The sequence below is a fragment of the Urtica dioica genome, chromosome 8 (assembly GCF_054948205.1).
Source record: "Urtica dioica subsp. dioica isolate 48M chromosome 8, U.dioica_male_clone48M_v1_H2, whole genome shotgun sequence".
NCBI lineage: Eukaryota > Viridiplantae > Streptophyta > Magnoliopsida > Rosales > Urticaceae > Urtica > Urtica dioica.
This window is the reverse complement of record NC_142763.1, coordinates 2199482-2465556: the sequence shown is the minus strand read 5'-3', so window position 1 is coordinate 2465556 and position 266075 is coordinate 2199482. Positions and strand designations below refer to the sequence as shown.

The following is a 266075-nucleotide window of genomic DNA, read 5'->3' as shown; positions in this document are numbered from 1 at the left end:
GGGGTATTATTGAAAAAAAACTTACAAATTTGGGTAAAAAACATAATTATTAGTAAAATTTAGGAGTAAAATTATAAAAAAATATAAAATTTGAGGTTAAAAAAATAATTTTCAAAAATTGAGGGGGGTCATTGGCCCACCCTGGCCTCCACCTAGATCCGTCACTGAGTGTGTCTGTCTGTAGTGTTTTTTTTTTTTTTTTTTTTTTTTTTTTTTTTTTTTTTTTTTTTCACAGCATTGTCTGTGTAGTTGATAAAACTTATCCACAGTATAGTAGACTAAGTATTTAAATAACTGCATATATTGTTCTAAAGAAAATTCAGAAAATGACAGTTCTCCTTGCACTAGTAGCGCCACAGCTGAACACTTTAATTATGTATCACGAGTATATTCCAATAACACATAATTTTCAACAATAAAACCCAATCACTTTTAGCCTTTAGTGGAATGTGATTTTTTAGTTGGATACAACTTCACAATAGTGGAAAAAAAAAGTAATATTTGTTGTATATTTGTTTAGGGATAATAGAACTTCTTTTATATTTGCTTAGCAAAATAACTTCTTTTAGTAAAAAGGAAGAACGGAAGTTTAGGGATCTAAATGAAAGAATTCTAAAATAAAGGTTCGATACTTTTGGGAGAAACTTGCCTTTTGCTTCTATTATACTTCTTAAATAAGCAATTGAAACGAGTCATCAATGTGCACCAACAAACTACTTTTCAATTCCCTTCAACACCATTTATCAATGGCATTCAAAAACCAGCAAGTTCTACGAACCTTATAATTGTTTCACCCATCTAGTTTGACATTCTCTCCTTGGCCATGAAACATAGACAAGCTTTTCCAAAGCTCATCATTTCATTGCACTTTCAAGTTCAACATTGATTGCTTTGCCATTGCAAATCAAAACCAGGACTTGAAATTGACCCACTCAAATTGTAAAATTGGATATTTCGAACGAGCTAATTCAGGAGCTCTTGTGGTTTTCCTCAAGCAGCTTGTTGAGCGTTGATATAAATCTCATTTTTACCCCCTGGACTCGTACCTCGGTTACATTTCGCCCCCTGAACTCGAAAATGTTGCATTGAGAATCTCTTAACTAATGGCGTTATTACACGTTGCCACTTCTGTCTAATTTTGGACGTAAGATTTAAAATATGTGCAATTATCAATATACCCTCGTTTTATTATTTTATAATAATAATTTAAAAAAAAAACTCTTCTTTCTCTTCTCTTCTTCTCTTTCTCCTTCTCCGAGGCATGTCCCCTCCATTTCTTCTCCTTTTTCTTCTCTCCTGAACCAACCCTCCCACCGAAGCATTGATGGCCTTATTGCTCGTCTCTCTAGAGCTTCCCATCTGAAAACACAAAGAAAGGCCCAAATCACAACACCAATAGCAATCCCAGCTATGCTCTTATTGAACTTTGATGAACAATCAAGAAGAATGGATTGTTGAACTTCAAACTGGTTTTTTTGGGTTTCGATGAATAAGAGCAGAGCTCGGATTGCTATTGATATTGCGATTTAAAATAAAACACACCAGCTCAAGAAAGAGAAAAGACACAGACAAAAAAAAAAGAAAGAAGAAAGAAAGAAAGGAAAGAAAGGACGAGCGAATGAGAAGAAGGAAAAAAGAGGAAGGAAATGAGAGAGCCGAGAGAGAGAGAGATTGAGCGTGAGAAAGAGTGAGCGATTGAGAAGGAGAGCGAGAGAGTCTCGGTGAAATTGAGGAAGAAGAGCTCAGAAGCGATCCAAGATGACCCAATCGCCGACCCCTCGTCCACGTGACCCAGCCAACCCTCGAACCCCTATTCTTCAGCGCGAAACTTGTACGAGCCGACCCTGCTCGTCCCTCACCCGGACCACCTCCTCACTCGCGAACGCGACCCAGCCAACCACTGAGACTTACCACTGGACGCGCGCTCCGACCGAGACGAACAGCCACCATCCGAGCCACCGAGACGTTGGACCAGAAATGAACACCGGAAAGAAAGCGCAAAAACAACCAAGGTAGCCCACTGATCCCCTTCTTCTATTCCCGAAATTTAAGAATCAAAATCTAGGAATTTTGGATTCTAGGGTTGAATTTGTGGTTTTTCATGGATTGAAGTTTTAATTCCGAATTGATGAGTGGGTTTTGCTCGCTGAGTGTTTTGATGATGGGTTTCGATGATGATTTTGAATTGTTTGGTTGATTGAGTTGGTTTGTTGATTTTGTCTCTCGTCTCCTCTGTGTGGACCGATTTTGTGACTTGTGTTGAGCTTGTTTGGCCGAAAATTGGTTATGGTATATGTTGTTATGAATGCTTGGACTTACCAAGTTGTTTGGGTGATGATTCACGTTGGCCATTTCGTGTTCTTAGAGAGAGAGAGAGAGAGAGAGGATAACAATATTTAAATCTTAAAAATATTTAGAATAATAAAAAAAATACTATTATACTCTTTTAAATCTTGTCACGTCATCAAAACGTGAAACTTAACATCTAAATACTGACGGAAGTGGTGCTTTGTAACACGTTTTGAGTTGTGAGTTGAGTTTTGCAACATTTTCAAGTTCATGGGCGAAATGTAAGCGAGGTACGAGTCAGGGGTAATTGGAACGAGTCATCAATCAGATGACGGACGCAAAAATCTAGTGTGCTGTGTAAGTGATGGAAAAGAGTGCTATAGGGTATATAGATTAGAATGTAGGAAGACCATTTCACTATATTAAACTAAAAAAGAAAATATTTTTAAAAACCAAGCATATCCTTCAATTGCACTGTTCAATTAATGTATGGTTGAAATCGGTACAAACCCAATCATTTACATTTATAATGGGAAATAATTCCCTATTGAAATTGTATTGTAATTTGTAACTAGGGAAATACGATTTGAAAACCAAATAAAATCACACCGTTAACTCTAAAATATATATATATATATATATATATATATATATATATATATATATATATATTGATTGCTCGACTAAATAGAGAGGACCTCGATCATAAAAACGAACAAAACCATTATACCTATATTATTTACTATGTTTAATGGTGTTTCTTCAGATGAGATCCTATCGAGCGATGCAAACAATATTCTTCTCCACATACACCAAATATTTTTCAGCTTTAGCTAGAGTTGCAATTTAGCATTTCTGACAAATTTCATCAACTCACTAAGCTGAATGATTAATAAAAAAAAGTCTACAAATTCAAAGGCACCAAACAAACAAACTACCATGTGTATTCAACATATAAAACTAAAGAGTCAAAATCTTCAGAGCAACAAGAGATAAATTTTTCAAAAAATTAAAATTCCCGAAAATAAACACGAATACAGTTTACTCCGATATGAAATACACCGCTAGACGAGATTGAATCTAAAAAATCTTCACAGGTCCTGGACACTCAGACCTACACAACCGATAATATCAAAAAAGAAAAAAAATAATTATCAAATTCAATATTAAATTTTCAAACACTGAAATGATGTATAAGATGAACTTTTTATGAGCCAACACATACCCGGGGGAAGGGATTGCTTCAACTTGTCGGCTTTCTCGGTATCAAAGACGCAGAGGGTGTAAAGGTACTTTGAGCACCGAACCTTGAACTTGACCACATCTTTGCTTCTCTTGATCTTCACCGAACGAGCATCCTTTCTTCTCGCCGTGAGAAGGAAATCCTTGATCTCGTGAATTTGCTTCGGCTACACAACCACAAACACATAAATTACTCTCTAATTCCACTGCAATTATTTGACTTCAAACCCAAATCACAGTACTAAGTAGCACAAAAATCATGAAACCCATCATCAATCACTCATGAGATGGATATGAGAATAAAATAACCGTACATTACATTTCCACAAAGAACACTTGGCAAAAGAACCACTTCGTAAAGATATGAGCCTAGAGAGACTTTTCCAGGGAATTATAAGCCTAACTAACCACAATAATCTATAGACATCAAATAGAATATTTGTTCAAGTAAATAGCACTACTAAACCATAATGTGCATAGCAAACTCTTATCAGGAAAATTACATCATAATTAATCAGAGGCTCAAGTCGATTGACACATTAAACTAATGGGAAACTTAAGAGGTTCATAATAAGGGCATAAACCAACTAACAATACACTCTAATCGACATTATAATAAGTTAATAACATACTTCGATTCAATGTTATCCTAAAATTCAAGGTCGAAGACGCCATCAATTCAAAGCCGAAACTGATACGGATCCGTAAACCCGTCAAATAAAAAAAAGATCGAACATTTTAAGCACAATATAAGCAAAATAAAAAATAAAAAAAAATTTGACCGGGAATAACCTAGATAGCATTCGAGTCTCGAGCAAAACAAATTACGATGACACACAGAAATTATAAAAAATAAAAAAGAGAGGAGAATTTTCTATTACCATTTTCGCGGAAGTGATGAAAGAAATATCAGAAAGAACGAGATGATGAGCGATTGAGGGATGTATAGAATATAATCTAGGGTTTTGCAGGTTCTCATGCTCTTAACGCAAAACGACGATTTTATCCTTTTGATAAGTTGGGCCGGATTACTGGGCTCAACTTTTTTATTGGGCTACTATACTTTTTATTGGGCCTGTTTTGTCTAGAGTGCGATCTTACGAAAATAATATGGTGGGTTTCTCAATTTATTACAGTTGTTTTGGAAATTATGCGGCTTTACCGGTTTTTCAAGACTATCGACTTACAGAACTTTAGAATATATTGGTTTATTTAATTGAAAATTGAACACACTTTTTTTTTTTTTCTAAATGAAATTGTAATCGCTAAAAAAAAAATAAATGAAAAAAGTGTACAAAAAGTAAAATAAAATAAAAGAAAAACATTAAGAACATAATTATCTGTGTGAGAGAAAACTATAGGCAATTGGTATTTTATCGGAAAAAGTTATATTTGTTACTTACGGAATACGTTTTGATATTTGTTATTTCAGGTAATTTTTTTTCTTACTTCACTGACTTATATTCATATTTCATAGTACATATAGGAATGAATGTACAATGCATCTGAGCAGGAACATATTATGAGTTCGAGTCACAATTAAGAGCATCAAAATAATAGATACAGAGTTTACCTTGAAATAATTAATTATGTGTAATATGAATTACAGATTAACAGAACACAATCACCTCTCTCTAGACTGAATTCAAAAAGGTTACAGCATAAAACAACATCCAATTATCCGTTCTTTATTCATAAAAAAAGAAGGTATTTGTATACGGACTATCTCACTGTAGTAATACAAGATAAGAGGTACAAAGTGTTCACATGAATATTACTTGTGGTGTTCTTCCATATATATTCACACACATTTATGTATATATATTATCGTTGGAAATTAGACGGGCTAAAATTATATATGGCATCTGTTATATATGACATCGAATTTATTATATTCACACTGCCGTCCGCATAGTACATAGATTTTAATTTAAATATATTTTTAATCCTAACCAGCGAAATACTCTCAACCTGAAAATTATAGTTTGCGATGAAAAAGTATATCTTTAAATTTTATGGACACTGTTCAGAGTTCAAATTTTTCATCACAACCACCTCGAGCCCGTCTCTGTTGTGCGAACTACTCGGTCGACTCGACCTAATTGTATTTTTTATTCTATTTTTTATTTTAAATTTTCTTTTAAATTTTTTAGCTTTTTATTTATATATTTGATCGAGAGCCTCTTATTGAAATGAAATAAATTATTCTTAAATATATCTTTTCTTATTAAAAAACAAGTTGTCTTTAAATATAATTTCTTCCACTATGGTTTAAAAAAATCTCTCCCAATGTCCCACCTTTAGGATTCAAATTTATTCACAAGAAAACTCAACAAATACTCGCACAAGAAAAAAAAAAAAAAAAACACTCGCACGAAAGAAAAACCAATACTCGCACAAAAAAAAAACCTACATTTCTCATTTCTATCGCCAATATATAAACAGACATATTCACATTCATACTTATACACAATGGATTAAATTTGGGGTAAGCATGATTAAATTTGTTGACATCTTATTCTTCTTTATTTTCTTCTTCTGATTTATCGCACAATGGATTAATTTTTTGAAAGTAGGATTAAATTTTTTGACATCTTCTTCTTCATTTTCTATTTTTGTTTTATCGAAGAGGGGATTATATTTATGGAAAACAAGATTAAATTTTTTGAAAATAATTAAAAGTATATTAGTACTTTTACATTATAAATGACTATTTTGCATCAACTTGTGAAACCTTGAGTATTTTGTCAAACACTAAGTTTGAAATTGTTATTTCATACAAAAAATCCTTAGCTAATTAGCGCTACATAACTACAAAAAATATACTAAAAAAAAAAAAAACGCCCACAAAAAAGGAAAAAAGAAAAAAGAAAAAAAAAAACCCTACCCTACATTCATCATTTCTATGGCCTATATATAAAGTTATAAACACACGTATTCACGTTCATACTTATACACCCGCTGACTCCATAGTAGCACACTCAGTCAAACTCAATCTCTCCAACCCAAAAAACAAAAACAAAAAACCCAAAGAAAGAAAGAAAAAGAAAAAATGAGCACTCTAGAGATGCAAAACCAGTACCCAAAACCCGACCCGGAATTCACCCGAACCGGGTCGGCCATGGACGACGAAGATGACGTGTCTCCGGTGGAGGAGGTCCGGTTGACGGTGACCAACACCGACGATCCTTCTCTGCCGGTTTGGACCTTTCGGATGTGGTTCTTGGGCCTCTTGTCATGTGCGCTTCTCTCTTTCCTAAACCAGTTCTTCGCTTACCGTACCGAGCCTTTGATCATCACCCAAATCTCGGTCCAGGTCGCTACTCTCCCCGTGGGTCACTTCCTGGCCCGGGTTCTTCCGCGAACCCGGTTCGGGATTCCCGGATTTGGGCCGAGGCGGTTCTCGCTCAACCCAGGCCCGTTTAACATCAAAGAGCACGTGCTGATTTCCATTTTCGCCAATGCTGGGAGTGCCTTCGGCTCTGGCTCCGCCTATGCGGTTGGGATCGTTACGATTATTAAAGCCTTTTATCGCCGGAAGATCTCGTTTTTGGCCGGCTGGCTTTTGATTATCACCACTCAGGTACGTTTTTATTCATTTATATTCATAACGGAAAAAAGACAATTAATAACAAAAAACTCGTTTTTTTCTTATCTGTCCCTCTTTTTTTTTTAGAAAAAAGAAAAAATAAATATGTTTTTCGTATAGATACAAGTTGGTTGGAAATATAGACCAAGCCAAAGTCATGAACACGATTTCTATTTAATTTTTATTCATTTTTTTTTTAATGGAAAATAGTTTGGCTTTACTCACCCGGGGTAAGTCACCCTCGATGAAAGAAGAAGACGAAAACAAATGAGAGTTTTTTTTTTTTTTTTTTTTTTAAATAATAATAATAATTGTTTTAGCAAGCTGTTTGTATGGTTGTCACTTATCATCAACGGTTAGAACTTAGAAGATTCCTCCACCATATCATTTACTGTTTTTTTGTTTTTTGAACGATCCTTCATTTATCAGGAGAAATTATGATAATTAATGAATTTAAGATTGTAGTTATGTATAGATATCAAACGAAACATCATATACTGAATGAATATAAATGAGGGAAAAATAGTAAAAATGATATCATTATCTTTCTAATAAAAACAAAAGCTTTCGGATAGAGTTTGGTTACACGGTTTAGGAAATTCTACAGCAAAGCCAAACCCTGTTGCAATATAAATAAGTTTATAAGAAGAAAAAAATAAAATAAGTAATAACTACAATAATTTGTTTTTGTTTTTTAGATGATCATTCATTTTTTAGGAGAATTAATGATTATGATATTCCTAAAAAAAAATATTGTACAGGCAATAGATTAGATATCCAATTTAAACATTAAATACTAAATGAATATGGATGATGGAGAAAGAATACTAGTGATATTTTTAATCACTATCAATTTCGCTGTTAATGGAGATTGAATCTACAACCTACATTTTGAAAAATGTGTAAAATTACAACTTACTACCAAATCTTTATATTTTTAGTAAAACAAGAGCTTTCTTATAGAGTTTGATTACATGGAAAATAAAAACTCTGTAGTAAGGGATTATATATAATATAAATAAGTAATAAATATTTGAAATAGAAAAATAATCACGCTCGATTAATATTATCACTAAATTATTAATATATTAAAGATTTAGCCAGGTTCATGTTTACCTCCCTCTTATTTTCTCAATTAATATATAAATAATGTAAAAAAATTTAATTGTTTAACTCTCCCTATTAATAAACTGCAATAAGTTTTCATATTTGCTTCTATCTATTTAGATTCGGTCACACCGAATATTTATGTCTTTGTTTTTGGTTTTTTAAGATAAGTATGTCTAGTTAAAACTTCTTAATGATCGGTCACATCCGTTTAGGTGCTAAATTAACATGTAATAGTCTATACTCTATTCCCACTTGGAATTCTATAAAAAAAAATAAATGTAGGTTTTGGGATATGGCTGGGCGGGACTTCTAAGAAAATACGTGGTTGAACCGGCTCATATGTGGTGGCCCAGCACTCTCGTTCAAGTTTCACTTTTCCGGTCAGTCCAACTTTCAATTTTTACTATGGTATACACTTGTATAGTATATACAGCTACTACTTTTAATAATAATAATAATAAAAAGTAATGATAAAAACAGTCTCTTTTTTATGTTTCGAGTCTTGTTAAAGATTTATACCGCTATGCCTATATATAGCTGTTTTTCCATATCATACTAGGACTTTTGAAATAAGTTTCTTTTCATGGATATAGATATGTACCTCGCGTCCATAACGCAATAATATTATAATTATTCAGTATATATGTAATAAATACATATATCTATAATCTATATGCTTACTTTGGAGTAAAAGAGTCGCCGCCCATAAAGACTTTGTTTTATAGTATTTTCAAACCAGAAGCTTTTCACAAAAGTAGAATAATCCAGGGAAAATTAATGAAAGATTTGAGAAGGTCACATGCATGTTAGTGAGAAAGCGGTATGAGAATGAGATTATTAAAATAATAGAATAAAGCCAATATGTATTTTTCAGTGATATTTCTTCTACTTGCAGTTACACTGCCCACTCTTTTTTAATATATTTTTTTAAGCTTGTAACATATTTGACCTTATTCGTATCATTGTAGCCGAATAGGACCGCAGTTTTATGCGAATTGCTATTCAATACAATCTTCTTCTTTTTTTTTATTATTTTTTTTTTTATAATTTTGAGGTGTATATGAATTATGAAGTAAGTAATAGTGCGTTGACTATATTAAACTGGTGAGGTGGATTCATATATTATATCTTCCACTTTCTTCATTTTAAAATGAACTTGTAATTCTTACGATATGATTGACAACATTTTTTTGTACTCCGTATACGTAGAATAATAGAACGATATAATATGGTTACCTCATCTTATTTTTTGTATTTTTCTTCATCTTTCAAATAACAAGAAACTAATATTTAACAATAATAATTATCTTATCTATGATCAGAAAAACAAATAGTAAATTCAACATTTTTTAAACTCTTTAATTTTACTAAATTAAAAAAACATACCCTACTTATTTCAATTATAAATTCAAATATTTAGCAACATCACCCACAAAAACATAATCATTTGCATTTTAACGTTTTGTAATTTTTTGTAAATAGCCATAAATAGTAAATAGCCATAAATATTTCGTAAAAAGCCAAAAATATGACATAACCAATGTTATTTACACATATTTACTAGAAATTTATTTTGCATAAATAGATTTACGTGATTATTTACTAGAAATTAACGAAACATTGGCTATTTAGAAATTTCTAACGTTTCATATGACTAGATAGTCACTGTACCCTTATAAATTTGTCTATCATATCTATCCCCTATGATTTTTTTTCTTGGGGGCATATTAGCTCTCCTTAAGTTACAATTCTGGCTCCGTCCACGTCCGTCGGCATTTTGAACAGATGACAGTCTCGATATTTTCACATAATAAATAATTTCGGTAACCAATGCTGAAAACAGAGCTCTGCACGAGAAAGAAGAGCACCGAATGTCTCGGGCCAAGTTCTTCGTGATCGCGCTGGTGTGCAGCTTCGCGTGGTACGCGGTCCCGGGCTACCTCTTCTCGACCCTCACGAGCATCTCGTGGCTCTGCTGGGCCTTCCCGAGGTCGGTGACGGCCCAGCAGATCGGGTCGGGAATGGAGGGCCTCGGCCTTGGTGCCTTCACGCTCGACTGGACCGCCGTGGCCTCTTTCCTCTTCAGCCCGCTCATATGCCCTTTCTTCGCCATCGCCAACGTCTTCGCGGGTTACGCTCTCATCGTCTACCTCGTGACCCCCGTCTCCTATTGGGGCCTCGACCTCTACAACGCCACTCGGTTCCCGATATTCTCTTCGCAATTGTTCACGGATCGAGGCCAGGAGTACAACATCACGGCCATCGTGAACAACAACTTCGAGCTGGACATACCGAGGTACGAGGAGCAAGGGAGGATTCACTTGAGCACGTTCTTCGCGCTCACTTACGGTTTCGGCTTCGCCACCATTGCCGCGACCTTGACGCACGTCGCCTTGTTCTACGGAAGGTAAATCCGATTTCTCCTTTCAATCATTGATAGGTTTCTAGTAATCTAGACATTTTGCTAAACATTGATGGGTTTACTTACCATTGGTAAAATCTTTGCACAACACGGGGCTTTTTTTTTTCTTCTGTATTTCTCAATAAAATAAAACAGCTAAATAGAGTTTAAGATAGAAGTGTTTTAGTATAGAATCCAAATATTGTTTTGGTTTTACTTAAAGACTCGAATGGACAAACAGGGAGATCTATCAGCGGTTTAGCGCGTCGTTCAAGGAAAAAGAGGACATACATACAAGGTTAATGCGGAGATACAAAGACATACCTTCGTGGTGGTTTTACTTGTTGCTCGCTGCGACGCTCCTTGTCTCGCTCGCTCTGTGTCACTTTATGAAAGATGAGGTTCAGATGCCATGGTGGGGACTCATATTTGCCGCCGCAATGGCCTTCATTTTCACGCTCCCCATCAGCATCATCACTGCCACCACAAACCAGGTTAGTCTCACCAAAAAAAAAAAAAAAAAATCTTCATCAGGCCAATATCCCAACATTTTGACGACTCCTTGTACAGACCCCGGGGCTGAATATTATAACGGAGTACGTTATGGGTGTCATATTACCTGGGAAACCCATAGCAAATGTATGCTTCAAAACCTACGGATACATGAGCATGGCTCAGGCAGTTTCGTTTCTCAATGATTTCAAGCTAGGGCATTACATGAAAATCCCTCCGAGATCAATGTTCCTCGTTCAGGTACGGTAACAAACAACAAAGATCTTACCTTTTTCTTTATTGAGTTAGTTGATGGACGACCCTTTAGTGATTTCTCTCTCTCTCTCTCTCTCTCTCTCTCTCTCTCTCTCTCTCTCTTGTACGCGCTGCTAGTTTATAGGAACTATTCTCGCCGGAACCATCAATCTCACGGTGGCGTGGTGGTTGTTGACCAGCGTGGAGAATATCTGCCAGTTCGATGTCCTCCCGTCGGACAGCCCTTGGACTTGTCCTGGTGACAGAGTTGTCTTCGATGCGTCGGTGATATGGGGTCTGGTGGGACCCATGCGGATATTCGGGCCCCGTGGAAACTACTCGTCCATGAACTGGTTCTTCTTCGGAGGAGCCATCGGACCCCTCATCGTTTGGCTTCTGCACAGGGCTTTCCCTAAGCAGACATGGATTCCACTCATCAACCTTCCGGTCCTCCTCGGTGCGACCGCGATGATGCCTCCGGCGACGTCTGTGAACTACAATTCGTGGGTCTTGGTCGGGACGATCTTCAACTTCTTCGTGTTCCGGTACCGGAAACAATGGTGGCAGAGGTACAACTACGTTCTCTCAGCGGCACTGGATGCCGGGGTGGCTTTCATGGCGGTTCTGCTGTACTTCTCGGTGCAGCTCGAGGGTAAACGCTTGACGTGGTGGGGTACGGGTGGGGAACACTGCGACCTCGCAAAATGTCCGACCGCGAAAGGAATCATCGTCGATGGTTGTCCGGTGCATTGACTAAACACCCTCGTTGCGCGCCCGTTTATTTAACTGTGAAATTTCACATTATCGAGAAACTACGCACAAGTGTAGGTGATAATTGTCCCCAATAACTCTAGTTTTTGTTAAGGTTTCATTGTGGCCACAGATATGTTATCTATAGTATGCTATTTCAAATGTGCGCATAAGAAATTTACATCTTGTACTGATAACAGCTATCCGTTGCGCAAATGGTATCGACCTTATAAGCTTTGTATTTATTTAATCTTAAATTGATGAAGAATGGAAAAAAAAGATCAGCTACAAATATACCAGACATACCTCCATCACATAATGTATAGATTCAAAGAATCAACATATAGCTATTGACCAATCAGTATCACAGAGCACACAAATTGAATCTGAGGTCAATGGTAGCTGTAAGGATTTTGGCAACACATTATGTAAAGTGCCTCACAAAAATGAGAACAGTAAATGGGTGAACTATTAATAAAGAAATTTCTATTAATAAAAGCCAAGTGACGAAATTAAGGTGAACTATGCAACTAAACAAAGATGGGTTCTAACCCCTTTCACACGCCTTTACAGCGCCACTGGTTATATTGTTCTCTCCTTAAGACAAAGGCGCTCGAGCTTGGACATCCTCCTCCGCCATATGCCTTCAAGTTCAAAAATGCATGTTAGAGTATTGTTTATGATATCCTTAGTAATGTCTAAAAGACTCCAAAGTATTTCAGTGCATACTTTCGCAACTTCAGACGTATCAGTGAGGCTGTCAGTACTTCTCAAGCACATCTTGAGATTCCTGCGTTTCACGTATATGACAGCTCCGATTGGCCTGACACAATTAGTGACCACAACTTTTTAGAGTTACTCAACATAATTTAACTGAAACTTTCGGGGTGGTAAGGTAACAAAAAGCTTTTTTTCTAGGAAAATAAAACAGATAGCGGTTTAAAAGAATGAACATTGTTCGAAAAGCTGTTATTGTAATTGCCGGGCATAATCACCAATTACCTGAGTCCGGCAGCTGCGCTTCTTAAACTAAGTTTCTTGCCAATTTCGTCGGTTAAATCCGGATTCTCATCTGCTCTAACTGCCTATCCACGAAACAACAGATTAAGACACTGTATGTATGAGGACTTAATTACAAGTTTTGAACAGTAGAGACTGATACATACTAGTGGCAATATTTAGTGAATAAGCAATCAAATTAGATTACACAAGAAGATCTTTTATTCCCCACCTCACGCTCAACCTATGAACTCTCAAAATGCCACATCAGAAAAAAAGACTTACAAACCAAATAAGGCAAAGCCACCGCTTATACACCAGCCCTATTAACCTTATGTCTAGAATAAGTGAAACGAATGGGAGTCCTAACAGAAAACAGCGGAGCATGCTACACGAAGAAGGTTAGCCTTCATGAGTCAAAGGCATATTGTTATTCATTGCCAAAAGAGGAGCATAGACTAAATAATGGCTTAAGTTATACACGAAAAAAAAAAAAAAATGCAAGAAGATGATATTGCTTTATCAGGAATCGACATCCAATACCAGACACTCCCCGTAGAATCCATCTCCCAGCCGAACTTTGAAACAATTATCCAAAAACTTCTCTGCAGCTTTTTCACGAGCAGAGATATAAGAGTTTCCCTCGGAAATCAGGTCAACAGCACTTATCTCCAGTAACTGCAGAACATTATTCATAGCTCAAAATAATAGAAATGAAGTGTTGTATATTGTTAATGTGTTTGGTATGAAAAGATAGTCTGCTCACGGTAGCTACATATGAACTACTGAAAAAAAAAATTGTTACTTTTAAGGAATGGGTTCATATTTCACTTATTTTTACAAAAGATTTTATATTATGGTACTAGGTCAACAATGCTAACTAGATAAGTGGGTTCTCTTAGAAAAATAATAATGCAGTGAACTGTGTTGTACCAAAAAAAAAAATCTACATATGATGATCTCAAATGCTTTACCAAAGTGAAATAGAAAATTTTGTAATGCGACTAATGTCAAACCTGCTCGTACATATATGGATTTGTCAAGCAATTGAGCTTCGATCGCCATTTTTCAAGTGCAATATGAAATGCTTTAGTGTCAGGTAAGATTTGGCGGCATAAATCAGCATCTTCAATGTACTTGAGAACCATTTCCACACAATCTCGGTCCTTTAGCTCTAATAAACTTGCCTATATATGAAGGATGAAAAGAAAAAAAAAATATAAACTCGTTTTCACGTATTAGCTAATCCAATAAGATAACAACATAAAAGCAAAGCACAGCTTTCACTCACTTACATCAGAGTGCGCAATTTCAGCAAGCTTTGCAGAGAAGTATTCATACACAGCAACAGAGCTACTATTCTCAACATTCATATGAACTTTAAGTTTCTCAGGACGAACTTCCTCTGAAGGCCAATTGTCAAGTGCCGATTTTCGATGATCAAATGCTATCACTCTAATTCAACAACAGTCACATCAATTGGAGTTAAATAAAAACCAAATTCAAGACCACCACGCTAGCAATTTTTTTCTTTCTTTTCTGAACTGAAAATATAAGCTTACTCGCACGAAGATCGCCGCGAAATCCCCTCCGCGAATCCTCTCGGTCCGACGAAGTCGAGGAGATAAAGTCTTTCGAGGCTCCGGGCGAAGAAATCCTCAACCCTAACGGCCAAACATAGAACAATAACAAAAATCACGAGACGAATCTCGGGCATGTTTCAACGACGATGGTCAAAACGAAAGAAGAGAGAACCTGAGAGGGACGAAGGAAGAGAAAGGAAGAACGAGGCAGGGAATTCCGACACGCTCGTGAAAAAGGCGAGTGAAGAGAGCCGAGAAAGCTCCGGAGAATGACGGGTAGTTGTAGAGGGCGATAGCGGGGACTCCGTCTAGCGTAGCTCCGGCTATCGCTTCCAGTGCCGCGTCGGAGCGGAAGTTTCGGGTCCGGAAATGTGGCGAGAGGAGAGAGGTCCGCCATTTTTGGAGAGTTGAGAGCTTCTTCATTGTCCGTCTGTCTGAGAATCCCCGCGCTCGCTACCTGTTTGCTTAAATGAAAAATACGACATCACATTAAGAAAAAATTGCATAGTATAGTGTGTTTTTTAAATGAAATTTATACCAAGCATAACGTGTTTAAAATTTTTTATTAAGAAAAAATTACATGGTATAGTGTGTTTTTGAAATGAAATTTATACTAAGCATAACGTGTTTTAAAAAAAAATTATTAAGAAAAAATTACATGGTATAGTGTATTTTTTAAATGAAATTTCTACCAAACATAACATGTTTAAAAGTTTTTATCAGCATTTTTAAAGTTGTAAACTATTTTTTTTTATGTTTATAAATTTTATTATTATTATTTTAGACTCTTTTTTAATTATTTTTATTATTTACAATTTTATTTCTAAGAAAAATCTTTCAAAAATAACTATTTAGAGTTTGAAAAAACACTATTTTAAAATATTTAACACAAACTAGTGTTTGAAAATATTATTCTTGTAATTTTTCATTTTGGTGTGAAAATTGCATGGAAATTGCACATGAAAGATAGTGGATTTTGAAATTTATAGTAAAAATAGTGTCTTAAGCTCCACTCATTAAGAGAAGATTTTACAATAAAACATGGGTTTGAATGCTAAAATCGCGTTCTATGACTTTTAATGTTTGGGAAAGTAATTAATTATTTATTTCAAAATGAAATAGCCTTTAAATATCAAATTTGGGTATCCGTTTGGCAAGACATTAAAAATGAGCTTCAAAGTAGTCTATTACTACATATAAATAGTACAATTCTTCCCATTTCCAATGTTTAAGGATATTCAACTGCAAATGGAATATAATAGAACTGATCGCGTAGAACTACTGGCGCCAATTCAAAGTTTCCATAAAGTTAAAAGCCTTCTTCTTCTTCTTCTTCTTCTTCTTTTTCTTCTTCCTCTCTCTCTCTCTCTCTCTCTCTCTCTCTCTCATTATTCTTAATACTCATCGTTTTTTTTTTTATCGAATTTCACTTTATTAGTTCCGCCCATATCAGTGCGCTCATTCTACCTAATTCCACGATGATCGATTCATCCTAGATTCAGCCCTTGTAGCAGCGATATCAGTGAGTTTTTTTTTTCCTTCTTCTTCTGAAATGATTAACGACTGTAGTATTTTTGTTTCCATGTTCGTTTTTTTATTTCTCTTCGTTCGATATCCATAGGGGGTTATCTCTTGTGCCGTATGCGTTTGTGTGACTGGATTGCATTATTTATTTATTATTTTACTTAATTTCATATATGTCCTAATTCAATTCATATATTTCATATAGCGTAGCCCTAGAACTAATGTCCATGATATATATATATATAATATATACATATTTTAAACAATGTACATGATATTTTGAAGCTTCAGGAGTAGTATTTTGTACGGCCTAATTAAATAGGGAAAATAACACATTTATACCCTGTGTTTTAGTGAAATGTCGAGTTTAACCCTCAGTTTTCAAAAATGTCGAGTTCATACCATCTGTTTAACTAAAATGACGAAATTATACCCTGAAATGAATAACAGCGTCACAAATCTCCCTTTCATTGATATTAACTCTTATATAAGAAAAACCGAATCAAATCTAAATCAGTACCCTAATTTCCAAATTCTCAATTTTGAAATAAAAATAGCCTTAAATTGAAATTAAATAATAAAACTCAAACCGCCTAAGAAATGACTTCATTCCGTGTTCGAATTGTAACTCTAAATCTTGGATTCTCTGTTCGAATATGCGATTTTGATGACCATCAACTATCGATGTTTACCCCTTTGCTTCTTTCTGTGTTCTTCACGATTAAGAGACTGTTGTTTATTTTTTAGTTTTTAAATAAATTACATATATGGCGCGAATGAATAAAGATAATTGGTGTTTATATTATAAATATTATAGTCAACGTCAATGAAACGTCAATAAAAAAAATATTTGTGACACTGTTGTCTATTTCAGGGTATAATTTCGTCATTTTAGTTAAACAGAGGGTATGAACTCGACATTTTTGAAAACCGATGGTTAAACTCGACATTCCACTAAAACACATGGTATAAATGTGTTATTTTCCCAATTAAATATGATATTTCTCTGCCAGTCTTTTAATCTATGCCAGTCTTGAGTACTCTTGAGATGAAATATATATATATATATATATATATATATATATATATATATATATATTATATGTGTGTACGTATATATAAATGGTGATACTTCATTCACTTATTATACAAAAATACACACATACAATGGATATCCGGAGTTGCCGTGCCATGTGAACAAGAACCAGAAAATATATACTTGTTTTTTCTGGCAAAAAAAAAAAAGTACTTGTTTAGTGAGTATTATAATACTAAACCTCTACGTTTACTTAATTGTTAATTACTACCCCTTGCATGCTTAAAGTTAAGCTTTGAAGAACTAAACCTATCTGATATTATAGTCCGCCTTTAGACAAATAGTCTTGATAAATGGAATTATTTTTTAAAAATGGAGGGGATGTGCGTATTAATTAATCTATTTATACAAAATTAGTACGGACATCAGCATGCCACCTTTGAGATTTATAGGGGGCCAATTGAAATAATTTTTTTGGGACGCGTTATCCGCTATAATTACATGATTAAAAATCTACTCAAATTCCAATTAAACAAACTATGTTCTTATAAAAATAGGGCTTAAAATAAGCGTGCGCCTTGCTCTTGGGTAGGTCCTTCGTTACCCCATAAGCCATTTTTTATTTATTTATTTATTTTTTTTTGTGGAAATTGTATGTAGTATAATTTTTTTTGAAACTAATTGCAATGCATAAGCTTTTTATTGAATAAATAAAATTTTCAAGATTACACAATCATTTTTTTTTCTGTAGAATCTTTTTTAAAAAAATTATTGTTTACGGTTTTTTTAGCTTTATTTAACTTTGTTTGGAAGATTTAATAATATTATTATTTTGGAAATGTCGCACTATTCATAATTTTCCTTTTTTTTCAGGTATTTTTTATAAATTTATAATCACCATTCCCTTCCATGGTTTATTTTAAACATCAAATGCTACTTTTGATTATTGGTGTTCTAAGATTATCCAAGTATCCTTCAACATTTGTAAAGGTTTTTCCATCTGTGCTACTTTATTTTAATGATATTTGAGAGCCCTTAAATTACCGTACGGATTATGTAGTTTTTGTGACACGTAGTCGGAATCAAACTTTTTCCTATTTTCCATCGACGAATTTGTTTTAAATGTCAATTACGTATTGCCTCTTATGGTCAAGTGTGAAATTTTCTCATGAACGCAGTGTTGGAAGGAAGTTTGGGTAGGAGGAGGAAGTGTTTAAATACTTTGGGTGTTTAGGAAAATTGTTTGGAAATTTTGGAGGCTTTGTTATAAAGTAGAGATGTAGAGTATAACTTTGTAGAAAGAAGAACTTTTTATTTTTGCTTGATTGAAACTCAAGTACATCATCCCTATTTATACTAGTGACATTCCTAAATCAATGGATAGAATTTTGCCACCACAAACTTAATCTAATGGTTAGAAATAATTCTCTAGAGTTTTCTCCACGTTTCCTATCTTATATTTATTTTCTAGAGTAGTCTATGGATTTATCTAGAATAGGCTTCTAGAATATGGACCTACTACAACACATATTTGGGCTTAAAACTCATAAGGCCCAAAACTAATAAACTCAAAATCAATTTATTATTTCAACACCCAGTCTTATCGTTTTCATATAAAAATGTACGAAACTTTTATCATTGACAACAAACGGCAAATACATTCCTTGTTGATATATAAACTTGATTTGAGTGATTGTATTTGGACATATTTTTTCTAATTTATAGTTTGGCTTTTAATTTGGCCTCATTATTTTGTCTAGATTTTTTTGATCTGTGTAGAGTCTTTAGATTTTAAGAGGTAAAAAAATTCTAGAATAGTCTTATATTTCTTAGAGTGTCATTAATTATGAAAATTTTCTAAAATATGTATCTAGAGATTTCTACAGAATAGTATAACTATAAATACAATCTTATATTTTGTCAAAATAAAAAATTTTGCATTCTACAAAGTATTCTCATGCTTCTCTAGTTTATATCAAAGCCTCCAACTTTCTGAAGACCTTCCATAAACACCAAAATTATTTTCCAACATTCCTTTAGTTTATTACATCACATACTAACCTTATGGTAAAGGTAAAAGACTTCATAAACTTCAAGGGTACTTAAACTAGGATGTAAAAAAAGAAGGAAATTGGTGATAATTACTCACAACAAAAAAGCTCAGAAATTTGGTATATTTCAATCAACATTTAGAGAGTGAGCAACGAAAAAACTTAGTGACAACAATGATTATTCTTACATAAAGAAATGAATATATGCACAAGAAGCTCAGATTTTTTCAGTAATTTAAATCGGCCAAGATGGAGAGGGATTAAATTATCATCTAATGCACAAAGAAATCACCATCATATCATATGTAACCCGAGAGTTCCTCATATTGTTGCAGCTGAAGTACAAGATCTTGCAGGAAGTTCAAATTTTCTCAGGATGATAATCTCTCTGCCCTAGTGAAGCTGTAATCTGTGGTAAATTGACAAGATATTTATAAGCAGCAGCATTAAACATCCAAGTAAAATCCTCGCATCATCATAAATTACTTACTTAGCAATCCTTATATCACTAACCACCCATCTTATTGTAATTGACTTTAAGGTTGATCTAGTTGACCTCATAGATGATATTGGAGCGTAAACGATATATGTCAAACAATAATCCAGTTTAAAAATTAGAATCTGATTCTGACCCAAAATGAAGAAGCTTCGGAAATACTTCGTCAGAGATGTTATAAGATCATGTTTTTGTGCTCTTTGTTTGTTTTTAACAGAATGAGACAGTTACTAATTATATTACAAGTACTCACCCCTAAGATTATTATAATATATCTTAGGATCTTAGATATAAGATAAATATATCACTAAATAGATTTTTTTATATATATTTAATTCCTTAAATTATGTAGCATAAACGCACAATCAAATTTATTGGACACTAAAACACAAATTACGAATAGAACTTTTAAAATTCACTATAAATTAAGAAGAATTTTATATTTGTGGTATTTGAAGCCACACCCTCAAATACATAATTAACGCCAACCAAAGCATTAGGGGACAAAAATAAATCAAAGCGGATCTTATTTAGACTTCCAAAGAATACCCGCTCATGTTGTAATCCCAAAGGTAATCAAATGCTCTTATTATTTTGAGAGCAAGCCCAAAAAAAAAAAAAAAAAAAAGAAAAGTTAATTAGGATTTATAAGATCATAAGGGTTGCTCATCTTAACCTCACATGTTATTAAGGGTTGCTCATCTTAACCTCACATGTTATTAAGGGTTCAATTTATATACGTACCCGAGTGTCACCTTATTTCCCGGTGCTCTTATACTCAGAGGCCGAGGCTGTTGCTCTGGCTGGGGTTGAGGAGGGCTTAGCTGGAAATCTATTGATTCATCGGCCGCCACGTGGCCGTTGGTGGTTGCGTACGATAATGCGAGGTCGGATCTCGCGTTCTCTTGATTCCCGTTGCTCGATCCGTAAGCCTGATCCAACGATCACGATCAACCCATAAACCGGGGCAATCAAGAGAAGATCGGGCGGGGCTTGCAAAATTTACCTTTTTATGCAGCTCGGCATTTTCTCTGCGGATGACATCGACTTTCTTATACAAATCTATATTCTCCTGATGGATGAGATTTCCCTGGAATACAATTTAATATGGCCGTTTGAGTCAACGAGTTTACAAATGGAAATCGGTCAACAATGCCCTTTCTATCTACCTTCTGATTCAGCTCCTTTATTTCATCGGTTAATATTTGGTCCTGCAGGTAAAAGAAGTGTGTAAGGTCAACAATGCTTGGGAATGATTTCAAGGATAATTTTTTAAATTAGTAAAAAAAAAAAAAAATCATACTAGCTGGTTTTACAAACCTTCTTTGTACGAACAGTTTTCAAGCTCATTTCCAGTTGGCTTTCCAGGCCATGTAGATCTTCGACGCTCAAGCCGAAGAGTTCTTGCCCCATCAACTGTCTGCAAAGAGCAGATAATTAAGCCAACCAATTTTTTAATGGAAAAATTGTACAAAATAGTCATTTGAAAATTATTGATTAACAAAATAGTCAAAGTTTCAAATTTTCAGCAAAATAGTCAAATTTACGTTTTCAAAATTTTTTTGATAGCTAAGATTAAATTTTTTGACGATTATTATAAATAATATATCACTTTCAAAAAAATTAATCTTGGATTAAAATTTTTTTTGAAACCAGATTACTGCACATTTTGACTATTTCACTAAATTATGACTAATGTTGACTATTTTGGAAATTCATAATTTTAAATTGGTTATTTAGCCGCGTCACCATTTTTTAATAAGAAGACTTTGATGGAAGTAAAAAAAAGAACTGGATTCCGATTATAGTCATATAACCATATGGTGATGTGTATGTTACGAATTTCGGAAAATCGTTATCCAAAAAAATTTGGACTTCTATGTCTCTTAAGCTCCGTGATTAAGTTATTTTGATCTATATGTACTATTAAGTAGATTAGTGAGTTTAGACAAAATAGAAGAGTCACACTAAAAAATGAACATTTTGGAGACATTGTACTATTAGTGTATATATATATTGATGGGGACATTGTACTATTAGTATATATTCCTTATGCAATAAATTGATGGGGAAAAAATTGGCTTTAAGAAGGATTAAGATGTGGTGATATAGTTAACATATATACCTATGGTATTCTTGCAGCTGTTGTAGTTGTTGCCTCAGTGTTTCTGTTTCCCGTTGCCAAAACTAGAAAGCCAAGAACATTGTAAATCACACTTGTGTTATTACCATTTACCTGCCACATTCTTCTTTGCTGTTTAGGAACATAATACATTATCTTACTGAATATTTAATAAGATCAGGGAAGCAAAAATGACGAAAAAAAAGAGAAAAAAAATAGGAAAGAGGATATGGATTCCTATGCTACCCTACCCTGATCAATGCCACTTTACTTAGACATCGATCCTAATTTATAAAAGAATGCGTACTTTGTCTTTGGTTAGAAAAAAAAAAGAAGAAAAACAACATGAGAGTTCTATCATAAACTGATTGACAATTAAAAGAGATGATCTTATATATATCTAGTTAGTTCTCATTCGCTTTTCAGTTGTGAGATTACTAACACGTACGTTTCCTCGAGATGATAGTTCTTTAATAAGGACTAATAATGTGTTATCTAGGATAGCCTAGTGGTAATTCCATACAACCTCCTGTGTGGAGATCGTGGGTTCAATCCCCACTGCAACAAAGTTGCCTTAAAAAAAAAAATAAGGACTAATAATCTTCGGTCGAATCCCAAATAATTGGAGGAGATGCTTGTTTAGACTTAGTTGGGCTCTGATGATGTGACAATGTCTCATCTTATCTTAAAACTAATTGATAATAATAGGAGTGATTCTGCCATAAAAAATACTCAGTTCCAATCTAACATCTGTCATGAAAATTTGGCAACCATGCCCATTTGCTCTGACTGCCATTAATTTTTTGAACATCATCTCAAGTGCAAGATCTTTGTGACATTATTTTAGTGTAATATGGTCAATTCATGTTTTCAAATCCGTTCTTTTTTCCAATATCAGAGTTCATTGATCTCCGTATTATGTTACCTATCAATTAAAATCCACATAGGGTCTGAGAAAATCAAAAATCTTTTTGATATTTAAAAGGGATAAAACTTAAGTTAATCTACTATTTTTCTCAATATTCCAACAAGCTTAGAAAAACACAACGGATTCTTATTTTTTTCCTCTTATTTTTGGGTTCTAAACCCTTACAAAGTCACAGTTATCATTTCACCCTAAAAAATAAGGTCACCTTAAGTCACAGTACTAAAGACTCCATCCAAATATAACACAATGATAAAAGAGACTCCATCCAAAAAATTGATTAAAAAAGAAAAGAAAATTATACGAACTAAATCACTTCAAACGTTGATATTGCGAAATAACCAACGTTTTAAGATTTTAAATAAAATAGTCAATTTTGATGATGTATTGACAAATAATTCAAATTTTGGATTCCTATTTTGTCCTTTTATAATTTCAATCGGTTTTTAGTTTTAGTTTTGTTTTAGTCGATTAAATATTTGGTGTTATTAATTGTTGATTCTATTTTTTTACTTAAGAGGTTTATTAATTATCATAATTACTTTTGTTGCTTTTTATATATAGTAATTATACATTTAAAAAGAGAGACAAATAAAGTAAAATAAGATATACATTAGTTACTTTTATATATAGCGGTTGCATATAAATATATATATATATAAAGAGAGACATAGAAGCTAAATTAAGATCTATATACATATATATAATATATTATATTGAATAGTCAAAGATCAAGCATGAGAAAGTGAAAACCATGTATATCAATTTCACTAAAGACACTAGGACAAATTGAGCCATCGGCGTCGGACGACTTTTGTATGCGATTAGTCGCATCTAAACAATCATTGGATGCGAATTGTCGCATCCTAAAAAGTCACCGAACTTCACAATAAAATGATTTTTTCAAATTTATTTTTTAATTTTTGAATGCGACTTTTAGACTTTTGGATGCGACAAAAGTCGCATCCAAAGCCCGTATTTGTCCTAGTAAAATGAGCGCAACCATATCATGAATACCATATCAAATTGAGACCTTTTATTCTCTCTCTCTCTCATATGCAAATCTAGTGCATATCGAGGTCCTTGATACATATCTGATCGCAAATGACGCCGTTCTTCCATTCTCCGACGTAATCATTCTGTTTTTTAAACGTATAGCTTCTGGCCGTGTTTCCGGTAGCTTCACGAGCTGCGATAAGTGTAGCCGCTGGTCACTCCGCTCGACCAGGAAAATCTTCTCTTGCCGGAGGCTTTTCTCCGGCGTCACTCTCCCTTGTAATATCAACCGTCGGTCTATAGGTACTATCCTGATCCTTATATTTGTGTTTATGCAATCGGATCGATATATTTTTGTTTATTTCGTTATCCTCTTCTATGAAAATTATTATTTTTGTGTTTATTTGCATTAATTTCGATAAATTCCTGTTAATTTCGGTGTATTTATTGTTTGTTTGTGTGAATGTCTGTATACTTGTGTTTATGCAATCAGATCAATATATTTGTATTTATTTCGCTATCCTCTTCTATGAAAACTATTATTTTTGTGTTTATTTGCGTTAATTTTGGTATATGTTGTGAATTTCTGTTAATTTCGGTATTTTTTTTATTTGTGTTAGTGTCCATAAATTTGTTACAAAAACGCAGCCTGAATAAATTTAGGAGTCTATGACGAGCGTTCGAGGGCGACGTGAAGAGAAAAGATCGGAGCAGAGAGACAAAATCATAGTTAATGAAGAGAGAGAGAGAGAGAGAGAGAGAGAGAGTTAAGGAATAAATGAGCATTAAACGTGACCATGGTCAACTCATTTAATGACTCGTTTTTTTATTTTTAATGCTGAAATATTTAATGAAGGGTATTTTATAGATTTGAACCTTGTTAATTTTTTTTACGGTTATTTTGCAAAATTAACAAAATCTTGATTATTTAGTAAAAATTATGTATGTTATTTGCTAGTTAGCTATACTACAATCATATGCCGCAAATGCAAACAAGGCTCAATCAACAAACATAATTTCACTTAGGGTCAAGCGGCTATATAGTCAAATAGAACTTAAACTTTTGCAAAATAGTCATAGTTTGTCAACTATAAGTAAACTAGCCAAAGTAAGATTAATCTAGGCTGGATTAAATTTAATCACAACGAACTATAAAGACAGAATGTAAGTTTTATGAAGACTGGATTAAAATTAATCGAGGCAGGATTAAAAGTCGTAGTACTCTTAATTGACTATTTTGCTATACCTAATGAAACTATGGCTATTTTGCAAAAGTCATAGTTTGAATTGGCTATTTCATACCATTTTTCCTTTCACTTATAGTTTGATGCTGGAAATTAAATGCAAGAACATATAAACCAGTTGGCATCACATATGTACCACTTTTCATCAGAATGCTCAAAAAATAAAGCAAGTGAGCGTCATGTGCTTATTTATTTATCTATTTGAATCTGTAAAGATTCAACAATTTTCATATATTATATGCTTGTGAGTAGTTACATTTTTCAGAGTCCTGATTTGAAGTTCTCTAATACCGGAGATAATTAATCAGCTTATTATTCCATAAACTAATGCAGTTTGAAAGTGTACCTTCACTTCAGAAGCTGGATTAAACAATTGATTTCGATCGTCTTTTGCTTTGTTGTAGCGCTCAATCACAGACTTCATGCTGACAAGGAAAGAAACTATTCCATTAACAAAAGATGACGTGGAGTGGATAGCCATGAAGTTTTATACTATTTTATATAAATAAACCAGTCAGTGACTAATTTTTTTTCGACAGGTAAAGGACATGCTCATAAGTACAAAAGTGTTTCTTCTTTAAGAAACGAGGCTTCGCTGTCTTGATCAATTTATGTTCAATAATTATTTTGTACTTCTGGCGCTCAAAAGATCAAATCTCAGTCTAAATGTGACTATTATTTCAATACTGAATATTATTAATAGAATTTTTTTGTGTGATCTCTTTTTAGGATTCTAGGCAAGGCACTCTTGAGACTCTGCAACGTACATTCTCAATAATGTTAGATAGACAAGATTATATTGCAATTTCATCATTGACAAAGTGCACTTTCCTGATCTGGAAGGTGGTTTTACATGTGCAATGTCTATTGGCTGCAACCAAATAAACTAGTGATAAATTTTGAGTAAATCAAGTGCCTTACAGGGTATTAATAATATGCTAAATCTTTCAATTATGTTACTTAATATTCTAAAATAAATTATATATAAATTGAAAACAAAATCAAGCTAAAAGCATTCTTGGTTACATATATTTATCTCAAGATCGATCTAATGAGTGTGTGTGTGTGTGTGTGTATTCTGTCCTATATAAACATCAAGAGCCAACTATACTTATATGATATGACGAATAATCAGCATAGAAGTGTTATTTTTCAAAAATAATTTATTCTTGAATATCGTTTTAAAATATCCCTCATATATCTTGCAGAAAGATTTTCAAAAAGACTATAGGCCACATTATAATATGTTACCAAAGCAAATGAAAAAGGGGAAAGGAGACAACTACTGGCCATTAATTTTCTCAATGAAAAATACATTTAGTTTTCTACTTTTATATTTTTTACTGCACCACCCAAATAATTTATCTTGAATTATGAAGGAAAATAATGAAAAATATATCCAAATACGAGTTCTAATAATTTTTGGTCACCGAAGGCTTGAATTGCTAGAAGAGGAATCATGAACAGTCACATGCACATATATGAACGTTCTATTATGTGCATGCAAGATATTGAGTATTTATATTTATATGTAGTCATCGATGACTGGATGTATAGCAGAAAACACGAAATTATGAACCTACACGGAGATTATACGAAAAAAGAGATGGCATCTGTACATAATAGACAAGAGGTACCACTAATTAGTACTCATTACCATAACCAAATTCATTTTATATTTGATTAAATTTTAATAGTAAATTTCATTTTATTGTAAAAACATATTAATTTCCTTTTTCTGATTTTAGACCTCCTCACTTTTGCAAAATTCATTGACTCACTCACAGGGTAAAAAATTATTTAAAATTATCTTAATACAACATTATACAGAAATAAGTACATATATAATCACATGTTACAATATTCAACTCGAATTTCCTATTTTTTTTGGCTTATTATTTGGAGGAAAAAAATTATACACATTTGTATGGATTGTAATATGACTAAATTGAGCATATAAGATGAATCAAACACAGAATTTCTCATATATCACTATGAAAGTTATTGCATCAATCAAATAATATAGAAGGTCCAATATCAGTCCATAACATGTGCACCCAAAAAGAAGGTAAATCAGGGAAAGAGATAGAGCAAATATTCTAATAAATATATCCTAAAAACTCTGACACAAAGATCACATATCAAATCATCATCAACAAAAAAAAAGGCAATAACATATATTATAGGAGAGGAATAGTAATCTTACTTGGTGCTTGAATAATCATAGAGCTTTCCGGTACTTGAGAAGATTATCAAACCAACCTCAGCATCACAAAGGATAGAGAGCTCTTTGGCCTTCTTGAGCAACCCGTTTCTCCGCTTCGAAAACGTCACTTGTCTGCTCGTCGAGTTGTCGATCCTTCGAATCACAATCTTCCCTCTTCCCATAGTGCTAAATGATCTTATTCCGTCGAAACCCTAGTTTTTTCTCCGCTGGATCGAGCGAAAAAAATAGAAGAAGTCACTCATCACATAAGATCCACAAAGGGAAACTTCAACAAGCAAGCATACAAATAAGGTCAAAATAATTTATAAGAGCTTACCTTTTTTTTGGCTGCATATACAGATATAGATCAACTTGAAGACATGAGAACAAAAACTTAAGCTCTGATGTTTAATTTTCTTCTCTTTCCTTTCGCTGTTTTTAAGGACCCATGACAGGTATAATTTTAATTAAAACAATAATTAAAACAATAAATATTATGCTTTATATGGAAAGCTTAAGTAAGTCTTGTATGACAAATCAGAATACCTCTTATTTGGGAAAAACATGGAGCGATCTATTTGGACGCCTAAAACCGCTTGGTGGTTTTGGGAGTTGAGATCCCACGCGCGCGAGTGTGATAAATCCGGTACCACTCGCCCTAACTAGGCTACACTTGTCAGTGTAAATCAATCCGAGACCTGTTGACCAGCAAAGGAGAATCAAACGAGATTGTCAAAATCTGCTGTTTGGTACACGTGTCGTTCTTGTAGACGATGGTGGTTTTGGGTGGAATTGGGAGAAAGAGTGGGGACCGGAAAAATAAAATATTATCCTAGGATTATCAGAGCGCGTGGAAATCGTCGAAATGATTGGAGGTAGTGACGTATAGATCACTGACACCTGGATAAGTTGATACATCGAGGGCCATATTATATTATTATTTTTTGTCCCTGTTCTTGGGAGTGTGAAAGGAAATTGGGTGGGTTTTTTTTTTATATTTTATTTTATTATGATAAAGAAATTGAGGTTTCTCAAGTCTCAACTGATCAATTTATTTATCTCTCTTGAGTTGGAGAGTCATGGAGATAGACTTAGAAAGAATCGCCTATTGGGTTGGCCTTTCCATTCTTGATCAATACCTTTCTTAAAGCATAAATTATAATAATTACTGTTGCTGTGTTTGACATATTTTTTTTGTTTCCCTCTTATTATTGGACAAAGAAAAATATAATATATTTTTGAGATCGGACCAATTAGCTTGGGATATTAATATATAATTATTCGTGTAGATCCAAAACTTTCGATTACTCTCAGTTTAGTTTAAATATAAAAAGACGAATTAGATGAGATGGTATGAGAAATATGAAGACGAACATAATAGGAGCGTTTTTATTTAAATTTTTTATGTGGAAATTAATATATAGCACTCCGAGGTGTGTTTTGATTTTTGAGAAGCAATACAGAACAGATTCATAGTTAAAGATTCAATAATTAAATGCACTTTTTTTTAAAGGAGTAGATGATGTTATTATTTCTGTAGTTTTTTTATTTTATGATTTTTTCTATTGATTTAAATTACAAAAATTTAGGTAACTAGCCAATTAAAATTTACGAAACTTTGGTTATATAATAATGTGGAACTGTATATATATATATATATATATATTTAATGGGCTCTTTAAATTATAAATTATGATTGATTAAAGGGTTGCTTTGACGAGTAATAAATATATTATATATAGTAATATACGTGGGGGAGCTAAAAAAAACATTATCACAAGTGAAAACTATTAATTATTATTTGTTGACCTTATCGCTTAGTTGACCCTTGTGCCTATTTCTATAGACGAACTTCGCATGTTACAAACTTATTTTTGTAATTTTCTCTTTTGGAAAGTGATACTTTTTTTCAAACAAAGAATCAGAGCCAGGCCAATAAATGACAAAAATGAGCATGTCACTCATTTAATCTCACATCAGTAAGAAAGATTAGAAGCCACTCTCTATGATACAGTTGTTCGTTATGGAATTGATATTGATTTTTCTTGTTCCAGCCGATATTCTATAATTTAACTAATTACGTATCCTTCAATCATTCCAAGAGGCAGTAATAAAATCTCCGCACTCTAGTCTAATAACATGAAATATTATCATAATTTTGTAGTTTCTGACAATGAAGAGTCTATAAATATACTACAAGACAAGGGTTGGCAAACTCGAGCTCTAATTGATGCAGCGACAACAACAAGTGGAAGATGTTATGTAAAGCAAATAACGTAAAATCGCGAGTCATAATGTGCCGATCCCAACTGGTGGGACTATGTGCATGTAATTTTGAGCCCTTGTTTCATGCGCCGAGTTAATCGCGATTTTTATCAGGTGGAGATCAAACGATGAGTCACAGAAGATGTTGGAATTGTTGGAAATTATGTAAATAAATAGTATTTATTTACATGTGTATGACTGATTTGTGGCAACAATTTGAGTGGGGTACACTCATTGGATTTGAATAATTTCAAGTGATACGGATTCCTCGTAATAAGAGGTATAAAATTGAATATTTGTTTGCCAAAATCGGACATAAGATGAATGAGAAATTGATGCTCAAAATAGACTAAAGAAACACATTTTGTTGTGTTGTGGAAGTGGAATACCAAGAGTCTCAGTCTCACATTGGTTGAGGATGTGTGTTGTGGTAGTGTTTAAATAATATCCTCTTTAATTAGTGGATATCCAAGTGCAAGAGATGAGAGTGTGTGTAGGTTAACCCTTAACCCCTCACGCGCGCGCGCGCGCACACACACACTCAGAGTTTCGGGTTTCGGGAATTGTCTCGGGCTTTCTTTTTATTGCAAATTTCACTTCCAAAAATGTTTTAATTCCATAAATAACTCTTTTGTTACGTAACCTTTAGTCGTGAAAAGTTAATGTGCCACCTTTACGCGGTGGGGTTAATGCCATAAAGGCAGAAAACGTTGCACGGTTTTGAAAAGAAAAACAGTGCGTTAAATGGCCGGTTGTAATAGCCTCATTAGGAGCGTTAAATGCCTTTAAGGTTGGGCATTTTTTTGGATTTTAAAACCGTAGCCTTGGCCTATATAAAGAGGCTTCAGTTCTCATTCAGAGGACACACAAGGAATCCATCTCTCCTACTGTTCTGAACTCTCTTCTCTCCAGAAAAATTTTCTTCTCTTTTGTCGTGGTGATAGATTCGCACATGTCCTAGTTCACCGAGAGTCAAGCCTATTGGTGCTAAGCTTGCCTCTGTAGTCGTTGTAAGGTTCTAAGGTTTAGCCGGTTTTTATTTCCATCTTCTCCGATTTGTTTTTCCGGTTCTAAGGTTTAGCCGGTTTTTATTTGTAATTTGTTATTTTCGTTTAATTTCCTTCCATGCAAATGGTCTTGTTTTTCCGTCAATATTAATATAATATTACTAACAGGAATAAACGTGTGTTTATTGATATTACAGAGAATTTAATGTTAATTTATTGACTGATTTGTGACAAATATTTGAATGAGGTCTACTCATTGAAACTGAAAAGTTTGGCCAGATTCATATTCCTCGTTGAGAGATGTATAAGATCCATTATTTATTTGTCAAAATTGAAGTTATGATGAATGACAAATTGATGCTAAAAAATTGTGAGCGCATATCGAAACTGAAGGAAATTGTGTGTGTTGTGGTTGATTTACAAGAATCCCACATGGAATGCGAATGATCAAATGTATGAGCTTATATAGCTAATTTGTTCAAACTAGTTTGGGTTCCCAAGGGTGACCTAGTTTTTAGCTCTACGGGCAAGGGTTTAAGAAAGCCCAAGTCCACCACGCGCGCGTCATTGTCCAGTTGTGTCGTCCATCTGCTGGAATTCCCTAATTTTTTTTTTGGACTTTTTTTTAATTTGTCCACCCATTTATTATGTGCACTGATGGCTATTATGACCGTGTAGTAATGAGTTGAGGGTTATAAGGATAGCTTTATGACTGAGCTGAACGTTTTATAACGCTTCTGTGCTCATGGTTGTAACTTAAGACTTCAATACAATTATGGTGGTCGAGCATTGATGTTGGACGTTTGTAAACGTTCATGGTTGAGCCTATATAAGGCTCCAGTACTTTGTACTCATTCAAAAGCAGAAAAAAAAAGAGCCAAGCAATTGCTGAAAGGCAGAAGCTAAACACACCAAAATTCTTTCCTTCTTTCCATTCAATTCTATTTCTTTCGGTGTTGGTGGTAGTTTTCTGGCATACGTTCAAGTTCGCCGGAGTTGAGCACGGTGATGCTTTGTTCAACTCGTACGTCGTTGAATCATGGGAAGCGGTTGCTCATGGAAATTATCAAACAAGTCTCGACGTGCTCTCCATTTTCCCTACCATTTTCTTGGTGATATCCGGTTTAGTTGTTTTAGTTTATTTATTTTATTGTATTTCATGTCTACATGCTTATTATATTAGTTTCGTTTTTATATTTAATAATTTTATGCAATTTATCTTATTATGTTCCCACCTATTATTAGCAATATGACTAACAACAAACATATACTGAATTTTGAGTAGGAAAGTTTGCGAGGTTATGAAGGTATTCTTTGATGTCACAATCCCGACAAGTTGTACATGATGGGCCTCAATATTGGATATACTACATCGACTTACTATTACAACCTGTACAATAAGTCACATTTTTTTAGACACGACTTTCAGATGCGATTCATGTCGCCTTTGAGCTTAGATGTGACTATTGTCGCGTCTAGAGCCTTTTTGTCATAGTGACTATGAACTTCTCGCACACACCATAATTTCTATGAAGGAAGTATGATAACAGTCTTTCTTGTATATGCATGTGTTATATGGATGCACTTTTAATTTTACTCTCGTTTGTGTGTATTATTGATTTAACAAACAAAATTGTATAGTTTTCATTGCTCAAATCTCATTTTCTTGTTTCTTTAATAAAAGAAATCTCATTTTCTTGTTACATATTCTAATGTGGGAAATCTAACTACTCGAATGGTGAAACTTTCTTAGTATACATATGATTCTCATAAGTTTATACAGGGGAAGTTTCTTAATAGGAAAATGATATTAAAATATTTTTTTTATTATTTGAAGTTATAATATTTTTAGATATTTTGTAACTGATGTCTAGATTAATATAACAATTAGTAATAATGTTGAAATTTATGTAAGAAATTATATAATTTTGGGCTAAAAAAAAAAAACTAAAATTTTAATTTTTAAAAGTTCTAGGAGCATATGTCCCCTAGCCCTTAGCTAGTTCTGCACTTTGAGAGGAACCAAAATCATGAGCCATAATGCGACTATTTTATGTAAAGCCGTCTCTATTGAAGGTGTACAGTGTAAAGTTCTCTTTTTGTTCGTTGTGTCGGATGCAGGAAAATAGCTCTATTTCCAGTATATATGCACGATCTTCTGGTTTGATTCCGGTGGTATAGGTAACAGTTTGATAGAACGTTCTAACCAAGAAAAAATAAACGTAATCGAAAGTTGCAACTTTTTGTTAGCTGTATCAACTTTCCTGATCGAGTAAAATTTGTAGGAAAATATTATAAAAGAAAAAGGAATATTAACCGGATTAGACGTATTTGCTATTCCTAGTTTTCTAATGTTCCTTTAGAATAAACTAATTGCCTATTAAGTCACCTACTTTCCTTTTTTTTTTAAGGCCTACTTTCATATTCCTTTTTCTGTTTTTTTTTTTCATGAAAAAATACTATAACTTAAATCTAAATTAGAAACTTTATTGGTGAGGTATCATTAATTGAAATCTAAACCTAAGAACATGTTCCCCATTAATTGGTGAGATATCATTAATTAATTGTATAATAGAATATTTTAATAAAGTGTGATGTAACTAAATAGCCAATTTAAAATTATGAATTTGCAAAATAATCAAAGTTTGTCTTAATTTAGTGAAATAGCCAAATGTACAGTAATTTGGTTTCAAAACTTTTTTTTTACTCAAAGATTAATTTTTTTGAAAATGATCAATTGTTTATAGTAATCGTCAAAAATTTTAATCTTGACTGTCAAAAAAATTTTGAAAACGTAAATTTGACTACTTTGCTGAAAAGTTGAAACTTTGGTTATTTTGTTAATCAATAGGTTTCAAATTGCTAATTTGTACAATTTTTCCTTAAATCAAACTGTTTTTTTTTCTCAAGTGAAGAATTATAGATGTAGATCGTATTTATTACCAATCTTCCATTTAAATTAAAATGATAATTTCATCTTTTGTAGTGAACAAGTTATAAGTTGTCATAGCATCTTTTGGATATCTTAATCATTTGGGATTTATCGAAAGAGAGTGAAATAAATGTTCAAAATTTAATGTGCTCTATATTTTTCTCTTTTAAAAGGTGAGCGAATGAATATCTATATATACTTAATATTAGATTCATTTTAATCTCGGTTCGTGTTGTGTCTAGGATGTTATTAATTTGTATCAATAAAAAAAAAAGTATTTTACCCGTGTTCTAATGGAGAGTCTCATGCAATTTTTTTTTTTTTTTAACAATAGTGATATATAATTATATATAATATATTTATATATATATATATATATATATATATATATATATATATCCGTCAAAATTAATACTTTGGGTGTTTTTTTAGTGCGTTTTTAAAAGAAAAAAAAAGGGTATTGTAAGAATCGATTCCAATGATTAAAGACACCTCTTAATAATCAGTTACGTTTGCTGGGCCTCGTTAGGTAAGTGATAAACAATGAAAATAAAATAAGGATTCTAGGGTCGATTAAAATTAAAGCTGAATTGTGTAGCTAGCTGATTTACGTATATATTGTGTTACATGTAATATATTTATAGATATTCCATATGAAGATTTAAAGGTACAAAAGCAATCAGATAGTCGCATGTACAGTATGTATAGTATAATATTGTATGTTAATAATATCTCATTCTCAAGAATAAAGCGAATGTGACAGTGGTCTTAAACCTCCAGTTAAAATATAAGGCCAGAAATTATGGTTTAATGGTTACAGAATAATTTTAAGATCCAATTTTTTTTTTTTTTTTTGTAAGAGATAATCCTAACTTAGGATATTCAAATTAATGCTGCTTATATTATATAAAAAAAAAACTATCTATAACTATACATGATTTATACTAGCTTTTATAGTGCAAAACTAATTTTAATTTTAATTGATATCAGAGTTTGCTAGAAGTTGCATAGCTTATTATTGAAAAATGAACTCTAATAATATAAACTACTCGGCTACACAGTTATATCTATAAAAAAAGTTTTTTTTTTTTAATTCAAAATCAAAATCATAAAATCGGTTATGCGACTCGCCAAGTGCATAACTTATGACAAAACAGTACACCGAATTCATTTTTAAAAATTAAAATTAAGATTCAATTAATAATTTTGAGTTTCAAAATGCTAATTTGAGAAAAGTTACAAGTCCCTACGAGTAAACCTAGTTATTTTGTTTTTGTGACGTAGTTTGTAGTCAATATATAGAGTTAATTACATGCAAATTGCTATTTTTTTTTTTTTTTTTTTTTTTCCATTAAAGGCTCCTCAATAGGAATACGCTGATAAAAGTGGAAAAAACTTAAATTACAACTCAAAGAAATATTCAAAACTTTTGAAGATGAAAAGTGAATCGCACGAACACAATTATAACAAATCATGGGTTACATTCTCGGAGGTCTTCATTCTCGGGGCTTTTCCAACTAAGATTCCCGCCCATATAAAAGAAATCAGTACTCAAATCTAGATAATGCATATAAAATCATACAAAGCAAAGATCTGGTACACAAATCATGTCCAATTAATAATAATAAAAAAATCCATGATATTGAAGAGATCCAACACAAAGACTTGTAGAAGAACAAATCTCTATTGAACCTCCCCATATCGAAGAGCACCGTTGGCCGACTCTGACGAAACAAAAATCCTAGAAGGAAAGAGCAATATTTTTTCTTCTTGTTCAATTTTGAAAATGATATGTCATAAAATTTTAAAATTGGCATTTTCAATGCGGAAAAATTATGTGATTTTCAACAGATTTGTTCATAAATTTTCCGCTTACAGGCAAATGTTTATAGCACACTTACAAGTGCATCAGCCCAAAATTTAATGATCGATCTGATTGAAATTTCAAATCCTAACTATATTAATGTTTGGAGTCATATTTTATTGTTTCATTTGCTTTGTGTTTTTGGAAATGTAGCTATTTTTCAGTTTACCTTCTTAGGTTTTTATGTTAGATTTTAGTTTATGTAGTAGCTAACTTATATATTTCAAGTCATTTTGTCTTAGGTTGATCGGGTGTATACTATGACGTGTTCAAGTTTAGTGTGCATGTCTATGATGCGTTCAGAGTAATGTCGATTTGGATATTCTTAATTTAGATTCATGGTATGAATGAACTCATCTTGCATTTTCAACGAGTGTGATTTCACTAGATCATTTGTATAAACGCCTACTGTTAATGGTCTACGCGATCAATATATAACAATCGGTATATTTACCATTTTTTTTTTAATGAAATAGACATTTCATGTATGAAAAATTACGCTCATACAAATGACTTCTATTTATTTTAATGTAGGACATATAAATCAAAAAAGACAAAAAAGAAAACTTAACAAAATTTATAAAATCACGAGTTACTCTTTTAATTAACGATGGATTTTGATATTGAAGGACATGATCCTTTTATGGTATCACGTGTCCAAAAAAATCTAATGAACACCATTTTGAAAATAATGAGATTTAATCTAAGATAAGTTAATGCAAAAAATTACTATCTTGGAGAGCATGTTAACATTAAATTTATTTATTTATTTATTTGTTCCCATGATTTTCGTAAAGTTTATAAGAGTATGAGCCCCTCATCTCAAGTATGAAAACCTAATACTTAACAACAAGCAAATTACCTCGTATATATACAGCTTGTAACTTAAAAGGAAATACAGCTGTAGTTTCAAACCAATGTTCATACATATAAAATAAAGAAAAATTAGTCGATCTAAGTCACATCAAACGTTGCAATTGTAATCTATCCAACGTTTCGTTTAATTTTCGAATCTAGCCAAATTTGATGACGTGTCATATTTATGTAAGATGGTATTTACTATATTAGCCTTGGTTTGGTTTCAAAAATACTAGCCCACGTTTTGAAACTTGGTTTTGTAGCCGAATTTGTTATATTCGGTTTAAATTTCGAATTTTAAAAAAAAATTTATACTTGGCAAAGTTGGTTATTGAGCGTTTTTTTCTTTAATGTACATTATAGCCGTGTAAGCAAATACAGTTTAAATGTTCGTAAATTTTTGTTAATCTCCGTTGCTTTGTTAATTTCTGTTAATTATGGTAAATTTACATATGTGCAGATAGAACCGATTTCTTTCATTTCCTTTAATACGCATTTAATACGGTATTTTTGTTTTCCAAATTTATTTTCTAATTTTGAACGGGATTTTATCATAATTACGTGTATTCATTATCTTGTTTGACTTATTCAATCAAATAAATATTTTATTTCCCTTTTAATTACATCACCGAATCTCATATTATGAATTCAAAAGGCTGAAATTAAATTGCTGAAATTATAGCCGTGTAAGTAAATACAGTGTAAATGTTTGTAAATTTTTGTTAATCTCCACTGATTTGTTAATTTCTGTTAATTATGGTAAATTTTTTGTGCATTTATTGCATTAAATTTTCTCTTTTAATTACATCACCGAATCTCCTATTAAATTAGCTAAATATCCAATTAAATTACGAAAAAATCTGAAATTAATTGGATGTATACAATTCAAACCGGTCAAACGTGGGCTAGTGTTTTGATCAAGCAAGTATATGAAAAAGGGTAAATTAGGTATTTTATATCCATAAATTTCAGTAAATGGCTAGATTGCAAAATTTACCAAACGTTGGCTAGATTCCAAAAACCATGTTTCAAAATGGCTACTTTGCTAGTTTACCCTAAAATAAAAAATAAAATATCATTGCTATACTTTTTATTTTTATTTTATGTAAAGTAGAGGACATTTTATCCTAATACTTTTTCTATTCCCGTCCCGCCTAATGAATGGAAAGGATATGTTCCGCTTGAAATGGGAGGAAATAGGAGCGGATTAGTCGCTCATCCCACTCTCCTGATGGTAGTATAAGCATGCTTACTTTCTCGTTTTTGTCGAGCTTGGGGGGGGGGGGGGGGGGGGGGGGAAGGGGGGAGATTGTATTTGGCATCCAAAAGGCGAGAGTATCCACCTAGTATACCTGTATACTCGAATCTTCTCACTATAGCCAACACGCCATCTCTAGCCACGGTCGAGCAGATTACGACCCCACATCAAGTTCCTCCACACGTAAGAACAATTGGATGGATCGGTGCCCGTAAAAGAGGTTCCATTGGGGAAATATTTCTCGTCCATGAACCTCGCCGCGAGGGATTTCGGGGCTCGAACGAGACACCAAACCTGCTTCGCCAAGAGGGCCTGGTTAAAATCAACGAGGCTTTGGAACCCAAGACCCTCGAACTTTGCCAATGAAACCGCTTCCTACCATTCTATGTACCCCACCATAAATCACCACAAGCCTTCTCTATTTTGTTGCTCGGGACTCGAAAGATGCTCATTGTGTATGTTGGGATCGATAAAATTATCGACTTTATGAGTATTTCTCTACCTCCCATAGAAAACATATTCTTTCTTTATCCTCTTATCCGCTTCAGTGCTCTGGTACGAAGATATTAAAATTGAATATTCTTCGATCAGATTAAGAATGTAGGTAACCCCAAGTAGATTTCAATGCCCGTCGTACGTTGAACACCTAGCAGCTACTCTATCTCGTCTATATGGCGCTGGTATGTGTTTGGCGAGAAAGAGATCGCAAATTTCTCAAAGTTCACAATCTGCCCCGACACCTTGGAGTAGGCTGTTATGCAGTTGAGGATAGCTCGGCATGCCGGCGCTTTAGCTTTATTTGAAGAACACAAGACTGTCATCGGTGAAAAATGTGCGATATCAGAGGGCTTTTCTTTGCAATTCTGATTCCTTGAATCGATCTTTGTTGCACCTGGGAATGTAGCAGCGAAGAGAAACCTTGAGCGCACAAAAGAAATAAATATGAGGATAAGGGGTCAACTTGACGGAGACCTTGTGACGCAAAAAATGCTTTGAAGTCAGGCCGTTAGCGATGATCGAGAAACGGGTCATCAAGACACGATCCATTAGACGTGACACGCATTTGGGGCCAAATCGCATAGTCTCCATGATACGCCGAAGAAAAGCCCATTTGATTCTATCGTATGCTTTACTCATGTCGAGTTTAAGCGCTTCGAAGCCTTCCTTTCCCCGGGAACGATTCCAAAGCAAAAAAAATTACATTCGAACCCCACTATGATATTGTTTACGATTTGCCGCCCAACAATAAAAGCGCTCTTATTTTCATCAATGACGAGACCAATGGCTGGTTTGATACGGCTTGCCAGCGCCTTGATCATCATTAATATAGTTGCGTACAAGTCTTAAATGACTAAAAGAGACACATATTTACACTCAACTCTTCGAACATTTATTTTTATTAGCTAGTAAAATTGGTTGGTCCGCAATTCTAGGCAGAAAGTAAATTATCAATACCTGACAATAAAGAAGAAAACAATGAATGACTAGTTTTTTTCCCTTCATTCCATCTTCTTTTATTTTTTTATTATTTTTTTTATAAAAAGCTATTCAAAAGAATTTATTGATAAAAGTTAAAGGCTCATATTACAAGAATAGCGCAAAAAAAATTAAAAAACTTCTATAAGAACAAGATGAAAAATGGACCATAAACAATGATAAATACAACAATATAACCGTTGTGTGTTAACCGTTTATGCATATAACATGTCAATATGAGATTACTACACGAATCACGAGCGAAAACGTCTGTCTTCGCCGGTTTCATATTGCAATTTTAGTGGTCTTACTCTTGTCTGACTGAGATCTACGCCCAAAGAAAATCATATCTTAAATCCGAGATTCTGATCTAAAGAAATATATTCAAAACCACCCGATTAAAGATCGTGCGGTACAAAAGTTAGATCTAGTAAGTCTGGATTATTGTAATACAATTAAAAGAAAAGAAAAAGACGAAAAAGAAAATAAAGATAAATTATACTTTTCTATAAGTCGAGAGTCTCTATTGGTCGGGACCACCTGAGTTTTCGTATTCTAGGAAAAGGCGATGACACCGAAAATTGAAAATTCAAGTCTTGATTTTTTTTTTGGAGAGATCGCGCGACAGTTAGGGTTGTAAATAACACTTTTTAAATCTGTATAAAATGATCTTTTTGGTAATTATAACACGTGGACCGCATATACGAAAATAAAACCTTATTGCATGTACGAAATCCGTTGCGCTCATGACTTTATGGGAACAGTACTCGTAAACAACCACTCAGTGGTTCCCCTAATATTAAAATTAGAGCACTAATGTTTATTACATAATCTATTCTTCTAATTTTATCAAATGAGTAGCTAGGGACGAGAAAACCATTCTAATCCTAATAAAAAGAAATACCACCATAACCATAGAGGCCATCATTTATAAATATATGGCTTAGCTATATTAAAGTAATATCTCATTATGCGGAACAGTTTTGACTTAGAATCGTTTTTTTTTAATAGATGGATATTCTCATTATTCGTTCCGGGAGAGATATTAAAATCGACTTTTAACTTGCCAAAAAAAAAAAACAATTAAGATGAATATATGTGATACACATAATCTAATACATGAAATATTTAATTGATTCAAATAAGATAAATATTTACAAGGAACTCCTTATTGATATGGCCTGAAATTACTTTAGTGAGTTTAATGCTTTATCCCCTACGTATATATATATATAAAAGGAAGTAACTTATATATTGTTGGTGACCTGACCAACCTTTTGTACGTCTCATTAGACCTTTTTCTTTAACATAACACTTTTGTTGAATAATCTTATTTTTTTTAATTAGTTGGTATTAGAAGTTAGAGCCCATGTTCTAATGATTCCCGCAACATCCGATACGAGGTTTCCTTAACCCTACAATAAATCACTAATTAATGCGATATGGTCTATCTATAGACTACAATATCCTGAAGAGGCATCTCCAAACACGATGTATTTTTTTTTTTTTTTTGGGCCAGTTTTAACCATTTTTTTTTCTTTTGACAAACTCGCCAGTTTTAACCTTAATAGATTGTTAATTCATCTAGGACTATAGTATAATTTTTAACATATTATAGTTATATACCCTTTTTTGAAATGTTGAAATTGTATTTTAGTTCACATTTGATTAGTAATTGAAAATCAGTCACTTCTATTAATAATCAAATTATCACGTCATCAAATTAACTAATTTCACTTACTTCGTGATTAAAATGCCTAATTTCTAATTATAGATCAGATATAATTAGTTAGAATGTAATTGACAAATTTTACATGGCTTAGTTAGTTATAACTTGTAATTTCTAAGCTAAAAGGAATAAACTTAATATATTCTTCATACAAATGTTGTTTGATAATGTATTATGAAAAACCTCTATTTTATTTATTGACAGATTGTCCATATTCATTTTTCCTTCACGTTCACCTAATGTGTAAATGAAAAAAACTAATGTAAATAATTCCATATCCGGCAAAATAAAAAACATCACAAAATGGTCAACGTACAAATAAGTATAATACAATATGCATTTTTGCATCATACTTGGATGGTCTAATCAAGGGACTATCAACAATACTTGAGATGGTACAGTTAAATAGTCAATTTGAATAGATTTACAAAATTGTAAAATGATTTCTAAAAAGTAAAATATCAACATTATCCCTTCAATTTAATCGCAATGCGCAATTTATACTTCAGTTTTAAAAAAATATCATATATATTCTTTCAGTTTAATATAAATAATATATATCTCTCCTGAAAATATGATATATTGAAATAGCACTCTTTTCGTTTATTTTTTATAAAAAAATATTTGAGCACCTCAAAATACCCTTAATGAAATAACTTTTTATTTTCTATTATACTAAATTAAAAAATCAATTTATAAAAAGTTAAGATTTATTTTATAAAGAGAATTTTTTATTTTTCTTTAATAAAACAGTAAATAAATATTTATTTTATTAATGGTACTTTGGGGAATTCAAATTATTTTATTGTAAAATATAAACGAAAATGGTGTTCTTTGTAATATAACATATTTTTATGGGAGATATATATTATTTATGTTAATTGAAAGAATATGTCTGATATTTTTGAAAACTGAAAGTAAAAATCGCGCATTTCGATTAATCTGAGGAGATACCGTTGATATTTTCTCTTTCTAAATTCGTAGAAAAAGCTAAAACATGCAATTATAAATTAATAACTTGTTTGCCTTTGTGATTAATTTTTTTTCGTAACTTCTAATATTACAAAGTCAATTTCCTTTTTTTTTTTATTACTATTTTGTTGAAAACTTATACTAATTAGTTTTAAATAGCTATTTTGTATGATTGCTTCTAATATTCAATAGCATACTACGTGTAATGTAGAGTAGTTATTTTAGCTATCTAACCGAAGAATTTAAGCCAGTTTAGTAAATATTATTTTTCTTTATTTTTTTTGGGGTGAATCTGCTTATTGTAGTTTTGTATACATTATAAAACCAGGAAAGAAAACAAATAACACATAACAAACCATGCCATTGTTTCAAACCTGAAACCATTATAAAAATATGAAGATTTGATTAAAAAAAAAAAAGTTAATTAGAGTTTTGCACATGGACAAAAATAAAAAATAGCCAAACAGTTTTCAAATAAAGCCATGTATATATATGGGTCCCTGTATATATACCTGACAACGATTCGAACCTCCGGTCCCGAAGGATGACTTGTATAAAGCCAAGCCTTTATTTGCTCAAGAAGGCCAAGTCTTTAGAGTTGGGCAGATATGGGCTTTTTCTAAATGGAAATTACCTGACCATCTTTTTAAAAATGATTTTCAAGAATAGCTCATCTATTATTCCGATTGTCTCATTTTATTCTAAAAATTCTTTAATATTGTAATTTTTTTGTTTGTAGTTTACAATTTATTAGAATTTTTTTTTTACTGTTTCAAGTTTCATTTAACTTGTTATTAGTTGTTTACAGTTTCATAAAAAAAATACTGTCATCTGAAAAAAAAAATGAGATGTATGAAATGTTTAAAGACGGAGGTATACATGGAGTTACTATCTTCAACGAAGATATTTGTGAAATATCTCCTTTTTCTAATAGCCGGGTTATCAGTTAATTTAGTATGGCCTTTCTAACCCGCAGTGAACTTTTCCAATTTTATTCCCAAATAATCACCAAAATTACTTAATCTCATATAAAGTACTGATTGTCTAGCAATTATTTTTCTCAATATTTATATTTTTTTATTATCATTTATTTTTCTTAATTTTCTTTAATTTTTAACCATCGACTTGTTTCATTTAGAATAATGATTGCTTAGAATTTTAATACTAAAAACCAGTATTCTTTGAAGTTATAAGAATTTGATATTTTTAGTCGGAGCGTAAGAATTTAGCATCTGTAAAATGTCCCCTATTAAAAAGGAAAATGATATTGCTTACTTTTCAACTTTAATTTCAAAAGTTCTTTTATAATGACTTTAAATTTAAAATTAAATTTTTTGTTTTGTAATTTACTCATTTGCTTGCTTGTCTTGTGAGTTATATATTTCATCATATTAAATCTAAAATTTATCGTTTTTCCTCCACTTTCTTCTATCACCGTTTTTTTTTTTTTAATTTTATTTTATGCTTTTCCTGCTTTTTTGTTGACGTAGAGATAGCACATGCTTGAAAGTCGAAAGTAGTAAAAGTAGAAGGTCGCTAGGCGTTCATTTATTTAAATTTCATTTATATATAAAGGTTTTGTTGTGAACTCCACTTGACCTTCTACTTAATTCACAACAAAGCCGCCTTTATGAAACTTAGACTTTTCTTACTTGACTTCCTACATAGACTTCAGACTTTTCTCGAACGTCAATTTTACGACGAAATTTCCTTGGCTCTCCACACACCACATATATATATCTACGTAATTAATATGATCGCTGTTTCACGTCAGCTTCACGATCACTCGAATCATATCACGCTGAATCTCGAACTACCAGACATTTCAAACACCTTAAAAAAATTTATAACGATGGTAGTCACAATACCCATTTTCTTGTTCCTGATCGTGACGACAATTCCAAGCTCAACTCCTATGGAATTTAACTACCGGGATGTAAAGCCTCAACACACAAAGCTCAGACTCTTCGGAAATGCCACTCGGTTGGACTCGGGGATTGAACTCACCGCCATAAACAAGACAAACCAGATCGGCCACGTCAGACACAAAGATCTCATGCAGCTCTGGCTCAGCGGCCCAGGCGGCGGTGTTGACGTGGCCGATTTCACCGTCGAGTTTTCCTTCACAATAGCCGCGGAGAAATTTCCCGCGGGAGACGGGATCGCCTTTTTCATGGCCGATCCTTCTTACAAGATGCCGAACAAGACGGATGGGAAAATGATCGGATTGGTGAGTCACGACGAGCTCAAGGCCTCGCGGGTCGGTTTTGTCGCGGTGGAGTTCGACACTTGTTACAACCGGGAGATCGACCCTCCTGAGATCGCCGGAAAGCATGTCGGCATTAACGTGAAGTCGATGGTGTCTAGGGTTTCGGCACCGTGGTCATGCAACATCACGTCGAACAAGGAAGGTCGGGTTTATGACGCTGCGATAAGCTACAATTCTAGGTCAAAGAATCTAAGCATCGAGTTCTCTGGCTGCGGTGAGGAGAGGAATCTCATTCTCTGGCAGAATATTTTTGATCGGATCTCTTTGGATGATTATTTGCCGAGAGAGGTGGTCGTAGGGTTTTCAGCCTCAAACACGTTGTGCACTTCAAGCCACGTCCTTCGATCTTGGTCTTTCAGTTCGACGCTACAATCAAACACGACGGCGGAGATGAAGACACCAAGAGAGAGCTCAAGATTCAATACTACAAAAAAGGGTTTGATCGCGGGAATGTCCGTCGGGGTTTCCCTTCTTCTTCTTACCGGTCTAGGGTTTATCATTGCTGCATTTTTTAAAAGGTACAATAAACATAAAGCCGAAACCGAATCGATTTTGGAGGATTCCATGGACGAGGGCTTCGAGCAGGGCATCGGGGCAAAGAGGTTCTCATACGAAGAACTCTCCGCGGCAACAAACAACTTTTCTGACGAGGAAAAGCTAGGGCAAGGAGGGTTCGGCGGCGTGTACAAAGGAGTCTTGAGAGGCTCCGGAACGAGAGTCGCGATAAAGAAAGTGTCGAGTGTTTCCCGTCAAGGAGTGAGAGAGTACGCGGCGGAGGTCACGATCATCAGCCAACTGAGGCACAGGAATTTGGTGCAACTCGTCGGTTGGTGCCACCGGAGGAAAGACCTACTTCTCGTCTACGAGCTCATGCCCAACGGAAGCCTAGACTCCCACCTCTTCAAGCAAGGGACAACGGTATGCGTTGATGATTCACCTATATTTATGTCAATTTATTTTAGTAGTTCTTAGTTTTTATATTTTATTTATACAATAATTTAGAAAAAAAAAATACAGTTCTCATAAACTTCTCATCGGCAACAAATAATACTAATTTTTTCTACATATTTATTTTAAACTTCTCTTGTCCAAGTTTAAAATGTTGGTTTGCCGATAAGAAATCAATAATTCCATTTTTGAAAATGTAGGCGTTTGAACTTTATAAGCTTGATATGTAGATTAATCTCTTCTGCGAGTAATTTATGAACTTTGAATATTTGGCACTTTGGGCGTTCTTGAGTGAGTTTCGTCAATGGTAAGATGAAGAATCATTCGTTATTTTTTTAAAAAACTATGACTTATTCGTGACACTATTTTGTAGGGTCAAATGGTGAGTTCATTGTTCAAATCCAGCATTTTCTAATATTTATATATGCATAGAACACTTCAGCCTAAAAATTAAAGTCATTTACAACGCTTAATATAAAGTCATTCAAATCGTAGGATCTACTAGTAAAAAAGGGAAAAGGAAGTTAAAGGATAAGACTAAAATGAAATTAAAAATAGACCTATCACAATATTCTAGACTTCAAGTTTCATTAATTTGACACTAATGACATTGTTTTTTGGCTCTGTCATGCAAAACAGTTTGAAAATAAGGGCTTGCCGTGGCCGGTCCGGTACAACATAGCAAGAGGGCTCGGCTCTGTATTAGGAACTACTAGTAAAAAAAAGAAGGAAAAGGATATCAATTTTTCAAATTTTAGGAACTACTAGTAAAAAAAAAGGAAAAGGAAGTAAATATACTACAACCCTTATAATTCAGAGATAAGCCTAAAATGAAATTATGAATTGGCCTCTCACAAAGTATATTCAACTTCCTTCAAGTACTTTAAGTTTCATTAATTTGGCACTACTAACATGGATTTTTGGCTCTGTTATGTAAAACAGTCTGAAAATAAGGGCTTGTTGCCGTGGCCGGTCCGGTACAACATAGCCAAAGGGCTTGCCTCGGCTCTATTGTACCTTCATGAAGAGTGGCAACAATGCGTGTTGCACCGCGATGTGAAAGCCAGTAACGTCATGTTGGACTCGACCTTCAATGCAAAGCTCGGAGATTTCGGTCTCGCCCGATTGGTGGACCATGAAAAGGGCTCACAGACCACCGTCCTCGCCGGAACGTTGGGGTACATGGCGCCGGAGAGTGTCACCACCGGCCGATACAGCCGGGAATGTGATGTATATAGCTTCGGTGTTGTCTCTCTAGAGATTGCTTGTGGACGAAAAGCCATCAACCTCCGAGCTGCCAAAGAAAAAGAGATCGGGATCGTTGATTGGGTTTGGAGTCTTTATGGAGACAGAAAAATTATGTCTGCCGTGGACCCGAGGCTACTCTCTTTTTCCTCTTCTTCTTCTGCGGTGGATGGTTTTGATGAGGATCAAATTTTGAGGCTGATGATCGTAGGGTTGTGGTGCGTCCACCCGGATCCCGATTCGAGGCCTTCGATGAGGCAGGTGATTCGCATCCTCGATTTTGAAGCAAATATTCCTGATCATCTCCCTCCGGAAAGACCGGTACCGACTTTCTTGCCACGTTCCAATATGAGAATTATATCTTCGAAGAGTAGTACTGTGAGTGATTTATCTTTGAACGAGGTTTTAACTTTTCCACGGTAACTTGTCGGTAAACTGTTAATCTCTGATCACTGGAAAACGGTAATCATACACCTTACGCTTCTAATTTATCGACGCTACCTGATAGTATGTGGTATATTCGTTGTTTATATTAAGTATTACCAACTACAAAATAAACAACTCCATATATGATTCCTAATATTCGTATCATTGTTTCACTGGAACATTATCTATTATGTTTTAATTTCTATAACTAGCTAGTCACATATATATTTAAACTTTTTTCACTTTGAATTTATATTTATTTTTTAATACTCGCTGATCTATCCGTGGATATTCAGTTACTCATCGATTAACAATTCACCCGTCGATCGGTTGTATTTATTAGTCTTTTTCCTATTCACTTGTCATTATGTACACGTCCGGGTAAGTGTAAGGCTGACATAATTTTAAGGGAAGTTAAGTCATTACTTTAGGCTTGCACACGATAAAGTACAAATATGAAGAGCAAGATTCCAAAATAAATTTAATTTAGGCTCAAATATTCTAAAGTGGGAGACTCGGTGGCCGGTCGTGATTTAACACGATTTCCGATCCGTACTACTGCCATTAGGAGGGACATTTCCGGCCTCGTCCTCGACGCTTTAACCAGCACCGACCGCTATGGCGACGAGGCTTCACGGAACAGCTAGAACAACAACAACAAAGAGCTCAAGAGAAGACATCTAGGGACTAGTAATTTAAATCCTTCTTCTTCAAGTTCTTTCTTTCATAGTCCTTTATTGTTTATTATTTTATTCTTGGGTTGCCTCGATGATCCACTGCAACTCTGTATGATAATTGTACGGGGGTTTCGACGGATAGAAGAATTTTATTCCCGAATCCATTATCTAACTTCAAATTTTTTTTCTTCTATGAAATCAAATGCAATATAATTGAACCAAACGAAATGTTACGCACTACTACAAATTTGGTTTTATGATGCGCATGACTATCAGATGCGACTAGTCGCACCAGACTGTCAACCAGAAGTCCAAAAAATTTCGCTTAAATTATTTTTTTCTTTTGAGTATCAGGTGCGACTTTTCGCACCAGATAGTTTAAAAAACTTTTAGGTGCGACAAAGTCGCACCTGATTGTTTAAAATTTTTTCTATTCATTTCCTTCTTTCTTTCTTTCTTTATCTTCCTCGTTTTTCTTCTATTCTTCCTCTTCATTTCGCTCAGTCACCTGCAGAGAACAAGAAAAAAAAAATTCCAGCAAACGAGAACCATCCCTCATCACCATCCCGACCACCATCATCCTTTCCTCACCTTCTTCTTCTTCCTATTCGCTCAGCCCTCGCGTGCCATCACAGCTCCACCGCGCGCGCGTCCCAGCCGAGCAGAGCGCCACCGCCGCGAGCTCGTCGTGGCCGCCGCCCGAGAAAGAGACGCCGGGAAAGAGAGAGACCACACCGGGGAGGCCGAATCCCTTGAAATAGGTGAGAAATTCTGTCATCCGAAATGGATTTTTTGGATCTAGGGTTTGAAATTCATTTTGGGGGTTTTTAATTTCAATGAGAAATCTCGAAGAATTGATTGAGTTTTGATGTTTAATTAGGCTTGGTGGTGATGTTTTATTGCTTGAAATTGTGAAATTGAGATCAATTTGTTGGAATTTCCATTGAATTTTGGACGGGAATTAGGTATTTAGGGTTTTGAATTTGAATAATTAGGGGTTTTGATTCTCTGGATGTGATTTGTTGTTATTGTACTCGAAAATATGATTTGAGATTGAGTAATCAAGGTTGTTCTTGATATTTGGACGATTGGGTGACCTTGGATTGTTTTGGCCGTGTGTGGATTCCTTTAGCCGTGTGGAATTTTAGTCTTGGCCGTGTGAAATTTGACTTGGCCGTGGGGGTTGTTTTTGGCCGTGTGGGTATATGAGTGTGGGGGTTGTTTTTGGCCGTGTGGGTATATGGCCGTGGGGGTTGTTTTTTGCCGTAATAATGAGTTGTTATTGATATGGTTGTTTCGAAAGAAAATTTGATAGCTCGGGACTTTGATGGTGATTTGAATTGTTGATGAGTTTGTGTTGTTTGAGTTTGATTATCGATGGTCTAGACTCGATTAGGGCGGGCTACGCAGAGCCCACGGTGATGGTTCGAGACGACGAGACGCGGCCCGAGACGTGACGGAGCTATCGCGCGAGCGGCGAGACCGAATTCACGGACATTTTGGTAAGAAAATCAAACCTGAATGGATTTGTGAGAACTAGTTTAGGTTAAAATTAAGTTTAGGTTATAATAATGTGATTAGTTTAGGTTAAAATTAAGTTTAGGTTATAATAATGTGATTAGTTTAGGTTAAAATTAAGTTTAGGTTAAAATTAGTTTAGGTTAAAATTAAGTTTAGGTTAAAATTAGTTTAGGTTAAAATTAAGTTTAGGTTAAGATTAGTTTAGGTTAAAATTAAGTTTAGGTTATAATAATGTGATTAGTTTAGGTTAAAATTAAGTTTAGGTTAAAATTAATATATAATCAGCATATTAATTTTTTTTAAAGATAAAGAGCAGGTGCGACTCAAGACTTTCAGGTGCGACTTTTCGCACCTGATAATCAAGAGGATTATCAGGTGCGACTTCCGGGTGCGACTTTCAGGTGCGAAAAAAGTCGTACCTGATGCTATATTTTGTACTAGTGACGGGCTTTGGTTTTTTTCATTAAGTTACAAATCATTCTCGGAACTAAAAACAATGGAGACCAAAAACATGAGAAATTGGGGAATTTCGTGATTGATCGATCACAAAGTTAGAGAATTTTGAAGTTTTGTAGAGAAAAAAACAAAAATTGAGATAGGGGAGAGAAGCAAAAAAAAAAAAAAAGAGAAAAAGGCATGAGAGAGAAAGAGTCATTAAATTCCATTTGGCTATTTGTTTTATATAATTTACAAATTTTAGTTGTAATGAAAATATAAAGTTAACGTAGCTTAATTAGTTACAAATTTCATATTTTTTCCGTATATATTTCATGTATATCATTTATTATCTAATCAAATTAGTACTTCTTTATTTACTCATGTAATGCTACATGAATTTAAAAATATATCAAACTCAATATTGGAATTTTTTAAATTTAACTACTAAATTCAAGAGAGAATTTTTTTCTCAGCAGTGTTTAACATCAGACTTAGAACATAATAAGAAAATATAATAAATAAGTTAAGTACATTAACTAATTAATCAACGAAATTCAAATTTAAGTGTAGACTTAATACATTTTAAAAAGTTTTCCGTAACTTTAGAGAATTATTAAAATTTGTTATTCTTTATATTTTAGTGAAAAAGTGAAGGTTAAATACGGTCACTGCACGTTAACTTCTTCTTGGGACAAAAGGAAACACATCAGATAGAAATTATATTTGAAAGAAATTCCACGAAATACCTGTATGAAACTTGGACTTTTCTTAGTTATTGACTTCCTTGGCTGCCATTTTTCAGGACATTTAAATTCTTATTGACGTAATTCCACGAACGTCAATGCGTTGGCTCTCCCTACACCATATATATATATATAACATTAAATTCTTTTTCAGGACATTTAATATGGACGCTGTGCCACGTCACATACACATTCTTTCCAGTTTCGAAGAAGCTTCACGATCACTCAAATCATATCCCCGCTATTATTGAAACTCGATGTCCCAGAAATCTCAAACACCTAAGAATTACGATGATCACAATCACGACTGCCATTTTCTTGTTCCGCGTCGTGACGGTAATTCCAAGCTCAGCTCCTATGGAATTTAACTACCGGGAGATAAAGCCTGAACACACGGAGCTCAGACTATTCGGGAACGCGACTCGGTTGGACTCGGGGATCGAACTCACCGCCATCAACAGGACGGACCAGATCGGCCACGTCAGGCACAAAGATCTTATGCAACTCTGGATCAACGGTCCAAGCTTCCTTGACGTGGCCGATTTCACCGTCAAGTTTTCCTACACCATCGTCGCGGAGAAATTTCCCGGGGGAGACGGTATCGCCTTCTTCATGGCCGAGCCTTCGTACGCGATCCCAAACAAGACGGACGGGAAAGCGATCGGATTGGTGAGCCACGACGAGCTCGAAGTCTCGCGGGTTGGTTTCTTCGCGGTGGAGTTCGACACGTTATACAACCCGGAGATCGATCCTCAAGAGATCGCCGGAAAGCACGTGGGTGTGAACGTGAAGTCGATGGTGTCTAGGGATTCTGCGCCGTGGTCATGCAGCATCGCGGTGAACAAGGACGAGCGGGTTCAGGTTCACGATGCTGCGATAAGCTACGATTCTAGGTCAAAGAATCTAAGCATCGAGTTCTCGGGCTACAACAAGGAGAAGAATCTCGTTCTCCGGAAGAATCTTTACTACCGGATCTCTTTGGATGATTATTTGCCGAAAGAGGTGGTTGTAGGGTTTTCGGCCGCAAACGGGATGTTCACTTCGAGCCACGTCCTTCGCTCTTGGTTTTTCAATTCGACGCTACAATCAAACACGTCGACGGCGATGAAGAATACTCCAAGAGAGATCTCAAGATCCAATGCGGCAAAGAAGGGTTTGATTGCTGGAACATCCATAGGGGTTTCCGTTCTTGTTCTTTCAGCGCTAGGGTTTATCGTCATGGTGTTACACAGAAGGCGTGATAAAAAAGAAGACGACGATAGCGATTCAAGTTTCGAGGATTCTATGGACGACGACTTTGAGAAGGGCATCGGGGCGAAGAGGTTCTCGTACGAAGAACTCTCTGCAGCCACGAACGGCTTTTCTGACGAGGAAAAGCTAGGGCAAGGAGGGTTCGGCGGCGTGTACAAAGGAGTCTTGAGAGGCTCGGGAACGAGAGTCGCGATAAAGAAAGTGTCGAGTGTTTCCCGTCAAGGAGTGAGAGAGTACGAGGCGGAGGTCAAGATCATCAGCCAGCTGAGGCACAGAAACTTGGTGCAACTCGTCGGTTGGTGCCACCGGAGGAAAGACCTACTTCTCGTCTACGAGCTCATGCCCAACGGAAGTCTAGATTCCCATCTTTTCAAGCAAGGGACAAAGGTACGTAATTTTAATGATCGCCTCATAAATTAATTTTCATAACTCTTAATTGTTTTTTACATAGTTAGGACAGACGGATCTGTACATGCGAGTGACTCTCGTCTTGAACGTTATAAGGTTGATAGATTAATCTCTTCTTTTTTACGCCAGTAATTCACGAACTTTGAAAATTTGGCATCTCTGGCCTTTTTGAGTGACTTTGTCAATGTTTAGATGACGACTCTCTCGTGACACTATTTTTTAGGGTCATCAATTCATGTTATTTTTATACAAGTTCAAATCCAGCTTTTTAATTTCTACTATGTATACAGAGTTAACCAATATACTCATGTACACTAGTGGGGACTATAGCCCCCTAATTTTCTTTGCACAGTTTGCTATTTTTTTTTATTCTATAAATTTACAAATCAGCCGACCTTGAATTTTTTATTTATTTATTTTTTATCTATTTATTATTATTTTTGTGTTTTTTTTGCATATTAACCCCTAATATGGATTCCTAGCTTTCGTCCTTATTATATGAATTATTCTACTCGTATCAATTGGAGTCTACATAAACGCTATATGAATAGACCATTTCAGCCTACATAATAAAGTCGCACGCTTAAAATTTCATCCAAAAAGTTAGGAAAGGATATCAAGTTTTCAAATTTTAGGAACTACTAGTAAAAAAAGAAAATGAAGTAAATATACTACAACCCTTAAAATTCCGAGATAAGCCTAAAATGAAATTATAAATTGGCCTCTATTCAATTTCCTTCAAGGACTTTAAGTTTCATTAATTTGGCACTACTAACATGAATTTTTGGCTCTGTTACGCAAAACAGTCTGAAAATAAGGGTTTGTTGCCGTGGCCGGTCCGGTACAACATAGCCAAAGGGCTCGCCTCGGCTCTGTTGTACCTTCATGAAGAGTGGCAACAATGCGTGTTGCACCGCGACGTGAAAGCCAGTAACGTCATGTTGGACTCGACCTTCAATGCAAAGCTCGGAGATTTTGGTCTCGCCCGATTGGTGGACCATGAAAAGGGCTCACAGACCACCGCCCTCGCCGGAACGTTGGGCTACATGGCGCCGGAGAGTGTCACCACCGGCCGATACAGCCGGGAATGCGACGTGTATAGTTTCGGCGTCGTCTCTTTGGAGATTGCTTGTGGACGAAAAGCCATCAATCTCCGAGCTGCTGAAGAAAAAGAGATCGGGATCGTTGATTGGGTTTGGGGTCTTTATGGAGACGGAAAAATTCTAGCTGCCGTGGACCCGAGGCTGCTCTCTTTTTCCTCTTCTTCTTCTGCGGTGGATGGTTTTGATGAGGATCAAATTTTGAGGCTGATGATCGTAGGGTTGTGGTGCGTCCACCCGGACCCCGATTCGAGGCCTTCGATGAGGCAGGTGATTCGCATCCTCGATTTTGAAGCAAATATTCCTGATCATCTCCCTCGGGAAAGACCGGTACCGACTTTCTTGCCACGTTCCGATATGAGAGTTACATCCTCAGAGAGTAGTACTGTTAGTGATTTATCTCTGAAGGAAGTTTTAACTTTCCCAATGTAACTTGTCAGTAAATTTACCGTCGGTGTGTGGTATATTCGTCAGCATACAACATACTCATCACATATATGTTTTCTTATGCAATTAACCATTTTGTTTGTTTATATACAATATATTGAACAATTTCATCTACAAATTCAAATATTTATATCAGTGCTTTACTTGAAATTATTAATTACAAGTTTTTATTTTTATACTAAGCAGACATATATAATATTTATACTTTTTTTTCTTCGTATTCGTGAATACTCTCTTATTTATCTGTAGTTCGATAACCGTTTACCCAGCCCTAGCCTGTATTAGTCTTTTTCCTACTTACTTGTCGGTAAGCACGTGCACAATTTTATAGTAAGAAGTTTGTGTTTTTTATTAAGCAGTTTATATTAATTTTTTTTTTTTTTTTTGGAAGTTATTGGATTTCTCGGTTTAGACTTAAGATCAAAGAAATCGAATTTGGGGAACGAACTCTGTTCTTGAATGAATCAGAGTAATCTGTACATAATATTAGCTTATTTATAACTAAGTCGTTTGATATACAAAGAGGAAAAACTACACACTAACAAATGACATATTGCAGACTAGAGCTAATAAACGTCACACCTAGAAAAGACTGAAAAAAAGAGCTGAATATGTTGAACGAGACTCTGTTCAACGACACAAAAAGGCAAAGCTAAACGACTAAGTCAACACTGATTATGCTGCAGATAATACACTATGCTGTAGATGAGAAAAGCCTGCGTCTATGCTCCAATAGAAGTGAGTTTGGTTTTAACTTTACTTAGATAAATGAAACAATAATCACAATGAATCTTTCCAATTTTTTCCTTCTGTAATTACAAACGTTTATTTTTTTTAAAAATTAAACACAAATAAAAACATATATATATACTATTTTATACGATGAATTTTATTGTATCACATTCATAACCAAATTGTATAAAAATTGTATAAAAACATATAAATAATTTATCCAAGTATAATTTATCAATTATGTATTAGTACCCCACAACAACGCGTTCATCTTGTAATGGTATAAAATTGATGCATAAAAAAACTTAATAGCATAGAATGTATTAAAAATTTAAATTTTCTATAGATTTCAATGCATATAATTAATTTCCAACGAAACTTCCCACGGGACACATCTAGAACACTAGGGACCTTTCTTACTTGATATTTATTATAGTGTTTAACAAATATAGTTTTGCTTTTGCCCATAGATTTCTACAAATACATTGAATATTCCATCCAGACTGTGCAAAAACAACCTCTATGTGACATGTCAAACCATGGATCTCTCTTACTTGAATTCATAGACTAATATCAACGCTGATTTTACGCGAAATAGCTAGGCACCCACATATGAGCCCTCACGTTCACGTACCATATATAATATTCAGAAAATGACTAATCGATAATTTCTATATTGATTGTTTTCTTATGTCCTTATTGCATTTTTTTCTTATTAATGTTTACACATTGACACAAAATTTAGTAATATTTTAATAATAATTTGTTTTTCTTCAAAGTTATTTAAATCAATTCAAACTGATATATAAAAGCCCGCCGCTTAAATAAATGGACTAAACTAAACATGTTTAAAATATTAATATATTATATACATTCGATGAGAAATGAAGAAATTCTTTAATATAGGGTTAATGTCTTTTGTTAATTTTATAATTTAATTATTTATATATTAATAATATAATCTAATTGATGTACTTTCTTATAATATGTAGTCAAGATAGTTTATATTATATTATTCGTCGTTAGATAACTATTTAATAATTTTAAAATATGAAGTCTAAATGAATTATATGTCTTGCTTTCGCATAAATAAATGGGACAAATCTCTCCAGAACAAATAAATTAAAGAGCTAACTTAAATTTAATAATATTAAACAAAACAAGGGACTGGATACAAAATAATAAATAAAATAAAAAAGAAGTTTTGTCCCTCTGCGGACCCACCTCATTCACCCGTTATTATATATGATTAGATTCTCTTTGAAACTCACCAACTTTATCTTTCGCGTCAGCTTCGAGGTAATATGTATAATAAGTTTAATAACCAACTTGGGCGGCGTTACAGATACAAGTTGTGTTGGGTATCGTACAACTTGACTATAATACTAACAAAAATAATAAACTTTTAGTGCCGAGAGAAAGGTGTAGCGAAATTGATTGATTTCAACACAAAAATAATAAACTTTTAGTACTCTCTCTTTCCCAGAAGTTTCAGCCCAAACGCACATTGATAACTAGTCTCTCTACTCTCCAGTACTCACCAATGCTATGCAAGTTTCGAATCAACATACAAAAATGACAAACGTTCTCTTCAACCTCAATATCTTAGCCACAATATTAACCCTCGCGACGACGTATTTCCATCCATCAAGCGCTCGTTCGTTCAACTTCTCCGATTTCTCCTCCGATCACATCTCCGACAACATCACGTTCGAGCGATCCTCCGTGCGAGACGGGTCGATCGTTCTCCTCGAGGCCGACTTCGCCGCGGCTCGGGCTATGTACGCCCGGCCCGTCAGGGTCTGGGACAACGAAACGGGCCGGGTCACGGACTTCGTGACCCGCTTCGCCTTCACCATCGACTCCGACGGAAGAACCAACTACGGCGACGGAATGACTTTCTTTCTCGCGCCGCGAGGGATTCTCCGAGACATCGACGACACTCGGGGAAGGTCGTTGGGCCTCGTCAATGCCAACGGGACGGTCAGAGCCTCGGACGCCAAGTCCTTTGTGGCCGTGGAGTTCGACATCTACAGCAACTGGTTCGACCCGGCCGGAGAACACGTGGGGATCGACGTGGGCTCTTTTGTGTCCGTGGCTAATATGACGTGGCTGTGTAATATCAAAGAAGGGAGGAGGAACGAGGGTTTGGTGGTTTATGACTCTACAAAGCAAGAGCTTAGCATCAATGTGACTGGATTTGATGGCGGCGATGTCACCGTGTGGCAGTTTCTCAGGCACAAGGTTGATCTCAAGAGCGTCTTGCCGGAGGAGGTCAACGTAGGGTTCTCGGCCGCCACTGGATCTTCCATGGCGAGGTTTTTGGTTCACTCGTGGGAGTTCAAATCGACGTTACCGGATCGACCCGGTTTAGTCGCCGTCCAGCCGGTAAAGGGTAAGCGCAATTTAGGGTTAGCTTTGGGGTTGGGTGTTGGAGGGTTTTTGTTGGTTTTAGGGGTTTGTTTGGTTTTGTACTGTTTCTTGAAGAGGAAGAAAAGTAAAAACGGGCGGGGTAGAATAGACGAGACGGATAGGTACTGGGACGACGAGTTTCAGAAGGGGACGGGGCCGAGGAAGTACACGTTAGGCGAGCTGGAAATCGCGACGGGTGGTTTTAAGGAGGAATCGAAGCTTGGGCAAGGGGGTTTTGGCGGGGTCTACAAAGGGTTTCTGAAGGACCTCGACGCCTACGTGGCGGTCAAAAAGGTGTCAAAAGGGTCGAGCCAGGGTATGAAAGAGTACGCGACGGAGGTGAAGATCATCGGGAAAATGAGGCACAGGAATTTGGTGCAACTCGTCGGGTGGTGCCACGAGAAAGGCGATCTCTTGCTCGTCTACGACTACATGCCCAACGGGAGCCTCGACTACCATCTATTCGACGCGAATTCGCCGACCGTGAATTGGGAGAATCGCCACAAGATCGCCCGTGGATTGGCCTCGGCGTTGCTCTACTTGCACGAAGAGTGTGACCAATGTGTCATCCACCGCGACATAAAATCGAGCAACGTCATGTTGGATTCGAGCTTCGAAGCCAAGCTCGGGGATTTTGGCCTGGCCAAGCTCGTTGACCACTCGAGGGGGTCTGGGACCGTCACCAACGTGGCAGGCACGCGGGGCTACATGGCTCCCGAGTTCTTCACAACTTTCACAGCGAGCAAAGAGACCGATATCTATAGCTTTGGGGTCGTATGTTTGGAGTTGGCTTGTGGAAGAAAGCCCATCAACCTAAATGCCCTCGATGATCAAGTCGAAATGGTTAAGTGGGTTTGGAATCTCTATGGGGCCGGAAGAGCCAACGAGGCCGTGGATCCGAGGCTCCGGGATATGGATTTCGACGACGAAGCCCAGAGAGTTATCGAGTGCTTGATGGTCGTTGGGCTTTGGTGTGCTAATCCGGATCACACTTTGAGGCCTTCGATGAGTGCGGTGATTCAAGTTCTTGGTTCCAAGAATGAACTGCCTTCACTCCCACTAAAAATGCCTGTGCCCAATTACGCTGTTCCTTCTTTCAATTGTTCGACATCATCGCTTTCTTGCAGCACAAGTAGCTTCTCGACGGGACGATAAAGCCAAATTTCAAGTTGTGTATTGCTCTGTTTAGTTTTGAATGACTATTCCAGAACGTGATCTTTTTTTTTTCCTTGTTGTTTTAAGTCTTGCTTAGTCCACAAGTAAAGGATCAGCAAGTGTTTTGAGTCTTTGTGTAGCTTTTATCCGTTTGATGTATTTTACCTTTTTTTCCCCTGTTTTAATTGTTTTAGTGAGAGCTTTTCTGTACTTTTTTCCACCTATTCTGAGTAGATACAGGTAAATACGTAGTTTGTGTCATTTTTTAATTAATGAAAACATTTCTTTTGATTTCTTTATTCTCTCAAATTCTTTCATCTCTCTCGCTCTGCTCTTCGCCGGAGCTTGATCGTAAAATCCTTGTCTAATTTTCAAATCCACTTAGTCATATTGTTAAATTGAACGTCTAATTCAAATGTTCATTTTAAATGAAGACTCTTTTAGTTTCCTATAAAAACATATAAAATTAAGTGAAATTTGTTGTAACTAGCCAAGTTTGTCATTTTTATTGGGGGAATAGCCCAAGTTTCATTTTATTAAGCAAATAGCCCATATTTTCGGCTCAGACCATAACGCCCTTGATAAATTCGCGAATACGTTAATTTAATTAACCTACTGGAGTAAGTTAGGTTAATTAATTAACTTATTAGTTGAATATTAGTTTACGTTCTGATTTTTTTGTGAGTAAAGTTAATTTACTAAATGATTGAATTCGGAATTAGGTTAATTAATTGAATGCTTTGAATATCAATTGACTTAAGTTATGATTTTTGTAAATTTTTTGTGAATTTCAAATCTTTCACGAATCAATTAATTAATTAACCTAACTCACTCAAGTAAGTTAATTCAATTAACTTACCGCGAATTTTGGGGTTCTAGGGTTCGTTCCTGGAAATTTCAACGCAGACCAAGTCAACCATGGCCAGAAAATCCCTAACGACGACGCTACCGTCCCGGAGGAGATCCAGGCAGCAACCGACGACCACCGAGACCTCCGGCGAACTCAGCGGATTTCTGTGCCGGGACACGAGCATTTGGCGGAGCCTCTCGATGCCGGCCATCCGCTCCTTCGCGTCCCTCACACGCGCGAGCTCCACCGCCACCTCCTCCATCGCCGATCCGGCGGAGATTTGCAGATCCGGCGGCGGAATCAAGAGCCGGACTCGATGCGGTCGAGGCCTCTCGGGATTTCTCCAGATAGCTCGTTGTCAGACAAGTCCAGCTGGCCGAGAACTGGCATCTCCGCGAGGCTCTCGGGGATTTCTCCGGTGAATCTGTTGTGGCTGAGGTCGAGACCCACGAGCCTCTCGCATGCGGACACTTTGTCGGGATTCGGCCGGAGAGTTCGTTGCGGCTAGAGAGATCCCGAGCGTGTCTGTGTGTACAGCTAGAGAGAGAGAGAGAGAGAGAGAGAGAGAGAGAGAGAGAGAGAGAGAGTTGTGTGAAAGGGTAATTTAGGTAGTTTAGATTAGTTGAGCTATTCCCTTAATTAAATGAAACTTTGGTTATTCTCTTAATATTAATAGGTTGATTTGGCTAGTTAGCAAAATAGCCCAAAAATTAAATCTTTATATTTCTCATCTTTATTAAATTAGTTACTTCTTTTACAAGATAAATAAATAAATAAAAACTTAAAATTGAAAAATTATTTAATAAAATCATGTGAAGACTCAAATCAAGGTGCATGCAAATGTTCGAAATTGTATTTTTTTTGGGTGGTTATTGGTCTTCGAAAATTAATATCGTCGTTTGAAAAGAAGGTATGCGAATTGCGAAGTACTTTCTTCAATTAAAAGAGTGGGAAAAAAAATTAGAATAGAACTACACTACGCCCAAAGCACAGAACAGTTATACATCAATGAAATAAATACATACGTCCTACTTATTACTTAACTTATTGACATAATTATATAAAAAAAAATACATGTTCTATTATACATTTTTTTCCATTGGTATTTCCGTCGCAAAAAGGATATTTCTCTTCGAAATAGGTTTCTACGTTTTTCAAATTTTTCTTGCCCATCTTTCTATTTTCTATCGATTTTTTTTTTTCATTTTTCTAGACTATCCAAAAATATCATTTTAATCCCCGCTCAATATGTTTGTGGATGTCATATACGGCCGTAGCGCATATATTAAACTTTTTTATGAAGAAAAAATCAAATAGAAAATTCTTTTTGAAATTGTTGCTGGAAAACTATCCACAAAACACCTTTTTGAAACTACGACAATTCTTACTTGTTCTAGACTGATCTATCTCGTCTCAACAGCGAAGATACGACGAAATAGCCCAAGAAAAGACTCACCAACCAACCACATTCATAATTGTATATAAATTCTCATTGAAAAGTCAAGATATATGGTCAATGTACCACGTCACACACGCTTTTTTCATGGACGTAGCTTCACGATCACTCAAATATTATCAACGTTATTTTGAAACTCACAGTCCCAGAAATTCCAAGCCCAAAAATTATGACAACGATTGTAGCCACAATACCCATTTTCTTGTTCCTTGTCGTGATGATAATTCCTAGCTCAATTTCTATGGAATTCAACTACCCGGAGATAAAGCCTGAACACACAGAGCTCAGACTCTTCGGAAACGCGACTCGGCTGAACTCGGGGATCGAACTCACTGCCATGGGCAGAACAGACCAGATCGGCCACGTCAGACACAAAGATCTCATGCAGCTCTGGGTCAACGGCCCCGGCGGTATTGACGTGGCCGATTTCACCGTCGAGTTTTCCTTCACCATCGTCGCAGAGAGATTTCCCGGGGGAGACGGGATCGCCTTTTTCATGGCCGAGCCTTCGTACGCGATCCCAAGCGTGACCGACGGGAAAGCGATCGGATTGGTGAGCCACGAAGAACTCGAAGGCTCGCAGAAAGGTTTCGTCGCTGTGGAGTTCGACACTCTTTACAACCAGGAGATCGATCCTCAGGACATCGCAGGAAAACACGTCGGCATTAACGTGAAGTCGATGGTTTCGAGGAATTCCACGGCTTGGCCATGTAATTTTACGTCGTCGAGTAAGGACGGTCAGGTTTACAACGCTGCGATAAGCTACGATTCTAGGTCAAAGAATCTTCACGTCGGGTTCTCGGGCTGCAAAGATGAGACGAGTGATCTCCTTATTCGGGAGAATCTTTCGTTCCGGATCTCTTTGGATGATAATTTGCCCGGAGAGGTTGTTGTAGGGATTTCAGCAGCAAACGGGCTGTTCACTTCGAGCCACGTCCTCCGATCGTGGTCTTTCAATTCGACGCTGCAACTAAACAGCACTACAATGACTCCGACGGAGGGTTCGGGACCCACTTCAAACACGGGTTTGATCGTGGGAATATCCGTCGGGGTTTCCGTTCTTGTTCTTTCAGCGCTAGGGTTTATCGTCGCGGTGTTGCTCAAAAGGCGTGATAAGAAAGAAGACGACGATAGCGATTCGAGTTTCGAGGATTCCATGGACGAGGACTTCGAGCAGGGCATCGGGGCGAAGAGGTTCTCGTACGAAGAACTCTCTGCAGCCACGAACGGCTTTTCTGACGAGGAAAAGCTAGGGCAAGGAGGGTTCGGCGGCGTGTACAAAGGAGTCTTGAGAGGCTCGGGAACGAGAGTCGCGATAAAGAAAGTGTCGAGTGTTTCTCGTCAGGGAGTGAGAGAGTACGAGGCGGAGGTCAAGATCATCAGCCAACTGAGGCACAGGAATTTGGTGCAACTCGTCGGTTGGTGCCACCGGAGGAAAGACCTACTTCTCGTCTACGAGCTCATGCCCAACGGAAGCCTAGATTCCCATCTCTTCAAGAAAGGGATAAAGGTACTAATTTTTTTTTATTCACCTATCATATTTATGTCAATTTATTAGAAATTAAAGTCTGATAAAGTTTTCTATATAATTACAAATCGTATTAAACTTCTTTGTACAAATTTATTCTAAACTCCTCTTGTCCAAGTTTAAAATGTTGGTTGGCTGATGAGAGATCAATCATGGCCATTTATGAAAATGAAGGCGTTTGGTAAGATTGCTGACTTGAATTTTAAATAGGAATGTGAAAAGTTATGCAGGATTTTTTTTTTTCATTATTTATGTAACTAAAATTTAGATTTTTTATAACATTTTTGTAAAAATAAAAATTTCGGCAAAAAATCACTTTCCTATTTCATTTTGCTCTAATCAACTTTATTTTCTTGGTACATGGCTTCACTAAATTTAATATCTGGCTCGGTCTTTGTATTTATTTAGGAAAATAAGAGCTTGTTGCCGTGGCCGGTCCGGTATAACATAGCCCGAGGGCTCGCCTCAGCTCTGCTGTACCTCCACGAGGAATGGGAACACTGTGTACTCCACCGCGACGTGAAAGCCAGCAACGTCATGTTGGACTCGGCGTTCAACGCCAAGCTCGGCGATTTCGGCCTCGCTCGGCTCGTGGACCACGAAAAGGGCTCACAGACCACGGCCCTCGCCGGAACGCTCGGCTACATGGCTCCGGAGAGCCTCACCACCGGGCGGTCCAGCCGCGAGTCCGACGTGTACAGCTTCGGCGTGGTCGCGCTCGAGATCTCGTGCGGACGAAAAGCCGTCGATCTCCGAGCCGCCGAGGAAGACCAGATCACGCTCGTCGAGTGGGTCTGGTGTCTGTACGGACAGGGAAAGATTCTAGCGGCCGCGGACCCGAGGCTTTTTTCTTCTTCGCCGGAGGAGAAGGGTTTCGACGAGGATCGGATGACGAGGCTGATGATGGTGGGGCTTTGGTGCGCTCACCCGGACCCCGGCTCGAGGCCTTCGATGAGGCAGGCGATTCACGTTCTCGATTTCGAAGCTTCAGTTCCTGGTCATCTTCCCCGGGAAATGCCGGTGCCGACTTTCTTGCCGCGTTCGGAGCTGAGATCGATGGGATCGTCGGAGAGCAGTGGTGTCACTGATCGGTCTTCTTCGCAGTTCACGGGTTCTTCGGTCGAGACTTCTTCGCCTTCCTCGGCACTGTTGTCCACGCATAGCTGTCAGAATTCAAAACAAAGTATGGCCTTTAGATCGGTCTAGTAGTAGTATGTGTAAGATAGTTTTTAGTTTTGGCTTCCGTTTTCTTGACTAGTTTTTTTTTTTTTTTTTTTTCTATATTACTATTATTTCATTCATGGTTTGGATTATGATACCAAAACCTAGTCCCCTTGTACTCAAATCCCTCCTCTCTATTTCTGCAATCTTAATAACATGTACTTACGTAAATTAACATAATACGCTCGTCACTGTTTACAATTAGATCGATGTTCATTAATTTTATTCTATCGTTTGGCTAGGTTTTCCCAGACAGTCAGACACTAATAATTGAGCTTGTTGAAAAATAATTAGAGCGGAGGTTTTTAATCTTTTCTTACAAAACGACAAAATATTATTATACCAACTGTATTATATCTACTCCAATACATATATATTAGCAAAATAATATATACTCATATCTCGCTAGAATTAGGTGATGGTAACAGGGTAATTATACATTCCCGGCGCTTTCATCAGTGTATATATTATATATTTTTTCGTTGATATATCAAATTCACTTCAATGAGGACCAAGGAAAAAAGTGCGTAATGTGGAAGAGATATATGAGGAAATCTAAAGAATTGAATTTTGAAACCAGGACGTAGTTGGTTAAAACATTAATCGTAATATATAAAAATCCACATCTATATACATATACATGAATTCCAAATGTGCTTTGAATGAGGAGCGTTTAATTTTCTTCACCCTCTGGAGGACTGATTGATTTCTGATTATTTGTTTGTCTATCTTTTTTATTTTTCAATTTTTCCGTCAAATGCTGCGCCAACTATGAACGATACAGGTACTCGCTTAAAAAGTTGGAAAACTTCAATATATATATATATATATATATATATATATATATATATATATATATATATATATATATATTCAATTGTTGACGTTTAGTGGTTGACCTGAATGGCTTTCACCAAAGACTCGAGCCTTACGTACACTGTAGTCGAAAAATAGGTCAACAAAAGAACACACAAGAAATATTTAATTTAATGTACTGTTTCTATTTTCTACAAAGCTAAAGAAACAAACATATATATATATATATATATATATATATATATATATATATTTCATCCATAGGGGAATCTAAATCTAGACCGTTTCGGGTTTTTCTGATAATAAGACTCTTTCAATTCAATTACAAAAAGTTGACTTAGTCTAAAGCCATCTGAAATAACATACCCAAAAAGTACAAATAAAACCTATATATCACCAGAATTCTTAGTATTCCAACCAGAAGCTTTAATTAAATCACACTATACACCAATGAAGTCTCATCACCATTTGCTTTCACCTTCATTTCTCCTCGTTATCTTTTCATTCTTCTTTTTTTGCTTCTCCTTATCTGCCTCATCCACAAACTTCTCTTTCCTCTCTTTCTCTCCCAACGACGGCAATATAACCGTTCTTGGCTCGGCCGGAAAGGAAGCGATCGAACCCGACAACCACCCATCAATACGTCTCACTGGGACCGGGTTCAGAGGCCAAGTCTTCAATACCTCGGGCCGGGCCTACTATTCCCAGCCGGTGCAGCTTTGGAATCCCGAGACTAACGTCACCACCGACTTCGACACTTCCTTCGAGTTCTCGATTCAATTCACTAGCCAAAACAGCAACGCTTCCTCCGGCGGGATCTCCTTCTTCTTGGCAGCAGAGGAGTCTCTTGAGACTTTGTCCGGTTCCGCCCGAGGATATTTAGGTCTCTTCAACGAGACGATCGACGGGAATCTTTCCAACCGGATCGTCGCGGTGGAGTTTGACACTTACCGAGACTCATGGGACCCGAGCAACAACCATGTTGGTATCGATGTCAATTCTATCGTGTCCAAGAGGAACGCGACGTGGTCTAACACGATGGTGAGCGGCGATATTTACAGGGCTCGTGTTTCGTACAACAGCTCTTTGCAAGAGCTCAGCGTGTTCTTGAAGGATCCACAAGTTCCGGTGGATGTTGGATCGTTGAGACTAACTCATCGGGTTGATTTGAAGGAATTCCTTCCGGAGAAAGTGTTTGTCGGGTTCTCTGGGTCAAGCGGAGAAAGGATTGCGATTCAGTTGATCCGAACTTGGAATTTCACGTCAACATTAGAGTCAACAATCAAGGAGGAACATACTAGTCCTACTACTACGAAACCCAAATGGTTAGAGATCTTAATTGTAGGGTTGGCTGTTTTAGTCCTAGTCGGTTCGGGTTTGGTTTTCCTTGTTCTTTGCTTGAGAAAAAGGAGGAGGAAACTAAAGGAAGAAGAGGAAGAGGAGCGTTACATCATGGATTCGATGGACGAGGAATTCGAAATGGGAACCGGGCCAAAGAGATTTTCCTACAAGGAACTAGTTGCTGCAACAAACGGCTTCTCTGAAGAAGGGAAGCTCGGACAAGGGGGCTTTGGAGGCGTCTACAAAGGGTTTCTACGAGAGTCGAATATGGAAATTGCGGTGAAGAAGATATCGAGCAGCTCTAGGCAAGGCAAGAAAGAGTACGTCTCCGAAGTCAAGACCATAAGCCGGTTAAGGCACCGAAATTTGGTCCAGCTCATTGGATGGAGCCACGAGCGCGGCGAGTTTCTTCTAGTCTACGAGTTCATGCCCAATCTTAGCCTAGACTCCCATCTTTTTCGCAAGAAAAACCCAGCCATCCCTAGCACAAACCCTAATCTTACTCTTCCTTGGGGTTTACGGTACAAGATCGCGCAAAATTTGGCTTCGGGGTTGCTCTATCTCCACGAGGAATGGGAAAAATGCGTGGTCCATAGAGACATCAAGTCGAGCAACGTCATGTTGGACTCAAACTTCACCGCCAAGCTTGGAGATTTTGGTCTGGCAAGACTCGTCGACCACAACCCAATCCTCGGCTCTCAGGCAACCACAGTCGTGGCCGGGACGATGGGTTACATGGCTCCAGAGTATCTGATCACGGGCAAGGCCAGCGCCGAGACCGACGTGTTTAGCTTTGGGGTCGTGGTGTTAGAGTTGGCCTGTGGAAGGAAGGCCGTTGAGCACGAGGCCGAGGAGTCAAAAATCGGCTTGGTGAGTTGGGTGTGGGGTCTTAATTCAAAAGGGAATCTCCTCGAAGCCGTGGACGAGTCTCTTGGTGGTGATTATGACGCGGACGAGATGGTTCGGCTCATGAAAGTAGGGTTGTGGTGTGCTCATCCCGATCATAGTGAACGGCCATCAATTCGCAAGGCGGTTCAAGTTCTCGCCTTTGAATCTCCGCCGCCGAGTCTTCCTTTGCATGTTCCGGTGCCTAAATTCTATCCTTCACTCACCGGCATGTCAATTTCAACCACATATACTTTATCCGATACGGTGACTCGGTCAAGTACGGCCATAAATAAAATGGACAGCTCAACCGAAGGGTTTTCAGCCAAAACATGTGCTTCCCATGAATAGTTCTTATTAATACACCTCTTTATTTTCCTCTGTAGTAAATGTCGAGTGAGATTTTTCCCTTGATTAGCGTTTTATTAGGTATCCGTAGATATATAGTTATCAAATTTTTTTTTAATATGTAGATATATAGTTATTGTACGTACGCAAGTTTTGACGATTTGCGTTTGAAACAAGAAAGTGTACGTTCATTGAAAGAGGACACTTATTTTTTTTTAAAACTGACATGAATAACTCTATCTCCGCCTCTTATATGGCTATACATTGAATCCGCGAAAAGGATCGTGAGTCGTTACTCGCACCTAAAATCATTTCCGTTTTCAATATCAACGTATAGTCTATTTATACCTTTTTTTTTTTTTTTTTGTTAACGTGGACTTTTAGTGGTCCTAAGTGGTATGGATACTTTTGGCCTCCGTCACTGCCACACATTTAAAAAGTATTGTTGATATTATGTATAAATTTGTTCTAGTAATTTAAAAATGAAATAAAATAGTATCAGCTAAATAGTTTAAATTTAAATGTTTATCATTAAAACATTATAAATTTTAATTTATTTGAATAAAATAATATCAGTATTAATAAACATTTGTAATATGCTAGCTGTTTTCAATAATTGTTTTTAGAATCTAGCCAACGTTTGGTAAATTTTGCAATCTAGCTATTTATTGAAATTTACGGATATAAAATACCTAATTTACCATTTTTCTTATACTTACTTGATCAAAACACTAGCCCACGTTTGAACGGTTTGAATTTTATACAGCCAATTAATTTCAGATTTTTTCGCAATTTAATTGGATATTTAGCTAATTTAATAGGAGATTCGGTGATGTAATTAAAAGAGAAAATTTAATGCAATAAATGCACAAAAAAATTATCATAATTAACAGAAATTAACAAATCAGCGGAGATTAACAAAAATTTACAAACATTTACACTGTATTTGCTTACATGGCTATAATTTCAGCTTTTTGAATTCATAATAGGAGATTCGGTGATGTAATTAATTTTAAAAGGGAAATGAAATATTTATTTGATTGAATAAAATCAAACAAGATAACGAATATACGTAATTATGATAAAATCCCGTTGAAAATTAGAAAATAAATTTGGAAAACAAAAATACTGTATTAAATGCGTATTAAAGGAAATGAAAGAAATCGGCTCTACCTGCACATATGTAAATTTACCATAATTAACAGAAATTAACAAAGCAACGGAGATTAACAAAAATTTACGAACATTTACACTGTATTTGCTTACACGGCTATAATGTTCATTAAAGAAAAAACGCTCAATAACCAACTTTGCCAAATATATAATTTTTTTTAAAATTCGAAATATAAACCAAATATAACAAATTCGGCTACAAAACCAAGTTTCAAAACGTGGGCTAGTATTTTTGAAACCAAACCAAGGCTAATATAGTAAATACCATCTTACATAAATATGACACGTCATCAAATTTGGCTAGATTCGAAAATTAAACGAAACGTTGGCTAGATTACAATTGCAACGTTTGATGTGGCTTAAATCGACAAATTTTTCTATATATATGTATATATATATATATCAGCGACGGAGAGCTCGTAGTGAATTTCAGGGGGGGAGTTAATTTGAAAAAAAAGTTTCAGGAGGAGTTAATTTGTAAATTTTTAGAGTAAAAAAATATAATTTTTTTTAAAACGAGTCAAAAGTTTAAAGACAAAATTTTGAAGGGAGCTTGAGCTCCTCTTGGACTTACATTGGCTCCGTCCTTGATATATATATTGGTAATGCTTCCATTTTGTTCTTCTATTCTAAAAGAAATGATAAATAACAATGTGCAACTTTTTTTTAATGTCATATAGGACTCTATTTTGTGTTGGTAATTCGAAAATTATTTTATGTATCCACTGTTTGATTGAAATGGATCATAATTTTTAATATCAGATATCTTTAATATCACTATAAATAATATATTTATATCCTAAATTTGTTATTAAGTCAAATATGACTGTTTTATGATTTTCAATTGAATTTCTTAAACAACAATTAAAAAAAACAATCATATTGAAGATCATATTCTTTAGTAAATAAAAAATTTCAAGCCATTAACGTACTATTTATATTGTGATGTTAATATATCTATATATATATATATATATATATATATATTTAAAAACTATACTATTAAGATAATATTTTCCTTTTTTTTCCTCACTTTAATACTTAGTGCTTAGCTACTTGTATTTTAGAATTTCTTTATGTTCAACATCATTATAACATAATTATAGAGCAGCCATGTGCTAAAAAAAAAATCTAAATGCGCATCAAGGATTTACTTTTCAGGGAAACAGGTCGGAAACCGTCTTACCCGAAAGGATCGGTATTGATTCGACATTTATCATTTTTGTTCCAATTTCTCGGTGCTTTCCGGTGGTTTCCGATGCTTTCCGAGGGTTTTCGTTCGTCACTGGCTTTTTTTGTCAACTTTCCTTGGTTTTCGGTAGGTAAGGTTCAAGATTTTCTAAAATTTTGGTATTTTTTTCATTTTTTTATTAGTTTTTTTTTTTTTTTTTTTTTTTTTTTTTTTTTTTTTTTTTTACTTTAATCCATGATTTCAAGGGTTTGAGCAATGAATATGTGTTTATTGGTTGTTTTGTATGGTTTTCTATGTATTTTTAGGTTTAATCCGAATTAAAATGTTGATTTTTAATCCGAATATGAGTTTTTGGATTATTGTAGATGATGATTTGATGATGTATATGATAATTATGATTTCTTGAGTGGATGTTCTTGAGATAAATATGAAGCTTATGATGATTAATAATGTTCTTGAGTTGAATATGATGATGAATATGATGATTTATGATGATGAATTGATATCATATATTCATTATATGAACTATGAAGTTTACACTATAAAAAATATGTTTATTTTTGCAAAATATTTGTCTGAATACCATTCAGTTTCTTATATTTTTTTGTCGGTTTCCTCTACGGTAAATGATTTCCTGCCAATACTGATTTATCTTTTTAATTTGTTTGAATACTCATCTATTTCCCCTTCGGTAAGCCGGCTTACCCTAAAATAGAGCGAACCTTGATAATGATTAATGAGCGAGATTGAGGATTATATTGATCCTACTTTTGCAACAAGTGGCCCTATTTTTCGTATTTTTTTTTCATTTTCATTTGTCATTTTCATTTTGTACTTAAAATCATTTGTAAATAGGAGACAAAATCGCCCCCCTTAATTTATATATAAAAAATTGAAATAGTGGACCTTTAATTTTTTTTTATAGCGATATATTTTTCCTAGTGTTTTCTATTTGGTGATAAAAAAAATATATTAGCATGAGTTTTATCAAAAGAACACAAAGACACCTCTTGTCCTGAAATGCAGTAAGATTATTTGCAAAAGTTATTTCAAAATTTTAAAATGTTTTGTAAAAGTAATAATTGCATTTATTTTTATTTACAGGTAGTATTTTTTTTTCGGGTATTAAAAGTATACATAATCTGCACGTAACTACTTTTAATATATAATTTGATCAATATTATATTTCTTTATAGTTAACGTGCAATGTTTATAAATTCGAGGACTGCTATTGTAAATAATCATTTCTTATATGTAAGGACCACCAAATATACCAACTTAATTTGTTATTGTTAAAAAGTGAATGAGCATTGCGTTACTTTTCCATAAAACCTTTATTTATTTTTGTTATCTTAATTTTTAATTGCTTCAAACTAGCAATTGACAATAATATGAGACTTTCCCTGGTCAACAAATTTTAGAAAAAGCAAAGGCTGCCTAATCAGAATTATTACTACAACTATATATATCATTGAAAAACTGTACTTATCTAAACAACCCAATCATCTCTCTCTCTCTCTCTCTCTCTCATATGCCATGGCAATCTCTGAACTCCGCTGTCTGATAGCGACACTCATGTTCCTTCTTCTAAACCATCCTTCAACTCCACTGGAATTCAATTTCCCTTCAATGATCCATCCAAACCCATCACTCACCACCGAAGGAAACGCCACGTACTTGGACTCAAACCAGCTCCGACTCACCGCCAACAAAACCGACCAGATCGGCCGAGTCCGGTACGCCGACAAACTCCGCCTGTGGGACAACTCCACCGGAGAATCCAAAGAAGCCGACTTCACGGCCGAGTTCTCGTTCTCCGTCCACTCCACCGACCGAGCCCCGGGAGACGGGATCGCCTTCTTCCTCGCCCAGCCTCCGTTTCTTTTGCCGTCCGTCACCGACGGAAGCGCAATCGGACTCGTCGGCCACGACGAGCTCAACAAGAGCGCGTACCCTTTCGTCGCCGTCGAGTTCGACACTTTTTCGAACGATTTCGACCCGCCGGATCGCCGCCCTCACGTCGGAGTCAACGTGAACTCGCTGGTCTCCAACAAGACGACGCCGTGGGGGTGCGATATCGAGTCCATGCACGTGTATAACGCCACGGTGAGTTACGTCGCTAGAACTAGGAATTTGAGCGTCACGTTCACCGGTTACTTGGAGAAAGTCCGAGTTGAGCAGAGTCTTTACTTTGAAATTAGGTTATCTGAGTATTTGCCGGAATGGGTTAGCTTCGGCTTCTCGTCCGCGAATGGGCTGTTCACTTCTACGCATATCCTCCGATCTTGGTCATTCAAGTCAACCCTAGATGTCGTAGAGATTGTCGCGGTACAACCCTCGGAGCGCTCGAATTCCGGAGAGAAACTAGCGATCGCGGTGAGCATCGCCGGCGGTCTTTTCATCTTCTCTGTGGTGGGTTTGGCTCTCTTGGTGGTCTTGTGGAAGAAGGCGAAGAAGAAGAGGAGAAACTCTATCAACTATGGTGAGAATTATTCGGTTTTCGACGAGTCCATGGACGAAGAATTCGAAAAGAGCGCCGGGGCTCGGAGGTTCTCGTACGATGAATTGCTCGCCGCGACGAACAATTTCTCAGAGCAAGACAAGCTCGGGGAAGGAGGGTTCGGCGACGTGTACCGAGGCTTTCTGAAGAGCTCGAACTCTCTAGTCGCAATCAAGAGAGTGTCGCGTTGGTCGTCCCAAGGGATCAAAGAGTACGCGGCCGAGGTGAAGATCGTGAGCCGGCTAAGGCACAAAAACTTGGTGCAACTCATCGGGTATTGCCACGTGAAAACCGATCTCCTCCTCGTCTACGACTTCATGCCCAACGATAGCCTCGACTCTCGGCTCTTCCCGTTCGACAACTCAGAGACCCCGTTGCCTTGGGACGCAAGGTACAACGTGGCAAAGGGCTTAGCCTCGGCTCTTCGCTACTTGCACGAGGAGTGCGAAAAGTGCGTTTTGCACCGCGACGTGAAGCCGAGCAACGTGTTGTTGGACTCGGAGCTCAACGCTAAGCTCGGGGATTTCGGGCTTGCCAGGCTGGTCGAGCACGGGAAAGGCGCTCAAACCACGGTCCTGGCCGGGACGCTCGGGTACTTAGCCCCCGAGTGCGTGATGACTGGGCGTGCCAGCCGTGAATCCGACGTGTACGGCTTCGGGGTCGTGGCTTTAGAGATCGCGTGTGGGAAGAGAGCGATCGAGGACGAGCACGGCTTGGTCGAGTGGGTTTGGGAGCTTCGTGAGGCCGATCGGATCTTGGACTCGGCCGATCCGAGGCTATTAGGGCGGTTCGATTCGGAACAGATGGTCAGGCTTTTGCTCGTTGGGTTGTGGTGTTCACACCCGGACTGGGGTCTCAGGCCCTCGATGAAGGAGGCGAGCCACGTCCTCGATTTTCAAGCGCCGGTGCCGATTTTCCCGGCTTATTCGTCGCCGGCGTGGAAGTTCGGCCATGGAAATAAAAGCTCTGCCACTACTACTACAACAACCACCAGTGGGACCAAGTCTTCTAATTCAAGCAGCGAGGCTAGTCAATTTACCGACGTAGCAAGATAGATCGTTGACAATTTTATTTTCTTTGAAAAAAAGTCTTATCATGAACTGTAACTAATGAGCTTGTTTGTGCATGAAAAAATAAATCTCCGAGCGAAAGTACCACCACTTAAATCACATGATGGTAATGGTTTGGCCAATACTTTTTTGTTTTATTTTAACTTTTTGCTGGAGTACATATTATATGAAAAGGTACGTACGTCTGAATCATTGAGGATATTCGTTGTATTTAATAATGTAAGTTGTCCACTTACTAGACACGCTGAAGTTGTATATAGTTTAATTTAATGATTTCGTATATATCACATAAATAGTCAGCTATTTTGGCCGGAATCAGCGACTTTCAAAGTCAAACAATGTGTGCGATTAATTTGTACCACAGAGCTGGCCGCTGGTGTCTTTCAAATCTCATAGGTCTATGATGTCAGTCAAATTAATCAAGTAACATATATGATATATGAATATCGCTAAGCTAACTTATATTTGTTTTGTAAAAAACAATTTTTAGCAACATTAAAAAATTTATTACTTTTTTTTTTTCCTTTCAGTTGAAAACTATCTATAGCTGGGAGCGAAGCGAATCCAATTTAATTAAAAATAATTGCTTAAAAGAATATATATATATATATATATATATATATATATATATATATATAATATATTATCTATCTACATCCAGCTCTAGTTTAAAAAAAATAAAAAAATAAAAATAAAAATTAAGGTAAGCAATCCTAAAGCATGCCCACAATAATGTCCCACTTTATAAAAAAAAGTGTATTCTCATTTAATCCCAAATTTACCATTTATGTAATATAACTACAAGTAAATATTAGGGGTATAACTACAAATATTTATCCCTTCTTTTAAAGTTTTACTCTTTATAACATGATCATTTCTTCCCGATTTTTGGATATCATAGAGATATGTTGTTTTTCTCAATCGCGTCATTGCCTATGAATGGATTAGGAAATATGATTTAAAACCAATTTTGCAAACGATTAGAGTCTTAATCTTCCCCTCTTTTTTCCGAGTAATTCGAAACTCCTGCGTGATCATTTTCGTAGTTAAAACCTTCCGCCAATAAACATAAATTTTCAGTGATTACCCTGTAATGTAAATTTTGGCTCTGCCAGTGTGTTTTGCTTATTTTTAAGACGTTGAGAAGTGATACATAAAACTCTTCTCTTTAAAAGATACTTGCATCTAAGACATATGTAGGGTTTATGTTTCATAAGTGTTTTTTTTCAATACAATTACAAAAGCTCCATAACTTGTAATTGTATAATATCCCACAATCACATTGAACCAGTTATTTTCTGTGCTCGCAATAGGTTTGTCCCACTCCAGAGGGTTTCCACTGCTCGAAATTGCCCGATCAGTCCATGGCCGTGAAATTCTTCCGAATTCCACGTCAAATTCAAACCAAGCATCACTGTCTCTCTGCATGAAATACACGCAGTTTCTTCTGCAACCGACTTCCTCAGCGCAAACCGAAACGCAACAGTCATTCCCAAGAAACAACGTCCTCTCTCCCAAACTCTCCATCTTCACCCACGAAAGATCTTTAAATCGAAGCCGATAAACCTCCACGGAGTCGAACACGCCATTATTACTCGCTCCGCCGGATAAAAGAAAGACGAGCAAAATCTCTCCATCGGACTCGATGAGACACTCCTTAAATCCCCAGAACGGGACGGAAGGGACAACCCTAATTTTCCCGAGAGCCGTGATCTCGTACCGGTCACTATCTCCGACGCTATCGATCACCGCGAGAGCCCCTTGAGAGCTCAACGCGTAGAACTTTCCCCGGAACCCGATCAGATTCGTGAAGCTCATGTCATCGCCGCTGACCTTCTTCGGCTCGACGAACGAGAAGACTTGCTCATTAGGCCGGAAATAAATGAACGCCGGCGAAGTAATCCCGGTGGCGGCCATGAGAACTCGATCACCACACGTACCGGGCCTTCGAAAGTCATATCGGAGAGGCCGCCCCGAAAAGGCAGCGCATGCGACCGGGGTGTCATGATCCGGGAGTTCTCGGGATCTCTGTCCCTGTTTCTCCACCGGATCGAAATAACAGAGCTTAGACGGGTCCGAAGAGCCTCTCTTGAAGAAGAACCCGTGTGAACAACCGGCAAAGCGGTGGTCGAGAGGGCAATAATTGACCTGCCTGTATGATTCCCTGTTCCTCTTGTACCAGTAAGTCCAATATTCGCTGCGAAACTCTATGTCGCACTCGAGCGATCGGATCGGAGTCGGGTCGCCGGAGACGATGACGTGGCGGGATTGTGTCTTCGTGGCCCGGCGATGAGCTGACGAGTTGTGGTGTTTGGTGTTTGTTGAGTTCCATGACTTGGTTGCGACGCCGAAGTTGAGGGTTTTGAGTGTGTTTGGGTTGTCGGAAATGTGTTTGATGAGGCGTTTTGGGAGGTTAGGCCATGATTGTGAGCCTTCTTTGTTACCGTTATTTTGAGGTGCTCTCCGTTGATGATGTAGATCACCAAATGGCTTCGCTTTCCTCATATTCATATTAAGAGTAAGACTTTCTGTTGCTTTTGGAAGATACGTTTAAAGAGCTTTTTGGGGTCGATATATATAAAGTCAAATAGACGTGGTCACCAAGTATATCTTGGGCTACAAGGTGCAGGGTTTTATTATAGTAATATTTCTTTTAAAAATAATTTGGATGCATATTATTCTTTTTTATTATAATAAGGAAATGATAGCAAACTAATTCGTTTAGCAGAAGAAAAGATACCCCTTATTTCCCTCCGAAAATGAGTACCCGAATACGGAATAACAGTTCCCGAAAATATTTATTAATATGCGTTTATATAGATGTTTTTTTTTTAAGTACTTACACACAGTTGTTGGAATTCAGAGTTTTGGGTTTTCTGAATGAGAAGTTTGAGAGAAAGATAACAAGAGAAAAAATAAATCTCTGTAGTATTGAGTTTATGGAAAGCTCTGCTGATGAAACAGTAAGAAAACAACCGACATAACCAGGAAACGACATAAAACAGAGCACACATATCACTCTCTCAAGTTCGTGACTTTGCTTGGTGGTTAGATGCTTGTTTAATAAGTTGCTCGACTCCAATTTGATTCCTGATCAGTGTAACGCTTTGCTTCGGATATTAAGAAAAACGACAATTTTTTGTCAAAAACGACAAAACCGGAAAACGACAACGAAGGAAAAACAACATCACAATGAAAAACGACAAAAAAAGAGAAACAGTGGAAAATCGAAAAAACGACATATTTCCTCAAAAGGGAAACGATGACATCACAATAGAAAACGACAAAAAGGACAAAAATATAGGAAATAATATTAAGAAATATGACATCACAACAAAAAACGATAAAAAGGGAAAATGAAGAAAAACGACGACAAAGAAAAATGACATTACAACGAAAAACGACAAAAAAAATTGATGAAAAACGACATCACAACAAAAAATGACAAAATATCTCAAACGACAAAAAAAAAAGATGGAAATCGCCGAAAAAGACGACAAAACGTAAAACATGCGTTTCGATGGCCTCTGACCCCGGCAGTGATTTCCCCACTAAATTTCAACAAATTTCGTCGAAATTAAAATCTTGCATGCGTTCAAGTTATTCATTTTAAATAAGTTGCCTATGTTCCTATATACAAAGCATTACCAAACATGACAACCAATCACATTAACACTAACAGACGGAAATCGAAACACTAAAAAATTAGAGGACGAAATCATGAAAATAATATATTAGTATGAAGTATAAACTTTTGGAATTATTTGGGTAACTACTACTACTACTACTATGTATTTAAATTCTCGTCACACTTTTCTATGAATTAAATTTCTTTAATTTAATTTTTGGGTTGTAAGATGACTGGATCTTTACGTGTCTTTGCGTTAATCCAAAATATTTCTATTAATCTTAGCTGTACGATAATCTTTTATATTAAAATCCCACTCTTTAATCGGCACCGTCAGATTCATCTTTGATAACCAATCCAACGGTTAGTATTTCTTATCAAGTCACTTCTGATACGCAGAAAGATCATTCGACTTATTTAGACATACTCGCTGACGCTGAGCTCAGTCACGCTCAAACTATCATCCAAATCATCGAAATCCAATGTCTCAAGTTCATCGAGGTTTGAGCTTTAATTTACATGAAGGAAAAAAAAAGAGTTTAAATCTCTCATATCTATATTCGAAAGGTGGTTTTTACGGTCCGAATTTGATCGTGTGTTGTTTTTTTTTTTTTTTTTTTGTGCGTGATAGTATTTGCAGCGAGGAATTTGAAGGCTCTGAGGCCTCAGATATTCGCTATGAGAAGCTCTGGATTTTCCACCGCTGCCGAGCCGTCAAAAAAGAAGTCTAGTCCTCCGGTAATCTCTATGTTTATTTCCCGGGGAATCGATCGCGTTCTTCAGTGGAATAGTATGCGAGTTTCGCACTGAGATATTGGTCTGGTTTGCATATTCTATTTGGAAACTCAACTTAAAAATCATAGGAACTTGAAGCCAATTCGTTTAAAACTTGAATGAATGGGTATCGAAATGTTAATCAGGAAAGTCTGTGCCAACGACTCAATCGATGTGATTTGTTTAATAATTTATTAATTTTGGAGTTTTTTTATTTTTGGTAGAGGGTTCCGAATCTGATTGGAGGCGCTTTTGTCGGTTCGCAGTCATCTTCATATATCGACGTTGTAAATCCCGTGAGTTCATAAGATTCTTTAAACTCTCTATGGTGTGTTTTTTTTATTTTATTTTATAAATTAAGATGAAAAATAATGTAATCATTTTCTAATACAGGCGACGCAAGAAGTTGTTTCCCAAGTTCCGTTGACTACAAATGAAGAGTTTAGAGCTGCGGTTTCTGCGGCAAAGCAGGCATTTCCACTGTGGCGTAACACACCCATCACGACCCGTCAACGGATTATGTTTAAACTTCAAGAGCTTATTCGTAGAGACATGGTTAGTATTGTGCATTGTGATTGCTTATTAAGAAAACAATTTAGATTGCCATGAATAAGCCATTGCCCAATCTCAGCTCTCTGTATTTGTTCTAAGTCCTCGTTGACACTGGGTTGAGTAACCGAGAGATCGTTGTACAATTTTGGTTCAGGACAAACTTGCTCTGAACATCACAACCGAACAGGGAAAGACTCTGAAGGACGCACAAGGAGATGTTTTTCGCGGGCTTGGTTCGTCCGATTTACTTGGGCATTTCAAGTATATTGGATTATCGACAAATAAATTGTGGTTAACGTTAGTCATAAGTGTTTATCATTATTGTAGAGGTGGTGGAACATGCTTGTGGTATGGCAACTTTGCAGATGGGAGAGTATGTCTCCAATGTATCCAATGGTATTGACACGTACAGCCTCAGAGAGCCTCTCGGTGTTTGTGCCGGGATTTGTCCTTTTAACTTCCCCGCAATGATTCCATTATGGGTGAGTCTCACAAGTACTTATCCCTTGACATTGGATCATTTTTTTTCTCTCGTTTACTTGCGAAAATGGTTACAAGTAAAATTGCTTGTTCACTTAAAGATGTTTTCTCTGTTATGTTTGTAGTAGTAGCAGCTGTAGTGTTCTCACACGGCACCCCCCAAAAAAAGGATAGTGAAATCTGAATGTTTGTTTCATTGATCTTACTACAGATGTTCCCGGTTGCAGTTACATGTGGAAACACATATGTTTTGAAGCCATCAGAAAAAGACCCAGGTGATACAAGGCCTAATATGACATGACCAATGTAAAATATTAGTACTACTATAAAATTATAAGTTCTGCCGTAAAACTGATTTGTTTTCTTTTCGTGTTACTTATCAGGAGCTTCAATCATGCTTGCTGAGTTAGCAATGGAAGCGGGTTTACCCAAGGGTGTTTTAAATATTGTTCATGGCACAAATGTATGTAGTTATTCATCTGCTTTTCTCTCACCTTCTGTCATATATTGTCTTTTAGTAGTCCTTTATATATGTATACATCTTGTAATCTATACATATTCCATATTAGAACCTCGTATTATTTGTTCGCACACCTTTTTTTTTGTGATTCCTCAAGAGCAATTCATAAGTTATTTTTTTTGCTCTATCTGAAATTACTAGTTGTATCATTGACAAATTGGAAGCCTAAATGTTTATTTCCATTGCAGGATGTTGTTAATGCAATCTGTGATGACGAAGATATCAAAGCTATCTCATTTGTTGGGTCTAACACTGTAAGTAGTGTCCATTCAAATCTTAATCCTAGGAAAAAAAAAAGATGCTCTTACCAGCAACACATTATTGATTCTCTCTCCCTCTCGCTTTTCCTCATCTTTGTTATAAATTTGCCATCGAAGGCTGGGATGCATATATATTCAAGGGGAGCGGCTAAGGGGAAGCGTGTCCAGGTACCTCTTCCACTTTGCTAATTCAGTTTACAATGTATTCTTTTAATTTATTTTTCGTAAATGTTCTGTTACGAAGCTCGTTCATTTTTATAAATAGAAAACAGGATAAACGGAATACACCGATAGTTTCCATATTTACTATAATCTTCCTTTTCATAGACCAATACAACTTCTAACTATTCCATATTCAACCCATAATTATCTACTAATTATTGAATTACTATGCTCTTTAGATCCTAACATATTCATGTGTCACTTGAACTGAAACTAAAATAAAATCCGTTCTCTATTGTTTCAGTCCAATATGGGAGCCAAAAATCACGCGATTGTACTCCCTGATGCAAGCGTGGATGCTACCTTAAATGCCCTTGTCGCCGCTGGATTTGGGGCCGCAGGACAGAGGTGCATGGCACTCAGCACGGTTGTGTTCGTTGGAGATTCCAAGCCATGGTACTGCGAATTCTATCGTTCTATATTTTTTCTGTGTAAACTTAATTCAAGTGCTCATGTTAGACCTATTATTACATTAAAGTCGGAAGGGTGGAAAGCAGGAAGAGGTTTAGTCTATATCTTAATTAAGGGCAGTTTAGTCTTTTGACTAATTACCTAGGTTATGTTATTAATAAGGGTTAGCCGTCAGATTTTTGGTTTCTCAGCTTTAATTTATCAGAAGTAATATAGAGAGTAGATTAAGGAGAGATCAGGCCTAACTCTCAAACTGGATTGTTCATGAATAAATAGTCACTTCTGCCCGAATTTCGATCAAATTATCAACAACTTGAATCCTATTATCTGACTTGGAATCCATGAGAAGTTGTTATTTTAATTCTGTTAGTAAGGGAATTAACGATTAAAACTTTATTAAAGCATGGACCTCAAATTTCAGAGGTCTTTGCCATACTCCTTCCTGCTATTGTAGAAATAGTTACGACCAAATACCCATTTTGGCAGGTTAAAGCTTGAGGAATTAGGGAAATATTAATCACCAGAATATTTCCATATTTTTTGGGTTTTTGTTGTCATATAATGGGCATATGAATGTTTTACTTATCGAAGGGAGGACAAACTAGTGGAGCGTGCCAAAGCTCTCAAAGTAAATGCAGGAACTGAACCAGATGCTGATTTAGGTCCAGTAATTAGCAAGCAGGTAAGTGAAATGAATTTATTCCACCAGCATTAATTTGAGAGCTTTTTTTATTTGCACAAACTAGACCCACTTACTCACCCTTGAAGCTTCTTGAGATTTTCCAATCGGTACTCAAATTCTTGCACTCGCAGGCGAAGGAACGGATATGCAAATTGATTCAAAGCGGCGTTGATAGTGGTGCTAGATTAACACTCGATGGAAGAGATATTGTCGTACGTCTCTTTCGTTATCTATGTTTAGCACCACTGATGAAGAAGAATGCCATGGGGTTTAAATTGGTCATAGCCTCGAGAACATTGACCAGCCTTTTGCACTTTTGTATTGCTTGGTCATTGCCTGAATTTTGTTGCAGCATAGCTTCTTGCATAAAATCTATGAAGTTGAACTCTAGATTTGTTCACTTTGAACTTGAGCGTTTGCATAATGAGTATTGTGATTGAAATTTGAACTCTACATTTTGTTTCTAGTGAGTGCATTTGGTTACTGTGTTTTTTATTCTATCTTTTACAATGAACCTTTAATACCCTTTTTTTTTCTTTATTAATTTATTTTTCTTTGGTCTTTACACTGGAAGTTTCTGTGAATTGTCATTGCCAAATAGGTCCCGGGATATGAGCAGGGAAATTTTATTGGTCCCACCATCTTATCAAATGTCAGACCAGACATGGAATGTTATAAGGTGTGCTCTTCGATTTTCCACAATAAATGGTTATTTGCAGTTTTTTTTTTTTTTTTTTTTTTTTTTTTTTTTAACCGTTATCTACATGTTCTTCGTCCAGGAGGAGATTTTCGGACCAGTTCTTCTCTGCTTACAGGTCTGTTAGCTAGTCCATTTACGCTCCAATACTTGTATAGAAGATATGCATCAAATATTAAAAAATGTTCGCCCGTTGTTTGTTGTCTATCAGGCTGAGAGCTTAGACGAGGCCATAAACATTGTTAACAAAAACAAGTACTTTGTTCTTATCTTCTCTGCCTCTGAATCCCCAGTCATATACTAAAACTATATCTCTTACTTTACATTGGTGTTACACTTGGGTATTAGATACGGAAATGGTGCTTCAATATTCACAACATCCGGTATCGCTGCAAGGAAATTTCAGACCGAGATCGAGGCTGGGCAGGTAAATTAATCTCGCTCTCAAATGCGTGCGCGCGCGCACACACACACATATATATATATATATATATATATATATATATATATATATATATATATATATATATATATATATTAATCACAAGTTGGCTCATATCTGAATGTCATCTCAGGTCGGCATCAACGTTCCGATTCCAGTTCCGTTGCCGTTTTTCTCGTTCACCGGCTCCAAGGCTTCTTTTGCAGGAGACCTTAATTTCTACGGTGAAAAAGAATTTCTTTTTATAATTGTTGCATTATATTAAGGATATAAAGGCTTGTGTAATATATTTTTATCTTCCTTGCACAGGCAAAGCAGGAGTGAACTTCTATACACAGATCAAAACTGTGACTCAGCAATGGAAGGACCTGCCCGGTGGCGCAGGTGTTAGCCTAGCGATGCCGACCTCTCAAAGGACATAAAAGAAAAGGAAAACAGCGAAAAAGCTTCAGTCAGGTTTCTGTGTACAGCTTTGGTTGAACCATTAATAAAAGAGCATTTTATTGCCTTGTTTCTTGGATTATGTAACATTGTTCAAGATATGAGTCGTGTTACTTTAAAATAAAGAAAATCGAGTTCACTGATAATTTATTTCACACAAAAATGTGGATTTCTTCACATAACATGCTGAAGTATATTTGTGTTAGAGAAGTGATATCTAACAGCGGAACAACGCATCAGCGTAGACAAAAATGTCGGCAAAATGTGTGGTCCCCAGTGCACAGAATTGTGGGTCCCAGTACAACTTTGCCTCTGCTGATCCGCTGATTGCGATGTTGAAAATCATTTCTGTTTGCGTTAACATTGTACAAAAATTAATAGAAAAACCGTTTAATCGATAATTGAGCTGATCTGAAACAGAAATTCTGTGGCACAACATTGTGAAATTCGGTCTTTTGATAGTGATTTTTTCTTGATCCTAGATTTTCTCTTTTATTAAAAAAAAAATTGAAGAAATTGTTGAGATGCATAATGAGTACATGATATATAATGACGGGAGGAAATAACCTTTATTGATATACACAAATAGGTGAAGGGGATATATATACACAAACACGCATAAAAATGAAAGAGACATCAAATTTTTTACAAGAAGCTAAGAAACGTGGATGAAATGATGATAGTGTTAAATATGAATAGAAATACCCGGGTTAATTCCCCTCCTCTCCCTTGGGATCATCTTTGTTGTCCTCGTCTTTGGACTCTTCCTCGTCTTTGGGATCGTCTTTCCCGTCTTCTCCCTTGGGCTCGTCCTCGTCTTTGGGCTCATCTTTGTTGTCCTCGTCTTTGGACTCATCCTCGTCTTTGAGATCATCTTTCCCGTCCACTCCCTTGGGCTCGTCCTCGTCTTTGGGCTCATCTTTGTTGTCCTCGTCTTTGGACTCATCCTCGTCTTTGGGATCATCTTTCCCGTCCACTCCCTTGGGCTCGTCCTCGTCTTTGGGCTCATCCTCGTCTTTGGGATAATCTTTCCCGTCCTCTCCCTTGGGCTCGTCCTCATCCAAGGCACGGGATTTTCGAACCTGCGCTTCCACATATTTCACGCCGTGTTCTAAAACACCTCCACTCTCTCCACCCAAGCCCAGAAGCTTCCTCGTAGCTCTTGTGCTAGTGAAACACGACGGATAAGCCACAGTTAGAAGAGTTACCACAAGGACAACCTTTAATGAACCTCCCATTTTGTATGCTCGATCAATATTACTGCTTTCCCTTTTTCCTCCCAATACTAAATATTTATCTGTGTTTTTTGCACACTTATTTGGAATCGATGGATGTGTATTTATATACTCATTGAGAACAATAAGACTCCTACTTTTTTTTTACATTTCACTTGGGTATGTTTATATACTCATTGAGAACAATAAGACTCCTACTTTTTTTTTACATTTCACTTGGGTATGTTTATATACTCATTGAGAACAATAAGACTCCTACTTTTTTTTTTGGACTCAAATATAAGTAAAATATATTATCAACTAATTAAGGAGCAATTATGTCAGTAGTTCAATAGTCCACTCTGCTTTTAAAAAATAGTCAAAATTTCATTTTATTAAAAAAAATAGTCTACCAGGTCTGCAATAAATTAATTAAGTAAAGAGTAAATTAAATTAACTAAAAGAATAAATTATGTTAATTAATTTATTGCGGGCGTGGTGAACTATTTTCTTAATAAAAAATTTCTTAATAAAATGAAACTTTTACTAGAAAATTGAAAAAGTTAAGATCGACTAGTTGCAACTTGCAACAAATTCTTTACTAATTAATCCCCTTCATAATTAATTGTGCTTGCACACAACTGTGGGACTTGCATGGATTTGTAAGACGGAGGGTCAATACAATACATATACAATCTCATTCATATTCAGTGTTTGCATTAGCCGCTCTATTGTTCCAAAATGCTCGTATAATAAACCCACGGATATATGGTTCAGTTCAGTTATGAAATGAGAATGACTCTATAAAATTACAATGCATGAAAAGAAACCGCCATTATTATTGATAAAAAAAAAACCGACATTATTGCAATAATATAATATAAATATAGACAAATACATGAGGAGTTGGCGATACACACTTAAACAGACATCAAATGAATACAGAGCAAGAAGCGAAGCATAATGGATTGATGAAATGAAATAATAATAATATTAATCGGAAGCCCCAAAAACAGTGTCGATGATATCCCCGGAGACTTCACCGACATTTTGAACTGCCTGTATCTCCTTCGGGATCATTCTCATCCACAATATCGTGTTCTAAAACAGCTTCAGTACTCTCTCCATCCAAGCCCAGAAGCTTTCTTGCGCTAGTAAAAGACGATGAATAAGCCACAGTTAGAAGAGTTACCACAAGGACAACCTTTACTATTGAACCCCCCCATTATGTGCACGATGATCAATATTGCCGCTTTCCCTTTTTCCTCTCTGTACTATATATATATATGATATGTTTGTGTGTTTTGCTGACTTTAGTAGCTAGGGATCGATCATATTTATACTCATTCGGATCAATCAATCTCCTCATGTTGCTTCATTAGATGATCTTTTTATTCAGCTTTTCTTTCCTTTTTGGACAAAGTATCTTCTCAACTGGATCATATATTAATTAACTAATAATATCTTTGCACTCGATATCGTTTGTGCTTATTTGCACCTGCGGGATTTGGAATACTTGATTGGTCAAAATATCTTATCAACTGAATCGATCATACCACCCTCTATAATTATTATTTCATTATTTTTATTCTCTTACTATCGTAATGTTTTTCCACGACTGTTGGATTTTCATGAACTTGTAATACGGAGATTTCAGAAAGACACAATCATTCATTGTTTACGTATTTATCTGCACTATCAAACATTATTTATTCATATCTTTTTTTCTTTTCGGGCTCTATATATTCCAATATTAGCAAAAGACCACTCAACTAATAATTTCTTATTACTAGGAACTTGAGTGGATCAACAAATAATCTCAATTAAAATAATCATAATTATTAGTATATACCTACGGCTTGTAGCTAGTTATACTTGTGATACGAAATCCATGGATAAGAAGAACAAGAAAGAATTTTAACGCAAAATTTAGACGCAAAAGAAAAATATTTGGAGAAAACTGTTGTCTTACCATATTACCAAAATATAAATATTTTATTGTTGATTTGATATAGCTTACTATGCTCTAGGGCTGAGATATTCGCAGGAGATTCGGCAAAATACTGTGTTAATTAATGTGGATATTTATGAAATATACAATATGTATTCGAACGATCAATCTCGATATCGCGATTCTAAAATTGAACGCCGGTGAAACTCCATCAATCGATGCCGCCACTCACCACCATCAGTGAGTTTTTTTATAGTAAAAAACGTCTCCACTTTTTCCGTAAAATATATAATAGTATAAGATAAATACGTCCAAGGGTCTTCATGAGTACTGCGCAGAATCAGCGGTAATGCATATGTAATGTACTGAAGATGAGAAGGACCCACAAAATACAAAACTTAATATATGTCATTAACTTGTGACCGCTTACAGCGGTTTTGCACTTACGAAAATCGTTTCTAAAAGGGAAAATATCGCATTTATACCCTGTGTTTTAGTGAAATGTCGAGTTTAACCCTTGGTTTTCAAAAATGTCGAGTTCATACCCTCTGTTTAACTAAAATGACGAAATTATACCCTGAAATGAATAATAGCGTCACAAATCTCTCTTTCATTGATATTAACTCTTATATAAGAAAAACCAAATCAAATCTAAATCAGTGTTCTAACTTCCAAATTCTCAATTTTGAAATAAAAATAGCCTTAAATTGAAATTAAATACTAAAACTCATACCTCCTAAGAAATGACTTCATTCCGTGTTCGAATTGTAACTCTAAATTCTGGATTCTCTGTTCGAATATGCGATTTTGATGACTATCAACTATCGATGTTTACCCATTTGTCTCTTTCTGTGTTCTTCACGATTAAGATACTGTTGTTTATTTTTTAGTTTTTAAATAAATTACATATATGGCGCGAATGAATAAAGATAATTGGTGTTTATATATACATATTATAGTCAACGTCAATGAAAAGTCAATAAAAAGAATATTCGTGACACTGTTGTCTATTTCAGGGTATAATTTCGTCATTTTAGTTAAACATGGGGTATAATTTCGTCATTTTAGTTAAACAGAGGGTATGAACTCGACATTTTTGAAAACCGATGGTTAAACTCGACATTTCACTAAAACACATGGTATAAATGTGTTATTTTCCCTTTCTAAAATTACTTAACGTGATATTTAGCTGGTTGTTCGATATTATGTTGTTGGAACTATTTGTTGGACAACTTTTTGATTTTAGCAAGCTTAATTAAATCAATAATCAATCAAACAATAAACTAAAAACGGTAAAGGCACACGGAATTGATAATCATGTTCGGTGATAAAGCACTTATTCAGGGGGATTGATACGTTCGGGTGAAAAAAATACACTATATCTATTGTCAAAGGAACATGAATATTAAGTTTGATGACTCTCTTACAAATACTTTCGTCTTTGACTTCTCCAATGGATGTAAGTCTTAGCTCCCTTCATATTCAAGACTTCATCTCTGTTTCACTCAATCTTCTCCCGAAGATTGACAAGCACGTCAATGCAAAAGCACGCTCACACACTCAGTAAACAGAAATTTGAATTTATCGAAGCAAACCCTAGGTGGGTTTATACGATGCAATTTCTAATCTCTCACAAAATCTAATAAGTCGCATTCACCAAGAAATTCGATCTTATTTGTCCATGAAAATCGAAACTAAAACAGAATATTTAGTTTCTTTTCGCGCGGGAAGAAAAAGACTTGAGTACCCCGGATTTTGAACTCGCTTGAACAACTTCTTAAAGCTTTGACTTGAACAATTGTTACAATTTATTTTGCCAAACTTAAACTATGCCACAGAGGAACCAACAATTTCTATGATATAATTGATCCGAAAAAAAAGCACTTGTACTTTTTTTTTTTTTTTTGAGAAGTGGCACTATTGAATAAGATTACATAGCAATGCATGAGCAAGTGGTACTGTTGGCCAAGATTATATGATTAATTAGTATATGGGTATTAAGTTGAAAGATGATAAATTCTCCACTTATAAGATAGCATGCATTTCTGCAATCGAGGGAGCTCGAACTCAAGACTTCTCAATCGAGGTATGTGTGAGATTATCATTAGACCAAATTAGCTACCACAAAAAGGGAAATGATGATTGAGGACTATATAGGACAATAAAATCTATTCTAGTTTGTTTCGCGCACTTAGAGCAACTACAATACTAAGACCCAAAATTGCGAATGAAGGGGTAACGATATGACATTTTTTTTCTTCTTATTTTGTACAACTTAGTAGTATAGGTAGTAATGATTAGGTCATTGGTAGTGACCACACTACTTAAAACAACTTTTAGTGCTACTACTGTTGATTTTTTTTTTTTTTAATGTAAAGTATTATATTAAGTGATGTAGATAGAGAAAAAAAATATATATATTATTCTTAATGGTGTGTAAAAATTTGTCATCTTTTACATTGCTCTTGGGTGTGTATATATACTCACTGAGAACAATTAGCCAGAGGTGGAACCGAGGAATCCTCAGCCCACCACCTGGGTCGCCAAATCAGCCTCCTTTTTTTTTCTTTTCTTTTTTTTTTGAAATCACATATAAGCAAAATATATTCTTAACGATTGGATGGGGACCAAGGCATCCCCAGCCCACCACCTGGGTTCGCCAAATCAGCCTTTTTTTTCGATAAATGGCATGAACTAGCCAATTCAAACTATGATTTTTGCAAAATAGCCATAGTTTCATTAGGTTAGACAAAATAGCCATAGTCTCCCAGATCAGGCACTACACACTCAGCCAAAGTCACGAACTTGGAAACAGGCATGTTCACATCCATGGCCACCACCTGAAGATACCGATCAACGAGCCTCCCGACCTTCCTCACCGCCGCCTGCCTCCGGCACGTCGTCACCGACCTTCCTCACCGCGTTGGCCAGCTGCGCCGCGCACTTCCGCAGCAGCTCCGACCTGGTGGCCCTCCTCATCGCTGTAGCATTACGGAGAGTCCCGAATCTCCGTCGATCTCCTCGCCTTCGCCGCCGTGACAGAGAGTCTGACGGGAGGTAAGATCTGTGCGATTGCGGTGACTGGAAGGAGGTTGGAGAAGAATGAGGTCGAAGAAGGTCGAGGATTAAATTTTAGGGCTGAATAAAATCCCTGAATTAAATTAATCCTGCCTGGATTAAATTTAATCCAGAAATCCTGTCTGGATTAAATTTAATCCTGTCTGGATTAAATTTAATCCTGTCTTACTATTTTGCAAATCCTTAAGTTCTATTTGGCCATTTAGCCGTTTGATCTTTTCTTTTCTTTTTGGAATCAATTATAAGTAAAATATATTCTCAACTAATTAATCATATCGCCGTTCATAATTAAGTGTTTGCTCTTCTACATGGTGTTGCTCCGCCCTTATAGGGATCAGTTCGATGCCAACATGATCGCGGCATTGTTGGAGATAATGTTGAGTGAGAAGATATGAACAACTAAGAAGATCAGAAAGAGAACTCACCGATCTGATTTTCTTTTTTATGATTTTTTATTTATTTATTTATTCAAAAATTGATTTTCTTTTTTATGATTGAGAGGTCCAACTTGCTTTTGAATGCATTGTTGAATGACCAAGTTTTTTTTAGTTTGAGATTATTTTAAAACTATGATCATTTAGAAAGTTTTTTTACCAAAATCCAATAAATATTTTTTAATCTAAAACTATGACTTGGTTTGTCAATAATTACCGATTTATTGTCAATAAACGTAGTTATTTATTGACAAGCTTGTCAATATATAATCATACTGTTGGAATAAAAAATATTTATTGGATTTTGGTCAAAAACTTTCTAAATAGTCATAGTTTTGGAATAACCATTTTTAGTTTTGCATGTTTGCTTCCTACACTGATCAGGCCTGGCTCAAGGGGCTCCAAATAAAGGCCCCAGCATTTAAAAAAAAAAATTACACTATATAGTTTTATATAAAAGTTATTTCAAAAAAATACTTTAATTGTGATTTATATTCCGATACCTCATTAGTATTCTAAGAATACCTTATTTATAATTCATCTTATATCTATACGCGTGATTCAAATCTGAAATTTGCCTAGTTATCTTCTTAAAGAAAAGTGTCAATGAGAAGTTTTTGAATTTTTATTAGAATAAAGTGTATATGTGCTCCCTAAACTTCATAATTTATATATCCTGTGAGTATAGCCGTCCTAATTTTATTTCAACTGAAAAGTTTAATTAATAATCCAATCTGGTTAAAAGTCTTAAGATATTTTAGTAGTTGGTATTTCAAACCGATCAGAAAAAAAAAATGAGAAAACAACGTGTATTGCAAGTATATACTATATAGGCTGCGTTTGGTCGCCTGATTAAAGAGCATATGCGCTGCTTTTCATATATATTTATTATGGCATATATTTTTGCATCAAATTTTATATTATTGTTTATATTGCATCAATGTAGGTGCATGAAAAGGACTAGCTTATTACGTTCTTAATTCGATCATGGCATGTGTACATATACAATAAGCACATGATTTAGTGATATGTAGACACACCGCCCATAACGCTCAAGTGGCTGTACACTTTGCTTCCTACACTAAAAGCTTATGTATTCAAATAAATGTTAAGGACGACATGGCATAATGGCATTGTCAAGTTAGTACATTCATATGCTGGAATTATTAAGGATAAAAATGGTGATATGTGTTTTGAGTGTGACGAAAAGACCCTCGCATCGTATGATAGAGAAATAAAAATGATGTGTAAAAAATGTATGTTCAAGTGTGAGGAAATATGACATGTCTACCCAAAAAAAAAAAGTCTACATTAAAATTGTCTAGTCGAGAGAGTTTATCACCTTTTTTCTCGCGTAAGAAAGTCCGGCGTCAGCCTTAGATAGAGCTAGGAGTCATAGTCAAGCGGGTAAATTTCGAAAAACAAATTTCAAGGGGATAAATTCAAAGAAACCATATAATTTTAAACTAAATATATATATATATATAAATTAAGATAAAAATTATAATTTTCGAAAAGAATTAATGAGCCATTTGTCCCTCGGTTCTTAGCTGGCTCCGCCAATGAACGTAATGGTATCATATAGATGTACTTGAGACTGATTTAAGTCCATTTTGTAGCAGCGATTATTCCTTGGACACGAGAGAATATGTTTATAGACGTGTTTTTTGGCCAATAGTTGCATCATTTATATCAATTTAGACTACTAATTGTACCTGCTACGTGTATCTATATCAATAGTTTGAGTTTGAGATTATATATTGACATCGGTTCAAATTATATTATATATATATATATATACACACACACACACTTCAAACACATTTTTTAATCCATAAACGATGTTTTTTGTTCATCTATAATCCGGATTTCACTTGTCTTTGTGTAGTCTATATTAAATGTTTGTGAAGATATCTTGTTGTGTATTTACGTTGATCGTGCAAGAAAATCTGAGAATTATTGTGCAAGCCATAATTCAAAGATTAAAAAAATACAAAAAATTGTTTCGTATGTGATAATGACCAAGCCCACTATAATTATTATAGACATGCTCGATATAGACAACATTAGTGACATATATATATATATATATATATATATATATATATATATATATATATATATGTTGACCTGTAAAATTAGTACAACAATATCTCACGAAAATACACTGACTCCGAGTACAAAGCCTCCGAGTACAGAGGTGATTTAGGCAAGACTTTCTCTTTATACAGACGAATCTAATACAAGAGAGCAATGTTTTCTAGAGATTTCAAGTGAAAGAAAGTGTGTAAAAAAGTCTGTCTCTCGTTCTGTGCTGCTGCCTCTATTTATACTCATCTGGTCGTGTCTTTGACGGTTATTTTGAGGAACGTGGGGTGATCAATCCCACGTTCTGGACGGTTATGGGTAACTGCCTTTCGCCTCTCTCTGAGGTGGGCGGTTAATGCTCCTCGCGTGGTTCCTGAACCGTCGAGGTGTGCGTTTTAGAGCTTGAAACATGTTTTCTATTAGTTTTGACTAGTCTTTGACCCACGTTCTTCTCTTCTCTTCGAAGTTCTGATCGGTGGGTTTCGTTCTTAACTTATGAACGGTTCGTTCCTTCTCAATGGATGGCCCTTGGGTTTACTTAACCTGAGCTCGGTGCTGGATTCATATTTCTGCTCGGTAGTCCGACTAGCCAGATCGGAGTCTGACTAATTTATCCCGTAACAGCTGCCCTCAAGTTTCTTAGTCTTTTCTTTAGCAAAAATGGTAAGGAACTATTTCGGTTTGCTTTGTGACCGTGTTCATCTTTGCTTACTCGTCTCGGGACGATCCGAGTAGAATTCTTCATTCTTTTCTTTTTACAGGACGACGTCGTTTGTCATCTGGCCTTTCTGAACCGTAGCGTCTTTTGCTTCGACGGTCAGATGTGTTTGGCTTCCTGGACAAGCTTAATCCTCACCGTTCATGAAGTCTTTATATAAGGCTTTTCCTCAACTTTTGACTTCATTTCGCTTTTTCTTCTGAATTCTGGTCTCAGAGCGTTCTCGGCTTGATCTGCTTATTCAGATTGTGCTTTTGGCTTTTTCGTTTTTGCTCGGATCTTCCGATCTTCAATCTCGCGGGTAAGGTCTGTTCTTTTTTCATTGTTTTGATACCTTCCTTTTGTTTTGAGATTGTTGTTCGGCGATCGATATCTTCTTTATTTATTGTATTCGGACCCTTCGGACTTTAGGAATCTTAGTTTCTCAACTTCATTAGGGCTATGGGTGGACTTGCGCGTCCTGATCTAAGCTTCGATCCTCGCGTCGTTCGGCGATCGGAACCTGATCCCGATAGTGTTACCTTGTTCGATGGGTCCAAGTTTCCTTTCCTCAGAAGTCCCGTGTGGTATCATGTCCCAGAGATCGGATGGGACCGTCCTGTAATGGCATATGATGAATCATGCGTGCCTCCCAATCCTGAGTCCGAGGGGGTTGATAACGAGAAAAAGGTTTTTGACTCGTCTTCCCTGTCGTGTAGGGACACTATGGTCGTGGAGATATCGTCCTCGTCCGATTCTTTGAAGGAGAGCAGGTCGGAATCTCGTGATACGACGAGCCTTTCTCTTTCGCAAGACCAAGGAGAGGGTTGCTCTCAAGGCACTCCGGGTCCAAGTGGGAGGACTTTTGGGGTTGATCTTCCAGAGGAAGAGGAAGAGGCCCTGGTCTTTGAACGGAAAGAGGGCCAGTTTTCGGCCAAAGTTTGGACTTCTCGGGTTACCGAGAAATATCTACAAGGGTTGAGGGAGGAATTCGAGATAGCTGATGGAATTATCCTCTCGGCACCTTTGGAACACGAGAGAGCCGATCAGCCTCCTGTCGGAAAGATTGCGTTCAATAGGGCCATTTTGAACGTGATCGGAGGGTTGCCAATGCATCCTCTCATTTCCCAGTTCGTTTCCGACCTGGGTTGTTCTCCTACCCAGCTCGTCCCCAACGTGTATAAAATCTTTGTCGGGATGGCTGTGCTGTGGGCGAAAATTTATGATCGCCCAGTCACTTTGCAAGATTTCTCACAATACTACTCGTTTAAGTCGGCCCCAGGGCAGCATGGTTACTATTATGCTCGGGCTAATGACGATCAGTCTAAGGTGGTTACTCGCCTGCCGACCAGCCAGAAAAATTGGAAAGATCATTTCTTCTGGGTTGAAGGGAACGCCTCTTATGAAAGGTGCCCCATAAGGGCTCCGTTCTCGGAATTGGGTGTGATTTTGGTCCAGAATTTTTGTTTGATAATCTGAGCCGGGCTTTTGTTCTGGGTTCTTATATGTTTTATGTTTGGTTCCAGGTTCCCTTCCGCAATACTCCGAGGAGGAGCGACCACTTCACTCGGAAATTTTTGATCTTTCAGAGGCTGATCGGTCGACGTTTTTGTTATCGGACCCGGACCTGCTCGACCAATATTATTATTACCCTTATTCAAGTAAGTATTTTACCTGTCCTTTCTCAGCTTACATATGTTCTTTTCTCATTTTCATTTTCGTTTCTTAACAGAGATCGCCCAGATGGCAAAAAAGAAATCCGCTCCCGAGCTGATCCCTCCCAATCCGAAACGCGTCAAGGCTTCTAAGGCTTCGACGGCCGGCAAGCGGGCGTCCTCGTCGATTTCGAAGGTCTCGGAGCCTCTGAGCTCTTCTCCCGTTAAGGGTCTGGCCGAGCCTTCCTCTGCCTCCGATCCTTTGGCTCCGGTCGTTTCTTTCTTCCGCGAGCGTTTCCCTGCCGAGAATGCTCAGGAGGTTCTCAGGCTCGAGCCTTTGGAGAGGCTTAACCAGGCCACTGACTTGGCGATTTCGGTAAGTTTTGACTCGTCTAGTCGGTACCTCTTCCCTTTTGATAACTCATTGTGGCTGATCGTTTGATCGTTGCAGAATTTTGTCAGTATGACCGGGCTAGTCGGACTGCTAGGCTCCGAGCTCACCTCCTTGAGACAAAGGAATGATCGATTTCTCAAGGAGAGAGATGTTGCCAGGGATGAGACAGCCAAGGTTAGGTCTGAGTTAACTCGAAAGTTCCGAGAAGACCTCGAGGCTGCTCGTCTAGCGGCGGTGGAAGAGTACAAAGCTTCCGACGATTATCGTGATATGCGCGATGATCTCTATACCGCTGGGATGACCGAGGCTGTTCGGCTTCTTGGTCCGAAGAATCCTACTCTGGATGCGACGGATCTCGATCTCGACTCGGAGTCAAGGGCTAGCGAAGAAGGCGACCAAGAGTAGAATTTGTCTTTGTTGTTGTTTTATTTTGATTTCTGCTAACCCGCTTGGGTTTTGAACAAATGATCCGAGGTCGGATTTTTAATATGTAATTTTCGTTTTTCCCTTTTGGGATTTGAACAAATGATCCTTGGTCGGATCTATATTTTGTGTAAATTTAGTTTCAAAATTTTGGTAAAGTAAAGTATTACTATTACTAGGTATATTTTCTAAAAACTGTTCGTTAGTTATCTAGCCGCCCAGTTTACTTTGTCGAAATTTTGAAAGATAATTTATACATAGCGTGATAAGTAATACATAATGCGATACATAAGTAATTCCGAGCAGAGGAAAGAAAGATGAACAAATACTTGAGATTATAAGCACGTGATTACTCGAAACTCCGAGTAGAAAATTGAAAGATAGAAAATTACTTGAAATCATAAGTACGTGCGACCAAGCCGCTTTTCGAAAATTTAACAAGTAAACCTAATTCATGCGACCAAGCCGCTTTTTGAAAGATTAACAAATAAACAAGTCAAACGTAAAATTGGCGAAGGTGCTCAGCGTTCCAGGGGTTTTTCTCCATATCGCCGCTCAACTGTTGTAGTCGGTAGGCCCCGTTTCCGAAGTCTTCTCGGATAATGTAGGGTCCCTCCCAGTTTGCGTTGAAGGCTCCTTCCTGGTGGATTTTGGTGTGGAGAAAAACTCTTCTGAGGACTTTGTCGCCGACTTTGAATGATCTTGGTCGGACTCTCCTGTTGAAATATCGAGAAACCTTTTGCTGGTTAGCTAGATTTCTCAATCTGGCGTTTTCTCTTTTTTCTTCTAACAGGTCTAGACTAATTTCAAGCATGTCGTTGTTTACCTTTGTTGTGTAATTTTCTCTTCTCACTGTTGGTATTAAGACGTCGGTCGGTATGGCCGCTTCGGAACCGTATGCGAGGGAGAAAGGTGTTTCGCCAGTTGCGGAGTGCTCGGTGGTCCTGTATGACCAGAGGATTTCTTGAAGCATATCCACCCACTCTGACTTTTGCTCGTCTAACTTTGTTTTCAGGCCGTGTTTTATTGTTTTGTTGACGGCCTCCACCAATCCATTGGATTGTGGTCTGACTGGTGTAGAAAAAACTTTGTTAATGCCATATTTTTCACAAAAGCTTTTGAAGGAATCGCAGTCGAATTGGGTTCCGTGGTCGGATACAATTTTGACTGGTATTCCAAAACGAGTAATGATATTTTTCCATACGAATTTCTCAATTGCATGGGCCATTATTTTATTTAAGGGTTCGGCTTCAACCCATTTTGAAAAATAGTCGATGGCTACAATCGCATACCTGCATCCTCCTCGGCCTGTTGGCAAAGCTCCGATTAGGTCTATTCCCCATTCTGCGAATGAGATCGGGCATGAGAGGGTGATGAGCGGATTAGGTGGAAGCCTCGGGATGTTTGAGAACTTCTGACACTTGACGCATCTTTGCGTCATGTGCCGTGCATCGGCCTTTAATGTCGGCCAGTAGAGTCCTTGTCGGATGATCTTTTGCGCCAATGCTTCGCATCCGATGTGACTTCCGCATATCCCTTCATGGATTTCTTTGAGAGCGTACTCGGCTTCGTCTTCATCTAGGCACTTGAGTAGAGCTTGGGAAAATCCCTTTTTGTAGAGATTCTGACCTTCGAGGAAATATCGGGCGGCTCTGAACTTCAAACTTCTCGCCTCGTTTTTGTCGTTGGGTAGAGTTCTCTGCTGCAAGTATTTCCTGATCGGAGTTTGCCAAGACTTTCGTTGCTCGATATGAAGCACGTGGGTGGCCTGCTCGATGCTGGGCTGCCCAATTTTGATCACTGGGATTGACTCTGAGTCTGATCCTTGAGTGGCGTGCTTTGCTAATGCGTCGGCCTCTACGTTCATGGCTCTTGGGACTTGGGTGATCTCGCAAAGTTCGAATTCGTTTGCTAAGTTTTTAGCCTTCTCGGCATATAGCGACATCTTTTCGCCTTTTGCCTGAAATTCACATTTCATTTGATTAACAATTAACTGAGAATCCGAATATACTTTGAGCTTTTTGATTTCTAAATCTTTTGCTATTTGCAGCCCATGTATCATAGCTTCGTACTCAGCTTCATTGTTCGAAGTATTAAAATCGAATTTTAAAGCGAATTTTACCTTGTCTCCTTCTGGACTGGATAGCGCAATTCCGACCCCGGACCCCTTTTCGTTGACTGCTCCGTCTACATACATGTCTCAAATCGGGAATTCGACTGGCCTGTATGTGAACTCTGCAATGAAGTCGGCGACTGCTTGTCCTTTAATTGCTGGTCGGGGGCTGAAGTGTATGTCATATTGTGTCAACTCAATTGACCATTTCATTAGCCTTCCGGATACGTCAGGCTTTTGCAGCACCTGGCGCAGTGGGAAATTGGTGAGGACCGTAATCGGATGTGCAAGGAAGTAGTGTTTTAGCTTCCGAGAAGCAGTGATGAGGGCGAAAGCTAGCTTTTCGAGTTCCGGGTATCTTCCTTCTGCCTCGTTAAGACGCCGCGAAGTATAATAAACCGGGACTTGGTGTTTTCCCTCATTCTTGATTAGTGCTGAGCTTACTGCATGTTCCGAGACGGCTAGGTAGATCTCCAGGGGCTCTCCCTCCTGTACTTTTCTCAAAGTTGGAGGCCATGCCAAGTGTTCCTTTAGAGATTCGAAGCTCTCGTCGCACTGCTTGGTCCATTCAAATTCCTTGGAGCCTCTGAGTATATTGAAGAAATGAATACTTCGGTCGGTAGACCGAGAGATAAAGCGACTTAGTGCAGCTATGCATCCCGTCAATTTTTGCACCTCTTTGATGTTTCGTGGTGGTCTCATGTTCCATAGGGCTGTGATCTTCTCTGGATTCACTTCAATGCCTCGTTCATGAACGATGAAACCCAAGAATTTTCCTGCGGAGACACCAAATGTACATTTTAGAGGATTTAATTTCATGCGATATTGCCTTAACAGTTCGAATGATCTTCTAAGATCATTCGTATGTTCAACTATTTTTTGGCTCTTAACTAACAAGTCATCAATGTATGCTTCCATTGTGATCCCGAGTAATTCGGCGAACATTCGATTTACTAATCTTTGATATGTTGCTCCAGCATTTTTTAACCCGAAAGGCATTACCGTATAACAGTATAGCCCCCGATCAGTTATGAATGCCGTGTGGTCCTGGTCGGGACCATACATAGGGATTTGATTGTAGCCAGAGTAGGCATCCATAAAACTTAGGATTTCATGACCTGCCGTGGCGTCTACTAACTGATCAATTCTCGGCATAGGAAAACTATCCTTTGGGCAAGCCTTGTTCAGATCTGTAAAATCCACACAAGTTCTCCATTTCCCGTTGGGTTTCTTGACCAAGACGGGGTTGGCTACCCACTTAGGATATTTAGTTTCTTTTATTGATCCGTTAGAAATCAGTTTGTCTACTTCTTCCTTCAGAGCAGTATACCTTTCGGAGTTTAAAGCTCTTCTTTTCTGTCTGATAGGTTTTTCTTTAGGATCTATATTTAACCTATGACATGCTATTTGAGGATCTATCCCTGTCATGTCGGACTGCGACCAGGCAAATATATCTAAACTATTAGATAGGAGAGTAATTAGGTTACTTTTGGTACCTGATTCAAGATATTTTCCAATCTTGAGCTTCTTCTCAGGTTGCTTTGGATCTGGGGCGACTTCCTCGACTTCGTCTCCTGGGCCAATTTCTTCTCGGCTCGGGAGGCGTGGGTCAAAATCTGAATCGATCATCATGACCTTGTGAACATCTTTGTCCTGACTCTCTTTGAGATAATTCGCATAGCAGTTCCTTGCGATAGCCTGAGTTCCGACTACTTCACCTATCCCGTGCTCGGTAGGGAACTTCATCTTCAAATATTCCACCGACGCAACGGCCCCGAGGGACTGCAAGGTCGGTCTGCCAATGATCGCATTGAATGAAGATTTTCCGGGGACCACTATCCATGTTGTGTTGATGGTTTTACTCCTCGGGTTTTCTCCCACAGTTATTGGGAGCGAGACTAATCCATTGGGCTGGATTGAATCTCCCGTGAAGCCATAGAGGTTCTCAGGGGAAGGAGCCAACGTGTCTTGCTTAAGACCCATCTTGTTGAACGTGTCTTCATAGAGTACGTCAACAGCGCTTCCAGTGTCCACCAAAATCCGGTGTACGTTCCTGTTGCCGATTAAGGCCGAAATGACCAATGGATCGTTGTGAGGATACATCACCCACCGAGCATCTTCTGCTGTAAAGGTAATAGGCTCCGAGCTAGACTTGGCTATCTTGTTAGGCCTCTGCTCGGCTGTAAACAAGATCTGCCGGGGTCCTGCGTAGGCTTCCCTTACATAGCTTTTTTGAGCGCTCCTTGAAGTTCCTCCCACATGTGATCCTCCGACTATGAGTGAGATTTCGGCATATGTCTCACCTCTCTGCTCCTCTTGCTCCCCTTGCTCAGCCTTGAATTTCTTCAACGCTCCTCTTCGGATTAGAGCTTCTATGGCCTCTTTGAGGTTGAAACAGTCGGCAGTACGGTGACCGATGTCCGCGTGGAAAGCGCAATATTTTGTTTTGTCTCTCTTTGAGATATCTTTCTTGATCGGCTTTGGCTTAGGGAAATCTTCCTTGTCCTGTGTAAGACTAAATATCTCCTCTATCGGGGCATTGAGCTTATGATATTTATCGAACTTACTGGAAAAAGGTTTCAGAGGTCCTGCTCCCGACCGGCTCTTCTTCGGTGGGCGGTGGTCCTCAGAGTGTCGTTCCCTATGCTCTTCTCGGTAGCTCTTCGGTGGCTTTGCTTTTCTTGCTGCCAGCCTTGCTTCCTACGCGTTGATATATTTCTGAGCTCTCTTCAAGAAATCGTTGTAGTCCCTTGGACTAGTCTTCTGAAGAGACCACCAGAATTCTGACTCTGTTCGGACGCCGGAAGAGATCCCGAAGAGCTTAAAGTCTTCGTTCAGATCGTCAACCTGAAGTGCTTGTTCCGAGTAGCGATTAATAAAATCTTTTAGAGACTCGTCATGGGCTTGTCTTACCGCCAGCAATCTTTCTTTGGGAGTTTTCCCTGAACTGGAACCGACAAACTGTTCCAAGAATTTTCTAGACAGCTGTTTCCAGGATCTTATGGAGTTTGGCTTTAGTTTTCTGTACCATCTTTTGGCTGAGCCAGTCAGAGTGATAGAGAAGGCTCTGCACATAACTTCTGGTCCGGCTCCTTGCAGCAGCATCCAAGAGGAAAAGGTGTCTATATGGTCTCCCGGGTCGGTTGATAAGCGCATTATACACGTGTTTGTTTGTACCCTCGGAAGTGAAAAGAAGTTGGTTCGAGAGCGTTTTCATGTGTTTTGGAGTGTTTTTCTTAATTTTCAGATTTTAGGAAGTTCAAAATGACAAATAGAGCATAAGAGGATGACGGGGCAATCGCAAGGAGTTCAGAACATCTTTCGGATCTCAATTCCGACACCCGGAGCTCAAGATAGGTGGTTCAAGGTGAACCAAGCACTGCACAGACTTCCAGAGTCCTGTGCGTTTTCCCTGTGCGGCCCCTGTGCGGCGCACAGGCCTATGCGCTCACCCTATGCGTCCCCTGTGCGGTGCACAGGCTGCCCAGAAGACCTGTGCGGTGCACAGGAAGACCTGTGCGGCGCACAGGCCCCGATTCCCACTTTTTTGTGTCACGCGTTTTAATTGTAATCCAAGCCGTTGGATGCGATCCGGCGGCCCATATGAGCTCCGAAAAACCTAGGAAACCTACAAAAACACTTTAGTTTATTCATAAACATATCTTTTGCTTTGTTTTTAGTTTTGTTTCTCTTATTCAGCCGCAAAAATCCCGGGAGAGAAGAAGCGTTCAGAGAGGATCATCGTCGCCACAATCTCGTTTTCATCATTCACAATTTTTATCTCTATTCTCTGAATCTTTGGAACTCCCGTTTTTATTAATATAATTCAGTTTTTAGTCATGTTTTCTTTATATTCATCGCCGTTTATTTTCCATTCAATCATGCACTAAATTTCTTAAGGGCTATGGTGTAGCAAGTTAGGAATATGGTTATGGATTCATTCATGTCAAATTAATATTCATATGCTCTATAATGTTTGTTTATTTTAATTCCGTATGTAATGCTTGAATTCGATTAGCTACCGTGTTCATGATATTAGGATTGCTTGATGCTCGGAAGAGATTAGGTTAGTCGTGCACAAGGATTAATTTACCGGGATACATTCCTAGACTAGACATAGCTAGGCTGTTTCGGAGTCGTGTGAACGTTCTTGTTTTTAATGCTAGCCGTTGTTTTTAGGGGTTGAGATCGAGAGAAGATATCCCGGCATAGGTTTAGATTCTTAGATGTTTGAGAGAAATCTTAGATTACCATTATCGTGAGCGTGATTAGCAAACATAAGAATGTGTGTTTTGTGCGTAATTCCCGAATCCAAACCATAGGAATAACTTGTGAAGCCATAGTTCTTGCTTTCTCATTATCGTAATCTTTCGTATTTTAATTGTTTTTAATTTTCGTTTGTTTTGATAACCATCATAATCATCAAATCATTGGGTTCAATTCGTGCTAGTAATCTTGTCAATTTAATTAAACATTTTCCTCGTGGGATCGACTCGTACTTACGAAGCGACTACGTGCACTTGCGTACGGAAAAATCGCAACAAGTTTTTGGCGCCGTTGCCGGGGAATTTTGTTTTAATTAAGATTAGATCAACTAGTTTATTATTTGAACTTCTTTTATTTCTTTTGTATTCATCTAGTTTCGTGTTCTCTTTTGCTTTTGTGAAGGTGCATGCGAAAGGACGGTGAATCGAGTCTTCTTCCGATCGACCCTGAAATCGAGAAAACCTGCAAAAAGAATCGACAGGCAAAGAAGACGCAATCAACGATGGCAGAACCTGCACCCGAACGACCACTCATGGAGTATGTGCAACCCACGGTCCAAGGGTATCGCTCGGCGATCAAGAATCCATCGGTTGAAGGGAATCGAAGCTTCGAGATCAAATTGGGGATGATTAACATGGTTCAACAGAATCAATTCTCGGGAGCCCCCAATGAAGATCCGAATGAGCACATCGCAAACTTCAATGAATTATGTGATACTTTCCAGATCCATAATATCAGTACTGATGTCATTCGTCTTCGATTATTCCCTTTCTCTCTACGCGACCGAGCAAAGTCTTGGCTTAAGTCGCTACCCGCCGACTCCATTGAATCATGGGAAGACCTCTGCAATGTCTTCTTCGCCAAGTTCTTCCCGTTCGAGAAGACAGCCCGACTACGAAACGAGATCCATAGTTTCGGACAATGGGAAGGCGAATCTCTACACGAAGCATAGGCTCGCTTCAAAGAGATGCTGAGAAAGTGCCCACATCACGGAGTCACCCTTCCGATCCAGCTTCAGATATTCTATTACGGGCTGCTCTCATCCACGAAAACCTTGGTGAACACCGCGGCAGGAGGCACGGTGCTAACTAAGACACCCACAGAGTTCCAGGAACTCCTAAACGAGCTGGCACGAGGCAATGACCAATGCCCGGTGGAGAAGCGAATCATGAAGCCACCCCCAGCATCCGCGAATGCCACGACATCCACACCTGATGTGGAAGCAATTAGAGCAGTGACGGCTGAATTGGCGGAACTAAAGAAGCAGTTGAAGGAGATGCAAGCCACAGCCCATGCGGTGCACTCGGCACCAGAGCCATGTTTCTGGTGTAACGGGCCTCACTTCACCGACGACTGCCCGAACGTAAATGAGTGTCAAGCCGAGAATGCAAATTTCATGGGGAACTACAATCGTCCAACGTTCCAGAACTCCAACAACTACTACACCGGCGCACGGAACAACCACCCAAATTTGGCATGGAAACCGCAGCCTCAACAACAGCAACATCAACATGGGTTCTTGAATCAAGGACCACCTCGGGGGTTCCAAAATCAACAACAAGGGCTGCAACAACATCAACGGGGGTTCCAGCCACAACAACAAAATCAGCCCGCCCCTAAGGATGAAATGAAGGAGATGTTCACAGCCTTCATGTCCCGAACGCAGGCGTATATGCAGAATCAAGATGCGGTGATGCGCAACCTCGAAGCACAGATGGGACAGATGGCTGCTTCATTCAACACAAGGCCCCAAGGTACACTTCCAAGCACCTCCGAAGTAAATCCAAGGGAGAATTGCAACGCCATCTCACATCAATGCGCTGCGATCATCGAGGGCCCAAAGAAAGAAGAAGAAGAGGCTGCCTCTGTCACCGAAGCTCCTAAGCTGCCATCGTCGATCCGTACTTATGAGCCGCCAATTCCATTCCCGCAAAGGCTCACGGTGGCGCTTTCAGCCAAAAGTAGCGCGCTTCTACAACAAGAGCTCCCGCCAAAGTTGAAGGACCCAGGCCAATTCACGCTGCCGTGCACCATAGGAGATGTCTTCATCGACAACGCCTTGTGCGATCTAGGTTCGGGCATCAACCTCATGCCCATGACCGTCTTCAACAAACTCGGGATAGGTGAACTAAAGTCCACGCGCACCACTCTCCAACTGGCAGATCGGACCATAAGGCACCCAAGCGGCTTTGTGGAAGACCTCCTCGTCAAAGTCATAGAATTTACTTTTCCGGCCGATTTTTACATCATCGACATGGACGAAAACCGCGAAATTCCCATACTCTTAGGAAGGGCTTTCTTAGCCACATGTGGTGCTCGCATCGACGTGCAAAAAGGCGAGTTGACGACACACATGAAGGACGAGGAAGAGACATTTAGGATCGACAAAGCCCAAAAGCGCGAAAAGGAGATAGAAGAAGTCTATGTCCTCAAGACTATTGAAGTCCAGCCTCTGATGCCTTTGGCGCCTCCGCCACCTCCACCACCACCACGTGCTCCTCCGGAAAAATCAACAAAAGGTACGAACAAGGGTGCAAAGCCGAAGTCTACATTCAAGACATGGCGAGGACACTGGCCGAAACCGTTCAAAGAGGTTTGGAGAAAAAAAGAGCGCATAAAAGAAGAACCACCGCCGCCTGTGCGCGACGGCAACGAGTAGGGGAGTTCGACCACCCCCGCAAGATAAGTTTTCTTCCCATTTGTGCTCTTTGAACTACATTGGGGACAATGTAGATTTTAAGTTTGGGGGGGTTCTTGTTTTGTGGATTTGTATATATTATGATAATTTTTTTGTTTTTGAGGTTTTTAGGTAGAAATTGGTGTGAATTGTCTCGATTGATTGTTATATTGTTTGCCGATGATATTGCAATGCCTTAGCTTTAGAGGTGAGATTTGTTCATGAACTACTAGGTGAGAAAGAATTTGTCGAGTTCTAAAGTTTCCATATTTAACCCGAATGATGCATGTCTCGACCCTTTAGGTAACCTTGGATAGCAACTTGACCGATCACTTGATTGAAAACACCCACAACACACTAGAACCTTCTCTAATCCCTAATCGAGACGAAATAAATTACACACTAATCTAAGTCGAAATGAAGTAAGCATTAGGATGAGCCACGTAGACCTAAAAAGCCGACCCGATCATGGATATCCACTAGAACCCTGTTTAGAAAAAGCCAAACACGACCCATCTCGTTCTAAGTCACTAAATGAGCTTAACCAAAGAAGACATTCCCACAAAGAACCCGTTAAGCTAGCTAGGACTTCATCGCTTATTCACCTCTATATGACTTGTTCGTAGAACGATCTTCCGAGTCACAAAAAAAAACGTCAAAAGCTCGTTAAATACCGTCGTTGTTTTTATTTACGCACTATGTAAAAAAAGAGAAAAAAAGAAAGAAAAAGAAAAAAAAGAAAGAAAAAGAAAAAAAATAAAAAAAAATGCAATGAAGAACGCTCATCTTTAGCGTTGTGTATATTATGTTTATTTGTTTTTGATTTTGTTGACGGTGTTTAAACGATTAGTTTTGACTTGGAGGAGAGTTTGAGTGAGTCTAAGGAGGTGATTAGTGACCCTAGTTAGCTTAGTCATGAGCCGTGAAAATATCCATATCTACCCGTGACCTAAGCCTAACATTATAAGCCTTAAAGACTTACCAATTGACTAGAAATGATGTGCGTAGATTAGTGGAGACTAAGGGAGAAGAGGGGGCATATGGGTGTGTTGAGCCGAAATTCACGAAATTAGGCATGAGAGTGTTTATTGAGAGGGGTTGGAAGAGTTGCAAAGCCTTGGGAGTCGAGAGTGAGCGAGATACGAAAGCATTGAAAATGGTCAAGGTAACTCGAGCTTGTTATCTTTCTTTCGCATTTTGTAGTTGACTTGAAGTTTAAAATCATGAATTCTCACTTGTATGTAAGTCTACGCATTATGGTTGAGGAAAGCGATTATCGGTCGAGGCGTGATACACCAAGTTCTACCATTTTTTAGGTTTATTGCTTTTGTGTGATTTTGTTTTATTTTATCGCTCTGGGACTAGCGACAATTCAAGTTTGGGGGTATTTGATAAGCGCATTATACACGTGTTTGTTTGTACCCTCGGAAGTGAAAAGAAGTTGGTTCGAGAGCGTTTTCATGTGTTTTGGAGTGTTTTTCTTAATTTTCAGATTTTAGGAAGTTCAAAATGACAAATAGAGCATAAGAGGATGACGGGGCAATCGCAAGGAGTTCAGAACATCTTTCGGATCTCAATTTCGACACCCGGAGCTCAAGATAGGTGGTTCAAGGTGAACCAAGCACTGCACAGACTTCCAGAGTCCTGTGCGTTTTCCCTGTGCGGCCCCTGTGCGGCGCACAGGCCTGTGCGCTCACCCTATGCGTCCCCTGTGCGGTGCACAGGCTGCCCAGAAGACCTGTGCGGTGCACAGGAAGACCTGTGCGGCGCACAGGCCCCGATTCCCACTTTTTTGTGTCACGCGTTTTAATTGTAATCCAAGCCGTTGGATGCGATCCGGCGGCCCATATGAGCTCCGAAAAACCTAGGAAACCTACAAAAACACTTTAGTTTATTCATAAACATATCTTTTGCTTTGTTTTTAGTTTTGTTTCTCTTATTCAGCCGCAAAAATCCCGGGAGAGAAGAAGCGTTCAGAGAGGATCATCGTCGCCACAATCTCGTTTTCATCATTCACAATTTTTATCTCTATTCTCTGAATCTTTGGAACTCCCGTTTTTATTAATATAATTCAGTTTTTAGTCATGTTTTCTTTATATTCATCGCCGTTTATTTTCCATTCAATCATGCACTAAATTTCTTAAGGGCTATGGTGTAGCAAGTTAGGAATATGGTTATGGATTCATTCATGTCAAATTAATATTCATATGCTCTATAATGTTTGTTTATTTTAATTCCGTATGTAATGCTTGAATTCGATTAGCTACCGTGTTCATGATATTAGGATTGCTTGATGCTCGGAAGAGATTAGGTTAGTCGTGCACAAGGATTAATTTACCGGGATACATTCCTAGACTAGACATAGCTAGGCTGTTTCGGAGTCGTGTGAACGTTCTTGTTTTTAATGCTAGCCGTTGTTTTTAGGGGTTGAGATCGAGAGAAGATATCCCGGCATAGGTTTAGATTCTTAGATGTTTGAGAGAAATCTTAGATTACCATTATCGTGAGCGTGATTAGCAAACATAAGAATGTGTGTTTTGTGCGTAATTCCCGAATCCAAACCATAGGAATAACTTGTGAAGCCATAGTTCTTGCTTTCTCATTATCGTAATCTTTCGTATTTTAATTGTTTTTAATTTTCGTTTGTTTTGATAACCATCATAATCATCAAATCATTGGGTTCAATTCGTGCTAGTAATCTTGTCAATTTAATTAAACATTTTCCTCGTGGGATCGACTCGTACTTACGAAGCGACTACGTGCACTTGCGTACGGAAAAATCGCAACATCGGTCTTTCCGTCGTATACTGGGATGCTTGGCATCCTAAACCGATCAGGCAACGGGTGTTCTAACACGCGGGCCGTGAACGGGGAGATAGCTTCTCCAACCTTCGGAACAGACTCCTTCTGACCTAGAGCTACCTCTTCAATCCGACGTTCCAACCTTCTAAGGTTTGTTTTGTTGGTGCTTGCACTGTCTTCGGTCTCCGAGCTTTCTAAGCTGTGCCTGAAAGTGCTTGAATGTCCTTTGTCCATGCTGGGCTGGTACCGATCAGGAATCTTTTCCTGACTGTACTGCTCCTTCTCGGACTCAGAAACATCTTCCATCCTCTCATACCGATCTCTGGCATGTTTCCGAGGTTTCTTAACCTGCGGATCTTGTCCGATGGGTTCCTTCCCTGATCGGTGCGAGGGCTCTTCATCTGGGATCACTATCGCGCTTCGCAGTGTGACCCTCTTTGCCTATAACCTTCTCTTCAAATCCCTGTTATTTGCCTCTAAGACCGAGAGACGTTCTTGCATCTGTCTGAATTGTTCTTCGAGGCTGGGTTCCGGAAGGAGTTCAGCTATTTCTTCCGAGGTGAGAGGCAGGGTGCGGTTATGGTGCTCTATCTCCGTCTCCTGGATAGAGACAGCGTTCACGGGTGCGGACGAACTAGCCATATTCTTCAGCTGGTCCCCCTCCTTCTAGCGCCAACTGTTGACCTGTAAAATTAGTACAACAATATCTCACGAAAATACACTGACTCCGAGTACAAAGCCTCCGAGTACAGAGGTGATTTAGGCAAGACTTTCTCTTTATACAGACGAATCTAATACAAGAGAGCAATGTTTTCTAGAGATTTCAAGTGAAAGAAAGTGTGTAAAAAAGTCTGTCTCTCGTTCTGTGCTGCTGCCTCTATTTATACTCATCTGGTCGTGTCTTTGACGGTTATTTTGAGGAACGTGGGGTGATCAATCCCACGTTCTGGACGGTTATGGGTAACTGCCTTTCGCCTCTCTCTGAGGTGGGCGGTTAATGCTCCTCGCGTGGTTCCTGAACCGTCGAGGTGTGCGTTTTAGAGCTTGAAACATGTTTTCTATTAGTTTTGACTAGTCTTTGACCCACGTTCTTCTCTTCTCTTCGAAGTTCTGATCGGTGGGTTTCGTTCTTAACTTATGAACGGTTCGTTCCTTCTCAATGGATGGCCCTTGGGTTTACTTAACCTGAGCTCGGTGCTGGATTCATATTTCTGCTCGGTAGTCCGACTAGCCAGATCGGAGTCTGACTAATTTATCCCGTAACAATATATATATACACACTACAAAGATTTATACACAATGTAGGAGAGGATGCGTAAATAGTTAGTAAGTTGTGGACATGTGTATGTAATTTTTAGTATTTGAATGTGAGTAGCTTTTATAATAGTATAACATCTAAAATATTATATAACAATTAATAACGTGAATATTAATATTACAACATTATTCTAGATGGATAATTTGTTTCCGTATTAGTCCCAAACATCCCCCCAATTAGTGTCATATTATATAATATCATTGAAGAACGGTTCCGGTTTTATATATATATCCCAAACGTATATGGTTTCATACGTTTTCTCTCTAAAAAAATAACCAAATTAGTATTTTTGTAAACCAGTTGCCAATTGTTTAGAACAAACCCAAAACCATTTTTCGCGACTTTAAACTTTAAAGTATTACTTACCAATTGAAAAAAGATGAAGTATTTGAGCTGCGTATTATACGTAAAAGCTTTTGGTCATGAAAACATATACGTCAAACGCAAGCTAGCCGAGACTTCACGCATTGCTTCCTTGCACTACACATATATTCCGCTTTGAGAAGAATGATTAAGGACAATTAATATTATGTATATATATATATATATGTGTGTGTGTGTGTGTGTGTGTTAATTTATACACACACACATAACGGAGCTAAAAGCAACAAACAGAAAAATCAGAGTGTTTTTATGCCGTGATTCACTATGGACAAGTAATTAAAGGTCATGGATAATTTATATATTCTCTTCAAAGTTCCAAACCCATTTTTCACATTCAAAACGTCATACTAAATTGGTTGTCACTGTTAGACAAAAAATAAAGTTGATACTCTAGAATTGCTAGAAACATGAGGACTTAAAATTAATCATATTTTTTCTTAATAATATATTTGAAATGCTAGCTTTTATTCTCTTCTATTTAATTGGTCGTGTAGTTTTGTTTTTCTACAGAATCTATAACTTGTTATAATAGTTTACATGAGTTGTTCTCTATGAATGAAAATTTCTATACTCTTACACATGAATTATCCATGGCAGAAAGCAAACTAATTAGATATAATTAAAATTGAAATTAAAAATTAAAACTAAAATATAAATTACGTATGCTATTGTAGAAAATGTAGACACGGTTACACCAAGCTTTAGACAAACTAAGTCCATCACTCAATCTCCTTCTATACAGTTTATTTATTGTGCTATTATAATTAGGAATCTATTAAAGATCATCCCAAATATATTGAAGAACCTTCTCTGCTGGTATATCATAAGACTATTTCATTTTCTTGCTTATTTTGCTAGGTGACCTATAGTTCGCCTTTTAAATGTGTTCATACTTATTTAGGAGGCATGTCACACTAATGAACCCAGTTTTATCAATTTAGAAAATAAAACAAAAAAACAAAAAAAAAACAAAAACAAAAACAACAACAACGACAACTTAGACCAAGTATTCTGGATTAAGTTAGTAGTTTTGGTACAAATTAATTATCCAATGCATAATCGCATCCTTTGCTATTAATGTTATTTATATCTTTCTCTACGCGTCTGGTTTCTGATGCAATGTAAAATTTATTATATTTACGCGTCCTTCCAAAACAAATATATGTATTTTCTAACGGTAGACCGGAAATTCGGAATCAAACATCAAAGATATGGGAAATCACGTGATAATTTCAACGCATCTTCCTCTGACACGTTTGCGAATTCCATGTCATGGACTTCAACAATAATTTTAAGACAATAATACCAACTTAAATAATATAATGCTGATAAAGTAATAATAATAGTGAGCAGTTCCCTCAAAAAAAAAAAAATTAGTGAGCAGTTAAAAAGTAAAGAATAAAAAAGTCACATAGTAAAATAGCTATTTGAAACGAGTATGGTATAGTTCCGCATTTCAAAATGTGTAAAAGGATAGATATAAATTAACACTATTTTATAATTTCTAAATATATAAATTTGGTCAAAATTAATAAATGTAAGTCGTAAATCTTTTGTCTTTCTAACATTGTTTATATCACATAAATTAAACGTGTCTAATCAACTAGATATCATCACCACGGCTAATAAATTAAATTGTCTTTTATAATTATTATTGGTTATGTATTATAAATTACAGCTTATAATTTATAAGATCACACTATATAAATGATAAATACTTTTTTATTCCATATACTATTGTTAGAGAAAAAATTCTTACTTGTGTCACAAAATGATCACTTTATAAAAAATTTGCGTGAATTTTAAGTTTACCGATAATGATGTCCTAAATCATTAGTCAGATATTTTAGATTTAGAGATGAGAGATAAGCGAAGTAAATTAAAGATTAGATACAAAAATGATAAATTATTTAACATTAATTAAAAATTTCCAATTGTCGACTATTTTATAAAATAATTAGTTTGAAATAGTCTCTATCTATATGTAGGGATCGTAGCCCGAAATTTTATTCAACACATGGTGTACAAGCAATGGCAGATCTAGAAAAGTTTATCAGGGGACAAATTTGAAAAAACAAATCAGGGGGGCTAATTTGAAAAAAAAAAATCTCAAGTAGAGCTAATTTGTAAATTTTTAGGGTAATTTTTTTAATTTTTCTTTTAAATGGGCAAAAAATGTAAAACAAACAAAAAAAAAATTGAAGGGAGTCACATGACCCGCCTGGACCCTATGTAAATCCGTCACTATGTACAAGTACAACTAAAAATAAAAAAATTATATATGATATTTGATATATACAATACATATCATTCTTAAGAGCTCGTGGAGGTAATCATATTTTCTTTGAATGTTAATATGACAAATGCAAGAGTATGAATTTACTGTTCAAAGATATATATAAATAAATAAATAAATAATTAGACAGAAGAGATATATTTTTAAGTTAAAATAACCGATGGCCATTTTCATTGAATGGTCCAATAGGTTAATTAAGAATGCCTTTGTTTCAAGCCAATATATATGTGCATTAGGGGTTGAATCAATTAAGAATTTATTGTTAATTAAAATATATATATTAGTCAAATGTGTAATGCAATGTATTGTGTATTTTAATTCACTATTAAAAATAGTGTCGAATAGTAGCCAAGTAGTTCCTTTTGCATGTATTATTTTTTTTTTATTATACGTATGCTGAAAATTTCAATTTAAAATTAGTGAAATTTTCGCTCACTACTGCCCAAATAAAAATAATAATAATAAAAAAATCTTAAATATTGCTAAAAAAAAATTGGCGACGCTCAAACAATTTAAACAAAGAATTCAATATGTTTCATGATTTATGCGTCATATCAGATTGTTTATGTGTCGCTTACACGCATAGCGATGCCCATCCATCTTTTCATGCCATAGGCGTCACTCTTTATTTATTTAATTTTCAATTAACATCTAGCTATTATTCAAAGAGAAATTGTCCTCATTTACCACAAATTTTATAACATTTTCTCACTTTCCACCAAAACACTAATTTGGCCCAAAATGCCACCGAGATGTCAACATTGTTGACATATTGCCATTCACAATGTTGACATCTCATAGTGAATGGCAAAAATAGATGTCAACATTGTTGACATATATGGTGGCATTTTGAGAAAAATTAATCTTTTGGTGGAAAGTGGGAAAATGTTATGAAATTAGTGACAAATGGGACAATTTCTCTTATTCAAATGATATCAAATATATTTTATACCGGATATGTGTCCATTTTTGCTACATTTGGGCATGCGACTTTCCATGGACTTGTTGTTCTATGTCATCTAGCCAATTTCTAACTATGTCGGATTCCTCTATGGGCACAAAAATATTTTTTTTGTTCCTTTTACTTGTTGTGTGTGATCCTATCGTATTCACGCTACTTTTGGTCCAAATAGACATATATGAACAAAATTTAAGAACTTGAATTCATGAGCATAAACTCTGTCTAAAATATGTAGATATTTTAGTTCTGATATAAGATGATTCCACTTTATAGTTTATACATAATGGCGAGATAATCTCTCGATTTATGTACGCTTATTGTTTTAATTTCTATCATGTGTAATCTCCCAATACTCTGGCCTAGGGACTATTTTTCTTATATTGCTCTTCGTGAATATAATAAACTAGTCGAAAATGTAAAATTATCGTTTTACCTTTTTTTATTTCCTTCCACTCACTCATATGTGTTGCTTGTGAATAATAAAAACATACGAACTAGGGGTGTGCACGGTCCGGTCCGGTCTAGAACCGGTCAAAAAATCAAACCGAACCGGTTTCAACGGTTTAAAAAAATTAAACCGGATCGGACCAAATAAGAAAAAAAACCGGATCGGACCAAACCAGTTAAAACGGTCCGGTCCGGTTTAAACCGTTTTAGACCGGACCGTTTTGGACCGTTAGACCGTTTTAAACCGGACCTTTTATTTTAGCCTATTTTTTATTTATATTTTTCTTAACCTATTTTTTATTTATATTTTTCTTAAATAATAACCGGTCCGATTTTCTTTTGAACCGTTTTAGACCGGACCGTTTTAGACATATTTTTTTATTAATTTTTTATTTATATACTAACCGGTCTAGTCCGGCTAAACCGCGGTTTGGACTTTTTAGACCGGACCGTTTAAAAGTTCACCCCGGACCGGACCGGTGAAATTTTAAACCGTTTAAAACCGGACCAACGGTCTAAAAACCAACGGTTCGGTCCGATTTACGGTTTTATCGGTTTTTTTTGCCGCCCTAATACGAACCAATTCATCAAGTATTATGCTTGGTTTGCTTATTCACAATCATCATAACAAATCATAAGATGATACACATTGCTCGAAACGATTCGTAAATTTCATATATGTCAATTGAGTATCCCGACGTGACTAAGTCATAACACTAATAAGAACCATCTCCATTGATAAATCAAACAATATGAGAAGACTCAAGGAAATACGTTTTAACCTCAAGATCAAGGTAATGCTAAAAATACATTTGTGTTGTAACTTTAAGGCTTCTAGCTTAAGAATTTAAAGTGAATTGCACTGAAAAATTAAAAAAATTGCTTCAAAGTTTCGAATGGTCTTGTATCAACCGAAGTTAGAAAAATGGGTCCAATAGCGAATTAATGCATACAAAATCATGTCAGCGTGCTCTATAACTTAAGATGCCGGTTGCTACGTAAGTGACGTGACTGACAGCTTAAACTTTTAAGTATAAGGTGTTAACATATTTCTTCCTCATTCATCATCCGATTTCGATTATTTGACTTGCGACTTTTTGTCCTTCATCTACTTTTTTATTTTATTTTTAATTCATGCGGCCTTGGGCATTGTTCATGGTCAATTTTTTACTTCCTTTGTATACTTAGTTTTATGGGAATCAGACTTGAATAATAGTAATTTTATGGTAATAGAAAATGTGTATTAAAAAAAACATGGTTATGGGTATTTTATTTTATTTTTCCTTTTCAATGAATCCGAATTGCATAAAATGCATGCCCCTTTAATTTTATGCAGATTAAAAAACATATCGTTCTACAACTTTTGAGCCTGTTTGAGCATATGCATATAGATATTGATTTTCTTCTATACATTTAACAGAAAAATAGAATATGTGTTAGAAAAATAAACATTGATTTTCTTTGATTTGTTGTGATTCTTGATATTTTATACAATTTTCAGAATTTACATGCATGAAATTCAGGGAAAATTAACTTTTTGACATGTAAAAAAAAAGAAAAAAAGAAAAGAAAAAAGAAGGTAGTGCTTCCTACGTGTCGTCCACGTCGATAACATCTGTATTAGCTAAACAATCACTAAAAAAATAAAATAAAAAATGTTCAAATACAGTCAAATACCATTTAAACAAGAGAAAAGGCACCACAGTAAAGCACAGATCAAATTCACCGCATCATGTAAAGAAGGGTATTCCGGTAAAATCAGAGTAGAGACATAACCGTAATAAAGAGTCCAAAGATGGGCTATTCCGTAAACACGCCACTTTATAAGACCCACAGGCCATTCGCTTCTACGGCATAAACCAAGGCCGTTTCTGTTTCATATTCTTTATATTTCGCTGCTTCCAATCCTAATATCTCTCTCTCTCTCTCTCTCTCCCCTTCCGTGAGAGAGAGACTCCGAAGCCCGACCCGACCCGATCGAAAGAGGTGAAAATGACGGAAAAGGCCACGTCGGGGAAGAAGTTCGCGTTGCTGCTGTGCGCGGAGGACACGGAGTACGCGAAGAAGGTGTACGGGGGGTATTTCGGGGTTTTCACGAGAATGCTGGAGGAGGAGGGGGAGACGTGGGACCTCTACAGGGTGGCACGTGGCGAGCTGCCGGAGGAGGACGAGGTTTCGTCGTACGACGGGTTCGTGATCACCGGAAGCAGCAAGGACGCCCACGGTAACGAACCGTGGATCTGCAGACTCATCGCCTTTCTCAACACACTCGATTCCATCAAGAAGAAAGTTCTTGGCATTTGCTTCGGTCACCAGGTACGCCTATTTCTCGACTCTCTCTCTCTCTTTCATTATTTCCTAATTTTTATTAATAACATCACATATACAGTATAGAATTGATATAAATGAGAGTATTATTATTACAAATACATGATTCACTTAATTAATTTATTTTTGTTCTTCATTTCATTTTCATCTATTTATAACTTATTAGTTAACATGACATGTGTGATTGGGCCCCACGTTAAGTTTACTTTTTTATTTTTTTCTTACACTCCAGTGACATCTTTACTGGTCCAACTTTATTTATTTAACAGTGATTTTTGGGAGTATTAAGTTTGGAATATTAATTTGGTGATGATAAGGACAAAGGGAAATTAATGGCCTTGGTCATATAGTATGTTATGTTTAAGTGTTTAACCTATAAATTAGTGGATTAGACAAAAGAGAAAACAGGCGTTTTTTTGGTTGTGAGTTTGTCAGTTTCAGTTTTAAATGAATTACTCGTGCGTGTCAGTGTGTGTGTGTGTGTGTGTGTGTGTGTGTGTGTGTGTATGTGTGTGTGTGTCTGTGTCTCTGAGTCAGTGAGTTAGAATAATGTTGAAAATTTTAATAATTAAAAACAAATTGGTAGATCTATGATGTGGAACTAGATTGGATTGCATGTAGTTGACGTGGTGTGATAGTTTGTACACGTTGGCGGGTTTGTAAAATACTTTAGTTCCAACTTTGCAATTAGACAAAAGAGTCTTAACGGACCGTTAGAGAGACAGCTCATACTTAGCTTTACATAATAATAAAAATTAAAATACTAGTGTGTTTCTACCTTTGTGGTGATTGTTGATTTGTTTGATAAAGCGTCATCTTGATTGATACATTTTACCAAAAAATTAAACCCCTAAAATATAATGTAACTATCACATAATTCATTTCGTTTCATATACAGAAAAGTTAGGTAACAATAAAGAGTTTTGAAAACATTTTTTAGTTTCCTACGTAAGTTTATTTAGTCATGTGAAGAATGCCTTGTTACTTTCCACAAAAAAAAAAAAAAGAAAAAAAAAAGAAGAATGCCTAGTGCCTGGTTGGTTGACAATATTCCTGGCGAAGGTTAAGGATTTTTTTTTTTTTAAATAATAGTAATATAATTAGGAAAACTAGGTGACAATTTTACCCCGTGTTTATTTTGGCGAGAAGGGTAGTAATGTCATTTTTGACTACTCTAGACGACTCGTCGTATCTGTATAGCCAATCAGTGGTCCGGTGACCGTACGAGTGCGACCCCTTTTTTGGGACCACGACCCGATATTTAATAATGTCAACAACTTGGATTTATCCAGCGGGTTTTCTCTGTCGAAAGACTTTCAAAAACCTTGACATTCTAGTGGGTCCCACATCAAAATTCCCCTTTGAAGTATGTGATTTTTTTTTTTTTTTTTTTTTTGGAATCATTCTAAAATTAACTACTTTTGGATGAAAAAAAATTGAAAGTGGTCCTAAAACTTAACCCCTTCCCTTTGTATTCCGATTTTGGATAAGTGCCACGACATTCCCGTGGTTTTGAATAAATTAATTAAATTTTATCATATTAATCTAGATATCGCTCACCTAAGTTGGAAAATATTATTTTCTAAAAATATTGGCTGATGGAATATATTATTTATCCAATAACTGACCTACATTTCCGTGAAAAAAATAAATTAAATGACCTATAATTGGTTCCATTAGAAGATTTTGGTTCCAGTTATTCTCTGCCTTCATTAATAAATAAACAAAAATTAAAAAGAGGAGGTATGTGTCCATATATGTGTAAGGCAGTTGTTGCACATGGTTGACACTTTTTGCCAGCTAGTAACCAATATACCCATTAAGTCGTAGAAGGAACATAAATGCTTGTCCTAAAATCACCAAACCTAAGGATATTTATTGAATAATGGCCTAATGGTGGGTATTAAGGCAGTTACCGGTTATTAAAATCCCATTGCAACCCCATTGCGAATTGCAATGACTAATTAGCAATTCTACATTATAATATTGAACACACACACACACACACATATAATACGTTGTTTCTTAAGCTTTGTGCTAAACCTTGGGAAAAACTGTGACCAACATAACCCTTTTGCTTTCCCATATAATCTAATTAATTATAGCAACTAGAGGGCATTTTGTTTCTAGTTTAAAAACTATAGCCGTTTAAATATTTGAGAAGCCCAAAAAAAGTACTGATATCCTAAGCCCTCCTCTCAGCCACATATGATCAGTGATCAGTGATCACTGCTCAATACTTATAAATAAATCAATATGTAATTAATCATAATTTTCATAGCATAAAAAATAAAGTAACTTCACCGAGATATGCTTGTCATATATTGATATGATCATATAATTATTAATGTCCCTACTCATTTATATATGTTTGTCCATTCATTAAACCAAAAGCCTTTTACGTGGTGTGGTGGCATGGATAACCACCATTTGTGGGTTGCCCTATTTTGGCGTCATTCGATAAGGGTCTGAATTCGGTATTCATAACACGTTTAAATATAAATTTAATGTGAGTGATACTTTTTAATTTTATAGTTGTCCCATAGAAGAATATAAAAAATTACCAGATTTGCTCAATGCATTGTCGTCTCTTTGAGCACATGAAATACGATTCAAAAAGTCTAACTAGCCTTTTCAATTCCCTCTTAAAAAAAAAGTATATAAAGTGCCTTCGCATTTTATTTAGTTATTTTATTCCTACGCGTTACATAACACGGTTTTGTTGATACCTAAAAGCGGAACAAAGAATCGCGTATTCGGTATTAGTATAGGCAGTTAAAATATTAGTCTTTCCCTTTATTAGTGTATGATAAAAGCAATTTGTATCCAATCCAATAAGTGAAGAGCATTCTATATTCTTATTACAAATTCCTAACGTGACAAATGTGCCTAACGTGACAAATCGTTCTTTTTTATTTCTTCATAATCATCTTGCTTACTTTTTTGCCCTTTTTTCGTAACTTAGATCCTAAGTCGAGCACTAGGCGGGAAAACAGGGCGGTCGATCACGGGATGGGACATCGGGGTCAGAACCGTCCATTTCTCATCATCGTCAAAGCTCTTTTCATCGCTCAAAATGCCGGCCCTTCTATCCATCTATGAAATCCATCGCGATGAGGTGACACACTATTAAAAATAAAAAAATGTCCTATAGAAATTAGGAAAATTGATAATAATAATAATACCAATTGTTTGTCAGTTACCAAAAATCAACCAAAACTCAAATATTGACACATCTAGACCAAATCGGTCACGAACTGAGTTGATTTCGTGACACATTGGTCACGAACTAGTTGCAGTTCGTGACCAATTTGTTACTAAATATATCAATATTTGAGTTTTTATTGATTTTTGGTACGTGACAAGCAAATAGTATTATTGTTGTCAATTTCTCTATAAATTATTTCAATTTTAATAATTAATTTGTGAACCATAACATTTTAATACTTTTGTTTAAAATTTAGGTTTGGGAACTTCCTCCGAAAGCCGAGCTGATAGCATGGTCGGACAAGACCGGAGTAGAGATGTTCAAGTACGGCGACCACATGATGGGAATTCAAGGCCACCCTGAGTACACAAAGGACATACTTCTCAACCTCATCGATCGCTTAGTCAAGCTCGATTACGTCGATGTAATTTTTCGCACCATCTCGTATAACCTACATTTTCTTTAAAATACACGATTTAGATAATTATTTATTTATTTATTTTGTAGGACATGGAAGCGGACGAATTGAAGGTGAAGATGGAGGCTAGAGAACCGGATAGGGAGGCGTGGAAGAAGATTTGCAATAGGTTTCTTAAGGGTAGTTTGTGATGGTGAAGATTCAATTTCCAGATGGAAAAAAGGGGAGAAAAATGTAAATATTCCCCTAAAATAAAGTTTTTTTTTAAGAGGTTTGGACTTTGAACTTTGAAAGAGTATTAGCCTTAGGCCGGGCTATGAGCAAAAAAAAAAAAAAAACAGATTTGTTGATGTTCGTGAACTAGTGTACTACTTAATTTATCCTAATTAAAACTCTAGAGCTTTTTGCCAATTGTTTTATGTTTAGTTTTTCTCCTTTACCCAATGTTTGGTACGTCAGAAAGAACGTAGCTGTTTGTTTTATTATTATTTATCCAATTACTTTGTTATGTTTGAATTGAAATGTCTACATAATAGTAATTTTATATTAAGATATGAGTTAGAAATTTCGCATCAAAAGTTTTCACTTTTGGAGTGAAAATGGATAAATTTAGGGGTCTCACATTAATTTTCTATTAATTTATATTTTTCTCTCCTTTATTTCTTCCATTTATACCAGGAAAACTATATTGTTTTATTATAAGAATTTTTTTTTTTCTATCACTCCAAATCGTGCTTTCGTTTAGCTGTTCCGTTAAATTTGGAGGCTTTTTAGGACCTGCGAGGAAAAAAAATTGACAAATATGTAGATGGGGTGGATTATAAATAAATAATAAAATAAAATAATTGATGGATTATTTGCATATTTTGTGGCCAAACATCACGTTTAATGGATTATAAATAATTGATGGATTATTTGCATATTTTGTGGCCAAACATCACGTTTAATGGCTGGTTACAGTTAAATAATAGAACAACCAATCCTCCGCTCACTTTATATCTGCCGACCAATACAAATTCTTTAAATAATATCTGCCGACATTAGATTAGAGAGAGTATAAAAAAAATAAAAAAAAAATAAAAAATATATATATATAGAGCAAGCAATCCTCCTTTCATTTTATATACGAATCTAATCTCAATTATTGATTCCTCATCATCCTTGATATTCAATACGTATTTCTACTCGAATTTAACTAACTAGTTCTGTTATAATAAACATAAGAGTTTTTATATTTCAAGTCAGCTTAGTTTGGTCATGAGTGCAAGTAGTTTGTTCTAAACTGTTACTCTATAAATTAATAAATCCACTTAATTTTTTTTTATTGTTTCATTTCCTATATTTATTATAATTCTGCACTACTAATCAAGACAAGTACTAGCTGACCTTATAAACCGTTGACAATCATCTTATTCCTCTGACTTTATAATTTGTCATACAATCATCTTTTTTTTTTTTTTTTTTGCTAGGAAGAAAATACTTCATATAGTACTATTTGTATCAAGAAACTTCCAAGAGCGAAGTCTATGTCAAACCCGTGGAATGCATGCGTGTATATTGAGCACAAAAAAAAAAAAGAAGATATGCATGCATGTATATATTAATTGCTTAAAGCATTTTACTCTTATTCAATATATAATGTGTGTACGTGAATAATCAACACGCGTATATATAATGTGTGATTTTTTTTTTCAAAAAATTAAGAAAATAGCCAATTTAAATGACATTACTAAATAGTCAACCTTTGGTAAATCTTATGTAAATAGTCGTAAATAATGATGTGGCCTAATATATGGAGTTGACTATTTATCTAAGATTTACGTCTGTAAATACATGAAAATAGTTGTACCTAAGATTTACCAAATGTTGGCTATTTAACAATATCAAACGTTTAAGTTGACTATTTTCCCAATAGACCTTTTTTTTGTTGGTTCACAGCCTCCATTTTAAAGGTGATTTTGAATTACCAACTAAACCTAACATTCGGAACAGTACTACACAGAAGGAAGGCCTTCCGAATGTTATGGTGGGCCTAAAGGAAGTACTGATTTCCGTCTGACTCGGAAATGAAAAAAATACTTCTGTGGATGGTCGGAAATGGAAAAAAGGTTGTTGGAAATTGGTAGGCTTTTTTTTTACCGAGAATATTTTTCCGTTTTATTACTGTTTGAGCTCGAAAATTAACAATATTTTTACACTTTCATCCCTCCCTCAATTTACACTATATATACACCTGATTTTCATTCAATTTTCACAACAAATCACATTCTCAACTCTCTCAAATCTCTCTACAATTTACATTTCTCTCTACAATCTTTCTGTACACAAGATATTTAGATATATATAAATAACATACTTAAGTTTATATTAAATAAATTTTTATTATAAGTTTAATTTATATCATATAGTTTTGATTTAAAAAATATAAGATATAGTTAAATTATTAAAATTATAGTTTTATAGTTATTATCTATATAAAAAAAAATTATATTCTAAGACTTATTAGTACTTTATTTTAAAATTTTAACATTTGAGTCCTTTTTATTTACCATTTAAATTTGATTTTTTTAATTTTTTTAATTATTTTATGGAAATGCTAACTTTCATTCAGTCTAATGAAAATTTCACTTCTATTAAACAATGGAAGACAAGAAATTGTTTAACATAAATATCACTCTCGTTAAGCAATAAAATACCACTTCCGTTAAACAATAAATTCTCTGACGGAAATGACACTTCCGTTAAAACATCAAGCTTCTGTCTATTCTCACTACATTCATTAAAAAAAAAAAAAAAAAAAAAAAAAAAAAAAAAAAGCTGCAGCTTTTGGAAGACGTGATTTAGACGTTTATTTAATGAAATGAATAATTTAGGAATTAGTATGATTGACACGTTAACAATAGATCTATACATTGACGAATTAGCTTTCATGATCTACCACCTTATAATTTATATCTCTCTTTTAAATGCTGACATTGAATGTTGTGTGATAAAGTGATGAAAAGAAACCACAAAAACTTTTATGTCATAAAAAACAATGCATTATTAATTTTTTAAGAAATATTTTACGCTAAAGATTCTCTTGGGTAGAAAGGCATTATGATGATTCGTGAAATTTGTTAGTGGCTAAAAAGAGCTTGTACGCGAGTTTGACAGTTACTCATTCCATCCAACGTGACAAACATAACAATTGACTACTAGACTACTAATCTATTATTGGAGACCGAGTCGGATTAAATACTTGCATAAGGCTTAAATCTAGTCTTTTTAATATTTTACCTACCCAAGTCGAATACAGATCTTTTGCCCTTTTTTAATATTTTATTTGATGTCTATCAAAATTAATCAATTTAATAATTTTAATTTAATTTTAAATATATATATATATATATATATATATATAAATTAATGATTAAATAAAATGATGACATAACGTATTTTAAATTGAGGAACACCAAGAGAAACAACAAAAAATGGCAGAAGATCCGAGTTCTCCCAAATCCTCTTTAAGGACTTGTTTGGTATGCTCGTTTTATTGTGATGTGATGGGCCATATCATGCTTAATTATAATAGGAGCACTGATGTTCATTGGCGCGCGAATGAACAACATTTTCCTTATAATACTAAGATGATAAAACACATTTATAAATAATATTGTTTACTTAATAGAAGCATATGTAATTTTCATTTATATAAACTAATTAATCTTTATATTAACTTAATTTAGCTTTTTTGGCCTTTTTGGCTTGTAAATTTATTTTTTGATGTTCATATGGAGGTTCTTAGCGCAAGTCGCTAATATAATATGAGAAGACTTTAGAAGCAACATGTCGCTCATGTTCTTGCGATTTTGAAGAAGGATTAAAGGAGACATTATAAGCGACATATCATTTCTAAATCATTTAGAAACGGATTTTTAGAAGTCACTTCTATACTTTTAGAAGCAACATTAAGAATTATAGAAAAGAAACAAATGTCACTTAAGAATAATAAAAAAAAATAAAGATATTACTCAACTACAAAAACACATAATTTGAGTATAAAACCACGTGAATTTGAGTATAAAACCACATGAACTTCGTGATTTTTCTAAAAAAAATTAATCACTTTGGCGACGGGTGTCGACCGAGATACCGATAGAGATTTTATAACATAATATAATAAAATCAAGGGCCGGCTAAAGAACTAGCCAAAATGACACCCATACTTTAAAATCATAGTCAAACTATTAACATATTTAGGAAAATAGCCAATTTATCATGACAACATTCCAATATTCCAATTATACCCTTAGGTTAATATTATTAACTATCATAGTAAATAATATCATCTATAACAAAAAAAAATTAGTAAATCTAATTAACAATAACAAAAACTATATTAAATCGTATTTGTTGTAACAAGAATAATAGTAAATCTTATTTACCGTAACAAGAACAATAGTAAATATTATTTACCGTAACAAGAAAACAATAAATTTTATTTACCGTAATAAGAACAACAGTAAATATTATTTACCGTAACAAAAACAAAAGTAAATTTTATTTACCGTAACATTTTGTAGTTAATCCAACAGGAAAAGTATCAGATATGAGGACTAGTTAATCTAACAGTAAATACGATTTACTAATTATTTCCGTGAACAATCGAGGACTAACAATCCGACAGTAAATCATATTAACCATTGAGTAAATCATTCGTTTTTATGGTAAATATGACTAGTTAATCTAACAGTAAATACGATTTACTAATTATTTCCGTGAACAATCGAGGACTAAAAATCCGACAGTAAATCATATTAACCATTGAGTAAATCATTCGTTTCTATGGTAAATATAACAGTAAATACGATTTACGGTTAAACAAATGAGCTCAATGTTAAACAGTAAATTGGCTTATGCTCGGCATGAAGTCGTAGACTAGGTGGCGCGTCTTGGGTTCCTCCGATGATCCTCCGTGGGAGACTACGCAGCAGCCTCGGACGGTGACGAGATTGCGGCGGCGGAGATTGGTGATGATCTCGACCTCGTTGAGGAAATCAGAGTCGAAATCTTCAGGAGTCGAGATAAATATTGGATATATATGACTAATCAGAAGTCAATAACTATGTATACACGAAGATTCTGATCAATTGTTAGTTGTATATATATAGCTTCATTGTATATATATCTGCCTATGACTCAAATAACAACTACATTATGACTTGAGAGTGGATAAGCGGAGATTCCGGCGGAGTAATCGACATACATACATGAAATTTTAGTACTCCATTTCGTGATGGATATACATACATATAGCTTCAATAAATATCTACAGAACAAATCTGATACCAGATAAACGAAGAGAGCTCATATTAGTTCAAAGTTCAAACAGAATAACTTGTAGTCTATTTATATCAGTAGCTTTGGGCTATCCAATATTATTCGTAACAGGTACGGAAATGAATACCTGCAAGACGAGGAGCGGATAGGTAGAGATTCCGGCGGAGTAATCGACGGTGGGGATGAGCGTTCGAAGCTCCGGCGTGGGCCTGAAGTCGCCGAAATCGTCAACGAGGGAATCGGTGTGGTCTTCGACGAAGAGGACGCCCTCGGCGTTGCAGTCCATCTCGGTCGCATATGGTCAGATCGGCGAGATCGACGAGATCGGCATGGCAACGGAGTTCAAATCGGTGCTCCGACCTAGGAGGCGAGTCCATTCGCCGGCGGTTCGGATTCCGGCGCAGGCGTGGGGACAGGAGACGAACTGTCGCGGCCTGAGGCAGTACGAGACCACCGCGTCGGAGATCGAGAGGTTGCGAGTCTGGATCGGAAATCGATGAGGTAGGCAGCGGAGGTCCGGTTGTCTGGGAGGTCGAACCTGCGAGGTGTTCTTGAGGTAGTTAGCCAGATCTGATCTTTCTTCTGGAAAAACAATGGAAAAACAAGGGTAATTTAGGAATCTAAAATAAAATTGGCTATTCTCTTAAATAACTAGATAGTTGGGCTAATATTTTAATGTTCCCATTCGTAAGAATAAGAGGCTAGTTACTTAGAAATCTCTAAAATCTATTATGTCTTGAATTTAAAATTTAAAGTTGTTGTTTTCTTAATATAATATTATGCTTTCTCATAATATTAGTTCTTGACTTAAATTTTTATTCCATGCTCATTATGAATTTAGGAGTCATTGAATATGTATATATGTACACGTATATAAAAAAAAAAAAAAAAAAAAAAAAAAAAAAAAAATTATGTATTATGAGATGGAACTTGAGCATTCAGATCCAAAACGCATTAATTGGGCATCGTATTAATTAAATATTTGTGCAATACTTTTGGACTCCGAAACAAAAGAATATGTTAAACAAATGTATCTCTTTCTCACCCTTTTCATATTTTCTGCCTTGGAATTAAAAAAAAAAAAAAAAAAAATGGCTTCTTCATCTTCTTCACAGGTTTGATATTTTCAGACCAACTTTATAAATTGTTGGATGTTTTCCATTGATGCCTTATCAACTTTCTCTTTCTTCTATTTGAGAAATTTCATTATATGGACCTCAAAGTTAACAAAATATCAAGATTAATTGTCTTATTTCAGAAATATCTAAAAGTGAACTTTTGTCCATATTTCGGACAAAAATACCCTTCTGACCATTGTGACATACAATGATGTACGATTCTGTATGATGCCATATGATGGATGCTATATGGTCAAAAAGACATTTTGTTCGAAATAATGACAGAAATCCATTTTTAGATAATTTTGAAGTAGGAGGTCTAATCTTGATATTTTGTTGTCTTTGAATTCTATATAATGATTCTCTTCTGTTTTTTTAAATTTATTTGTGGAATTAATACAGAGAACCATCTCTCTCTGTCTCTTACTTAAACTGAAATCGTCAAATCGGGGAGGTAGTCCTTGTCAGCGGTGGTTGCTAGTAGTCGCAGCGGCGGTGTTGAAAACCCTAAATACTCGGAGACCGTTCATTTTTGTGCCAAACGACTTTTCATTTCGCCGAATGTCAAACGACATTTAACGACAAAACGACAAACTGTGCCTTCGTCGGCATTTAAAATATCCTTCAAAAGGTCACACTGACTGCCCCAAAAAAAATGGAAGCCATTAAAAATGTCAGTTTGTACTCGAAGATTATCTCGATTAAACCTGCATATTTTACCAACGAAAAAGGCACTTTTCATCGTGATCTTGGCATTCAAAAAATTATATTTCCTAAATTTATCTCTAAACCGATTTGATCAAAAGGTATTTCGCCCACATATCCGTTCGTCGAGCTGGTAAGTTATTTGAACACGATGGGATCATAGGATGAGATTATGCTTCCCAAAATTAGAAGATTTGCTAATTAGTCAACTTTTTATAAATTTGAGGTAAACAGTCAATTCGGTGACGTAGCACCTAGTAAATTTGGCAAATTTTAGAGGAGTTAAAAGGTATTTGCATCAATTTGGTATTGTATCTAATTTTTTGTAACCATTTACTAAAAACTTATAAAAAAAATTGGCTAAATGGCAAAATCCATTATTTCACGACTATATCTACTGGAGACTGAATTTCCTTCGGACGAGAATAACAGCATACCAGAGAATTAAGTTTTTTTTTTCTTCCATATAAGACATGTTGTTATAGCAATAAATGGGCACACAATTAAGCCAAACTATGAGAAAATGGTGGCATAAATACCCAAAGTTTGAACATATTTACATTTTCTTACCAATTGTTTAAAACCTGCGGACAAAATACCTAAGGTTATATTTCATCAACTCCGTTACTACCTGTGGCGTTATGTTGGATGGGAATTACAGATGTCATCATCTGGGATTTATTTGAAAATTAAGTAATGAGAATTGAATGAAAAAACATTAATAGAACTAATAATAAAAAAAAAAAACGCAATCCAACCCTCGCCTGAAAAACGCAATAAAAAAAAAAAATTAATGAAAAACGCAATAAATAAAAAATTCGACTGAAAAAAAAAATCGAGCACTGGTTCACTCACCCAACCCTCGCCGAAGTCCATCTCCGCCAATACCAAAATACCTCTCTTACTTGTTATCTTCTCCCTCTAATTCGACTCTCTCTTCTCTTCCTAAATCGACAGACCATCTCCGCCGAAGACCATCTCCGCCGAGCCGTGAAACCCGTCCTCCCCGTCGTCGCCTCTTCCCCTTCAAGGTAATATACTCCGACTTCCTCTTTGTGATTTTGTCTTTGTCGATTTTGTCTCCGCCGATGTTGTGGATTGCGTTTTTTTTTTTTTTTTTTTTTTATTAGTTCTATTAATGTTTTTTCATTCAATTCTCATTAATTAATTTTCAAATAAATCCCAGATGATGACATCTGTAATTCCCATCCAACATAACGCCACAGGTAGTAACGGAGTTGATGAAATATAACCTTAGGTATTTTGCCCGCAGGTTTTAAACAATTGGTAAGAAAATGCAAATATGTTCAAACTTTGGGTATTTATGCCACAATTTTCTCCCAAACTATTGACACATAATTAGGAGACTACTAGAGAAATTACAAGAAACATAAACTTTTATATATATATATATATTAAGGTTTCAAAATAGAATATCACTACTTAGATACACGTCATCGTTCTCTATGTCCTGTGTCTATAAACATTAAACCAGATGCGACGAATTCCGGGTTAGTACCTTCAGATCAGACAAGTATGTATATCATCATCAGAACCATGTGGTTAGTCTCCTATGTTTTTCATGTCAGGCCGCTAAAAACTGACATCTGGTCCTCGAAGTTTTCTGGGATGTCGAATTCTGGCCCCGAAGCATTGGCAAGTTCATCCAAAGTATCCTGTAATCCGCAAAAAATTACAATATCATGAAGCGAACCTTCGGTGAAAAGCAGATGTGGGGGAAACTTTTGTTTGCTTTTGTTCTCTTTCTTGGTTACTGATCCCAGATACTCGCAACAGCCCAAACAAGAAGACGAAAAAAGAAACCAAGTACGTACTATAATCTCATGTGCAAACATTTTTCTAACTATTCTTTGGCGATTGATAAAGGTTCTGATGCTGTACATGTTCAGGGAACGGAACAAGTTTAAACCAGGCACGGGCCGTTTCAACCAAACCCTTAAAAAGCTTTTAACTATTTACTGAAACGGAATACCTGGTTGTGAAGGTCGAGTAACGAATTCTGAACTTGATCAACTTGATCGGTTAGTAAGTCATCAGTTAGCTGCATCACCTGCAACCATGGATACATTAGAAATTACGGCGAATGCCATAAATACACTAATAATTTATAAACACTGGACAACAGTCGACTCCAATCTCGTGAACTGTCTCTGAATCTACACAAGCACAATAATAAGCCAAAGTGGCTACATTTGATCCTCTACAACAGGTTTTTCAAAGTCATTGTTCATACCTGATCACACAATCTCAAGGAAGAAGTATCGAAATTCACAGTAACGGTCTTAGTCTCTTCTGGGCTCTCCTGATGATACAATACCAAAGGTCAACCAAGAAAAACATGCCATAAAGAACAGTCGGTCAACCATACCTCTTCATCTTCACTGTGATAGGAATTTTCTGGCTCTGTAACTGAAGGCTTAAGATCAGCTGAAGTTTCCTGAGTATCATGTTTGCGACATAAAATGAGCATTGTGATGTATCAACGTGGACTAGAGTGATTGAATGAGAACTCGGGGTTTTTTTTCCCCAGGTAAAACAACAAGTTAAATTTAAGGTCAAAACTAGTCTAAGCAGTATAGCCCGGGGAAATAGAGACAATTGTCCAAGATAGAGAAAAATGCCCAAAATGAACAGTGAAAGCTAATTATCAGAATTCTAACACTTTGGCCTATATTGACTAGTTAGAATACATACCGCCTCAATCTGATCGGACGAGATAGCCCTTCCGATTTTAGTAAGATCTCTTAGAGCTCCCTTCAAAGCCAAATTTAAAAATAAATAAAAAATGTAAGTGATTGTAGCAAAGAACCAGGAACAGTTGCATAAAAAAAAAATGATATGAACTAATGCTAGCAGTACTTGTTGCACTACTAACGCAACTGGATTTAGCCACTTCTTATAATATTCATCACTGGAGCAACAAAAATATATTTTAGTTTAGGGAGCGGATCTCATAATTTTTTTACTAGGTGCTCATTGGAGCTATTGGGCCCTAATATCATAGTAAGTATCATGGGATGCCATCTCAAAACTAATTGAAAATGAGATGAGTGACTCGTGACTTTATAAACCTAGCTAAGTTCCTTCATATTATTTTCTACGTGGATCCTAAACAAATGATATTTGGGAGAATTGAATATCTCCAAGACTTAATGAAAAAAGGGGACCCCAAGAACTTGATATTATACATCTTGACCTAAGAATAATAACACTTACCTTGTTTGCCCACATGAGTCCGCAAGCATTGCAAAGAGATCTTGGACCGCCCGGGCCCCGCCGCATTGCTGGAGTACACTTTTCATTGGTTCCACAATGTTGGCATTGACTTGGTCTTCGTGATAGTCCAGAAAATAAAGTGTCAGGATTTTGAGTGACAGTACCAAAATAAGCTCACTATATAGAAGAAGTAATCTTGGTAGCTAGCAATATAATAAGTCAAAGGCCAATCTCTAACTCACACAGATTCTGCACTTGGAGTGCCATCACTAGAATCCAAGTTTCCTGCATCAATTTTCGAGAAGTCTTTTGATGCTACAAACTGTCCATTCTTGCGATGCATTCTAGAACACAGATTACATGGTCTCATAAATCATATATGTGAGAGGAAAATAACACGTATAATAAAGATCATTACATTTACACTCCTTGAATAACTACATTCATTATACATATGAAATTTTAAGAATTAATAAAAAAATCTAGTGGCTTACCGTTGAGCAACCTCTTTCCGGCAACTGTATCGAACTTTTTTCTCAAAGCATCTTTCCTTCCTCTTTTCCCGGAACCTAAGAAGCGATGCGATTCTTCTCGAATGCTTTGAAACTCGCGATGAATCTCCCACCTCCTACATTTAGGTTAAAACAAGAATCACAGTTAGGAAACACCCTAACTAATATAAGTAGAAACAACGAGGATATGGAACTTCATACAAAAATACCCCGATATTCTGTTGTAGTAAGAGCTCGGAATTGAGAGAGCAACTGGGTATGTAACACCCTCCCAACAGCAACAACACTGCTTGAACCTGTTGTAAATAAACATTCCAAATTTATTTTATCTTTATCATTGAATACTACATATATCTAGTGAATCTCACAAATGGAATTATCAAATGCACAGTCAGAGCACGTTCATTGACAATTTATATTACAATCATGGATTTATCAGAATTCTGAACTATCTCCCTAACACTTTAGCATCTCACACTTTTCTTTCAATATTTTGTAGTCTTCACCATTTATGTATTATCTCCCACTGTAATAATCACCAAGATCAGTAATTATCAACATCACAAATGGAAACTCAACTAGCACAGTTCGAGTTCATATAGCAACTTTTCTCAGCCCAAATGTAAGTGAAACCTATACAACATTGTGGTGCTTGAGCGATGAAGAAAATCCCTGAATCCACATTTTTTTTTCCTTTGAAATTGCCCTTGGAACTCGATTCCATTGAAAAGCAATACTCGAACTCAAACAATCATCTCTTTCAAGAACAAAACAAAGTTTTAGTGCACAAATACAACTTTCCCTCTCTAAATTCGAGAAAGGAATAGATTGTACCTTTTCGGGCGTAACGGCAGGGAAAACGTAGACCTCGCCTTCGAACGAGATTGTGAGCTCGCTGGTCCTCGAGACCGCCATGGCAGAGCTCTTTCGATCCTCCCGAGCTCCTCCATCGACACACCCCTCTCGACCTCCATTGAAACCCGCGATCTCATCTACGCCGGTCACATCCATCGGAATCTGCGACGCTCCGACGTACGGGCTCGCCTGAAGCGGCTGTGGATTCATCGTCGTCATTCCGCGAGTATCACTCGTTTCTCTCAGCTCCCACTGAATCTCCCGCTTCCCATATTTAAGTCGAAGTATTCTTCAAATTTTCTAGTCTTTTTCTTTCTTCAACAAATTTCAGGCACTAACCCTAAATCTCTCTGTCCGTGTGTCTATGTTTTTCTCCAACAAATTTTCTAGTCTTCTTCTTTCTTCAACAAATTTCAGGCACTAACCCTAAATCTCTCTGTCCGTGTGTCTATGTTTTTCTTCAACAAATTTTCTAGTCTTTTCTTTCTTCAATAAGTATGACTTTGTTTTTAAGCTTTACGAGAAGAGAGAAGTGAGACTGAAATTAAATTATTTAAAGAGTAAATTAATTATTTAAATAGTAAATTAAATTAAAATTGAAAGAGAATGAAATTTTAAGATAAGGGTATTTTATTCCTTCTTTATGTCAAAATTATATCTACGTGTAAATGACAAGCCAAATTAAGCAATTAAGTGTATTATTGGGTCTAGATTCTAGATATATAAATTTCTCAGTTATTGTCCACCAACTGAATATAAATATCGGATCGTCGTAAAACAGCATAGTCTTTCATTTGGTTAACACTCTTAACTCTAAATGTAAAGATAAAGTTTGAATCATCATAAAAAATTTAAGAATCGTGATAAAAAAAAATATATAAGAGAAATTCGGTAAATTATGACTAAAATTATATTAAATTGGTTTATATCCCGAATGTGTCCATACTTTTAACAAAGTACCTCTTAAACCTATTGCTTAATTTAGTCCATCTTCGAGTTCATCTAACTTAATAATCCCTCAAGCCACAAAACGTTTCTCTCTCACAAATATCCATTAAATTCATTGTTTCCTATCAACGAATACATATAAAACCATAGTATGTGCAAGTATTCGTAGAGTTTTGTGATATTTTACCAAATGCTAAACTGAGATGGTAGAAAAAACATAATAGAAAGCAACATAATAGTATGTAAAAAAAGAGACTGGTAATTCGGTTGGGACAATCATTTACTTTATGTGTAGGAGGCTTAATCTAGTGTAAAGCACCTCCTTAAACAATAATGGAAAATCCGTACTATTAAAAAAAAAACAAAAAAACAAAAAAACAATAATGTGATACACCATTTACAACTGCAACTCAAGAATTCATTGAGTATGAGCAAGAGATGAAGCTAAAAATTTGATTTAGGTGGCTTAATTTTATAATATTACATATTTAATAACGATGTTGATATCGGTCTCAACGATTGTTGCTTTGAAATCATTCAATAAATGGCTTCGTCCTCTCGTTCCAGCATAAAAATAAATCCCAAAAGTTTTTAATTATAATTTTGACAAAAAAATTATTTTGTTCTCAATATATGTATACAAAAGCACCTTAAAAAGAAAGACCCATCAAATGTATCCTTTCAAAATGACTATAAAACGCTTGGTGTGAAAACGTAAAACTATGTTAAATTCGAGTATGAGCCCAAGTAGGAAACCTTCATCATATCTCATGTGCGAGACAATTTTTGGGTTGTCAAATCCTAAAATTTTGGATTGTCACGTTTTCAGGTGCACTTCTCTGTCCTAAAATAATCCTACATCGGTCTAACGGTAATGATCATTTTTATTGAAAATAAATGCCAATGTCATTCTTATTGTAATGTAAATAATAAGCATTGTTACCTAAGTAAATTGGTGAAGAAGTTCGGTCATAATCAAGATTAATTACCTTCTGTTTCAGCTTCGGTTGGCTCGACTTCTTCATTGTCTTCAAGCTAACCTCTTCTCCTCCCATTGGCTTGAACACAAAGTTCTCAGATTGCCACGAAATGGTTGAGAACGTGTTGTCATGTCGTTGATTTCCACCGACGCATGAGAGGTACATCGGTATCAGACAATCTCTCGCAATACAAGAGTGTCGAGAACACGGGCATGGTTTCGTACGCCCAAATTTGAAGTGGGTACATGAAAGAAGGAAGGTTTATCTTCGCCTTGGAATCCTTCTTCTCCACATTCTTCACGTACTTACGGCAGTTTTCAACGAAGAACTTCCAAACCACATTGCCCCACGGGTACGAGTTAAACTGGTCCAAGTCCTCTACCAATTTAACGTACGATCAATCTCGAATGGTCGTACCCAAGGGGCACCAGAAGTACGTTGAAGAGAAAATGAAGCAGCAAGAGCTTGACTCGTTTCTCATGCGGCCACCCTTGCGATTCCACCAATTTTGTTGTAAGCACGACGCGACTGTTGGTCGTCCCGTTGGAGAACAATTCACTGAACAGTCCACCTTCGGCCGGCTCGGTATAATCCAAGGTAGGGACGTCCCCATGGCGCAGCCCTAAGATAGAACAAAAATCATCTCTTGTGAACGCCCGCGGTTCTCCCCCGAGCTCAATAAAGAGAGTATCTTCCCTCTCTTCTTCACGGATAAAGTAACCGACCCTCATCAATAAATGGTTAATTATCTTAGAGGATCGGGTGACCTTCGGGACGTCCAGAATTGGCCAAAACAAGAGTTGCTGAACATAGCCTTCACTTCTGGACCCATAGCCGCTGATTTATCGAACGTCTCCAACGTTCCATAAAAACTGATATTATGATCAACCACATTTGATTCACAAATGTACCTCCTCCACCCCTGAATACCGAGCACAATTTCACACAATTTCAAACACAATTTCACACAATTTCAAACACAATTACACACAATTTCAAACACAATTTCAAACACAATTCCGAGCACAATTTCAAACACAATTTCCGAGCACAATTTCAAACACAATTTCCGACCATAATCAAAGATTTTGTAACACATCAATTCACTACCACACCACAATTCATTCACTACCCAAAACCATTTTCAAACACAATTTCATTCACTACCACAACATAATTAGTTCACTACCCAAAAACAATAAATCTAAACCGGTGGGTTTACCTGGTCCGTATCAGAGGTGGGTTTCACGCCACGGCGGGGCTTCTTCGTAGCCTTCTTCGAGTTCAACTTGGGCGAAGCACTCGTTTTCCTTTTCCGGGCCGGAGAAGTGTTTGGCGTGGTCGCTCCGGACGCCTCCGGTTGTTTGAGCCCTATCATCCTAGGACTCTTTCGCGTTGTGCGTTCGAAAATAGGGTTGGGTGGGTCAGACATTGCGACTTGAGGGATTGGTCGAGTGAAGTCGAGTTCGGGCAAGGGTTTCGGTCGCGATTTTGGGTGAGTGAGACTGGTCGCGAATCAGGGAGAGAAAGAGGTGGGTCTCGGTCGCGATTTTGGGTGAGTGAAGTCGTGAAGGATTCGGGTTCGGGGTGGGTCTCGGTCGCGATTTTGGGTGAGTTTGGGTGAGTTCGACTGAGAGAGAGAGATAGAGAGTAAATGGGTTTACACGGTTAGGGAGAGAGAGAGAGGTATAAGGGTTTACACGGTTAAGGAGAGAGAGAGAGAGAGAGAGAGAGATATATATATATATATATATAAATAATGAGATTTTGAATAAAAAATAGAAATTTTATTTTGGAATGATATTAAATGAGGTTGGTGTGAAATTGAAAGAAAAAATAAGGTTGAGGGTATATTTGGTTTTTCACTTTCGAAGAACTTGTATTTTTGGCCAAAGTTATAGTTTGGTGGATTTTTGGAAAAAATTATTGATATAGTGGTAGTTTGAGCAATTTCTCAAGAATTTATACAAGACGATGGAATAACCACCTCTATAGACAACATTAGTGGATATCAATGCTAACAACTTACCTTATCTTAAGACATGATTTATAATTCTATTACTTTTTTTGCTAATGCAAACCAATCAACTAAGTTCAAAGCTCATAATCTTTTTGATAAAATATTAGCACCTGCCTACCTCGATGAATGGATCAGGTTGACAACTATCTTGTATCGCCTCAAGGAAGATCCTTCCTAATATCGATCACAACATAACACTTGGCATCGATAAAGCGAATATATTGATGTCAAACGTCTTAGTAATCTCCTCATATTATTCATATGATTTTTTAAAATTATTGAGGGAGAATTTGTGTTCTGATTTGTTCGGGTTTGGACTTTGGAGCAGATTGGACCGCAAAAAGAAAATTTCATCAAAGACCTCCAACAATAACTGAAAGTGTATTCTTAAAATAAATAAATAAAGGCCTAAAAAAAAATAATAAATAAATAAAAGTGAAAGATAACCGTTGCCTTCCCAATCCCATAATATGATAAAATAAATCATTATTACAGAATGATATCAATATTCTTGTCTACCTGTTGACTTTTGCTCCAAATTCTATACCCATACTAAAACGACTAGAAAAGTTACCAACTTTTTCAATTAAAAACCAATCCAAATTAGCCGTCCATTTCTGACACGATTCTCACTCCACTCGCTCACAGAAAATCTCTTTCTCTCTCTCTATCCCTCCCAAACTCAGATCCACAAAGAAAACAACAGAGAGAGCCAAAATGGAGTCTCTGATCTCCCAGTTCACGTTCCTCTCGGACCAAGCCCTGAGCGACAAGAGCTTCGATCCGTCAGCCATCGAAGACCTAATGAGGCTCTTCGAGGTGGAGGCCTACAATTCGTGGGCGGCGGCGGAGCTGGACCACCTCCGCGAGGCCGACGAAGCCGAGACGGAGCTCCAGGAAGCCGAGGAAGAGCTCGAATCGGCCATGGAAGCCGCCATGGACGAGTTCCGCCGATTCGAAGCGGAGATGGAGCGGATAGAGAGGGCCGAGCACGGAAGCCTCGTCGCCACGGCGGAGAAGGCGAGGGCGATGGGGAATCTGATGGAAAGCGCCGCGGCGATCGCGTCGAAGAAGTACATCGAGGCCGCGATGAGCTCAGCCACGGCGTCGATGAGGTCGGCTTGGAAGGGGATTTCCACCAAGAAAGTCCATCCTTCTTGAGGGAAAAAGGAAGAAGAAATCGAAACCCTAAATCGACGTTGATGAATTTGATAATTAATCTGTATGTCACTTTATTTTAAGTTGTTATTACTTATCGCATTGGAGAAATTGTGGACTGAAAGAAAGTTGAAAAATAAAAATCTAGGCCGTGAATTACCAATAATAATAATAATAATGTTGTAGTTAAAGTTTGTCTTTTGGATATCTAGTAATCTTTCCGTCGCCTGTTTGAGGTTGAGGACTTCAGTGATTATCATTCGTTTCAATTGTAAGTATTTGGGAATGGAAAGTATAGAAAACTAAAAGAATTTTGTCGAAGAATTTCACTTTGTTTTGTTTTAGCGAAGAAAAAGTGTCACTAAAAGAAATTGCTGAATTTGTAAAAAAAAAAAATATATTACTAAATCTTAAAAAATTTAAACAAAATATTGCTGAAGCGCTCGTAAAAAAAATGCTGAATTGGCAGTGATCGAATAAATTTGAAGCGTTATGCCAATTCACTATTGAATCAAATAATATAGAAATGGATTATCACATTCAGCATATAATCAATTTCTACTGATATAGATCATACCTTATCGGAGATTCCTCAAAGAAATTTATATGCAGGCACGATACCGCACCTGTTTTAGAACTATAAATGACCTACGTTACACGTGTATTCAACTAAAAAAAATGTACAATTAGTAATAAATTAAATGTTAAAATTTCAGTTTCATTATATCTACTTGTTTGCTACTGACTTGCTCCAATATTTCAGCGATTTTCTCTAACTCAACTACAAAGCTTAAAATTAGCTTGGGAATGAGGTATATACCAGGTGCATTAGGCGGGTAGGCCTTCATTAGGTGCACTATTAGGATGCAATAATTTTTTTTTACAGAAGTAGAATAATCATTAGAATAACACAAATGCACCCACTCATTATGCATAAAAATCATGACTACGCACAATTTTTACTGCTAGAAAATTTGATAAATATAATTTTATCGTATATTTCTATCAAAATTTGATAAATATAATTTTATCGTATATTTCTATCAATTTGACAGACAAAATAAACATTTAATTTTGTAAAACCCATACATAAAAGAATGAACCTTGGCAAAAGGGAATTTAGCTGTGTTTTTTTTTTTTCACCAAAAAACAAAAAAGCAAAGGCTACACTACTGATCAATACTAAACATTGTCTATGTGGGTAGGTTTACTCTTGTGGGCAACACTCCCAAAAAAAAAATATTACCATTTACTATCATGCAAGTGAGGGGGAAAAAAAGGGTAACTAGCCCCTTATTCTCTCCGGAGCCTGGTAAAAAAATAAATAAATACAATATGATTATCAACCTATATTATTGATATCAGAAGACGAACAAAAAGAACCGTGCAATTATGTGCCTTGGCACAAAATCAAAAAGTTGGAAGAACAAATTCAATTCTGCAACAAACCACCCCGAATAGTGAGACTCCGATCACCTCCTAAGCTGCAAATAGCAATCGAAAAAATGTAATGTTTTTTTTTTCTTCTTCTTTTTAAATGAATTTTATTTTTGGGGGCCTAGGGTTCAACGGTGGGGTAGAGACCTGTCATGTAATTGCGTGCACCAGTGCCGTTAGAATCTGCAACAGCACCACCATAAAAGGGTGAGTGAAGTTCGCCGGAGTGAGATGATTTTCGGGATTTGGGATTCTTAGGAGAAGCGGTATAAGAATCAGAAGAGCTGCTAGTTGTGTACATTGATGAGGTTGGTAAGCCATGGATCCGAGGCAACCCTGTTGTGTCCCCGCCCCCGCCTCCCAAGTTGTATCCTTTTTCCACCGATTCGGCTTCCAATGGCAATTCGTCCAATGTCTATTAAATACAATGAACCAAGTTTTTATTTTTATTTTTATTTTTATTTTTAAAGTAGACTCCCAAGTCAAAGTTTAAGATTCACAATTGAGCAATAGAAAGAAAGGCTTTCTAGCGTAAATAGTTCCTCAATTATTATGTTCGTGGCATTTCGGACCCTAAACTAACATATTAAGGCTCAATTTTTTTTTTCTTCTTTGTAGTCCCAAGTTAACAGTTACAGAGCAAAACAAAAAAATATAACTAAAATAGTCTCTGAATTATTATGTGAGTGGCATTTTGGTTTATGAACCATCTTTTTCCTAAGCAATTTGGTCATCAAACTATTGTTATACGACTTTGTTCTTTTCTTTTCTGGAGATTCCCAAGTTACAGTTTAAGATCATCAATTGCGCAAAAATAAAAAAGTTCTACTAGAAGTGGATTCTCTATGATCATCAAGGGAACAGAAATACAAACCCGGAAAGCTTGTTGGAGAATTCGTAGAGTGTCGCGAGTACGCTTTCTCCTTGTCGCAATCTCCTCCGGTTCTGCCAGCATATCTTCAAACAGGTTCTCTCTGTTGACGATGATAATACACACCAAAAGTAAAGAAAAATGAGAGTTAAAGAGGCAAGTGAGATAAGAGAGAGATGAAATTAGGGTAAAAAAATTGTTTTGTGATTTACCTGTAAAGTTTCTTGATGAAAATGTTGTGCAGCTCACGCTTTGTATGGTTTACCTGAATGGGTAACATAAGAAAGTTGGAACTTGTAGAATGAGAAAATACGACGATCACTGTTTTAAACTAACACTTAGATTCATTATTTTAGATGGCAAAATATAAATATGACAAAGCTGAGAAATTCGATAAAACTTATTACCAAGAAATGCATGATTGCTTTAGGTACAGAGTCTTCAATGTTCTTCCTAACAATATCGTAGTATGATCTCAATAGCAGTTTCGTGATTGCAATTTCGAGCTCTGAGTGGTTTTCGGAAGGTCTCAACACAGTTGGGGGCTACAAAAATAAATAAAGAGATATTAGGGGGTATAAATCGGATTAACTTGGTCAAGGTACAATTTGGAGACAGATTTATAACCTCTCTTAAATGAATCATAGACAAGGCGTGTTCCATATTGGGAATATGATTAGGCTCACTGAAGGGTTTGTTCATTGAGGTTTCTTTACTGGTCGTACGGTAATTATCACCGCCACCAAATATCGAAGAAATTCCCCAACTTGAACTGTTAGCATTTCCTGAAAAATTACGAATATAAATAATCAATGATCACAGCTTTGCTTTCCAGACAAATGAGAAACATTACACTAACTATAACTACCAGATGGTGCAACTTTTTCAGGTTCGGGTGCAGGGCGAACAACCTGTTAAGCATCCAAAGGGCCAACATAGAAATTAGACCAACTCAACCAAGAACCCCTGGAGATATACACTCCAGATTTACAATATAATAGCGGCAACAATGAAATGAAACGACAAAGAATATATAAACAATTCGGATTCTAATTTCTACTGTTTGAAAGAACCTGATCCACTGTTATGGAGTACAAAAATTTCATACCTGTTCTGACATGATTCCATTCACTTGTCTAGCAGCAAGAATCGCTCGAGGTTTTAGGCCTCTTTCTGACAATGGTGCTTTGTCAGGATCGCCAGCATCCTAATCAATGAAAAGTAGTTTCATGGTAAAGATGATGATTAAAAATAAATCATGATGTAATGATTAGGTTCCAGAAACTTAGTGATTACTATAAGTAGGTGTTTGCTTTTACCTTTCTCGAACCAGGCAAATTAGGCACTATCCGAGATGTCTTGACTTGTTCCAAGGCCGCCTCAAGAGCCTTGCTCCCACCAATAAAGTTTGGATGCGAGGTATTTATGTAGTCCATCTACATAATTAGTTGCTAATAATGTCAAGCGCATTTTTTATGATGATTTGATATGTTGAAAAAAAAAAAAAAAAAAAAAAACTAATCTTCACACAGACAGAAAAAAAATAATTGTTTCCTAGCATTGTGAGAACAGTGAGAAAGCCAACTCTGCACAATACAACAGCTCACAAAATGCATGATGATTCATAAGCCATTCGCGACTATAGGCATTCAAATTATCTTGATGACCGTCAATGCAGTGTATTCATATGTAATATAGAAAACTTGTTTTTTTTCTTTTAAAGAAACTTTATCTATTATTCAAAAAAAAAAAAAAAAAAATTTATCTATTACGTATGTAATAGATAACTTGTCCACCCAAGTAAAAAGTGACAAATGCAAGCAACAAAGTGTTCAGTAGAGCAGGATAAAGCAAAGATACAATCACACACGAATAGTAGGGGTCAAATCATAATTCGAAAATAGTATTCCAGTAGGTAGATAAAAAAAAAATTTCATCCTCCCTTTTTTTAATTTTATTTTAGTTTTTTTCCTTTAGAAAAAGGTTGATAAACATATATTTGTCTTGGTCATTGATACACGGTCCCATTCAGGTTTTTTATTCTTTCTCCACTTGATTCATAAGTTTTTGGTCATACGGAATCATATAAAACGGTTTCCAATAACTTTCCACAGTACAGTAATTATTTTCTTCATACAAGTGGTCAGGCCCTTGGTTTATTTCTGAGAGGTCATGGGTTCAAGGCCCTCTAAAGGTACCCACCTAAAAATTGTTGGTGTTTCCAGTTACCCATGTATTGTGGGGTTAGGCATAGGACCTAGGGACTAAATCCTAGTTTTTTTTTTTTTTTTAAATACTGTTTATTAATTTCGTCGGGTGTCTCCAAAGAGACTGTTTATCAAACAAGATTTACATTTTTCAAGTAGATTCAGAAAGTAAAAAAAAAAAAAATAGTTATACCCATTCAGCAATAATTCAAGCCATTATGATGCCAACATACCTCCATCTCAATTATGTGACCGATCATTGTTTCAGAAGGTTCCAGGCCTTCTCGCAAGAAGTTGCCAATAACTTCATCCATCCTCTTTCTCAGCACAGGAAACCGCTGCAACTCATTTACCAGGCAGTGATGACTAATCTGAAAAGAGAACAGTGTAAACAGATCATAAACATGATGGCGGATAAGCAAAAAAACAGATTTGGTTTCCCCTACCTTCATCAGCTCATCATATATAAACCTGGCACATTGAAGACTTGGATCTAACAGACGAGCAATTTGCCTCCTAATAAGGACTTCGAAGGGCACCTATATACAGTGAACAGTATTACAAATGGCTTGACTGAAGATTTATTGGGAAAAAACAAATTAATATTCTTCGGTCATCTGTCAATGAAAAACGGATGATAATCTACTCTTCAATAAAATCATTTGTGTTAAAGTTAAAAATGAAAACATGTTGAGACCTACTTCTGGTACAAACAATGCAGATTTAGGGCCAGTGGCATTCTGAATGGCTGTCCGAATGTCATCATCTGTCAAATCTTCGCATGGATCCACCTCCTGAACATTAGTAAGTTAGAAACAAATACAATCTAATTATTGGACCAAACAAGTTAATACAGAAATAACAATGTTTTTTCTTGAAAATTAAGCGTTATCAGGTAGGATGTCTTAAGTTGCGACATGCATGTGAAAGTCCTGCAAAAGCTCCATGTGAGCTACAATTGCCTTGTTAGGCTCATATAATCAAGAATTACAGCTTACATTGGTTTAACTTTGACTCCGGATATGTACTCATCAATACAACATATATGTCCAAATAAAGGAATACATTACTCCTATATGGATATATTGAAACAACATCACTCAGCAATTATTAATGCGTGTGCATGAACCCAAACCTTTAAAGAACCAGAACCCAGTAGCTACCATGTACAATACATTTATGATATAATAGAATAAAATACACTTGCACTAATCAATGGTAGACATATACGTTAAATATTTAGGTCATGCAACTCCAAGGATGCAGAAACAAGTTATGGTATTCTGGTACTATCAACGACACTGACCTCTAAACTTTTGACAAAGATGGACTGAAATATATAGTGAATTCTCGCTCCCCCCGAAAGCTCAGAGGTTGACATTTCTGCATTTTTCCCCTCCACCATTGAAGAAAAAGCTGTCCCAAATGATAAAAAGATATCATTAAATGGCTTAGATAAAAGATAAACTAACCAGTATAAGATTAAACATTCGTAACACAATCTATCACAGAAAAGAGGAAAATTATATTACCTTCCGAATACTTTGAAAGAATGTTTAGGAGAAGAGCTCCCTGACTAGCCTAATCAATAAAAAAAAAACATGAATAAGAACTTACAGGTTATGTCACATATGGGCAAGAAAAGAAATCAGTCACACCTTGGTTTCTGAGATGTCTCCGTAACTGGCATGCTCTTTGGCAACAGCAACTAATGCAGAGCTGATGCGAGACTTGAGGCCAGGTAAAACTGTCTTAATATGTTGTACTAGAATCTGCAAATAATTCCAGTGGTCAATGTAATAGGAAATAATTTGATTCTGAAAACAATAAACAGTGTAAAATCCTACAGATTTAGCTTAGTTGCAAACAAATAGGTTAAATAAACATAATAAAACTAAAATGTAAATACAGCCAAACAAAATTTCATGACTTCTATGCATAATATTCTCCTTTCTTTTGACCTGTTTGTGTTGATTAGTGTAAAGTTATCAAACACCAGCAAAAGCCACAAACATTGAGGCGTGTGGTCACTTTGGGCAAAAAAAAGGAAGCAGCGGCTTAATATGTACGCTTCAAAACTGTTTAAGCATTATAGATGAGATTTGACCATGACTTGCTATCACAAATACCTACCTGGTTCAATTTCTTTGCCAGCTGTGGGACACCACATCGATCAGCTAGACCATTATATACCTATAAGATGAAGTAGGATGTATTCCAGGTTACATAAGAAATAAAGCCAAGCCATAAATCATAGTTATCTAAGGAGCTTAGAATCATACAGGGCGGCTGCGGAAAAACTTTTCTTCAGCTACGATAGCATCCTTAATACTCCTGTTAAGCAATATGTCCTGTTTCACAGATAAATCCAAGGTACCACTATAACAGAATGCAAATAAAATACAATATGCCTTTATAAGGGTTGCCAGTTGACAACATAGCATTCATAACCCTAAGGTGAACTGCCCTTACACACTATATTGACACAGCCTGAAAAGGTAGACCTTATTATCTCATACGTGCAGAAGATTCCTAATGTCCACCATATCATACTATTATACCTCACTTATACGAACTAATGCCAACCTAAGCACCTCTATGCAATATTCATGTGATTCTACTTAGTCAAGCTGCAATAAAACTTCACTTACACTTTGAATAAACAGCAATCAAATGTAGAGAAGCTTAAACTTGACATGTAACATAATAGAATGTATGATGTATCCAACCAATATATGCAGGATCGATGCTGTTCTCTTACTAACATACGAAGCAATAAGACACTCTAACCAAACACACACAACAAAGAGTTGCTCAAATTATTGCCAAGTGCAACTATTATTCCTTATCTGGGAACTTGATCTGGGCGATAACTGTCCAAATTAGCCTTCTTACAGATGAAACTTCGATGAAATATAACCACTGATTAAATTGATTTATCCTCATTGAATTTAAAGTTACCTCCTGGCTGCGGTTCACAACTCCTATATAACCAAGTTTAAGAGGAATCACTTTCCCAAGCAACAGATTACGCGCATCAGTCCCTCTATCCATAATGTCCAACTGTGTTCGTAGTAAGAGATCAAACCAAAATCATATCAGAAAATGTTGACAATTCCCAAATATTCCTACTACTAGAGTTGAGAAGAATCCAAGAAAAGGAAATACCGCACCTTTGTGATGATTCCTATGGTTCTTAAACCTGAAAAAATAAAATATATAACATTAAATAGATGCCCAATGCTACAACTTCCCCATGGGGTGATTATAAATAATGCAAGAATACAGTAGTAATCACCACTTTTAATGATAAAAATTCATCATTATTTTCAAGAACTAGTAATTTACCACAGTGCATTTATTAAAAAAAAAATTACTTACCATCTGGATCAGCATTTCCTGCAATCTGAAGTGCATCCGAGTTTGCCAAATCAGAGTTTGCAGGTGTCACAGCCAAAATCAAGCAACTTGGAACTTTGATATAAGACATGATCATTGTTCTGATTCGAGCTTCGATATCAGAAGGCTGGTCACCAACTGGAACCTTTGTTATACCAGGTAAATCCACCAGAGTAATATCAAGCACATATGGTGAAAATATCTTTAAGCGAATCTGCTTGTCTGATACACCTTTATTTCCTCCCGCCTCCCTATCTGTCTCAGCCTGTGTCAAAAGAATCCGTTAGGATGACCAAATTAGATTATAAGAACAACACATATAGTACATCATAATGGTAGATTACGAGACCTTAGTGAACGATCAAGAAGCCATGACTCATTAGATACTTAGAACAAAAGGCTAGGAGCCTAGGACCCAATTATTAATGGTTGATGTTCTCCATCTACCCTCTTCTATAGACTAACTGATTAAGCAAACTTTCCTTTGCTCAAGTTTAAAACAAGATTTTGAGATGAAAACCAATTAATTTGTGTTACTATCAGCAGACGATATATTCCCCAACTGGCCATGAATTGATCCCACATTGTGGATAAGATAGCCAGTTTCAACAAGGTCGATAACAGTTCAACATAAAAAATAAAAATAAACAACCCAATCACATATCAATTAACCTATCAAGAAATGAGAAACGCGACCCAAGTTAATCATCTATTTGATGTTGCTACAAATACCATGTGATGAGATTCGAAATATATTTTTGCATTTCTTGAATTACTTCCGACATTAATCTGGTTCCAATAAAGTCTAAACCATCTTTCCGTAATCAATTCTTGTTATCCCCTTTCTATATTTATAATCTATGTAATGTATTGGCAAAGTAATCTAATTTTTCATCAGACGAACTCAATCAATTGACAACTGGCCTATTGCATTGCATATGTTCGTATTAATACCGATCAAAGGATAATCCAAATCAAGAAGACTCTGACCTGAATTTCCCTCCGAATATCAGCGAAATCATAAAAGCGCTTCCCTGGCAGGTGGAGAAACTCGCCGTACTCCTCATCGTTCACTACGCCGTCCACGGCGGCGCTCCGTTTGGTCTGGAGGAGCTGGAGAACGAGCGGTCGCCGCGTGCAGATTTCGGAGCCTCGTGGAAGGAAATCGCGGCCAACGAGGGCTTCGAGGACGCTGGACTTGCCGCTGCTTTGACTCCCGACCACCGCCACCTGGGGAAGCTCGATCGTCGATTGGCTCCCGAGCTGCGCGAAGATGTCTTGAAGCTTGTTCACGATCGGGATCACCGAGTTCCCCAGCGGTGCCGCCGCAGCCGCGGCTGCCGCTTGTTGCGCCGCCGCCGCCGCCGTAGACGAGGATGACAACGACGCCTCGTCCGCCATGGAAATGGATCGGAGAAGCCTGGGAGCAGAGAGAACGGGAAATCCCTAGGGTTTTGGTTTTTGTGTTTGGAGAGAGAGAAAGGTTTGATTGAATTCGTCTATTTCTTTCTATGTCTCTGTTGTAGGGGATGGAGATTTTTGAGCTGTGTTATTTTGGGTCATTTTATGACAAGTGAATTAAGCTAACATTCACGAGTGGTGCGTAGAGAATAAAAGTGCGCACCCGTGCTTGGAGAGGGGGAAAAAGGTATAGGTGAAAAAGGATTCGTAAGTTTTTTTTGTTGATAATTTTCTTTTATATGTATCTTTTGATGATAAATTATGGGAAGAAAATTAGCATGGCATTTATGATTTTTTTTTTTTTTTCGCACATGCTTTTGCTAACGTATCTTTCTCTCTTTCAGAGAACAAAAATAAATAAAACAAACATTTTTTTCTCTCGTAGTTGGTGTGCGCAATAATTTCAGTCATTTACCGTCCAGAACGAGACGCCATAAGTGATAACAGATCGTTTTACAATGTTCAAGTTATTGGTGCGGCGAGAGTTGCCATCGGTGTTAGTGTGAAACAAATCCTCCTTAATAGACAACATAGTAGACGATGGGGTGGCGGTGCAACGGGCTTAGTTCCTTCTCGTAATGGTTTTCATCCACGTCCCTCGCACTTTTCACTTATTTATTTTAATTCTATTGTATTTGCTTGTGTTTTATTTATATTTTGTCATGTTTTGGTTTGGATTGTAGATTAATTATGATCAATATTTTACTATGACGTTATGGGAATACTGTTAGATTTTTATCTATATAACTCAAATAACTATCTCATTCATATTTAACAAATTGATTGTTTGATCACTTCATCAATTATTTATAGTGTTTTGAAAGAGTGAGATGAGTGTTCAATTTTTAGTGTGCCTAATTTTCTTTGGCATATCAAAAGTAATAGGATATTAAACGAATTTTTTAGTTTGTATACAGTTTGGACAGACCTAAGTTTACATTGTTTCAAGATTTGTTTTTTCCCGGATGTTTCTTATTTCAATATGTTTTTTCATTTATAATTATTCTTATTTTATCCATATTGTAATGAGTAAAAAAAAAGGTAACTAATTTGGTTTAGTGTAATGTTACACAAAAATCTGTTCAGAGATCCTGTGTTCGTGCCTCATAAGCTACAGAAATACATGTCCATTTACAAGTGGATAATTTATCCGCATCCAACTTAATGCCCTTGTAATAAATCATGCGATCTTAACCAGTAGTGCCACTTACGCTTGCACTGATAATATACTATGTAATGTTGATCAAAAGTGTCACTTCTTATTATATAAAAAGAAAAATCAATAGTGTCACTTATCGAATAAATATATGCTATACCTTAGATGTGTATTCTCCTTGGAGGCTCATTTTTTTACAAGTGACACTATTGACTAAAATTACATGATATAATATATTAGCAGTGCAAGTGTAAGGAGCACTATTGTTCAATATTACATGATTTACTATATGGGTATTGAGATGAAATAGGATAAATCATCCATCTGTAATGGGAGCATGCATTTATGCAGTTCAGAGGGTTCGAACCCAAGACATCTATGTCGAGGTACATGTGAAATTACCACTAGACCAATTTACTTATCACTTATTTGGAGGCTCGCTGTGAGGGGATCTTAGGCAAAAAAGTAATAAAAAAAAGTAAAAAAAAAACCTACAACATTTTCTAAAAGTTGTAATAGTGATGCGACGGCCTATATAACATTACAAAATTCTTATTAAAATGTATTTAAAGGTTTAAATTATTTTGTTTTTAATATTAGAAAGAACAAATATGAACGATTATCCTTGATTATTATTGTTAAGAGTAGCTAAGCTTTTGAAATATGTACTTTTTAAAATAGAAGGAACAATATCGACCATTATACTTGATAATAATTGTTAACAACATGTAAGCTGTAAAAATATGTAATTTTAGGTCACAAATAGCGAAAAAAACTATTTTTAAATATTCTAAAATATGATGTTTATTTTTTAATTTTGCTCGTTTAGATAACTTATATGTGTTTTTTTCATCTATTTTGACGGAAAAATAGAAATCATGAAAAGATACTAAAACGTTGAGTATTTTTCTGTAACTTTTAAAAAATAAGTATTAAACTGCATTAAATCGAAAATATTTAGTATTTTACCGTGAATCTCTTATTAAAACTTGTAACCTTCTGCTAAAATTTTCATTAAATAAAGTTTTTTTTTTTTTTTTTAATAAACTTTTTGAAGGTCAAAGAATAGCTGGTTCCTGGATGGTCAATTAACACCTCATTTCATGATAAAATTGAAATTTAATGGGGGCAAAGATCAGATACGTGTAGTCTTTACTAAGACCGTCTCAACAGAAAGTGAATCCACCATCTGAAATTCTTTACTTGATCAGAAAGTAGTTTCAAGTTTTCAACAAACCACAACTACTTGACACGTGTTCACAACCTAAAACCCACGCCGTACACAATCATAGCCCAATCGTTTATAAAAAGGGTATCTTTGTACGCAACCCAGAAGATTCGAGAAATCAAATTTCTAGACATTTCTTCTTAGGGTTTTTCTCTCCGCACCGTCGCAAATCTCCTTCGTCGCCAGTCCAAACACAACCATGCCTCGCAGAAGCTCAGGTGAGATTCCATATATTTCCTCGATAATGGATTATTTTTTGGCTTAGTGATGCGACTTTCTTCTTGCATGTTCTGATCTATAGTCGTCTGTTTACGAACTTATATTAAACACGAAGGAATGACTTTCATGATTTAGGTTGGGGCTTTTAGGGCTTTGTCGATACTGGTTCGATTGAATTCGTAACCCTAAAAAAAAGTTATTTTCAGCTGGTGCAATCTTAATAACAATAACATTTTTTGTTCTTATGCAATTTCTCTTACTCTGCAATATAGCCGGAATAGTAAATCTTCGATTTTGAAAACTGCATTGGAACAAGGGTTTTACATGTTTTTATTTTTATCTTCTATCAAGCGAGATTTGCTGCAGATTGTTTTCACTTAATAGGGAATAACACGTCTAGATTTCTTCTTGGTCAATAATGGCGGTAAAATTTCCTATTTTTCTCTTCATTGACTCAATGTTTCGGTATTTTTTTTATTATCTCAGGACGATCCGCTCCTCGCCCAGCACCCCGTGCTGCTCCCCGTCCCGCCCCAGGTATCTACTCTTCATTCTGTGTATTAATGAAATCATAATTGTTTACAATACAAGATTATTTGATTTAAAAGCTTTACTTGAAAAATACCTGATTCAACCAAATAAAGCCATGTGCATTTTATTAATCAACAAATTTATGATTCGATGCAGTTCATCAAGCACCTCCCCCGGCTCCCGTCCAACAAGGCGGTGGTGGTGGGATTCTAAGCGGTATTGGATCCACGATCGCTCAAGGTATGCTTCGAATTCTTCGACACAAACCGAAACCATCTAATCTATGCATTACAGATCATCTTCGCAGTGAATTGGTAAATGAACGTGTCTGCTATTTTTATCCCGTTTGTGCAGGAATGGCCTTTGGCACCGGAAGCGCCGTCGCTCACAGGGCTGTCGATGCTGTCATGGGTCCCAGGACCATTCAACACGAGACTGTGGTCTCTGATGCTGTTGCTTCCGCGGCGCCCGTTGCAAGTCCGATGAGCGGTGCTGATGCGTGCAACATCCACACCAGGGCATTCCAAGATGTAAGGAATTTCGCCTCTCTTCATATTCGTTACAACTTCGCTACGTTTATCCGAACATTTTCTTTACGACTTGGTGCTATGGGTTGTTTAAAATCTGATAGAAAGTGGATTCAATAATGGCTCTCATGTTTTGATGGCACACTCTGTTCAACTATGATTCAACAGTTGAATCATCATATAGTGATGGGAATTTTTTCGAACCTTGTCAGTGTGAAAGAAACTTATATTTTGTTTTTCTTTTGACGGGTTCAATGATTGCTGGTTATGCCTAACTGAAACTGTCTTTTATCGTTGATATCTTGTTTTAGCCATATTAAGTGTTTAGTCATATTTTATCGGGAACTAATTTGTTATTTCGTTCTCCCGGGATTGCAGTGTGTGAACAACTACGGAAGTGACATCAGCAAGTGCCAGTTCTACATGGATATGCTGGCCGAGTGCAGGAGGAACTCAAGTGGAACGTTGAGTGCTTAAAGCATTGCAAATCGTCTTTCGTTGCTCATGTGTCACCTTGGACTTATGTTTGTTCTTCTTTTTCTTTTTTTGATGAACTAATATTTGAATAACCCTTGTTGTTGGGAGATACATGATCCACTGAACTCGTAAGCTATTTTGTGGGAACTTGAATCTCAGCTTTTAGCCGAGTATGAGGGTGATTTGTCTGTTAGTCCATTTATTCAATTACCATACCTGCTACTATTGGCCCTCATTGGCTTATGCAATACTTTGTCCTATTTTATATCTCCTATAATTTAATTTATATTGGAAAATTCTGAACTATTCGTGAAGATGGTTATGATTATTCTTCGGTCCAAATAGATGCTCATGTCTGTCTATTGCTCCAACAATCTTGATTGGAAACGATGGTTTATCGGGTATGACCTGTTTAAGATTTGATTAGTGAACTCCATGATGAATAATTTCACCCACACCGGAGATGAGTTATAAGAAGTTTGATGGACCTAATAGAAGATGAATTCCAGTGGAATCTATTGAAAAATAAAAATTGTTCCGATGAAACAAATTGTTCCAACTTGCGTGCTTGGAAGGTGAGAAAATTGAGTGGAAATGTGCTAATGAAAGCTCATTTCCCATTTATTGCGCTTTTGTCTTATGTTTTAGTGACCGGTGAGGCAGTCAAGTTTCCGTTTGTTTCCCATAAACAAAAGCTAATCCAGTTGCAATAATTTTTTTTTTTTTTTTTTTTTTTTTTTTTTTTTTTTTTTTTATCGAAGTTGCAATAATAGCGTTGCTTTAAAAGTTATTTGTTTCAGTTGGTTTTGAATTATATATAATGGATAATCGCACAAAACAATTCCACGTGTAACTTGTCATAGGACGGACCTAGAACGAGGTACAGTGAGCAAGCTGTATGGGAATAAACCACGCACTCATGTTTTCCCGCCAAATAAACAGAAAAAGAATCGCCGGGAATTAAAGCCCTAGCCTTTAATCCCAGTTACAGAAACCAGAGAGAGAGAGAGAGAGAGAGAGAGAGAGAGAGAGAGAGAGAGACAATGGCACCATCTCCGGATATTATGGATTCCGATTCCGCTTCACAACCGCCTGAAATAATGGAATCTTACGGAAGTGACGATATCCAGGTTCTATCTATCTCTCTCCCCACCCCTCTCTTCTGATTTCAATTTTTTTTCATCCGAAATTGGTCCGATGAAAAATGTTTTAAACGAATCCAATTAATTTCTTTTTCTCGTTATCGGTGATCTTTGAAAACAACAGCCTTTCTATGTACTTCACAAGGCGTCGTCGCGGAATCCACAGAGGAAAAACGCCGCTAGGAGGATTGAGCTCTCTCCGTCGAAGCCCATCGATGTCGTGAAATCGGAATCGCATGAATCTTTTCAACCCGTTTGGTCTAACATCCACTCCACAATCAAGGTGTTATATACTGTTCACTACTCATTTAATCTTTTTTTTTTACTTTTATTTTCTTCTTCATCTTTTTATTGATTTTAATTTCAATTATGCACCAAACTATGACTTTTGATTTTTGTGTTGCTCTGCATAGTCGAAATCAACTGAAGAATGTGTTGAGTGAGACGATTACATATAGTAGGATAAGTTTAGGGAACGGAAAAGATGTGTAGCTCATGGGTATTACTGGAATAAACGCTTTTTACTGATCTACTTGGAACAAAAAAATATTGGGCAGAAGCTGAGCATCAGTTTCATCTATTTTTTATTTGCATTTTGATGCCAGGATGTTCTGAGGGATATCAATAATAATGTATTCAATGAAATACATTCCTGGGTTTCCCATTCGTTCCGCGAAATAACATCATCGGGGGTTCCTACTTTTGCTCAAGCAACTCGGTCTTTTCCTATTGCGACCAATGCTCATTGCAACAAACTCTTTACTGGGCTGGTTCTCATCAGTAAGTTTGATTCTTCCACGTGCTTAACTAGTGCGGTCTATGATCTATCTATTATTCTTGACGTAATTGCACAAACAAATGTTGATTGCATTGTTTGTTGGCAGAGAACATAGAGTTTGTTGACGATTTACTTACATTTGAAGAGCTTGGCCTATGCTTGAAATCTCACGGCTGTCATGTGGCTAACATGTCTTCAGCGGACTTTACAGCCAAGAGTGGAATTGGTGGTTGTCTGAGAAGTCTGTTGAGACAACTTTTGATGACCACTTTGGATGTAAGCCCGAGAGAATTGGCATTTTTCTTGATCTTTTTATATGGAATGGTATTTCACTCAGGCGTAATTTCATTGCTAAGTTTGGCATATTGGCATTGTCTTGGTGCAGACAGCGGACATATCCATATTGGCATCATGGTACAAAGAGCATGGCGATCCTAACTATCCAATCGTCATAATTATAGATGATATGGAACGATGTTATCACTCTGTTTTGTCAGATCTCATCCTCATGCTCAGGTGTACTAGCTTTCTACTGCATCATCGCACTTCTATTTAATCCCACAATCTTAAATACGAATTGCTGTTGAAGTACCACCGATCAGTATGTAATGCTAGTTCATTTTATGTGGCTTCCACTCCTAATCACAAAACATAATTGTACTTTTATGCTCTTGCAAATGTCTGTTTAAGATACCTCTTGTGTGGGAATAGCTAGAGAATGACACCAATACGTAATATGAGAAACACCGTGTTCTTAATAACTCGTTTCTTCTTCCAGCGAATGGGTGGTTAAAATCCCGGTGATTTTGGTAATGGGAGTCACAACTCTAGATGCTCCGAGAAGTGTATTACCGGCACATGCGCTCCAGCAACTATTGCCTTGTAAATTCGAACTTGCGTCACCAGCTGAGAAAATGGACGCAATCGCCGAGGCTGCTCTAATAAGGCGATATTCTGGGTTCAGTATTGGTCACAAGGTTGCAGTTTTCCTGAGAAACTATTTTATAAATCAGGATGGAACACTAACTTCTTTCATTAGAGCTTTGAAGGTTTGTCAAAGGACTCTATGCAAATTTGATGATATCGCATTAGTGTTGAATGTAGCCTTGTACCGTGCATCACCTCATATTTTGTTTGATTTTTATTTATTTATTCCAGATAGCATGTGCGGGGCATATTTCTGCAGAACCTTTGAGCTTTGTACTGGGTTCACTTGTTGGAGCAGACAGTGAAGTAGCTCTACAAACCTTTTCTCTTTGCATGTGATGCATATAATCTTTTTTACACTAGAAGTGTGCTATTATAACTGCTTCAGTCATCCATTTAGGTTGCTCTGTGGTGAATGGACGAAGTTAAGATCTATCAGCTGCTCTTTGATAGTACTTTGGATAATTTTCAGGATGAGGAACATGCTTTATCACCCGAAGTGGCTGCACGTATTGATAGTAAACTGGCTTGTGGTTTGACAGAGTTGAGGCATTCTCAGAAGCTCTGGAGCGCTGTTGTTTTGGTAAAGTCTCGGTGGAATACAAATACTAAAATATTCTAATTATGCCAAGCTCTGGATTTTTCCCAGCTCTTAGCGTTGCTCGGGTAGTCTCTACATGCTTAGCAATTTAACTCATATGGTCTTGTGATCCATCTGAATGAAGAAGTTTCAGCGAGTGCATTATATTCCCGTAACCTGATTTTTTGGGATATAATAACTTTGTTGCTGCTTCTTAGCATGTCTGAATATGCAAGTCTTAACCTTTACTTCTATTTAAAGCTCCATTGGGATGTTATTGCTTGGCGGAGCTTCTCCTATAATTTTCAGGCAACTCTAGACTAAATCACGAGGGATTCCTTGGTTACTTAGCCCTACAACTGATAAGATGTTCCACAGCTAAATTTTGAAGCTTCTTATACTTTAAAAGTGTCTTGCAGTGCCTATATGAAGCTGGAAAATATAACAAAGTCAAGCTCCTCGATTTATTTTGTGAGGCACTTGATCCGGATCTATATAAATCCATGGCATCTGATAATCAGACTAGACCTGGAAAAGGTCGCGAAGTATCGTCTTCCAGTGAGAACTCGTTGGATCGACTTAATTTGCGAAAGGGTGGTCCTATTTACAAGGCAATTTGTAAAGTGAGGTGTGTTTGTTCATAAGAATGTATTTAAATATGCACGTCAATTGTAAAGTAAAATAATTGTGTTTGTCAAACACATTGGCTAGGCATGCCTTTGTTTGTTGTAATCGGAGATTTGCCGCTATAGATAACCAATCTTCTAAATGCTATGCTTATTAAAACCGTTCTGAGCTGTTCAACCTAATTTAACACAGGGATCTTCCAGCACCATTGTTGTCTCAGCTGCTTAAGAGTTGGGAAGATATCTCCAAGGACATTCTCGAGGTATGCCAAGTCCATTGAGATTATTCATGATTCTGATCGATATCGCATCTTCTTATCTATCCACAAGAAATTATTATGATTCTTATGCGCGGAATATCTTGTTTGTGCATCTATCAACATTGATGCATCAGGATGACAAGCTTGGTTTGTCCAATCATTCACATGTTCCTTAATATAACTGACTTCTGGTCTGAATGTATTTTTTTCAATCTCACTGTATTTGCATGCTGAAATACATACGACTGTTAAATGGTAGATTATCCTTGTATATATTCGTGTGCTGTTTTATATTTTGAAGGGTTCAAACTTATATATAAGCTGTAGTTTGTGAACAAATTTAGCTTTTCAACCTTCTATATCACTAAGGAGCGCATGAGAGTATGTTTTATCTACCCCAGTAGGGATTGAAAAGTCCTCGTACGTTTATTGACTGGTCAAATTTTTATGGTTCGACACAGATCCACGACAAAGTGAAGGAGCTGCAATGCACCATGAATTCCGAAGAGGGACAGAATATCAAGGAGGAAGTTACAGATGTATCCAAGTAATTTTCTTTTCTATAGGTGTTTGTTTTCATGCCTGAAAATGGCATTCGTTATAATCGTTTTTAACATCGAGTTCATATGACAGGAGACACGCATCTCGAATCCCAGCTAATGTTAAGGAGTCAAAAGCAACAAACGACCGAGCCGTCACTCTAATAATTAGTTTGATTAGGTAAAGCATGATTTCAAAGATCCAAGACAGCCTTGATGGATTCAAAATAGCCTCCGTTCATAAATCTCTTACAAGTTAAACACAGCAGTTATTTTTCTCGACCTACACGAGTTACTCAGGGATTAATGTTTTACACAGGGATTTTATGAAGCCCATCGAGTGCGTTCCTTTTCACGAAATCGTTTGCTTCAAAGATGTCGAAAAACTTCAAATGGTCGGCGATGAATTCTCTCCCCATACACCTGCATATATTCGTCTTTCCGGTTCCAGTTTTCTGATAGATATTTTCATCGTGATCACAAGGCTTTACTAGGGGACCCAAGAAGAAGGATTCAAGTGGACCTTCTAGAATTTCAGAAGTTCCTGCAATGTAGTTGCTGCAGCAAAACTTGCGGTATTCCTACATCATCTACGCCCGATACCTCAATTATGTAAGTATTTGCGTAGCCAATTGTGCCGCTTTTAGCAATGCTTCTAAAATCCTTTGTTTATTTGTTTGTTTGTTTGTTTTTATAAGGTACATGCTGGCTCAGGAGCACGGGGATCTCATCAATCTTCACGACTGGTACCAATCTTTCAAAACGATCGCGATGGACTCCACAGTTAAACCAGCACCGAAGCGCAAGGCTAAACAGTCACCAATGCCGAAAAAGAAAAAGGACGCGGATGTGACAAGTGGAGCAGCGGCGTCGATACAAGCGCGTTTCTGCGTAGCAGTAGCGGAATTACAAATGACGGGGCTGATTCGATTGCCCAGCAAAAGACGCCCCGATTATGTCCAGAGAGTGGCGTTTGGCCTCTAATCCCATTCTGTTTCTTTGTTGTTGTGTTGCGACTTGGTGACATGTAATTTTTTTTTTCTTTATGAATCATTAACAGCCCAAGAGTTGCATTACCTGGGGAGAACATAGAGTCCGGGTTTGCCATTGTACAATTACTCTTAATCCGATGCGAGTTTAGCTTGCCAATTCAATCATTTAAATAAAACAAAAATGATGAATATATTTAGAATTAAATTTATACCATAATTATTTTGCCATTTCAAATTAATTTTTTGCAAAATATTCTTGCTTTCAACTACATTATTAGTTATTCATTTACCATTTATTCATATTATTAAATTTCAAACAAAACTTTCTCTACACCTAGTTCGAACTTCGAAATATGCTGATATTTTCGAGAAGAAAAAAATGAATACTAATTCATGTACATGCCATTACAATACACCTGGACAGCTCAACCCAGAGCTTTCAAGTTTATTTAAAAAAAAAAAATCAAAGCATACATAATATCTAGCTATATTTTAAGCAAACAAGAAAATAGAAGGGAAAAAAAAAAGAGAAAACCGCATCCATAGGCTTTGACGACGTTCAATGTAATAGACAATTTACAAATGTAATACAGAAAGATAATTCCAAGTTCTTATTATAAAATCCCATAAGTTAAATGATCCATATGTACACTCACTCCAGTTGTGGACCATATCAGGAGTTACTCAAGTCACAATCTTTCACATCACTGTTTCAGCAGTTAGTGCGTCACCGTTAGATGAGACTACAGTGGTGGTTGCGGCGGTTACAGTGTCGGAATCGTTCATGTCACCGTCGCTCTGTAACAAGTCACAATATGAGAAGACATACAATAATATACACAATGTTCTTGCAATCTGGTATGAATTTTGGATAGTGTTGATCGAGTCTCCGGGTAATTCTAGAGACCTGGGGTTCTCTACCATTCCTTCTCAAGAGCTCAATACAAAAGTGATTCCATAACATTCTAAAGTAATTCTCTCCTATTTATAATCAGATACAACTACCTATTATTATCTAACTTATATCTAATATCTTAACACTATAATTATATAATTATATATATATAGTCGTTAGTTATGAAGAAGTCCTACCTGATCGGTCTCCTTTATTGAAACATCCTGAGCACTGCCGTTCGGAACCTTGGCAAGATCTCTTAAAACGCCCTGAAAAAAATGCAACCCTTGCCTAATTAGTTTCCTGCAGAGCTATAAATGTTAGTTTCTCTATTTTCCTTTGGTCTTGGAAGGAGTCAGACTGTCAGAGAGTACTAACTCGAGCTTATTTCGAAGGAATTGAAGTACAACAATTTGCTCATTTTATTTTCTGCTTCAGACATTTATGAAGCGGGCCCCAAATGCTAAACGAACCTTATTAGCCCACTTCAGACCACATGCGTTGCACAGCGTCCTCGGGCCAGCTGGCCCGCGGCGCATCATAGGCGTCGACTTTGAACTCACTCCACAGTGAGTACACCTGTGTAGAGCAACACGTCATATTCAGAGCCAAATACAGAATCGACAAAGACATTGCGTCTAGAGAAATTTTTTATTTTTTTTTTATTTTTTTTATTTTAATCGTGGTGTTTGGGTTAAACCCGACTAAAATCCACGAGGCCCTGCCATTATCGACCGAGAGACTAAACAAGTGGTCCCAATTGTTGTGTCTAGGGGGAATTGAATCAGGGACTGATGAGGTCCGAAGAATCGTTACATTTTATTTTATGAAATTGAAGAGAAATAGTATCATAAGAAGACGATTTACACTCACGAAGTTTCTTGCATGTTCTCGTCTTGTCCCATGCCCGGTGTTCCGGTCCAGACAGATGAGCCCATCTCTTCTGCGCTAGCCTTAGCCGATGTAAACTGTCCCTTCTTGCGCTGCATTCTAAAAAAGACACGTACACTTCAACATCTTCAATCGAATGTCGTTATAATCCATGAAATATGCCATAAATTGCAGTTCAGTCCCTAGTCTAATTTAATAGGTAACAGGCCTCTAAACAATCATCTTGAGGCTATTTTGGTCCTTTTATTACACTTTTTGATGGATTACATTACTTGAACAATTTAAGACCTAATTTATAATTTTTGTTGTTGTTAATTTGAAATAAGAACGACTTTTGAACCTTTTTCATAGAATACAAACTCAAAAGTTTAGGATGCGAACGAAGCGTAATACCTCATCGCAACTTCTTTGCGGACAGTGTAACGGATCTTCTTATCAAAACAACGCTCTTTCCTCTTTTCTCTGAACCGATTCAAAGAAGCAGCTCTCTGGGGTTGAATCGGCTTTGCTGCAAATTGACCCATAACCTAAAGGAAATATGATCACGACAAAAAAAAAAGTGTTCTCTTTCAATTCAATCATAATCAGATGCAAAAATAAAGCACACATACCCTTTGATTAGGAGTGGTCGTTCCCATGGCAGGTATACCAGAAGGAATTTCATATCCGCCCAAAAGTAATAATACTGCCTGAACCTGTATACACACAGACACACATAAAAAAATACTCGCATTAATTTGTTTCCACGGTTCAGTTACTTTCACGAATATAGAATCTTTAAATTGCCAACATTGGTGCCCAAAACAGCACAAATTAAAAACATTGTCTTTAGGTTTTCTTTCAAACAAACACGTCATCCCTGCTAAGTTCTTCTATGAAAAGAGTAACACTAACAGAGTGCAATTTTGTAAAGATATGAACTTTGAAGTCACCAAAGTATTTAGACATAACAGCATAATTACCAAATATCTACAAAATTAAAACTGGAAATAATCTCAAACTTATAAATTACTCGACTTTTCAGGAGATACCCAAAATAAAAAGAAAAATCCCTGTCGTTAGAAGTGAAATTTGAACCTCCGAATAATAGGGACCACCTAAAAATTCAAGCGATTGTCCCAAATTACCTTCTCCGGCGACACGGCGTCGAACACGTAAACCTCGCCCTGAAACGAGAGCGTGAGCTGGTCGGAGCCTCCGTTCTCAACCGCGAGCGGAGCGTAATCGGTGATTCCGGCTTCGCCGGAGACGTAGAGGGAATTAGCGCCAACTTCCTGAACTCCGTTCATAGCCGCCGCGCCGGCGACCTCGTACCGGATCTGAGGGTTGTCAATTGACTCCTCTCCGCCGGCCACTTCGTCGTCTTCCTCATCCAGATGGTGGTTCTGTATGTTGTTATTGCTCGTATTTTCCTCCGCCACGCTCGGCCTTCCGTACATTGAGCCCTGCAGGTGATTAGGTTCCGCCATTGTTGCACTACCAAATTAAGTTTCTAGGGTTACGAATTAGGAATTCATGTTCTCAAAGTCCTAAAGTTCGTTGCTTTAGTGGAATTGGGAACTGAATTCAATAATAGTAAAAAAAAAGATTGTCAAAAATTGAATTAATGAAGAAGATAGAGAAGATATGGAAGAAGAACAATGCAGAGTATGAAAGTAACCCTGCGAGTCCCAGATATTACGGGAGGTGCCACTGAATTTAGTGAGTTTTTTTTAATATTTTATTTATGAATATTAAATACTGAAACCGAGCTGAGCTGAACCGGACTTTTTTAGAAAGACGACAAGAGAGAGAGTATGTCTAGTTTAGACTAGAGTTTAGAGTTTATACGTGGGCAAGTGATAGAGTTACAACCCACGGAGCCAGTGATCGTGAAACTTTTAAGAATTCTACATTTAATTGGGTTATGAGACTTTGAATATGTGAGTGGTATATGACATATGTATTTTTTTTTATCAGAGAATATAATATATAAATTATAGTTTGGTTTGGAGAAGCGAGTTAAGTAACTGCCATATCAACGGCAGATAAATTCAAGGAATAAAAAATATATAATATTTTTAGCAACTGATGTGTAAAGTTTAAATTTATTTATTGTTTAATTTTGAACAACTGAATCTATGATAATCTCTTGTTTAACACAGGGAACAAAAAATAACATGAAAATGTATTATTTATTGTATAACTAATTTTATTGTAAAAAAAATTAAGAAACATCAAAAGTCATCATAATTACATGAAACACAAAAATGAACATCAACTATATAGAAATCAAATATCATATTTTGCACCCTTTATTTACCAAATAACATTAAATTGACGTCTAATTCTGTAAAAAAAAAAAAAAAAAAATTACCATTATATTGCCGTGCTTATTTATTTTACCCTTTCTGTGGACACATTTTATGTAAAGCATTCTATCATCGACCATTGCAAATGCATATATACCATGTTTTTTTTTAAACAGCACATGAACTAGGCATATGTATTGAACTCTTAACTGCCCAAGGAAGAAAAAATTTCACCATGAAACAAAATCTGGTGAGGTTAATTGTTCTTAATTTCTATTTAACTGTGATTGCAAAACGAGATCGGACGTTGTACTCCAAAGCTGTTGAGCAAGTCCCCTATCGCATGACAGCTCCGAAGATCTGATCGTCCGTCCATCTCCGCCGAAAAAGTATAACCCAGAAATTTCCTTCAAAACCAACACAGCAAAAACCCAGAATCAGCAATACTAAACTGTAACTTGTATTCCTCAATTTTATGTGTGAAAAATACTTCAAGAGATACAAACGAGACAGCTCTCAAAATCACCAAGAATCGTATATTATGACATTTCAGGTGATACCGCAATAATATATGATGTTAGGAATCCCACGTAGAATAGAAGAGAGAGTGAACTAACAACGTTTATAAAGGTCATGATTTACTTCTCCCATTGGTAATTGCCAATCAGTTTTGAAATGAAACCCTATGAAACTTCACACATGATAACCTTTTGGTACTTCAAACATGATTTACTGGGAACACATGGAACCAATTTCTAAGTTGATTCTCAGATGTATTATTCAGTCCAACTAATTAGTATTTGTAGATTAAGTAGATCACAGTGGAAAGTGGAAAACGAGTGAACTCACCGGCGGGGCAAGGGATGCATCGATGATGGAGCGGACCCCACTCTCAGGCGGCTGCAAAAGTCCAACAAGCTTCAAGACAAGGAATGCTAACCGGGAAATGCAAAGAGGAAATTCGCGCATGATGTTTGTTTCCACAGCTCCGGGATCCGCAGCACTTCGAGATCATAAAAAAATCGAACAAAACAAAAAGAGTGAAACAATCATAAGACGGGTTAAGAAAAAAAAAATCCTTAACTGAGCATTTAACTTAGATTGCAGATCCAACGTTTCAAGTGGCCTAGTCCATGGAATTTTTCTTTTAACTTAAAGAGTCTTCACTTTGTGGCGCGAGAACTATGTAAGATCATCTGACAAGCAGTAATACAATACAATATTCATCACGTACATGACTGAAATTCGTTGAGATTCATTGGTCGAGCCAAGTTGTCGGTGAAGCTCATACGAGAAAAGCAAAAGGCATACTACAATGAAGAATGGAATTTCTCAGAATTAGGAGAAGTTATATCAGGCAGTAACTTATGAAAGAGTGATGGCTTACATTTAGAATACTCATAAACCCGAGCAAATGGATAATGCCTTGACTTCGAAAAGAGCTTCCCAGTAACAATATCATTGCTAGCCTGAACACTATGAGCTGAAAATAATATAAGAAAATCAAGGCCACTCAAAACAAAGAGCAACTATATAATTTTATTTCCATCTTAAGGGTATAACTCAACAAGATAGAAATAACGAAAATCCAACAAAACTTAAAAATCCCATTCAATCAAGTGTTAATTTAAGCCAGCATTGCGTCCTCAAGTTAAACTTAAGCCTTCACTTTACATATTTAAAGATTTTCCTTCTTTCTGTTTGGATATGAATCGTGATGAGTTCTTACTTGATACGTTCATGTTTCCTATAAAGATCAAAATGGAACCAAATTCTTTATGCTTTTCATTACTCTTCCTTCCTTAGTTTATCACATTGGGATCAGATATTTCAGATAATAGCGAAAATATTTATGCTAATATCCACATTGTGATCAAGGATATTTATTGAAAACAAGGGAAATATTAAATATGTATGCTATATGATTACCATTTCGATGCGTAAAGGACGTCACATTGACTATCCGCGAAGGCACGGGACTATTTTTAAGAAGTGGCAGAAGAAGTTTTGTGAGATAGAATGCTCCAATGTAATTCGTCGCCATAGTTCTGTAATGAAAAGAAAAAAAGAGAAAAGAAAAAAACTATACATGTAAGTAAACCAGTCGTGAAATCTGAAGTTTGTAAGAATGAAACAAGCTAGAGCTCTATGTTGACGGTATTACTTTTTGAAGCCAATTAAGACAAAAAGACATTACTCGTCATAGCCTTGAGGTGTGAGTCTGTGAGACGTTGCCAATATCCCAGCATTGTTTATCAAGAGTTGGACTGAAGAATGCATACCCGAACTCGAAAGCCACTGCTCGAGCGACGCTTTGAAATTCGAGATCGAGAAGAACGATGATACGTCGGCCTGAAAAGCTTTGACATAGGCACGCTCGTTCCTGGTTTTGATATCTCTAACGGTCTGCAACGCACAGCGAAACGCAAAGGAATATAAATGTGCATATATTAACGTCCCGAACTACAGCTCAAATTCTTGAAACGAAAATCGATACCTTCGATAGAAGATCTTCTGATCGTCCAACTGCACACACGATGCCCATTTTCAGATATTTACGGCATTAAGACAACACGCTATTCTATTTGCTCTACGTAAGGGTATATTTACTTTCAACTCGACTTTGAAAGGAATTACAGAAAGACATTCAGACTGTACAGTTTGAAAGCTCGACCTAGCAATAGGGACAAGACAGAAAAGCTTTCTTCTGGCTATGTTAGCTATGCCAACGGACCTAGAACTTTGAACATAGAACAACATCATAATCCGACATATACGAATATTTACTCTCTCGGTGCATTGATTAATAAAAGGGAATAAGAAATGAATCGAAATGAAATGTACCGAGGACGATATAGAAGCCTTTTTCAGCAAGGGCATGAGCCGCGGCTGCACCCAAACCCGAAGTAGCCTGAATCGTCCAAAATTAACTTATAAATATTATTTATTTATTTATTAATTTTTTTATTTGGGGAGCAAAATAGAAACAGAGAACAGTCATTCTAAAGCCCTCGCGACATTTTTCTTCCCTCAGTCTTTCAAACTCTACACAGTGCCGTATCGATCAATAAAAACAACGAACAAAAGTGCTAGAATTCCTCACAGCTCAAAATTCTGATATAATGTGACAAAGTATGGATTTTGCAATCGATTATGACAATTTCATATTTTCTATCCTTTTCCTTCCAGTTCTAGAGTCTTCATCATCCAATGATCGTTTGATCAGTTCACTCTATCAACTCTAAAAAAAACTCAATTTAGGTCTCGTAAATTACATATTTGAATCCAAATTCAATGCGTCTTCGACCTCGTATATGAAATTTGACAATGGCAGTGATGAAAATCAAAGAGCGCAGATATATATTACTATTGCGTTCTCTTCAGACGTTCAAACAAGAGAGCTTACACCAGTAATAATGCAGAGAGGTCTGAAAAAAGAAGAAGAAGAAAAAGTCGGAGCAGAACAACGGTGATAGACTGGTCCAGAGAATCGCCATGGAAGCATCAGAATCTGAAGGTAAGAGAAAGCCAGACTCAGTGTCCAAAGCAACGACATCCTCAAGAAATCCAAACGAATAACGAAGCTTAAAGCTTCTCTCAATTTCGATCTCCTCATTTTTCTTTCTAAATGTTTGAACTTTTGGAAAAGCTAGCCCCTGTTTGGTTAACTTTTCTATTTTTGTTTTATGTTTTCTAATTCTAAATTCTAGAAAACAGTTTTAGAAAAACTGTTTGGTTATAAATTCAGAAAACAGATTTAGAATCATGTTTCTGTTTTCTTTGAAATTTGTTTAGAAAACAGAAAACAATGAAAAGTTGTTTTCTGTTTTATCTCTATACAATTGAATGGAAAACATAACCAAACAACATTTAAAATATTCTGAAACGTAATTCTAAATCTGTTTTTTAAATTTAAAAATTAGAATCAGAAAACAGAATTTAATAACAGAAAACGAGTTTAGAAAACTAAACCAAACGGCCCCATTCTTTTTTTTTAAAGTGAATGGTTAATACTCATTCTCAAGTCTCAAGTCTCACAACTCGGTATTTATGTATCTTAATAATAAAAAATAAAACCTTAAGAGTTGGAAACTGAGATTTTCTTGCTTTTTTTTAATAGAAGAAATCTTAAATTGGAGGAAAAAAAAATCTTATCCACCCATCAAACCTAATAAATTATTTAAAGAAAATATTGCTCCTCATAAATATAATTCGAGTTGTCATCAAATTCAACAAATAATAGTTCAACTTTCACAGTGAAGAACTTATAACACGTACTTGAAATATTTAAAATTGAGGTGGATGGCACATGGTTAACGTAAAGGTCCAAAATACACTACATACATATTAGAGATTAAATATTTCCTAGGGGTCGTTTTTGTCTATGATATGTTATTTTTTTTTATTTCTTTCATTGTATTTTCTTTTATTTCTTTAATGTCTCATGGCTATATAAAGAGCCTTGTACTTTTCTCATTAGATTGAAATAAACATTTTCACTCAAGATGAGAGTTAGTTTTTCCCATTCTCAAATCCAATTTCTATCTATCTTAACCTAAAAATGTAATACTACAATTCTAATTCTACCACTACAAGTTAAGACTATCTTCAACTAGATACCTTTAAATGAAGAGATAAGTTCAAGTAAAAAACAATTTGCTAAAAAAAAAAAAAAACTTTGACGATTATTTCATTGAGATTATCTTAAACCGCAAAAATTTCTCTAGAAATTCTTTTTAATTCTTACTAAATCACCATGCGCCGTAATACGACTTATGCAAATCACAACAAACAAAAATCGTCTATAGCATTGACAAACTTTTTTGAGTTTTTATCGGTACATAACACACGCCAATGTCGTCCCAATAGATCTATTCGTTTAAAGTCTATTGCTACAACATATGTAGTGTGTATAGTCTTGTTCAAAATCTACTCAGTGTTTGTTTAAACTCTATTTCAAAATAAGATCGGTTTGAAATTCAATGACGACGCAGGAACAATGTGTCGGACATCTTACTTGAACAATATTTCTGAACGAAACATCTAACTTACATATTCCTAAAAAGAAAACATTATGTATATAATATCACATAGATTCAACAACAAAAAATATACATCTCCACATCATTACACAATATAGATGCATTTTTAACTAGAGTCATGAACTAGAAGAAAGTTGTGCCAGCCATGGCAGCAACTTTTCATGGACCAATTCAGGCCTATCATCATGAGGACAATGTCCAACACCTTCCAACACAAAAAGACTTAGATTTTTTAGCTGTGAAGGCAAAGAGCTGAAATATTTTCCAACAGGCCCATCGAGAGGAGTGAAAGGATCTTCATTACCCCACAACACCAAGACCGGAACGCTTAGCCTCGGCATCAGCTTCACTGGGTTCGGGCCCGGCGGGCCCGTCACTATCGACACAAAAGCGTCCAAAGCTCCCGGGTCAAATGTCGGCTCCATAATTATCTACATTAGTTATTTAAAAAAAAAAAAAAAATTCAACGAAAAGCGTCTCACCAAAAAGTGTACTGAAATGATTTCTTTACCTCTACGAGTTCATCGTCTACGGATTCCTTGTTCCCATAGACAGACATCAAAATGTTCCTCAAACTCTCTCTGCATCACAACATTCTGGTTCATCTGAATGAGTTTATTATTTTAGCTTTTAGTGTATTTCGAGTACCTTTGTCGTACGCGCTCGAAAATAAATGAAGCGATCCCTCGTTGATTCAGCAAGAAATCGATGAGCAAAAGAAGAGGAAACAATAGCTTGATTCTCCAATCATCGACGATCGCTTTGTTGTTCATTCCACCGGAGCAATTGAGAAGCACGAGTCCACAAACTTGCGCTCGGCTAGATTCTACTCAAGACATGGATCGATGGAGTGAGAGTGAGTGAGATAGGGGTAAAAGTGCCACATAAAATAAGTTTTTAGGTGAGATTTGAGTAATCATACCAGAAGCAGCAATTACACAAGCGAGACTTCCAACGGAATTGCCTACTAGAACTGTCGGCTTCTTGATCACTTCGTCCACGAAATCCAAGATCAGCTGTTAAGTGAAAGAGCGCGAACAACTGATTTGTATCGAAATACGAACAAAGAAGTTATGGAAGCTTATTTAGAGAGCATACCTGAGCCCATGTTTCCATTGTATAAGCAAAGCCTTGAGGCTTATCTGAAGCGCCAAATCCGAGGAGGTCAATCGCATAAACAGCATTGTTCTGAGATAGTGTTTGGATATTCCTGTGGCGGTTTAGATTTTTTTTTATGTCAAGCTCATCAGTTTTCTATCAATGTTGGTACCTAGGCATAACGGTCACATTTTTTTTGGGGGTGATGGAAGAGATATAACCTCAAAGATTTTCTCTTCTAATTTTTCTATGATGTAAAGAGTACTAAAGATAAAGTTAGAATCTTGATCTAGCATTGTGATTTAATGTTTTCTGGTTTTATATATATTTTTAATATTATTTTCTCTGTCCATAGCAAAATGTCTATCCAATTCCAATACAGGGTCCTAAATGTCAAATAAATAAATAAAACAAAAAATTGGCTAAGCCACCTAAACTATAGGAATTGTAAATTAGCCAACCTTTAGTAAATACTTTGTAAATAGCCAACTTGCATACGTGGCAGCCTATTAATTCTATTTTTTAATATGTTTGACTGAATTAAATAAATCTTTTACTAATCTGTTAATAAGTTAACTTGACTATTTACATGAAATTAACGAAATGTGGGCTATATCCAAATTCACTATAAACGTGTGACTATATAACTTAATCATACAAGCAATAATACTTGTTAAACATGTAACGAAACCTTGATATTATAATAAGAGCCATGACATTATGTTTGAAGAGATAATAAACGTGTGGTCGAGTTAAATACATTTTGCAAGAGTTGAGGAAGGATAAGACAAAACTGACCTTCTCCAATGAGGAATTGAAGCACCAAAGCCATGAACAAGAAGCAATGGAGGGTTTGAAGAAGAAGAAGCAGAGGAGGGTTGTGAGACCAAGTAATTGATTGAGAACTGACCCTTCCAAATCCACTTATTGCACTTTTGCTTAATCTCTCCGAACCCTATTGCTTCCTCTGCTGAAACTCCTGTGGTGGCTGAGATACTGGAATTCCCATGGCTCTTCAAATTACTGGTTCTGGTGTTGAGATAATTGTTTTGGTGACCAAATTGAAACTTGTTTCCTAAGAATTGTTTTTGTTGTTGAGATTGCAATTGAATTAACAACCCACCACAACAAAGTGAGTGGGCAGCCATGTTTTTTTTTTTTTCCTTTTCTTTTTCTTCCTGTCTTGCCTTCTTGTATAAAAAAAATTAAAAAAATATCTTTTTTTTTTAAATATCTTTTATCTTTTATTTTTTTTTAATCCATGCCTAAACTTTTAGATTTTCGCGATTTCCTTCCATAGTTAAACTTATAATTTTTTTTTCTAATTTTATCTCTAAATTTTAGTGATTTCTAATTAAATTGAAAAATAAACATAAATTTAAACTTTGGGGAAGAATTAAAACCAAAAAAAAAAAAATCAAAATGAAATCATCAAGTTCAAAACTCGAAGTAAGAAATGAAAAAAAAAAATCAATATTATTTACTCGGTAAGCAAATGAGTAATAATTCTGTATATCACGATATTCTTGTTAAAATGACTTGGATAAGAAACTGACAATGACATGTGGTCTCTCTAACATTCATTCATTCATTCTATGATTGGTTGTTGGTTAACTTAAAAGAGAAAGAAAAAGAAATCACTAAAATTCGGAGAGAAAGAAAAAGAAAAAGACATCTCATTTTCGATTATTTTTATTTTAATAATTCGGAGACTTTATTTTTTCTTCTTTCACATTTCCATCTCCCATCCTTTGAAGGCCTATAGATATATAAATACGCACAGAGACCAGAGTTAACTCCGACAAATAACAGAAAGAAAAAAGAAGACGAAAATAAAAACACAATGAACGTTGAAGAAGAGGTCGAGAAACTCAAAGTCGAGATCAAGAGGCTCGGCAAGATCCAGGAAGATGGTTCTTACAAGGTTAACCAAATCTCCATAACCCCCTTTTTTTTTGTCAGTTTCAAGATTTTCTGTGCTCTTCTCTGGATCGAAATTTAAAGATCCAATCTTTATATAATATTATTGTTTATTCAATATAACTAGTTTGCATTTCTATGTTGGTAATACAGCATCTTTTCTGTGTCCAATGGAATCCATTTAGTTTCCATACAGTTACAAACAGTTCCTGTATATTATGTCATAAGTTACATTTTAGCCCCTAATTTAGTTTAATGAAGCAAAAATACCTCTGAATCTGGACCATCAGTGTTGTTGTAATATTGGTAGTTTTTCTAACAGTGCTAATTTCAAAGAAGAAGAAAAAAATTAATTCTAATCTTAATTTCAAAGTTATAATTGATTGTCATTTTGAATCGTCTTTCTTGTCCTAACTGCCTATGCTATATACATGTGACCAAATGGTTGCTTCAATATTTTCTTTTTCTTGGATGACTTGTGTTTGAAGGTAACTTTTGGGGTTCTGTTCCACGATGACAAGTGCGCAAACATATTCGAAGCGCTGGTCGGGACTCTCCGAGCAGCCAAAAGGCGAAAGTTTCTGACGTACGAAGGAGAGCTTTTGCTTCAAGGAGTCCATGACAATGTCGAAATCATTCTCAAACCCACCCCCGAACCAACCGTCTCAAAGGCTTGACTTTATTTCCACTCCGAATAAAAGCAGCTTTTACGTTTTCAGATGTAAGCACTGTTTTTTGTGTGTTGTTTTATAGATGCTTCTGATGGAAAAGAAACTCTTGCATTTAAATCCAAGGTGAGATTAAAAAAAAAAAAAAAAAAAATATTATTGTTGTTTCAGTTATTATAACAAAACACGAGAAGTTTATATCAAATTTGAATTTTTTACATTGAAAAACAGCAGTACTAACTTGAATTTCAAGAATTCTAAAATTACAACCCTTTTTCTTTGACCGTAGTATATCAAACAAATCGAAGGAACGAGTCTTGTTTATCGCTAATTTCCCTTCAAGCGTGCCTGCATTTTAACATCCAAAAGTACATACTTCCAAGTAGCACAGATCTGAATCTATGTATTAGTAATTTAGTAGTACTAATTCAACACTTTTCTATTTGTAATATGGTATAATCAGTATGATGAAACGATGGAAAGATGTTAGTAAAGCATGATGAAAGTAACCATTACCTTACCTCAATGATTTACTACCTCTCTGAAAACCGGTAACAGAGTGGACAGATAATTATACCTTGTACGCCACTTGATTATTTAGCTGTTGCCGTTGATCAAGAAGGGAAAGCAAATAAAAATCTTCTGAAGAATGGAAGATACAACAAATTAGGGAAAACAAATTTTTTTATTTTTTTATTTTTTTTATATGCTTTTACGGTACAGCAGTGGCGGAATCAGGAATTATATTTAGAGAGGATAAATTTGAAAAAAGAATAATAGGGGAGGGGCAAACTTCAAATAGTCCTAATTTTAGGCCAAAATATAATTTTTTTTTAAATTATAATTTTCAAAAGTTCCTCTTTACAAGTACCAAAAAAAAAAAAAAGCTTAGAAAGTGATTTACAATCTTGCTTCATCAAACTTCTAGATATATATATATATATATATATATATATATTTTTTTTTTCAATCAAGTCCCTCTTTAGTTTGCTTTGTTTATAAGAACACGAGCCATGATACTTTTTAGTTATCTGTTTGTGATTAGAAATTGGTAGAGGAAGCGGTATAGAAAAGATATTTGCAAGGCGGAGATAGTTATAAGTCGAGGAAAGTCTCTTGTGGAATTTAATTGTGGGAAAGTAATTTCCAAGCATTTGATTTGTGGCAATTGGGTAATTTTCTCATCATTCTTTATTAAATTTAGGGAGAATTAGACCTGTAGCCCATTCAAACCTCTTACGCTAAAATTTTAGTCAAACTACTAAAAAAATTAAGAAAATAACTAAAATTAAGACATGACGTATGCATCATAATAAAGATATAGGCATAAGTTGGGTTACTTCTTTAATTATTTAAATAATTTGGGTATAATTTTAATAGAAAACAACTATTTAGGTAGTTGATATAGGTTTTTTTTTTTTTTTTTTTTTTAATTTATAAAGATGATAATTACTGAGTAAATGTAATTTTTTAAAATTAATTATGAAAATTATCAACTTTAGGTAATTAATAGATATCAATTCAATTCTAAAACTATCGCACATTTCTTCTTCTTTGACCTTGTATTTCTATTTGATCATTTCAAAAAACATTAAATTAAAAACAATTTCTTCTTATATTTCTCTATATAAAAATACGAATTGTTTGTATTTTGATTTTTTTTTTCACATCGCAAATTGTTTACGGCCAGTAAATTATTTATATTTTGACAAACAATTATTCATATGTTTGCACTTATTGAATTTGTTCATCTTGACAATTTATTGCTTTTGATTATTCAAATGTAAACCGATTCAATAGTTGTAAGAGAAAAAAAATTGTCCAAATATAAATAAAATTGATATGCAATTAGTCTAATAGCTCAAAGTTTATTTTATTAAAAAAATAGTCCACAAAATCGAAATCAATTAAATTAATTTAATTAATCGAATAATTAATTTAATTAACTTCGACTTGATGAGCTATTTGATCTTTAAAAAATAGAGAATTGAGTAGCAACAAATGCATTTTTGAAGTCTGATCTTCAAAACTGATATTAATGTTTGAATAAAAAAAGACAATATTGTCCAAGATATGAGTTATACCGGTATTTTTGAAATTTCAGAAATTAGCATGCATTTTTAGAATGTCGATCTTTAAAACTGATATACATGCCTGCCAAGTTCCGTTTATTCCCTCCTTGATAAGTAGGATATGAAGATTGGCGCCACTTTGCCCTTTCAGCAATTTTGCGAAGCTAATATGATGTCACGCACCGTTGATTTTTTTTTTTTTTTTTAATTATTTTTTTTAACGTAACCATGGAGAAAATTTCAAGTGTAAACAAGTTAATGTTGTGTTCACCAAAATAAAAATAAAAAAACAAAAAAATTAATGATTAACACATACGATTATATAGCTAATAGTTGGATTCGGAGGTATACGTGACGAGAAGTTCGTCAATTATTCGAAGAGAATGAGAAATTTCTACTTTCGGAAAATGAATGACGAAATTATATCTTGAAATACACAACAGTGCCTTGAATCTTCTTTTTATTGACGTCGACTATAATATAAATATGTAAACACTAATATCTTTATTTATTAGCGTCATATATATTATTTATTTAAAAACTAAAAAATAAACAAGTCTCTTAATCGTGAAGAATAGAAAAAGAGGCAAATGATTAAAAATCGACAGTTAATAGTCATTAAAATCACATATTCGAAAAGAGAATCCAGGATTCAGAGTTGGAATTCGAATACGGAATGAAGTAATCTCTTGAGAGATATGAATTTATTATTTAATTTCAATTTAAGGTTATTTTTATTTCAAAATTGAGAATTTGAAAGTTAATGTACTGATTTAGATTTAATTCGATTTTTTTTTATATAAGAGTTAATATCAATGAAAGAGATATTTGTGACACTGTTATCTATTTCAGAATATAATTTCGTCATTTTAATTAAACAGATGGTATGAATTCGATATTTTTGAAAATCAAATATTAAACTCGACATTTCACTAAAACACAAGATATATATGTGTTATTTTCACCTTCTTTCTTGGAAAAATCTTTTGGGCTCCATAACCATGCCCTCAACGTCTCACGTTCGAAAAATAAAATAATAAGCCTTCCTATATCTTCACAGCCAAATGGTCCAGAAACTTTATGAACATCAAATTCTATAGTGTTGTCTCTTACTTTCATGGTGAACCCAATAGCTCGCTAGCAACATCGAATGAGAATACAATTTCTTCAACCAAATAGGCAGTTCTCTACTTAAAGCTTCTTCTTTAGTTTCAAGCTGTTCAACAAGCGTTATTTATGACACTTGTGGGCTCTTTGCATTTGTTTAAAAGAGGTTGCTCCACGATGACATTAGAAGCGAAGCTCATGATTCAGTCTGATGCAGCTCCGAGTTTCGACGTTAATAATAATGTCAAGTTACAGTGTTTCCGAGTACAAGGCCACCAATGTTTCCCTAAAGAAAACCAACTAGGTATTCCTTTTTGAGATTTTAATTTTCATCGTGGAAGTATGCATTTGTGTACAGCATCTAGTATCGATGTAAAAGGGTAAAAGAAAAATATATTATTTTAAAGATCTCGGTGAGCCTCCATATTAACCAGAAAGCTTTGAGTTGTTTCCCTTTTCAGTTTTTATACTTTTTAACTCCCAATATTTTGTTGTGGCATTCGAACCCTGACCATCAGCGATTGGTAAACATCTTTTCAATAGCTTCTCTAAGCATTTGTAGCAGATAGTTTGAAGCTTTTGATATCTTCTGCTGAGTTTCTTTAGGAGTAACATTTTACGACGACTTTTTTTTCTTCCTTTTTTTATTTCTCTCTGTGGCCTGAATTTCGGTTATTCTCACAGCACGACAAACAGAGTATGTTTATCGGAAAAGCTTAAAAGTTTGAGAATTGGCTCCTTGGTTGATTGATCTGCTTTCAATTACCAGGTCAAGCAAATGAATAGCATTGTAGCATATATACATGACAGTACATACATTTTGTGAATAATCAATTTGTAGGAATATATATTATGGATTGAATTCGAGGAAGGATCCCAAAGAGTTCTCTACTGAAATTGACCTTAATTTTATTTTCTGTCTTAAATTTGGGTTCTCAGCCCACAATGTGTAAGGTCAAACATAAAAACTACAAGAATCCTTCAGGGCCCAACCGAATTCATCCATTAAGTTATTCAAAATTAACATTTGGGTACTTTCTTCAAAATTAACATTTGGGAACTTTATGTTTGTTTTTTGTTTTCATGTTCGGCGATGAGCTTTTTTTTTCTTCTTCTTGTTCTTGTTCTTCAAGAGGAGTTTCTCGATATAACATTGTTTGTAATAAATGAGGAAAGCAAAAGGGCGAAAGTACACAGAAACTAAATAGAAACGTCATTATAATTTAAAACGAGTCTAAATAACTTATCTGGGTTTATTGACATACCTTCAAACCGTGGGTTTACCCAGCAGCCAAAATGCGTAAAATCATCAGCTCTTCAAACTTTACCTAAGAGCCCATCCTTCCAGAGGAGAAGAGGCAGAAATATGAATTCGTCTGACTTCAAATAAATATCTTCATCTTCCTTGGTCCGTTTTTTTTGGAGACACTGACAAAAAGAAAACAAGGATGAGGTAACTAATGTCTCCTTAAATACTTCTCCTCGATTAGCAGAGTGGTATGGGATTGGATATTATTTTTAGATGTAATAATTTGAAGCCTGATGCACCTAAAAGAGTATTATAAACGGAATAAAAGAGAGTTATAAGTTCCAATTAAACTCACCTACGTGTACTCTCACGATGTCCCGGTAAGAATAAATGCGTGTAGCAGGCTCTGAGCTGCTTGGGTCTCATCAGGGGTACCGGATATGACAATGACCCTGTCACTTGTTCCAGGCCGTGGCTCATGCACGATGACCCGGGCACCTGAAATCTGTTCCGATAGAGAGAATGAGAGAGGGTATATAACAGAACAGTATTGCATCTCAGCTATTTTTTTTCACAACTGAAGTTTTAACGCCCGTGGTATAATGATTGATGATGATGATGATGATGAGATGAGGCACAACGAACGAAGCTTATTCAGACGCATCTTTTGTTTGTTGTAAAAACGCGAAAATACCTGTCTTAGACGAGTCAAGTTATTGCCATTTTCCCCGTAAACAGAACCAATAACATGTTCAGGAACTATGATCTCCACAGTTGTATTTGTCACTATAGCTGATTTGTTTCCGCTGCCAGATAATAAAAAAAATAAAAAAAATAGAGAGGGTCACAAAGTCGATCAATAAAATACAAGAGATTTCAAGTATATTTCTCGCACTTGTCCCCTTTTGCTACTTTAATATGGTGTTTTGGTTGGATATAAGAGTGGTAACTGGAATTATGTATGATCGCTGATAAAACTTATCAAGTCCTGAATCTGGGAAATTAACATAATTACTACATGACTTGCAGTCTAAATATATAACCTTTTTTCTTATATATACGAACCTGCCAAGTTCTAAGCCACCTCGCAGAGAGGTTAATCCCCTCCCAATCTCAGGGATTCCCATCGACCCAACTCCAGATGCCATCTACAATCAATATGCATGTCAACGACCCGACACCCAAGACTTTAGATCACAAGATCGACATGAAAAGAGAGAAACGGGGCATACCTGTGATGTCCATTGTCTTGGCGAAGGAGGTCGCTCGTAAGCGTATTGTCTGGGCGAAGGAGGGCGATCATAGGCGTATTGTCTGGGCGAAGGAGGACGCTGATAAGCGTGTTGTTCTGGTGAAGTAGGCCAATCTAACGTGTAAGAGGGTCCGAGACCGTTTGAGTTTGAATGACAGCGGAGACTGTTAGTAACATCAACATACGGCGAGCCATTGATATGGTAGATGACAGGTTCGCCATTATCATACGCAAGAGAATCGGGTTCTCTGATTCTTCCATAGGGATCGGTATCAGTCTTCGAAGATGACCCATTCATATTTCCATAAGGACTAGTCTCGGGCAACATGTATGATAAGCTCCTTGTTGTCGAAGCACTGCTCACTGAGTTGGTCAACAGGTTCTCTCTCAATCTTCCAGTCAAATTGTATAACGCATCTTGAACACTAGAAAAATCACCCGAGATCTGTAGGCAGCGATATTTTATCAAAGTTTAAAACCTTCATCATAGAAGTAACTCAAACTAGGAATCAAATCAGCAACTTTATTTTCTCTCTTTTTTTCCAAAACAATAAACAAAATATCGTAGCACCTGTACAACTTCATCATTAGCTGAGAGGCACTTTGGAACCTGGTCTCCGGGGCCTATAATTCTAATGCTAGCACCTGTTAATTTTCGGATCTCTGATATAATTGCACCGCCTTTTCCCAATATACAACCAACTTGTTTCGACGGGACTACAAGCCTGGCAGTGATGGATGAACTTTTACTCTCCTGCTCCGATTTCGAGAAAACCATAACCACGGCTTTTTGTGCAGGTGAGTATCGCGATTCAGGGTCCTGCCAGTACAAACAGAAAAAAAAAATTCAGTACATATGATTGAATTTTCTCACGCCTGTAATGATACCAGAAAACATGGAAAGACGAAATTTAAAAAAAAAACAGAGTGACTAACCTCTGATGCACTAATCGTAATTACTCGGTCATCGCACTCAGCTACTAACGATCCAACACTAACATTAGCGCCCGACTCGTTTTGAAGAATCCTAACCACTGAGCCACCCTTTCCAATCACACCCCCAATCTTATCATTGGAACAAAGAATTTTGAAAGAAACCTCATGCGATTGCGCTTTTGCATTAAGTGACGAAACCCGTTCAGCCTCCAAGGGCAATTGATACAGCCCTGAAGTATAACCGACAGAGCTTCCAGGATAATTCATAGAGCCAGTTGACAAGTTTGTGGAGCTGCTAGTAAAATTGGGACTCACGAAGTTCCTTTGAGAAAAATCAGGTGAAGTCTGTGCAGGAACAGCCTCGGGGCCTCCGGTTGATTTAGCCTTATTGCCCAAAGAACAGGCTTGGAGCCAGTGAGAGACAGAAACAAGTGCTTTCTTGACAGCCAATACATCACCTTCAATCTGCGACATGAGGTCATCAGCTTTAACACAGGAACGACACATATTATGAGATATTGACGAATCAAATGAAGAAATGAATATCAGAATTTTGCAATCACTGTTTGACACTTACAGAAAAAAAAAAAAAAGTCCAACAGAAAAAAAATGAAAAGCAACTTTCTTCCCACGTTGTGGGGGAAAATACTTTATTTTGCCGTCTCGGTTCCAGATACACAATAACCCTTACATGAGAGGCAATTCTAAAATCGTATCCACTCCAAAGTTTCAAAATTTCGTTAGCCCCAATTATCCAAAAAACATAAAATAATCGCAGAAAATAGCAACTTTCTTATAGCCAATAAGTTTGTTCTTCCACATATCACAAACAATAATTTAGACCGAGCCTCATACCACACACAATCCAAATAAAATCACCATTCCAGAACACACCAACTTTTCCATCGCTCCGGAGTTTCTCTTTCTCTTGTTATGCTCAACAAGCACGTACAAGTTTACCTATCCGAACAACAGCACAAAAGTTCCAAATGTCCCAAATTCCCAATTGTATGCAATCACAACATTCCCTCAATAACCCCCAAACAATATTCCAAAATAGAAGAAGCACAAGAGAATTTATGCACAAAAGTCCCAAACTAATTGTCACACCGTTACCTCAATCATTTCATCAGTAGAAGAAGCACAAGAGGGAAGATCATCCCTGAGAACCCTAATTCTGGTCCCAGTCTCCTTCTTGATCCTCTCCACAATTTTCCCTCCCTTTCCGATCACGGCGCTAGCGCCGGCCGCGTCCGTCAGCATCCGGCAGGACACCACCCCGAACCCGCCGGCGCCGACCGCCCCGCTCTCCGCCGCCACTTCCAGGATCCTATCGTACACCCTCAGAAGCGCCTCCTGAGCCTTCGTCACCTCCGCCGTAAAATCGCCGGAACCTCCGCCGCCGAACTGGCTCCGTAGCCAGACCCTGGCCGTAGATTCGGCGGGCGCAACGACGGTGACGACGCGGTCGGAGACCTCCGCGCCGGCGGCGGTGTCGACGTGGATCTTCGACGCGGTGGCGATCCGGAGGGCGTTGATGACGGAGCCGGATTTTCCGATCACGCCGCCGATGCGCGACGAGTGGCAGAGCAGGCGGAACGAGGCGTGACCCGCCGGGACGGGGATGGGAAGATCGCCGGATTTATTGTTCGTCGCATTCTTCTTCTTAGAGCGCTTCTGTTGAGACTTAGGGTTAGGGTTTGCTGGCTCAGTCGCCTGGATCTCTGTCGAGGAAGACGACATTGGACGCTTCGCCGGGAGTGTCGCAGAGCCGCTTCCCATAATCTTCTCTCTCTCTCTCTCTCTCTATATATATATATATATATCTATATATATTTGGGGGTGATTGTTATGGGTGGATTATTTCTGGGTATCGGTGGAGACTTCCGAGAGACTTAGGAAAGTGAATGGATGATGCGTCCGTGTGGGTGCTAAAATATGCGTTTAGTGCTAGTGCTTGTTTTTGGTTATTTTTTTAAGGAAGTGCCGTCAATGTTTTCTTAGTTCATTTAGGTGTGTTTGGGTGGGGGTAATTGAGTAACATTCTCGGGAATGTCATTGAAGTAATAAGATTCTCGAGAATATATGATTATAGTGTTTGATTATGAAAATTAGGGCCTATTTGTTTTTTTACTTGAAAACTGTTTTTGACTTTTCTAACTTGAACAGTTTTATGAAAAAATTGAATTCACTGTTTGTTTGATGATTATCAGAATACAACTCAAAAAGTTTTCAAACTGTTTTCTGTTTTAACGAAGAAAATCAGAAAACAGTTTTTAGGGGTTTTCTAATTTTTTCACTCAATTTTTTTAACTTTTTTTTTTAATATCTCATATTGACATCTCACTCTCTCTTATCAACATCATTTCATTTTCCTCACTTTTGATTATCGAATTTGTTTTCGTTCCCTGGAAAACTTAAGTTCTTTTAAAATTACGGCAAACTTTAAACAATCGGAACTTCATTTTACAAACTGTTAATTGGTCGTGATCCTCTCGTCGAACACATAAGTTTTCACTATTTTTAGTCAACATTAGGTATCAAAATTTGATATTTATTTGTTGTATTGACTACAAAGACAAACGGTGTTTTTCGATCAACTTGTTAACAATCATTATAACTAAAGATACGACCATTATATTCGCAGCAAAGATTTTCAATTAGTATATATCTCGACGCCTGATTCTTATGTGAATTATTACACTACAATTACAAAAAACTGAATTAAAAAAAAAAAACTGAAATCTTTACCAAATAGTTATTTGAAAACAACTGCAAAAAAATTTTAGACTACAACTATATGAAAAAAAAAAAAAACAGTTTGAGTGAACTACTAAACAATCCCTAATATCCCCTTTCTTGAATTCTTGAGCAACAAAATATTTCCTTTTTTTTGTTGCGAAAGATATCTTTCTTTTTATTTCCTTTTTTTATTTTTATTTTTCATCTCCTCCTTGTGGAAGGAATGCCAAAATATAACTTTAATTTAATTTAGAGGTAAGGAATTTTTTTTATTAGAATCATAGTATACTAACAAATCTGTTAACATGATCAACTAACATAAATAAATTGGTACCCACACCAATCATACTTTAGTTGTTGCCTCTAATTTCACTTTAATCTAGACATTATATAATTTATCCATAGAAATCTTTGTTCACATGTTGTACACGCGAAATAAAAGAGAAATCAGACACGCTCTCTGTATACAATAATACAAAACAAGAAGTTGGATACAAAACAAGAAGGGACGACGACAAAGAAAACACAATTTAAAAAAAAAAAAAAAAATTCAAGTTTGAAACTAGAACAGCTTATAGACAGTCTTCCATTTTGATCCCGAGGCTCTACGCAAACACTGCGTGATGAAATCAGACTTTGTAGACGCAAGCTCTTCGAGCTTCTCGCGTTTCCCTTCCCATCTCTCCAACTCGGACTTTAATTCCGCAATCTTGAGGTCTATGCTTTTCTTGGCCTCTTTCTCGAACCTAACCGTTTCGAACCCCAGGAAAGTAGTCATGACAGCTTCTTCAAAACAATCACACTCCTTTACTTTGAAGCCCACTATCTGTTTAGCGCGCTGAAGAGTATAAAGCCAAGCCTTGACATCTTCTATGCTCATGTCTTCAGCCATAGTGTATTGCATTTTATTCACCATTGCACATAACAAAGTAGCCGCAGCGCTCTTCAACCGAGGATCAAGAGTCGAGTCCCCACCCAGATCGCCGTATTTGTGGAGCAACATTTTTAGATCAGAAGCCAAAGCCCAAGGGACCATGTAACCTCGAACATCCACGACCTTCATTTTCATATACTTGTCATCCAAGAAGTCTAAGAAGTATGTAGTCGTGTCTTTGGTTGAGATATACGAGCACAGGTCAGAAAAGTTTGTAGGGTTCAAATGGAAAAGGTCTTCGGCGATATCGACATCTACAATTTTATGCTCTTTCATGTTGTAATTAAGAATAGTCATGAGGCGTCTACATTGGTCATTAAATACTTTCTCTTCTCTTGAAGAGTATGACTCATGGAACAATAATCCTCCATGTCCATAAGTTAGATCATTAAAAGTCCACTCCTGTACTGTTAAGCTTTGGAGTTCTGTGCTTTCATTTGGCGAGCTTTCTCCCAAGATCTTGAACTCAACATTTGTATTGTTTTCCTCTTTTAGTAACTTCATAACCTGTGATGAATAAAAGAGCCAAACTACTAATTTAATAAACACATAATAAAGACTAATTTCTAAGACTCCACCTCTAGTTTGGGGAGCACTATATCTTTCTCTTGTGCGAGAGCTTGGGTTCAATCCAAATCAATGGAGAAATATCTTCATTATTGATGTTCAAAAGATTTCTTTGTAATTTGTGTTTAAATATTCAATATAGTCAGATTATACACATATGTGTGGTTGTATGAATGAATGAAAAATTGTAAAAAAAAAAAAAAAGAATAATTTTTGAGGGGTTTCTTTTTTCTTTTAAGCATAAAAATGAAAGAAAGTGTGCAAGAAATGTACCTCACCAAACAGGCAGTGTATGTGGGCAACGAATTTGCAGTCAGCACAGAGATAAACACGGAACCGCGGATCTCGATCCTCCTCACAGACGTCGCAACAGTACTCCCCGGAGTCATCTTCGATGTGCTTATCTACGAGACGGAGAGGGTGAACGTGGAATTCATATTTAACAGCAGAAGGCAGCGGACCGCACAGGAAATGGTAGTTTGTCACGCACACTCTGCACCGGAATGTAACGTTCCTTGTGCGCTGCACTTCGACGCCGCCGATGCCGTGGAACTTCCAACAACCATGGCAGCCGAAAGTCATGGGGCGGTCCTCCACCAAGAAAAGCTCGTGCTCGTGGCTCGTCATGAGGTGGCCGCGCCGCAGGCTCGTGCTTTGGAACATGCATTCCGCTCCCAACACGAACTCCTTGCATCCCCAGTTGCAGTAGTAGACGTGCCTGCAGGAAGTGGTAGAGCCAGAACTTTTGTAAATTTTCGATAAATAGCCAATTTGTAATATTTGTCCATATGCAATAAAGCTGTATTAAATTATTTTATTTTTGGGGAGATCTAGGGCTAGAAAGACAATATAATTGGTGACTAATAATCATGTAGTGGCTTCGCCCTTGCCTGCAGCCCGTCCTATGACACCCACTGCACGTCTGGGGATGATCCACCTTGAGCTCGAGTTTGTGTTTCCCGTAAAAGTGTTTCGGGTGGTCGATAATCCACGGAAGCTCCGCGCAAGACTTGTGGAAGAAAATCTTGCAGTGACTCGCTCCGGTGCAGCGGTAGACCGGGCTGCCCCAGCTCCGGGACCCGCACGAGAAACACTCTCCTGCTGTAGTCCCCTCTTCTTCGACGAGCGACATCTGGCGGCGGTGGCAGACGTACTTGCCGTCGCTGCCGCCGGACTTGATCATCGCCGGAAGTGGGATGAGGGCACACGTGGCATGCAAGACGAGGCCGGTCCCGTAATCATAGTCGATGGCCCCGTAAAAGCGATCCCCGCTCTGCAGGCGCACTTGTTCCCGGCAGTAGTGGCACTGCATAAACTGCACGCTGCCCCTAGTGCGGCCGAGTACCAGCCTCACATCTACGATTGGGTGGCCGGAGATAAACATGGGCAGCTCAGTGCACGCTTTGTGGGCGGTGTAGGGGCAGCCCGGGCAGGCGAAGCAACCTTCGTGCTCCGCTATGGACGACTTGCACTCCACGCACTTCTTTTCTTGGATGAATCCTTCTTCTATGTATTCCAATCCGTGGCTCGTCCTTTTTTTTTCATCATCTTCTTCCAAACGATAAACACCCCCGTCTTCATGTTCGTACTCTGTTCATAACGAAACACACACACGTCAAAATAACATAATTTGCTTTTTTTTTTTAATTTTTTTTTCTGGATTTTGATTTTGATTTTTATGTTCTGGTTTACTCAGTGTCTCAGCATGAAAATATTGACCCAGGAACTGCTGGACTAACCTTTTTTTATCAGATACTCAGGGTAATCGCTTGTTCTGATTCCCATTTTTGTCGCCAGAAAATGACACACAACACAGATATAGCCTAACTCATGTTTCTTGAGTTATATACATGCTTTTATTTAGTAAGCATGAAGATATTGAGTTTTATTCCTTATAAATGGATTGCTTCTAAATGACTAAAGTGAGTTATTCACTTCCCCCATGATAGCGAGCAAAGTATTATACCATTATTCAACAGTTTGACCGTACGTGCGAGTTTTTTCTTTTATTAGAAACGCACTTTTCCCAAAAAAAAAGGAAAAAAGAAAAACGTCAATGGTGAAATGATTTATGATTATGAAAATGTGTCGTTTCCTTTAAGTAATAAAAGTTGAAAGGCAGCTAGTCACTCAAAACCAGTGTTGTTGCCGGTGTTTTCTTCAGCGTTTATAAAATAAAGTGCGGAAAAAAACTGAAATATAGAAAAAGAAAGAATAAGAATAGCTATATACTTAGCGTGTTATGATGGGCAAGCGAATAACTCACTTTAGACCATAAGAAGCAAATAATCAAATTATCTCTCAATATTAAAAAAAAAAAAAAATTCAAATTACCGACAGAAAGTAAAAGTGATATTTACATATATATGTACGGAATGTATCATTTGGTAGCGCTGAGCTGCCGGGGACAACCTGGCACTGGAGCCGAAATTTATCCTTTACTTACATCAAAATATAAAACAACTTGATTTAATACATAAAAAAAAAAAAAAAATTAATTACCGTAGCCACAGCCGAAACCACGATCTCGTGAACGCACGGGTGCCACGGAAACGCTGTCCTCGACGACGTGTGGCTCACGCGGAGCATGTCATTCCGGTGCACGGAGTGCGTATACAACTTCCATTTCATTTGTAGTCCGTTGCCTTCTGCGGCTAAAGTGTGCCTCGTGGATTCGCTCATCGAAGATGAGTCCGGGGGCTATTGCTGTGATCTCCGTGAGGAAGATCGAGATCCGTAGTTCTGGGTTTACCACTGTGCCGACCAGAGACGGAACTAGGAGTTAAAGTCGAGGGTGGTCGAAAATAAATAAATTGTATATAAAATATCTTATTATAAAAATATTTAAATTAAATTCATCAAGATTAATTAAAAATATCTCAAAATTTATTCATTATTTAGATCAGATGATGAGCAAATCCTAAATAAAATATTAAAATTATCCCTAAATACTAAATTGATTATGATTATTATCCCTAAAATATTTTTTAAATTAATAAAGGATCATTCTTTATAATGAACTATGACTTGATTATTATTTATTTAATATTCTTGCGTTTGAATTGATTATGATTGTCTTGCTTATTTTATGTAAACTTGAACTGTTTTTTGGGTTTGTTATCATGCAAGGGTTTTATTCATGTAAAATATCTAATTAATTATAAGTAAGTTTGAATGAATAAGTGGAATGGATCAGACAAACTTTGTCAAAAGACTGATAAGAGGTTGAGCTGGGAAGGTACTTAAGAGGATTTCGGTGTTCCTCCTTTCCTACTGGAAGCTTGCTTGTGGAGGAAAGCTTTAGGGTTTAAAATGAATTTTTTTTTTTAGAAATAGCCTAACCGCTAACGTGACATAGTTGTTTGCGGAATGCGGAGTCACACATTCATGGGCTGAGCCTCATTGAAGAGCTTTTACACAAGTTAGTTGAAAAATAGTTTAATGACCTGATAATTTAAGCTAAAAACTAATATCAATGACCTAATATCCCCTTTCTTGGATTCTTGAGCAACAAAATATTTCCTTTTTTTTTTAGTTGCGATAGATTTATTTCTTTTCATTTTCTTTTTCATCTCCTCCTTGTGGGAGGAATGCCAAAATATAACTTAAATTTAATTTAGAGGTAAGGAATTTTTTATTTTATTTTATTAGAATCATAGTATACTTACAAATCTGTTAACATGATCAACCAACATAAATAACTTAGTACCTACCAATCATATTGCCTCTAATTTCACTTTAATTTTTTTTTTTTTTTTTTTTTTTTTTTTTTTTTTTTTTATCTAGACATTATATAATTTATCCATAGAAATCTTTGTTCACATGTTGTACACGCGAAATAAAAGAGAAATCACACACGCTCTCTGTATACAATACAAAACAAGAAGTTGGATACAAAACAAGAAGGGACGATGACAAAGAAAACACAGTAAAAAAACTTCAAGATGAAATTAGAATAGCTTATAGACAGTCTTCCATTTCGATCCCGGGGCTCTACGCAAACACTGCGTCATGAAATCAGACTTTGTAGACTCAATCTCTTCGAGCTTCTCGCGTTTCCCTTTCCATCTCTCCAACTCGGACTCTAATTCCGCAATCTTGAGGTCTACGCTTTTCTTGGCCTCTGTCTTGAACTTAATCGCTTCGAACCCAAGGAAAGTAGTCATGACAGCTTCTTCAAAACAAGGGAAAATAACACATTTATACCCTGTGTTTTAGTGAAATGTCGAGTTTAACCCTCGGTTTTCAAAAATGTCGAGTTCATACCCTCTGTTTAACTAAAATGACGAAATTATACCCTGAAATAGACAACAGTGTCACAAATATTATTTTTATTGAATAATATTAAAAAAAAAGTAGCCGCAGCGCTCTTCAACCGAGGATCAAGAGTCGAGTCCCCGCACAGATCGCCGTATTTGTGGAGCAACATTTTTAGATCAGAAGCCAAAGCCCAAGGGACCATGTAACCTCGAACATCCACGACCTTCATTTTCATATACTTGTCATCCAAGAAGTCTAAGAAGTATGTAGTCGTGTCTTTGGTTGAGATATACGAGCACAGGTCAGAAAAGTTTGTAGGGTTCAAATGGAAAAGGTCTTCGGCAATATTGACATCTACAATTTTATGCTCTTTCATGTTGTAATTAAGAATAGTCATGAGGCGTCTACATTGGTCATTAAATACCTTCTCTTCTCTTGAAGAGTATGACTCATGGAACAATAATCCTCCATGTCCATAAGTTAGATCATTAAAAGTCCACTCCTGTACTGTTAAGCTTTGGAGTTCTGTGCTTCCATTTGGCGAGCTTTCTCCCAAGATCTTGAACTCAACATTTGTATTGTTTTCCTCTTTTAGTAACTTCATAACCTGTGATGAATAAAAGAGCCAAACTACTAATTTAATAAACACATAATAAAGACTAATTTCTAAGACTCCACCCCTAGTTTGGGTAGCACTATATCTTTCTTCTTTTAGTAACTACATAACCTGTGATGAATAAAAGAACCAAACTACTAATCTAATAAACACATAATCAAGACTAATTTTTAAGACCACTCCACCTCTAGTTTGGGTAAGCACTATATCTTTCTATTGTGCGAGAGCTTGGGTTCAATTCAAATCAATGGAGAAATATCTTCATTATTGATGTTCAAAAGATTTCTTTGTAATTTGTGTTTAAATATTCAATATAGTCAGATTATACACATATATGTGGTTGTATGAATGAATGAAAAATTGTAAAAAAAAAAAAAAAAAGAATAATTTTTGAGGGCATATGAAAGAAAGTGTGCAAGAAATGTACCTCACCAAACAGGCAGTGTATGTGGGCAACGAATTTGCAGTCAGCACAGAGATAAACACGGAACCGCGGATCTCGATCCTCCTCACAGACGTCGCAACAGTACTCCCCGGAGTCATCTTCGATGTGCTTATCTACGAGACGGAGAGGGTGAACGTGGAATTCATATTTAACAGCAGAAGGCAGCGGACCGCACAGGAAATGGAGGTTAAACACGCACTCTCTGCACCGGAACGAAACATCCCTCGTGCGCTGCACTTCGATGCCGCCGGTGCCGTGGTACTTCCCACAGCCATGGCAGCGGAAAGTCGCGGGGTGGCTCTCCACCAAGAAAAGCTCGTGCATGTGGCTCGTCATGAGGCGGCCCGGCCGCAGGCTCGTGCTTTGGAACATGCATTCCGCCCCCAAAACGAACTCCTTGCAGTACTCTTCCGTAGATCTCCTCTCGCAGTAGTAGACGTGCCTGCAAGAAGTGGTAGAGCCAGAACTTTTGTCATAAAAATCACAAAAAATTAGGTAAATAATCAATTAAAACGTTTGAAATTGCTATATAGCCAACGTTTTCTAAATCTTAAATAAATATCCATAAGATGACATGACCTAATAAATGGAAGTGACACTATTTATTTAAGATTTATATCTGTAAATATATAACAGTGGCTATTTATCTAAAATTTACGAAACGTTGGCTGTTTAAGAATGTCAAACTATAAATGTTGCTATTTATCTAATGGACCCTAAAAATTAGATATATACATATATAATTTTTTGTTTGTTTTTGGGAGAGCTAGGGCTAGAAAGACAAAATATAATAGGTGACAAAAATAGAGGGTATATGCCCTTGCCTGCAGCCCGTCCTATCACACTCACTGCACATCTGGGGACGATCCACCTTGAGCTCGAGTTTGTGTTCCCCGTCAAAGTGGTTCGGGTGGCCGATAGTCCACGGAAGCTCCGCGCAAGACTTGTGGAAGAAAATCTTGCAGTGACTCGCTGCGGTGCAGCGGTAGACCGGGCCACCCCACCTCCGGGACCCGCACGAGAAACACTCTCCTGCTGTAGTCCCCTCTTCTTCGACGAGCGACATCTGGCGGCGGTGGCAGACATACTTGCCATTGCCGCCGCCGGACTTGATCATTGCCGGAAGCGGGACGAGGGCACACGTGGCGTGCATGGCGAAGCCGGTCACGGGACTATAGTTGGATCCGATGGCCCCGTAAAAGGGATCCCCGCTCCGAAGGCGCATGACTTCCCGGCAGTAGTGGCACTGATGTTCCGGCAAAAATGGCTGGCTCTCCGTGAGGAAGAGTTTCGACGTCACATCTACAATTGGGTGGCCGGAGATTGTCTGGGGCAGCTCTGCGCACGCTTTGTGGGCGGTGTAGGGGCAGCCCGGGCAGGCGAAGCAACCTTCGTGCTCCGCTATGGACGACTTGCACTCCACGCACTTCTTTTCTTGGATGAATCCTTCTTCTATGTACTCCAACCCGTGGCTTGACCTTTTCTTTTCATCATCTTCTTCCAAACTATAAACACCCCAGTGTTTATGCTCGTACTCTGTTCACGACGAAACACACACATCAAAATAACATAATTCTTTTTTTTTTTTTTTATATTCTCGTTTACTCAGTGTCTCAGCATGAAAATATTGACCCAGGAGCTGCTGGACTAACCTTTTTCGTTCAGATACATAGACTCGTAGATTGATCTGATTCCCATTTTTGTCACAGCAAATGACACAGAACACAGATATAGCCTAATTCATGTTTCTTTAGTTATATACATGCTTTTATTTAGTAAGCATGAAGATATTGAGTTTTATTCCTTATAAATGGATTGCTTCTAATTGCCTAAAGTGAGTTATTCACTTCCCCATGATAGCAAGCAAAGTATTATACCATTATTCAACAGTTTGACCGTGCGAATCCTTTCTTTTATTAGAAACGCACTTTTCCCAATAAGAAAAAAAGAAAAACGTCAATGGTGAAATGATTTAAAATAAGAGGAATCGTTTAATTTGCCATCGATTTCATAACATTTTTTCACTTTCCACCAACAAGTTAATAGATAGTGACATTTTGGGAAAAATTAGCATTTTGGTGGAAAGTGAGAAAATGTTATGAAATTGATGGCAAATTAGACAATTTCTCTTAAAATAAATTACATCATTACCTCCTATAATATGGCTATTGTATCAATGTGATACACGAACTTTTATTTTTTGTATTTTTAATATTCAAAATTTTATTTTTATCATCTTTAGTCTTTACGTCAAATTTTTCCTAGAGAAATTGCTCAATTTGTCACAAATTTCATAATATTTTCTCACTTTCCACCAAAAGAATAATTTGGCAAAAAATACGAGAAATTGCCTAATTTGCCACCAATTTCATAACATTTTCTCACTTTTCACCAAAACGCTAATTTTTCCCAAAATGCCACTTCTATGTTAACAATGTTGACATCTATGTCAACAATGTTGACATCTAATACTAATAGTGAAGGGCAAACATGATGGTGGTATTTTGAGAAAAATTAATTTTTTGGTGGAAAGTGGGAAAATATTGTGAAATTGGTGGCAAATTAGGCAATTTCTCCCAAAATACCACCATCTATGTCAACAATGTTGACATCAATATTTACCCTTCACTATTAGATGTCAACATTGTTGATATATCGGTGACATTTTTGGCTAAATTAGTCTTTTGGTGGAAAGTGAGAAAATATTATGAAATTGGTGATAAATGAGACAATTTCTCATTTTTCCTACCCAAACGCGTGGAAAGATGTCAACATATCCTGAAACATGTTGCAAGACATCATGTCGAACAAACTTGCAGTAAAAAAAAATAAGCTCCAATAACAAATGTAACAACACTAAACACTCCGTTTATAAAAGAAAAAAAAAAGACAATAAACTGAAACGCTGAAAATAATAACTAGTAACTAATAGCTATAGCAGAAAACTCGAACATAAAACATAACGCCACTAAATCTCAATATTAATCATCATCGAAAGAAATTCCATAAAATCCGATGAATTTTGATAAAATCAGATAAAATTCAATATGTTCTTTTATAATAGATTATAAAATAAATGATTTTTTAAGAAATTTTATTTTCGTCCAAAAAACTTGTCAAAGGTCACATTTCACGAGAGAGAATAAGAGAGTTAGAGAATGGAATGAGAGGAGGATTGAGTTTGAAGTCGTTTATTAAGTTTAGAGTAGGGGTGGCAATTTGGGCCGGACACGAGACACGGCACGGTTACGACACGGTTTAAATGGGTTTGGGTCGACCTAAAATGGATCTGGATCTATCCGTGTCGAACACGATTAACACGATTAAATAACGGGTGAACACGACACGAACACGACAACCCATTGGGACCCGATTAGACACGAATATTAAATGGGTAAACACGATCAAACCCGTAATGACCCAGTTAAAATATTAAAAACAACTATCAAATTAAATTATAAGAATAAATATTATATACAATACAAATTATAAGTGAAGTGTATCCACTTTACATAGAATAATCTCTAGTTAATGATCTGTTGGAGATACATTGTTTGTTGAAAGATTGTGTTTGAACTTCTCTTTTGTATTACAAATATTATGTTGGTGGTTTAGTTGATTATATGGAGTATTTTTATTAATTACTTATTATGACTAATTTTTTAATTAATTTGATTTAGAGAATTTTAATATTTTGAAATAAACATGTGTAAGGGCCTAAACCGATTCACGTGTTCAAACGGGTTTAGTGGTCTAAATGGGTTTGTGGGTCTAAGTGAGTTCGTGGGTTACATGGTCCATTAAGACACGATTAATAAATGGGTCTTAATGGGTTGGGTCTGGGTTTGACAAAAACATAGTGGGTCGGGTTTGGGTTTTGCTCCTAGACACGATTAATAAATGGGTCGGGTTTGGGTCTGTCAAAAAATACATGAAAACGAATAGGACACGACACGAACACGACACGTGACCCGAATTGCCACCCCTAGTTTAGAGGGATATATTTGTAAAAAAAAGTGACAAAAATCCATTTCCGGAAGTTGGTAACTATAAAGTCTAACCATGAATTTTTTTTTATAGTTATGAGGTGTAGAAAAATAAAATTTCTCTTACGAAACGCGTCATTTGAGAATTCTAAAGTAAAGCACATTTGAACATGAACAATCTTATGAGGAATGACTTTATCTGACAACTTTTTAAGACCCGTGTTGATTTACTGGGTCAATCCTCAATTTATAATAGTCTAACATGACATAGTTGTTTGTCGGAGTCACAAATTCATGGACTGAGCCTTGTTGAAGAGCCTTACACAAGTTAGTTGAAAAAAATAGTTTGATGACCTGATAATTTGAGCTAAAAACTAATATCAATGACCTAATTATATTTCCTTTCTTGGATTCTTAAGCAGCTAACATTTCCTTTTTTTTTTCTTTTTTTTCTTTTTTTTTTTTTTTGCGAAAGATTTCTTCCTCTTCGTTTTCTTTTAATATTTTCACTCCTCATTGTGGAAGGAACGCCAAACATAATATAACTCTCATTTAATTTAGAGGTAAGGAAAAATATATATATATATATATATATATATATATATATATTTTTATATTAGAATCGTTGTATACTTACAAATCTGTTAACATGATCAACCATCATAGGTAACTTGGTACCCAAACCAATCATACTTTAGTTGTTGCCTCTAATTTCAATTAATTTTTTTTTTTTAATTCATGACATTATATATTTTATCCATAGAAATCTTTGTTCACATGTTGTACACGCGAAATAAAAGAGAGATCACACACGCTCTCTGTATACTCCCCGGACCCATCTTCGATGAGCAAATCCACGAGGCACAGAGGATGGATGTGGAATTCAAATTTAACCGTAGAAGGCAACGGACCGCAAATGAAATGGAAGTTGTATACACACTCCGTGCACCGGAATGACATGCCTCGTGTGCGCCGCACCTCGTCGAGGACAGCGTTTCCGTGGCACCCGTGCGTTCACGAGATCGTGGTTTCGGCTGTGGCTACGGTAATTAATTTTTTTTTTTTTATGTATTAAATCAAGTTGTTTTATATTTTGATGTAAGTAAAGGATAAATTTCGGCTCCAGTGCCAGGTTGTCCCCGGCAGCTCAGCGCTACCAAATGATACATTCCGTACATATATATGTAAATATCACTTTTACTTTCTGTCGGTAATTTGAATTTTTTTTTTTTATTATTGAGAGATAATTTGATTATTTGCTTCTTATGGTCTAAAGTGAGTTATTCGCTTGCCCATCATAACACGCTAAGTATATAGCTATTCTTATTCTTTCTTTTTCTATATTTCAGTTTTTTTCCGCACTTGATTTTATAAACGCTGAAGAAAACACCGGCAACAACACTGGTTTTGAGTGACTAGCTGCCTTTCAACTTTTATTACTTAAAGGAAACGACACATTTTCATAATCATAAATCATTTCACCATTGACGTTTTTCTTTTTTCCTATTTTTGGGAAAAGTGCGTTTCTAATAAAAGAAAAAACTCGCACGTACGGTCAAACTGTTGAATAATGGTATAATACTTTGCTCGCTATCATGGGGGAAGTGAATAGCTTACTTTAGGCAATTAGAAGCAATCCATTTATAAGGAATAAAACTCAATATCTTCATGCTTACTAAATAAAATCATGTATATAACTCAAGAAACATGAGTTAGGCCATATCTGTGTTCTGTGTCATTTGCTGACGACAAAAATGGCATTCAAGAGATTGGCGTCCGATATCGAAAAATATGAGCGTATGTATCTGAGCACACAAGGTTAGTTCAGCAGTTCCTGGGTCAATATTTTCATGCTGAGACACTGAGTAAACCACCAGAACATAAAAAAAAAAAAAAAAAAAAAAAAAAAAATTAAAAAAAAAATTAAAAAAAAAAATCCAGAAAAAAAAAAGCAAATTATGTTATTTTGACGTGTGTGTGTGTGTGTGTTTCGTTATGAACAGAGTACGAACATGAAGACCGGGGTGTTTATCGTTTGGAAGAAGATGATGAAAAGAAAAGGTCGAGCCACGGGTTGGAATACATAGAAGAAGGATTCATCCAAGAAAAGAAGTGCGCGAAGTGCAGGTCGTCCATAGCTGAGCACGAGGGTTGCTTCGCCTGCCCGGGCTGCCCCTACACCGCCCACAAAGCGTGCGCTGAGCTGCCCCTGGCAATCTCCGGTCACCCAATCGTAGATGTGAGGCTGGTACTCGGCCACACCAAGGGCGACGTGCAGTTTATGCAGTGCCACTACTGCCGGGAACTCGTGCACCTCCAGAGCAGGGATCGCTTTTACGGGGCCATCGAATATGATTACGGGACCGGCTTCGCCATGCACGCCACGTGTGCCCTCATCCCTCTTCCGGCGATGATCAAGTCCGGCGGCGGCTACGGCAAGTACGTCTGCCACCGCCGCCAGATGTCGCTCGTCGAAGAAGAGGGGACTACAGCAGGAGAGTGTTTCTCGTGCGGGTCCCGGAGGTGGGGCGGCCCGGTCTACCGCTGCACCGGAGCGAGTCACTGCAAGATTTTCTTCCACAAGTCTTGCGTGGAGCTTCCGTGGATTATCGGCCACCCGAACCACGGGGATCACAAACTCGAGCTCAAGGTGGATCGTCCCCAGATGTGCAGTGAGTGTAATAGGACGGGCTGCAGGCAAGGGCGAAGCCACTACATGATTATTAGTCACCAAATATATTTTGTCTTTCTAGCCCTAGATCTCCCCAAAAATAAAATAATTTAATATCGCTTTATTCACATTTTTAATAAATTTTTGGTAAATAACTATATTCACAATTATTTTTTATCAAAAAAATCAGGTAACTGCTTAATTTTTTTAATTTGTCATTTAGCCAACTTTTTTTTTATTGCATATGAACAATATTTACACTATTGCATATGGACAAATATTACAAATTGGCTATTTATCGAAAACTTACAAAATGTTAGCTATTTAGAAATTTCTCTAATTTTAGTGGCATAGTTTGCTAATTATTTATATATATATATATATATATATATATATATATATATATATATATCTAATTTTTATGACAAAAGTTCTGGCTCGGCCACTTCCTGCAGGCACGTCTACCACTGCAGGTGGGGATGCAAGGAGTTCGTGTTGGGGGCGGAATGCATGTTCCAAAGCACGAGCCTGCGGCGGGGCCATCTCATAACGAGCCACGAGCACGAGCTTTTCTTGGTGGAGAACCACCCCGCGACTTTCCGCTGCGATGGTTGTTGGAAGTTCCACGGCATCGGCGGCGTCGAAGTGCAGCGCACAAGGAACGTTGCATTCCGGTGCAGAGAGTGCGTGAGAAACTACCATTTTCTGTGCGGTCCGCTGCCTTCTGCGGTTAAATATGAATTCCACATACACCCTCTCCGTCTCATAGATAAGCACATCGAAGATGACTCCGGGGAGTACTGTTGCGACGTCTGTGAGGAGGATCGAGATCCGCAGTTCCGTGTTTATCATTGTGCTGACTGCAAATTCGTTGCCCACATACACTGCCTGTTTGGTGAGGTACATTTCTTGCACATTTTATTTCAAATTTCTCCTTTAAAGAAGAAAAAAAAACCCTCAAAAATTATTTTTTATCTTTTTATTTTACAATTTTTCATTCATCCATACCAAGGTTTGAAATACCGTTAAACGTTATCGTGCCAGAACTCAAATTTTATGGACATACCCCTTACCACAAGGGTAACCTGTGGATTTAACAGGAAAAAAACCGGTAAATTTTCCATAATAAATAAATATAAAATATGTTTTCATAACTTATATTTTTTATTTATATTTATTTTATTTATATCTATATAGAATTGCGGTAAACCATTGTTTTCTCACTGTAAACCCCGGTTTTTATGAAGTTTTTAATTGGGTCGGGTCGAATTTTCCCATGACGAGATTCTCTACCAACACTGGTACGGTAAATTCCGGTTTTAGAGTTATTTCACGATTTTGTATGTTTCGTCTTTTTCTTTTTCATCTCCTCCTTGCGGGAGGAATGCCAAAATATAACTTTAATTTAATTTAGAGGTAAGGAATTTTTTATTTTATTTTATTAGAATTATAGTCTACTTACAAATCTGTTAACATGATCAACCAACATAAATAACTTGGTACCCACCAATCATACTTTAGTTGTTGCCTCTAATTTCACTTTATTTATTTTTTTATCTAGACATTATATAATTTATCCATAGAAATCTTTGTTCATGTTGTACACGCGAAATAAAAGAGAAATCACACACGCTCTTTGTATACAATACAAAACAAGAAGGGACGATGACAAAGAAAACACAATAAAAAAAAACTTCAAGTTTGAAATTAGAATAGCTTATAGACAGTCTTCCATTTCGATCCCGAGGCTCTACGCAAACACTGCGTCATGAAATCAGACTTCGTAGACTCAATCTCTTTGAGCTTCTCGCGTTTCCCTTTCCATCTCTCCAACTCGGACTCTAATTCCGCAATCTTGAGGTCTACGCTTTTCTTGGCCTCTGTCTTGAACTTAATCGCTTCGAACCCAAGGAAAGTAGTCATGACAGCTTCTTCAAAACAATCACACTCCTTTACTTTGAAGCCCGCTGTCTTTTTAGTGGAGTCTGATATAGCAAGCCAAACCTTGACATCATCTATGGTCATGTCTTGAGCCATAGTGTATCGCATTTTATTCACCATTGCGCATAACAGAGTAGCGGTGATGCTCTTCCTTTTAGGACTCATAGTCGAGTCCCCGCACAGATCGCCGTATTTGTGGAGCAACATTTTTAGATCAGAAGCCAAAGCCCAAGGGACCATGTAACCTCGAACATCCACAAGCTTCATGCTCTTATACTTGTTATCCAATAAGTAATAAAAGTATGTATTCATGTGTTCAGTAGAGATATACGAGCACAGGTTAGAAAATTTGGTAGGGTTCAAATGGAAAAGGTCTTCGACAATTTCGACATCTACAATTTTAAACTCTTTAATGCTGTAATTAAGAAGAGTCATGAAGCGTCTACATGCTCTCTGTATTGATGACTCAAGGAATCCGAAACTGTAGCTTTCATTTCCATCAAATAGATCACGAAAAGTCCACTCTGTCCGTATTATTAGGCTTTCGAGTTCTGTGCTTCCATTGGGCGAGCTTTCTCCCAAGATCTTGAAGTCAACATTTGTAGTGTTTTCTTCTTTTAGTAACTTCTTAACCTGTGATGGATAAAAGAGCCAAATAACTACTAATTTCATAAACACATAATAAAGACCAATTTCTAAGACCCCAACCTCTAGTTTGGGTAGCACTATACTCTTCCCTTGTGTGAGAGTTTGAGTTCAATCCCGAAAATTAGAGAAATATCTTCATTATTGAAGTTTAAGGGATTTGTTTGTAATTTGTGCTTAAATGTTTAATGTAATCAAATTATACACTATATGCGTGATTGTACCAACGAATGAAAAATTGAAAGAAAAAAAAAATAAAGAATAATTTCGAGGGGTTTCTTTTTTCTTTTAAAGATAAAATTGAAATAAAGTGTGCAAGAAATGTACCTCACCAAACATGCAGTGTAAGTGGGCAACGAATTTGCAGTCAGCGCAAAGATAAACGCGGAACTGCGGATCTCGATCCTCCTCACAAACGTCGCAACAGTACTCTCCAGATTCATCATCGATGTGCATATCTACGAGACGGAGAGGGTGTATGTGGAATTCATATTTAACCGCAGAAGGCAGCGGACCGCACAGGAAATGGAGGTTAAACACACACTGATGCAGGGCAAACTGGGCTATAGTTTCAAGAATGTTGAGATCACCGAAACGGACAAAAGAGTAGTGTTTTCTGAGTGGAATCAACCTAGTAAACAAGACCCACATAGTGGGGTCTCGGGATTTAAGCCGAATTCTGACGTTTAGGCTTTCAAAATGACGTTTTGTGTTCTTCTCAATTAATTTAATTATAGCTTTTATTATTGTATTAAGTAGATTTAATTTATGCATTAATTTTCAGTTTTAGATTATGAAAAGTCTCTTGATGCATTTATAAATCATGAGCACCTATTTTGTAATGGATAGATTTTTTGATGAAATGAAAAATTGAAACTTGAGTGTTTCTCCCAAATCCGAGCGTCGTGAGCGAGCTCCGAGTTGATGCCCGAAAACCGGCATTCGTGCGCGAATCAACGGTGATTGGATGCCCCGAGTCTAGCATTCACGAGCGAATCAATAGGCGAAGGAAGGTTCTTCGATCGGTTATTCGTGCGCGAATCAACGATCAAGTTCGACTATCCGGTTACGTTACTTTTTATTTTGGTTTTTATTAAATCAATCTCCTATCTTTGAATCCTCCGCTGCATCACACACTGAGTGCATCGGAACGATACGTCCCACGTGCGCTGCACTTCGACTGCGATATTCTCGCCGCTGGTGGTGTCATGAGACTTTCGACAGGCGTCGCAGCCGAAAGTCATGGGGCGGCTCTCCACCAAGAGAAGCTCGTGCTCGTGGCTCGTCATGAGGCGGCTCGGCCGCAGGCTCGTGCTTTGGAACATGCATTCCGCACCCAACACAAACTCCTTGCAGTACTCTTCGGTAGATCTCCTCTCGCAGTAGTAGACGTGCCTGCAGGAAGTGGTAGAGTCAAAACTTTTGTCGTAAAAATTAGATATATACATATATAAAATTATGGGCCATTAGATATATAACCTTATTTACAGTTTTGGTTCGTCATTTAGTAAACTTTTGATAAATAGTCATGACCTAATATTTACACGCGAAATTGACTAAAAAATCTTATCAAAACATTGTCTATTTATCTAAAACTTAGAAAATATTGACTATTTACTTAAAATTTACAAAACGTTGGCTAATTAGAAATTCCTCTCTTTTTAATTGATTAGTTTGCTAATTATTTTAGTTTTTGGGAGAACTATGGCTAGAAAGACAAAATATAATAGGTGAAACCCTTTTAAAGGCACATATGGCTTCGCCCTTACCTGCAGCCAGTCCTATTACACTTAATGCACATCTGGGGACGATCCACCTTGAGCTCGAGTTTGTGTTCCCCGTCAAAGTGGCTCGGGTGGCCGACAGTCCACGGAAGCTCCGCGCAAGACTTGTGGAAGAAAATCTTGCAGTGACTCAGACCCGTGCAGCGGTAGATCGGGCCGCCCCACTTCCGGGACCCGCACGAGAAGCAAGTCCCTCCTGCCGTCCCCTCTTCTTCGACGAGCAGCGACATCTGGCGGCGGTGGCAGACGTACTTGCCGGACTTGATCATCGCCGGGAGCGGGATGAGGGCACACGTGGCGTGCATGGCGAAGCCGTCCACGGAATTATAGTTGGATCTGAGGGCCACGTAAAAGGGATCCCTGCGCTGGAGACACACGACTTCCCGGCAGTAGTGGCACGTACCCGGCAATTCGGCCGTGGTGAGGCCGAGTTTCAAGCTCGCGTCTACAATTGGGTGGCCGGAGATAGTCTGGGGCAGCTCAGCGCACGCTTTGTGGGCGGTGTAGGGGCAGCCCGGGCAGGCGAAGCAACCCTCGTGCTCAGCTATGGACGACCTGCACTCCACGCACTTCTTTTCTTGGATGAATCCTTCTTCTATGTACTCCAACCCGTGGCTCGACCTTTTCTTTTCATCATCTTCTTCCAAACTATAAACACCCGAGGGTTTATGCTCGTACTCTGTTCATAACGAAACACACACACACACACACACATCAAAATAACATAGTTTGTTTCAGTGTCTCAGCATGAAAATATTGACCCAGAAACGGCTGGACTAACCTTTTTGGTTCGTAATATTCAGATATATACTCATGATTACCACAAAATGACACAGAGCACAGATATAGCCTAATTCATGTTTCTTGAGTTATGTATGCTTTTATTATTAGTTTAGTTTATTCAGTAAGCATGAAGATATTGAGTTTTATTCCTTATAAATTGCTTCTAATTGCCTAAAGTGAGTTATTCACTTCCCCATGATAGCAAGCATAGTATTATACCATTATTCAACAGTTTGACCATGCGAATCCATTCTTTTATTAGGAACGCACTTTCCCCAAAAAAACAAGAAAAAACTTCAATGGTGAAATGATTTATGATTATGAAAAACGTGTTTAGGGGTTGTTTGGTAGGAAGAAGGAAAAATTGGTGGATAAATTAAGTAGGATTACAAAACAAAGGAAATGAAAGTGATGAATTATAATTTTATCAAAACTTGATTGTTATAACGAGAGAATAGATTATTATCCATCCATTTGTACTTTGATATAAATAAATAAAGAATATAATAATTAATGTTTGTGTATTAAATTTACTTTTGTACCTTTATATAATACCAAATTATTTTGTCATATACTTTTATTAAGGTTATTATTATTAAAAAAAATGCTCTTTTTTCAACTATCCCTCTAAAAATGAGAGAATGGTTTTTTGGTGGGTCTCACATATTCAAATCTCTCCCACTTTCCTTCTAATTCTTTCCCTCCTATATATCAAACAAGAAAAAATAAATTTCATCCACCCAAATCCATCTACTATAATCTATCCCTCATAAATTCACCCTACTAAACAATAAACAAAGCAAGTAATAAAAGTTGAAAGGCAGCTAGTCAAAACAAGTGTTGTTGCCGGGTGTTTTCTAGAGTGTTTATAAAATAAAGTGCGTAAAACAACTGGAATATAGAAAATGAAAGAATTTCGATTATAATCCATCACTCATAAATCCACCATGTTAAACACCAAACAGGGCAAGTAATAAAAGTTGAAAGGCAGCTAGGTCAAAACCAGTGTTGTTGCCGGGTGTTTTCTAGAGCGTTTATAAATTAAAGTGTGGAAAAACTGGAATATAGAAAATTAAAGAATTTCGATTATTGAAATTGAAGAATAGCATATATAATATTTGGCGTGTTATGATGGGCATGCGAATAACCCACTTTAGACCATAAGAAGAAAAGTAATCAAACTATCTGTCATTAAAAAAAATATATGGACAGAATGTAAAATTGATATTTACATATATGTGTACGGTATTTAGAAAACCCTCTCAACTCAAAAGACGAAAAATAAAAAATAAACATAAAACTTATAATGGTTCAATGTTAACGTGAGAGTTACATCTATTCTGCCGCTGTAAATTCACTATAAACTCTTAAATTATATGATTTTCTTAATTTTTAAATAATTTGATTAAATTTTAACGTAAAAAGTTTAAATGATCTATATGTCTAATTCTACCAGAAACAAAAATGATTAAAGTGGTCAAGGTAACTAATTTTGCCAAACTACAAAAACAGCCGATCCATAATAACAAGAGAATAGCAACGTTATTATTTGTTTTTTTCCTTTAACTTCTGTTTCTGCAACCTCCTGTTTGATCTCCCCGACTCTCCCACTCATTTTTACCCAAACGTAACACTAATTGGAATTGCAAGAATAATTTTTTTTTACTACTTAACTTTTACAAGTGTCACTCCTTATATAAATGGTTAATATGACCAGGTTGTTTTTCATTGCCTAAAGTGAGAGTTATTCGCTTAGGTTTGCCCAAGTTAGCAAGCAAAGCACTATACCATTATTTTCAAATGGTCATTTTCTTTTTCTTTTCTTACTTCGTTGTAACTTGTAGAATGTTCATGGGTTTCAAGGCATATAGCCCACCCATGATTTTCTAGTTATCTTATCATAGTTATAACATTTAAACTTTAATGTCGTAACTATACAGTTAATACTTATTTATAATTTTATAATTAGTATAGGGGAGATAAGATATATGTGAATGTTCCATTAACAATTTCTCTCACAGATCTAGGTTAATGGTTTCTTGAAATCATGTGGTTGCACAACAACAAAATGAGGTTAATGTTGTTTTAAACATAAAATATTGTTAATTTGTTCATGCTTAGTTAGTCAATAGGAATTTGATAAACCTGATTTTAGGAATTTTTTTTAAAGTATTGCCCAATTCTTAAAACACACATATATATATTATATATATATATATATATATATATATATATATATTTTATTGATCTAGCTAATTTTCGTGCATGTGAATTTAGCTGTCTAAAATTCATTAAAATTTGGACGGAATGATGAAGAATACTATAGATTGTGGGTAAATAGTTGATACAATTTAAACTTCCAAACTGAGCACTTTGTTAGACGTAAGATTACATAGTCAGAAATCTGCATTTTCATGCACTGTAAAAGAAAATACACTCAAAATAAGGGGAAAGTAATAGGAAACATAATTGATAAAAAAAAAAAAAAAAAGGAAAAATAACATTAGAAAATATAAAACCCCGTTAGAAACTAGAACAATTTATAAATAGTTTTCCATTTTGATCCCGAGGCTCTGCGAAGACACTTCTTCATGAAATCCGACTTTGTGGATGCAAACTCTTCGAGCTTCTCGCGTTTCTCTTTCCAAGTCTCCAACTCCGACTCTAGTTCCACTATCTTGAGGTCCACACTCTCCTTGGCCTCTTTCTCGAACCTAATCGCTTCAAAACCAAGGAAAGTAGTGATGACACACTCCTCGAAACAATCGCACTCCCTCACTTTGAAGCCGGCGATCTTTTTCGTACGGTGCAAGTTAATAAACAAAAACTTGATATCATCTATGGTCATGTCTTGAGCCATAGTGTTGCGCATTCTATTCACGATTGCGCACAGCAAAGTAGCGGCGATGCTCTTCCTTTGAGGAGTCAGAGCCGAGTCCCCGCCCAGATCGCCGTACTTGTGGAGCAACAATTTTAGGTCGGACGCCAAAGCCCAAGGGACCATGTAGCCTCGAACATCCACGGCCTTCATTCTCAGATACTTGTCATCCAATTGGAAGACCACCCCGGGTCTCAGATGAGCGATTTGCCAGCACAGCTCGGAAAAGTTTGTGGAGTTTAAATGGAAGAAGTCTTTGATGATATCCACGTCTACGGTTTTATGCTCTTTATTGTCGTCGAGGAAACTCATGAGCCTCCTACCTTGGTTTTTAAATGTTTTATTTATTGAAGAATCTGATTTGTGGATCAAAAACCTTATACTTTCCAAATCTTCCGCTGTTAGACCATCTAGACTCATCATTGGCGACAATGCTTTTACGCTTTCGATTTCTCTGCCTCCATTCACCGAGCTTTCTCCCAACATCATGAACTCAACATTTTTAGCACTTTCTTCTTTCAGCAACTTCATTATCTGCGATGATCATAAAACCCAAAACTTGTTAATGTACAAATATATAACTTACAGACAAAATTCTCTGTTTTATATTTTCTGCAAGGCCAAGTTAGGAACCCTGATTTTGCAATAGAAAATTACAATTTGAAGGAAAATGTGATCGAACAGCAAAGTTATCTACTGCGTATGGAAATTAATTTTTTTTTATTAATTTTTTTAAGGAGGGAGAAATGGAAGAGTAAAAAGAGAGACACACATACGACTAGTACACACTTTTCATTTTATTTGACACTACTCGTTTTAAAAAAAAATTAAAAAAATTAAAACGTTTTTAGCTACACATTTTCCCCCAATTTTTATTTCCTTAAATAGTAATCAATCTTATCAATATAAGAAATTCAATAAATTCTCAATTTTTTTTTTTCCTTCAGATTTTCCAGGATTAACCTATGATATAACATACCTCGGAAAGAAGGCAGTGTACGTGGGCAACGAATTTGCAGTCAGCACAATGATAAACACGGAACCGCGGATCTCGATCCTCCTCGCATACGTCACAACAATACTCGCCAGAGTCGTCATCGATGAGCAGATCGACGAGATGGAGAGGGTGGATGTGGAATTCAAACTTGACCGCAGAAGGCAGCGGGCCGCACAGGAAGTGGAGGTTGAACACGCACTCCCTGCACCGGAACGAGACGTCCCACGAGCGCTGCACTTCGTCGGGGGCGGCGTCGCCGCCGGTGCTGTAAGACTTTCGACACCCGTCGCATTGGAAAGTCCCCGGGTGGCCCTCCGCCAAGAAAAGCTCGTGCCTGTGGCTCGTCACGAGGCCGTGCGAGAGGCTCGTGCTGCGAAATGCGCACTCCGCTCCCAACGTGAACGTCTCGCACTCGTCCCCGTATGTCCCGCCCATCCCCTTTCTCCTCTCGCAGTAGTACACGTGCCTGCCCCCAATCACATAGCCATAATTAAGAAGAATAAGAAGAAAAAAAAAACTTCCCTATAATTACCATTTGATATTAATCAACTTGTAAATAGGGCCGGCCCAAACACACTGGGGACTCTAGGCGATTCAATATTTTGAGGCCCTATAATACTAATAAAAATTTAAATTTTCAAGGTAAAAAGTATAAATTTTCTAGAAAATAGGCCAAAAATGTAAATTTTTAGGACAAAAAATGTAAAATATTTTTTTTTTGGCCCAAGGTACAAGCCTTGCTCGCTTTAGTTTAGGGCCGGTCCTGCTTGTAAAATAGTTGAGATTTGTTAAAAATTAGTGAAATATATCTAAAATGTGCAAGTATAAGGTTTTCAATATTTTTGTTTTAAGTTATTAACAACATAAATTGTGAGCTATTTTGTGTTATTTTTTCCTTGGCTCTTGCCTGCAGCCCATCTTCCCGCACGCCCCGCACGTCTCGGGCGGGCCCACCGCGAGCCTCAGGTTGTGTCCCCCGCCGTGGCTGGGGTGCCGGGTGGTCCGGGGAAGCTCGGCGCACGACTTGTGGAAGAAGATCTTGCATCGGCTGACACCAGAGCAGCGATACGCCGCGATGCCCCACAGCGAGGCCCCGCAGGAGAAGCACACGGCGGTCTCATCCTCTTCGTCCTCCACCAGAGCCATCGCGCTTCGGTGGCAGAAGATCCGGCGGTCGCCGGCGTCGCCGCCGGACCTGATCGCCGGAAGCGGAATCAGCGCACACGTGGCGTGCATGGTGAGGCCGCGGGGGCCGGCGTAGTAGGGATCGTCGCCGCGGCGGGCGTGCACGGCCTCCCGGCAATAGTAGCAGGGCGAGACCGCGGTGCAGGCCGAGAGGACGAGCTTGCCGTCGCCGGCGGCGACGAAGGGGTGGCCGGAGATGGTCTCCGGCAGCCTGGCGCAGGCCTTGTGGGCGGTGTAGGGGCAGCCCCGGCAGGCGAAGCAACCTTCTTGCTCCGATATCTGAAACCCACACTTCACGCAGTCCATCTTCAGGGAAAACCCTTCTTGTATGTATTCCAATCCATGGATCGACCTTTTGCTTTCGCCGCCGTCGTCGTCTTCTTCTTCTTCGCTGAGATGAAGAGAGCGGGTTTCGTCTGTCTCGTGTATTATCTGGTTGCGCATCGTAGATTACTGTTATTATTATTATTATGTCTACTTAGTGAAGTAGATATTGAGTTCTAAGTCTTTTTCAATGGTAGATATATATATGATGATCAGGTTGCTTCTAATTTGCCTAAAGAAAGTTATTCGCTTTCCTGATATAGCAAGCGAAGTATTATATACTATTTTAGACCAGGACGAATCACTTCTTTTTCTTTTCTTTGGCTTTTTCCACTAGATTATGTACTGTCTTTGGCTTCTTCCTAACAATTGTCTCTGATGTTCACTTTTTTCCACTGAAGACATGTTGATGACCCATTCTGGACTTTCAACCAGCCAATCACGTGCACGTGAAGCCCTTTATTATGTCTGACTTAATTTTATATTATTTGAAATTTTATGGTTTGAATCGCTTAAACAATTGATTTTGGGGGTTTAATAGAAGGATAAAAAGGGATTCTAAAGAGAAATTGCTCACGTGATTATTGTACGTAGGATCAATTGTTCAAAATATCGATACCGATACCCATACCGAGGTTCTGATTTTACGGATATATCGAGTATCGACGGATATATCAACGGATATTCTATAACAATTTTAATACCGACTACCGATTATATCGGTGATATATCGATGATATATCGATTATCGACGGATATATCGACAAAAATCTTATAACAAAATATAATAAAATATGTATCACTATTTATATTTTTAAATTTCTAATAAAACAATCAAATTTAAAATATACCTATAAGCTATAACTTTTTTCTTATAGATATACATTATTAATATTTACATTACTTTCTCAATTTTAAAAAATGTAATAAAATATTTTTTCAAAGAAATTGTAATATTTTTTCTACTACATTACAAATATTCTTTAAAATAATAAAAAAAAGAATAGTATTATATATTTAATTATTTAGTCTATTAGTAATTTAGTATAGATATTATATATATAATACGTTATGTATCATACATATATTTATATGTATAATAAAATATAAATAAAGAAATATTGATAATATCATTATACTAAGTAAAATTAATAAGTAAAATGTATAAATAATAAGAAATAATAAATAAAAAATAAAATAAAAAAAATTAAAAAAAACGATATTTTCAAATTTGGACGATATTTTGTCGATATTTATCGATATTTTGGATTTTTTAACTAAACGATATTTTGTCGATATATCATCGATATTTTACCGATATTTATAAAACGATAACGATTACAACGGATATTTTACCGAGACTCTTCAAAAAACGATATATCGGCGATATATCACCGATATATCCCGATATTTTGAACATTGCTAGGATCAACATAAAAATATAAGAGCTAAAGGACAGATTACGAAAGGTATCTCGCTATCCAAAAGGGAAAGAGAAGGTATATAAGTTGTCAGACCTTGAAAATGTCTAATAAATATAATGAGATAGAGAGAGAAACACGTAGAGATTATTCGTGACAGAAAGAGAGAGATTGCTGGAATGTGAGAAGAAATATCTCAGGGTGTTCTCATTGGTGATTTTCTTCACGGATTGTGTCTTATGGTTGATTATTTGCGCAGGAAGTGAGATATGAAACTAGGTTGTTACTTCGTACACACATGTACACGCGAAATTAAAAAAAAAAAAAAAAAAAAAAAACCATAGACGCTCTCTGCATAAAATATTAAAATGCAAATATACCAAAACTTACATACATAAACAAAGATTAATTCAATTTCCCGAACCGTTACACCTTAACATACGGATATTAACATACATAGACCAAATTTACCAAGTTTATTATATAACCACTACTTTATCAATTTTGAACTCGGCAATTATTCTTAATCGTAAGAGTATCGCCGTCAACCCACTCTATATAGTGAAGTGGGATGTGAAAAAATGGAGTTTGATTTGCTTCATTCAACTCCATTTCTCATTCTATATTATGGAGTCAATGAATAGAGAAACTCCGTTCATTTCACTCTATTTTGAAGTGAAGTTGTAAAAATATAAAATTAGTTTATCTAATTACAATTCAACCTCGAAAGCCTGATCTCGAAAGCCTCCTTGATATATTGGGTGTCGATGGAACATGATCTCGAAAGCCTTAACGAACGTTTGCATCAAACATGTGTATCGAGAGGAGAACATAGTCGCTGACTCGCTTAGTAAGCTTGGTTTTTCTTTGGATGATTTTACTATTTTTAATTATGATAGTTTACCAACTCATATTCGATATTTGATTGTAAAAGATGGCACGGGATATAGATATCATAAAAAAATTGTGTAATCTATATTCTTTACCTTCTTCTTTTTTTCTGTTTATTTGTTAAGAAATATCTCTGTAACCACGGTTTTTCTCCGCCACAAGTGAGTGCTTATTAATAAAATTTCGTGGTATCGTCCACGTTTTAAAAAAAAAAATAATTACTGTTAAGCCGTTTTTTGGATTTAACATTCGAGGACACGTGACGTGCCTGAAATAGTCACGTGCCTAGTATTGGGTCGGCCCAAATTACTTTTCGAGAGTCCAAAGGGCTCAAGGAAGTTCGGGACAAAGCCCAAAGCGTCCAGGAGCTACAGAGGATCTTAGAATCGTAAAGAGGGAAACGATGCTTTGCCTTCTTCTTCGTCGGGAAAGCGTTCTTCGTCTTAGATTCCTGGCCTGGAGGTCGAGCTCGCCTGGGGGTCGAGCTCGCCTGGGGGGGTCGAGCTCGCCTGGAGGGGTCGAGCTCGCCTGGAGGTCGGTCTTGCTGGGAGGTCGAGCTCGCCTGGAGGGTCGAGCTCGTCTGGAGGTTAAGCTCGGCTGGAGGTCGAGCTCGCCTGGGGATCGCTCCTGCCTGGGGGGTGAGCTTGCCTGGGGGTCGCCCCTGCCTGGAGGTTGAGCTCGCCTGGGGGTCGAGCTCGGCTGGAGAGTCGAGCTCGCCTAGTGATCGCCCCTGCCTGGAGAGTGAGCTCGCCTGGGGGGTCGAGCTCGGCTGGAGGTCGAGCTCGCCTGGAGATCGCCCCTGCCTGGAGGTTGAGCTCGCCTGGAGGTCGCCCTGCCTGGAGGGAGCCCGCCTGGGGGGGTCGAGCTCGCCTGGAGGTCGCCCCTGCCTGGAGGTTGAGCTCGCCTGGGGGTCGAGCTCGGCTGGAGAGTCGAGCTCGCCTAGAGATCGCCCCTGCCTGGAGAGTGAGCTCGCCTGGGGGGGTCGAGCTCGGCTGGAGGTCGAGCTCGCCTTGAGATCGCCCCTGCCTGGAGGGTGAGCTCGCCTGGGGGTCGAGCTCGGCTGGAGATCGCCCCTGCCTGGAGGTTGAGCTCGCCCGGAGGTCGCCCGGGGGGTCGAGCTCGCCTGGAGGTCGAGCTCGCCTAAGGGGTCAAGCTCGCCTGGGGGTCGACCCTGGCTGGAGGTCGAGCTCGCCTATGGGGTCGAGCTCGCCTGGAGGTCGACCCTGGCTGGAGGTCGAGCTCGCCTGGGGGGTCGAGCTCGCCTGGAGGTCGACCCTGGCTGGATGGTGAATGGGGGGCGTGACCGTGCTCTTCGTGAGCTGCCTACGTACCCGCTTTGCGGGATCAGGTCATGACGTAGTTCAGGTCGAGTGATCCGTCGGAGACGCTATCTCGTGGCTCATCGCCTCGCCGAGTGGTTCGTCGGAGACGCTATCTCGTGGTTCGTCGCCTCGCCGAGTGGTCCATCGGGGACGCTATCTCGTGGCTCGTCGCCTCGTCGAGTGGTCCGTCGGGGACGCTATCTCGTGGCTCGTCGCCTCGTCGAGTGGTCCGTCGGGGACGCTATCTCGTGTCTCGTCGCCTCGTCGAGTGGTCCGTCGGGGACGCTATCTCGTGGCTCGTCGCCTCGTCGAGTGGTCTCGCCTGGTGGTCGGCCCTGGCTGGAGGTCGAGCCTGCCTGGAGGTCGAGCTCGCCTGGGGGTCGATCTCGCCTGGAGGTCTGGCCTGGAGGTCGACCCTGGTCGGAGGTCGGGCCTGGCCTGGAGGTCGCCTGGGGGGTCGAGCTCGCCTGGGGGGTCGAGCTCGCCTAGGGGGTCGAGCTCGCCTGGGGGTCGAGCCTGCTTGGGGGTTGAGCTCGCCTGGGGGTCGAGCTCGCCTTGGGGTCGAGCTCGTCTGGAGGTGATTTTCCAGATATTATTGAGAAGTACCCATGGGTCGCGGGACCTGATGGAGGGTCATGGGGACCCAACGACGCGGCGATAGCACGCCCTTCAACCCCCTTGGCCTTGTGACTTGTTTGACGGGGGTCACAGGACCCAACGGTTGGTCATGGGACCTGAGAGGTGGCGTTGGTCTTCATGGCGGTTCGCCGGCACGGGGCTTTATGGTGGTTCACCGGCGCAAGACTTCGAATGGCTTGCCGACCCGAGGCTTCACGGTGCTCGCTGGCCCGAGGTTTCGCTGTGGCTCGCGGGCACGAGGGCTTCGTGGGGCTCACCGGAGGTTCGCGGTGCTCGACGACGTTGCTCGGCAGTGGTTCAGCCGTCCCCGTCGTAAGATCTTGGAGTGGAGAAGAGAATAATGAGAGTTGAGAGGATTCTCCGTCGTCCCCCCTTGAGTTGAGAATGAATGAACTATTTCTAGGAAAAAATCGGTGCTTGGCGCTTGGTTGATGCTTGGTTGGCGCTTGATTGATGCTTGGTTTTTTTTAGTCATGCGTATTTGACTAAACTGTCCTTTTATATCGTAACGTCGTTTTTGGCGATTGGGGCGTCGTTTTTTTACCATAAGAAAAAGACGGCATAACAATTACAATTCAACCACAATACTTATTATATTTATATATTTTTATGTGTAGTTGTATTTATCACAACTTGAATGGTGAAATGATTTATGAATATGAAAAAACCTGTGTTGTTTGCCAGGGTTTTTGTAGAGTGTTTAGGAATATTGTATCAGTGGGAATGATGAAATAAAGTGCGTAAAAAAATTGAAATATAAATAAGAATGAAATTCGTATCTTGCAACGGATCTATAGCATAATTAATTGGCGTGTTATGATGGCCAAGCGAATAAATAACTCACTTTAGACAATAAGAAAGCAAACTAATCAAATTATCCATACATATAGATGTACGTACGTGTGTCATGAGGACTAATTATGGAGATAATACACCAAGACACAGAGGATCTTAATCAGTGGGAATTACATGGAAACAAAAGATCAATTATCCATGGGTTGGATTACATGGAAGAAGGGTTTATAAAAAAAATAAAAAATAAAAATGCGTGGAGTCTGGGTGATTCATAGTAGTGGAGCTAGCGGGAAGGTTGCTTTGCCTGCAACGGCTGCCCCTACAAGTCGGCGGCAGCCTGCGACGGGTTGCATCATGATGCGGCAGTTAAACTCAATTTGTAGCATATTGCGGCAGTTTGCAACAGGTTGCGACATCAGCGACAGAACTAATGTAAAAATGGTATTAATTGTTGTTGAATTCTACATATTTCCGTGGTGTTATTGTCATGTTTGATGGAATTTGGGGTCTCAAAAATGTTGAAATGGCCGCGTTTAAAGGGAGTATTACTCATGTCATGGAAATTCAGAATAGCATGAAGTTTGGGGAGCTATTAGATAAGCTATACGAGGTATTTAACGTGGATAAGTTCTTTTTCGATCTAAATAGAATTGATGATCTCTAAGTACAATTTGTGATGATAGCACACTTGGTTACTACGTTAAGTATGGTCAGAATTATCCATTATGCGTCACTCACATTGAGAAAAATATATTCATTTCTCGTCCACCTATTCGTCAAAGATATTTTCTATTCTGTTATAAATATTTATTTTCCGTTTTAGATTTATACTCTATTTTATAATATTTTCGAATTTATTTTATTTTTATTTATATTCAATATATAAATTAAAAAAAAAAGATAAATAAATAAAATAGATGAGACAAATTCACATCAAGGATAACCCGCGCGTCAAAGCGCGAGAAAGGGTTTTGGATGCGACAGTCGCATCCTAAGCTCTAACTTCCTGCCATCTAAGTTGTCATGGTATCCTTATCGATGCGACAGCAGATGCGACTAATCGCTTCCAGTAGCAAGAGTTAAGGACTAAATATGTGATTTTTAATTTGTCACATCTAAAGGACTTTTGAATGCGACTTTTGTTCTAGTGGTAGTTGATGATTCAGAAAGGCATATACAACATGGCTTGTGCCTAATGTTTTCTTTATTTACAGCACAATGGAGCAAGAAAATAAAGGAATTTAGATGTTCCATATATGAATAATGGTACAATACTTGGCTCGCTATCATGGCCAAGCAAATAACTCACTTTAGGCAATTAGAAGCAACGTAATGAATATATCCATTTATATGGGATAACTGAATATTTCAATGCTGGGACAGAGACACACCAAATAAATGTGATATAAAAAAAAATACATAAATTAAGAAGAAACACGAATTAACGATCAGTTATGGAGATATTACATGATGACACGAAGGACCTTAATCTTCTTGAATTAGAAGATGTCAAGATGGTGATGAAAGTGAAAGGTCAATCCATGGATTGGAATACAAAGAAGAAGGGTTTACGCAGCAAGTTATACTTGCGCGAAGTGCGGGCTGTTCATAGCGGAGCTCAAAGGTTTGCTTCGTCTGCATCGGCTGCCCCTACACCGCCCACAAGCAGAGCTGACTCAAGAAAAATTGGGGCCTTGAGCAAGAGACAAAAAAGGGCTTTTTATAACTCTATTTAGATGAATTTAAAAAAAAAAACATATACAAAATTATTATTAAACAAAATATCAAATATGAACTTACAATACAACTCAATTACAAAAATCGTATTTCAAAATAGAAAAAATTTATACAAAATTTATTTTTCTTGTTTTTTGAGATGCAAATTAAATCTTTAGTTTATTTATTTATTTATTTATTTTTTTTGGTATAAATTTCTCTTGATAGTTTTTTTCTTTTGAACTTCTATTTTTTTGTGCGACACTGATGAATGTAGAATAAATTGAATTAGGAAGTATAAATAGGTTGAATTAGGAAGTATAAATAGGTTGAATTAGGAAGTATAAATAGGGCAGCAAAATACCACGTTAACGGTATAAAAAATGTTTGAATTTTTTAATTTTTAATAACTTGAATTAAGTATATTAATTTCTCAAATATATTTGGGTCATTATAAAATACAAAATAATTAAGAATTAATTTAATGTATAATAAAGGGCGGGCTAGGTATCTAGCTCAAATAGCCCCTATTTTAAAATTATAGCCCAACTATTAACATATTTAGGAAAATAGTCAATTTGTTATAATAACATTCCAATATTCCAATAATACCCTTAAGAGTGTTATTATTAACTGTCAGAGTAAACAATATTAACGGTAACAAGAAAAATAATAAATCTTATTACCCGACAGTAAATCTTATTAACTAGTAACAAGAACAACAATAAATCATGTCTTTTGTAGCATTGGTGGACTTTAAAGCAGCACAAAAAGGGTTTTAATGTGACTTTATTGTCTACCATAATACAGTCCAAACGGGCCTTAATGAGGCTGTCTTGTTGCTGACTATTTTTTTTTTTTAAAAGTACTAAAAAAAAAAGCCTTCCTTGGGAGGGGGCCTTGGGCCTTTGCCCCACTCGCCTCACCCTTAGGCCGGGCCTGCCCACAAGGGTTGCGCCAAGTTGCCGGAGACGATCTCCGGCTACCCATGTGCTACGGCGGCAGGCTCAGGCTCGGTGTCTACAAGCTGGAAAGTATGTGCTTCTACTGCGGTAAGCTCGTGGGCACCGATCCCTTTTACGAATGGATCCACGGCGGCGGGCCCACTCCTCAAACCGTTCGCTTCTTCATACACGCAGCGTGCGCCAATAGTATTGGACCACAATAGACGGCTCATGAGTTTTCTTTATAGAGCATAAAATCATTGACGTCAATATTGTCGATGACATTTTCCACCTAAACTCAACGATCTTCTCCGAGCTGTGCTCAAAGTTCTCTCATGACATACCCCTGAAATTCGCCAAGGTAGAAGACAAGTATCTGAGAATGAAGGCTATGGATGTTGAAGGGTACATGGTACCATGGGATCTGGCATCTGATCTAAAAATGTTGATCCACAAGCACGGCGATCTTGGCGAGGGCTCGGCTGTCTCACCGCACTTAAAGAGCATTGCCGCTACTCATTTATGTCAAGCGGTGAATAAAATGTGCAACACTATGGCTCAGGACATGAGCATAGACGATGTGAAGTTCTTGTTTTCTAATTTAAGCTTTGCTAAGAAGATTGCGGGCTTCAAAATATTGGAGTTGGACCGCTTCCAAGAGTCTTTCTTGTCCACTTTTCTGGGTTTCGAAGCGCCTAGGTTGAAGGAGGACACCGAGCAAAGGCTAAACCGCAAGATCGTGGAATTAGAGTCCGAGTTGGCGGATTGCAAAGCGAAACGTGAGAAGCTCAAACAATACACGGCTTCGCAGTCCGATTTCATGAAGGACTGCTTGCGCAGAGCTTCCAGATCGAAATGGAAGACAGTTGATAAGTTTTTATAGTTTCAAACTCTTGCATTTTCATATGTATCTTCACAGACAATTAATTATGATGTAAATGTACAACGCATGATAATAAATGGGGTAAGATAAACGAAGGCTTTGACCTGTATCAATATTTATGCGAATAATACAAGAGACATTGGAAGAATTTCATTCCATTGTTGTTATATGTACAACGTTCGTTTCCAGAGATCAGGTGTAAACGGGACAACCTTGGACGAGAACCCCTTTGGCGGTAGGGCAAGAAGACAAAGGACATCCATCGAGATCGTTCCCCCACCAGTCGAGGCTGATTTCTTCGATCCCAAGCGAGAAGTACAAGAGCACGCCCATGAAGGCGAGCCCTGCGTCGAGAGCCCCCGAGAGGACGTAGTTGTGGCGGCGCCACCACTCGGGCCTGTAGCGGTACACCACGAATCCCGAGAGGAAGCCAGCGAGCACCCACGTGGTGTAGTTCACTGCCGTGGCCGGGGGCATCATCCCCGTGGCCCCGATCATGACCGGCATGTTGACGAGCCTTATCCACTCCTGCCCCGGGAACGCCTTTGTCGCCGCCCACACCAGCACCGGCGCCACCGCTCCCCCGAGGAAGAACCAGTTCACCGCCGAGTACGTCCCCAGGTCCCCGAAGATCCTGCGGGGCCCGATCAGCCCCCATATCACCGATGCGTCGTAAAACACCGTGTCGCTCGGGCACGTCCAAAGCGACGACGTGTCCTGGGATCAAGGACAGAGTATAAAAAAAGTGTGGAATAATCAGAATTCATAAAAAAAATTGACCATAGGATTAATTTTTTTGAAAGTGATAAATTGCTTATAATAATCGACAAATTTTTAAATCCTGTTGTCAAAAATATTTTTGACAATGTAACTTTGGCTACTCTGCTGAAAATTTGAAACTTTAACTATTTTACTAATCAATTAGTTTCAATTTGTATAATTTTAATTTTAAAAAAATAACATTTTAAGAGGGGGCCAAATTGTAAATTAAGGTAAAACTATATCCGTCCTTGCCTGGCATATGTCGGTGATACTCTCCATGAGCCACCACGCGGTCCCCAAGTACACGAACGCGGCTATCAGAGTCCCGACCACCTGAGCCATGAACATGGTCCGGGGAGGGATCTTCATGTAGTGGCCGAGCTTGAAGTCTTGGAGAAACGTGATGGCTTGTGTCATGCTGATGTACCCGTACACCTTGAAGCACATGTTCGCCACCGGATATCCCGGGTATATGTATCCTATCACGTACTCCGTTATGATGTTTATCCCCGGACTCTGTCCAATATTTCATACCATATCATATCATACGAGTCTTTGATTAATTAGCTAGTCAAGTAAGTAAGTATAATAGTGAGTCGCGCTACCTGATTTGTGATGGCGGTTATAATCCCGATGGGAAGTGTGAAGAAGAAGGCGATGGCACAAGCTAGTAAGACACCCCACCAAGGCAGCTGAAGCTGGTCCTTGTAGTACTCGCACGAGAACACGGTGACTCCAATGTTCAAGATGAGGATGACTATAAACCACCACTCTGGCACTTCCTTGTACCTTCTCATCAGCTTTGTGTGTATGTCCATGCTTTTCTCCCCAAAGCTTGATTTGCTCTGCTCCCAAATTTCCCTGCAATTTTCCAATTTATAATACAATTTATAATAAAAAAACCGAAAAAATTGTTAATTGTTGTCGGTAGTGGCGGAGCCATGAATTATAGTCAAGAGGACAAATTTGATTTTAAAAAATAATTCTAACTTTTATAAGAGGTCTGTACGAGGAAAAAATAAACAATTATTCAGGTGGACATATAAAAAAATTATTTAATATTAGACTAAACGCATAAGCCATAAAAAATGGTTCATTAGGAAAATAGCCAAAATAAACGTTGGACATTGCTAAATAGCCAACGTTTGGTAAATCTTAGGTAAATAACAACTTTAACACGTAAATCTTAGATAAATAAATAGCAATGTCAAACGTTTAAATTGACTATTTTTCTAATTTTCTGTAAAAAAAAAAAAAAAAAAATTCAAAAGTTCAGAGGGACATACTTTCCATGAAACAACAGAACATGCATAATCGTGGCCGTGAGGGCTGCGAAACCAACGCCATAAGTCATGGCGAAAAACGTGCTCAGGTACAACGGTCCTTCCCTTTCGTAGGCGGCGATGTCGAGATGGAAATTGGAGTCCACTATGGACGTGATGTTGTACTTCTGACCGTCCGATGTGAACAGCGAGTCCGAGAATATCGGGAACGTCTTGGCGTCGTACACATTGAGCCAATAAAAGGCTGGCGTCAGCACATACATGACGAGGAAGAATCCGACTGCCACGTTGGCGGTGGCGAACCACGGGCTCGCTAGTGGGCTTCCGAGGTACGACGAAATGGTTGACCAGTCAAGCCCAAAAGCTCCCATTCCGAGCCCGGAAAGGCCTGACCCGAGTTGCTGAGCCAGCACTGACTTTGGGAAGATCCAACATATCCAAGACAGAGAGGTCAACATTTCGAAGAGATAGCCTGGGAAGACATAGTAAGCGAAGCTACAAACGAAGGCGATCAAGAAGAACTGTGTACGTGTCACACTCCCTTTATGACGTTCCTCTTTTTCGTGTAAAGCTCTGTAGGTATAAAAAAGATTAACAATGTACATGAGCAAAACGAACGTAATTACGTACTATGGTTGTACAACAGAAATCTTATAGCCATTGATTTATAATTTTAATAGTCAACAATCATCTTATTGGCAACCAAGTGAGTAGAGAGGCATTTTTCCCAGAACACTTACATTTATTAATCCCATTTTTCTTCAAATTTTATTGGAGTCCGAGAAAGATCAAATTTGTCTATTTTTTTCTTCTATACAAAATCATGCACAAGCATACGTATATGCATATACAGGTAATTAATAAATAACGATAAGTCTTGATTTAAATTAAAAAAAATGCAAATGTGAGAATAGGTAGCGTGTGCAAGATTATCTCTATATAACTAAAAAATATACTATTTCTAAATATGAGGGAAAGCAAAGACATGTTGTGACTTGAGAGTGATATTGTAGAACTTCAGATGTGGGATTTGTATTGACCACGTACGTCAATCGGATAAAAACCATTCAGTACTTCAATATTTGCCCTAATAACAGCACGCATTACTGTCACCTAACAAGTTGGTTGTAATTGTCAGTCAGGCATTTATAATATCAGAACATTAGCATTTGACTATGAACTTCTGATTTTCTTAAATACCAATTCAAAATATATACATAAATACGTTATGACTATTTTACTTTGATTCTCAACCACCATAAGAAAAATTAGGTGCTATAATTTGTTTTTTTAGACAGAGAGCATGTAGGCGAATATAATAAATACACATACGCCATAGCAATAATGCCCGTCACATTTCCCTACTGATATTATCAACCCTTATTATTATAATTCATCTATCTTATACAATTCGAAGTTGGCCCCTCTTAAGTTTTTTTTTCATTAAATTAAAAATTTGCCTTCAACTCTTTATGTTTAAATATTCTCCTGTTAAATTTTAGTTTTTCCTCCTTATTTATTTGTGTGAGGTGACTGGCTTCAATGATGTGGGCCCCAATAAGCCATTTTTGTATTACCTTTTGTGTTGTTGTAATATTACATGCATACACGAGAGAGAACCAACAGTAAGGGTGAGAAAGGAGTGAGGGTATGAGAGTCATAACGGGGAAAAGAGTAACCTAAAGAGAATATTAAAGTTGGGTAAAATATAACATCTCGCTCTTTTTATTTCCGTCGATTATTATAGAGACTATATATATAATATTTGTACTAGTAAATTTTTGGTATTATGCCGATATCTAACCCTGGACAGTTCAACAATTTGCATTTAGCCCCTCTAAGTCTAATCTCCGGCTCCTCGGCGACATAGAGCACACTAGAAGATAGGATATATACAGCAAGCATTAAACAGCAATCTACTTCCATTTCACACTTTAAATTCTTTCAGAGTTATATAGAAGACGTGCAAATGTATGCTTATTTAGCCTTGGCTGTTTCTATGTGTTTAATTTCCTTCTATTTTATGGTCATAGAGTGTAAAACGTGTATCTTAATTAAAAGACTGGTCTCTCAATCACGTTATCAACAACGTGGTGTGTGTGTGTGTGGATGCGTACTTCAATCACTCATCAAATACACCATATAACCTCTCCGAGAAAGAAAAAAAAAACAAAAACTATTCAACTTGAAAAATTAATTGAAAAAATATATAACCACTAAATATAATACATCCATTATTTATCACGACATAGGCAAGTCCTTCATCAATAATTGATAAATAAAACTGTATAATAGTTAAGGATAACATTACCACTTTCTTGTGAAATCTATGTTAAGAAGTGAGTTCAATCGGATATAACGATATGTCTTAATTATAAAGATTTAACTTTTTTTTTAATTTATGTTTAAATATTCAATATAAACAATTATAATAAAGGTATGAATAAAAAATGATAAAAAAAATGATAAAAAAAATTAGTTGAGGCGAAAGAGAAATAGGAAAATTAACCTGAAAAGAGAAACTTGAACCAAATTGGCTGGCCACCACATGGCTGCCGGCTCCACTAAATATCTTCTAAAAATTCCAGCCCATCCGAATCCCAACACCTACCATTCATTTCAATTTCAATTTCCATGCATAAAAAAAAATAAAAAAAAAATCACATTTAATTTAATAATTCATTGCGTATAATTATGCCCGTCTCTCTCTTTCTCTCTTCAATAATATTATTTCCCCGATTAAATAAAATAATAATATTTCCTCATTGATTACTTACTTACCTGGGTGGTCAAAACGACTATCAAGGAGACAAAGAAGGACATGTTCTTCCTGTAGAAGATCTTGACGACGGTGATGACGTGGATGGCGTAGACGGTTCCGGCGCCGGAGTTGGCGAAGATGGTGATGAGCACGTGCTCCTTCACGTTGAACGGCCCGGGGTTGAGCGTGAACTCCCAGCGCGTGCCTCGGAGAAACCGCCGGCGCGTGAGACCCGCCGCCATGAGCCGGCCCAGCGGCACCACCGCGATCTGTGCCGAGATGGCCGTTATTGACAGAGGCTCTTTCCGGTACCAGAAAAACTGGTTCAGAAACGACAAAAGAGCGCACGATAAAGTCCCCAGAAACCACATCCGGAAAGTCATCACCGGCAATGACGTGTCGTCCGTCGTCGGAACCGTCAGAGCCACTTGCTCCACCGCCGAGTTCTCTCCCGGAAAATCTTCTCCCACTAATACTAAACAAAACAAAAACGATTTATTTATTATTATCGTATAATTATTGAGAATAATGTGTATATGATCAAGAGCTTACGTAGCGGGGCCGAAGAGGATTGAGCTTCTTCTTCTTCTACTCCTTCTCCCATGGCGATGGAGGTTTTTGGACGATCGATGCAATCTAGGACGAAACACAAATGGTTTTTAGGCTTTTTTATTGGTTCGTCATCATTTAGGCTCTTGTTGTTTGACTATTTACATAGAGAGGATGTGTGATGTGTCCCTACAAGAATCAAGTGTACCTTTAATAATGATTTATTTATTTATTTATGTTTATAACCGAATCGGTCGAAAAATCTTTTAAACTCAAACTTACCATTGACGTGCGAGTGCAATATATGTAAAGTTAATTAACTTTAAGTTCGTTATAAATAAATAAATAAATAAATAACTTTAAGTTTGTTATAAAAATAAATAAATAAATAACTTTAAGTTTAAAGTACCCTACATAATACATATGTGCTGTATTTAGTACTCGTCTTGACAAAACCATGATTTAGCTCCAAAAAAAAAATGAGTTATGCAAATGTATCCCAAACATACTTTTCATTTATCTATAATTAAAGTATCTCTTATATTTTATTAATGTTAAATATTCATCCTTAACTAAGATTTGATTTTTTTTTACCTTAATTTATTAAAATTGGCACACTGGAAAGGAAATATTATTACAATTATTGAAAATTTATTAATAAATTGATTTTTTTAGGTGATTGAGAATAATAGTCAAATTAAAATTGATTACTTTCTAAAAAGTATAGTTTTGAAAATTTTAATTAAAAAGATGAGTCCATTATATCAATGATCGAAATATCGTTAGAGTTACCGTTTCGAGGTTCAAATTGCTGGTAATCACTGATATTCGAAAGGAATACCGTGGAAAGCAGAAAAAGAAAAGAAAAAGTACAAAATCAAAATAATAATGATATTCATGTTAAAAATCAACTAATTATATATAAAATTTCATATTCTACAACTAATTTAACAAAAAAAGTCAAAAACACATTTAAATCTAAATCCTATTTTCTAATGTAACAAAAAACTTGAAAAAAATTGGATACAAACTCCAATTAAAGTTTAAACACAATAATGAAGTTAGAAACTAAGAATCTGAACTAAATCATCAAAAAATAACATCAAATTTCGTGAAGAACACTAAATATCATCATATTTTAAGAATTGTCGGTATTTGACCACTTACCGGTATGTTTCCGTCAGAATGCGTGGAAATTTTCCTAAGCACAATCGGAAAGTGGACGATTTCCCTGGAAACCGGAATCCAGGAAAAAATGGAAAGTAAACGGTTTTGTACATACCGGTATCGGGACTTTGAAAAAAACGGTTTCCGGACTGATTTTCGTACGGTTTCCCCGGAATTTCAAACCTTGCATTATATCAATTAGATTATCAAAATGTCTTTCATTTCAATCGAAAAAAATTGAAGAATTATAAATAAAATAATAAAAAGCCAATCTAATTCATTTTTTAGAACGACATTCAATAGATGAACTCAATAAGAAGAAAAACCAAAGCCTGAAACTAAAATAATAATAAAAAAAAAAATTAAAAGCGGATTACATTTATAAAACAACAAGCACTTATGTTTGTAAAAAAAATTAAAAATTAAAAAATTAAAAAAAAACACCCAATAATAAGACGCTGTATTTAAAAAAAAATTGTGTTTATAAACAAATCAACCAATATTATATAAATTAAATAAAGTTCTTTGTAAAAAAAAGAAGAAAAAAAACATTTGTTTAAAACACTTTGTTTATCGTTATTCTTTTTCTAATCAATAATAAAAACGTGTTGTTTTATTCATTTAAATATAAATTATTGAGAGAAAAATAATGCACGAGAAATGTGCTCTAGTGAGTGACCAGACAAGTGACCCACAAAGTAGCTCTTTTGAGTGACCAGACAAGTGACCCACAAAGTAGCTACGTGCGACCTCAGGGTCTGAAATTGGGTTGAATCGCTGATTATGTCCGCTCTTAAGTGTTCGTCCGAAACCGAACGCTAACATTTTGACGTTAGAAGAAGGAGCTCACAAAAATATCTACGTACTCCAACTGAAAATTGACGCAACTCCCAAATCCTTCACGAAATCCCGTGGCGCTTCTAGAAGAGGAGCCTCCACGAGAAGTGGTCACCGTCCAAGCTCGGAAAAACCATAGCTAAACCGCCTCACAAGATAGTGTTCGGCCCCGTTGGCATTTATTGCAACAAGGAATATTCAAACAAAACAATCGTCCGGTGAAAACTCAAAGAATGTCTCTGATCGCACAGACAACTTATAATCTGTCTCAAAAATATTCAATTATTATCGAGTGTTCTTATCAAAGATCAAACGTGGAAAATTTATTTTGTACTATTTACAAATCACCAGCACAGGCAGGAAAAATAATCAGACTAAAAAAGAAGATAATTCACTCCAGTTTGATTTCTCATCAAACTTCGTAGCCAGGATTCAGTTTCTGTTGCACATCTCCATAACTCTCCAACTCTTCCATGTCCTCTAAGCTCCCCAAAAACAAGGGCAGTCTTTGGTGCAACTTCACCGGCTGAATAGAGAGAATCCTGTGCTTCCCATCCGAGCCTTTCCCTCCGGCTTGCTCAACAAGAAAGCTGAGCGGGTTCGCTTCGTACACCAAACGGAGATGGTCCCTCGGATTCATAGCCACTCCGCCGTACAGAAGAGTCCGGTGGAGATCGGCCACCAAAGAGCATATGTAACGAGCCGAGTACTTCTTTGGGTACTTGCCTTTCCCTTGCCTCACTGTGTCGATGTATTTTCGTAGTCCTTCGGGCCAATCAAAATACCTAGCATCGTTGACCGAATATATTTGACCTATGAAACACAAAGAGCGGTTAGAAATGGAATCCCATTGAAGGCTTTACTTGCTCGAGTAAGGATTGAAGTACAAAATTTGAAGACCAAAATGAATCAAACCACAATATAAATCAAATTTTCTTACGAGGATTCTGAAAATCTCTCTTATTTGATACGCCTAAGTCAAGTTATAAGGATTCAATTGACACTAAACATAGAGCGCTGACTGTCATTAGCAGATCATCCAAACTCTTGATCTTTAAAGTATCCAATGGAGTAAATATTCGTACTTATATCAGTCTATATAGTCGAAAAGCACCACCAAAATAGACAATAGTCCTAATACCACTAATATGAATCTGAGATTTAAACAGTTAAATTACATTAAAAAATCAAAATACTAGCAATAAATTAAGAAGCCACAATAACCCATGTGAGTCTATGCGAAAACTTGCATACAGTTAGTCAATCGTTTGGTATACTTGCAATGGCCATGTCCTTTCTTCCATTAACTTTGTACCATACTTATCAAAATTCATAATGACATCAGTTACTCTGTAACTCGTGATACTCAACACATTACCCGAAAATAATCACAAAAATTACCTCGAGGAGGAATCTTAATGTCGGGGTGCGTGAGAACAAAGTCTCCGGTAGAACGATCGAGCGTGAAAGCATGAGTCCCCGAGCCAAAACTCACGCAGAATATCGTGGCCGAGGAATAGAGGACATAGCCAGAGGCCACGAGCTTAGTCCCGCTTTGGAGCGAGTTCAATTGAGCCTTTTCCTCAACGGGGAGATGATCGAGCTCCTCGAGCCGCTTGTAAACCCCGAAGATCGTTCCCGTGGGAATCGAGGCGTCGATGTTTCGCGAACCGTCGAGCGGGTCCGTCACCACCACGAACGGCCCGTCGTCGCTGATCCAGACCGGAGCATCGTCTTCTTCGGAAGCCATCACCGCCACTTTCCCAGAATTTCTAAGAGACTCCAAGATGATTTCATTCTGTATTTATAAAGGTTCTATTTGCTATTATTGCAAGGCAAAGGCAAAGGCAAAAAAACTTATATATATACCCTCCAAAAAAATCATTTACCTGTAAAAGCTCTAATCTTTTTTTTTAAGGAAATACACTCTATGAGCAGAAACGAAACTCAAAGGGACCAAAATACTACTCTGAGAAAAACAAAAAGTTCACCAAATCTCCTAGACTAACTGATCATAGAGGTGCCACGTGGGCATACCGAGACGATATCGAGCGGCTTCGGCTCGTCCCTGTCGGAGCCCAGAGCGGGGCTCGAATCCGCGGCGGAGACGGCGGAGCCGAAGGGAGAGGCGACAAGAGAAGCGATCCTCTTGGAAGCGTATTGGATGTGAGCGAAAAGCACGACTAGGTCATCTCCGGCGTTGACCCCAGTCTTGCCCACGTAGTCCGTCAATGTCCGAACCCCATTATCATCGCTCGGCGATGACTTCGGTGTCAGTCGGGAGAGCATTTCTCTCGGCTGTATGTGGCGGCGATTGTGGTGATTCAATGGGGTTTCTTTTTTCGGTAAGAGAAAGCAGGATAGGGATTTTGGGTTGGGAATCTGAGGTGGGAATAGTGATTGTGGTCGTGCTTGCAGTGATGTTGGGTTTGATTGCATAGTAATTATCATCTCATGGATTTATGCTGTACTCTGTGTAAACCAGTACAGAGAGAGAAAGAGGATATTGAAGTTAGTCAGGACTCAGGAGAGTGTGATTGTCGGAACATTCTTACATGAAATAAAAAAAAAAAAAAAAAAATTAAAAAACAAACAAACTTATCCGTGTTTGTTTGTTCTATGCTGTTCTATCTTCTATGTATAGTTTTATTTATATTATAAAAAAAAAAAAAAAAAAAATGAGGGATTTGAGGCATTTGTCCTAGTGTAACTCTGGGTTTCTACCGGATGGGCCGGAAAAGCCCAAACTTGAAAACTTAACGGTTTGTCGTTTTAAAGCGGGTCGAGTCAGCCTCTTATTGTCGTTTGGACTGAAATCTTCTTAAAACCGTCGGGTTTTCTCTTCATAAGAGACCTCGACTGCATTTTCAGGTGATCTAATTGTCGACGGACGATTGACGAAAAACGACGCCGAAGCCGCAAAGTTAAAGCTCAAAGAATGGAATCGGAAACCGAGAACGAGAACAGCACAGAGCCGAACGACAACGAAGAGGTGTCTTCTTCGGAGATCGAGTACGTCAGCTATGGAGGCGAACACCACTTGCCTCTGATCATGGGACTCGTCGACTCCGAACTCAGCGAACCCTATTCAATCTTCACTTATCGCTACTTTGTCTATCTCTGGCCTCAGCTCTCTTTCCTGGTATGTATGTATGTATTCCTTATGTTGATTTAGGAATAAAGAAAAAAGATTTGATTTTTATATCATTTTGTGAATGAAGGCGTTTCATCGAGGGAAATGTGTGGGAACGGTGGTTTGTAAGATGGGAGAGCATCGAAATAGTTTCAGAGGATACATTGCAATGCTTGTTGTCATCAAGCCCTACCGAGGAAAAGGCATTGGTAATATTTTTAATTTTTTGCTTGAGCTTTGAAGGTTGATTTCTGGTGATATTCTGTTTGTGGGTTTTTTGTTATGTTGTTCAATTATGCAAATTACGCCTACTTTGGGGAATGAAAAGAAGAAGATAAACAAATGGAAAGCTTGATTCTTTTGTGCTACTTCTCTTGGAAATAATTAAGATGGGACATGTAAATTGAGTTCTTGAATATGTTTTTATAATTCTTGTTGAATTGGTGTCAAGATAGGGTGTCAATGGGAAATTATATGGAGTTTTGATCTAAGCCCTTGACATTTGTTTTTTCGATTTCGGATTCGCAGCTACAGAACTTGTAACCAGGTCCATTCAAGTCATGATGGAATCGGGTTGTGAAGAGGTACGACCAAAAACGATTACTTGAGTTTATGTCAACTTCCGAGGAAATGCAAAACATAAAGATTCGAACTTTCTGTTTCTGTTTGTTCAGTTTCCTATTAATCGGCCTTTGCCCATAGAGAGACTAGAGACCTCCATTTAATCAATCTTTTCATCACATTATATGAATATTTGAGGCTTTATCTCTTCAATTCGGTCTGGGAACCGGCTTGGCTTTCAATTCATATAATAATAACGACATACTTCACAGCATCGAGGCCATTTCGAAATTGAACAATCTTGCTCTGGTGATTTTAACATTTGTCTTGATTTTTTTGTTCTTTTTTTCTCGACAAGGTGACATTAGAAGCGGAAGTTACGAACAAAGGAGCGTTGGCGCTTTATGGTCGGCTCGGTTTCGTTAGAGCAAAGAGGCTGTTTCGGTATTACCTGAACGGGGTCGATGCTTTCCGACTGAAGCTTCTCTTTCCCAATCCAACGTCGCAGACTTTCATGGTGGCAGATAAAGAAGATGATAGCTTCCATTGGCGCAACGATCTCTCTCCGATTGATGAATGCTCTGAAGTTCGTTGAGTTCTGTTTACTAATTTGATGTAAGAGTTATTGAGCCCTACCAAGTTTTCATCTAAGATAGTAATTTATGGGGTAATTTTTGTAATTTTTTTTGTGTACTATAAAATGTTTATTAAATAAATAGATACCCTTTTTTTTTCCTTCCCACCTTGGTGATTATTGTATTTGTATGTAAATCTTTTATAATTTTTCCATCTGGCTAAGACCGTCTCAGTCGACCTAGTCCCTTCAGACTAGTCACAAGATGGTTGTATTTACCAAATTATATATGAGTTTGAGTTTCCTAGTCTCAAAGATCCTAGAGCTGACTTTGTGGACAAATTATATAATAAATATAGCAAGAGAAAAAAAAAAGTAGTCCCAGGTTTTGGAATATGGAGGGATCAAGAGAAGTTGATCACTTGATTGATTCAACTGTTTCACAGCTATATACATTAAATAGAATCACTCTATCCATCATTTAGCTTGATTGTGGAGAGAGAAAAATACTGCGTCTAAGCCTGGGTAAAATGTTGTAAAAAAATTAACAGAAAAAAATTCATTTTTTATCAAATATTTATCACTATAAACAGCTACAGAAGTAATTAGTTTACATATATTTATTATTTTACAACATTATTTATCGATATTTTCGTGTTTTATCACAATTTTCATCGATCACCGCAATTTTCGTCAAATTTTTTTTCAAATTTTCACATTATTTTCGTCGATCAATATTCGAATTTTTTTCATCATCGACACACTATTTGCCGTCCGCGTTTCAAACCTATGGCTAGTAATAGTCCACAAAAGTCACACACGACACTCTTATTTGCGTATAAGACTTTTCGCCTTTGGAATCTTTATCACCATGATAAGAGTCGACAGTAGTGACATGATGATCAGAAATTATCTTCACCGCTTTTGAACAATAATTTGTCTCATCTTTGAATTCCCATCATTCTGGTTTAGCTTTTTCTTCTTTATCCTTTTTTTTCGGGTTCACTGAAGTATGGGGTTTCAAACTATCGATGTGTTGAGGAATGAGATTCCCCTTGAGCAAGAGACGGTGAATCTGTGTGAAGATACTGTGACAGGTCTTGTTCTTGTGGACATCATCAATGGTTTCTGCACTGTTGGTGCTGGGAATCTGGTCATCTTCTAACTCAACTCATCATCATATTATCAGAATTCACGGAACTAGATCATACATACTTTGTCCTTTGTTATATCAGATGTGAAAATTGTACTGCAGGATCATGTATTTTTGTTTTTAAAGAGTAGTTTTCTGATTGGTTTTTCGTACTTCGAGCTAAATTGAAAAGGGTCATCAAAGATACATGCTTTATGTTTGATTTTTAACAAATTTGGAAACATTTTGCTTGTTTTTCAGGCTCCTAGAGAAGCCAATAGCCAGATATCTGGTATGATCAATGAGTCGGAAGCGATAGCGAGAAGATTCAGCGATAAAAACTGGCCGATCATGGCGTTCATTGATTCTCACCACCCAAACAAGCCTGAAGAACCTTATCCACCTCACTGTATTGCAGGCACAGAAGAGTCGAATTTGGTACCGGGTAGGTATACACATATGATGATCATGTATACACATTTCTCTCTTCCAAGTTTTGCTGATGAATCATTTCTTTGTTCAGCTCTAAGATGGTTAGAGGAAGAACCAAACGTGACAATCAGACGCAAGGAGTGCTTTGATGGGTATTTGGGTTCAATCGAATCTGATGGTTCAAACGTCTTCGTCGACTGGGTCAAGAACCATCACATCAAAACAGTAAGCACAGTCTCACTCGTTCAAGCTATTATACCATTCCGATCACACATTTTTTGAGCTCATTTCTGTATGTGAAGTTATTGGTTGTTGGAGTATGTACGGACATATGTGTACTGGACTTCGTTTGCTCAACGATATCAGCAAGAAACAGAGGGTTTCTGAGGCCTCTGGAGAAAGTGGTGGTCTATTCTCGCGCTTGTGCCACTTTTGATGTCCCTCTTGAGGTTGCTAAGAGCACAAAAGGTGGTTTGGCTCATCCACAGGTAAAGCTTTCTTTTTTTATGATCAAACTAGATAAGACATTTGTTAGTACTACTAATCTGATGTGTATGAATATGTTAAAAATAGAGCTTAACCCCAAATCTGTGCCTCAGGAGTTCATGCACCACGTAGGTTTGTATATGATGAAGGAAAGAGGTGCCAAAATAGCATGCCAAGTCACCTTCACTGAAGCTGGAAAACCATGAACCGTTTTGCTTCAGCTGATTATGAATCCTTCTAAAAGTTTTTATGCATACAAATAAATAATTTGGAAGTTTCAGTTTTTTTTTTCATCAAGTCAGAAGCCAGTATGTTGTCTGTCAAAATTAATAAATAAAAAAAAATGTCGTGGAGACCGTGAGAGAGTGGCTTTTCCTATCTCGAAGCATGTAACCTTACGTACCCAAACAGTCAATTTCAAGTTTTGAAATTTTAAGCCGTAAGTAGAATGTGTGGAATACTATGAATACCCGTTTTAGCTTAAGAGATCATAGCCGTAACTAATGAAATTCGTAAAGTGGACGAGTTTATCTGACGTTTTTTACCCAGGTAAATTGCTTGTATGTGGTAAATACTTCTAGAAAAAATTATGCAAAATAATCATTTAAAACTTAACAAAATAACCAAGTCGTCAAAATATTTTTTTGACACGACTAAATTTTTTGCGACGTTGTATATAAACAACTTAACAGTTTCTTAAGTTGCACATCTTTATAAATTTTAACTATTTCACCGATCTATTAATTTCAATTGGTTAATTAGCTACAACAAATATATATATCTTATTTATATATTTGCTAACTTAGTCTAATTTGCTAAAAAAAAAAAATTAATTTTAGGCTATTTTGCTACTCAATAAATTGTAAACTAATTTCAAATAGCTATTTATATAATATTTTAAGTCAGCTATAGTAAAGAAATACAAGGGTTGTGGCTCTTTATAAAAGCCGGAACATGGGCAACTCTTCAGTTGTATCCAAGAACGGACCAACACGGAAAAAGAGCTATTTATATACAGATACCTTAAGCTCATTGAAGAGTTTTGAATACTCTCATCAATTTGAGCGTATGATAGAGTTCAAATAATTTTGAAGTTTATTACTGGAATATGATTAATAACTTGACCATGTATCAAAGTTTACCAAATACATCTGTGACCAGTCATCGAAATCAGAAGTCTTGATCTTCAAACTGATTAACTTGAGCATATGATGTTAAGAGAAATAAATATCCTCTAAGCTGCAAAACAAGAAACACTGCCTCACAAAACTGGTTTTTATACTCTTGTTAGAGGATGCACATACATACCTACACGAATGAAAAAAACAAGTCGAGTCTCTGAGCCGTTTATGTACACCGAGATTTCATTCTTGAAGCCTCAGCCGATTGAAGAATACTAGAAAGTGGAGCTCGGGGGCCCAATACACGAACCCAACAACAGGTCCACCTTTTATGTACTGCAAATTTCCAAAAATATAATACACCTTTGGTTATATGAATCTAACCTCAATTGTTAAAACAATGTCTTTAAGAGTAGTAGATAAGAAGCAGAGTTGAAGAAAAAACCTTTCCATCCAAGATAACAAGTTCACCATCAACCCATCGAGGATTGCGAAACCCGGGACCAGCAAGTCTTCCTTGTCCTTTGTATCTACCAATCTAGGTAGACAAAACAGACGATAATGACACGATCTTACAGAGAATAATAGAAAGGAAAAAATAAATATATATATATATATATATATAGGCATACCACTCCAAATTCTTCTGGAATAATCCCTCTATGAGGAAGTTGGTACCTTTTACCAACTTTTGCCCGGAAAGCAACCTGCACGAACCAGATGGTACAAAAAATATTCAGATTTTTCAGTCTTCCAATTCACATTAAAGTAAAAACATTAACCTGTGAAAGATCAATAATTAATTAAACCATTTTTTTCTTTTAAAAATTAGCTGTAATTTTTCCATAGGCTCTTTCATATTAGCTCGTGAATTTCTACCTGGCCGGCTGGTATATAAGGATCCCCAATAACTTTCAAGGCTTCTACGTATTCATAGAACTCGAGATTAGAAGGCTCTGTTGTCCCACTGTCATCTTTCCATTGACCGAATTTTCGCTGCAGATGAATTACTTCAGATGCGTAGAGCCCATGAGTCCCAATATACAACCCTGATAGAATAAATCGTTATTCTATATATCATGTGTAACAAAGAATCGAGAGGATAAAAGGATGCACAGAATAAACAACCATTCAGAGGATCAGAAGAATTCGGTGACCTAATGCGGTTGAAAGTTGTTGAACCAGAGAGTGGTTGATAGTTTTGAGCCCGACTCAGTGAGTGACTTATCAACTCCCCGACATCTTTAAGCACCTGAATAGTTAAATGTAAATCACTAAAGAAAAAAGTTTGCCATCATAATAAATGCCTGTAAATTCAGTGAACGTGTAAGCTCACCTTCAGTGGTACTTTTTCTTTTTTACCGATAAACTTAGTGAGATCATACATAACATGGTCAATGCTACGCCGGCCTTTAAGAGATTTTTTATCCATCAAAGCTTGCTCCTTGTCATGGGAATCATGTTGGCTTGCATCTTTCTCGATGGAGAATGCAAAGGACAACCTTCCATTCTTTTCTAGCTTAGCGGGTACTCGATTCACATTTTTTGTGGGCAACCCAGAAGACATTTTCTGCATGAGGCCGCCAACTACCACCTTAAATGCAATTTCACTTAGCTCTTTATCCTCGGCAATTTTACTTTGCTCTTTGCTCTCGACAATTTCCGGACCAACATCCAATTCAATCAGATCACTCTCTCCGTCACTTTCACTCTCCCTCTCACCCTCACTCTCACTCTCATCTTCATCGTCTATTTCTAAATTGTCTATATCATCATCCTGTTCTTCGTCGTCTTCCTCTATAATTTGCTCAATAACTTTGGATATTAGGTCCTTGTCTACCTTCTCGGGGGCGGTCACTTTCATAACCTTGACCTTTACACCAGGAATCACATCTTTCAATATATTCTGGAAACTCGAGAACCCTTTGGCTGGATCAGAATCATCTGTATCACTATCATCTTCGTCGTCCGCATCTTCGTTAATAGCAACAAGTAGATCAGTTTTGTCATCAATTGAATCCAAAGGGTTCGATATTAACTTAAAATCCGGCGCTTCAGAGGAAACTGATATATCTTGAACAGTGCTTCCCCGTTTTAAGTAAACAGCCTGAAAACCATGACATTTCCCTAAGATAATATAAAGCATGCTATTTGTCACAATTAATGATCACTAGGTATCAAAACATGTTAGAAAAATATAATACACAACGCTGCACTAGAAAGAATGCAACACGCACATTAACAAGCACACGTTCATCTATGTTCTGAGCTAGCAATAAATCAATCAAAAGCGTCTTCATTATGAGAGGAACCACACTTTAATGCGATAGAAATGGTGTGCCACACGTTTATCTTAAGATAAATAATTTTCTTCACTTTGGCAAAGGTTTGCAATACATCAGCAATGTAACAAACAAGAGAGGAATTTCGGAAATAATTTCAATATTTATAAGTGACACCCTTTGCGAAGATTTTAATTCAAACTTAAGATCAGAAGTCTGAGATTTACTGGGAAAAAAAGTGTGCCATCATATACAAAATACTTCAAGCTGTGGATTCGAGTCCAGTAAAAAGTTATACATGAGATTGTGCGTAAAAAAATACCTTTTGTTTGTATTCACCCTTCTTATTCACTGTTAAGAAGATCTCAAATAGGGGATTACCAGATGCAGCAGTAGAAAGTTGCCTGGAAATACATGTAGATAAGAAGTTGAACGAATCTGAGTTGAACTGATATCCATCAACGAAATCAAAGCATTATTAAACACAGCACAAAATGGAACTATAATAGTAAATTAAATGATAGCTACTGTAACCTGAAACTCACAGTGATCCGCTACATAATTCGATGTTTTAGGTTCACATAAACCTCGCCTTATACATTATAAAATTAATGATAACAATCACGCAACTATACATTATAAGATAAATAAAAATAATGTCTATGGGAACTCTCTTTTTTAAAAGCACAAAAAAAGGACTAACTTAAAACATACCTAGGGCTATAACTTCTTGCCACATATCTCCCATGCTCTGCAGTTATTCGAATTATTAAACCATGAGGCTCGCCAATATCTTTAGAAATACCAGACCACCATCCAATCTGGAAGCAATAATCAGGAGAAAAATTGTAAACCTGTGCTATCTTATATGATACCAACTAAAACCCTAGATAAATGCAAAGATCTTCTCGGTACTATACCAAATCGAAACTTCTACAGCCAGAGGAAAAACAGTACTATGGAACGCCACATTACTAAACCATAATAGGATGAAGCAAACTAGCAACTGATATAGGGACATTAATCGTAAAAACATGATTAAACAAAAACTTGAAATTCACGGAACAGAAAGATCCAATTGAGGATGATCTGATATACCGAAACGACGTATCCTATGAATGAGAGAATTATATGCTAGAGAGCTAGAACCATAAAAGGAGAACATGCGCAAGTACAAATATACAAGTTGTTAATAATAACTAAACATTAAATTTCATAATAATAATAAAGGTTTGATTTTATGAGTACTCACCAATCCAGCACCAGCATTGTCTCTTATAAAAGCCGCATCCTTGTACTTCTCTTCCTCCACAGCTCTCTACAAAACACACACACAAACTCCGACCTGAACAATTGGCCACAGACAAAGAGTGAAAGTTCAGTTCTTTTACCTGTAATCTATACATAACTCTGCCAACCACATCGTTCGATGCCGCGGCAGCAATAGCCACTTTGAGCCTCGCAGCGTCTTCGAACTCCTCGGACTGAACTGCGTGGTACAGCTGAGTCTGTAACTCGAAAGAAAAGCAGGCAAATTGAATCATTAACTCATCGCATCGAGAGAAAGAGCAGTGCTTTAATGAGAACGAATTAAAATCGAAGCAGAGAGAGAGAGAGATGCCTTTAAGAGAGAGACCAATCGCTCTTGCTCTTCGACCTCGGCGAAATGCCGGGACCAGCGCTCCCAGTCCCAATCGGGATCGTCGCCGCGGGGCGTCAGAGCGGAATCGGCGGCGGAAGGACTGTTGGGGAGCGAATTGAGGAAGCGCTTGACGGCGGTTCGGAAGGCATCACCGATGACCTCTTCCCATCGCCACGGGGACGAGGAATCGGACGGAGACGATGAAGAGGAAGAAGACGAGCTCTGACACCTGCAAACGTTGGCGGAGTAATCGGAAACCCTAGACGAAGGAGATGAGAAGGAGTGGGACAAAGCTTGGCGTCTGATTGGAGGGGAATGGGCAGGGAAGGCTAGCTTGTGAGGAGTCGGAGCTGAAATGGACGTCATTGATGAGCTTCAAGAGCTTGAAACTGAGCATGGGCGAGATAGAGAGAAGAGCGAGAGAGGGTTTGAGTTGTGGTGTGAGATGTTTTGGGAGAAGTGACGGACAGAATTGAGAATTTGGGATAAGGACGGTTATACACTGTTGCAACAAAAGCCCGAATAGTATGGATTTTTTTTTTTTTTTTACAGTAGGAAAAACAATTATTTTTACCTTAATTCTAAAAAAAAGGTAAGTGGGTAAAATTATATTTGAGGGTCTAAGATTTCTTAAGGAATATAGAGATACGTCTTTTAAAATTTAATAATTTCTTTTTTTTCAATTTATATACAATGTTTTTTATCACGTTAATTTATAATGGAAAAATTGTACAAAATAGTCATTTGAAACTTATTGATTAGCAAAATAACCAAGGTTTCAACTTTTCAACAAAATAGTCAAATTTACGTTTTCAAAATTTTTTTGACAGCCAAGATTAATTTTTTTTTACGATTATTATAAATAATTTATCACTTTCACAAATATTAATCTTGAGTTCAAATTTTTTTTTTAAAACAAACTTGCTGCACATTTTGGTTATTTCATTCAATTAAGACAAACCTTGACTATTTTGCAAATTCATAATTTTAAATTGGCTATTTAACTACATCATCCATTTAAAATATACTAAATAGTATATATCTTTTGTCGAAATAATTGTCTAATTGAAATATTCGAATTCGTAGTAAATTTATTGAAAATAAAAATCCGCATTATGAATTATGTATTTTTTAAAAAATTGTATGAGAAGAGATGATAGATATTTATATAATTTTTTTAATAAATATTTATATAATTTATTAAGACTGTGATTATTAATGAAAATATGATGAAAATTGCTTTGTATCTAAATTTATGAATTTATATGTGGGTGATTTTATGACTTTATATGTTATGTAACATAAATTAATTTTAAACACACAGTTTTGGATGTAAAACATGAAAATCACATTAGAATCCAAACCAAACCTTTGACAGAGAAGAAAATAAAATCACGGTTTATACGAAATTTCGGGTAAAGCAACAGAGTATTAGAATCAAATGTAAATAATATCGCAGAATAGAAATTACATGAGCTTAATTTGAAACGAGTTTCGAAATGAAGTACGAACGGGATTAAAAAGACTAGATATATATAGTATAAAAACAGCATAAGATCATTCAAACAAACAAGGAATATATAATTTGAGAAGAAATCCGAATTAAAAGTTTATTGGAGAATTAAACAAGAAATAATCACCAAGGTTTTTTAAATTTCAAAGGAAGCATGTGGGCGAGATACTTCCCCTTCAGCTCCGACGCCAGTTTTATGAACTCCTTTGAAAGATCAGACGTCTTGGGACTCTCAATCGTGTACGTGTCCATCGCCTGGTAGCTTTCCTTGCACTTCTTCAACTTGATTTCTAGGGCTTCAATCTCCTGAGCCAGCTTTATGCACTTCTCGCGATGACATTTGATCGCGCTGTTACCGATAAAAGCGCGGATCACGAACTTTTTCAGCAGACGTCTATATATTTCGAGGGAGAAGTCGTCCCATATTCTTTCAAGGCCGTACAAGTAGAAAAACCACTGCCTGATATCGTCCCAAGTAACGTCTTCGAACTTGGTTCTACACATTCTGTCGACGACAACGCACAGCAACGAGGCTAACACGCTCTTCATTTCCCGCGTAAGGTCCGAGTCTGACATGTCGATTTTGACATCGCTGTGAAGCAACGTCCTTAAGATTGGAGCGAGTGTCTTGGGGACCAAGTAACCTTCGACATCTTGTACTTTCTGTCTTAAGTACTTGTCTTCCAATATCATACCTTCTTCCATCACATTCCATTTTAGCTCGTTTTTGAACTGTTTGAACTTACTTTCGTCCATGTGGAAAAGTTGTTGAATTCCATTGATGTCTTCAATTGGTCCTTTGAAGTCTATGAGCTCGGAGTTCAAATTTCGATAATAACAATTCCTGTTTATAACACTAGCTTTTAATTCAGCGTCAAAGTTAAGAGGATTGATCAAGCGTTGGACTTCCACTTCTGTCAATTTATTTATTATGTCTCTCATTGTCAAGTTCTGATCATGATCTGATTCTGGGATTGATTCTATGCCAAAATCCCATCGATCTTCTCCCAAAGCCTCCAACCGAACTTCTTTCGTACCTCCCTTCAACAACTTCATAATCTGATCACAAATAATGTCACTTCATATGAGAAATACTTTATTTACAAATTTAACAGTACATGGGAAATTGAACCTTTTGAAGTATATGAAGTATAATGTCACTTCATATAAGAAATACTTTATTTATTATTATATTTTTTTTTATATGAGTTTCAAATCATATTACCTATAAGACTTTAGTACAAATTAAAAAAAATAAATAAATAAATAAAAAAACACTTCTCTTGTGAAATATATTACATTAATGAAGATAGAATTTGATTGCCGTGTTATCAACCCAACAAAGTATCGAGGATGCTAGATAGAATGATTGAAGCAGCTAAGAAAATATTAAAAATAATAAATAAGCTAAGAAATTGCCATCCTAAGAAGTTTATCATAAAGTTCACAAATTAACTACTAATAGATATGGGTCTACCACCAAATATTCTCTTTGAATCGGTCAATAAAAAATTAAACTTTTTGTTTGACTATACAGTTTGATATATATGGGAACTTGAGAAACAAAATAGGTCTATATTAACTCACATTTGAAAACTAAGTTTCATATTAGATACTTTAGAAATATCAAACTTCTAAGTAGGTAAAACGCCTAAAATACCATAATTTAAATATGAAACTAACCTAACTCTCACAACTCATTACCTTCTCTCATTTCTTCATTTCTTCTCGCATTTCTCTATATGATAAACTAGGATTTTAACTATTGTTGAAGATCTTAAAGTTTTCTTTAACATGGGTAAAAACTGTTTTTAATTAAGTAAAAACATGGAGCCTGGTTCTCAAGTTTCGCATGTATATCATTTAAACTCACTTTTATGTTTTTCACACTGAACTTTCTTGTATCTTTTAAGCAATGAAAATTTATAACTAATTAAGGAAAAATATAAAACAATACACTAAATAAAGATTTAATCCATAAGAATAAATTCACTTATCTATTTGAGCAATATATATATATTTGTATTGATATATTTGATTTTGAAAATTACATTAAACCTTTTATTATGCATAAACGGGGAATAAATTTGTTGTTTTTTTAATCTAACTAAAGAGATTTGTAATTGACTAAAATTGTTCAAACTTAAAAATTTTATTTTTTTCATACGTTTCGAATTTTTTTTAATTTCTAACTATTCAGCTGACGTGCCACATGATTTATACTATTTTTTATTAATTAGTTATTTATAATATTTAATTATTAGGATCTCGGTTATATATATATATATATATATATATATATATATATATATATATATATATCGTCACATTTTTTTGCCAAGCACATAGGTCAAAAAAATTAAAAGTGCAGTTAATAGTTGGTAATAATTGTTAATATGTTTCTGCTTTAGTTAATAATCGATTATAATTGTCAATAGGTTTCCGGATCCAGAAACATATTTACAGTTATTATCGACTATTAACTGCGATGTTGATATTTATTTATCTCCCTCATGGCTAGAAATATAACGGAGAGAGAGTATTTAAGTATAGATAAATTATTTTTATTTAATTTATTTTAACAAAGAATGAGAGAAAAAAAATAAGGATCTATTTTATTGCATCATGGATTGGTTAATTACTAAATATTATTAAAACGTTACTATTTCACGATTCAAAGGTTAGTAAGCTAGAATCAAATGCTATTGATTTGAGAATGTGTGTGATTATACATATAGACATACACATACACATACACATACCTGGAAGAGAAGGCAGTGGATGTGAGCAATATATTTGCAATCCCGACAGTAATAAACACGAAACTGCGGATCTCTTTCCTCTTCACACGCGTCGCAATAGTGTTCATCGGAATCAGCTTCTCCGAGGATGGAAGCATCGACGAGGGTAAGAGGATGAATGTGGTACTCGTAGTCGACAAGGACCGGCAAAGGCCCACATAGAAAGTGGAGATCAAAAGAACACCCCATTTCCATGCACCGAAACACCATAGATTTCGTTCGAACGACTTCCTCCACAACCGAGTCATCGTCGTACGACGTTTTGCAGGCCTCGCAGCGAATATCGTTGGCCTTTTCAAGAAGAGAAAGAGAGTGGTCGTGGCTCCGACACTCGACGGTAGCCGAGTCGTACGTATCGCATTCGGTGCACATAGCGAATCCGCCGCACCCGCTCTCGCAACACCCGTACACGAGCACGCAGTCTTTTCTGTGACACGTGTCACATTTCCGGGGTTTGGTGACGCGCAGAGAAAGAGCGTGGCGCGGCGGGTGGAGCGGATGGTGGTCGATCCTCCGGCGCAGGCGGTCCCCACAGGCTTTGTGGATGAAGCTACAGCAGACATGGCAGCGATATGCTACGCCGTCGGTGCGTGGCGACAAACACGCGAAGCACCGTCGACCCTCGGATTCACCGAAGCTTGTTAGAGCCATTGGGATTCGATCGTGGCATGCGAACCGGACGATACAGGGGTCGTCTTTGTCTATTCGCGTGGCGCACCAAGCCGGAAACAAAATTTAAGGAAATGTCCGATATAAGAAGAGCTTGACATAATTTTTATTTATTTTAAAAAATGCGCTAGTTCAGTCGTAAACATCATATGAAATGAGGATATCGGTTCAAGTAAAAAAAAAAAAAAAAAACAACAATAAATGCTACAATGGTATTGTTTATATGCAAATACAGTCAATCCTAAACAATCAAAGCAGAGGTTTATTAACATTATGTATGTAGTTTCAAAGTGAGAGTTAAATATATGGTCTATACATCTAAATTCTAGCCTAGCTATCAATAATTTTAAAAATAACTCAAATTAAGACATGATACACGTAATGAGATAATTATGTACGAGGGAAGCTACATTTTTTATTATAGTAATTTGAAATTCAATTTTATTTGAGGATAGTAATTGAAATACACAGCAATGAGTAAAAAAAAAAAAGGGTGTAGATAGTCTATCTTCGAGTTTGAATTAATGAAAAATGGTACGAAGTAGCCTATTCGAGTTTCAAACTATGACTTTTGCAAAATAGTCATAGTTTCATTAGGTATAGCAAAATAGCCAATTGAGAGCATTATGATTTTTAATCCTGTCTCGATTAATTTTAATCCAGTCTTCATAAAGCTTACATTCTGTCTTTATAATTCGTTGGGATTAAATTTAATCCAGCCTAGATTAATCTTACTTTGGCTAGCTTGCTTATAATTGGCAAACTATGACTATTTTATAAAAGGTTAAGTTTTATTTGGCTATATAGCCGCTTGACCTTTGAATTGAAGGTGTAGAGTTTTGAGTTTTTCAATTATTCCGTTTCTACTTTATTAGGGGACATCGTGAATATTTACTTAGTCATTTTTTTTTCGTTTTTTATTTTGCAGTTAATTCCAGGATAAAATTGACTAACGTAATAAATTTCTAATAAATCAAAAGCTATTAAGATAAATAAATGAAATTAGGAGGAGTTTTATAAAATAAAAACACATAAAGAACTAAAAAGGAAAACAAAATGTTTGGAGCGCACCTTTGTCGTCGTCGCTGTGCAGAGGGGTCGGGAGCGGGACCGCGCCACACGCGCCGTGCATGCGGAAACCATCGGGGCAGAGCTGACACGTGTAAGTGTGGTATTGGCCGTCGGCGGCGGAGAAAAGCTGGTCGCAGTAATCGCAAGTGTTTGTGCTGGTGTCGGCTGAGGATGTGAGGGAGAGAGTGAGTGGGTGATCAGGATGGTGGAGAGGGTGAGCCGCCATGTGTTGTGGAAACTCCGCGCATTTCAAGTGGATGCCTTCATACATATACAGCGGGCAATTCGCCCGCGGGCATGAGTAAAAAGTTTCGCTTTCAGCTTTTATCCAACCATTGCATATGGTGCACCTTGCAACAAACCTTAACCATTGTGACTGGAACGGATCCAAATCATGCTCATGGCTGAAATGCTTCATAACTCGAGAGACACCTCTCTCCATTATTTATGCAACTATATATCAAAGTTTCTTTCTTTCTTTGTTCTTTTATATATGTTTGTTAATCAAGACAAATATAACCAACAATGGCATATATTATACATATATATAGCTAGTATTCAAGGAATTCTTCTATGACACTCTTTATATAAGATTATTCCAAAAGTATATATGAGTATCTAGTAATATTATTTTTCTTATTATCCAATTTAAGTCATTCATTCCAAAAATATAACAACAAATGTCATAAAGAAATTATATTCAATGATAAAATATCCTGATTTTTTTTAATAATAGTTATTGTCATTTTTTTTTTAATAAATAGCTCATAATGAGGAAAACAGTTCCAAATTATTTATCGACATCTTTTCACTTTTGTAACAAAAGTCTCTAGTTTTTAATTCATAATGTCACAAATATATTTTTTGTCATCTAATATAAATTAAATTATTAGAGCAATTAGGTTAATAGTCCAATAGCCCACTCTTCTTTTTTTTTTTTTTTAAACTCAAAATTTTATTTCATTAATAAAATAGTTTATCAGGTCAAAATAAATTATTAGATTAATTAATTTAGTTAATTTAATTTACTTCCACCTGGTGAGCTATTTTTTTAATAAAATAAAATTTTAACTAAAATCTTAAAAAAAAAACTAAAAAATTACTATTTGCAACAAATTCTTCTCAAATTATTTGTGGTTTTTATGGTCCTTAAATTGTACAAAATAGCCGTTTGAAACTTATTGATTAGCAAAATAGTCAAGGTTTCAACTTTTCAGCAAAGTAACCAAATTTACGTTTTCAAAATATTTTTGACAGTCATGATTAATTTTTTTTACGATTATTATAAGCAATTTATTACTTTCAAAAAATTAATCTTGGGTTAAAAAAAAATTTAAACCAATTTGCTGTGCATTTTGGCTATTTCACTCAATTAAGACAAAACCTTGACTATTTTGTAAATTTATAACTTTAAATTGGCTATTTGGCTAAATCACCCTTAATTTTTTTTAGGCAGCTTTAATAGATTATCATTATTCCATGTTTAAAGTTTCACGTAAAGGATAACTTCAATATATTGCATATATATGCTTTCCCTTTTGCTTTAATCAATTAAGACAAAACCTTGACTATTTTGTAAATTTATAACTTTAAATTGGCTATTTGGCTAAATCACCCTTAATTTTTTTTAGGCAGCTTTAATAGATTATCATTATTCCATGTTTAAAGTTTCACGTAAAGGATAACTTCAATATATTGCATATATATGCTTTCCCTTTTGCTTTAATCAATTAAGACAAAACCTTGACTATTTTGTAAATTTATAACTTTAAATTGGCTATTTGGCTAAATCACCCTTAATTTTTTTTAGGCAGCTGTAATAGATTATCATTATTCCATGTTTAAAGTTTCACGTAAAGGATAACTTCAATATATTGCATATATATGCTTTCCCTTTTGCTTTAATCAATTAAGACAAAACCTTGACTATTTTGTAAATTTATAACTTTAAATTGGCTATTTGGCTAAATCACCCTTAATTTTTTTTAGGCAGCTTTAATAGATTATCATTATTCCATGTTTAAAGTTTCACGTAAAGGATAACTTCAATATATTGCATATATATGCTTTCCCTTTTGCTTTAAATGTTGTAAGGATGAAGAATCACATACATTCTGCTATAGCTCTTATGATTAAAGAAAGAGATGTATAAATTTTGCTTTTACTTTATTTTCAGGAACGGAGAGTGTAACTATTGTGTCTTTGTTCAATTAAATTATATATAAATCTTAATTTTATTAGTCTTGAATTTCGACTAAAAAAAGACATAAACCTTAATTTTATTTAAAAATTATTATTAATCTTTATCTCATCATTTTCATAAGTAAAAAACGACACATCAAGAGCAAAAACGATTAGTTCTCGAAACCACCTCCTTGAAACTAACCTTCTCGAGAGCCACTTTTTTTAGAGCTACCCTATCGAAGCCAACTCCTTGAAACTGCTTAGCAGAACACAACGGCTCGCCCTACTCGGCCGCTTAGCGGCTCTCCTCCCCAGGCTGTCTAGCCACCCAATACTTTCCGTTGGACCTCCCAAAGCTTATATATACCAACTCATCCATCAAAATGACATATGATACGAACCACGCCGACAAGTTGTTGCGAAAATCTCGCACATGCAAGTACACGTGGTCGCAATAGTAATAAATCGTAAGAACGAGTCGATCCCTCGACGATTAGCTAAATAAGGAATCTAATAATCACAAGCTAATATAGAACTAAAGATAAGTGATGGAATTGTTGTCACAAAAATTCATTAACAAGTCACAAAATTAAACAAATAAATGTCACGAAATTTCTAATGGATGAAAGGAAGGACTATGGTTCACTGGTTCACGACACGACTTGGATTTGCATAACTAAGAAAAGAAACAAGCTATTGAGTTTCACACATTTTACTACTCATACTCACTTCAATAATATTGATAAATCTCTCTCAAGCATCTAACAACCTAAACCGATAATGGAATTTCATCTCTCGATCTCAACTCCTAACAAGCACGGCTAGCATTAAAATCAAGAGTATTCACACAAGTCTAAAACAGCCTAGCTATGTCTAGCCTAGGAATGTATTCTAGTAACCCAAAACAAAAGCACAACAACCTATTCTTTCTCAAGCATTAGAGTTGAACATAAACCAAGCATGAGTTCATGACATTCATACAAGCACTAAGCAAAGTTTTGGATTAAGTAAAAGTGATGAGAAAATCAACAACTTAGCAATTCTAATGCAATGAATCCTACATCGTTATGAACCCGCTACACCATAGGCCTCTATGAGATTAGTTCATATCGATGACTATGACAATAGTAATACACAAAGATGAACACAAGAACAATAAACCAAAAGACATCATATACTTGACTTAAAAAGAGTAAGAGATAGAGAATAGAACAGTGTTTAAGTTTGTAGCAACGGTAGAACTCAGAAACTCAATCCTTTTCTTCAAATTTGAGCCACAAAGTATGAACAAAAGTGTGAAAATTTTTGGAAAAAAGAAGAAAATAGAAAATGAAAAGATGTTCTTGATAGATTCCACAATGTCTCCCCCCTTGCATGACTTCTTCTGAAAGCATTTGTCTTTTTAAGGCTGAAGGGACTTGTTTTCAGAGCAATCTAGCCTTCCAATCGCATCCAATGGCTGAAAATTACTTTAAAAATTGATGAGAACAAAGTCTGACAGGAGGACCGCGCATTAGCAGAGCCAACCCGTCCACACGTGCCTGGAACGGAACCAAATCATGCTCATGGCAGAAATGCTTCATAACTTGAGTGACACCTCTCTCCATTATTTATACTACTATATATCAAAGTTTCTTTCTTTCTTTGTTCTTTTATGTTTTTTAATCGAGACAAATATAACAAACAATGGCATATATATTATACATATATATATATATATATATATATAGTTAGTATTCAAGGAATTCTTCTATGACACTCTTTATATAAGATTATTCCAAAAGTATATATGAGTATTTAGTAATATTATTTTTCTTATTATTTAAGTCATTTATTCCAAAAATATAACAACAAATGTCATAAAAAAATTATATTCAATGATAAAATATCCTGATTTTTTCTAATAATAGTTATTGTCATTTTTTTAATAAATAGCTCATAATGAGAAAAACAGTTCCAAATTATTCATCGACTTCTTTTCGCTTTTGTAACAAAAGTCTCTCTCGTTTTTAAGTCATAATGACACAAATATCTTTTTTGTCATCTAATATAAATTAAATTATTAGGACAATTAGGTTAATAGTCCAATAGTCCACTCTTCTTTTTAAAAAAAAAACTCAAAATTTGATTTCATTATTAAAATAGTTTATTAGGTCAAAATTAATTATTAGATTAATTAATTTAGTTAATTTATTTTACTTCGACCTGGTGAGCTATTTTTTTAATAAAATAAAATTTTAACTAAAATCTTAAAAAAAAACTAAAAAATTACTATTTGCAACAAATTATTCTCAAATTATTTGTCGTTTTTATGGTCCTTAAATTGTATAAAATAACCATTTGAAACTTATTGATTAGCAAAATAGCTAAGGTTTCAACTTTTCAGCAAAATAGCCAAATTTACGTTTTAAAAAAAAAAATAAAATTTGAAACCAACTTGCTACACATTTTGTTTATTTCACTCAATTAAGACAAAATCTTGATTATTTTGTAAATTCGTAACTTTAGTAGATTATCCTTATTCCATGTTTAAAGTTTCACGCAAAGGATAACTTCAATATATTGCATATATATGCTTTCCCTTTTGCTTTAAATTTGGTAAGGACGAAGAATCACATACATTCTGCTATAGCTCTTATGATTAAAGAAACAGATGTAGCTCACTTTATAAATTTTGCTCTTACTTTATTTTCAGGGACGGAGAGTGTAACTATTGTGTCTTTGTTCAATTAAATTATATATAAATCTTAATTTTATTAGTCTTAAATTTCGACTAAAAAAAAAAGACATATATCTTAATTTTATTTAAAAATGATTATTAATCTTTATCTTATATCATCATTTTCATAAGTAAAAAACGACACATCAAGAGTAAAAATGACTAGTTCTCGAAACCACATCCTTGAAATTAACCTTCTCGAGAGCCATGTTTTTTAGAGTTACCCTATCGAAGCCAACTCCTTGAAACTGCTTAGCAGAATACAACGGCTCGCCCTACTCGGCCGCTTAGTGGCTCTCATCTCTAGGTTGTCTAGCCACCCAATACTTTCCGTTGGACCTCCCAAAGCTTATATATATACCCACTCAACCATCAAATTGACATATGATACGAACCACACCGACAAGTGACGAAACTCGTGGTTCACATAGTTTTCAAGATTATAAAGAAGCAAAAACCTTGGTATAAGAAAGACGCAACAAACGGTAGTTGAAGCTCGTTTGATAAGTTATTGTTAAATGTCACGGAAAACTCCGATAAGTTTGAAACGGCTCTTGAAGAACCCAAAAGAGCACACTCTTATTTTCTTAATTCATAATTGAATATCTTTTTATTAATCTGAAAGACTATTTGTAGGCATGAAACAACCCTTCATGCTAGGCATACGCTTAACAAAGAGCCTCATTTTAGACATAAATACACACCGAACACACACTAATTAACATACTAAACACTCATAACCACCACACAAAATTCGTCAATCCACTTCTGAGTGATAATTAAAAAACTACAAAGAAAGTGCACCAATCACATTTAATAACCATTTGCCTCCATCAATGCATACGAATGTCCATGCATCTTGTTTGTTTATTCTAGAACCTTAATTATAGAGATAGGCTATCTTCAATATGATTACTTTTAATTTTGGGCCAGAATGTGTCAATTTTGTAAATTCAACTCATTTGTAGATGAGTAATTAAGCTAAATGGCCCCCCGAAAATAAGCAATTTTTTTTTTAGTCTACATTTAGTTAATTAATGATAAATAGCCATTGGGATTTATTTACAGTCAAAATGGGACAAAATTGCCCTTTGTTATTTCCGCCCATTTTGTGATCACGGTTATTAAATGTCATCAGCTCAAATATTTGATCATTAATGATGGCGAAAATTGAGGAAAGTCATTATAACCGTATTCATTCACACGCTATTTAATACTCTTCAGGAAAAAAAAAAAAAAAAAAAGAGGATTTGGCCGCCATCAATGGCCGAGCCCGAGCACCCCCCTCCTCTCTCTCATCGTCATCGTCTCCTTCATCTCCTTCTCATATCTTCTTTTTCATTCCTTGCGCGCCATCAATGGTCGAGACCGAGCACCACCCGCGCGTGTTACAGCCGAGAAAACGAGGACAGCCACGAGCCGCCGAGGATGCCGGACCGAGAGGAGACACCGGGAAATGACGCAGAGAGCACCGGAGAGTTGATTTCACAGCCATAAATGGTTCTGACCGTGCGTGCGTGTGAAATGGTTCTCCCCGCCTCCAAGCTCCGCGAGAGGCAGCACCTCCTTCAGGCCGCCGCCACCACTAATAATCACGACCACCACCACGTCACCACCGCCGTCAAAGCGTCACTTCGTCCTCCTCTCCGCGATCTGCGTCCAAGGTCTCGATCTGCGACACCGCGAAGAACAGTTTTTTTTGTTGTTCATAGAAAACATATTTACAGCATATTCGTGTAAATAAAAAGCATATTTACAGTATATTCATTGTAAATACAAAACATATTTACAGTATATTCGTGCAGATAAAAACTGGAAAAAATTTTGTAAATATTTTGAATGTTCTAAAATATTTTGGCGGCCAACTACGATCATGAATATCGTAATTAATTGTAATATTTGAATTGTTTTCCAGAATAAAAACAATAAATGAGGAATATTTTGCAGATTGAATATTATATTTTGCCACAAAAATAGAAATTGATTGCCTAAGGTCAATCGGTACCTATAACTACTTTCCTAATCGGTTTCCTTAAAAAAAAAATTTAAAAAAAAACAGCCTTATTTATTTAATTCGAAATTTGAAAAAAAAAGCTGCCTAATTAATTCAATCTACCGAATTAAATAAAGGCAAAAATGTAAACCTAATTTATTTAATAAGCTGTCACGTAAGCAATATGGCTATTTACAGGGAATTAATGAAAAGTTGGCTAAAAATAAATTGTTACACATTCCGTGGCTTAAGCCGCCAATTATTTGTTAAATAAATAGCCCATATAATTTCGCATGTACCATAAATCTCTATTTACTTCTACCTCTCCTTCACCACCGTGGCTCTCGACGAACTTGACATGGAACTTCGAGTCGTCAACAACGGCGAAGAGCGGCGACAAAAAGAGGTGCGTCGGAGAAGAGTTAATTTAACTTACTATTTCAATTAATTTAATTTACTATATAATTAAATAAATTTACTGCCGACCTAATGTGTTGGTTGTGGTTGCGCGAGAAATGCATAAGAGAAGAATTGGCATCCGATTGAGTTAATTTAAGGATAAATGACACCATTGCCCCCTAAACTTCTACGCATGTAGCGGGATGCCCTTTGACTGAATTTTGCGGACAAATATTTATCCTAAACAGTACTATGGAATGCCACATTAGTAAACCATAATAGGATGAAGCAAACTAGCAACTGATATAGGGACATTAATCGTAAAAGCATGATTAAACAAAAACTTGAAACTCACGAAACAGAAAGATCCAATTGAGGATGATCTGATATACCGAAACGACGTATCCTATGAATGAGAGAATTATATGCTAGAGAGCTAGAACCATAAAAGGAGAACATGCACTAGTACAAATATACAAGTAGTTAATAATAACTAAACATTAAATTTCATAAAAATAAAGGTTTGATTTTATGAGTACTCACCAATCCAGCACCAGCATTGTCTCTTATGAAAGCCGCATCCTTGTACTTCTCTTCCTCCACAGCTCTCTACAAAACACACACACAAACTCCGACCTGAACAATTGGCCACAGACAAAGAGTGAAAGTTCAGTTCTTTTACCTGTAATCTATACATAACTCTGCCAACCACATCGTTCGATGCCGCGGCAGCAATAGCCACTTTGAGCCTCGCAGCGTCTTCGAACTCCTCGGACTGAACTGCGTGGTACAGCTGAATCTGTAACTCGAAAGAAAAGCAGGCAAATTGAATCATTAACTCATCGCATCGAGAGAAAGAGCAGTGCTTTAATGAGAACGAATTAAAATCGAAGCAGAGAGAGAGAGAGAGAGATGCCTTTAAGAGAGAGACCAATCGCTCTTGCTCTTCGACCTCGGCGAAATGCCGGGACCAGCGCTCCCAGTCCCAATCGGGATCGTCGCCGCGGGGCGTCAGAGCGGAATCGGCGGCGGAAGGACTGTTGGGGAGCGAATTGAGGAAGCGCTTGACGGCGGTTCGGAAGGCATCACCGATGACCTCTTCCCATCGCCACGGGGACGAGGAATCGGACGGAGACGATGAAGAGGAAGAAGACGAGCTCTGTGTTGGAATTCAGAGTTTTGGGTTTTCTGAATGAGAGGTTCGAGAGAAAGATAACAAGAGAAAAAAATAAATCTCTGTAGTATTGAGTTTGTCGAAAAGCCAACATAATGATACAGTCTGAACTTGCTTTTATAAAAGCGATACAGAAAAGAACAATAACAAAACGACACCGTTACAACTAAAAGAAAACAAAACGACATAAAACAGAGCACACATATCACTCTCTCAATACGCCCCCTCAAGATGGAACGTATATGTTCTTCAGTGACATCTTGGACATGAGCGTGTGCAGAGCCGGAGACGCCAAAGGCTTGGTGAACATATCTGCGATTTGGAACGCAGAACGAATCGGCAACAGCTTGAAAACGCCTGATCGGAGATGATCTCGAACAAAGTGACAGTCGACCTCAATGTGTTTCGTTCGCTCGTGAAACGCCGGGTTATTCGCGATGTGAATCGCAGCCTGGTTATCACAGAACAATGTAGCCACTGGTGTAGAAACGACCTCAAAATCCTTCAAGAGTTGTTGAAGCCAAAGTATCTCCGCAGTGGCTGCACCAAGAGACCAGTGAGTCTCCGATGAAGACACAAAACCCAGTCACCGATCGCCGAGAGTCAACACAGTTACCCCAATCTGCATCTGAGAACGCTCGGAGTTGTAAGGACGATGAAGATGCATAATGTAGGCCTAATCCTGGGTGACCCTTAAGGTAACGAAGGAGATGATGCGCTGCTGCTAAGTGAGGCGTGCGCGGCGATGCCACAAACTGGCTGAGACGGTGGACAGCGAACATGATGTCCGGTCGCGTGATGGTTAAGTAGAGTAATCTACCAACCAAACTCCGATAAGCAGTTGGCTCGGGTAGTGGTTCACCATCACTGTCATTCAATAGCAGCTTTGGATCCATTGGGGTTTTTGCTGCCTTGCACTCCAAGAAATCACACTCTGCCAGTGTATTGAGCGCATAATGCCTCTGAGAGACATGAATCCCACCTTTGCTCCTTGCTATTTCCAGGCCGAGAAAGTACTTCAGTGCTCCTAGGTCCTTTAGCTTGAACTTGGTGTGAAGCATCTCTTTTACCTCCTGAATAACTGTGAGTGATGGTCCAGCTATGACAATGTCATCTACATATAATAAAACAGCAACAAACATGTCAGTTTTTCCTTTGATAAATAATGAATAATCAGACTTTGATTGTCGAAAACCAAAGCCGTGAAGGACTTCAGTGAACTTAATATTCCACTGTCTGGATGCCTGTTTTAATCCATATATGGATTTGTGCAACCTGCAAACCAACTTGACCCCATTATTATCAACTTGTTTCTCACAACCAAGAGGGATGTCCATATAAACCTCCTCATATAAATCGCCGTTCAGGAATGCATTATTAATGTCAAGTTGTGCTAAATGCCACTTCTGTGAAGAAGCTAAGGCAAGTAACATCTTGACAGTAACCATCTTTGCTACCGGCGAGAAAGTATCAATGTAATCCACACCTTCCTTTTGGTTATATCCCTTAGCTACAAGACGGGCTTTTCGTCTGGCTAATTGACCATCCGAATGAAATTTGTTTTTATACAGCCATCTACAACCTATAGCCTTTTTACCCAGAGGCAATGGCACAATGGACCATGTGTGATTGGCTTTCATTGCATCTAGCTCTTCTTTCATAGCCAATTGCCAGTCTTTAGACATAGCAGCCTGATAATAGTACGTGGGCTCATAGTGCGAAGATACACTAAGAACAAAGTGTCTGTGAGTGTTTGATAGCAAATCATATCCCAACACCTGTGAGATATGGTGAGGGGAAGTGAATTTACTGTCACTCTCGGAGACAGTCAGATTGCAATGATAGTCTTGAAGGTAAGTAGGAGGTTTTTGTGGTCTTGTGGATTTTCTAGTAGTGACATGAGGATGATGCTCTTGGGTTTGGATATCTGGTGAAGGTTGGTCAGAGGTATTGTTGGCAAGATCAGGTTCTGGGGCATTGTTTGTATTGTCAGCAGTGTCACAGGAATTGATGGTAGGTACATTCACAACTTTGTTTGTAGTAGGGATTGCACTATGGTAATCAGTGTGATCATCATAATGTACATCATGCGAGATATTTGGTAAAACATGGTTGGGAAAAGGATCAGGTGAAACATTTTTATCTGCTAAACCTGCAAAAGGAAAAAATAATTCATGGAAAACAACATCTCTAGAAACAAAGATGTCATATGACGTTAGATCAAGGAGCTTATATCCTTTAATTCCTGGTGGATAACCAATGAAAGCACATTTGCGTGCACGTGGTTGGAATTTGTCCCTGTTTGCCTTGAGTGTGGACGCAAAAGCTAAGCATCCAAAAGATCTCAGCCCTTTGTAGTTAACCTGTTTGTTATACAACACTGTATATGGAGCCTTGTTATGCAAAACAGGTGTGGGTATACGATTGATCAAAAAACAGGCAGTAAGAACACAATCACTCCAAAATCTAATGGGTAGAGAGGATTGAAAAAAAAGAGATCGAGCAACATTCAACAAATGTTGATGTTTACGTTCTACCACCGAATTTTGCTGAGGCGTATCCACACATGAGAATTGATGTATGATCCCTTTCTTGCCAAAATAGTCAGAGAAGACTAATTCTTTGGCATTGTCAGACCTGAAGCTTTTTATGGTTGTAGATAATTGATTTTCAATAGTCGCACAAAATTTTGGTATGATATCGTGTACATCAGACTTTTGTTTGAGCAAGAACAACCAAGTGTATCGACTATGATCATCAACCAAAGTAAGAAAATATCTATGATTGCAGTGAGAGACAGTATGAAAAGGTCCCCAAATATCACAGTGAATCAAGTCTAAAACAGATTTTGATATATGATGTGAATCAGGAAACAAGAGTCTATGCTGTTTTGCAAGAGGACAAATGTCACAAGGACACTGATTATTAGCAGCACTAAAATTAAGAGTATTTTTGAGAGAATCAAGTCTAGCCTTAGAGGGGTGGCCGAGCCTGGTATGCCAAACAGAAGCTGAGACAGAGTTTATAGACGCTGTTGAAATAACATCAGTTCCTTCATGTAGCACGTACAGGCCTTCAACTTGATTACCCTTCCCAATCATCTTCTTCTTCTTCGTATCCTGTATCACAAAATTCATATCCGTAAAACTGATAACAGTGTTTGGCATTGCTGTTAATGCACTGACAGACAAAAGATTGTATTTAAAACTAGGTACAAAGAAGGTGTTAGTCAAGACTAGGTCAGAGTTAATTTTCACATCACCAAGAAAATTCACAGGTATCGTGGTACGGTTAGGGAGAGTCACTATGGCGTTGGAAACTTTCTTAAGGCGCAAGAAACGAGAACTTTGGTTACAGATATGCCTCGAGGCCCCTGAGTCTAATATCCAACCCCTATCGAGGTTAGTACAAGACTTCAAGGTCTCAACAAAGCAACAATAACCTGTCTCACTGGTTGTCAGATTGACTTCAGCGGTGGTGGTTTGGTTGCCTGACTTCCCGGCTGCCACAAGTCTGTTGGACAATTCGTCGATCAGTTGGTGCAGTTGTGCCGGTGTAAGGTTTTCTGATCGAGTAGTCGATTGCTCTCCACTGGCCTGAGTCAGATTGGCTTGAGTCTTGAGCTTGGGGTTGTATCCAGGGGGATAGCCATGAATCTTGTAGCACTTATCGATTGTATGACCAGGGATCTTGCAATGTGTGCAATAGGGACGATCCTTCTTCTGCGTTTTCTTCTGAGTAGACTCTTCTTTGACTGCCATTGCCAGAGTATTGTTGTTGACGCTGTCAGATTGAGAGGATTCAGTTCCCACCATCCTATGTTGTTCTTCTTGATCCATGAGGGAGAACACCTTGTTGATTGGCGGAATAGGGTCCATTAGCAGCACTTGACCTCTGGTTGTGGCGTAAGAATCGTTGAGTCCCATCAAGAAGATCATGACATAGACATTGTCATTGAAATTCGCCAATTTCTTTGAGGCACCACATTTGCAGTCTCCACAAGTGCACACAGGCTTCGAATTCTGGAATTCTTCCCACAAGGCTTTAACTCTGGTGTAATGAGCACCTATCGACCTCTGATCTTGAGTTAGGTTGACCAGATCGCGGAGGATATGGAAGATTCGCGGTCCATTGCGTCTTTGGAAGCGTTCTTTGAGGTCGTTCCACACAATCTGCGCCGAATCTCCGAATTGGATGCTTGCCGCGATTTCTTTGGTCACTGCGTTGATGATCCATCCGACGACGATGTTATTGCTTCTCTTCCAAGCATTGGACGCGTAAACATCCTCGTCTGGTGGCTTGATCACCGATCCATCGACGAAGTCAAGTTTATTCTTCACGGAAAGCGCCATTAGCATCGACCTACTCCAAGATGAGTAGTTATCGCCGGTGAGGAGCTGAGACACGAGTACCGATCCAGGATTGTCGCTGTGATGAATGTAGTACGGACTCATTGGATCCTCGAATTGAGATCTTTGAGTCGAATTTCCTACAACCAGCAGATCCGAGTCTTTCGTAGTCTTCGATTGAGGTTCCATGGCGGTGAAGAAGAAGATGACGGTGCTAGGTTAGGGAAGGATGATCGAGGGAATGAGCAGCGGAAATTTATCGCTCTGATACCATGTTGGAATTCAGAGTTTTGGGTTTTCTGAATGAGAGGTTCGAGAGAAAGATAACAAGAGAAAAAAATAAATCTCTGTAGTATTGAGTTTGTCGAAAAGCCAACATAATGATACAGTCTGAACTTGCTTTTATAAAAGCGATACAGAAAAGAACAATAACAAAACGACACCGTTACAACTAAAAGAAAACAAAACGACATAAAACAGAGCACACATATCACTCTCTCAATACTCTGACACCTGCAAACGTTGGCGGAGTAATCGGAAACCCTAGACGAAGGAGATGAGAAGGAGTGGGACGAAGCTTGGCGTCTGATTGGAGGGGAATGGGCAGGGAAGGCTAGCTTGTGAGGAGTCGGAGCTGAAATGGACGTCATTGATGAGCTTGAAGAGCTTGAAACTGAGCATGGGCGAGATAGAGAGAAGAGCGAGAGAGGGTTTGAGTTGTGGTGTGAGATGTTTTGGGAGAAGTGACGGACAGAATTGAGAATTTGGGATAAGGACGGTTATACACTGTTGCAACAAAAGCCCGAATAGTATGGATTTTTTTTTTTTTTTTTACAGTAGGAAAAACAATTATTTTTACCTTAATTCTAAAAAAAAGGTAAGTGGGTAAAATTATATTTGAGGGTCTAAGATTTCTTAAGGAATATAGAGATACGTCTTTTAAAATTTAATAATTTCTTTTTTTTCAATTTATATACAATGTTTTTTATCACGTTAATTTAAAATGAAAAAATTGTACAAAATGATCATTTGAAATTTATTGATTAGCAAAATAATTAAGGTTCACTACAACAAACAGTGGCAACAGCCACAGTTTTTATTCTCGGGAATAGCCACGACTAGTCGTGGCTAAATAGCCGGGACTTTAGATGCTACAGCCGCGACTTGTCGTGGCTGTTGCTATTTTCAGCTTTTCATTAGAGCGGCCTTATTATCGCGCTCATTATTTGGGATTTTAGTATAGCCACGACAATTGTCGTGGCTAAATACTCTACAGCCTCAACAATAACCGCGACTTGTCGTGGCTGTTGCTATTTTCAACTTTTTATTAGAGCGGGCTTATTCTCGCGGTCATTATTTGGGATTTAACTCTACAGCCTCGACATTAGCCCCGGAAAGTCGTGGCTATTATTAGGTTTATTTATTTTTAACTTTCCTTCTCTTCTTTATTTCGTCTGAAACACAAAAACGCTCTGAAACACAAAAACGAGCACCCTCTGTAACTATCTCTCTCTCAACCTCTATAACTCTCCGACCCGGCCCTCTCACAACAAAAAAGCTCAGCTCCGTCATTCCATCCCTCTCGAACACGACTCTCTCTCACCCTCCGTATATCTAGACTCTCTCTCACCCTCTGTAACTCTCCGACCCTCACAACCAAAACGCCCAGCTCCGCCATTACAAATCCACCCCCAAATCCAAATCCCCGACCATGGCCAGACCACACCAAATCCAAATCATCCCTAATCAGTTCAAACCCCACCAAATCGAAGCCCTGGAAATTTATTAACCCTAAATCGAAACCCAATTTATTTTAACCCCAAATAGAAGAAATCCGACCACTGCCGCCGTGCTCGGACCACCGCGCCATCTCTGGTGTTTGCAGGATTTAACTAATACCTTGTCACCTTCACTGCCGGGTATGATCAAAAGACACAACATTGATCAAAGACACAATGCCGACGACCTCGATCTTCCTCGCCGCTGTGAGTTTTCCGTCTAGCTCGTCGTTTTTCTCAATTGGAAATTGCTCGTTTCATTTTTTGTTCTTTGTGATTGTTTTATTTTATTTTCTTGTATATGCTTCGTTGAACTTGGAATCTGCCAATTGGAAAAAGTTTGGTTTGAGTTTAGTATTTCTGATTTTTTTGAAACATATGTGATAGGATTCAGTTGTGGAATTGACCCACCTTATTACAAAATGTACCGTCCATGGTTTTGTGGGTTTGAGAGATTTGGGTATTTTTATTGTGTGCAGAGTTGGCGGGACAATTAGGCGACGGAAAAGTCAATAAGATACAGCCAATAAGATACAACCAAGCAGAGAAGGTAAGAGAGTTGATAAGGTTAACAATCCTAGTGCCTTTGTAGGAGATAGAATAGTCAATAAGATACAGCCATATTGGTTACTGCAAATAAAAAATATTTTTTTGTAGATGTAGAGAGTTATTGTAATTCTGTATAGTTAAAAAAAAATTGAGTTTAAGAGCACCTAACCTCAAGACAGATAGTCAATTGTGAGTATGAAGATGGTATGTTTTTCGGCTTTCAATTGTGTAAACTGAGTGCCGTGAAAACACAAGAGAAGAAACAGGAGAAGAGAAGCGAGAAGCCCCAAGGTACGATCCCATTCAACCTAACTACCAATTTACGATCGTATATCCTTAGACATCTTTTGCACAACAAAATTGCTATTGGTTTGTACATGGACAACATAAATGGTTATAAAAGTGCAGTCTAATATGGCTGTTATATATCACCTGCAAAGTGTAAGTTTTCACTGGAGATATTATCCTAAAGCAAAGTTGTAAATCTGTATACTCTGCATCTACTTTCATTGTTGAGATACGTAGATCAATTGTTCGGCATCTTAGTGTGTCGTCATTAATTGATCCTCCTCTGTTGTGTTTTGAACGAAATCTACCAAACATACCACTGTTATTTTCAGCTGGACGACTGAAATGATGTGAGTGGGAAGGTTTGATTTAGTCAGTGATATATATATATATATATATATATATATATATATATATAATAAGGTTTGATTTAGTCACAAAGGCATAAAGACAGACCTTGCAGTTGCTAGAGGAAATAAATTCGTTACAGTTCTTGCGAGAAGATACTCGCTCTCCTCACTGTTCAGCTCCTCCGCTGTCGCCGCCCTCTGCTCCTCCGCCTCGTCGCCGCCATCTGCTCCTCCATTCAGGTTCTGAATCTGTGTGATGGTTTTTTGTTCGTGAATGTGTGTGTGTGAATGGAATGAATCAGCGCATTTCTATCATGTTGTCAGCAACTCAACACATTATTTTTGGAAGTATGTATTATAATACTTTTTAGTGTGTTTGTGAACTTGGATATTTTTGTCTGTGTAATGGAATGAATTGGCACTGCTGAAATAGTGTCTCTGTGAACTTGCTGAAATAGTGTCTGAACTTGCTGTGGCTTCAATGGAATATTTTTGTCTTTGTGTATTAATTTCAGACCATTGTCCCATGCCAAGCTTCTGTCCCGGGCCTAGCCGCTGTCCCGGTCACCTGAGGCAGTACCAGGCTCGGAGTGCACACCGACACTGAGGACTCGACCATCTCAAGCACCCCCTCTAGCACGACCACTACGAGCTGAAGGAAGATTTGGCTCTGGGAGTCCGCTACTATAGCACGGAAGAGAGCTAAGAAGAGAACTGGTCGGTCTGCTTTGGGAACTCAGTACGAGTAGTGATTTACTTTACTTTGATAGTATGTAATTTTGGTTTATTAGCGCCGCGAGTGTTATATATTTTAGTTTGTTAGTACATTGTATTTTAGTTTATTAGTATGAGACATTTTATTAGTATAATTATTAATTCATCATATGAATGAAATATATATTATTTTGGTTTATAAGATTTTATTTGTGTAATTATTTTTACATTTGAAACATATTAAAAATTGGCGGGAAAAAAGATTACCCGGAAAAATAGCGGAAAAAATTGGCTGGAAAAAAAAAGCGGGAAAAAAAGTGTGAGAAAAATTGGTGGGAAAATAGGTTTCTCGGCAAAATAATGTGGCTGAAATCAGCCGCGACAACAGCCACGACTAGTCGCGGCTGATTTGTCGCGGCTGATTTTAGCCACGACTTGTCGTGGCTGTTGATAAACAGCAACGGAGCAACAGCCACGACTTTTGTCGTGGCTGTTGTCGCGGCTGAAGTATCAACAACCACGACTTTCATAGCAACAGCCACGACTTTTGTCGCGGCTGTTGCCAGTTTTTGTTGTAGTGGTTTCAATGAAACCTTAACTATTTATGAATTATGTATATTTTTAAAATTGTATGAGAAGAGATGATAGATATTTATATAATTTTTTTTAATAAATATTTATATAATTTATTAAGACTGTGATTATTAATGAAAATATGATGAAAATTGCTTTGTATCTAAATTTATGAATTTATATGTGGGTGATTTTATGACTTTATATGTTATGTAACATAAATTAATTTTATACACACAGTTTTGGATGTAAAACATGAAAATCACATTGTATAACACTAATTGAAAATTGTATGGATCACAAAGATAAGAAAAGAATAAGAAAAAAGATCATACGAATAAAATTACAAATCCAAACCAAACCTTTGACAGAGAAGAAAATAAAATCACAGTTTATACGAAATTTCGGGTAAGGCAAAAGAGTACTAGAATCAAATGTAAATAATATCGCAGAATCGAAATTACATGAGCTTAATTTGAAACGAGTTTCGAAACGAAGTACAAACGGGATTAAAAAAGACTAGATATAGTATAAAAACAGCATAAGATCGTTCAAACAAACAAGGAATAATTTGAGAAGAAATCCGAATTAAAAGTTTATTGGAGAATTAAACAAGAAATAATCACCGAGGTTTTTTATATTTCAAAGGAAACATGTCGGCGAGATACTTCCCCTTCAGCTCCGACGCCAGTTTTATGAACTCCTTTGAAAAATCAGACGTCTCGGGACTCTCAATCGTGTACGTGTCCATCGCCTGGTAGCTTTCCTTGCACTTCTTCAACTTGGTTTCTAGGGCTTTAATCTCCCGAGCCAGCTTTATGGACGTCTCACGATGACATTTGATCGCGCTGTTACCGATAAAAGCGCGGACCACGAACTTTTTCAGCGGATGTTTATATATTTCGAGGGACTTCTCCCATATTTCTTCAAGGCCTTGCAAGTAGAAAAACCACTGCTTGCTATCGTCCCTCGTAACGTCTTCGAACTTGGTTCTACACATTCCGTCGACGACAACGCACAGCAACGAGGCTAACACGCTGTTCATTTCCCGGGTAAGGTCCGAGTCTGGCAGGTCGATTTCATCGTTGCAAAGCAACGTCCTTAAGATTGGAGCGAGTGTCTTGGGGACCAAGTAACCTTCGACATCTTGTACTTTCTGTCTTAAGTACTTGTCTTCCAATATCATACCTTCTTCCATCACATAATATTTTAGCTCGCCTTCGAAATATTTGAACTTACTTTCGTCCATGCGGAAAAGTTGTTGAATTCCATTGATGTCTTCAATTGGTCCTTTGAAGTCTATGAGCTCGGAATTCAAGTTTTGATAATAACAATTCCTGTTTATAATACTAGCTTTTGATTCAGCGTCAAGGTTAAAAGGATTGATCAAGCGTTGGACTTCCACTTCTGTCAATTTATTTATTATGTCTCTCATTGTCAAGTTCTGATCATGATCTGATTCTGGGATTGATTCTATGCCAAAATCCCATCGATCTTCTCCCAAAGCCTCCAACTGAACTTCTTTTGTACCTCCCTTCAACACCTTCATAATCTGATCACAAATAATGTCACTTCATATAAGAAATACTTTATTTACAAATTTAACAGTAGATGGGAAATTGAATCTTTTCAAGTATGGGAAAGAACGAACAATAGTATTATTATTATATTATTTTTTTATATGAGTTTCCAATCAAATTACGTTTAAGACTTTAGTACAAAATACAAATTACAAAAAAAAAAAAAAAAAAAAAAAAAAAAAAAAAAAAACAACCACTTCTCTTGTAAAATATATTACATTAATGAAGATAGAATTTGATTGCCGTGTGATCAACCCCAACAAAGTATCGAGGATGATAGATAGAATGATTTAAGCAGCTAAGAAAATATTAAAAATAATAAATAAGCTAAGAAATTGCCATCCTAAGAAGTTTATCATAAAGTTCACAAGCTACTAATCGATATGGGTCTTACTACCACATATTCCCTTTGAATCGGTCAATAAAAAATCTAACTTTTTGTTTTACTACAAAGTTTGATATATATGGGAACTTGAGAAACAAAGGTCTATATTAAGTAATTAACTCACATTTGAAAACTAAGTTTCATATTAGGCACTCTAGAAATATCAAACTTCTAAGTAGGTAAAACGTCTAAAATACCCTAATTTAAATATGAAACTAACCTAACTCTCACAACTCATTACCTTTTCTCATTTCTTCTCACATTTCTCTATATGAGAAACTAGGGACCGTTTGGTTTAGCATTCTAAATTTGTTTTTTGTTTTTAAATTTTATTTTCTGATTCTAATTTTAAATTTAAAAACAGATTTAGAATTACGTTTCAAAATATTTTAAATTTTGTTTGGTTATGTTTTACATTCAATTGTTTTATAGTTTAATTTAAAATATAAAAGAGATAAAATAGAAAACACATTTTCATTGTTTTCTGTTTTCTAAACAAATTTCAAAGAAAAAGAAACATGATTCTAAATTTGTTTTCTAAGTACTATAACCAAATATGTTTTCTAAAAGTGTTTTTTATGATTTAGAATTAGAAAACATAAAACAAATTTGGAATCACAAACCAAACAGCCCCTATAATTTTAACTATTGTTACAGATCTTAAAGTTTTCTTTATTATGGGTAAAAGGTAAAAACTTTGATCACGTTATTACTGTTTTCTTTATTATCAAAATGGAGTTTTTTTAGTGATTTTTTTCATCATATTTTGGACACATGAATTCGAAAATTTTCACCATATTTCGAAGATTTTAGTTTTTATTTTGAATTTTTATGTTCGTCAGTTTTTTATCCATAAATTCAAAGTTTTCACTTTATTTTGAATATTTTAATATAGTTTTGCACATAAAACTTCGAAATTAAAATTAAAATCTTTGAATTATAGCGAAAGACTTCTAACTCCCACGTATATGACGAACACAAAAAAAAAATCACGAAAAACAAACTCCATTTTGATAAAATTAAAGCGTTTAACTAAAAAAATAGTAATAACATGATTGAAACTTTCTCATATGGAAGAAAACTTAAGATCTTCAACAATAGTTGAAACCCTAACTTCTCATGAAGAGAAATGAGAGAAGGGAATAGATAATGAGAGTTAGGTTAGTTTCAAATTTGAATAAGGGTATTTTGGACGTTTGACCTATGTAAAAGCTTTATTTTCTAAAAGTGTCCAACATGAATCTCGATATTCAAATGTGTGAGATAACATGGACTTGGTTCTCAAGTTTCCCATATATATCATTTAAACTCACTTTTATGTTTTTCACACTAAACTTTCCTGTATCTTTTAAGCAACGAAAATTTATAACTAAGAAAAAAAAAACAATACACTAAATAAAGATTTAATCAATAAGAATAAATTCACTTATTTATTTGAGCAATATATAGATATTTGTATTGATATATTTGATTTTGAAAATTACATAAAAACCTTTTATTATGCATAAACGGGAATAAATTTGTTATTTTTTTTTAATCTAGTTAAAGAGATTTGTAACTGATTAAACCTGTTCAAACCTAAAATTTTCATTTTTTCATACGTTTCAGATTTTTTTAATTTCTAGCCATTCTGCTTACGTAACACATGATTTATACCATTTTTTTATTAATAATTTATTTTTGAAACTAAAAAACTCAATTTTATATTCAAAATCCTTAATTATTAGGATGTCAGTTTATATAATATATATATATATATATATATATATATATATATATCTCTTTCACGTTAACTCTATCTCTCTCGTCACATTTTTTTAGTCACGCACAAATGTCAAAAACATTAAAAGTGCAATTAATAGTCGGTAATAATTGTTAATAGTCGATAATAATTGTCAATAGGTTTCCAGTTCCAGAAATATATTAACAGTTATTTTCGACTATTAACTGCGACGCTGATATTTCTTTACCTCCCTCATGGCTAAAAATAGAAAAATTAGTCGGACTAAACCACTTGAAACGTGGTATTGCAATCTAGCCAACGTTTCACCTAAATTTCAATTCTAGCCACAAATGATGACGTTGCTTTATTATTCATTTAGCAACTAACTAGATTATCCTCTATTAAAATCAGCTAACATCAACATGTAACCAACGTTTTGATTGGCCAAATAAGGCAATTAATACACGTCAACTTTTTCCTTAAAAAAAAAAAAGAATACACGTCAACTTTTAGTAGTCCATAATATTTTATTTCTTTTTTTTATAGTTTAATTGTTTGATCTGAAAAAACATATTCAAATCTGCGTAATCCATAATGTAAAGCAAGTTTTCTTGGGCTAATTTTTGTTTATTTTACACGAGATAAGTTTTGGCTGGCTGAAACGTTGATGGTTAATCTCAGTTAATTTTCGTTTATTTTTCACGCGATAAGGTTTGGCTGGCTGAAACATTGGCTAGTAGTTGATTTCTATGTTACACAGGATATTTCCTATATTTTCTAACAGTTTATTTATGTAAATGGTTAGATTACAAAATTTATCAAACGTTGGCTACATCTTTAAAACCATGTTTGAAATTGGCTACGTTGCTGTTGAAGTTAGTTAATTATTAACGTGTATCTGAGGTTGTTAGCTAGTCTTTGGATATTAGTTATGCTTTCCCTAAAGCCTAGGAGGTTGTTCTGTGTGATGTAAGCTATTATCCTCCTAGTTTGTTAGTAGATTATTTCCGGGTATTTAGTAGTTGTTATTAGCTTAATTATTGTATAAATAAGAAGACCAGACCTTCCTATTTTCCTTCTCTTTTCTGGTTTCATTATCTTCATGGTATCAGAGCTTCGATGACGAAGTACGGAAACCAAATGCAAGGTCTCACCTCAACAACCTCATCTGAATCTCCTACCGCCATCATTCCTGTGACCCAAGCCTCCCAAAATCAGCCAAACACTGACCACTTCTCCCAACAAATAGCCAACCATAAACTCACTGGCCAAAACTATCTACAATGGTCTCAATCCGTGTTGATGTTTGTTTGTGGGAGAAGCAAAGGCGATTTCTTGACAAGCACGGCAATCACACCCAAGGAGGAAGATCCAGCATTCAGATCATGGAAAGCCAACAACAATATGGTCATGTCGTGGCTAATCCATTCCATGATACCGGAGATCGAAGAGAACTTCTTGCTTTACTCCACGGCGGCAGAGATATGGGAAGCTGCCAAGATTACCTTTTCCAGCTCTGAGAACACCTCAGAAGTGTTTGAAACTGAGAGTCACCTCCATGAGATCAAACAAGGTGAATACTCAGTTATACAATATTTCAGTTCTCTCACACGTGATTGGCAGAAAATTGATCTCATCGACACACACAAATGGAGCTGCCCCGACGATGCCAAACTCTACAAGTCTATTGTTGAGACTAAACGGGTTTTCAAATTCCTGTCTGGCCTAAACAAAGATCTCGATGAAGCTAGGGGACGGGTCATCAGCACCAAGCTGCTACCCTCTCTGAGAGAAGCCTTATCTTCAATCAGACATGAGGAAAGCCGAAGACAATTCATGATGGGAGATGCTTCATCTACAAACAATGAGATCTCAGCACTCATGAGTTCAAGTGACAACCAAAGCCAAGCAGCCAAGACTTATACAGACAGGAAGGGCACGAGGAGACCCTACTGCGATCATTGCCACAAGCAAGGGCACACGAAGGACACCTGTTGGCAAATACATGGGAAGCCTCTCGACTGGAAGCCTCGAAGGTCCAACTCAGAGCAAGAACACAAGGGAAACTCAGTCTCCACATCTTCATTCAGCAAGGAATAGCTAGATCTTCTCTAAGCCTTGATCAGTCAATCACAACAAGCTCCTCAGACCTCTATTAATAGTGCTCTTGTGGTAAAGAAAGGTAATATCTCACTGGTTTTCCACTCCAAAACTGACAATGATTCCTCATGGATAGTTGACTCTGGAGCAACCGATCACATGACTGGTAACCGTGATTTATTTACCTCATACCATGAAAGTGATAGATCAATCACAGTCATCATAGCAGATGGTTCAATCTCATATGTGAAAGGCATTGGAACGGTTAAAATCTCATCATCATTGCAACTCAGTTTTTTATGTGCCTAAGTTGAACTGTAATCTACTGTCTGTGCATAAAGTGAATAAGGATCTAAAATGTGTTACTCACTTCACTGGGGATTCTTGTGTGTTTCAGGGCAGGGCCTCGGGGAACATGATTGGCAGTGCTGAAGTCAAGGCTGGTCTCTACCTACTCAAGGACTCAGAAATTTCTAACTGTTTGATGACAAAATTCAATAAGAGTTCAAATAAGGAATGGATCATGTTGCTACATTATCAACTTGGTCATCCAAATTTCTTGTACCTTTCAAAACTCTTTCCATCATTATTCATGAATTCAAATTTGAAACACTTGCAATGTGATATTTTCCATTTGTCTAAACACACTAGAAAATCATATGTGCCTAGTTCATATAAGCCATCTCAGCCATTTACAATGATTCATAGTGATATTTGGGGACCCTCTAAGATTTTTAGCATTTTTGGTGCAAAATGGTTTTTACTTCTCATTGATGATCACACTAGGCTCACATGGGTTTATCTAATGAAAAATAAGTCTGAAACTCCTAGTCTCATCAAACAATTTCACCAGATGATCCACACACAATTCAACACTAAAATTCAGATTTTTCATTCAGATAATGGCACAGAATTTTTCAACTCAATTCTAAGTGAGTTTTTCCTCTCAAATGGTATTATACACACCAGCTCATGTGTTAAAACTCCTCAACAAAATGGAATTTCAGAGAGAAAAAATAGGCATTTATTAGAAGTGGCTAGATCACTCATGTTCACTACTAATGTGCCTAAACAATACTAGGGAGAGGCAGTTCTAACCACAGCTTACCTCATAAATAGAATGCCCTCAAGAGTCCTAAAATTCTCAACTCCTTGCCATAAATTGCTTGAGAGCTTTCCAAATTCTAAACTCCTTTCAACAATCACACCTAAACTGTTTGGATGCTCAGCCTTTATTCATCTCTATGACCAGAACAAACTAGATCCTAGGTCCCTGAAATGCATTTTCCTAGGCTATTCACCATAAAAAAGGGGTACAAATGCTATTCACCATCTCTCAAAAAATATTTTCACACCATGGACATTACTTTCCTAGAAAATTAATTGTCCTTTCTACACTTCGATTCAGGAGGAGAAATTCATAGAATCTCAGGATAAAGGTACTCACTCTTCAATTGTGCCTCAACAAATTGACATTGAGCCTGTCCAAACAGATTCCACATCACAAAATCTAACAACCACCTCACAAAGTCCATCACCAGCTGAGACTAAAGCCAACCAATCAGTGGATCCGAGTCCCTTGCCAGCTGACAAACATGATCCAGGTAACGCTAACTCAGATTCTTCTTTACATGATGAGGACTTACCTATTGCCTTGAGAAAATCTGCTAGAGCTCACACACCATATCAGATGGAGGATTTTTTGTATTATGGTCATCTTTCAGCAAGCTGCAAAGCCTTCCTCACTCAGATTGATCAAACTCGGATTCCCTCCTCAATACAAGAAGCTCTAGCAAAGCCAGAATGGAAGCAAGCCACCTATGAAGAAATCAGGGCCCTAGAGAAGAATGACACATGGGATATCATCACACTGCCACCTGAAAAAAGGACTGTGGGTGTCGTTGGTTGTTCACTGTCAAGCACAATTCTGATGGATCCATCGAGAGGTTCAAGGCAAGGTTAGTTGCTAGAGGCTTTACTCAAACTTATGGTATTGATTACCAAGAGACATTTGCTCCTGTGGCTAAGCAAAATACTCTTCTAGTCTTACTCTCTCTAGCAGCAAATCTTGATTGGCCATTGCATTAGGTAGACATCAAGAATGCCTTCCTAAATGGTGAGCTAACAGAAGAAGTCTACATGGACATTCCACCTGGTTTTGAGAATCAACATTCTCAAGGAAAAGTTTGAAAGTTGAAGAAAAGTCTATATGGACTCAAGCAAAGTCCTAGAGCTTGGTTTAGCAGATTTTCCTTGGTATTGAAGAAAGTCGGATACTCTCAAAGTGAAGCTGATCATTCTCTCTTCTCTAAACATGGTACCGGTGGTAAAATTACAATTCTGAGTGTCTATGTTGATGACATTGTAATCACAGGTAATCATGAGGAAGAGATTGTCAACCTCAAACACATACTTGCCACAGAGTTTGAAGTTAAGGATTTGGGTAAACTAAAATACTTCCTATGGAAGTACTCATATCTAAAAAGGGTATTTGTGTGTCTCAAAGAAAATACACCATTTATCTCATCAAGGAAACTGGAATGAGTGGCTGTAAACCATTTGATACACCTATGGAGCCAAAGCTCAAGCTTGATGCAGCCGAGTCTAATGAGATAGTGGATCGAGGAAGATATCAACGTTTGGTAGGAAAGCTTATCTATTTGGCAAACACTAGACCAGACATTGTGTTTGCTGTCAGCTTGGTGAGCCGGTTCATGAGTAATCCCAAGGAGCCCCACATGGAAGCAGTGTTCAGAATTCTTCGATACCTCAAAGGAACTCCAGGAAAAGGGCTGTTCTTCAAGAAGAGTCTCAGTCAAAGTATTGAAGTATACACCGATGCTGACTATGGTGGTTCTTAGAGTGATAGAAGATCTACATCAGGTTATTGCACATTTGTTTATGGCAACTTGGTGACCTGGAGGAGTAAGAAGCAGTCAGTGGTCTCACGTAGCAGTGCCGAAGCCGAGTACAGATCACTTTCTCAAGGGATTTGTGAAGGAATTTGGCTCAGACGACTACTCAATAGCCTGAAGATTCCCTATGAACAACAGGTTCATCTTCACTGTGATAGTGAAGCCGCCATTGGCATAGTGAAGAACCCTGTCCACCATGATCGCATCAAGCACATCGAGATTGACAAGCACTTCATCAGTGAGAAGATTGACAATGAAGATATCAAGCTGCATCACATTCCTTCTCGCCTACAAATTGCTGACATAATGACAAAGGCTCTTCCTTCACCTTTGTTCAGTGACTTGTGTTGCAAGCTAAACTTATTAAACGTGTATAGTTTAGCTTGAGGGGGAGTGTTGAAGTTAGTTAATTATTAACGTGTATCTGAGGTTGTTAGCTAGTCTTTAGATATTAGTTATGCTTTCCCTAAAGCCTAGGAGGTTGTTACGTGTGATGAAAGCTATTATAATTATCCTCCTAGTTTGTTACTAGATTATTTCCGGGTATTTAGTAGTTGTTATTAGCTTATTTATTGTATAAATACGTTTGATTCAATAATGAGAAGACCAGACCTTCCTATTTTCCTTCTCTTTTCTGGTTTCATTATCTTCAGTGGCTAGATTACCCTTAAAAATATAACGGAGAGAGATAGAGTATTTAAGTATAGATAAATTATTTTCATTTAATTTATTTTTGGCAAAGAATTATGAGAAAAAAGTAAAAATCTGTTCTATTGCATAAGAGATTGATTAATTACCAAATATTATTAAACGTTGGTTATTCCACAATTCTAAATTTTAAATTTTAAAAGGTTAGTAAGTTAGAGCACGTAATTAATTAAATGCTATTGATTTGAGAATGTGTGTATGTATATATACACACACACATACCTGGAAGAGAAGGCAGTGGATGTGAGCAACATATTTGCAATCCCGACAGTAATAAACACGAAACTGCGGATCTCTTTCCTCTTCACACGCGTCGCAATAGTGTTCATCGGAATAAGCTTCTCCGAGGATGGAAGCATCGACGAGGGTAAGAGGATGAATGTGGTACTCGTAGTCGACAAGAACCGGCAAAGGCCCACATAGAAAGTGGAGGTCAAAAGAACACCCCATTTCCATGCACCGAAACACCATAGATTTCGTTCGACCGACTTCTTCCACAACCGATTCCTCGTCGTACGACGTTTTGCAGGCCTCGCAGCGAATATCGTGGCAGTATGTCTTTTCAAGAAGGAAGAGAGAGTGGTTGTGGCTCCAACACTCGACGGTAACCGAGACGTAGGTATGGCATTCGGTGCACATAGCGAATCCGCCGCACCCGCTCTCGCAACACCCGTACACGAGCACACAGTCTTTTTTATGACACGTGTCACATTTCCGGGGTTTGGTGACGCGCAGAGAAAGAGCGTGGGGCGGCGGGTGGAGCGGATGGTGGTCGATCCTCCGGCGCAGGTGGTCCCCACAGGCTTTGTGGATGAAGCTACAACAGACATGGCAGCGATATGCTACACCGTTGGTGCGTGGCGACAAACACACGAAGCACCGTCGACCCTCGGATTCATGGACGCTTGTTAGAGCCATTGGGATTCGATCGTGGCATGCGAACCGGACGATACATGGATCGTCCTTGTCTATTTGCATGATGCACCAAGCCGGAAACCAAATGTAAGAAAAATGTCAAATTAAGTTATAGTGCAATTTAAGAAGAGCTTAACATAATTAATTGCTACCCTCCGAAATGAGGACACGAATTTGAGTTAAAGCTATGGGTATACTGTTATCCCGATTTCTACTGATTCTAATCTATAGATAGATATACCAAAATAATGAATCGTCTGTAACTAATTTATTCTTTTATTATAAAAATGATATTATTAAGACTTAATTAATTTTAAGAAAAAAATATTAATTTGTAATTTAATATTGCCACGTGAATTGCTGTCAAATTTAACTGACACATTGTTGTAACATAAATCTAACATTATGTAGTTTTGTTGTAAAAAAAAAAAAAAAGATATTTAACAGTATAAATTGAATATTCAATATATTTTTTCCGGTATTTCCTCTAATAACAATCCAAAATTTCTATTTTACGGCACATGTATTTTTTACAACTTTTTTTTTTTTTTTTTTTTTTTTTTACTATTTTTCATTCATACATTTAATATACTTGATTATATATGGAACCTTTAAGCTCAAATTACAAAGATATCTTATAAAAGATATATTAATAATGACAAATCACTGTCTATATATTTTTTTTTACAAATTTAATATAAAAATTAACAAATCAAAGCTATTAACATTATTTTAAAAAGTAGATGTCTGATCTTTCAAAATCACTATGCAATGAACAATGATTTTTTTTTCAGAAAAAAAAAAGAGGTTGTACCCTAGACCAAGATTTCCCAATGCAGAGAAAGAAAACAAAAAGTCCGAACGCACCTCCGCTGTCGCTGTGCAGAAGGGTCGGGAACGGGGCCGCGCCACACGCGCCGTGCATGCGGAAACCATCGGGGCAGAGCTGACACCTGTAAGTGTAGTATTGGCCGCCGTCGGCGCCGGAGAAAAGTTGGTCGCAGTAATCGCACGGACGAGTGTTTGTGGTGGTGTCGGCTGAGGATGTGGGGGAGAGAGTGAGGGGGTGATCAGGATGGTGGAGAGGGTGAGCCGCGATGTGTTGTGGAAACTCCGCGCATTTCGGGTGGATGCCTTCATATATAATCTTCTTTAAGTAAAACAACACCCAGCTCACGTAAACAGGTTTTCCTTTTGCGATCCCACCGTTGCATATGATGCACCTCAGTTCCCACCCGTAAGTGTTGCTGACCAGCTCAAAATCATCCTTACGGCTAAAATGCTTCATCACTTTAGACATCTCTCTCTCTTATTTATTGTTTATATATATATACATATATATATATATGTATAGTTAGTATACAAGGAGTTCTTCTATGACATGCTCTCTCTCTCTCTCTCACGTTTTTAATTCATAACGACACAAATACCTTTTCGTTATAGTCAAATATAAAATAAATGATCGAATACGTTTTTAAAGCTTTAGTAGTTTAATATTATGCTATTGTTAAAGTTTCACGTAAAGGATAACTTCAATGCATTGCAGATGCTTTCCCTTTAGCTTTTATTTTTTGTAAGGATGAAGAATCACACACACATTCTTCTGTTATAGCTCTTATGGATAACGAAAGAGATGTAGCTCACTCTATTAATTTTGATTTTACTTTGTTTTCAGGAAACGGAGAGTGTAACTGTGCTGTGTATGAATTATATTTAATCTGAATTTTGTATTATTCTTGACTTTCGACTAAGAAAAGGCATAAATCCTTAATTTCATCTTTTAATATTTTCAATCTCCCTACATTATATATTATAAATTATAATAGTACTCGTGCAACATCAGGTATTTAGTATAAATTATAAATAATAATCTTCAAATTTTTACATTCAAATCTTTAAATGAGTTCCCGAAATTGAAATTCCTAACCACTGGTCACGACTCGCGACAACGAGCCTATGGATGGAATTGAATGCCACATGTCCCTAACTCCGCGAAAACACCGAACTACCAAAAAAAGAAAAAAAAATATCTCCATAAAAAATAATATCTTCAGGCCACGCCAAGACCCTTCTCATTAGCGTGGCTGGTTTAGGGAAAAGAAACAAAGAAATAAATAATTCTCAGATAGAGAGAGAGAGAGACATTTTGTATTTTATTTTCTTCTAGACAAAAGAAAAAGAAAAAGAAAAAGAAAAACTGAAAAATGTCGACGATCGTGGAAGAAGACGAAAGCCTGTCACGACCATCTTCGAGCAGTAGATTAGTGAAGCAGAGACCAGACCCGTTCTTGGTGGTATGTCGGTGCTTTAGCGTTTTGACCTCCCTCGCCGCGATTCTCTGCGTCGCCGTCAACGTTCTCTCCGCCGTCAGATCTTTCAAGGACGGCGCTGATGTAATTCATCTCTCTCTCGCTCATCCGTCTCATTTGATCCCCTGTTTTGTTACTATTGTTGATTTTTGTTGTCGCTAACATTTTGCAGATTTTCAATGGCATATTTCGGTGCTATGGGGTTTTGATTGGTTGCTTTTTGGTTTTCGCCGAGACAGAATGGGAATTCATCATGAAGTTCTGGAAGGTTCTTTCCTTTTCACGCTTAATTCCTTTTTCATTCGTTTTTTATGAGGCTTACACTGAGTTTCTTCATTTGGAATTTTTTTTTTTTTTTTTGTGTCGGCATGATGGTGATTAAGGAAGAACATGAATTTATATTGTTATATTATTCAATCTATGATTGAGACTTTAAAGAAAATAGTATAAACAATATTTGAAACAGGATGGCTGGAGAATTAAAAGTGAATTTTTAATTGTTTCTTTGACCAAATACAGAATGTTATAGCTGCAAGATTGAAAATCAATTAGAATTTATTTTTCTATTTATCCATTGATTTTTTCGTTCTGTCGATGGTAATGTTGATGCAAAGTATTCAACAATGTTGTGCTAAATTCCTTCGTGTTTAAGGCTTTCGAATTTTGTTAAGGCCATTTAGATATGATCATCTCAAGACTTGAAAATCGGCTTGATATCCAATGCCATTTGATTTTTTTTTTTTTTTTCTTTTTTCACTTGCCCTTTTTCAGGTGTTGGAGTATTGGGTCGGTAGAGGCATGCTCCAAATCTTGTATGTAGTTATGACTGTATTATCATATGATTAATGTTCTTAATCCAACTTAGTGGTGAATTACTAGTCATGTATGGTTAGAAGATAGGTAAAAAAAAAAAAAAAAAAGATTTTTATGTGGTTTATACAGTTGATGTAGAGCCAAGCATCCAGCTCAATTTGGTAGGCAAGTTTATGATAAGAATGAGAATTTCTTCTCAGCCATCGTAGTCTTTTTCCAAGTAGGACAGAATGTGAATACATAGGTATTTACCGAATTGAATTTCCCGTTGGATTGTGTGGATTGAAATTTGAATCTGTTTGAAACTAGCTTTCATACTATAGCTAGTTGAATCATTAATACAATTTTTTTTTTTTTTTTTAAAGAAACAGAAATTTTTATTAAGATCAGACCCCTCTGGAATTATTGTGTGAACATACAAAAAACTAAAGTTATTTTCTTAAACGCAGTGTCGCAGTGATGACAAGAGCGTATCCTGACTATAAGAGTGACAAAAAGGAGCTTGTTCTGCTTCAGAATGCAGCTTGCTATATGCTCATGGCTTGTGGTCTAGTTTATGTTGTTTCGGTAAGCAAATAAATGGACAAGAACCTCTTTAATTTAATCCCGATCATGCACACAGCACTTGCTTTTTCGTCATATTGGACCTTGATTTATGTGAGAAATGTAGAGTTCCATATGCCTCTCTTGTAAACCTAGACCTATGTAACTTGATTTCGTTTTCGCGATAATCTAGGGAATTCTATGCATTGGCTTCCTTAAACGTTCTCGCCAGCGTAAAGAAATGACGAGGGGTCAGGCAGTGAAGAGTCTCGAGGTAATGAAATAGTCCTTCAAAGTTACGGTGTTCTGTAGATTCTATGGCAAAGCTTTCAGTGCTTCTTTTGTTTATCCTGACTTTTGATGTGCTTGTGCAACAACTATAGGAACTGGAGCGGCAGAGAGAGGAACTTGAACAAGTGCTGCTTGAAGAAGAAAGAGTTTGAAGCGATTTATGAGTTTTGTTTAGAGACGAGGAAACTGATGAGATCTATTTTAGAGCTGTTTCTTTGAGCCCAATGTGAGTATGCCTTTACATCTGTGATTTGTATTTTCTTCAGGTATGACAACAGTAATATTCATGTAAATGAGTTTTGTATAGTGATCAAGAAATCCAATGTTCTTGATCAGCTCCTCTATAGCCTCCTAGTTTGGCGTGTGTAGAAGTGGAATAAGGCACAATTCAGGTTCTTGTGATGTGAATCGTTCTTCAAGATTGTCGTACAACGTTCACATCCTTTTTTTTTTTTTTTTTCTTTTTTTCCTCTGTCTGTTAAATGAGATCTTATGCTTGTAATTCTGTTCTCTATTTATTTTCAGTAGATTCTTGTTTTTCCTTGATCGTTTGAATGGGAACACAATAATATTAGTAATAAATCAATAAAACATCAAAATCATTAAAAAAAAAAAAACACACACACACACACTAACTATAAGATACAAATTCCCGCTTTTAAGCCAGAAAACTAGGAGAAAAAATAAATTAAAGCTATAAACGGGTCGCTACTCAAATTACTGAAACATAATAATTTGCTCTGTAATTCATTGAACGTTACTTGTTAGTGTTTTAAAATAAAATTATGGATTTTCTGCTCTCTTTTAGTCACAAATCGTGACTAAAAGAAAATAAAGAATTGCGTAAATTATTATTAAAGTATAAATATAAAAACATACAAACTTTCCACATAATCAATCCCAGAGGAAAAGAAAAGAAAGTGATAGCTGTCTCTTCTTTTTTAACTGCTAGAACAACAAATTGTGTGATTCTTCCTCGTCAGAAAATAAAAACAAGGACATGACTTCGTTGATCGGTTATTGGATTTGTTGGATCCTTTGTGGGATAGGTTTATGTTTGGCAAAATAAATTGTAACAGTTGTTCAAGTCAAAGCTTTAAGGAATTGTTCAAACTACTTAAAAAATCGAAGTACTCGAGTCTTTTCCTCTCGTGCGAAAGAACAAACTAAACACGTCTGTTTAGTTGCGATATTCATGGACATTAAATCAAATTTATTTATACAAATTCGACTTTAGATTTCGCGAGAGACTGAAGTCAATCATATAAAATCCACCTAGAGAACTTTTGGTGCTTCTTGGGTCAGGCGCGTCGCGCTCCTCTGAAGTCTACCAGCTCTGAAGCTGCGCGACGTGCGAGACTAGGTTGACTTCTTCTCCAGCTTTGATTTTAGCTTCCGAGGGTCGTTTCTTGTGCATTTTAGCTCTATTAAATAACCTAACTTACATCCCAGAACACTCCAATAAGTGTAAAATCTTTTTTTTTTTTTTTTCATAAATGACATAAGATATGGAAGAAGAACTACCCCTTGTACTATATATATATATACCATAAAGAAAAAAACATTCATATATTTGTATGCGTGTTCGTGTATGGGTGTGGCAGATTCACTATGTGCACGAACGCATTGCTTCCTCTGCCAGAGTGGCCGGAGCCTAATAGCGCCGGCGACATTTGCTTTGTCCAATAAGCTGTCACTTTCAGGCTGCAACCCGACACGTGTCTCTGTGGTCAAATTCCTTGGGCCTCACTCAATCTAATTCAAACATCAGAACATAATGATCAATTCTTCTCGTGAGACAACGACTGCTTCTTAGGTACATTTAAAAAAGAAAAATAAAGGTTATTGAAGAAGGCAGGCACAGGGAATTTAGTATACGGTCTAAAACATCAGAACATAATGATCAATTCTTCTCGCGAGACAATGAATGCTTCTTAGGTACATTTAAAAAAGAAAAATAAAGGTTATTGAAGAAGGCACTGGGAATTTACTATATATGCGGTCTAAAAGTAACAAAAGAAAAAAAAAAGAAAAGAGAAAAGAGGTTGAGCAGAATACTACGTATCCTACTTCTTGAACCAAGAAAGAAGAGAGTTTTGGAGGAATTATACTGGACGTGGCGTGGTAACTGATATATGCGACCATCAAAAGTAAGAAAAGGAAAAAGATAAGAGGATAGGGTTTAGTCGGAATAAAACTTGGCGTTCATCATAGGAATATAATCATTTTCTTATTTAAAAAAGAAAAAGAAAAGAGGGTAATCAGAATAATACTAACTGTTCACCAGGTTACGTAATCTACTTCTTTAACCAAGAATGTAGAGAGTTGAAGAGGAACAATACTTGACGTGGCGTGGTAAGTGAGATATGATACCATCAAATCCCTATGTATATATGCTATATATATATATATATATATATATATATATACATTCACCGTGATAGGCGCTTTGTTGAATTTTCCTTAAAAATATACAAACAATATTGTAGGAAATAACATCCAAAAGATAAGTCCTACGATCTTACTTCCAGTGCACGCAATCAAGTAATTCAAACAAAGACAAAATGAAAGGAACGAATAACACCGGGAATTTGTTGACGAGGTTCGGCGTTAATGAGCCTAATCCCCGCGAACTCCTCTAGATCAAGGAAGTCCGATTTGCACTGAAGAATCAATAGAACACTTCTCTGAATCCACGCTTCTGAGACAAACACCTCAGCTTGCGATGAAGAAATAAACTCCGACGAGAATAACCTAGAGAACAATCCTCTCTCACTCGCTCAATATTTTCTTCTATCTCACGCAAACAATCTCTCAATGTCTTTCTCAGTTTTTTCAGTTACAGAAAAATAAAAGCGATA

At 36.8% G+C, this 266075-nt stretch overlaps 35 protein-coding genes, 1 long non-coding RNA gene and 4 pseudogenes across 52 annotated transcripts; 19 read left to right on the top strand and 21 right to left on the bottom strand.

Annotated features, from left to right (window-relative positions):
• Positions 1-3211: 3211 nt before the first annotated feature.
• LOC149387196 (large ribosomal subunit protein eL38z/eL38y) lies at positions 3212-4502 on the bottom strand. Its single transcript, XM_089624808.1, has 3 exons — positions 4413-4502; positions 3515-3698; positions 3212-3403 (listed from the first exon to the last, which is right to left on the bottom strand). The coding sequence occupies exons 1-3, from the start codon at positions 4413-4415 to the stop codon at positions 3381-3383; spliced, it is 210 nt and encodes a 69-aa protein (XP_089480934.1). The 5' UTR covers positions 4416-4502; the 3' UTR covers positions 3212-3380.
• A 1898-nt stretch (positions 4503-6400) lies between these two features.
• Positions 6401-12401, top strand: OPT4 (oligopeptide transporter 4). The gene is made up of 6 exons (XM_089622828.1): positions 6401-7114; positions 8513-8610; positions 10074-10637; positions 10873-11125; positions 11202-11384; positions 11517-12401. Exons 1-6 carry the CDS (start codon positions 6584-6586, stop codon positions 12129-12131), a joined length of 2244 nt encoding a protein of 747 aa, XP_089478954.1. The 5' UTR covers positions 6401-6583; the 3' UTR covers positions 12132-12401.
• A 17-nt stretch (positions 12402-12418) lies between these two features.
• On the bottom strand, positions 12419-15210 carry LOC149387194 (heat shock protein). 2 transcript variants are annotated; one of them, XM_089622829.1, is made up of 8 exons: positions 14883-15210; positions 14690-14791; positions 14423-14582; positions 14144-14314; positions 13671-13805; positions 13131-13213; positions 12858-12951; positions 12419-12772 (listed from the first exon to the last, which is right to left on the bottom strand). In XM_089622829.1, the coding sequence occupies exons 1-8, from the start codon at positions 15131-15133 to the stop codon at positions 12686-12688; spliced, it is 1083 nt and encodes a 360-aa protein (XP_089478955.1). In that variant the 5' UTR covers positions 15134-15210; the 3' UTR covers positions 12419-12685. The 2 variants fall into 2 exon arrangements, with proteins under 2 accessions (XP_089478955.1, XP_089478956.1); XM_089622830.1 differs by lacking the exons at positions 12419-12772; positions 12858-12951 and having other exon boundaries at positions 13127-13213.
• A 4066-nt stretch (positions 15211-19276) lies between these two features.
• LOC149387193 (MADS-box transcription factor 23-like) lies at positions 19277-27793 on the bottom strand. 2 transcript variants are annotated; one of them, XM_089623198.1, is made up of 9 exons: positions 27648-27793; positions 27311-27537; positions 25451-25529; positions 21943-22004; positions 21138-21237; positions 20987-21028; positions 20824-20907; positions 20562-20749; positions 19277-19730 (listed from the first exon to the last, which is right to left on the bottom strand). In XM_089623198.1, exons 2-9 carry the CDS (start codon positions 27490-27492, stop codon positions 19715-19717), a joined length of 753 nt encoding a protein of 250 aa, XP_089479324.1. In that variant the 5' UTR covers positions 27493-27537; positions 27648-27793; the 3' UTR covers positions 19277-19714. The 2 variants fall into 2 exon arrangements, with proteins under 2 accessions (XP_089479324.1, XP_089479323.1); XM_089623197.1 differs by having other exon boundaries at positions 20573-20749.
• A 15730-nt stretch (positions 27794-43523) lies between these two features.
• On the top strand, positions 43524-46842 carry LOC149387192 (L-type lectin-domain containing receptor kinase IX.1 pseudogene; annotated as a pseudogene). The gene is made up of 2 exons (XR_016300501.1): positions 43524-44858; positions 45831-46842. The product of XR_016300501.1 is annotated as an L-type lectin-domain containing receptor kinase IX.1 pseudogene (transcript).
• A 3254-nt stretch (positions 46843-50096) lies between these two features.
• LOC149387191 (L-type lectin-domain containing receptor kinase IX.1-like) lies at positions 50097-53279 on the top strand. The gene is made up of 2 exons (XM_089624306.1): positions 50097-51576; positions 52404-53279. Exons 1-2 carry the CDS (start codon positions 50230-50232, stop codon positions 53127-53129), a joined length of 2073 nt encoding a protein of 690 aa, XP_089480432.1. The 5' UTR covers positions 50097-50229; the 3' UTR covers positions 53130-53279.
• Positions 53280-55242: 1963 nt separating this feature from the next.
• Positions 55243-57738, top strand: LOC149387190 (L-type lectin-domain containing receptor kinase IX.1 pseudogene; annotated as a pseudogene).
• Positions 57739-59868: 2130 nt separating this feature from the next.
• LOC149387189 (L-type lectin-domain containing receptor kinase IX.1-like) lies at positions 59869-62682 on the top strand. The gene is made up of 2 exons (XM_089622941.1): positions 59869-61259; positions 61686-62682. The coding sequence occupies exons 1-2, from the start codon at positions 59919-59921 to the stop codon at positions 62481-62483; spliced, it is 2139 nt and encodes a 712-aa protein (XP_089479067.1). The 5' UTR covers positions 59869-59918; the 3' UTR covers positions 62484-62682.
• Positions 62683-63723: 1041 nt separating this feature from the next.
• LOC149387188 (L-type lectin-domain containing receptor kinase IX.1 pseudogene) lies at positions 63724-66086 on the top strand (annotated as a pseudogene).
• A 3688-nt stretch (positions 66087-69774) lies between these two features.
• On the top strand, positions 69775-72275 carry LOC149387187 (L-type lectin-domain containing receptor kinase IX.1 pseudogene; annotated as a pseudogene).
• Positions 72276-73026: 751 nt separating this feature from the next.
• LOC149387186 (uncharacterized) lies at positions 73027-74328 on the bottom strand. The gene has a single exon (XM_089621726.1). It carries the CDS (start codon positions 74326-74328, stop codon positions 73027-73029), a length of 1302 nt encoding a protein of 433 aa, XP_089477852.1.
• Positions 74329-75838: 1510 nt separating this feature from the next.
• Positions 75839-81342, top strand: ALDH6B2 (aldehyde dehydrogenase 6B2). The gene is made up of 19 exons (XM_089623049.1): positions 75839-75952; positions 76083-76189; positions 76450-76521; positions 76619-76780; positions 76932-77010; positions 77105-77259; positions 77469-77532; positions 77641-77720; positions 77966-78031; positions 78155-78205; positions 78504-78655; positions 79262-79352; positions 79484-79564; positions 79954-80031; positions 80132-80167; positions 80261-80304; positions 80398-80476; positions 80625-80715; positions 80801-81342. The coding sequence occupies exons 1-19, from the start codon at positions 75934-75936 to the stop codon at positions 80911-80913; spliced, it is 1620 nt and encodes a 539-aa protein (XP_089479175.1). The 5' UTR covers positions 75839-75933; the 3' UTR covers positions 80914-81342.
• An 11037-nt stretch (positions 81343-92379) lies between these two features.
• On the top strand, positions 92380-92848 carry LOC149387184 (uncharacterized). The gene is made up of 2 exons (XM_089621723.1): positions 92380-92425; positions 92501-92848. The coding sequence occupies exon 2, from the start codon at positions 92513-92515 to the stop codon at positions 92846-92848; it is 336 nt and encodes a 111-aa protein (XP_089477849.1). The 5' UTR covers positions 92380-92425; positions 92501-92512.
• Positions 92849-100212: 7364 nt separating this feature from the next.
• LOC149387183 (uncharacterized) lies at positions 100213-101904 on the top strand. The gene has a single exon (XM_089621708.1). It carries the CDS (start codon positions 100213-100215, stop codon positions 101902-101904), a length of 1692 nt encoding a protein of 563 aa, XP_089477834.1.
• A 10061-nt stretch (positions 101905-111965) lies between these two features.
• LOC149387182 (gamma-glutamyl peptidase 5-like) lies at positions 111966-116600 on the top strand. The gene is made up of 4 exons (XM_089623843.1): positions 111966-112446; positions 115424-115576; positions 115923-116090; positions 116174-116600. Exons 1-4 carry the CDS (start codon positions 112123-112125, stop codon positions 116273-116275), a joined length of 747 nt encoding a protein of 248 aa, XP_089479969.1. The 5' UTR covers positions 111966-112122; the 3' UTR covers positions 116276-116600.
• Positions 116601-124608: 8008 nt separating this feature from the next.
• LOC149387181 (GATA transcription factor 19-like) lies at positions 124609-128353 on the bottom strand. The gene is made up of 10 exons (XM_089624411.1): positions 127813-128353; positions 127188-127274; positions 126961-127094; positions 126709-126810; positions 126467-126581; positions 125945-126004; positions 125619-125687; positions 125484-125552; positions 125223-125300; positions 124609-124905 (listed from the first exon to the last, which is right to left on the bottom strand). The coding sequence occupies exons 1-10, from the start codon at positions 128050-128052 to the stop codon at positions 124810-124812; spliced, it is 1050 nt and encodes a 349-aa protein (XP_089480537.1). The 5' UTR covers positions 128053-128353; the 3' UTR covers positions 124609-124809.
• A 4004-nt stretch (positions 128354-132357) lies between these two features.
• On the top strand, positions 132358-132950 carry MEE9 (maternal effect embryo arrest 9). The gene has a single exon (XM_089623136.1). It carries the CDS (start codon positions 132499-132501, stop codon positions 132940-132942), a length of 444 nt encoding a protein of 147 aa, XP_089479262.1. The 5' UTR covers positions 132358-132498; the 3' UTR covers positions 132943-132950.
• A 1099-nt stretch (positions 132951-134049) lies between these two features.
• DRP3A (dynamin-related protein 3A) lies at positions 134050-142401 on the bottom strand. 4 transcript variants are annotated; one of them, XM_089623134.1, is made up of 22 exons: positions 141844-142401; positions 140836-141118; positions 140628-140656; positions 140416-140517; positions 139737-139805; positions 139588-139647; positions 139113-139226; positions 138987-139035; positions 138761-138870; positions 138156-138248; positions 137901-137993; positions 137688-137825; positions 136567-136683; positions 136356-136454; positions 136116-136158; positions 135875-136032; positions 135655-135792; positions 135460-135512; positions 135251-135350; positions 134676-134791; positions 134524-134559; positions 134050-134423 (listed from the first exon to the last, which is right to left on the bottom strand). In XM_089623134.1, the coding sequence occupies exons 1-21, from the start codon at positions 142252-142254 to the stop codon at positions 134553-134555; spliced, it is 2382 nt and encodes a 793-aa protein (XP_089479260.1). In that variant the 5' UTR covers positions 142255-142401; the 3' UTR covers positions 134050-134423; positions 134524-134552. The 4 variants fall into 4 exon arrangements, with proteins under 4 accessions (XP_089479260.1, XP_089479258.1, XP_089479259.1 ...); XM_089623132.1 differs by having other exon boundaries at positions 134524-134791; XM_089623133.1 differs by having other exon boundaries at positions 134050-134559.
• Positions 142402-144643: 2242 nt separating this feature from the next.
• Positions 144644-146748, top strand: LOC149387178 (CHCH domain protein). The gene is made up of 5 exons (XM_089623137.1): positions 144644-144916; positions 145404-145454; positions 145605-145688; positions 145803-145978; positions 146354-146748. Exons 1-5 carry the CDS (start codon positions 144898-144900, stop codon positions 146450-146452), a joined length of 429 nt encoding a protein of 142 aa, XP_089479263.1. The 5' UTR covers positions 144644-144897; the 3' UTR covers positions 146453-146748.
• Positions 146749-147292: 544 nt separating this feature from the next.
• ORC3 (origin recognition complex subunit 3) lies at positions 147293-152540 on the top strand. The gene is made up of 15 exons (XM_089623135.1): positions 147293-147582; positions 147719-147877; positions 148200-148374; positions 148479-148648; positions 148758-148888; positions 149151-149421; positions 149531-149605; positions 149772-149882; positions 150299-150507; positions 150699-150768; positions 151227-151312; positions 151399-151485; positions 151624-151699; positions 151789-151916; positions 152003-152540. The coding sequence occupies exons 1-15, from the start codon at positions 147496-147498 to the stop codon at positions 152286-152288; spliced, it is 2121 nt and encodes a 706-aa protein (XP_089479261.1). The 5' UTR covers positions 147293-147495; the 3' UTR covers positions 152289-152540.
• A 274-nt stretch (positions 152541-152814) lies between these two features.
• Positions 152815-155714, bottom strand: LOC149387176 (GATA transcription factor 19-like). Its single transcript, XM_089624378.1, has 7 exons — positions 155210-155714; positions 154694-154777; positions 154476-154609; positions 154065-154181; positions 153665-153770; positions 153389-153460; positions 152815-153094 (listed from the first exon to the last, which is right to left on the bottom strand). The coding sequence occupies exons 1-7, from the start codon at positions 155549-155551 to the stop codon at positions 152996-152998; spliced, it is 954 nt and encodes a 317-aa protein (XP_089480504.1). The 5' UTR covers positions 155552-155714; the 3' UTR covers positions 152815-152995.
• A 665-nt stretch (positions 155715-156379) lies between these two features.
• LOC149387175 (uncharacterized) lies at positions 156380-160019 on the bottom strand. 2 transcript variants are annotated; one of them, XM_089623376.1, is made up of 9 exons: positions 159780-160019; positions 159218-159284; positions 158871-158899; positions 158571-158779; positions 158303-158421; positions 157761-157856; positions 157608-157683; positions 157223-157376; positions 156380-156780 (listed from the first exon to the last, which is right to left on the bottom strand). In XM_089623376.1, the coding sequence occupies exons 1-9, from the start codon at positions 159987-159989 to the stop codon at positions 156640-156642; spliced, it is 1101 nt and encodes a 366-aa protein (XP_089479502.1). In that variant the 5' UTR covers positions 159990-160019; the 3' UTR covers positions 156380-156639. The 2 variants fall into 2 exon arrangements, with proteins under 2 accessions (XP_089479502.1, XP_089479503.1); XM_089623377.1 differs by lacking the exon at positions 159218-159284 and having other exon boundaries at positions 159782-160019.
• A 1415-nt stretch (positions 160020-161434) lies between these two features.
• On the bottom strand, positions 161435-163711 carry LOC149387174 (alpha/beta-Hydrolases superfamily protein). Its single transcript, XM_089623590.1, has 6 exons — positions 163312-163711; positions 162514-162625; positions 162338-162431; positions 162064-162241; positions 161927-161996; positions 161435-161846 (listed from the first exon to the last, which is right to left on the bottom strand). Exons 1-6 carry the CDS (start codon positions 163659-163661, stop codon positions 161532-161534), a joined length of 1119 nt encoding a protein of 372 aa, XP_089479716.1. The 5' UTR covers positions 163662-163711; the 3' UTR covers positions 161435-161531.
• Positions 163712-164152: 441 nt separating this feature from the next.
• LOC149387173 (costars family protein) lies at positions 164153-165207 on the top strand. The gene is made up of 2 exons (XM_089621828.1): positions 164153-164437; positions 164922-165207. The coding sequence occupies exons 1-2, from the start codon at positions 164357-164359 to the stop codon at positions 165108-165110; spliced, it is 270 nt and encodes an 89-aa protein (XP_089477954.1). The 5' UTR covers positions 164153-164356; the 3' UTR covers positions 165111-165207.
• A 116-nt stretch (positions 165208-165323) lies between these two features.
• Positions 165324-173682, bottom strand: HEN4 (RNA-binding KH domain-containing protein). Of its 2 annotated transcripts, XR_016300526.1 has the most exons (9): positions 172834-173682; positions 171718-172182; positions 171353-171601; positions 170762-171226; positions 170595-170677; positions 170224-170335; positions 169885-170034; positions 169546-169708; positions 165324-165743 (listed from the first exon to the last, which is right to left on the bottom strand). XR_016300526.1 is itself a non-coding variant. In XM_089621827.1 (8 exons), exons 1-7 carry the CDS (start codon positions 173497-173499, stop codon positions 169897-169899), a joined length of 2178 nt encoding a protein of 725 aa, XP_089477953.1. In that variant the 5' UTR covers positions 173500-173682; the 3' UTR covers positions 169482-169708; positions 169885-169896. The 2 variants fall into 2 exon arrangements, 1 of the variants encoding a protein (XP_089477953.1); XM_089621827.1 differs by lacking the exon at positions 165324-165743 and having other exon boundaries at positions 169482-169708.
• A 1172-nt stretch (positions 173683-174854) lies between these two features.
• Positions 174855-177823, bottom strand: LOC149387171 (uncharacterized). The gene is made up of 4 exons (XM_089623797.1): positions 177700-177823; positions 176851-177550; positions 176234-176678; positions 174855-175900 (listed from the first exon to the last, which is right to left on the bottom strand). Exons 1-4 carry the CDS (start codon positions 177743-177745, stop codon positions 175022-175024), a joined length of 2070 nt encoding a protein of 689 aa, XP_089479923.1. The 5' UTR covers positions 177746-177823; the 3' UTR covers positions 174855-175021.
• A 1909-nt stretch (positions 177824-179732) lies between these two features.
• Positions 179733-183031, bottom strand: LOC149387170 (uncharacterized). The gene is made up of 5 exons (XM_089621687.1): positions 182934-183031; positions 182106-182817; positions 181264-181723; positions 180321-180827; positions 179733-180141 (listed from the first exon to the last, which is right to left on the bottom strand). Exons 1-5 carry the CDS (start codon positions 182977-182979, stop codon positions 179911-179913), a joined length of 1956 nt encoding a protein of 651 aa, XP_089477813.1. The 5' UTR covers positions 182980-183031; the 3' UTR covers positions 179733-179910.
• A 3961-nt stretch (positions 183032-186992) lies between these two features.
• Positions 186993-188956, top strand: LOC149387169 (uncharacterized). Its single transcript, XM_089621685.1, has 4 exons — positions 186993-187085; positions 187271-187964; positions 188394-188838; positions 188951-188956. The coding sequence occupies exons 1-4, from the start codon at positions 187022-187024 to the stop codon at positions 188954-188956; spliced, it is 1209 nt and encodes a 402-aa protein (XP_089477811.1). The 5' UTR covers positions 186993-187021.
• Positions 188957-189549: 593 nt separating this feature from the next.
• LOC149387168 (uncharacterized) lies at positions 189550-192613 on the bottom strand. The gene is made up of 4 exons (XM_089621682.1): positions 192294-192613; positions 191660-191919; positions 190852-191087; positions 189550-190512 (listed from the first exon to the last, which is right to left on the bottom strand). Exons 1-4 carry the CDS (start codon positions 192611-192613, stop codon positions 189646-189648), a joined length of 1683 nt encoding a protein of 560 aa, XP_089477808.1. The 3' UTR covers positions 189550-189645.
• Positions 192614-195425: 2812 nt separating this feature from the next.
• Positions 195426-198663, bottom strand: LOC149387167 (uncharacterized). Its single transcript, XM_089623846.1, has 3 exons — positions 197874-198663; positions 196949-197432; positions 195426-196503 (listed from the first exon to the last, which is right to left on the bottom strand). Exons 1-3 carry the CDS (start codon positions 198593-198595, stop codon positions 195622-195624), a joined length of 2088 nt encoding a protein of 695 aa, XP_089479972.1. The 5' UTR covers positions 198596-198663; the 3' UTR covers positions 195426-195621.
• An 8438-nt stretch (positions 198664-207101) lies between these two features.
• Positions 207102-212643, bottom strand: LOC149387166 (oligopeptide transporter 7-like). 2 transcript variants are annotated; one of them, XM_089623844.1, is made up of 7 exons: positions 212445-212643; positions 211913-212367; positions 211641-211738; positions 209135-209704; positions 208454-208709; positions 208101-208364; positions 207102-207803 (listed from the first exon to the last, which is right to left on the bottom strand). In XM_089623844.1, the coding sequence occupies exons 1-7, from the start codon at positions 212494-212496 to the stop codon at positions 207279-207281; spliced, it is 2220 nt and encodes a 739-aa protein (XP_089479970.1). In that variant the 5' UTR covers positions 212497-212643; the 3' UTR covers positions 207102-207278. The 2 variants fall into 2 exon arrangements, with proteins under 2 accessions (XP_089479970.1, XP_089479971.1); XM_089623845.1 differs by having other exon boundaries at positions 211913-212361.
• A 1936-nt stretch (positions 212644-214579) lies between these two features.
• On the bottom strand, positions 214580-217031 carry LOC149387165 (Inositol monophosphatase family protein). The gene is made up of 3 exons (XM_089623852.1): positions 216483-217031; positions 215847-216243; positions 214580-215258 (listed from the first exon to the last, which is right to left on the bottom strand). Exons 1-3 carry the CDS (start codon positions 216894-216896, stop codon positions 214858-214860), a joined length of 1212 nt encoding a protein of 403 aa, XP_089479978.1. The 5' UTR covers positions 216897-217031; the 3' UTR covers positions 214580-214857.
• A 240-nt stretch (positions 217032-217271) lies between these two features.
• ATMAK3 (Acyl-CoA N-acyltransferases (NAT) superfamily protein) lies at positions 217272-218881 on the top strand. Of its 2 annotated transcripts, none has more exons than XM_089623855.1 (4): positions 217272-217587; positions 217667-217787; positions 218107-218162; positions 218508-218659. In XM_089623855.1, exons 1-4 carry the CDS (start codon positions 217384-217386, stop codon positions 218592-218594), a joined length of 468 nt encoding a protein of 155 aa, XP_089479981.1. In that variant the 5' UTR covers positions 217272-217383; the 3' UTR covers positions 218595-218659. The 2 variants fall into 2 exon arrangements, with proteins under 2 accessions (XP_089479981.1, XP_089479980.1); XM_089623854.1 differs by having other exon boundaries at positions 217276-217587; positions 218498-218881.
• Positions 218882-219535: 654 nt separating this feature from the next.
• LOC149387163 (nicotinamidase 1-like) lies at positions 219536-221206 on the top strand. Its single transcript, XM_089623853.1, has 5 exons — positions 219536-219866; positions 220107-220290; positions 220369-220502; positions 220580-220765; positions 220877-221206. The coding sequence occupies exons 1-5, from the start codon at positions 219726-219728 to the stop codon at positions 220967-220969; spliced, it is 738 nt and encodes a 245-aa protein (XP_089479979.1). The 5' UTR covers positions 219536-219725; the 3' UTR covers positions 220970-221206.
• Positions 221207-221602: 396 nt separating this feature from the next.
• Positions 221603-226297, bottom strand: EX1 (UvrB/UvrC domain protein (DUF3506)). 3 transcript variants are annotated; one of them, XM_089623849.1, is made up of 12 exons: positions 225788-226297; positions 225558-225674; positions 225419-225484; positions 224881-224987; positions 224489-224570; positions 223221-223991; positions 223013-223136; positions 222764-222933; positions 222517-222591; positions 222330-222422; positions 222072-222220; positions 221603-222019 (listed from the first exon to the last, which is right to left on the bottom strand). In XM_089623849.1, the coding sequence occupies exons 1-11, from the start codon at positions 226172-226174 to the stop codon at positions 222128-222130; spliced, it is 2085 nt and encodes a 694-aa protein (XP_089479975.1). In that variant the 5' UTR covers positions 226175-226297; the 3' UTR covers positions 221603-222019; positions 222072-222127. The 3 variants fall into 3 exon arrangements, with proteins under 3 accessions (XP_089479975.1, XP_089479973.1, XP_089479974.1); XM_089623847.1 differs by having other exon boundaries at positions 221603-222002; XM_089623848.1 differs by having other exon boundaries at positions 221603-222002; positions 222076-222220.
• A 929-nt stretch (positions 226298-227226) lies between these two features.
• LOC149387161 (uncharacterized) lies at positions 227227-235011 on the bottom strand. Its single transcript, XM_089623851.1, has 4 exons — positions 234249-235011; positions 231863-232123; positions 230084-230823; positions 227227-228380 (listed from the first exon to the last, which is right to left on the bottom strand). The coding sequence occupies exons 2-4, from the start codon at positions 232086-232088 to the stop codon at positions 227445-227447; spliced, it is 1902 nt and encodes a 633-aa protein (XP_089479977.1). The 5' UTR covers positions 232089-232123; positions 234249-235011; the 3' UTR covers positions 227227-227444.
• A 2982-nt stretch (positions 235012-237993) lies between these two features.
• On the bottom strand, positions 237994-239971 carry LOC149387160 (uncharacterized). 5 transcript variants are annotated; one of them, XR_016300757.1, is made up of 5 exons: positions 239840-239971; positions 239701-239766; positions 239245-239397; positions 239058-239122; positions 237994-238437 (listed from the first exon to the last, which is right to left on the bottom strand). It is a non-coding gene; the product is annotated as an uncharacterized LOC149387160 (long non-coding RNA). The 5 variants fall into 5 exon arrangements; XR_016300756.1 differs by having other exon boundaries at positions 239081-239122; XR_016300758.1 differs by lacking the exon at positions 239058-239122.
• A 2839-nt stretch (positions 239972-242810) lies between these two features.
• Positions 242811-244869, bottom strand: LOC149387159 (uncharacterized). The gene is made up of 2 exons (XM_089621676.1): positions 243774-244869; positions 242811-243450 (listed from the first exon to the last, which is right to left on the bottom strand). Exons 1-2 carry the CDS (start codon positions 244867-244869, stop codon positions 243416-243418), a joined length of 1131 nt encoding a protein of 376 aa, XP_089477802.1. The 3' UTR covers positions 242811-243415.
• Positions 244870-247435: 2566 nt separating this feature from the next.
• LOC149387158 (uncharacterized) lies at positions 247436-260546 on the bottom strand. Its single transcript, XM_089621671.1, has 9 exons — positions 260126-260546; positions 258566-259311; positions 249601-250484; positions 249290-249294; positions 248746-248957; positions 248627-248651; positions 248163-248368; positions 247752-247894; positions 247436-247439 (listed from the first exon to the last, which is right to left on the bottom strand). The coding sequence occupies exons 1-9, from the start codon at positions 260544-260546 to the stop codon at positions 247436-247438; spliced, it is 2646 nt and encodes an 881-aa protein (XP_089477797.1).
• Positions 260547-261170: 624 nt separating this feature from the next.
• Positions 261171-263758, top strand: LOC149387157 (vacuole protein). Its single transcript, XM_089624800.1, has 6 exons — positions 261171-261651; positions 261740-261835; positions 262339-262379; positions 262830-262947; positions 263117-263197; positions 263307-263758. The coding sequence occupies exons 1-6, from the start codon at positions 261463-261465 to the stop codon at positions 263364-263366; spliced, it is 585 nt and encodes a 194-aa protein (XP_089480926.1). The 5' UTR covers positions 261171-261462; the 3' UTR covers positions 263367-263758.
• The last annotated feature ends 2317 nt before the right edge of the window (positions 263759-266075 follow it).

What these genes read in the sequence shown, in the direction of transcription:
- LOC149387196 (XM_089624808.1), bottom strand. An exon ending in GAAGCAATCCCTTCCCCCGG is followed by an intron (nt 3,404 to 3,514) that starts GTATGTGTTGGC and finishes TCGGTTGTGTAG; the next exon opens with GTCTGAGTGTCCAGGACCTG.
- OPT4 (XM_089622828.1), top strand. Translation starts at nt 6,584, where the DNA reads ATGAGCACTCTAGAGATGCAAAACCAGTACCCAAAACCCGACCCGGAA. An exon ending in TCACTGCCACCACAAACCAG is followed by an intron (nt 11,126 to 11,201) that starts GTTAGTCTCACC and finishes CTCCTTGTACAG; the next exon opens with ACCCCGGGGCTGAATATTAT. An exon ending in GATCAATGTTCCTCGTTCAG is followed by an intron (nt 11,385 to 11,516) that starts GTACGGTAACAA and finishes ACGCGCTGCTAG; the next exon opens with TTTATAGGAACTATTCTCGC.
- LOC149387194 (XM_089622829.1), bottom strand. Translation starts at nt 15,133, where the DNA reads ATGAAGAAGCTCTCAACTCTCCAAAAATGGCGGACCTCTCTCCTCTCG. An exon ending in TCGCGGCGATCTTCGTGCGA is followed by an intron (nt 14,583 to 14,689) that starts GTAAGCTTATAT and finishes TTGTTGAATTAG; the next exon opens with AGTGATAGCATTTGATCATC. An exon ending in GATTCTACGGGGAGTGTCTG is followed by an intron (nt 13,214 to 13,670) that starts GTATTGGATGTC and finishes TTTCGTGGATAG; the next exon opens with GCAGTTAGAGCAGATGAGAA.
- LOC149387193 (XM_089623197.1), bottom strand. Translation starts at nt 27,492, where the DNA reads ATGGGAAGAGGGAAGATTGTGATTCGAAGGATCGACAACTCGACGAGC. An exon ending in TATGATTATTCAAGCACCAA is followed by an intron (nt 25,530 to 27,310) that starts GTAAGATTACTA and finishes TTTCCTTGTCAG; the next exon opens with CATGAAGTCTGTGATTGAGC. An exon ending in CAGCTGCAAGAATACCATAG is followed by an intron (nt 21,238 to 21,942) that starts GTATATATGTTA and finishes TGCTCTTTGCAG; the next exon opens with ACAGTTGATGGGGCAAGAAC.
- LOC149387191 (XM_089624306.1), top strand. Translation starts at nt 50,230, where the DNA reads ATGATCACAATCACGACTGCCATTTTCTTGTTCCGCGTCGTGACGGTA. An exon ending in TTTTCAAGCAAGGGACAAAG is followed by an intron (nt 51,577 to 52,403) that starts GTACGTAATTTT and finishes TACGCAAAACAG; the next exon opens with TCTGAAAATAAGGGTTTGTT.
- LOC149387189 (XM_089622941.1), top strand. Translation starts at nt 59,919, where the DNA reads ATGACAACGATTGTAGCCACAATACCCATTTTCTTGTTCCTTGTCGTG. An exon ending in TCTTCAAGAAAGGGATAAAG is followed by an intron (nt 61,260 to 61,685) that starts GTACTAATTTTT and finishes GTATTTATTTAG; the next exon opens with GAAAATAAGAGCTTGTTGCC.
- LOC149387186 (XM_089621726.1), bottom strand. Translation starts at nt 74,328, where the DNA reads ATGAGGAAAGCGAAGCCATTTGGTGATCTACATCATCAACGGAGAGCA.
- ALDH6B2 (XM_089623049.1), top strand. An exon ending in AAAAGAAGTCTAGTCCTCCG is followed by an intron (nt 76,190 to 76,449) that starts GTAATCTCTATG and finishes TATTTTTGGTAG; the next exon opens with AGGGTTCCGAATCTGATTGG. An exon ending in AGCTTATTCGTAGAGACATG is followed by an intron (nt 76,781 to 76,931) that starts GTTAGTATTGTG and finishes ATTTTGGTTCAG; the next exon opens with GACAAACTTGCTCTGAACAT.
- LOC149387184 (XM_089621723.1), top strand. Translation starts at nt 92,513, where the DNA reads ATGACCGGGCTAGTCGGACTGCTAGGCTCCGAGCTCACCTCCTTGAGA.
- LOC149387183 (XM_089621708.1), top strand. Translation starts at nt 100,213, where the DNA reads ATGCTGAGAAAGTGCCCACATCACGGAGTCACCCTTCCGATCCAGCTT.
- LOC149387182 (XM_089623843.1), top strand. Translation starts at nt 112,123, where the DNA reads ATGACGGAAAAGGCCACGTCGGGGAAGAAGTTCGCGTTGCTGCTGTGC. An exon ending in GCATTTGCTTCGGTCACCAG is followed by an intron (nt 112,447 to 115,423) that starts GTACGCCTATTT and finishes TTCGTAACTTAG; the next exon opens with ATCCTAAGTCGAGCACTAGG. An exon ending in TCAAGCTCGATTACGTCGAT is followed by an intron (nt 116,091 to 116,173) that starts GTAATTTTTCGC and finishes TTTATTTTGTAG; the next exon opens with GACATGGAAGCGGACGAATT.
- LOC149387181 (XM_089624411.1), bottom strand. Translation starts at nt 128,052, where the DNA reads ATGACGACGATGAATCCACAGCCGCTTCAGGCGAGCCCGTACGTCGGA. An exon ending in ATCACAGTGAAGATGAAGAG is followed by an intron (nt 125,553 to 125,618) that starts GTATGGTTGACC and finishes TTGTATCATCAG; the next exon opens with GAGAGCCCAGAAGAGACTAA. An exon ending in CCTTGAGATTGTGTGATCAG is followed by an intron (nt 125,301 to 125,483) that starts GTATGAACAATG and finishes CCATGGTTGCAG; the next exon opens with GTGATGCAGCTAACTGATGA.
- MEE9 (XM_089623136.1), top strand. Translation starts at nt 132,499, where the DNA reads ATGGAGTCTCTGATCTCCCAGTTCACGTTCCTCTCGGACCAAGCCCTG.
- DRP3A (XM_089623131.1), bottom strand. Translation starts at nt 142,254, where the DNA reads ATGGCGGACGAGGCGTCGTTGTCATCCTCGTCTACGGCGGCGGCGGCG. An exon ending in ATATTCGGAGGGAAATTCAG is followed by an intron (nt 141,119 to 141,843) that starts GTCAGAGTCTTC and finishes CTTTTGACACAG; the next exon opens with GCTGAGACAGATAGGGAGGC. An exon ending in AGTTTTTCCGCAGCCGCCCT is followed by an intron (nt 139,648 to 139,736) that starts GTATGATTCTAA and finishes TTCATCTTATAG; the next exon opens with GTATATAATGGTCTAGCTGA.
- LOC149387178 (XM_089623137.1), top strand. An exon ending in TGCTCCCCGTCCCGCCCCAG is followed by an intron (nt 145,455 to 145,604) that starts GTATCTACTCTT and finishes GATTCGATGCAG; the next exon opens with TTCATCAAGCACCTCCCCCG. An exon ending in TGGATCCACGATCGCTCAAG is followed by an intron (nt 145,689 to 145,802) that starts GTATGCTTCGAA and finishes CCGTTTGTGCAG; the next exon opens with GAATGGCCTTTGGCACCGGA.
- ORC3 (XM_089623135.1), top strand. Translation starts at nt 147,496, where the DNA reads ATGGCACCATCTCCGGATATTATGGATTCCGATTCCGCTTCACAACCG. An exon ending in TCTCCAAGGACATTCTCGAG is followed by an intron (nt 150,769 to 151,226) that starts GTATGCCAAGTC and finishes GGTTCGACACAG; the next exon opens with ATCCACGACAAAGTGAAGGA. An exon ending in CTAATAATTAGTTTGATTAG is followed by an intron (nt 151,486 to 151,623) that starts GTAAAGCATGAT and finishes TGTTTTACACAG; the next exon opens with GGATTTTATGAAGCCCATCG.
- LOC149387176 (XM_089624378.1), bottom strand. Translation starts at nt 155,551, where the DNA reads ATGGCGGAACCTAATCACCTGCAGGGCTCAATGTACGGAAGGCCGAGC. An exon ending in CGACCACTCCTAATCAAAGG is followed by an intron (nt 154,610 to 154,693) that starts GTATGTGTGCTT and finishes TATTTCCTTTAG; the next exon opens with GTTATGGGTCAATTTGCAGC. An exon ending in CGCAAAGAAGTTGCGATGAG is followed by an intron (nt 154,182 to 154,475) that starts GTATTACGCTTC and finishes TGTCTTTTTTAG; the next exon opens with AATGCAGCGCAAGAAGGGAC.
- LOC149387175 (XM_089623376.1), bottom strand. Translation starts at nt 159,989, where the DNA reads ATGAGGAGATCGAAATTGAGAGAAGCTTTAAGCTTCGTTATTCGTTTG. An exon ending in ACACCTCAAGGCTATGACGA is followed by an intron (nt 158,422 to 158,570) that starts GTAATGTCTTTT and finishes TTTTCATTACAG; the next exon opens with AACTATGGCGACGAATTACA. An exon ending in GTCCTTTACGCATCGAAATG is followed by an intron (nt 157,857 to 158,302) that starts GTAATCATATAG and finishes TATTATTTTCAG; the next exon opens with CTCATAGTGTTCAGGCTAGC.
- LOC149387174 (XM_089623590.1), bottom strand. Translation starts at nt 163,661, where the DNA reads ATGGCTGCCCACTCACTTTGTTGTGGTGGGTTGTTAATTCAATTGCAA. An exon ending in TCAATTCCTCATTGGAGAAG is followed by an intron (nt 162,626 to 163,311) that starts GTCAGTTTTGTC and finishes AAACCGCCACAG; the next exon opens with GAATATCCAAACACTATCTC. An exon ending in TTCGAGCGCGTACGACAAAG is followed by an intron (nt 161,997 to 162,063) that starts GTACTCGAAATA and finishes GTTGTGATGCAG; the next exon opens with AGAGAGTTTGAGGAACATTT.
- LOC149387173 (XM_089621828.1), top strand. Translation starts at nt 164,357, where the DNA reads ATGAACGTTGAAGAAGAGGTCGAGAAACTCAAAGTCGAGATCAAGAGG. An exon ending in AGGAAGATGGTTCTTACAAG is followed by an intron (nt 164,438 to 164,921) that starts GTTAACCAAATC and finishes TTGTGTTTGAAG; the next exon opens with GTAACTTTTGGGGTTCTGTT.
- HEN4 (XM_089621827.1), bottom strand. Translation starts at nt 173,499, where the DNA reads ATGGGAAGCGGCTCTGCGACACTCCCGGCGAAGCGTCCAATGTCGTCT. An exon ending in CTACTGATGAAATGATTGAG is followed by an intron (nt 172,183 to 172,833) that starts GTAACGGTGTGA and finishes CTCATGTCGCAG; the next exon opens with ATTGAAGGTGATGTATTGGC. An exon ending in CTAATGATGAAGTTGTACAG is followed by an intron (nt 171,227 to 171,352) that starts GTGCTACGATAT and finishes CGCTGCCTACAG; the next exon opens with ATCTCGGGTGATTTTTCTAG.
- LOC149387171 (XM_089623797.1), bottom strand. Translation starts at nt 177,745, where the DNA reads ATGGGAATCAGAACAAGCGATTACCCTGAGTATCTGATAAAAAAAG. An exon ending in TGAGTATCTGATAAAAAAAG is followed by an intron (nt 177,551 to 177,699) that starts GTTAGTCCAGCA and finishes CGTTATGAACAG; the next exon opens with AGTACGAACATGAAGACGGG. An exon ending in TGTCATAGGACGGGCTGCAG is followed by an intron (nt 176,679 to 176,850) that starts GCAAGGGCGAAG and finishes CACTTCCTGCAG; the next exon opens with GCACGTCTACTACTGCAACT.
- LOC149387170 (XM_089621687.1), bottom strand. Translation starts at nt 182,979, where the DNA reads ATGGGAATCAGATCAATCTACGAGTCTATGTATCTGAACGAAAAAG. An exon ending in TGTGATAGGACGGGCTGCAG is followed by an intron (nt 181,724 to 182,105) that starts GCAAGGGCATAT and finishes CACTTCTTGCAG; the next exon opens with GCACGTCTACTACTGCGAGA. An exon ending in CTCGGTTGAAGAGCGCTGCG is followed by an intron (nt 180,142 to 180,320) that starts GCTACTTTTTTT and finishes ATTTTCCCTTGT; the next exon opens with TTTGAAGAAGCTGTCATGAC.
- LOC149387169 (XM_089621685.1), top strand. Translation starts at nt 187,022, where the DNA reads ATGGCATTCAAGAGATTGGCGTCCGATATCGAAAAATATGAGCGTATG. An exon ending in TATGTATCTGAGCACACAAG is followed by an intron (nt 187,086 to 187,270) that starts GTTAGTTCAGCA and finishes CGTTATGAACAG; the next exon opens with AGTACGAACATGAAGACCGG. An exon ending in TGTAATAGGACGGGCTGCAG is followed by an intron (nt 187,965 to 188,393) that starts GCAAGGGCGAAG and finishes CACTTCCTGCAG; the next exon opens with GCACGTCTACCACTGCAGGT.
- LOC149387168 (XM_089621682.1), bottom strand. Translation starts at nt 192,613, where the DNA reads ATGCACGCCACGTGTGCCCTCATCCCGCTCCCGGCGATGATCAAGTCC. An exon ending in TGTAATAGGACTGGCTGCAG is followed by an intron (nt 191,920 to 192,293) that starts GTAAGGGCGAAG and finishes CACTTCCTGCAG; the next exon opens with GCACGTCTACTACTGCGAGA. An exon ending in ATCGTTCCGATGCACTCAGT is followed by an intron (nt 191,088 to 191,659) that starts GTGTGATGCAGC and finishes TTGAAACTATAG; the next exon opens with CCCAGTTTGCCCTGCATCAG.
- LOC149387167 (XM_089623846.1), bottom strand. Translation starts at nt 198,595, where the DNA reads ATGCGCAACCAGATAATACACGAGACAGACGAAACCCGCTCTCTTCAT. An exon ending in TGCGGGAAGATGGGCTGCAG is followed by an intron (nt 197,433 to 197,873) that starts GCAAGAGCCAAG and finishes GATTGGGGGCAG; the next exon opens with GCACGTGTACTACTGCGAGA. An exon ending in TACACTGCCTTCTTTCCGAG is followed by an intron (nt 196,504 to 196,948) that starts GTATGTTATATC and finishes TGATCATCGCAG; the next exon opens with ATAATGAAGTTGCTGAAAGA.
- LOC149387166 (XM_089623844.1), bottom strand. Translation starts at nt 212,496, where the DNA reads ATGGGAGAAGGAGTAGAAGAAGAAGAAGCTCAATCCTCTTCGGCCCCG. An exon ending in ATCCTCTTCGGCCCCGCTAC is followed by an intron (nt 212,368 to 212,444) that starts GTAAGCTCTTGA and finishes TGTTTTGTTTAG; the next exon opens with TATTAGTGGGAGAAGATTTT. An exon ending in TAGTCGTTTTGACCACCCAG is followed by an intron (nt 211,739 to 211,912) that starts GTAAGTAAGTAA and finishes AATGAATGGTAG; the next exon opens with GTGTTGGGATTCGGATGGGC.
- LOC149387165 (XM_089623852.1), bottom strand. Translation starts at nt 216,896, where the DNA reads ATGATAATTACTATGCAATCAAACCCAACATCACTGCAAGCACGACCA. An exon ending in AGCCGCTCGATATCGTCTCG is followed by an intron (nt 216,244 to 216,482) that starts GTATGCCCACGT and finishes TTATAAATACAG; the next exon opens with AATGAAATCATCTTGGAGTC. An exon ending in CATTAAGATTCCTCCTCGAG is followed by an intron (nt 215,259 to 215,846) that starts GTAATTTTTGTG and finishes TGTGTTTCATAG; the next exon opens with GTCAAATATATTCGGTCAAC.
- ATMAK3 (XM_089623854.1), top strand. Translation starts at nt 217,384, where the DNA reads ATGGAATCGGAAACCGAGAACGAGAACAGCACAGAGCCGAACGACAAC. An exon ending in GGCCTCAGCTCTCTTTCCTG is followed by an intron (nt 217,588 to 217,666) that starts GTATGTATGTAT and finishes TTGTGAATGAAG; the next exon opens with GCGTTTCATCGAGGGAAATG. An exon ending in CTACCGAGGAAAAGGCATTG is followed by an intron (nt 217,788 to 218,106) that starts GTAATATTTTTA and finishes TCGGATTCGCAG; the next exon opens with CTACAGAACTTGTAACCAGG.
- LOC149387163 (XM_089623853.1), top strand. Translation starts at nt 219,726, where the DNA reads ATGGGGTTTCAAACTATCGATGTGTTGAGGAATGAGATTCCCCTTGAG. An exon ending in AGAGTCGAATTTGGTACCGG is followed by an intron (nt 220,291 to 220,368) that starts GTAGGTATACAC and finishes TTCTTTGTTCAG; the next exon opens with CTCTAAGATGGTTAGAGGAA. An exon ending in AGAACCATCACATCAAAACA is followed by an intron (nt 220,503 to 220,579) that starts GTAAGCACAGTC and finishes CTGTATGTGAAG; the next exon opens with TTATTGGTTGTTGGAGTATG.
- EX1 (XM_089623849.1), bottom strand. Translation starts at nt 226,174, where the DNA reads ATGACGTCCATTTCAGCTCCGACTCCTCACAAGCTAGCCTTCCCTGCC. An exon ending in GCAAGAAGTTATAGCCCTAG is followed by an intron (nt 224,571 to 224,880) that starts GTATGTTTTAAG and finishes ATGTATTTCCAG; the next exon opens with GCAACTTTCTACTGCTGCAT. An exon ending in TTCCAGAAGAATTTGGAGTG is followed by an intron (nt 222,423 to 222,516) that starts GTATGCCTATAT and finishes TTGTCTACCTAG; the next exon opens with ATTGGTAGATACAAAGGACA.
- LOC149387161 (XM_089623851.1), bottom strand. Translation starts at nt 232,088, where the DNA reads ATGGCGGCTCACCCTCTCCACCATCCTGATCACCCACTCACTCTCTCC. An exon ending in GCACAGCGACGACGACAAAG is followed by an intron (nt 230,824 to 231,862) that starts GTGCGCTCCAAA and finishes CCACGCGAATAG; the next exon opens with ACAAAGACGACCCCTGTATC. An exon ending in TCCACTGCCTTCTCTTCCAG is followed by an intron (nt 228,381 to 230,083) that starts GTATGTGTATGT and finishes ATTTGTGATCAG; the next exon opens with ATTATGAAGTTGTTGAAGGG.
- LOC149387159 (XM_089621676.1), bottom strand. Translation starts at nt 244,869, where the DNA reads ATGGAACCTCAATCGAAGACTACGAAAGACTCGGATCTGCTGGTTGTA. An exon ending in TCTGACAACCAGTGAGACAG is followed by an intron (nt 243,451 to 243,773) that starts GTTATTGTTGCT and finishes TTTGTGATACAG; the next exon opens with GATACGAAGAAGAAGAAGAT.
- LOC149387158 (XM_089621671.1), bottom strand. Translation starts at nt 260,546, where the DNA reads ATGAAGCATTTTAGCCGTAAGGATGATTTTGAGCTGGTCAGCAACACT. An exon ending in AGCCGCGACTAGTCGTGGCT is followed by an intron (nt 248,652 to 248,745) that starts GTTGTCGCGGCT and finishes TTTTTTTTCCAG; the next exon opens with CCAATTTTTTCCGCTATTTT. An exon ending in TTTTTCCGCTATTTTTCCGG is followed by an intron (nt 248,369 to 248,626) that starts GTAATCTTTTTT and finishes TTCCCAAAGCAG; the next exon opens with ACCGACCAGTTCTCTTCTTA.
- LOC149387157 (XM_089624800.1), top strand. Translation starts at nt 261,463, where the DNA reads ATGTCGACGATCGTGGAAGAAGACGAAAGCCTGTCACGACCATCTTCG. An exon ending in GTCTAGTTTATGTTGTTTCG is followed by an intron (nt 262,948 to 263,116) that starts GTAAGCAAATAA and finishes GCGATAATCTAG; the next exon opens with GGAATTCTATGCATTGGCTT. An exon ending in AGGCAGTGAAGAGTCTCGAG is followed by an intron (nt 263,198 to 263,306) that starts GTAATGAAATAG and finishes CAACAACTATAG; the next exon opens with GAACTGGAGCGGCAGAGAGA.